This window comes from Eschrichtius robustus, chromosome 14 (assembly GCF_028021215.1).
Source record: "Eschrichtius robustus isolate mEscRob2 chromosome 14, mEscRob2.pri, whole genome shotgun sequence".
In the NCBI taxonomy this organism is placed as follows: Eukaryota; Metazoa; Chordata; class Mammalia; order Artiodactyla; family Eschrichtiidae; genus Eschrichtius; species Eschrichtius robustus.
This window is the reverse complement of record NC_090837.1, coordinates 32,799,387-33,087,744: the sequence shown is the minus strand read 5'-3', so window position 1 is coordinate 33,087,744 and position 288,358 is coordinate 32,799,387. Positions and strand designations below refer to the sequence as shown.

Genomic DNA, 288,358 nt, shown 5'->3' with positions numbered 1-288,358 from the left:
GGCGAATGCTAGGATGGTTCCTTACTATGGTGAGGAACTACATCAGCCGAAACAGAAGAAATCACCAGTTGGAACAATATTCCAGGGACCATGTCAGTATTCCTTCCACATACAACTTTTACAGAAACCCAGTGTGTCTGCTGACAAACTAACATAGCTCTGTGTCTTTACTGAACCTCTCTGTTCAAAACCCCAGAAGCAGCCTTGATTCCTCTTTCGTCCTCACTCGATAAGGAGTTACTGAGAGTATATTGTGTAGCAAGCAATGTGCCAGCTGCAGGAAGGATCATAGGCCCTAACACCAAATGAAGGGGAACCTATTGCAGCCCATCCTATTGCTCTCTGATGCTCCAGATCACGGGGTGAGATTGGCACATGCTTGTTCATAGGACACAGTCACAGCTGGATGGCTGAAGTCACGGATGGTAAGAGCCCGAAAGCCTGGGCTCTTTCTACCCACACTTCCTCCTTCATCCCCACCTCCTGTCAAGTCAACCATCAAAGTTGTCTATTCCCGCTGCCCAAGTCTCCCCCAGATCCACCCTCTCTCCCCTGCAGTCTTTAGTCTAGGCTCATATTGGTTCCCTGGAATATTTCAGTATCCACAATCTGGTCCTTCCCTCTCTTTCCTTCCATCTGCCCTGCACACCGCTACAAAAGCATCTCTCATCATCACAGATTGAGAAGGCATTTCTTTCTGGGTCCCCAGTTTCTCCTCTCTAAGACCCAATTTATCATTCCCGGAGTAGCTATGACTACCATCTGCGGTTCAGCATGCTGCTTACTCAGTCTGTAATCACATTTTATTTTTTCCCCCTTTCCATGCCTTTCTTCTTTCTGTTCACTCTTCTGGGAATTCCAACATCACCGCATCTGAAAAGCCTTCCCGTGACTTGCTCACCCTGAGTTAGTCCCCCAGAGTCCCTAGTACAGAGCTCGATTATAGCACTTAGCACATTGACTTGTAAATCTCCCAACTACTACACTGAAAGATCCTTCAGATGAAGAACTTTCTGTGCCCAGCCCACAACAGAGCCCCTGGTATAGAGTGGTATTCAGCACGTGTATGCTGGCTTAGTGAAGAAATCATTTAATGCGCTAACTGAGCAGTCAAAACTCAGTCAAAACAGACAGTTTGCTGTTTGTGTCACAACGAAAGCTTTAAAAGAGACTATTTCTGTTAAGAAGGCTACCCTTTCATAATACCTGAGAGGGGTGTGGTATATAGTCTAGAAAATCACTGGCACATTTCCTGAGAAGGCAGAGATATCCATCCTAGCACCCAGACTGTAAATATCACTTGGGTTTTGGTTCAAATATAAGTTTATCTTCAATAAAAATCTTAAAAAAATGAACGACGGTGGGAGAATTTAATTGCTTGAGCTGTTTAGTTTCCCCAGAAGTGAAACAATATACAGAACAGAAGTGAATTCATTCAAACGCTCGGCTGTTTGTGGACACCACCACCCAAGGCTCCAGGCAGTGGTGATAATCAGCTCTCCAGGAGAGAAAAAAAAGCACCAGGCCAGTAGAGTATGGACTGGGATACCCGGAGAAGGCAGAGAAAACGCCCCAGATTCCTGCTTCTCTGTGTGTTGTTGTCCTTGTCATTTGATTGTTGTTTGTTTGTTTTGGTTAAAAAGATGGAGTTAAGTGTCAGACCAACCTGGCAGGAGTACAAGCTCTGCCTCAGAGGTTCTGTGATGGGCAAGTTGCTTAAGCCCTCTAAACCTCAGTCTCCCCATCTGCAGATGGGACTCATAATACCAAAGCTGAAAACTTGGCCTCTGTGAACCGGTGCCAAATAGAATCTCGGAGACAGAGTTTTGGGTGAAGTAGAAAAGAATAGCTTTATTGCTTTTCCAGGAAAAGGGGGAAACAGCGGGCTTGTGCCTCAAAAACTGCATTCCAACCCAGGAGGATTTGGTGAGGAGTTTTACAGCAGTGGTTCAGGGGCAGGGTTGCTGATAAAGATCAGGGTGTGTGCATGCAGGGCCTGCACTCTTTGAATCTGGCCTCAGGTGGTCTCCTGATGAGCTTCATGGTTATCATACTATGACCTTCTCTCTGGTACATCTTCCATTTGGAGTTTTAGTTCTGCAGAAGAGCTTAAAGATATTGTCATGTGTATCCCTTGAGGCAGAACCAGGACTCTGCCCCAAGGCTGCACTATTGTTTCTTAACTGCCCCTCCCTTGTCTCTGCATCCCCTCCCTTCCCTGATTAGCAACTGTTCGAATCTGCCCTTTGGAACTCAGGGAAGGTCATGGGGGCTGAAATCTATTCCCTACAAACAAGAAATGCTTCCGTGCCCAGGAGTCCACAGGGCCCTGCTTGGTTTCAATCCTAGTAAAAACTTTACAGGGTTGCTGACTAAATCACATTACCTGCAAAGGGCTTATATAGCACTTGGCACTTAGTGAAAACTCAGAAAACATTATCAACTGATGTTGATGACGATGCTAATAATAATATTCCTTTGTTCTCAGCTGTGGGTGAGGAGGGATATTTCCCTGGGAGTCAGGTGTTTAGTTTGGTGCTAGTATCGTGTTTACCAGCTCTGTGGCTTGCCCCTTCTCGCTCTTTTGTACACCTTGCAGAGAGTCCACCTTCAATTTCTTAATTAAAAATCCGCCAAACTTAGGGTAACATCACAAATTTTATCTCCTTTTATTATCCTTTTCTATTATTTAATCTTTTTCATTTCTCTACTTTCTGCCTTTTCTTTAAAGTGCTTTGTTACATGGGTCTGACATTTTAATCCTTCTTTGATGGTCGGGGAATTTGTGTCTGTCCTAGGACTCTGCACTTACTCAGCCCCGGCAGCTCAGCACCTATGGGAATTGGATAAGAAATCAGAGGGAACCAGTCTCAAACTGAGAAAACACTAACTATCCATTAGTCACTTTCTGAGTAAATAGTACTCCTGGAAATGCCGTCATTCCAGAATCCACCTCTCGGCAGACGTGAAGAGTGTGAGTGAATCCATAAAAGCAGCTTTGGCACTGAACACACAGAGGAGAGTGATGGTGCGGGAAGGCAGAGGGTTCTTGGGACTGTCGACTCAGTACTGTAGACATTGCTTCATACAAAGGGAGCACTCACAAGCCAGAAGAAAAGAACACAGTTAGGGCTTCCCTGGTGGTGCAGTGGTTAAGAATCCGCCTGCCAATGCAGGGGACATGGGTTTGAACCCTGGTCCGGAAAGATCCCACATGTCGCGGAATAACTAAGCCTGTGCGCCACAACTACTGAGCCTGCGCTGTACAGCCTGTGAGCCACAACTACTGCGCCTGCGAGCCACAACTACTGAGCCCATGTGCCACAACAACTGAAGCCCCCATGTCCTAGAGCCCGTGCTCTGCAACAAGAGAAGCCACCGCAATGAGAAGCCCGAGCACCACAATGAAGAGTAGCCCCTGCTCGCCGCAACTAGAGAAAGCCTGTGCGCAGCAATGAAGACCCAATGCAGCCAAAAGTAAATAAATAAATTTATAATAAAAAAAAAAAAAGAACACGGTCATTATCGTGTAAGCGTGAAGGGAATTCCAAATAGAAGGGGATTCTACTGTATTTTCTGCACGCTATCTTGGCTCCTAATGTGACTTCACGGTTGGCCTGTGAGAAGCTACACTTGGCGTTGTTCTCTAGCAGTTAAAGACTGTTTAACTGGACTCCGATTTTTTTTTTAGTTTTTATTTTATATGGGAGCATAGTTGATTAACAACGTTGTGATCGTTTTCAGGTGTAAAGCAAAGTGATTCAGTTATACATATACATGTATCTGTTCTTTTTCAAATTCTTTTCCCATTTAGGTTATTACAGAATATTGAGCAGAGTTCCCTGTGCTATACAGTAGGTCCTTGTTGGTCATCCATTTTAAATATAGCAGTGTGTACATGTCAATCCCTAACTCTCAGTCTATCCCTCCCACCCTCCCCCAACGCTTCCCCCCAGTAACCATAAGTTCGTTCTCTAAGTCTGTGAGGACTCTGATTTTTAAAGCTAGAAGAGTTCAAATGCATTCAATTAAAATAGAAAAGTACAGACCGATGCCTTTACTGCAAAGCATTCTCTGTACTGTTGGTGTACGTATGTATATAAACGCTTTCTAAACGGACAATGTTCTCCAAGCATAACCGGATGCTTACTGTGACTGTTTCTTGTTGGATCTCATCTTGTTAACCCCACAAGCATCTCTTTTTCTGCCCTCACGTTAGAGGAGATACAGTGAGAGGGGTTGGTGCTCACAGATGAGTGTAACGGGGGACGTTCTCTGCCTCCGTTTCTAAATGCCAGCGGTGTGCTGAATGCTGTTCAGCACGGGGTGCCCCACAAGCACCCGGTGTGTGCCAGGAACAAGACGGCCTCCGGAAACTTCCAGAAGCCCAGGTGCTTGTGGCCAGGGAACGTGGAGGCTGTGGAAGAGGGTGGAGCAAAGGGATGGAGAGGAACCATTCACCACACGCAGGAAGTATACTGGGGTGACTAACTCACTGCGTCCTCTGTCTGCGAGGTGTTCTACAGACAGAGAGTAAGTAAATCCAGTCCCTGCCACCCGCAAGGTCACCCTCTTCTTGGAATCCTGGGTGCTCACACTCGTGTTTTGCAGTGTCCCATGTCCAGCCGTGTAACATTATTAAACTGTGCATTCCTTCATTTGTTCAACAAGCAGGTGCTGGGAACCTGGTAACGGATACCTTTTACAATCTCCCAGCATAAGTCCAAGGTACCCCTGCTTCTCCGTGTCTCTGGGTGTGTGCGTGTGAGTGTGTGCCGGCGTGTGTGTGCGGTGTATACAAACACAGGGCTGTGATGATACAGCTCTGGAGCAGCTAAAGAGAGTCCTCAAGGCCGTTTAAACGCCTATCTTCAGGAAAGGGGATTTCCTCTACAAATAGGTAGCCAAACAAATTTGAACTCCCAGAGCTCCATGTGCATAAAATGCGGTTAGAAACTTAGGTAAAAACTCAACCAATTACCATGTGCCTCTGTTTCCTTAGGGAGGTGTGTTCCGGAAGAGAAAACGTTAGCATCCTGTCCATCCAAGTACAGAGCACATTGTTTTATCTCTTTCCCTGGAAGTTTCAGGAATTTCCATTATATCCTGTGGGAACTGAAGCATCCCTCAAAGATAATCTACTTTGTGTTTCATCCTCTATCTTATCTACCATACATTCCTTATGCTTATGTTAAGAAAGAGATCTTTATTTAAAAGGATATTGTTTGAAAATCAACAATCTGGCATCAGTTGACAAACCCTCTCAGTTTAAAATATTTGTAGCCTAGAAAACCCTCATGTTTCATAACATCTATTTGGACTTGTGATAAAGTTGTGAGTATATGGTTACCAGATGGCTGGTTGCAGAACCTAATGGCCAGTGTGTCTGATTTGATATATGTCAGGGCAATGATTGGCACCCCCCGAATCGTGTTCATCTGAGTTACGCTCTTTTGCATTGACAAGACAGATCTCATGTATGTGTCGTAAGTGTGGCTTTGGGGAATGTTGATATGGGGATTGCAAATACTAGCGAGCCAAGGGTAGATGAAGAAGTACAAAAAGGGTGGAACCCACATACTACGACCATACATGGCTGGGAAGTCAGGAGAAGGAACTAGGGTTGGTGTAAATAAAGAGCAGAGAGAATCTGGGATTAACCAGAGCAGAAACTCTCCGTGCAGTTTGTGGATATGCACCTGGCTAGGGGTGGGTTTTGGGTGGGGAACTCAGGAAGACAGACGGACAGCCCAAAGATTCTGGGTATGGATTATTTTCCTCTGGCTTGTGCCTGCTGTTTATCACCGTTAGCTAAACAATATCATTCACTAGAGGCCACTAGTTTCAAAATAAGAACTCCGTTTAAAAAAAAATATATATTCGTTGGATAAAGAAGATGTGGTACATATATACAATGGAATATTACTCAGCCATTAAAAAGAATGAAATAATGCCATGTGCAGCAACATGGATGGACCTAGAGATTGTCATACTGAGTGAAGTCAGTCAGACAGAGAAAGACAAATATCGTATGATATCGCTTATATGTAGAATCTAAAAAAAAAATGATACAAATGAACTTATTTACAAAACAGACACAGACTCACAGACTTAGAGAAAGAACTTATGGTGACGGGGGCAGGGAGGGTGGTGGGGAGGGATAGTTAGGTAGTTTGGGTTGACTTGTACACACAGCTATATTTAAAATAAATTACCAACAAGGACCTATTGTATAGCACAGGGAACTCTGTTCAATATTCTGTAACAACCTAATTGGGAAAAGAATTTGAAAAAGACTAGATACATGTATATATTCTATACATGTATCTATTATTCAGTATATAACTGAATCACTTTGCTGTACACCTGAAACTATCACAACATTGTTAATCAACTGTACTCCAATATAACATAAAAAGTTTAAAAAAAACTATTTGTGCTAGAAATTCAAAATCTGTATTATGCATTATTAAAAACGCTAAATATTATAGATTTATTTTCCTCAAATCCTGGAAACTTTCTCAGGATGTTATTGGGTGTATTGCCTTTTCTATTGTTCAGAATGATCAATTCGGGGGCTGTACCTTAGTTCATTATCATTCTGATATAACAGGCTAAGAAACACTAACATGAAACCATTTTTCCAAAAAGTAATCATGTTCATTTATATGGTGGCCTACGGGCAAAACATGGCCCACAACATTCTGTAATATTTGATTTTGGCCCCTCAGTGTTCTCATATAAAATATTGGGTACAAATGCCTTTAGGCTGGTCAGGTTTTCTCAATTCCTACAAGGGTTCCTCCACTTCCAATCAGTTTAATCCATGCAGATTCACACATATATCTAAATTCTTATAAATGCTCAATAAATACATAAAACTAGCTGACATTTATTGAAGGCTTATCACGCTGCAGGCAAAGCCCTATGAAGTATCATTTTACCTTCTATTCTATGTACAGAGAGTCTAAGAAAATTGCCCAAGATGGTAAACGGCAGTCTGGGTTCCAAGCTCAGGGGGCTGGTTCCACCTTCGCAATGTAGTGAATGGCGGGTGACACCCCTCCTTCCACTGCATGAAATGTTCATATTCAGACTGGGGTCCCAGCACAGCCTGAGTTTTACCTACCCGGAGTTCAGATTCAGAAATCTCTGGAACCCTCAAGTGTGCTTGCACGGACAGAAGAGTCTGGAACCTGAGAGACCGACCAGAAATGACCCTTCTCTGCTAATAAGGCAAATTCCATCACCAGCACCCCCTACAGGGTTTGTGAGGCCCAGTGCAGAACCAATGGAACAAAAAGGCTGAGTCAGAGAAACCTCTTCCGGTTTGACTGCCCTGAGCTGGGATGATATCTTCCTGCTGTCAGACTTCAGCTGAACATCAGTTCTTCCTGGGTCTCCAGCTGGCCTGCCGACTGCAGACCCTGGGACTTCTCAGTGTCCATGATTGCAGAATCCAATTCTTTATTATATTTGTATAATTTACGTGTAATTTGTATCATATATATAATTTATCCAGTAGGATATATATGTGTGTGTGTGTGTGTGTGTATCACATATTGGTTCCGTTTCTCTGCAGAAAATGACTGCATTTCTGCACCCAGACGACTGATTACTGCACCCAGTAATCTTTTTTACCCATTTTAAAGTCTGACCATTTTCCCTGACCACTGTGCAGGAAGGAATGGACAAGGGAGGTGTGGAGGAGAGACACTCACATGCCGTTTGTCTCCGTGGACACCGAGGGGAGAGGGAGATTCAGAGGTGGAGTTGGCCGGCGTTGTCTCCTTTAGACGGTGGTCAGTGACCAGCAAGACCAGAGGCAGCTCAGAACCTCTCCCTTTCGGGCTTTGGGATTAAGAGCCAACTCTCTCTTCTAAAGGGTCCAAACAGCTGCTGGCTATGTGACCATATTAAACTTTTCCACTTATTTGCACCTTGCTCAAGGTCGAACGGGGGCTGTGAATTGTTTTATCAGAGGCACTTCCTACTCAATAAAGGCCAAAGGCAGGACAATGAAGAAGTGGGATTGATGGGGGAGGGGAGGGCCTACTTGGTATTTATCTGCAAGGTTATAGGAAATTCTCTCACTCAGTTTCTTGTGGATGTCACAGCAACCCTACAAGGTGAGAGCAATAGCCCCCATTTTTCAGGGGAGGAAACTGACACATGCAGCTGTTTTCTCAGGGCAAAGCTGGGAGAGGCAGGGATTGAACTCCAGGCTTTGTGCTCAGACAAAGAGCCAGGAAAGGAGGGCAGTGTGGGCCTCGGGCCAAGGCGCGGTCAGGGCTCTGAGTGTCTGGGCTGCAGATGCCCGTGGTGAGGGGAGGTGGCAGGTGCGGAAGACTTTACTCTGGCCTTGGCTGTGGTGCAAGGATGCTTAGTGGGGGTGCCTACGGGTGGCTTCATCACTGGGGTGGCAGGTGGGCTAGTGAATCAATGGGAGTGCCATTCCCAGCACGCTGCTTACAGCCCCAGAGGAAGTTGCTTCATTTCGCTGAACTTCTCGTACCTTATCTACGAAACTACAGTGGGTTTGGGCAAGAATACTTCTCAGGTCTTTTCCAGCAGTAGCCTGTGTGACTCTAAGAAACTCACAAGGTAATTGAGAATAGTAATGTGCTCTTGAAACCAGCTTGTTACAAACACTAGGGGAAAAAATTTTATGTTAAAAAAAAGCAACTTGCCTCCAAAGAGGAACTCAACTAGTGTTTGGTAAGTCTGCCAAATATCTCTGCCTGGTTAAATGCAATCCTCCTCAGCATTTACTCCCCCTGCGTTAATAAACACTGAAGATTATGATGCTTTTCTTTTTATTTATTTATTTATTTATTTATTTATTTATTTATTTATTTTTGGCTGTGTTGGGACTTCGTTTCTGTGGGAGGGCTTTCTCCAGTTGCAGTAAGCAGGGGCCACCTTCATCGCGGTGCGCGGGCCTCTCACTATCGTGACCTCTCTTGTTGCGGAGCACAGGCTCCAGACGCGCAGGCTCAGTAGTTGTGGCTCACGGGCCTAGTTGCTCCGCGGCATGTGGTATCTTCCCAGACCAGGGCTCGAACCCGTGTCCCCTGCATTAGCAGGCAGATTCTCAACCACTGCGCCACCAGGGAAGCCCTATGATGCTTTTCTGATGCAGTTCCTTGTTAAGCTTCTTAAGGGTGTCTTTGACATTGGTCCTTTGTGTGACTGCAAGGTTGTGCCTGGCTCTCTGGATGCCACAGACCTGGGGTTATTTGCTGTCCAGCTGTCTCCTCCGGTTACTGGCGATCTCGGGCAGCCCAGTGCTCTAGCCAGCCTTCCCTTCCGCTGTCACTTCCCTTCCGGTGCAGGTTGGCTCAGACTTTCATCTTCACCCTTGGTCACAACAGCTCAGCTGGAGGCTCTGAATGCAAACCTATAGGTGAGCTTAAAATGAAAGGAAAGTCAGCCAAGTGGTGAGGTCAGCGCTTGAGAAATCTGGGACTGGACCTGGGCTGGGTTTTCACCACATTTCCAGGAGCAAAGCCTCCAGCCAGTCTGGCCAATGTCACGTGGCGTGAATGTCCCAGCCCCAAGCAGCCTCAGTCTCCGTTCTCTGACTCCAGCCCTCAAACCATTGAGGGAGGGCACGTGGTCAGTGTATCAACTGATGAAACGGAAGTGCCAAGGAAATCCTTCCTTTCTAAGGCTTCCCTAAGCCCTGGTCTTCTCAGGCACTTTACCTAAGAAACCCCAGGCACTCACCAAATGTCATTAGTCTTAGAAGGTGAACCCAATATCTGACAAAAAACTGGAGATCCGTCCATTCATCCAGTGACTGTTTAAGGAGCCCCTACACTGGGCCACGCATGACTCCCACAGCAGGTGATACCACAGCGAAAGTCCCTGGCCTCCTGGGACTTACATTCCACTGTGGAGAGACAGACAATAAACAAATATGACATGAAGAAATAAGCAAGAAAATAAGGCAGGGAAAGGGAGAAAGGATGATGGAGGGATGTTATTTTACTGAACATAGATGGCCTCTCCTATTAGGTGGCAGAGATCTGAATGAAGGAACAAGTGGCCCAGATCTGGCGAAGAGGGTCCAGGCAGCAGATGCAGAGACCCTGAGGTTCAGTTGTTGTCAGTGGAACAGCATGCAGGCCACTGTAGCTGGAGTGATCAGAGAGAGTGGAAGGAGATGAGGTCAGAAGAGAATCGGGGGAGGGAAGCTCAGATCAAAGTAAGCTTCTGGACCATAGTGAGGACATTTGCTTCTAGCCCTGAGTGAGAGGGAAAGCCACTGCAGGGCTTGGGGCAAACAAGTGACATCCCCTGACATATTTTTAAAACATTGTTCTGACTGCTGGATGAAACATAGAATTAAGAGGGGCAAGGATAGAAGAAAAGAGACAATTAGACTGTTGCAGTAGTCTGACTGTTGAGAATGGACCATTTGACTTGGCACCGTGGAGGCCATCAGCGGCCCCAGTAAGAGCAGTGTCAGTGGAGGGGTGGGTCCTGGTTAGAGTTGGTTCAAGAAAGGATGGAAAGGGTAGTAGTATAGGCAGAATACTGACACCTCTTTTTTTTTTAACATCTTTATTGGAATATAACTGCTTTACAATGGTGTGTTAGTTTCTGCTGTATAACAAAGTGAATCAGCTATACATATACATATGTCCCCATATCTCCTCCCTCTTGCATCTCCCTCCCTCCCTCCCTATCCCACCCCTCTAAGTGGTCACAAAGCACCGAGCTGATCTCCCTGTGCTATGCGGCTGCTTCCCACTAGCTATCTATTTTACATTTGGTGGTATATATATGTCCATGCCACTCTCTCGCTTCAGTGACAACTCTTTAAAGCAATTTTGCTGTAAAATGGAACTGGGAAATTAGGCAGTAGTTGGAGAGAGATTTTTCTAATAAGATGAGTGAGGCGCTACAGCACACTCTTAGTCTGTTGAGGATACTGCAGTATCGAGAAAAAACGATGATTCGTGAGATGGGGGCAGTTAGGGGAATGATTACCCTGGAGTAGTTGAGCGGGCAGGGCCCCAGGTAAGCACGCGATGGCCCGTCATCTATCAGGAGAGAAGGCGGAGGGCCCAGTACAGATGCAGGTGGGTGGTGGATTTGGTCCTAGAAGCACGCAGAAGTTCTGCTCTAATTCCTTCCGCTCTTTCAAATCAGAAGCAAAGCTCATCAGCTGAGAGGGAGGCACAGCCAGGAAACAGGATCAAAATTAAATAAAATAAGGTCCTGGTTTTCACAAGGTCACTGCTGCAAGTGCGAGACAAACCTGCAAACAGACCACCGCTGCAGGAGAACGTGCAGAGGGCTGAGGCAGCGGAAAGCACGGGACGCCACTGGGAGCTTGCTAGAGCCAGGACGGCACGTCGGGCAGAGCCCCCCGGAAGGGTGACGCGTGATGTGGGAGCTGAGATGGCATGGGAGTGGCCTTGTGGGGTGAGTGCGGGCCTGATGAAGAGGGGCCTGCTGAGGCTGAGAGAGCCCAGTCTGTCTAGCAAGAGAAGTCAGCACTGCCACCGTGGGGTGCAGGTCCTTCGCTGGGGAAGTGTGGGTGAAGCCCAGCCCGAGATGCTAGCCTGGCTGTGTTTCCAGGAGGTGGCATTTGTCCCAAATGGGGCACATGTTTCTAATTTGTCCACTTGGAGGGGAGCCTTTTGCTTGTTCTAATTGGTATAAAATGCCTACAGGCTGGGAGAACCCAGTTACATGTCATTGGCCTTTCAGGACACTGCAGAGTATTTCCTCCGAGAGCTGCAAACAGTTGTACTGAGAACTGTATGAAAGAAGCAAGTCACTAAGCTGCTGTAAGTGAGGCAGCAAAGGTCCACAGTGAGCCGACCCATCTTGGACAGGGCCCTGCGTCCAGGGCAGCTCGGGGCTAGAGTAGAGGAAGCTGGGCCTGAGCTGGAAAAGGTGAAGCAGCCGGGCTCCCTGGGACAGGAGGCCATGCCAACTTCTCTTGGCTCCGGCCTGGTCTGCCGGCTGGGAAGCTGGGAGGGGACACAACCGTGCAGTAAAAGGGGTTTCAGGCTCAAAACAGCAATGCAAGACCACCCGTTCTCAGCTTGACCACCACAGACCTGCAGCATCCTTCAGACCTGGTCGTGGACGCGGCTATCAGGAGGGATGACCTAAGGGGACCAGCATTGCACTCCCAACTCCAGGGGGTCAGGGACCAGGGAGTCGGCACAGGGAAGGTGCTGCATAGCGTCTGTGGAGTGAATGGGGGGCGGGGGGCGGGGAGGGAGTGAACAGCGGCAGGATTGGGTGCACCTCCGCAGGACACAGCCGAGGGCAGGAGTGGGGCTATGGGAGCAAGGCGCAGGGAGCCATTGCTCAGGATGGGACGTTTAATGTGCCAGAAATTCTCAAGGGCTATCTTTATTGTCATTATCATTACCTGCACGTTCTCCCTGGAAGGGGTATTGCTTGCAAAGCACTGATAGCCAGCAAATAATTAAGTTGTTTAGAGCTTGGAAAGTTTGTTCTCCAGCTAATTAAACTTTATGCATCTGGCTGTTCACTGAACATTATTCTAATACCGCACCATGAACATTACCACCTCACGGACCGTAGGCACCGTTAGATGGCCATTAGTACCCGCTAGGGAATATTTTCTGATGTGCGCTGATAAGCTCCCAAGACTGATGAATCTGAGACATGTGTGAGTCCCTCGTAAAACAAACCTTATTGGACTTTCCTCGTGAATGTTTCGGCATTCACAGTGAAAATGGTAACGCAGCCCAGTTTGCGCAACACGTAAAACTCAACAAGCACTTGCGAGACCTACATCTTTTTTATCAGCATCTGAAATGCCAGAAAAATAGAACTATTAACATATACTGTATAGCAGTTGAAAGTAAATAGTTTTACAACTCCAGCTGTGAAATACCCTTCAGCCAGAATTCGGGACAATCCTGAAAACTTCAAGTGTCAGTTTGTCAATGTCACTTAAGAAAGAGTTTTTGAGGATTTGTATTTTTTAGAGAGCTGATAGCCACCAGATAATATGTAAGAGTAACGATAGTCCTTTAAAGAAGGAATCAAACAAAAGGCACTATATACTTTTTTTTTTTTTTTTTTAACTTATTTATTTATTTATTTATTTTTGGCTGTGTTGGGTCTTCGTTTCTGTGCGAGGGCTTTCTCTAGTTGTGGCGAGCGGGGGCCACTCTTCATCGCGGTGCGCAGGCCTCTCACTATCGTGGCCTCTCTTGTTGGGAGCACAGGCTCCAGACGCGCAGGCTCAGCAGTTGTGGCTCACGGGCCCAGTTGCTCCGCGGCATGTGGTATCTTCCCAGACCAGGGCTCGAACCCGTGTCCCCTGCATTGGCAGGCAGATTCTCAACCACTGCGCCACCAGGGAAGCCCGGCACTATATACTTTTAAACGTCAAGCATATATGATAAATAAAATAGGATCATACTTATACAGATATGTGAATAATGACATGTCCCTTCAGAACACATTGAGGGGACAGGCTAGTTTCCTGTCCATCCTTAGAGATGGCTACTAGGCATGGCATATTGGTAGCTTTCTTTTCCACACAAACATTTCCTCAGAGAAGCACTGAAAAGGAAAACTCTAGAAGCCTGCACACATACCTCACCTGCCTGCAGTTCAGCCCAACACTCCCTTAAGGCAAAAAAAAAATTCATTAGTTATTTTCAACCCATCAAATTTTCTGTTAGATAGTTACTATTATATCGGTTGAGGTTTCTAAGGAATTTTGAATAACTGAATAACAACATAATTTATAAAATATAATGAGGAGTCTCCAGAAGCTGCTTGTCATATTTTCCAGCTAAAGGTTGGGAATTAAAGAAACTTCCTTGGAATGGGCTACTACCCCCGAGAGCGACAGCATGGTGGTCACCTGGTGGACACCTCAGGGGACATCCTTCCAGCATCACAGAGGGTGCGAGGCCATGCCACTGGGTTTGCAGTCCTCACCCACACTTCATCTGCATTTTCTAGTTCTCTGAAATCTCCAAAGTACAAATTTCCTGAGAGCAAGATTTATTTTTAAAATATCAGAACTGTAGTTAGAAAATAGATTTGGCACATAGAAATCATAACATGGTAGTTTGAGTTGGCCAGAATCTTGTCTTCCTATTAAAAAAAAGCATTTCTGAATGACAAGTTAACATAAAAATGTACAATGCTTTGTAAACATGGCATACTAAAATCTGAGTAACTGCATCTCTTGGCTTCAAGAACTTCCCTCTGAGTCGTCCGAAGCCTCAACAATCTGTGTACTGCAGAGGAGCCGTAGTCACTGGGACAGCTGGCGTTTTAAAGCTCTAACAGGAAAAGCAACAATCACCAAAACCCAAGTGAAACTGAGGATGGAAAGGAATCACCAGATAGAATGCAAGGGAAGAGAAAGTCTATTTATTGAGCACTTTCTGTGTACCAGCAGCTTTGTAAACCTTGCCTTCCTTTACCTCTCATAATAACCCTATAAGTTGGGTTTTAGCGTTCTCAATTTACGGATTGGGAAACTCCAGCTCAGAAAGTTTTGAATGAGTTGCCCAAAGTTACCCCCAGGTGAACACCTAGGTCTGAGGATTTACGTCTTATTAATTACTCAGGAGTGTAGCCCATTCTGCCATCCCATATCAGCAGGGAAGAGAAATCTCTGCATCTTTGCGGTCGGTGAGTGCCTCCTCAGGACAAGGCATTGTGTTAGGCATCAGGGTCGAAACAATAGATGAGGCTCAGTCCCTGAAGATGCGAAGAGATTGCACCAACTCTTCCTCACCACAGTGAGCAACCTGTGAATAAGCCTCAGCCTTCTTCCAATAACTATAACCACGTCCAAAGGCATCCAGAGGCATAGAAAGACAGCTGATGTGTAGTGAGTACTTAATCTGAGCCTATTAGGTTCTTTAGAGAATACAAAAGAAACAAGAATTTGAAAGTACGAATACATCTAAAGATTGAACCACAGGATCATTTGAAATTTGCTACAGTATGAGGAAAAAAAAAAAAGCTTGGTAACTTCTTCCATGCCTGAATATACAGCATATGAACGTTCTCAAATTGATCCACACCACCTGCCTGGTGTGGAAGCTTGGGAAAGCCAGAGCTCCAAAACTGGCACCATAAAAAGCTTTTTGTCTACATACTACAGAGAAAAGAAAACAGTGTCTGAAGTTACTGTAGATATGGCCCAATCTCTGTTTTGGACAGCAGATTTGGTTGATAAATGGAGATACTCTGTACATTTCTCCATGAATTCTGGACTTTTCTGTTGGCTACCTTTCAAGCTCTGATTTCAAAGGGGAAAATAATTTCAACTTTTCAATTTTGTTTATTCAACCAGGCTAGGCAAGGGGATTCGTAGGCAACCTGACATTTACATTTTAATTGCTCATTATGTTAACAATACCCCCATTGTTTTCCAGAATTACTGCAACTGCTTGGTTTCTAATCAGTGTTTTTCCTCCAGGACTGTTTTCTCTTCCTATCTACTGAGACATACTATTGGTTTACTCTCAAGATTCTGTTACCTCAAAGTCACCGAGGACAAACCAAAGTTGTTCTTTCATGAGGCCTTTAAAAATATTTTGATGATGTTACAGTGGTTTCCTCTGATCAAAAGACTGAGGGGATGGGGCTGGGAAAGGGAAGTAAATATAAGATGGAAACATTAAGCAGAACATTCCTACCGGTGAGAAGCAGAAGCCCCGCGGGGATGCGGCCACGGCAGAGATGGCCTTGGGATTCCTTCCACTAGCCCAGGAATGTCACTACCAGAAGCCCCCCCCCCCCCCCCCCCCCCCCCCCCGCTCCCTCACCTGGCTGGGTAACTGAGATGTCCCGCACCCCCCAAAATGATCACCAAGAGAATCAGCAACAAGCAGCGTCATATTCTTCTGCGGACAATGAAAAAGACTGGCCGGGAGAAGGCCACTTAAATACATAGCATTCCTGTGAGGCCCAGGCACTTCCTGGCCGGCCTCCTATGCAGCAGCTGCCCGGCCACCTGACAGCTGAGGGCTTAACCAGACGTGCTCGTTTCCGCCACATCCAGAGGTGACCGGGACAGCAGTTCCCGAGGGCTCAGTGCCAACACAGGAACGACAAAGAGACAAGGAGAGGAGGAGAGCCACCACCCGTCAGCCGACACCTCCTGACGGTCCTGGGCCATTGGTTCTTTGAGTTATTTGTTGGGTCACAGATTCCTGTCTTACTTCCACCCCACCGGTCAGATTTTAAGCAGATTGTGGGTATAGTGCCATTTGTTTCACAACTATGTATGAACTTTTTTTCTTATGCCTGCACTGGGCTGGTGACACAAAGGATTGAGGAATCGTCCTGTCTTGAAGAAGATTCTCGTGGTGAAACCGACACCAGAAGAGAGTAAACAATACGAGTACGATTGGGGCCGGTACGAAGCACTTAGGATCACAGGGAAAACAGGAATAGTTGTGCCTCGGACTTCACGGGGCTTGAGTAATGATGGAGAGGCTGCTGCCGGCTGGGTGTGGCCTCAGCTGTCCGGGGGTGGGAGGTGAAGCAGCTGTGCTCTGACGTGGGTGCCGGCTGAGCCCCAGCTTTGTCCCAGCCACTGTGTGATCTTCCTGGCCATTAGCGTCTCGGCCTCCACTCTCTTTCAAGATGGAAACACTGGACACCGAAATCTTTTAACCCCTTTTAGCTCAAAATGTTACAAGTTCGTAAAACTCTTCCATCTGTCTGGTATGTACAAATACTGTTGACATTTGTGTGGCTGGTGGGAGTTTCGGGGCGTGGCGGTCTGAAAGGGTCACAGTGTCACTTACCGGCCCTTTCCTTACTTTTTCTTAAGGGCAGTTATGGTTACTGAGCTCTCAGGAGCTGCACTAAGCAACTCTGCTCACAGGAAACCCCTCTAATCCTCAGCGACCCCATGGGAAAGGCGCTGTGACTAGAATCTTCAATTTGCAAAGGAAGACACAGAGACCTGAAGAGGTCAGCTCTCTCGCGCAAGGTCACACAGCCACTGAGGCAGAGCTGGGGTGGAGATGGACGCGGTCAGACCGCAGAGCCTCTGTTCTTGACCATCACTTTGTAAGGTTTCCCCAAGTTCCCTGTAAGCACCCAGGATGGATGCTAGTTCCCTGCACAATAAGAAGCTTTGCTCTGAAACAGAGATAAGGAGAAAGACGAAGAGAGTTCGCTCATAGGGTACCTAAAAACGCTTCCTAGGAGCTGGAATGAGAAACCAAGAGTACGGAGAATCAGAGATTAGCAGAGTGCTGACATGTGAAGTCTCACCACTAGGAATGTTACCGAATGCGAGTTCTTGTGCCCAACACACAGTGAGGCCAAGCAATACCGAAACGTTGGAGTTTGGAACAGAGAAAGGTTTATTGCAGGGCCATGCAAGGAGAACGGATGGCTCATGTCCCCAAACCCCCAAACTCCCCAAAGGGTTTCAGCAAAGCATTTTTAAAGGCCAGGTGAGGGAGGGGCATGGCTGGTTGTTGCAGACTTCTTGGTGCCGGAATCCTGTGTTCTTGCAGCTGTCCAGGTAGGTCAGGTCACAATTTTCCTGTAAACCTCTGGAGAGACAAATGTTATTCTCTGTTCTGCAACTTTGTATCTTTACATGAATGGAAAAGTGTTATACACTTAAAGGTCAGAGCCTTGAGAATGGGCTATCCTGTATATTTCAGGCTATAGGCAACATTCTTTTACAAAAGGTGCAGAGCCAGCAAGACTAAGCACAGGCAACAGAGCACAAAGGTTAAAGTAAAAGTAACAGATCTAATATGGAGTCAGAATGGGTGGAGCCGTCCTGGCACTGACATGTGACTAAAGATCTCCATAGTGATGGGACATGGGATGTCAGGAATAGTATGAAAACCTGCCCCCGGCTCTCTCTAATGCATGTATAGGCCTAACACAAGCATTCATTGTCACTAACTACACTAAGCAAGTTTGCTGCAGGGAGCTCCTCAGCATTCTGATGGGACAGGAAATACCTGGATAAAATGTTTGGCCACAATTCGATTTAAATTTAATAAACATCTGCTGAGAATCTAATACAATTTGAGTATTGTGATGTGATTTGATACATGCCATTTTATCCCCAAGTTAAATATGAAACTTCAGTATGAGTAGAATGTAGGCTGACTCATTCTCTATCATGATGTAAATTTAAATTACTACTGTTTATCCAGCATCAATTTTGCAGGAACTTTAGATATATCTTGTCATTTAACCCCCAAGGTAACCCCATGAGGCCTGAACAATCATTCTCATTCCATAGATGAGGAAACAAGTATAAAATAAACTAAGTTCTTTCCCAAGGCCTTAAACTCAGTGGGGAGGCAGGGGGGCGGTGGAAGAGAGGGACTTTAAAACAAACAAAAACAGAATTAAATATCTACTGAGAAGAGATCATTTAAAAAAACAAAAATTGGTAAAAAGATATGGAATCTTGCCAAACTGTCATTTCCCTGCATGACAGGAGAAGAAGGTTCAACATAGCCCAGAAATAGACCCATAGAAATACAGTCAGCTGATGTTTGACAAAAGAGCAAAAGCAATTCAATGGAGAAAGAACAGTCCTTTCAACAAGTGGTGCTGGAACAACTGGACAGCCACACACCAAAAAAAAAAAAAATGTTGGGGGGAAACTAGACACACACCTTACACCTTTCTCGAAAATTAACTCAAAGTGGATCATGGACCTAAATATAAAACACAAAACTGTAAAACTTGTATAGGATAACATAGGAGAAAATTTAGGTGATCTTGGGTTTGGTGATAACTTTTTAAGGGCACGATACCAAAAGCACAATTTCTGAAAGAAAGAATTGATAACCTGGACTTCATTAATATTTAAAACTGCCCTGTGAGAAACAGAGACACCGATGTAGAGAACAAACATATGGACACCAAGGTGGGAAAGCGGCAGGGGTCGGGGGGTGGTGGTGTGATGAATTGGGAGATTGGAATTGACATATATACACTAATATGTATAAAATTGATAACTAATAAGAACCTGCTGTATAAAAGATAAAGAAAATAAAATACAAAAAAAATTAAAAATTAAAAAATAAAATAAAAACTGCCCTGTGAAAGACACTGTTAAAAGAACAAGAAGACAAACTATATGTATCCACAATATGCAAAACTTAACAAAAGGAAGGCAAACAACTAAACTAGAAAATGGGCAAAGACCTCTGGCTGCCTCACCAAAGAAGACATACAGATGGCAAGTAAGCACAGGAAAAGGTGCTCCGCATCACATCTTATCGGGGAAATGCAAATTAAAACAACAATGAGACACCACTACACAACTATTAGAATGGCAAAAACCCAGAACACCGACAACACCAAATGTTGAGGAGAATGTGAATCAGCAGGAACTCTCATTCATTGCTGGTGGGAATGCAAAATGGTGCAGCCATTTTGGAAGACAGCTTAGTAGTTTCTTATAAAGCTAAACATTTTCTTAACATATGATCCAGCAATGGTGCTTGTAGGTGTTTATCCAATTAAGTTGAAAAATCATGTCACACGTGAACCTGCACACAAATGTTTATAGCAGCTTTATTAATCTCCAAAAATTGGGAGAAACCAAGATGACCTTCCATAGGTGAATAGACAAATTATTCAGCGATAAAAAGAAATGAGATATTAAGCTATGAAAAGACATGGAGAGCTTAAATTCATATTGCTAAGTGAAGCTAGTAAGAAAAAGCTCCATATCGTATGAGTCCAACTATGTGACACTCTGGAAAAGGCAAAACTATGGAGACAGCAAAAAAGATCAGTGATTGCCTGAGTTTCAAGGGGAAGGAGGAGTAGACAGAGCATGCAACATTTTAGGTCAGTGAAACTATTCTGGACTAGACTCTAAAGGTAGGGAACAGGACCTCTGGTCCTAAGGCAGGCACTCCAGAAAGGGCAAAGGGAACTAGTAAGAATACATTTATTTTCCTACAGACTTTTTTAAAGGGCTAAAGGGCACTTTCCTTTTCCCTGCGGCAAGTGCAAGACCCAGCCTGACTCCAGGTCTGTGTGATTTGAAAGCCTGTGCTCCCTCTGAAAGCCCCAAGAGAAGCGGAGATTGGTCATTGTAGCCGTATCTGACCGTTCTGGGGAAGCCACATGAGAGCATACGAAAGGGAACCGGCAGCCCACAGAATTCATTTCAAACATCTGACAAGCTCTTCCACTGTGCAGACTGCATTCATTTTAGAAGTTACAGGGATGATTGTGGAGTTACTTGCTCTGTACGTGCACTCAGGACCGCTTAGCAAAGAAATACAGTCCTGCGAGCTGACAGTGAGCCTGGAGGAGCCTAAAAACTCATTCCAGCTTAAGATTCTTTGTCAGAGGCAGAGACTAACTTCAGCTGTTTTAGCCACAATCTGTCCAGTAACCCTCACCGAGAAAAGCAGAGGACAAAATTGAGGAGGACAGTCTGTAAGTCAGCGTCTCCACGGGGAGCTGGGTGACACTGTGGGGTCCCCCGCCTCCTACATTGCAGAGGGACAGAGATACAGGCCCCATACCACCCTTCCCATTAAAGAGGCCTGGGGCAGGTCTGTCCACCAGCATTGGAGTGGGGCACATTACCACATAGCCTCAGCAAGGCCAAAGCAGATGTCATATTACACCTGGGGCGGGTTGAGGTAGAATATTCACCACCAGGGCATGTGGAACTTTAAGGACATTGCAGTTCCCTTCTGAAATGGTCACCATGGGCTTCCCTGGTGGCGCAGTGGTTGAGAATCTGCCTGCCAATGCAGGGGACACGGGTTCAAGCCCTGGTCTGGGAAGATCCCACATGCCGCGGAGCAACTAGGCCCGTGAGCCACAACTACTGAGCCTGCGCGTCTGGAGCCTGTGCTCCGCAACAAGAGAGGCCACGATAGTGAGAGGCCCGCGCACCGCGATGAAGAGTGGCCCCCGCTCGCCACAACTGTAGAAAGCCCTCGCACAGAAACGAAGACCCAACACAGCCAAAAATAAATAAATAAATGAAATGGTCACCATCCTTCAGTGAAGAAAAACAATCTCACTCCACAGTCTGACAGACAGTATTGGGCACCCCAAAGGGACTGGATCTAAGTAGGGGCACTAAATCTCGGCTGCCCATCTCATGACCTGAGAAGGTTTTAAAAATACGGATGCCTGTGCTTCACCTCTAGGGCTCAGTTATCTGCCCTGTGTAACTGGGAAGCTCCAGACTGAAGCCACATGTGTGGAAAGTCACAGCCACTTTGTGGGGCCAGTCTCTGAGGCGACCTGCCAGTCTGGGAGACCGAGTCCAGTTCCCTTCTATCAGTATCCATGGAAATCACAACCCCTGTTGACTGTGTTATTGAAGAAAATGATGGACATTTTGAAGAGTGATTTTCTTCCTCTGAGCAAAGATGAAATGGAAACCACATAAAGGAAGATGTAATGTCGTTGGACATAGTTTGAAGAAAACGTTTGTTGACCACTTGTTCTGCAATAAAACATCAGGGGAGAAACATGGAAAGGACACTGCCCCTGCCTATTTATGAGCAGTGATAGATATTGAAAGGCACAACACCCATCAGTGTTTAATGGTACTCCAGGCTAATACGTGAGCCCAGAGCCCATCCTGGGGTTCGTGGAAGGCTTCCAGAAGGAGGAGATGCCTGAGCTCGGTCATGGAGAAGGAGCCAGTCAGGTGGAGAGTATGAGAAGCATGACAAAGGAAGACGTGGCATCGAGAAAGAGCTGGTGGATGTATTCAGATATCCTGACGGGTTCTACGTATTGTGCATATGTTACTACTGGATCATCCCTTGTGTGGGAAAAGATGCCCAGAGAACAAGAAGACCAAGGCTGGCACCCAGTTGCTCCCCCTCCTCACTTTCCCCCACCATCTCCCTAGATCCTCCATAGACGGCACCCTGGAGGCATCCTTCCCCCTTCCCTCGCCTCTGTACTCTCTTCCGTGCTGGGAGAGCTGTACAATCCAGAGCCAGCTCTGGGGACACAAGGCACACCCTCACCAGTACTTCGGGGTCAAGCACGTTGTCACTGAGCCCATCTTGAGTGGCATTTTTACAGCCTTCTTTCAGTCTTTCTACAGTGGAGTAGAAAGGGTGAAATGTGGGCAAAGGGTCCTGGGTTTGTGTTTCTCCTCCACCATGTGTTGGCTGGGTGACCTGGAGCACCTGTCTTTCAGGTGACTGTTCCGAGGCCCAGTGAGAATGGCCCGAAGGGGAGGGCACTCGGTAACTGTGAGCCAGAGCCCATTCTAAGATGCCCCAGTCAATGCTCAGATAAGGTCTTTTGGGTCTAGTTTCTCCATACTTCGCTTTAAAATTCCCACTGAGGTGCATGCCAGGAGGTGCAGCCATGGTGACTTCCCTCACGGGAGTCGCTCCCAACTGGCCTGTTCTCTCCACACAGTGTCCCCTGCCACATCCTTCAAGACAAAAGAACGCCTGCCCCCGAGGTTTCCCCATCCTTCTTTCTGGTATAGTATCTGCTCCTCTCCCCAGCGGAAAAGACAAGATGATCACACTATACAAACTAAATCTCATGGCAACTGATTTTTGAACTCACTTTATTCTTGGTCTTACTATATCATCTATTTTCAAAAGATTTTACCATTTTTATGTCAAAAGATTCAGTGACTTTTGAGTAATCATTAGAGTCTAAGTACTTTCTTTTACAGTAAAGATGAAAGCACATTCAACATAATGAATCAAAATAATCTTAATACCCTTTCACTTGGCAGCTACAGGGCCATCATGATGATCTATGTGCTTTCCACATAGGTAAATGATGACAAGAAAACGTTAGGAGCATGGCTGATAGCAATGTATTTTAAGTGCTTATCCTCAAACAATTTTTCACAAGGAATATTCAATTAGATTTCCAAAGGACATGAGAAAATAGGGTTCTTACTTTTCAAAACTAAAGGCATTGTGCAATGGTTTACTTAACATTTTTCAAGACACTATATACCTACCTGTTAGGGAATATGCAAATTCCTCAAGAAGAAAGGGGCATAGTACAAAAAGAGCCCATATGGATGTCTGTTTCAATCAGATTTCATGGTTTCCCAGGAGGCAATATTTTAGTGGCAGGCTTCCCATCTTTCCATGCATTTCTCCTCTGCACAGCTCCAACTGCTTCCCATGTTCCTGAACCTCCAGCAGAACTAAATTCTTGAACAAACTCCTTCTCCTTTCCTTGCCCTTTCCTTCAGCCCCATTCTCTTCTCACCTTCCCATGCCACCCAGCCCTACTCATGAGTTCCCATCAGAAGGACTTAATCTCTCAATAAACATTGAGCATAATTCAGACTATGACAGTGACTTCATTCCTTAGACTTTTGAAATAGCCATTGTCTTTAGTTTTGGTTCCCCCAGATGCCAACCCAAAGATCACCATTAGATTGCAAGTAGTTCATTTGGGAAGTGATTCCAGGAAACACCAGCAGAGGAGCAGAGAAGTAAGACGGAAAAGGAAAAGAAACAAATGAAGTTTCATTATCAAGCAAATTACCATTGTAAATCCACAGTCATGGACGTGACAGCTGTTTAATGTGCCTCCCAGGTTACCCCATAAAAAGGAATTACTTCTGAGGGCTGAGGGAGTTGAGATATTTATACACCAGTTCCCACCAGCCCTGCAGCCATTTTTTGTTAATTCCCAGCATTTCTAGACTTTCGTGTGGAGGTGGCAAAGTGGCTTCCTTTAGTTATAGAAGACCCTTAGGCAAAGAAATCCAGATGCTTGCAGCTGGAAGTCCAGCAGGTGTCCACTGAGTTTGTAAGGTCAAAGATACGTGGGCAGAGCATGGCGGGGTCTGCTCCAAACCTTGTGGTGCTTACTTATGTGAGTGGATTCCTCCAAAGGCTTCACTTACACCAGCCAGTGATGGCAAATATACTTCATTTAGTGCGCCAACTCCAATCAATGGCTAGTGGTTTTGTTGAGAAGAATTCTGTGGTTAAGTTAAAGGTCAGCAGGGGAGAGAGCCTGTGGTTGACCAGAGATCTCTGCTGGGAAAGAGTTGGATAAAGTCTGGTGATATCTTGCCTCATGTTTGTCGTCCTGAATCCTGGAATTACACCTGAAAGCGGGGGTGGTGGGGAGGGGGCAGAACCAACCAAGTCCACCGGGCCCACAGGAAAATGCCAAGGGAGATGTGGATGGGTGATGGGGACTCTGCGGGAAGAACCCCCCTCAAATCAAAGTCCCCACTGTCCTAGAGAGGTCAGGGGTGACACACCCCATTGTGTCATCTTAGTGTCAGTATTATATTACTTTTCTTGAGCTTCCTGATACCATCCGGGCTTAAGATATCTTCTCAGGGTGGAAGTGGGGTAATATGCCTGGGAAAGAAAGGAAATGAGTTAGCCTTTACGGCAAACTTTACATGAAGACTGAATATTTCGCATGATTTTTAAAAGTTTAAACACAGGTTTTTCCTAGATTAAATTTTAATTAATGTATTCATTTAAGAAGTATTTCTTGAGCATCTGTTATAGGCCAGCCATTATTATATGCTCTTGGGAAATAAAAAGATGAATAAGGCACAGTCCAGCCCCTCAAAAATCCCATAATCTAGGGGGAAAAGGTGATACATGCCTTATCAAGATATCCTGAGAGAGAGTGGTGGTTAAGAGCACAGACTCTCTGGATTTTAATCCTGAGCCTGACGCTTACTAGCAGGGTAACCTGGAGAAGGTATTTAATCTCTTTGTGCCTCGATGTCCCCATTCGCTACCTACTTCATGGGGTTACTTTGGAAATTATATCTGATAATAGCTGTAAAGCGAAAATAGTGCCTGATGCATAACCAACAGTCAATACCTATTCATTCTTGGCTTTTCCCATGAGAGCACAGATTAGCAGCATTTCACTTCCTGTCTGGAGAATCAAGAAGACTCCGAAGAGGAGCTGATACTTGAACTGGGCACTGGAGACGAACAGGATTTCATCAGTGGAAGCAGGAGGGACCTCCAGGCAAAACCAGAAACACATGCAAAGGGGCAAAGTAGGGAGGGCAGGGGTCAAGGTAGCAGCCTCTGCTGACCGCCACACAGGAGAGGAGACGATGACGCAGTCTCTTTTTCCGCCAGGCAATGGACATGATCAAAACTATATTTTAAAAACATGATTCTGGCAAAGGAATCTATGAGTATATGTGAATCACTATAAAATTCCCTCACCCGTTTCCCTCTGGTTTTACCAAATAAGCACTGAGTCTAATACAAAAACACACCAATTTGAATTTCCCGAGTAACTTAGCCCAGTTTGAATCCACGCAGCAGGGATGCTGGCATCGATCCGTAATACCTCCGACAGGCCGGAGCCACTCTGGACCGCGCTCCTCCTTGGAGCTCACACAGCCAGATGGGGCAAAATGCCACGTGCCAGGATCCCTGGCGCCTTTTGTCTGCCAACACGTGCAGGAAAATCAGCAGCTTCCACTAAGACAGCTCTAGAAATTCAGCTAAACTGACCTCTTTGAGTCTGATTAACAAATTACTACTTGCATGGATTTTGGTTACATCGAGTCCAGGAAAACAGAGGTTTTGTTGACATTTATCTCTGACTTTGATTACAGCACAGCTTGCAGGGGGCATTTGAAGGACAAGGTGAGGAAAAGGGGGCAGGGGTTTATAAAATGTACCAATCCCACAGGGAGATTTCTCCGCCGTCTTAATCCAAAATGGGCAAATAATGGCCCAATTATCTACTGTTCTGTTGGTGCCGAAAAGATGCATCGCCACATGAGGGAACTGGGCCCCTCGGGAAGGACACTCGGCGCCCATCTCCCAGCAAATTATTGGCAGATCCAGGACTAGAATCTCCACTGGTCAATGTGGGAAGAAGTTACTCTTTTAATTGATTAAAACACCATTTAGAGGTTACACACTGATTTCATGATTGTTTTCACAAAGGTATAGACCAGCACTGGACAAGAGAAATACAGTGCAAGCCACACACATGATTTTTTGTTTTCTAGTAGCCACTTTGAAGGAAGTAAAAAGAACAGGTGTGACTAGTTTTAATAGTATATTCTATTTTATTTTCTATTCATTTTATTTAACCCAGTATATCCAAGATGTTGTTTAAATATGTAATTGATCTAAAAATTATTAATGAGCTATTTTACACGCCTTTTGTTACTAAGTCTTTGAAGTCCAGGGGATATTTTACACTTAACAGCGCATTTCAATTTGGAGGAGCCCCATCTCAGGTGCCAAGAGTCACCTATGGCTGGTGGCTGCCACATTGGACAGCACGAGTGTAGACCATGGAGCTTCACGTGCTCCCCAGTGAGGGTTTATGAATATTCATTCACTCATTCAGTGAATATACAGAGGGCTCCTACTCTGTGCTTTTCTCTGGATATGAAACAAACACATGTATTTTCTGCTTTCAGTCTAGTGCAGGAGACCAATAAAAAGTTGGCAAACATATATGTGCAAGGTATGTACAAATGTGTGTATATGCATATGCACATATGCAAAATTAGTCCATTAGTTTCAAAGTGAGGGAGGTACTAAAAAGGAAAGGAACCAGGTACTGTCAGACGTCAGTGCTCCTTTAGATCACAAAGTCAGGGATCACTACTTCGAGGCTCCTATAGCTAAGCCCAAACCCGAGGGAAAAGAAGCCAGTTCTCTGAAGAACCAGCCAGGGGAAAGCATTCCAGCCTGAGCAAGAGACCTTAGGAAAAGAACCAGAAAAAGGCCAATTGGCTGGAATGAAGGGGAAGCCCTGGCGATTTCTCCTACGCTAATTCACATGTTACAGACAATGATCACATTTCATACACTTCATTTCTCTGTTGAAAGTGGAAGATAGTCATGACCTGATGAAGGAACAGAATGATGACCCAGGCCACGGGCAATTCCAAGAAGAGGCTGGCCCATCTCAAGGTCACAGCGACCCTTGAAAGTGTGGAGGGTCTGAACATAAATGGGGTGAGCTTCAATCATGCGGTGCTCTGTTGGGGAGAGGCCCCTCCCTATGAGAACCCCTACCCTTCAGCACTAGATCAAAGCACCGGGGGAGTGATGCATGAGGGCTGCCTGGGAAAGCATTTTTGCTTTGCTCTCAGATCTTCTAGATCTTTGCTCCTATCTAGATCTTTGCTCCTATCAGTCTAGAATCGTCTGATCTCCGGACCAGAAGAGGCTGTAGGCAAACTTCTAGAGCAGTCACTTACCATCATGAACAACCACAATGAAATCATTTCAGAGAAATGCATCGTCTTAAGCTCTAGGGAAAAAGAGCTCATATTTTCCTTGAATGGTGGCTTCAAGTAATTTAAGCCTTTTCCAAGAAACCTCCCTTGATGTCTGATTCGACCCTCTTGTTAGAGTTTGGCAGCCTACTGAGTGCTCTGAAGACAAAGTAGGTGCTTTAAAGGGACACAGGAGTGGATGGACAAACAAGGCCACAGTGTAAGCCTCTGCTGCTTGCTCTCAGTGGACCACAGTGGAAATGCGTATTAAAGTGACTCTCATTTTCTCTAGATAAATATTCACGTCCCCTGTCGCCCACCCTTTTAACTCCTCCTGTGACTCTCTGTGGAATTGTCTAATCGTCTTTATTTTCTCCATAACTTTTTCAGCTGTAGAGAGCAGAACAAGTTGCTGGAAAGTCCATCAAGAGAGGCGAGTCATTGAAAGATGGACTGACTTTCCCACTAAATGGCACGGAAGAGTCACACCTCCAAAATACCATCCCTGTAAGCCACAGGCACTGAGATGTCACTTGGGAGGAAAAATACATTAGGCTGTTACCAGCCACAGAACTTAAGTTTGATTCTGGCAGTCAGGTTACCCAGCAGGACCCCAGAAGGGGGTCGGGGGGTAGTGAGCTACAGGACAGGTACGCTTTGCTAGGGGAAGAGGGGGTTAGTGGTTAAGTGTTAAGGAAGAAAAGGGAAGATTCAAGGCCTCTCATAGAGCTGGCCTGCGAAAAAGTCAGAATGGAGCATTTGGGAACATGAAGCTTGTGAAAACCTAAGGCGAGCTGCCAAAAAGGGAGAGAAGAATTCAGAACTTTTTCTAGAGTTAAGACAAACTTCATCCACTCACAGTTTTCCGTAAGGCCAGCCTGCAAGAAGTGCAAACCTCATATGATGTCTGAGACGCGGCCTTGTTTGCAACAATGCATTGGCAATCCATCACCCGACATGCATTTATGGTGGTTAAGAACACACACTGCGGACCCAAGCAGCATGGGTCTGAGCCCCACCCTGCCATTTAGTAGCTGTATAAACTTGCTCAAATACAGTCATCCCTCGGTGTTCGCGGGGGATTGGACTCCTGCAGACACCAAACTCCAAGGGTGCTCAAGTCCCTCACATAAAATGGCAAAGTACAGTGAATGCAATTGACCCTCCATATCCGCGGGTTTTGCATCCACAGATTCAACCAACCGTGGATCCTTCTGTGTCTCAGTGGGGTTATCAATGGAATGGGACTACAAATAGCCCCTTCCCCACATAGGATGTGGATGAAATCAACTAGCTAAAATCGTAAAGCATGTAGACTGCTGCCTGGCACGTAGGAGGTGATGGATAAATACTAGCTGCTATAATTTCTAGTAACATATTAATGAAAAACAGTAGTTACTATAGAACTATTCCACAGTTTTATTGGTGTTTTCCTATACCAGCTAGCTACTATAGCTAAGAGAGAATTGTTTGCATTCTGCCTTAAGGTCATCACGTCTTCTTTTGTGCCAGAAGTCTATGAATCAAAATTTGCCTCACCACTTAATTTCCAGGAATAGAATAGTTAAGAAAAATATGCTGTCCTTACTTAATGGTATATTAAGCACCTTAAGATGATGACAAGAGGATGACATGCCCAAATGGAAGCATTCCTTCAAAATAATAAGTGAAAAAAGGAGGGTGTGAAATTGTGCAAATACTATGATGACATGCATATGAAAAAATAGACTGGAAGGAAAAGACCAAAATTAAAAGTCTTTTTTTTAATAACCTGAAATTATGGGTGAGTTTTTCTTTTATTTTTCTAGCATCTTTGTTACATGATTTGATTACTTTTATACATTATAACAAAATAATGCGCCATCCCAATGCTTTCTGTAATTTACATAAAAACAAATAAGACATCCCTATAGAACCTGTTATAATGATTTTAATTTCACATGTATGCGAGAGGGTGAGTTTTGTATGAAATAAAGGCTAAGGGTGTTCAGGAACATCAGGGAAAATGAACGAAAACCTTTTAGAAAGAGTAAGAATCTAAGTCCTTCCATAAAAAAATAAATTTTCCTTAACAGCTAAAATTGGCTGTCTGTGCTGAGAAAACACTGGAGGGGCCAGGAGGAAATCTGAGGCTGCTTACATTTCCACCGTGGAAGGACTTCTGACTGATGGAGGCTTCCCCTCCTTCCCTTGTGCAAGCCTGCAGGAACTCTGCCTGAATCCGGGCCACTGAGCTGATGTGACCCCTCCCCACCCCCGGAGCCCACCCCTCCTGCTCCTGCAGGGCCCCAGGTGGGTCTGGTGTCTGCAGGCTCCCCCTTCTGCAGTTCTGGCCTTGTCCTCCTCTCCTCTCCTCTCCTCACTTCCCCTCCCCTTTCCTGACATCGGTAGGTCAGTTCCCAGATGTTACTGGAAACAGGCAAAAATGTCTCCTACGACTGGGCCCACTAGTCATGGAGAGATTCAAGAGTCATGGCCATTCGTGGTGGCCAGTCATCGTGCAGCATGGCGGTCACGCAGGAGCTCTGGCTTCTGATTATCTGCTTTGAATTGACAGCCTCACCTCTTAGCAGCTGGTTTGAAGCATGTCAGCTCCCCATCGGGAAAGCTGGGATGGTGGTGACGTCATCTGTCTTCTAGGGTTCCTGTGAGGAATCAGCAAACTGCTGTAGAAAGTGTCGGCATGGTTGATGCTCAAGGAAAGTTAACTACTATTCCTATTTTTTTATAGAAGTTTCAGCTCAAGTTTTGCCCCTGAGACAGTTGCCTCAGCAACTTTTTTCTGAATCCTTTTTTGCCTTTCAACCAGTTGCCTTCCCTCCCTGCATCTTCTCCCCCAGCTTCCACCGGATAGCTTATTATTCTGTAAAGGCAGGAGAAAGTGAGCCCGATAAAATTCTGTACTTTCATACCTAGAGGAGGCCGCAGCTATTCACCAAAAGCTTAGTGAGAGGCACCACTGGGTCCCATCTAAACCCGAGTGTTTATTTCCTTCCTGGGAGACCCCGAGAGATTAGGCAAACTGCCCAAATCTCTGCAACAAAGTCGTGGATCTGAAACACAATGAAACACAAACCATATTTGTCCCATGACACCAGGGTCCACGTATGTCCCAAATATATATATTTAATTCTTTTCCTTCCTTTTTCTTTTTAAGAGGATTGACTGAAATTCCAAGGAATTGGGTATCAGTAGGGGAGGAATTAGGGTCACATGAGTTACCCCTGAATCCCAGTGCCTCTCACCTCACACCACCTAAGAGACCTGCCAGGCTGCCCAGGGGCAGAGCCTGCACCTGCGGGTACCAGGTGGCGCCCACAAACCTGTGTGAGATTGGGGGGAGGAGGGGCAGAGGGGAAAGCCCAGCCATCTCTTGGCCACCTTACTTTACACAAAACAAATTTCTTATGAAATTGAGTATAAATCATTGTAAATTGCATCATATTTTCAATTGACTTTTAATTTCATCAACATGGTCCCCAAAGAAAGAAATTGGTCCCAAGACCACAAAAGAATGCAGTAAACCATTTACAATAATGCATTTAGACAAAAAGTATTATGAACTATTTTAACATAACCAATTAAGTGAAATAATGTGATAAAAATAGAACAGAGACCACCAGAAACTGTATAAAAAGGAAAAAAATTTATTTCATTGGAGCGGCTCTCAGGATTTGCAGGTGTATATTTTTCTTCTTACACCAAAATCAGCCTCAAAGTTCTATTTTTCCAACAACTCTTCCCCCCACCCCTCCCCGAGGTTCTAGGTGGCTCCCTCTCTCTTACTCACTGACATCTTTGGAGATATCATCACCTCCGGCGTGGAGCTCCCGTCCCAGCCTCCTGGATTCTCTGTGTGACTCAATACCAGCGGACATGAACACATAGAAAAGCAAAACCTTGGAAGTTAGTTACCTTAGTAAAATAGGTGGACAGGAAAGAATGTTTTTGCCCAGTATGGACTCCAAGAGGTATTTGACCAATGAGACACAGGCTGAGGTCTCCTGGGAAGCGAGCTGGCTGCCTTCTGTCCCTCCCCGACCTGTCCTGTCACCTTGAACGCTACCTCACGTCCTATGTTCACCAGTTTGGACTGGTGTGCCGGAGGGGGTAGTGCTTTCTGAAGAACGGAGAGAGAGTTAAGGAAACCAGGAGAAGGCAAAGAATGAAGAGGCTGCATTCTAAAACATCAGCACGACTCCTATGCATTATGCTACATGTGGTAGTCAGGGCCTAGCTAAGCTACTTATTCCTTACTTTCTGGGATCTAGGCCTTGTCACTCAAGTTTTTGGGCCTGTGAATAAAGGATAGAAGAGAGGGGTTTTAGCACATGGGGTGTCACAGAATATTGGGACGCCTCCACTTCTGTACAGTTACTGCATCAGGGCCAACTCTGCTCAAAAGGTGAGAAACCCCGAAGTTTATCACTGGGATCCACTTCTGTTTCTGAGCTGATTATCACCTGCCTCTGTCCTCGCCCCCGGGCTCCAGAGCCTGAGTCCTATGGAACAGTCTCTCCCCCAGACCTGTCCTCCCCCAGGGTGACCCCCGCTACCCCCTCACACTGGAGTGATCCATTTCTCAGCATCCACTAATTTCATCCAGGTGTCGGGAGAAAAAGAGCTGATTAACTCAATCCATCCTAATATCCAGATGACTAATGACTACTTAACTCTTCAAGAACTTTACTCATTTTGGGGCAGGTTGAGTACCGACCCATGAGAACTTTCTGGTATGCAGTGAGAGAGGAAATGTGTCCCCAGGAGACTAACTCACTGGCAGGCCTGCTCTGACTGCCCAAGTACCTTGGACCACTTCTGTTTTCTTCCTCCGCTGATGAGTCTGCAGTTTCTTCCCAAACTCCGGATTACTATGGTCCTGGTTCTGGTAAGTGGCAATGGAATTGCTATTGTGGTCATTATTTTTTAAATACCACCTGTCGTCTCCCTGAGCCTCAGTTTCTTCATCTGTAAAATGGGGTTTAATAATGTCTACCGAAGATTATCTCAAAGATTGAAATAGTAGGTGGTAGATAAATGTTAGTTCCATTCTGCAAAAAAATCCAGTGTTCTCAAGCCAAGCAATGACCTTTACTTCATGGGAGATACTCAGAGCTCTTAGGAGAAACATGCTTTTGAAAAAGAATCTTAGTGGACAAACGCAGTTTTTACCAGACAGCATCTAGTCCCACCTTTTCTGAACCCATCGTGACTGCCCCCTCTACCCTCCCTGTACACAGACGGCACAGTCTATTGTGCTTTGCGTAGAACTGGTCTTTCCATTTCTAAAGACGAGCATATGGTGAGCATATGAGCACAGCTGAGAGGGAGAGAGAAAACGATGTCACTGGAGACTGGTTGATTGTCTGGATCCAAGCATGCCTGACACTGGACCTGCCCTTGACTTTAATTTTACAAATCTGGGAATTCCTTTCTTCCTTTACTATTTTTCCTAACTTAAGGGAGTTTGAATCCTAAGATTCATCTCCTTTTTGTGATTACAACCTTTTTTTAAAAAAAACAAAAAGGTTATGTAACCTGCAGCCCACTGGTAAATATGTAAAACTAAATATGGACACTTAGCAGTGCTGATTTAAGTCAGTGTCTCTGAAATATTTTTATTGAAGCCACCTACCCAACAGAAGAGACTCAATGCTTCTGAGGTTTGCAAGCCCCCTAAATGTTAAGATCTTTGTAGCCTTGTGTTCTATTATACAGAGTGGGAATTTTGCATTCCACTTGAAAATATAACCATTGTTTTTTTTATTATAAATACATTTTGTTATAAGTTGTATTGCCTTCATTTCTCCTCCACCCTCCCACACATTTGAGGAAAATTGATACCATTTATCCTGTGGATTGCTTCATATCCCAGAGGCACATGTAATTAAATTTGAGATACACACACACTAAAGGAAACCAAGAAGGGACCAAGAGCCTGTGAGCTCAACCCCAGAAATGTCAACCATCAGAGAAGTCTGCCCTTCTAGCTAGAAGTCCACTTAAATGTGCAAATTTACTTTAATGGGCATAAATTTAAAGGGACATCCTTTAGCTATGGCACCTGCAATGACATTGGCATAGACAATCAGGTCCTGTCACATTCCTGCCGTGTGACTGTGATGGCCGAGGGAGAGAGCAGAGTCTGGGCTGCGAGAGAACATGCTGGTGAATATCATCCAAAGTACAGAGCCGCTTAAGAAAATATTCATCTCCTCTCTCTGTCTTAACCTCTTCAGGGCTCAAAACAAAGACTGAGCAATATATAAATGAGGACAACAAGTGATTAATTCTAAAAGTTAGAGCTCTGCCCTTTCCTAGCTGTTATCTCATATCTTGGACAGTTGCCTGTTTGGCCGCCATCCCTTTTTTTCTTTTCTTCAATCTTCTCTTTTTAATCTGCCCTTTCTCTGTGAGGAGTTCATGCTGTGGCTAGCCAAGCAAGGAGAACCCGAGTTGAAGGTGGAGAAGGTTATGTCCTTCTAGAAGGATCCATGAATTTAGCCTCCTTTTGCATTTTAAAAACCGCACCTGGATTTGCAAACCTTTCCAAGGTTGTGAAGTTTTCTGTTGACAATCGTAACATTTGATATCATGTGGTAAACACACACCAGTAGTAGCAAATGTTAACAACTTCATGGAATCCTAGAGGCTGTGATTTCAACTAACTAAATAAAAAATGGGGAGGGTGGAGATGGAGTCCTTTGGGGTCAACAGTGACATGACCAACCTGTGAAAAGGCTTACTTATATCTAGGAATTATTCAAGAGAGCTATAGTTTTGGCCAAAATATATAAAGATTTGAAAAAGTACATTAAGTTGAAATTCTTTACTTAAAATGGAATAAACTGTGTTTGACGTTTGGAAACTGCTGTTTCGGCAAAGATAACGGTAGTAAGGTTTCCAAATGTAAGGGTGAGATCAAATGTGAAGGCTTCTTGAGATTCTGAAGTACAATTTAGGAACTTGGAACAAAAACGTTTTCTTGGAAGATGCTTGGTGAAGAAAATATTTCTCTTGGCATGATGTGCTTCATTTTTCTTAGGGTAAAACTAGAAAAAAGAAAAGGCTGAGGAGGGCCAGTTTGCATAAATGGGGCAGAGGCTGAAATAAAAAATAATAAACAGTCCAAACTCATTCCTTTTTAGCTTCAACAAAGTAGGAAGGAGTAAGCAAAGAAAAAATAATAATTTGATCAGAAATTGTTTTAAAGCAAAAGCCTTGGGACTTCCCTGGTGGTCCAGTGGGTAAGACTCCACATTCCCAATGCAGGGGCCCCAGGTTTGATCCCTGGTCGTGGAACTAGATTCCGCATGCATGCCACAACTAAGAAGCCTGCATGCCGCAACTAAAGATCCCACATGCTGCAATGAAGACATCTATATCAATATATGCTCTCTCAATTATTACTCTCAGCTCTCTCTGTGAACTAGTACCATCATCACGGGGTTCAAGCTCTGGTTAGCTTCCCAAGTCGGTGCTGGTACCTTCTCAGGTGACATGCTCTGTAAGCCACCAGTAAGTGAGGAATGGACTACATCAAGGTTTCTCATTTTCAGAAGGCGGTTTGGTGTGTTTTTTTTTTTTGACAAATGTAAAAATAAAGCTTATCTTCAATGTATCTGTCAACTATCAAGAAAATTTCTTGAGCTATCTTTTCTGAAATTGATATGAATATAATATAAAAGTATAACATCAAGTTTGCATCCAATATTTAAAAAGAAAAATATATTCAATATAAACAAATTCAATATTATGATTTTATCTGTGTAAAAATGAAAAGCATACCTATTATAACAGTGCCCTGAGACTCAGTGCCACAGAAGGGACAAGCAGTTTTCAACCAACTGACCAGCCAAAGAAACGAAAAAGAAATAAAAAGAAAAAAAGAAAGGGAAAAAAATCTGCGCTGAAGTAGAATGCGTTTGCAAGCCCCCTCTTCCAAGACATTCAAGTATTCATTTATTTGGGAATATATCAGGAATTAATCCCTCCAATTGCTGTTGACCTCCTTGTGGAATATTTGGGTAGGGCAGACACTCACATGAGAATTTAGAAGCGCACTGCCCTGTCTGAGATTTGCTGCCCTGACTCTGATTGGAAGGTTGGGAATCTAGTAACATGAGACATAATATCAGCAAATATTCCAATTGACCTCAGCATACCCCTTCCAGAATCTTCCAACGGCTAGGAGATTTGCATGGCAGAGGTAACTAAGGACATCAGGGGTTTCTAGTGACATCGTTACCATGAATGCCACTGGAGAAAAATAGATGGAGAGGTGCTAGGGTAAGTCGTTTGAAATCTCATTAGCACTGCTCTGTGACCAGGGGTTTTCATAGCATTTTTTCTGAACTCCATCTGCTACAGTTCAACGGTTTGAAACGCAACATCCCTTTGCTTCAAACATTCTATCAAATTGCCCTGATGAGATGGGTCCTTTTGGAGGTTCTAGGCTGCATCCTCTGATTTTCTCAGTTGTCAGGATGCCCGGGTTTTATCACTTGAGTTCCGTTTTATTAAAGATCATGTACAGAAAATCTTTTCTTTAAAATAGCTTAAATATATATTTAATCAGCAATGAGAAATGACCTTGGGAGCAGTTGTTCTTCCCTGGCGTGTTGGGACGAATACACAGTGTTCGTTGTCGTTCTGACAGGCTCTGGATGTTCTGTCCTAGCCAGCCTGTTGTGGGGTACTGTGGTGATCCGTGGGAAGTGCTATTTATTTGACCTGTGTGGAATGTAAAGTGGGGTGGAAGGGGTCTCAGTGTGAGAGCAAGCTTTTAACTATGGTAATTCAAGTAAACCAACATTTGAAATGACTTCTTTGGTCTTAAGGTCAAATTCAATTTGCTGTATTGTTTTTCCTTTCAATAAAATGCTTGGAAAATCTGTCTTGAAGCGGATTGTGAGCTGGGCAATGAGTGGTCTTTCATCTTTGGAACTAATTCCTGATAAATATGATACTGAGAATCGTGCTCATATATCAATTTTCTCAAAATCCTTCAATAGATTTAGCCTACTTAATTTTTGCTCTAGAGAAAAAAAAGATATGACAAGTGTTATTATTAATATCGATTTAGCAGGATGACCCCTGTAACCAAAATCACTGTGATTAAAGAAGCCATGATGAAAATTCGACTCCTGTCTTTAGTGCTGCTACATTCCCACTTAAACTGCTTCCATTTTCTCTGTTACTGGGGCAGTTTTGTTGTTGCTCATGTCATCGTTGAAGAAAGTCTCATACTGGAGCTGACAAAGCCCTGTTTAAAGAGCAACTCTGAACACTGTCGATCAAAGTGACCAAAAGCCCAACTTTGTTTTGTATGACCTCCAATTTTTCCCTATAGAAAAACTGCATCAGAAAGACAGAAAAAAATCTGAGTGCCTTCTTTGCACAGATATTTTATTTTCATCATCTCTGTAATCTTCCCACAGAGACTATGACTTATCATTACTGTTAATTTACACTTTCTGAAAATGAGGAATGGTTACAATGCCAGTTTTTTGTAATCCTGTTTTCTGGCATGTTGTCTGATAAATCACTGAGTGTCTCCTCATTTTTTTTTTTTAAGAATTTCCCCTAATCTCTGGGTCTCATTTTAGGTAGATTCTATTACTATTCCTTCAAGTTTATTGACCTTTTCTTTTGCAGTGTCTAATCTGCTATAAATCCTATCCAGTTATTTTGTAAAGATATTTTTTCCTCACAACTTCAAATAAATGGTTTCGTTTATATCTAGCATTTAGTGTTTCTAATTAGAAGATTGGTGCTATTCTCTTCTCAGTCCATTTTGGAGACCTGGCTTTCTAGAGTTCTCTATCCCCAAGGTATTAGTTGTTATTTTCATTAGCCTTCTTGTTATTTGGCGATTCCAATCTGAAGACTCTTGTCTTTTTTTTTTTTTTCATCTCCAAGAATTTTCCTTCCGTTACTTGTTTATTTATTCTCTTCCATTTTCTCTTTTCTTCATAGCTGGAACTCTTATTGGAAATATTTGGATGCCCTGTATCTATCTTTCATGGCTTATAACTTTAATTATTAATCTCCTTGTTTTCTGTTCAATATTATATTTCCTTAACTTTGCCTTACAGATTAATAATTTTCCTCTTTAGTTTTGTCCAATTTTTAAATCCAGCGCATCCACTGATGTACGTATGCATGTATTTTAGGCAACAGCATTTTTTTTGTTTCCAAGCAAACTTCATTAAAACCTCTATCCAATCAGAAACCAGTTACTTCTCATCGACTTTCCTGGTAATGTCCAGACCTAAGCCATCATCATCCCTCAACTGGAATAACTTATATGCCTTGCCCTCCCTCTCTCCAGAGTTTGTTCTTCATATACAAGTGGTCTCTTTAAAATGTGGTCCCATCATTTCATTCCTCTGCTTAAAATACTACAATGGTTTTCCATCTCATTCAGAGTAAAATTCAAAGTCTTTACCATGGTCTACAAAGTCTTATTTTACCTGGACTTCTACTACTTCTTTTGTCAACTCTTCTACTTGTCACCCCCTCCCACACTGTCGCCCCAGAGCAATTGCTCTTGGTCTTTCTCATGCCCTGGGACACTCCTCCCCCAGATTATACATGTGACTTCCTTCCTCAACTCATTCAGATCTCAACAAAGTCTTTCCTGACCCCTCTGTTATGGACTAAACAGTTGAGTCCCTCCCAAAATTCATATGTTGAGACACAGTCCCCAGTCTAACGGTATTTGGAGGTGAGACATTTGGGGGAAGGTTAGGTCATGAGGGTGGAGCCCTCACGAACGGGATTAGTGTTCTTTCTTATACAAGAGGCTCAGGAGAACTTCCTCCCACTAACACCACTTGTGCTTATAGCAAGAGGCTATCTGTGAACCAGGCAGCAGGTCTCACCAGACCCGTAGTCTTCCTGTGCCTTGATTTTGGGCTTCTCAGCCTCCAGAACTGTGAGAAATAAATATTTGTTGTTGATAAGCCAACAGCTGATGGTATTTTGTTATAGCAGCCCGAACAGACTAAGACACCTTCTGTTTAAGATCCCAACCCTCTTGTTCCCTCCCTTCCACCATTCTCTGCTTTATTATTCTCCATATTATTTCATTTACTTATGACATATAATATCTGATTGATTTCCTGTGTGCCCTCATGTAAGTTCCAAGAGGGCAGGGGGCTTGGTCTGTTGTGGATAGTGCTATACCCCCAGCACCTAGAATAGTGCCTGGCAATGGTAGGCAGAAATAATACATGTATGGCAAATTGGCGAATGAATAAATAAGCAAATAAATGCTTCTCCAATTTTTATCCTAATAGCCTCTGGATTAGAACTTCTCTGAAATACTGGCGACAATTTTTTGTTCTGTTTATTAAAACAATTCTGTTTTCTCTGAGATCCGTTACTAGGATTGTTCACCTTAGTGTATTACTTTGTTCTCAGTTTTCCTCAAAGATCTGATTCTTCTTGGTAGTGTGTTATTTCTTCAGCTACAGTTTTCTCTTTTTCCTCCACTATAAATTTTATTTCGTTCTCTTCCACCTTCCGTATAGTCCTTAATATTTCTGGGCCACTGATGATACACTTATGGTTGCATAGTTTTAAAAATATATTTATTGTAATTTCAGAGGGACCTTAGTGGGCAGCAACAGGGATGTGAGTGTTCTGCCCACCATCTTGAATAGGAAACCCTGGCTGTAATTCTCAAATCTGATAAATTTATTCGTAATGCCTCCAATTTGTCTACTTGGGATTTTACTCGAGGACATATCTTAATATGATAAATATTATTCAGGGATTGTTGGGTAAAATCTGTTTCCCGTCATAAATATTTTTGTCTCCTTTCCTGAGCTTTCAGGATGAAACAGAACCAAAAAACCAAACAACGAAGGAAAACTTTTGTTAATTGAACATATGTCTTTCTGTCTTGAGGCACATGTTTATAAACTCTGCCACATCAGCATTCTATGAGTGCAATCTTCCACTTTTAAACATCATTGAAACGTTTTAATATTAACTACTTGAGCGTATTTTCTGCTTTTGTCTTATCTTTTCATCTTAAATATGAAAAAACACCAAGTGACGTTTGAAGAGAACCATGACAAGTTTATAGGAGGAAAATATGGCATCATTTTATGTTCATTTATTTTCTATTTCCTTTTGTTTATCTTATTTTTATATTCTTTGAAGATTGAATTAACTTTGTCCTCTGAACTCTGGGATTTCTACCAGATGGGCTATTTAATTAACCCATAAGCCTTCATAGAACATTTTGAGTGGATAAATCATCCCAGAAATTAAACTGGCAAATTAAAAGTGATTTTTGGTATCAAGAGTTTTGGGCCTAAGATTATTTTCAGTTGATAAATAACATTGCAAAATAGTTGAACCTGCAGTTGGTTATCTGAGCCTTTATAGTTTCCCAATGTAGTAGGGGCAAATATGATCCAGAAAGGAAGACAGAAACTGGAGAAAAGCCTCAAGCGTGATAGACAATATCTGCAATAATTCTGTACCCTTTTAAGTGATTCAAAGGCAAAGTTAAATGAACACACTCTACAAATACATTCCGTCCATTATTTATTTAGTATAAAAAAGAATACATTCTAAAGAATACATTTTATTTCCAATTTTTTTGTCGGTCTCTATAGATCTAAATGAAATGGTACATTCTGCATTAGAATGAACCACTTTGGATTACTGTCAAATACACGGAGATGCCAAAACTTCCTTACAGCTTGAAGTGATGGCATAGTCCAGAACACTCATACTTAAGGAATCATTTCCATTTATTGTCCTCTCATCTTTGTGAATTCTTTTCCTGCATGAACATATTATTCCCTAATGAGGACATTACCATTTTTCTCTTTCCTTACTCAAAGGCTGTTAAAATCAACTGAGCTACTTAATTACTTAGTTAAGAGAAAACATCTTAATTGGAAAGTATCCTCCTTCGGCAGCCAGTTTTAGAATTTAGAGCTTCATAGCTACAGCTTAAGACAAATTTGCCAAAAGAACCTCAAGATGCTAATTATAAGGGTATATAATTTACATCGATTTACATATACATTTCGATTTTTTTGAGAATTAATGGAGTGCAAACTGATGAGGGTGATTACTGGGGTATTTTAAGATTTTCCCCTGTGATCAACCCAAGCACATTATTTATTTTTAAAATGTGTATTAGTTTGTTCTAATGGAAAGTATCTCAAATAGACATAAATAATTATTATTTAGTATTCATGAGACCACATGGAATAATTCTTTAATCGTGAGAATTGTACTCTGGTGGGTCTCTAGTCATCTGGATACAGAATCACGGCAGGGAATCTCCGAGATTAGGGTTTAGTTACTCTGGAGTGTGGCCTAGGTCTTTGTGTCCTTTCAAAGCCTCCTGGGTCATCCTTCTGAGCAGCTGGGTAGAGTCAACAACTAACGTGAAGCATATCACATATCATTTTACAAACACTGCCACCAAAATTGTAATTGAGTTACCATTAACAAACTTCAGCAGGGGCAATGTAGTGAGCATTTTTAAAATTAATGAGCCCCTTGGAAAATCCTTGTTATAACAAGGAAAATTCTTGTTATATGAGAAATCCAAATCTCCAATTCTCCCTTCCTTCCCTCCTTCCTTCCTTCCTCCCTCTCTCCCTCCCTCCCTCTCTCTCTCCCTTTCTTCGTTCCAGTCATACTTTGGTAGCATTCAAAATGATATGGTCTTCCTAGCTATCCTAAATGATTAGGAAGAACTGTCCATAAATTTTAGTATTGTTTTTATGTCTGATATGTTTTTATGCAAAATCTAAGTAAATTCCTATACATTCCCTGGTACACTAGACAGGTTCAATGTTATTTCCATACACAAATGATAAGGTGTATGTTCTTTAGTATCAAGCTAATGAAACCTAATATTGGATCGGCTAAAAAGTTCATTCGGGTTTTTTCTGTAACCTCTTATGGAAAAACCCCAACGAACTTTTTGGCCAACCCAATACTAAGGAATACTAAGGGCTTCCTAACTCTTTGTCTTTTTATTCTTTTTTTTTAAAATTAATTAATTAATTTATTTATTTATGGCTGTGTTGGGTCTTCGTTTCTGTGCAAGGGCTTTCTCTAGTTGCGGCAAGCGGGGGCCACTCTTCATCGCGGTGCGCGGGCCTCTCACTATCGCGGCCTCTCGTTGCAGAGCACAGGCTCCAGACGCGCAGGCTCAGTAATTGTGGCTCACGGGCCCAGTTGCTCCGCGGCATGTGGGATCTTCCCAGACCAGGGCTCGAACCCGTGTCGCCTGCATTGGCAGGCAGATTCTCAACCACTGCGCCATCAGGGAAGTCCCTGTCTTTTTATTCTTTTCTCGTTAAATTGACTCCTTCTAATCAGAGTGGTCTGAGATCTGTAATAATGCCTAGTGTTAGTCACAATCACAAAGTCAATTTTTTCAATATTAACGTTTCTAATCATTACTTGATAAACTATCAAATACAAGGTTATACCTGGCTCAGTCCCAGGACAGCCACCAGAGACATGTATGTCCAGTTGCCTGTAACTCTGGAAAGCAAATTTTGGCCATTTTAATTTTGGTTCTATAAATATAGATGCATCTTGATCTAAGAAAGAAAAATGCACTGAGGTTCGTGACACTTGAGCTTATATTAAATATTCATATTCAGGTGATCGCAGCATAGTTTTTTCATTGACTTGATGTACATGTTTTTTCCAAAACCACTGAGAAGAGTCAACTGATGGTTATAAAGAGTTGATCTTAAAATTAAAGACACGCACAAAAAGAAATCATGAAATTAACCCTAAATATCTGTTGACAAGATTAAATATCTAACCCTTTCAGGTAACAAACGAGAAACCTTATATTCTTCTGGTAAAGAAAATCAAAATTACGGAACAAGCAGGTAGGGTGACTGTGTTATCTGAACTTCCGAAATCTTTATAAATGGCTGAGGTCAAACAAATTTGTGTCGGTCACTAAGAAATTATTCTAAAATAGGAACTTTTGGGAAGGTTCAGACATTTTTCTATTATTCCTATTTTTGCCCCTAAACTTATGTCAAAAAAAATTTCCTCCACAAATGATATCAGGGAAGAAACAGTGAAATAATTCCGGTCTCTGCTTGTATGCAAGCCAGTTAGTTGACTACATCTACTAAACGCCAGGTGGCTAATTGTACCCAGAGTGGTTTATTTGGCCAGCATCAGACTGCTTTTGTCCATGATCATTTTGGTACCAAATATTGCATCTGCAAATGGACAAATTATGAATATAAATTGGAAGTTTATACTGTGTAAAATTCACCCTAAGTGTAGAAACTAAATTTTTTATTTCGATGTGTGTCCAGACCTTATTTTCATAGATATAAAATCACTGAATTAAGACAAAACATGTACCTAAAAGCCATCGCAGGATGTCATCACTTCACACACGTGACACCAATACCAGTGACCTTTGGGGAGTGCATCTGTAGCAATTACATCATTTCTTCATTTTATGCAGTGTTTCCTGAAGTACATTCCACGAAATTCTAGAACGTCCTATGTGGGAAGCAAAAGGTAAGGGAGAAAAGGAAGACTTGGTCCTGAAAGTTTGGGAAATATTGTCTTCAGTTTTAAAATACAGTGCTTTTAAACTCCTTTAATGAACAAATATTCTTTATGGATCTCCAAGAGGGCATCAGAAAGTGTAGCATTTCCCAAATGTATTTGACCTCGTAGGACCCAGTGAAATGTAGGACCTACAAAAATGCTGCTTTGATGAATCAAAACTACACATTTGTGAAGATAATTTCCATTCCCATATCCATGTTATCATAATTATGGCTCTTAACTTATATCACAAACTTGTCTGCATTCCAACAGTAAAATAGATTTTACTTGTCTCCTAAGTATATATGCAAAGACAGTTGCAGTGGTTTAAAACAGACAGTTAATATCTCCAGGGACTTTTCCGGAAGCTGATACTACCCCAGGATCTAGAAGTGAGCAGGTTACATGAGGTGGGTCTTATTAAGTCTGGAGAGCCATCTTGGCCACTGAGCTGAGCTCATTTATATATACCTTGTTTCAAATAGTCACTTCTACGCCTAAAATTTTACAATCTTGCTATTAATAACTTACTAGATACAATTTAGAGGCAGCTATAATCATGCACATAGCCCTTTAGATAGGATCTACTCAGAAATTAATTATCAGGCAGATGCTGGTTAATTTCCCATTATATTAGCCAAAGCATTTTTTGTCCCATTAACCACTCTCAAGTACACACCTAAGACACTCAGGTATTAACCTGCACCGCTTCCAGCTCCTGTTGAAGACGAGGTTCAACTCACCCTGAGCAGTCCAGGCCCCCGAGCTGGTAGGGTTCTCTGTGTCCCTCTGGTGGACACAGAGGGCTTCCTCACATCAGGGTCTCTGGAGGTAAATGGGTAACTGCTTCCAAGGTGTATCCTGATGCCCTCTACAAAATCAACTCTATTGAGATATAATTTACAGACAATAAATGCAGCCACTTCAATGAGTTTTGACAGATCATAAATCCATATAACCACGACCTGGTGAGGATTTGAGACAGTTCTATCACACATGTTCCCTTTGGGCATCAGTCTTTTCAACCCCTGGCTCATTGTAACAACTGATCTGTTTCCTCTCCCTCTAATTTTCCCTTTTCCAGAATATCCTCTAAATAGACTAATACAGTATGTACTCTTTGTGTGTGGCTTCTTCTGCTTAGCATATTTTTAACATTTTGAGGCTGATCAGTGCTGCATATCTCAGCAGTTCATCCATTTTTAGTGCTGAGTAGTATTCCATTGCATGGATACACTACAATGTGCTTATCCACTCACCTGCTAATGGACATTTGGATTGTTTCCAACTTAGAGCTGTTATGAATAATATTGCTATGAACACTAGTGTTCAAACCTTTGTGTTGCCATATGTTTTCAGTTCTTTGGAGTGAATGCATCAGAGTAGAATTGCAGGGTAGTACAGCTAAGAGTGGGTTTAAATTTCTAAAACTTGCCAATTTTCCAAAATGGCTCTACCACTTTACATTCTCATTAGTGATCTATATGAGTTCCAGTTGCTCCACTGGAGCAACTATTAATAACCAGTCTTTCTTATTGCTTATTATTGTCAATATTTTTTGTTTGAGTCTGCATTTTCTGATGACTAATTTAACATTTTTCATTGATTTCTTCACTAACATTATTCTTATTTAATATGAACCAAAATTTACTCTTAAAAGTTCAGTGCTAAATAAATGTCATGAGCTCAAATGTATCTTATTTTATTTTATTTTTTTTATAGATTTTATTTATTTATTTATTTTTGGCTGTGTTGGGTCTTCGTTACTGTGCGCAGGTTTTCTCTAGTTGCGGTGAGTGGGGGCTACTCTTCACTGCAGTGCGAGGGCTTCTCATTTTGGTGGCTTCTCTTGTTGCGGAGCACGGGCTCTAGGCACACAGGCTTCAGTAGTTGTGGCTTGTGGGCTCTAGAGCGCAGGCTCAGTAGTTGTGGCTCACAGGCTTAGTTGCTCCATGGCATGTGGGATCTTCCCAGACCAGGGCTCAAACCCATGTCCCCTGCATTGGCAGGCGGATTCTTAACCACTGTGCCACCAGGGAAGTCCTCAAATGTATCTTATTTAAAAAAATAAGCCCCCTTAAAGAGATGGAACTATTGGGAAGCCATGTTGCCATCTTTCTTTTTTTTTTAATTAATTAATTTATTTATATATTGGCTGCATTGGGTCTTCATTGCTGTGCGTGGGCTTTCTCTAGTTGCAGCGAGAGGGGGCTACCTTTCGTTTTGGTGCACAGGCCTCTCGTTGCGGTGTCTTCTCTTGTTACAGTTGCAGAGCATGGGCTATAGGCACGCGGGCTTCAGTAGCTGTGGCATGTGGGCTCAGTAGTTGTAGCTCACAGGCTCTAGACTAGTTGTGGTGCACGGGCCTAGTTGCTCCAGGCACAGGGGATCTTCCCGGACCAGGGCTCGAACCCATGTCCCCTGCATTGGCAGGCGGATTCTTATAACCTCTGTGCCACCAGGGAAGCGCCATGTTGCCATCTTTTGTCAGAGATTTTGGCCCTGTCACTGGATACAAATTATGACCTCCTGCTACAAAGTACAGGGGCCCTTCCCAATCAGGAGGAGAGAAATGTTGTTTTGAGGGGGAAAAAAAAACCCAAAACATTTTATTTCATCAAAGCCTGGCTGTCTCCAGTGGGCAAGTGTGGGAGAGTGACAGGTACCTGCTCAATACCCAGTCTCTTTTTCTTGCTTTGTAAGAAGACCCTTCTTTTATTGATGCTGGCAATGTGTCCAAGTAAAAGACTGTATTTCCCAGATTTTCTTGTAACAAAGTACAACCTTGTAATAAGCACTGGCCAACAGAAGTAAGATGTATTTTTGGATGTGATGTCCAGGGAGAGTGTTAGAGGAAGCTGTTCCTCTTTTTCCTTCCTCTCTTCTGCCTTCTCACTGCTTGGACAGTAGATGTGATGGCTGAAGCTTCAGCAGCCTTATGATGCTCTTGAGGACAGAAGTACTAAGCAAAAGATGAAGTTAGAAACAGAAAGAAGAAACCGGGGGCCCTGAGGAATTTGTGGAGCTGCCTACCTGGCCCTGTTTGCCTAACTCAACTTTCATGGTGTGAGAAGTTTTAAAAGGGAACCATGCTTATACAACTGTTATTTGGGGTTTTCTCTTTTATGCAGCCTGAACTAATCCTAAGTGCTACTGCCAGCAGAGAAGAGGCACGAGCACTGTGGCCACCTGCAGTGCCCCCATCCTTCCCTGAGAATTACCAGACAGCTGCAAAGGGGAGGGATGAAAGCCAGCTGGAAACAGCAAGTAGCCATAGCAACTCCAAGCTCAGTAAGGTGGTCCTGATCTATTGTCTGGTCTTGTTTATTCCAGCAGAGAACTTTTCCAGGCAGTATACTATGTCTGTGAGCACTCTGGCCATCTGAGTAAAATAAGTAAATCAATAGACTTATTTCATAAAAATCATTCCAGGCAATCAGCATGGTTTAAAGAATAGAGTATTGAACCAACACTCAAGAAACTGGGGTTCCAGTACTGTTTCCACTTGTAACTAACTCTGGGAAAATTGTTTCTGCTTTCTGAGCAGTAAGTGAATAACTCCATTGCTATTAGGAAGGTTAGTCTTTAATGTGATTCTTCTTTTCTCTCCAGTGATGGTCCAACTGTGACTCTAGGTGAAGGTGACTGAAAGATAGTGGTAAGGTAAAAAATCATAGACAGAAGGCAAACAAAACAAGCTAAAGTTATGATTTTTACATAATATCCTATGCTTATTATATATAATTTTATATACTATTATACACTAAGGTGACTTGGGGATGATAAAAGAAACTACAGAAAGCTTATCTTGGAATTGATTCTGTTGCAGTAGAATGGTAATAACGAAGTAACCATAATGCCCAAGCTTCTCTTTTCTTTTCCACCTTCAATATATTTATTTTGTGTCTAGGCATAGTATAGTAACTGCTTTAGGTTGTAAAAATGGACGCAGTTCCTCCCCCTCCTTACACGTCTGCCAGGTATTCTACTACTGCCTCTGCCTGCCCATCTGACAGCCAGCCAGTCCCTAGAAGCCAGCTGCCCCCAGACACACAAGTGAGCCCAGTCAAGGCCAGAGCAGCCCAGATGAGCCCAAATTGCTGACTCGCAGCATCATGAGCTAAATAAATGGTTGTTCTTTTAAGTCACTAATTTCTGGGATTGTTTGTTATTCAGCCACAGCTAACTGATACTTATTCCTGTGACTATTTGAAACGAAATTTCCTTCTGTATCTTTTTTTCCTTTCTTAAGCATGCAAAAAAAAAATAAGGAGGCTTTTCAATGCAACATTTTCCCCCAGTAAACTATCATGTCTGGGGTGACAAAACAATGGAAGGGATGTAGATCTCTTCTGTGTCCACCTTAAGGCCATCAAACTAAACACATTTTTATTTTGTGCTGAAGAAACTGCCTGGACATCACTGTATTTCTCCTTTCTTTATAATGAGGTTTTATTATTTTTTAGTGCCCTGGTCAGCTTTACTGGGAGCACATGAATTGATGTGAATTGCTGGTGCTGGAGGCACCTGGGCTGTGAGGTCTCAGAGTCAGTGAGGCATTATCCACCATCACTGCCCTGTGAAGAATGAAGGTCTTCAACGGTCCATTTCCCAGCCATGGGCTCCTGATGTGGGCTCACCATCTCCCCACCGATGCAGGAAGATAGCAGGCTGCTTTCATTTGCAAGCTTCAAAGTTAATTTTGAAATAATACGTTTGTCTTCCCATGAAATCCTTGAGGTTTTTGTGGGTAAATGCAGGTATTGGTTAATTAAATCATCTGTTTTCTGATGCCCCACCTCATCATGCAGAGCACTGACTGCAGTGGCTGCAGGGCTCTTGTCACAAGTTGACAGATTAGGAGCCCTGTACAGGACGTAAATTTAATGGCGCTGTGAAAATTCCTTGCTCTCCCTCAAGCGTCTATCTCATGCTTGTCACCACACCTGGATTCACTCCATTAGCTCGTTATTTCTTCTGATCTTAAAGTTTTTTTGATGTTTAAGAGTTCCTCATTAGAGATAAACCTCCCTGGCATCATCACTTAGCACATCTGCGGGAATTAACTGATAGCTAGTGAGGAGGAAGACCCTTATAGGATGTAGGATAGGTCCTGAGAGAGGTAGGTGGTGTCATTTCAGGGACTTCGCCGAGTATTTGGGGGACTATCACTTTTCGCTTTGGAGCTCTTCTTTGGAAAGCTCTGCCGATTACTCGCCACCACCTCCAAGTCTCTTTCACACTCAGCAGATGACAATTTACTTCTGTTCTTTGAGATGTTTATTACTTTGGAAGTAGCTTTATTTCACTGTTGAGTTCTGTTCAAGTCATGGAATTTCGTAAGAATTCTTAGAGGTCATCTCTTCTGATTCTCCCTCCATCCTGATTTTATAAACCAGGAAGCGAGGATCCAAGAGCTCAAGCGAGTTCCCTGGGCTCTGAGATTCCTCACTAACTGCCTGGTTCCTCTCCTTAAATACACACACACACACACACACACACACACACACACCCCTAAGGATCCTGGGATTTGGAGGAGTCAAGCTTGGGATTAAAGGGAGAAAGAAGGAGGGAGAGAGAGGGAGGGAAAGAAGAAATGAAAAAAAGGAAGCAAGGGGGGAAGGAAGGAAGGAAAACATACATGTCAATGGGAAAAAAGGCATTAGGAGTACAGATGTTTGCCAGATCTTTAGATCCTTAGAACTGATGGAGGCCACCTCTCTGGGCCTCCAGGAGGTCAGGGTGGGGTGGGATCTGTACTCTAGTTACAGACATGTCAGGTTATGGCAAATGAAGTAATAGTCTCCACTTCCTTTCCCTTCTTTTAGGTATAGAAATCTTGAGTGCGAGGGTAAATTAGGGAAGTACACCCGCAATTATCCCCACGGATACCTACAAGCCACCAAAAGTTTCTCCTTGCTTTGTTTAAGGACAACATCATTTTTGGGTGAGTCAGCAACACCTTAGCCTCCCTTTACTGGCTACTGTGGCAGAGACCCTTGTGGGGGTGATGAAGGACGCTCTGAAAGGAGGAGGTTCCACAGGATGTAAAGAAATTGTCTTAGCTTGGGTCTCCCGAGAGCGGGGCCTGAGATGAGGCTGGGTGCAGGGAGTTTATCTGCAGGTGGTCCTGGCAAAGAGCAGAGAGGGCACCTGCGCAAACCCGGCAGGATTTCCCCAGCCGAAGGGCCTGAAGTGGGGTGTTCCTACACCCGTCCATCCGCCTCAGAGCAGGTGAAGCCGGCGGGTGGAGGGGCGCAGGTGTGGACGCCGCGGACGTGGACTGAGCTGCCGCAGCTCTGCCCAGCATCTCCGCGGTGATACCTGGGCTTGGCTCGAGTCGCAGACAACATCTCAACTCCCTGATTCCCTCCTGAGATGTGGGAGACTGTAAGTAGGCTTCGTATTGATATGGTTCCCAAATGACAGCAATCAGGACCTTGAAAACCTGTAAGCATCAAGTTAGAAGAGGGACTGTCCCCCAATATGCCCTTTGGGTTTGATTGACAGATGCTGATTGGAGCCTGGACTGGCCTGAGGGCCCCCACGTGCGGCGCCCCCTCCCCCTGCATCCACCTGTCCACGTCTGGACCCCGGGATCCCGGCTCCTCCCACCAGCCTTGCCTGGCAGGTCTCTGCGTTCTCAAGTTGTACCCTCTGATCATCATATCAAATTACGTTTTTCCTTAAGAGAGAAAATAGTGACGTTGTTAAACATTCGGGCTTAGTGCCAGACTGCCAGCTTCAAATCCTACCTCTGCTGCCCACCAGCCATGCGAGCTGGCAACTCCAGCTGTTTGGGTTTCAGCATCCGTAGAACAGGGGTAATAATACAAGAGAACCTACCTCCCGTGGTCGTTGAGATTCAGTGAACACAGCGGGTATAGAGCACAACTGTTCCCAGCACTTATTTAAAAAAGCCAACTAACTAGTAATTGTGGGTGTTATGATTCCTTATGTTTTAGGCAGACTTACTCTTGTCTCCCCAATTCCCCAGCATTCCTTCTTCTTAGTATTTAACTTACTGTGTTGGGATTGTTTGGCTGCCTTTCTCCCTGCTAGTCTGTGGGCCCCTGGAGAGAAGACTGTCCTCTTTCTTTTAATTTTCAGAAACCAACACAGTACCTAGCACATAGTAGTCATTTAGAATATTGTTTGATTGAGTGATTCAATGATTTCATTATACTCAGAATAAAGTCCCAATTTTTTTTTTAACATGGCTTTCAGATTCCTTTTATTTTTTAATTTTCAGATGTTAACATCTGTTAACAGGACTTAGCACATAGTAGTTCCTCTAAAATATTGCTTGAAAGAATGATTCAACAATTGCATAATACTCACAGAATAAAGCCCAAATTTCTCAATATGGCGTTCAGATTCCTCCAGAACATGACTACAATGTCACCTTCTAATCCTCTCTAAACCTCCACGTGTCATGTTCCATCCATGGATGCATCATGAGCTACTTGCTGTCATAACGTGTCCTGTTCCCACTCTCACATCAAATGTCTGCCTCCCCTTGCTTTGCTGGGTGGCTTTCTTTACTTCCTAAGGCCTTTCTTGAATGTCACCACTTGTGAGAGTTCTTCCAGGCTCCTTCAACTCTCCAGGAAGAATATATTGCTTTTTTTTTTTGAACGTGTTCTCCAGGTTCTTTGTTCTTCCGTGTAGCGCTTGTGAAAATAAACTGTGGTTGGTCACATGCGTGTCTCCCTCTCTCCCTCCTTTAGTTTGCCAGCTTCTCCTGGAATAAGAGCATTGAGGCTGCCAGATATTCAATAAATATTTGTTAAAGGTTAATGCCTATGACTTTGCTGCTTTGGGTGATGTTTATGTTTCTGTCTGCCACATCTACTCAGGGTTCAGGAGGTGATTTCTGCATGCCAAGCTAATCAAAGGCATGCGACTAGGTGGTCTGCGCCTGGAGGAGTCACAGATCATTAAACTTCATCCCTGGTGTTCAGTGAACTGTTGAATAAGCCAGGTGTTCCTTTCGTTGTCCTTCTCTGTACCGACTCCTCAAGCTGGAACCTATGGATCTGGAAGATACTTACCCAGGCGGGGGTGGGAGTGGGGCTGGAAACCAATATGTTTAACATCCTATTTGAAGTTTCCCTTGGCTTATTTTTATTTATTGATTTATTTGTTTGTGGGTGGGGAAAAATAACTTTATTTTTGCTAACATCAAACTAAAATCAATCATTTTCTTCACATTGGAATGAGGATGACAAACCACTGTAATATTAACAGTCCCTGTGATGTTGGCAAAATAAGTCCCAGATATTTTCATATGATATTTCACATGTAGCAGATATCATTTATGCTAGCACTACTTCAGAATTACAGGGCATAGTGATTAGTTGGTCCAATTTTTAAATTTTTTTTTGTACAATTTTAAAGGTTACCTTCCATTTACAGTCATTACAAAATATTGGCTATGGGACTTCCCTGGTGGCGCAGTGGTTAAGAATCTGCCTGCCAATGCAGGGGACACGGGTTCGAACCCTGGTCCGGGAAGATCCCACATGCTGTGGAGCAACTAAGCCCGTGTGCCACAACTACTGAGCCTGCAGTCTAGACCCCGTGAGCCACAAGAACTGAGCCCGTGCTCCACAGCAAGAGAAGCCACCGCAATGAGAAGCCCGAGCGCCGCAATGAAGAGTAGCCCCTGCTCGCCGCAACTAGAGAAAGCCCGCACGCAGCAACAAAGACCCAACGCAGCCATAAATAAATAGATAAATAAATTATTGGCTATATTCCCTGTGTCGTACAATACATCCTTGAGCTTATCTTACACCCAGTAGTCTGTACCTCCCAGTCCCCACCCCTAAATTGCCCCTCTCCCCACCCCTAAATTGCCCCTCTCCCCACCCCTAAATTGCCCCTCTCCCCACCTCCCCACTGGTAACCACTAGTTTGTTCTCCATATTTGTGAGTCTGCTTCTTCTTTGTTATATTCACTAGTTTGTCGTACAATTTATTTTTAAATGTTGGAGTTTTTCCTCATTCTTTGCAGAGAAGAGGGGATTTTGGTATTTGTTAAGAAACTGTAGATTCTTGTAGGTAATTTTTGTTTGTCTGTTTCCTGGATGGATCCTAACACTGTCTTGCAAAAATAAGCAGTTTAGTAGTCTCAGATGGATATTAATCTGAGAGCCTTTGTGTCCATACAGGCACTGACATTTAGAGCCAGGTTTGGGGACAGAGAAAGAAGAGGAATGCTGAATAAATATCCCCTAAAGAAGGGCACTGGAACACCCAGTGTGACAACTGACCTGTGTTAGCTGCCTATTCTCTTCAGTTGTCTCGGGTCAGAGACCAAAACACCGGCCACGTCCCAACAACTCTGTTCCCAAGCCTCTGTCTCTCTTGACTTTTATGTGTCCCCCTCCTCTTTCAAAGCCTAAATTCTGCTTCAAAGGTTTCATGCTTAGTCACATGAAACCAAAGGAAAAAGAGGTAATCCTTTTCCACGTTCTCTGAGGTCTAATTGTTGTCAGGCAACTCTTAGATCTAATCATTAAAACTATGTGCATTTACACGTGTACACACAGACACATGTGGAAGAAAGTGCTTTAGTAAGATACGAATGTAAGCATACACTTTTGTACCTGGTATTTCCAAACTATTTTCTTTTTTTTTTAATGTTTTATTTATTTTATTTATTTATTTTTGGCTGCATTGGGTCTTCGCTGCTGCACGTGGGCTTTCTCTAGTTGCTGTGCGTGGGCTTCTCATTGTGGTGGCTTTTCTTGTCGCGGAGCATGGGCTCTAGGTGCGCGGGCTTCAGTAGTTGTGGCGCGCGGGCTTAGCTGCTCCGTGGTATGTGGGATCTTCCCGGACCAGGGCTCGAACCTGTGTCCCCTGCATTGGCAGGCAGATTCTTAACCACTGCACCACCAGGGAAGCCCTCCAAACTATTTTCTTAAGTGTTAGAGCTTTGTACGAAGAAATATAGTGTGGATTTAAACATTACTTTGCATTGATACATATGTTAACTCGAGTTGCCAAGTTTTAACTTCAAGTATAAAAATGAGGAACATACTATAGTTTAAAACTAGTATTCACAACATGAAATAGATGGACGCAATATCTGTTTTTATGACAACTTCAACTGTGTAACAAGATCAGGATACATGTAGTTCAGATAATCTGCCAATGGTATCATTATGATGTAAAATGGCAGAAATGTGACCATTTTAACAGTCCTGAAGTAACAATAGGTTATATTTCCAGAGTGTTGGCTGTCTAGAGAGATAGCAAATGTGCAACCTCATTTAAATCCTACCTTATCACCACCAGGGAAATATCACTATTCCCATGTTATAGACAAGGAACGGAGGTTTAGAGAACTTGTAAGTAATTTGCCCAAGGTTACAAACTGGCAAATAAATCTGAACTCAGATGTGTCTGGTTCCAAAACTAATGTAGGCACAACTATGTTACCATACTATCTCCTCCAATAATAATTGTTCATATTTATCACCTACCTTCTCACTTCCAGACCCTGTGAACAAAGCTAAACCAGTGTTCAAATAGAGATGGCTCAAAGGACATTCAGGGGAGTATGGACTTCATGAGTTAAATGTACTTTATCTTCTACATGCACCCCTACGTTCATAGCAGCACTATTTACAATACCCAAGACATGGAAACAACATAAATGTCCATCGACAAATGAATGGATAAAGATGTGGTACATATATACAAGGGAATACTACTCAGCCATAAAAAAAGAGAAATAATGCCATTTGCAGCAACATGGATGAATCTAGAGATTATCATACTAAGGGAAGTAAGTCAGAAAGAGAAAGACAAATACCATATGGTATCCCTTACATGTGGAATCTAAATATGACACAAATGAACCTATCTATGAAACAGAAATAGACTCACAGACATAGAGAACAGACTTGTGGTTGCCAAGGAGGAGGACGGTCAGGGGAGGGATGGAATGGGTCTTTAGGACTAGCAGATGTAAACTATTATATATAGAATGGATAAACAAGGTCCTATTGTATAGCACACGGAACTATATTCAATATCCTGTAATAAACTATAATGGAAAAGAAAAACATTTTATGTACTTTATCTTTGATACTACGTCTTAAAGAAAAAAATCTAAAGAGATAAACTTAAATGCATAAGTTCAAAATATATTTATTACCATGACTTATACTAAACCTTCTTGCTCCTGTGTGGACTATTACGATAATCTCCTCACTGATCTCTGTGTCTCAGTCACTTCGTCTCTGATCTGTTTTATATTCTGCCTCCAGGCAGGTAAATCTTCACAATGCATGATGCTTTTCTCTTCAAAAACGTATGGTTTCAAACTCAAAGTTCAGCTTTCTTATCCCTCTGAATAACTAGAGTATGTTGTTTATACTACTCATGTGATACTTATCTCATACCCTCTTGTGATTCAGCAGCAATATGTACACAGTTTATATTTCTTTACAGAATGTAAGCATTTTATGGGTTGAGCCCTGAAGTAGGTAGCCAAAGTAAACAGTAAATAATTATCAGATTTGGAATTTTCCAGTAGGCAGCAGAAAATGCATTATTTTGGTTCTGTAGCTGGCTTTTCAAATGAGCTCAGCTCAGTCATGCTGTTCATTCCTGAGCAACTCAAAAACCTGCCACCATCTCATCTTAGTTATTTACCCAGATCTCTGCCCGCTTCCTTTTTCTCAACCCCATATTCCTTGGTCTTTTCTTCCACAAACCTTTAGCTCTCTCCTCTAGCCACTAAATCTTCCTCTGGCCTTGCTGGATCGGATGGTGCACTTGAGCTCCAAATATGATCCTCCAACTCTGATTCTTGGTATCCTGTCTTGAACCAGTCATTGTCAACAGTCTTGTAACTTGTGCCAATAACTGTACATATTCCTTCCTTCACAATCTGTCCCGTGGAGCTAACACCTGAGCCAGCCTCCCTGAATTCCTGCAGGGGAACATGGATCAAACGTATTGTCCAAAATACTTATTATCCACTAGGTACTGGGTGGGTTAACAGATGGGAAATCACAGGGCTTCTCAGACAACAAAGTGAGTGTTGATTAGAATGCCTTCAAAAGCCATGCCTCCTTGAACTGAAGGGGCTGCAAGAAAAACTGGACGTGAAGCGTAATAGAAAGAACCTTAGCTTCAGAGTCCAGAAGTAGAGATTCCATTTCTTAGGACTGTCAGGTGCAGGTAACAGTACCTGATGTGTCCCTTGAGGGCTGTGGAAAGAAAGGGTCAAATGAGATGATGAGTATGAAAGTTCTTTGCCAACTGTAAATGTTATAAGATAGAACTAAAAGACAGAGGCCCTTCTCTGTGACAATTTCCCATGTGGAAAATGAGGATGTTGGACCAGAGCATCCTCGACCTTCCAGGGCTACAAGACACAAGTTTACGCCTCTCCAAGGCTGAGACACCTTCCAGCCCTGTGTCTTCACACTGGGACAGTTGGGAAATTACTCTTTCCTCTTGTCTGAGGATTCACAGATGCAGGAACCAGAGCACCAAGTCACATGGTCAGAAGTGAGGGATACCCATTCCCTCCTCTGCTCCTGTGACAGTTGCCCGGACCCCTGGAAGTGCTGGTGTCCGGAAGCTCCTGGAGGGACTGTGTCCCCCAACCCAAAAGTGCAGGGAAGATAGGTCCTCATTGGGGTGGTCTAGAGTTGAGGAGAAGCCTGCCCATAAAATGTCTGCCCTTCTTATCCCCAATGGGACAAAGGGGCTTCAAACAGCATCTTGTCTGTGCCCCAAGCAACAGAGCAGTAGTTGTGTTTCCTTGAGAAGCTCTGGCCAGCTCGGTCAAGTACCACTTTACCTCCGCTTTCCCTCCTTCCCTGCCTCACTTTCTTCTTTCCCTCTTGCTTGCTGCCCCGAGATTACACTCCCAGATAGAACACTGGCACAAGAGCTTTGCCTTAGGTTCTGAGTTTTAGGAACCTGGGTTAAACAGATTCCCAATGTAGAGATTTTGACCAGGCCATATCTCATTGCGGGCAGTGACATGACCTAGTTTCTGATCGCTTCGCTGCCTGTTAAAAAGATTATTACCAAGAGGCATGATCATACACACATTTTCCTTAGAAAAAGTACTTGGTGGCAAAATATGAAGTCACACCTAAGAATTTAACCAATAATCACTCAGTTAAAAAAAGCTACAGCATTTTGCATTGAAATGATAGCGTTCAAATTAAATTGCCAAATCGCATGTGTCTGGCATGCTCTTTGGAGAGGTCATTTAATTTAAAAAAAGGACACTGGAGGATCATGTTACGTAGTTTCTAAACGATACCCACTCCAGTGTTTTACAATTTAGAGCATGCAACCTTTTTGTTACTCACATTTCGTTTCTTAGCATTTTTTTAAACATTTAACACATTTTTTTTTAAGTATTTGTTTATTTATTTATTTTTGGGTCTTCGTTTCTGTGCGAGGGCTTTCTCTAGTTGCGGCGAGCGGGGGCCACTCTTCATCGCGGTGTGCGGGCCTCTCACTATCGCGGCCTCTCCCGTTGCAGAGCACAGGCTCCAGACGCGCAGGCTCAGTAATTGTGGCTCACGGGCCCAGCTGCTCCGAGGCACGTGGGATCTTCCCAGACCAGGACTCGAACCCGTGTCCCCCGCATTGGCAGGCAGACTCTCAACCACTGCGCCACCAGGGAAGCCTTCTTAGCATTTTTGAAGGAGTCACTATGATTTTAGGAAAGAAAGGAGAACAGAAGCTGGGGCAACGTCAAGAGCATCCAGGGCGTTAGGAGCCTGGGAGCCACGTGGAACCACGTGAGCTGCTGCGGGGGCCACGAATACATCACCACGTAGCCAGGAGCAGATTTCCTGGTTCACACAGTGATGGGATTACACGGAGGCATGAAGAGCCTGGGTGGGAAATGATGACATAGCAAGAGCTTGGGTTGCCAAGGTACTATTTCTGACAGTGGGACTCAGAAAGTGTTAGGACCAAGGAGCTGTGCTGTTGTTGTGTTTTAAGATTGACGAACGTGTTTTTATTTACCTTTTTACAAGTATTTATTACATTTAATTTTTTTATTGGTCATCAGGAACTTATATATTATCATCATTTGTTACAAGTCCTCCTCCTTCTTTTTTTAAATTAATGCATTTTTAATTGAGATATAATAGACACATAACATTGTATTAGTTTTAGTTTAGTTTAGTACTAGTTTAGGTGTAAATCAAATAATGATTTGATATGTGTATATATTACAAAATGGTCCCCACAATAAATTTAGTTAACATCCATCACCACACATAGTTACAAATATATTTTTCCCTTGTATGAGAGCTTTTCAGATCTACTCACTTAGCAACTTTCAAATATACCGTACAGTATTGTTAACTGTAGTCGCCATGCTGTACATCACATCCCCAGGATTTATTTATCCTGTAACAGGAAGTTTGTACCTTGTGTAACCATGTACTTTACTCAGAATGTGTGAGGACCAAAGGAGTTTTTACAGCAGAATCCAACCTGAAAGTAGAGAATCTATCCTTGGGTAAAACACAGGTCTAGCTGTGTTGCTGAGAGTAATCTGGTGGAAACAAATGCAATTAACGTTGAGATTTGCAGGGATTTGTGCAATCCCTTGTAGAGTCTTAGAAAGCTAAAACTATATGAGTGGTCGGTGAAGTGCCTGTACTGCAGGTCTGAACACTGAGAGATCACAGCCTGAGAGAGATGAAGGACCCCCAGAGTTGGTAGGCAGCCCCAAGCCGTGTGCTTTATCAGCGGGGAGTGGGAACCAAGTGGGGTAAAGTCGAGAACACAGAGGGAAGTCTGGCTAAAACTCCGATGCCAGATTCCCTTTGCTGCACTTAATGGAGTGTTTTGGCAAAAGGCAGTACCAGACCCACATCACACAACAGTTTTTGTTTGGAAGTAAGTGTATGTTTGAACTGTATATACTTTATTCCATGAGATTATTTTAGTCATTTTTATTTCTCACTTAGTCCCTTTGGTCCTTTTTACAAAATTCCTAGGAAAAGATCTTGTTAGTATAGGCTGAATGATGATCATCGGAAACAGGAAGACCCAGCTGGCAATAGAGCTCATTCTGCTTTGAGGTGAGGGCCAGGGGAGGCCTAGTGGAGGCCAAGTACAGAGCCCTTGGCCTAGATGGGCTTTGACAGAGAGCACGGAGTGGAAAGTTGTTGGACTAAGCATGCTGTTCTGCTCTGCCCAAAGACGGAGAGGAGAAAAGTGGTCAGAACAAGGTTGTTTGTAGGAACTGACGGCTGGAGCTGATGAGGAAGGGGGAGGAAGCTTTCAGTACACAAAGATAGGTCAGATGATCAAAATACAGACATGGTGGCAGATCGCCCAAGAGGAAAACTGTCACAAGGAGCCAGTCAGGATTAAGCCACTGAGTGCCTTCTTTGCAAACGTATAATCCAGAAGATGCTGCATAGCAGAAAGCTGAGACTATCTGATAAGGATGGTGGTGGTTTGCAGGGGCGAGGGTGTCCAACTGAACGTTATCCGACAAGGTGATTTTGCAACAGCTCATGTGTTTCCATCTTTGCTGATCTAACTTCATTCTTTAAAGAGCAAATGATGTGAAATCTGACACCCAGTTTCCCGTAAGTAGCATCCTTTATGGAATGGTGCTCAAATAAAGCTTAGATTTAAAATGCCTTTAATTACACGTGTCTAATCAGGCTCCTGACTTATCTGTTGTGAAACAGCAAATTTGGGCCATGTATCTTTCAAACTTACATCTTGAGGTTTTCCATGGTAAAGCAAACTTTTATTCTTTTACTTAGGTGGTGCTGTTGATCGGGAGAGTGGCTTTCCAGGGTAGGGCCTCTCTGCAGAGCCTAAGCTAACTTCCAGAGGAAGGAATTTAGAGCTTTTCTATCTATGGGAAGATGCAAGAGTCTGGGCTCATTGAAACCATTCCTTTGATACGCACCTTAGCTATCTAGGGCCTGTATCCTGTTCTTTCTCATCCTGAGTTCCCACAGGACTCACCTTCAGGGGCCCGCAGTGGGTGATGGCGGCAACATCCTTTGTTTATTGATATGGCAGGCAACATTTTTCATTCACAGCCTTGATTATCTCTTCCTCTTCCATTAACTTTCTTATATATGCTTTTTTAATATTCCTCATTTTATTCAAAGAGGCAGAGTATACACATTAAACTAAATTTCTTATAGGACTTCCTTCGAATAGATTGTGACCTACAGGACTCCATGGATTGTGCCCTGGGGTGGAATTAGACACTGGGGTTGTCACCCTGTGATACAGTCAGCCTTTCTTAGGACCGAAACTCACCATCTTACAGGGCTCAGTTCTCTACTACGTCAAGACTCATTTCGTGAGCTGGAACCACTTAGGAACCAACTTTCTTATTATGGGCAAATCCCCAGGAAATAAGATCATTAGCATCGAAGTGTTCTATATACTAAATTGCTATATCACAAACGACCCATAACAAGTAGAGAAAAAAAAAGTCCAAAGTAACGAGCTAGTTATTATGCCATCTATTCATTATTCCTAATTATCGTGACAAATTGCTAAATCCTTAGAAACCCTCCATATAGTTGTCTCCGCACTACAGAAAAGAGGAAATTTGTGGTTAGAAAAATGAATCCCTAGTTTAAGGTTAATGTAAACCAGAATTTTAAAACTCCTATCGTTTCGACAGTACTAAATTATAAAGAGTTCTAACTTGGAATTGTGTATCCCTCTAGGGGGTCATGGGTTTCAGACACTATTCTTAAGCAGAATTAGGTCTCATCTTGATAGTTTTCTCTACTCCCCTTTTCAGGTGTGTTACCGAGGAGCCTTGGGGAGCATTAACAGTCCTCAAACAGATGGGCTTTTTCTTTATGTGTTCCCCTGCACTTGGGTAGGAAAAGCACAGCTGTATTGAGCAATTTCATGTAAAAGATTTCCTAAACACACCTGCCGATTTTCAGCTGCTCTTCAGCAGGGAACTGGAACCTGGTAGCAGCAGGCTCCTAGCCCTTAAGGACTAAACACCTCTATTCTATTTGGATCTTTATCTCTTTGGAGGCACAGACATGCTTATTAGTCATCATTCCTATCTTCAGGAACATCTTACTCCATCCATTCCCTAGCTGGCTTTCAGGAGCTCTCTGCATTAATCAGGAGTAGGCTAACTATCGTCACAAACACCCCCAGATCTCAGCATCTTGGTGAAAAACAAATACTCATTTCTCACTCAAGCCACACGTCAATGTGCAGTGGGATTGGGGGGGGCGGTGCGGGTGGGGTGGGCCTGGGGGGTTCCCAGAGTACTTCCATCTTCTACCCACTTTCTGTCCTTGGTGTCCTCTCTCCATTTTGGTTGCAGGGAAGATTGTGGGGGAAGCTTTTCTGGGTCAGACCTCTAGGTGGCATCCTTCATTCTGCCCAAGTTCTGGGTCACAAGGAGACACCCGTGTGCAGGTGAGGCTGAGAGCCCAGAAAGGAAAGGAATTAGAACTTAGAGAGAACAAGGCAGTCTCCCTCTCATATTTGGTTGCCCCCAATTTTCTGTCTTCATTGTATTAGCAAATTTTGACGAATAGGCCATTTGCACAGAATTTACCCCAGGAAGGAGCAATTTGTTCAGTGTGGGTCTTTGATTCCATGTTTTCAAAAGTCTCTACCTTCACCACTAATACATTCCACCACTTGTGATTCACGTAAGGTTCTGTTTGTTTGTTTCTCTCAAATCAGTTCACAACCAGGTTTAAACCATCTCCATCAGAGGAAGAACTCCCATGCCTCTAGGGGTCAGGGAGGTCAGGCCGCAGATTGTCGTGGGATGGATGTTAAGAGACAGTGAATTGCTGAGGCTGTGCTAGAACAGGAGTTGCATCTCATGTTTTCCATGAGCCACCATACGGCCCCTTGCCAATTGTTGCCAAGAAGGAACATGGTCCCAGGGTTGTAAGACCATCTACTTGTGTAAGAGACACAGATATCCAGATTTTTCAGTCAAATGTCCTCATTTGGAAACGTTAACCTAACTAAAAACTATCTTTAAACCTCTGAGTAGGCCATTCCAAATGTATCCGAAGGCCAGACTTGGCTGGTAGGCTGCCATTTTGCAACCTTTGTTTTAATTTTTCTGCCCTTGTGAGTGAAGACAAGGATTCAGAAGAAATCAGAGCAGAGAACCGCAGCCCTTTCCCAGAGGAAGGAAAAGGTGCCAGCTGCTTCCTCAAAGGCCTAGTGTTGGGATTTTAGGGACAGTCATCTCTGCAAGGGTAATTAAGACTTGGAATTCTACATGTTGAACACCCTTGTTATTTCTTTGCAAATGTTACAAATACCAGGTGTATGTAAAAATGCTGAAGTTCTTTTTTATGGGCAGAAGGAATAGGACGGTGCATCCAAATTTGATGCTGCTGAGTAGGAAACTGATGTGTGTGTGTCTGTGTGTGTCTGCATTGTGGTGTGTGTGCATGTGTTTATGTGTGTGTATATGTGTATGTGGTGTGTGTGTCTGTGTGTATGTGTTTATGTGTGTGTGTATGTGGTGTGTGTGTGTCTGTGTGTCTATGTGTTGCGGTGTGTGTGTGTGTGTTTATGTGGGTGTGTGTCTGTATGTGTGTGTATGTGTATGTGGTGTGCATCTGTGTGTCTATGTGTTGCCGTGTGTGTGTTTATGTGGGTGTGTGTCTCTGTGTGTGTGTATATGTGTATGTGGTGTGTGTGTCTGTGTGTATGTGTTTATGTGTGTGTGTATGTGGTGTGTGTGTCTGTGTCTATGTGTTGTGGTGTGTGTGTGCGTATGTTTATGTGGGTGTGTGTCTCTATGTGTGTGTATGTGTATGTGGTGTGTGTCTGTGTATGTGGTGTGTGTCTGTTTGTGTACGTGTATGTGGTGTGTGTGTCTGTGTGTGTCTGTGCTATGATGTGTGTGTTCGTGTATGTGCACGTGTGTGTCTTTGTGCTCACACATCAGTGGAACTTGTCTAAACTTAAAGTGGTGTATACTTTCAGTCAAATTAGCAAGAGTGCTTGGTAGAAATAGTTTTACAGTGTTTTGTTTTTAAAATGTTTGTTAAAGGGTGTGAAGAATCACAGGGGGAGGAGTGGGGAGAACGAAAGGAGACTGGTCAAAAATATTATCTGAGGAAACCACTCAGTTGTCCACAAACAGACCTACCGGAGTGGAAGAGAGACCAGGGAAGGTGGACACACAGACCAGGACTTTCCAGCAGAGACTTGCAGACTTCCCACTTCTCTAACCAACAAAGCCGAAGACCAGCGTCCTTCTTTAGGGAAAAAAAATAAGCCAGGAATCCCTCATTGAGCAGGAGGTTGGAGTAATGGCAACCCTGGACATCTGGGCCCATTGGGACAGAATTTGCAAAGAGAGAAAGAGTCAAGTTACGGTACAGATCAAGTCCCAGATTAAAAGGACATAGAAAAATATTCAAATAAATACATAGACCCTTAAGAGAATGGATGTGAATTAAGAGAGGGATAACAGATAGGAATTAAGGAAATTGAGATTAAGGAACACCAAATGCTATAAAGTCATAAAATGAAAAGTGTGTGTGTGTGTGTGTGTGTGTGTGTACATGCAGATTGTTTCTAGACATGGCTGGAGGTCTGACCTTTGTGCACTTTCCAGACATGTTTCTTCTTGTTCAGGAGTTTTTGCTACACGTGGTCCAGAGCTCAGATTTCCAGCCTCAGACATGCTGTGCACATTCAGTAACAGATGTAGTATTATTTGAATGAGTTGGCTTAAAGTTATTTTGTTTTTATTCACTCACTAGCACTCCCCTTTAAACATCATTTATCATAAACAGAAGTTTTGCACACATCTTATGTACCATGGAGAGGTTTTATCCTATAAATTTTTTCCCTGTGATATACCTCCAATTTTAGGAATCTTTTTTTTCTTTCTTTTTTAGTTGAGATATAATTGACATATAACACTATATTAGTCTCAGATGTACAACATAATGGGAATCTTTCCTTTTCTAATAGACTGGTCTGCTCTTAACAATAGAACAATAAGACTTTGTATTTTGTAACTAGCCACTTTTTAGAGTAGGCCTTTGATAAAGTGTTTTCACTTTCCTGAAACTTATTATTTTTATTTATACTTCATTTTTAAAGTATGTTATGAAACTTAGCATAGGCCTGGCCCATGGTGACATGAACCTTCAATAATTAAAATGTACGTCATCAGTCATGATTTATTTAATTAATCTAAATTTAATCAATTAAGTTTTCTTCTCTATAAATAAACAGATAAACACTTAAAATCCCTATATACTTATGGAGACTTCAGAAATTGCTTAAGTTTCATTAGATAGTGGTACAGATTTCTGGTAAATATATAAGAACCTTATAATAACAGAGATATTTACCCTAAAATCCTCTGTGGAAAATAGACAGGAATTTTCATGAACCTGATCTGTTTGAGACTGAATCCCGTTGGCTTTTTCTTTTCTTTTTTTCCAGAAGTTCTCTTGCCTTCATTTTTCCAAGGCACTGGTTGGAGCCAAAAAATCAAAGATCAACTAAAACTTAAGGTAGATCTTAAATTCCTTCAGTTATATACCAAATTTGATTAAGGCAAGTGAACTCTTCTGAAAGGAATAGACAAATGTACAATGCCAAGGAATTGAGTTGAAATGGGGAATTCACTTCTTTGGGCCCATAAACTCTGTCAAGGAGAGCAGCAACGAGAACCATATAATGGCAGAAAGCACCTAGTGTTGAAGGTGGGTCTTTGCCTATGGTTCTAAATATTCCACATGGACAAAGAAAACAATCTGGGGAGGGACTCTCCTAAGATACCCTGGGTCTCCATACAAATTTGGATTCCTTTTTACTTGCCATTTAGGATTAAGAAGACAAAGGATAAAGCTAGGAACTGCATAGTCCCCAAAACCAAATCACCACCACCACCACCAGCCACTGCAAAAGGACAGTAGAACTGTATCAAAAAGAGGGACAACAATGGGAGCTAATGGGCAAAGAAGAACTGACAAAACCCCACTCAAAAGCAACCAAGTTGAGCAGACTCTGCCAGGCTCCCTCCGGTGTGTGCATGCTTATGCTTATACTTACTTCTGTACCGCGTCCTATTTCCAACCCACACAGGGAAACACAAGCACAGGTGGAATGAGAGAGGAATCACAGCCATTGATTACAGAATGAAACAAGTGTTGTGAATTACCTTTGGAGGAGTAGAAAACAGACAACAAGGAAATTCCCACTTTATAGGAAATCCCTCCTATATGGGAATTCTCCCTAAATATTTACTAACCCTAGAAAACAAAGGTAGAAGTACTTGCCAAGAATGAGACAACTTGAGATTTGATCATTTTTCTTCACTAAGGTATTTGATTCAGGAAGGCCTGAACTACATTTGGTGTCGGTTTCTGGCTTATGTTTAACCTTTGGGTGTGTAAGGCAAGGAATGTCTGTTAATCACGTTTAGCCCCATAAAATCTGGCAGCTTAAAATGTTGACACTATTTTCGAGCCATGAACTCCAAAACGGTAAAGATTTTATATAAATGTAAGCAAATATCACAATAACTATTTTTATTATTTTTGTTTAAATTAATATTCCACAACATAATGTTGTAGTAATGGTCTTGCGGGATACTTCTCTTAGCTTAATTCAGCAAAATTTTGATGTATCATAGTGTCAATTTAACGTAAATTCTTGAGATTGTTTGAAAACTTCTTGAATACTTAATAATTTAGAATTTGGGACTAAATAGTACCTCTTGGTATTACAGGCATTTCCAAAGCTCTTACAAATGGACCTTGAGTACCAACTTTCTGGTTCTAAGACAGCCCAGCAACTCATCCTCTTTTAACCAAGGTGCACATTTTTAACCTAGAAAGGCTCTGCCCTTCAGCAGAGTTTGCTGCTGTGAGGGAGAAGAGGTCCAGTTCCTGACAGGCCAACCCTGTCCAGGGTTGCAGATGTCACAGCCAAATCACCCTCAGTCTGCTGAAGAGGAAAATGTATGACTAAGGCACATGGCAGATTGATGCAAATTGGTTTCAAGGAAATTTCGCCTGCTATTCCATTCCTCTGTTCACTTATCCATTCCTTTACCCTTGCTTTCATGTGTTGTCTATTGCTGTCCATGTGTCTGTCATCTGCTCAGAGCTGAAGACACAATTCTGAAGAGTAAAAAGAAGAAAAAGGGAAAGAAAGAAAGAGGAGGAACAGAAGGAGAATAATAATAAGGATAAAAAGGCAGCAAATAATTACTGAGCATTTATTACATGTCAAGTCCTGTGCTGAATGCATTATCTCCTATCTATAGATGCATTATCTCATTGAATCCTCTCAATTCTTGAAGCAAGTACTGTTATTTGTTCCCATGTTTCAGATGAGAAAATAGTTTCATTCAGGGCAAGAAATGACCCCAGGTCCAATAGCTAGTAAGCAGTGACTTTGTTCTAGAACCCAAGACTCTGATTTAAGAGGCAACACCTTATTACGATAAAGAGCATGGTCTCTGCAAATAACTGCCAAGGTTCAAATTGTGGATCTGCCACTTACTGGCTGCGTGACCTTGGGATAGATAACCTCTCTCTGTCCCTGTCTCCTGTGGGGTGGTTATGAAGATTAGATGTGTTAGTCTATGTAAAGCACTCGGAATAACACTTGGCACATAGTATGCACTGCAAAGCCCATGTGCATAACTATCAGTTGCCTGTCCTCATGGAGCTTAGAGTCTAGCAGAGAATCAAGATCATAGTACAGACCTAAACAGCCTGCTAAGGGCTCAGACAGGAGAAGTGAAGGGCGCTAAGGGAACGTGCTGGTAGTCTCAAATCCAGACCTGGAGTCTCAGGAAATGCTTCCTTGAGCAGGTGACATCCAAGTGGAAAGACCTGAAGAAGGAGAAGGAGGAATGAACTAGCCCAGGGAGTTGGGACCTGTGTGCCAGGAAGGCTAATTTTTTCTGGGAAATGTAAGTGTTAAAAAAATTAATTCAGGGAATTATTGCAAGTCTTTACTAACATTTTCCTGACTATTGAAGCAGGAAATAGCACACTTAACAAAGAACAGTGTAAACAAAATTTACAAATAGATGCTAATTATTGGATCTGGAATTAACTTTTGCATCAAGAACTTTAGAAGTACTTTTGATAACCTTTGATTGATATTCAATACCATTAATATCTGTGTAACAGAATGCACAGAAAGGTCAACTTTCTCACTCTTTGCCTGTTGCCTACTAGTCTCTTTTTGTCCTTCCCTGTCTGTCCTCTCTGGTCCCCCACAGAATTCCCCAGTGACAATATTCATATCAGGTCTAAATGCCTGCTACAAACCTCTGCGTCCTCTCAGTGTGCTCACGGCCCCAGTGGTCCCCCGCTGGGGAGAGAAGCCTAAATGATGGAAAGCAAGAGGGAAGCAGGTATGTTCAGGGAACACGTGACCGCCTAGCTTCTATCTAGCGTGCTCTGAGGATGTAAGACTTTCCCAGCACTCCCGCCTGCCTGCTCTGTATGAGGGAGGAGGCTCTTTGTCTCATCAATATCTTACCTTCTATAAGAACGTCTCAGTATCCAAAATGTAGTACTTTCACTCCAAAACAAAATTAATAATATGATTTCAATCAAGGCTATTATGAGGTGCGCCCTAATCCTAGATACAAAAACCCAGGCACGTGAAACCCAGGTTTCTTCACCTCTTAGCAAGAGAGAGCATTGCACTTAATCACTTAATCCAGGGTCATGCAATCCATACAAAAGCAAAGTGAGAAAGATTGCTTTCATTAGCACTTGCTATAAATTCCCAACTACTTTAAGAAGAAAAACGTAGCATCCCCTCCCTTGCAGCAGAAGAAAAGCAAGTGCTAAACATTTCCATTATAAAATTTCAACCCCACAAAATGAATTTTTCACTTAAATTTTTTTTTTGGTAAAAAAAAATTTTGTGTTTTTTAAAAACATCTCTCAAGAAAAGACTATCCCTTGTGAATGCTGCCTAACTTTTTATAAGCGTTACTTTGCCAGCTTGAAGGTGTCCCTGTTTCATTTTCTGTGGCTAACGCAGTGAGGGCTGAGGTGTACAGTCACATCCCCCTGTCTGTGGGGTTTTAAGGTGTGGTGCTGGTTATAATAGTCTTTATCTCTACTTTCTGTTTTTGCAAAGAAAAAACCCTTGTTTGCCAAGTCCAGACAGGATCCCTGATTCTTTTTCTTGATCTTTCTATGCTTTTGCTCATTAGAAAACAAACTCATCCAAATCATCTTTCTTTTAGTGGAACCTAATAGCACACTTGCAAAATCACCATATAATTTTGTGAGCTATATTTAAAAGCTGATTACATTCTACTTGACCAGTTTTTTCCCACAAGAAACCTAGAAATGTCTCACGTATAAATACGAAAATGCTCCAGGCCAAAATATATCATCGTTTTAGCCATATTTTCACTTGCAAGGCACCGTGCACTGAAATTGTGTTCTTTATTTCCATCCTATTAACTCATATAAATACAAGCAATGAGAATAAAACCAGGATAACCGAGGAGGGTAGATAAATGGATGATCCTTCTCTCCTCTGAATACCTAGAATTGCTGCCCGTACACTTCACAAGTGGCAACTCACAGCCAATCCACAAAAGCACTGAGAGCCATAGGTGGCCCCAATACACAAAGCACAGCTGGAGGATGTGGATTTGGGGAGCAAATAATAAATGTCATTAAGACATCCATTATTGTACTTTGCCATCAGCACTGCTCCCCTTAGAAAGTACACTGATCCAACATGAATTGGCCCCAGACTTCAATTTTCTGATCATGCTTGCTTTATAGCTTTGCTGTTTCCTCTTGGGCTATCATAATGTCAACAGTCACTACTTCATATTACTTTCAGTTTGAATTTTAAAGGTCTTTCTGAATTTGAGGTTCTTAATCTCTTGTAGAGTTCTAAGTGAGGACCATTTCTATTTTAATGCTCAGGAGCATTTTTTTTTTCGCCTTTGACTCTCATTGGTGATTTGGATAGTTGAGGTTTTTGGATACATGATGGATCTGCTGTATGAGGCTACAGTGTTTGAAACGAAAACTCTGTGCCTTAGAGTAAGCAATTCTGAATGTGAAAATATGTTTACTATTAAGATAATCTGGTTGTACATATCTTAGTCATACCAAGGCTAAAATTAATTCTAATTCTTCTTTGACATGAGTTTGACCAAAATCAAATGTTCTTACTATGAAAACATATCCCATTATAGTTTTCTTTCCACTTGATGCCAAGTGATTATTAACTTATTTCTAAGATCTTTTACAGAGCTCATGTTACAAGAATATGGCTATGGAAATACACAGCTTTTATTTCTCAACACATGAACCTGATTTTAGCTAAAAACAAAGCACATATTTCAAACAAATGAACAAAACATTGAAGCATGTGAACAAAAGAACACAAATTATCGTGGTTATTCCATCAGTTTGTGATTAGGGCAAAACATTTCTAGTATAAAACATGTGTTGAACACATGCGTGGCAGTCTTCCAAAATATTTTCATAGAAAAATCAAGAGGGCAAAACTCAAAGTGCTTTTCACATTTTTAATACTCAGTTTCTATTAAAGGCTACAATAGAGAAATAATATAGAAATATCAAGTAATAATTAGCTATTTCATTATCATTTGATTTTTACATGTAGGGTAAATTTGAAAACGCCCCAAATTAAAATCTGCTATAAAATATTCCTGGGAAAACTGGAGTATAGGAATATCTCCGAGATATTGTACGTAGTCCACACTGAAGGTGATTCTTTCGCTAAACCTCTATGCCTCATTTTCTAGTCAGTTGCTACTTTTGAAACAGAATGAAGAACTAAATCAATTAGCCAGATAATTCTTTTCCAAAATAAAAGTAATTTCACTTTTTTTCTGATTTTAATTATAATATATACTCCTGGCTTTTTATTTTGGTGAAATCCATGTCACGAAAAAATCAGGTAATTTTAACCTTGAGGAAGTTCAAAACACTCTGAAGAAAGTAAACATTACTCCTAATCACATCACTCAGAGTTAGGCATTCTAAACATATAGGGGACCATCTCTCTATACACATACATACATATACATGAGTATGCAATTTCAAATAAAGTGAATTATATGTATTGTTTCATAATCTGCTTTTAAATCAAGGTGTCATATAGATCTTTCCCTGTCTATGAATGTAGATATACATAATCTGTCAAAGGGTTACATAGTATTCTAATATTTAGCCAGACCATAGTTTATTTAACCAATTCTGTATTAACAAATTTTTAGATTGCTTCCAGGATTTATTATTTTAAAACTGAAATGTTGTGGTGAACATCCTTGTACCCTTGTAAATTTGGCTACTTACCTTATGGGAAACACTCAGAAAATTCCTTGTGTGGGCTGGAAACCCTTGGTTATACCTGAGCAGTGATTTTTCTTTTTTCATGGAAAGGGGAACTGACATTGATCATCGTCTATCACCTTAAGCAACTACTGCAAAGATCCATGTGGTCCTTTCCAGAGTAGAGAATACATATTTACAGTGAGAAACAGAGCATCTAATGTTTCAAGTTTCCCTCTGAAAAGCCCTTTTTTTGTGTACATGGATATAATTTTCCTTTTGTATGTGGTATTATATTGACCTTGGAGAGAAGAAAAAAGATGCATTTCATCTGACATGGTTCAGCTGAATAATGATGGCTTTGAGTGTGCTTGTCTCCTAAGAAAGACAGTCTTATATTTTAAGGAATTATGTTTGAAGAGTAATGCTGTGGTCAGATAGACTTTTACCTCTCAGGAAGAAAGGGTTTTCTTTTCTCTGGGTCTTCTTGTCAATAAAAATAAATCAAATATGTGGATTGCTTGCTTTTACTTGCTTTAAAAATAAAGAGTGAACAAAAATGTGAAGAAAACATTTCTGAGACCATTGAGTGGTTTTAAATACTAGAATGAAGGCTTTATGCTAAAGGGGTAAGTAGACACAATTATGCTGATTTGTTTTAAGAAGCTCCAAAGGGAAAAGAAAGTGATTACTCTGAGACTGATGTAGAGAAGCCAAGAATCATTTAGAGCTTCCAGAAAACTGGGACAAAATCAATAGGAAAAGGGGTCTTTGTTTATAAGGGAATTTGAAATTTGGAAGTAAAAGTCACTAAGTCTCTGGAGCTCCCCAAAGAATTGCTAAGTGGGTGAGTGGGTGAGATCTGGGGAGGCAAAGGAGAGGAGATGAGAGGGAAGGAGGTGTAATAAATATTGGGCAGTTTCAGTGAAAAAGGAAGCCACCAGTAATTCCTTTATGTAACTAGACTTTATCATGGGAGATACTCATGGTTTTTATATAAGAATTTTTCTAGTTTTTTTCCTTTCCTTCAGGTCAGCTAAGTTTTGCCTAATGCCCAGTGGAGGTCCTTGACCTCCAACTTAGGGTAGCCCCCTGCTATGACATTAGAGACCTATACAGGACATGCTGACCTCATGTTGACCTCTACTTTTGAGCTGATTATTGAAAGGTAAGATGAAGAGGAGTCTCTAAAAGTCACCCAGAACTTCCATTTCTGCAAACGGCCGGCTAGATTATTTCAATCAACCCTCCTGCTGGAAACATTGAAAATGAGGCTAGTAGTTTTGGCTTCTGGGGTTCTGACAATGTTGTCTTTCTTGATTGAGGTTTCCTTGATAGTAATTACATCTCTTGACCTGGGTGGTGATTACTTGTTTTTGCATTGTTCTGTATGTAAGTTATATGTCACAGTAAAAAAAAAAAAAATGTAGTTACCTAATTTGGCCTTCAACCTTCAGGCAGGTAGGTTTTGCCCACTCAAGATATATTTTCACTCTCCATGAATAGAAGTATTATCTTTCTCTAGAATCCAAAAAACCCCTTGTCAAATCCCACCTCCTAGTGGCATTAGTCATCTTATATATCAAATTGAAAGCTGCAGGACCCAAACTGAAAATACTGAAAAGACTTCCCTGAGAATTTTTGTCTAGAGCATTAAAGTTTGTGAGGTGGCCAGTTAGAATCATTTATAATGGGAATAGTCTTCAATGTTTCTACTACAACAATTTTGTTTTAGCAAAGAATTCTTATTCCTCTCATTCAATTTCTTTAAATCCTGCATTAGGAAGTTCTGGTCTCTGAAATTCCCACAAATCAAAAAGTAATGATGTGGCTTTTAATAATTGCATTGAAAGTTTGATTCTCTGCATCTAGCCAAAAATATTTGGAGTAGGAACTCTTTTTTTTTTTAACATCTTTATTGGAGTATAATTGCTTTACAATGGTGTGTTAGTTTCTGCTTTATAACAAAGTGAATCAGCTATACATATACATATATCCCCATATCTCCTCCCTATCCCACCCCTCTAGGTGGTCACAAAGTACCAACAAGCTGATCTCCCTGTGCTATGCGGCTGCTTCCCACTAGCTACCTATTTTACATTTGGTAGTATATATATGTCCATGCCACTCTCTCACTTCGTCCCAGCTTACCCTTCCCCCTCCCCGTGCCCTCAAGTCCATTCTCTACATCTGCATCTTTATTCCTGTCCTGCCCCTAGGTTCTTCAGAACTGTTTTTTTTTTTTTTTAAGATTCCATATATATGTGTTAGCATACGGTATTTGATTTTCTCTTTCTGACTTACTTCACTCTGTATGACAGACTCGAGGTCCATCCACCTCACTGCAAATAACTCAATTTTGTTTCTTTTTATGGCTGAGTAATATTTCATTGTATATATGTGCCACATCTTCTTTATCCACTCATCTATCGATGGACGCTTAGGCTGCTTCCATGTCCTGGCTATTGTAAATAGAGCTGCAGTGAACATTTTGGTACATGACTCTTTTTGAATTATGGTTTTCTCAGGGTATATGCCCAGTAGTGGGATCGCTGGGTCGTATTGTAGTTCTATTTTTAGTTTTTTAAGGAACTGGAGTAGGAACTCTTAAGCTCATTATGGACAATCATTGTCATCAGAATAATTTCATCAACCACAGCTAAACTTTATTGAACACTGACTATGCACAGACATTCTGCTAAGTATATACAAGCATTATTTCATTTAGCACACACACAAATCCTGTGAGACAGGGAGTGGAATTAGTCAGTTCCAATTTTTAGACTGGAAAACTGAGAACCATAAAATTTAAGTATCTTTCGCAATATAAGACAACTACTAAGTAGTAAAGCTGAGATTCAGATTCAGGTCTGTCTGACCCCAAAGTCATAGCTCATAATCATTGTTCTATGTCCTACGGAAGTCATAAGCAAATTGATGTAGAATCATTGGTGATTGTATTATATCCTTAATAAAGATTTTTTTTCCCCAAAAGATAAAATTGAAAGTAAAAAAAAGATTAAAGTCTGATGGGGCATTTTCTCTTCTCTGTATTTCTTATACCCCTGCATTCTCTAAGTCCACATTTTTCTTGAATATTCCGTAACTCCTACTGTTTTCCTTTCCATAATTATGATATTATCTGGTTAGTCAGTCTTTCCTAGGATATAAATGAATGTTTCATATCCAAGTTAAATTGGAAATAACTACTTTGAAGAAATGAGAAACTTCTTTTGTTTAAGTATGGAAGTGGAGTAGATTACAGTAAAGTTATCTAACTCTTATTTTCCTAGGTGATATGATGCTATCATGTCAAATTTGATTCCATTGAGACTAAGTTATTCAGTTTCCGTCTAGTCTTAAATTCAGTGGTACATCAACCAGAATTTAGTTAACAATAATTTATGTAGAGAATATGCGATAGTGATTGGCATATAAAAATTAACCAATATTTAGAGGAGGTAAAGTCAACATTGGATAAACCGAAGTGTTGCACTATTTTATAGGTGTAACCTCAAAACAAAGCAACTGCCAAGAGGGTGAACGTGGCTGAGGCTGGAGGGAATGATCTTGGGCACCCCACCCTCAGGGACCTTATCATCCCCCGCTCAAGCTCAACACACAGGATAAACTATGCATGAATGAGAAGCAATTCCTTTCAGACTGTGATCAATGCTGTGTGTCGCATCATGCACACCAGTTTGCTGAAATACACAGAGAAAATTATTGGCTCAGACTGAGAGAGAACATTGCAGTGGGAAACAATAAGCCAAGATATACAAAAGGTCCAAACTTCTCTCTGGAAGTTCCTTGATATTCATCTCAAATTCATTTCATCCTCTGTGTATTGAAACATTTCATGTTTGAGAAAACCATTCAGATTGCACGCAAATAAAAGCTGAGAAAGAAAAACTGCCGTTTCCTTATTTGGAATAAAAATCCAAACGACTCTGAGAAGTGATTTAGAAATATCTGAGATTGGCTTTAAATTCTCTCTCTGTAGTAAGATAAAAAGCTACATAAAAGTATTTTCACTAATGAAGGGGAAAAGTAAGATAATTTTTTAAAACCCTTGAAATAAAATACTTAGTAACCAATCTCTATGGAGTACTATATCCTATAAATGTATGTGTGTTTGGGTAATTTTCCTTTAATAAGCGGTTGCAAAAAATTATATAAAGTAAGCGCTTTCTAGTTTAGGCAAACTTCTCTCCGTGCAGAATCAGCAACATTAAACTTTAGCATTAGACCACATTATCAATTATAATAATGGACATGATAGGTCTTGTGAAAAATGGCTTTTCTTTGAGGATAGTGACAGACACACCAAATCATTGCAGTTTCTCTCGGCACAGCTAAATTAAGAGACTGTGATTAATCACGTGGCATTTGTTGAAATGCTTTTTATGTCAGGTAGGTACAGCACTGGCCTATTATAGTTACTGTCACGCTTTTCATTTTTCTTTTTTTTTAATAAACCAGATGTTCTCAGAAGAAAGCAGAATAGCATTTGATGTGAAAGGAATGAGTTTATCATGCTAGTTGTGATAAATGAACCACATAGAAAGATATACACATTGGTAGAGGCTGAAGCTTAAAATATCTCCAGAAGGAAGACCAAGAATTACAAATTATGAGCACCCAAAAGAAGGAACATTATTCATGTTAATATCCTATAGAGGAATATTATTCAACCTTAAAAAGGAAGGAAATTCTAACACAGGCTACGACATGGATGAAACTCGAGAACATTATGCTGAGTGAAATAAACCAGTCATGAAAAGACAAATATTGTATGATTCCACTTATAAGAAGTACTTAGAGTAGTCAATTCATAAAGACAGAAAGTATTGGGTTGGCCAAAAAGTTCATTTGCGCTTTTCCATAAGATCTTATGAAAACCTAAACGAACTTTTTGGCCAACCCGATAGAATGGTGGTTGCCAGGAACTGAGTTGAGAGGGGGGTGGGGAGTTGTTATTTAATGGGTATAGAGTCTCGATTTTGCAAGGTGAAAAAGTTCTAGAAATTGGTTGTATCGTAGTGTGAATGTACATAACACTATAACTGTATATATACATTTAGAAATGGTGAAGATGGTGAATTTTATGTTATGTGTATTTTACCACAATTGAAAATTTAAAATGTCTTATTGATACTAATTACAAACATTGTATTTTTCAGAGGAAATCATAAACTCTTCATTCAAGTATATTTGATTCTCAAAATAATGATGCTAGGAATTTATTATCTGTGTTCTTCAGCTGGAGAAAACAAAAGAGAAGAAGGGTTAACTAACTTGTTTAAAGTTACAGAGCTAGTTAGTGTCAGAACTGGGCCTGAATCCCAGGTCACCTGTTTCTAAATACAGAGCTCTGGTTGCATATTTATATACGTTCTATTCATATATGTGTATGTTATGCATAGCCATCAATTGTGACCACAGTGAACCATTCAGTTCAATTCAAAGAATATTTATTTATTTTTTTTTTAATTTTATAAAAATTTTATTGAGGTATAGTTGATTTACAACGTTGTGTTAATTTCTTCCATACAGCAAAGTGACTCAGTTACACATATACATATTCTTTTTCATATTCTTTTCCATTATGGTTTATCACAAGATATTGAATATAGTTCCCTGTGCTATACAGTAGGACCTTGCTGTTTATCCATCCTATATATAATAGTTTGCCTCTGCTAATCCCAAATTCCCAATCCACCCCTCCCCTATCCTCCCATTCCCCTTGGCAACCACAAGTCTGTTCTTCATGTCTGTGAGTCTGTTTCTGTTTCGCAGATATGTTGATTTGTGTTGTATATTAGATTCCACACATAAGAGATATCATATGGTATTTGTCTTTCTCCTTCTTTTTTGCTGTGTTGGGTTTTCGTTGCGGTGAGCGGGGCTACTCTTTGTTGCGGTGCATGGGCTTCTCACTGCGGTGGCTTCTCCTGTTGCAGAGCATGGGCTCTAGGCACGCGGCCTTCAGTAGTTGTGGTGCATGGGCTCAGTAGTTGTGGCTCGCGGGCTCTAGAGCACAGGCTCAGTAGTTGTGGCGCACGGGCTTAGCTGCTCCGCGGCATGTGGGATCTTCCCAGACCAGGGATCGAACCCGTGTCCCCTGCATTGGCAGGCAGATTCTCAACCACTGCGCCACCAGGGAAGCCCTGTCTTTCACCTTCTGACTTACTTCACTTAGTATGATAATCTCTAGGTCCATCCATGTTGCTGCAAATGGCATTATTTCGTTCTTTTTGATGGCTGAGTAACATTCCATTGTATATATGTACCACATCTTCTTTATCCACAAAGAAAATTTAATGATCTCATACTAAACTTTAGAATTATAGCCCCTTTCCTATAACTTAAACTTGTTTTCCCCCGAAAATGCTTGCAAATCATTATCTCTATATTCTTAACAAAATGTGTTAGGCAAGCAGTCAAAAATCTATTACCTTCACGTATTGGCTGAGGAAGCAGAGAGGGTCAATGAAGTGCTTAAAATCAAATGAGCTAAAGACCTGGGGAGCTGAGAAGAGTTTAGGGATCCTGACTCGGTGCCAGGTTCTGCACACTATGCCCTGGGAAATCTGTGTGGTTAAGACTGTGAAAATCATGTAAAGCCAGCATTCTTTCCCTCGTGGAGTCCAAATAACCTATGACAACTTTAACTGTGTTTGGGTCTGTGTTTGAGTGAATCTTCCAGAAGTCTCTCATGCTCACCTGCTGGTGGTCATGTCGCTTCTGCTTCATTACAACCACAGTCTGTGTTGCAACAGTGCCCCTTTCATGTCTGGCCCATCACAGGGCTGAGATGAGAGTATAGTTCAATACTTGTCGATGGGCTCAGCCTAGAACTTCACTCCTGCTGGCCTTCTCCTGCCGCTCCATGCCAAAGACCCTCTTGACCATGCATCTCCTTATTTACTTCTTTTCTTAAAATTGAAGTACAGTTGATTTACAATGTTGTGTTAATTTCTGCTGTACAGCAAAGTGATTCGGTTATACATATATATACATTCTTTTTTATATTCTTTTCCACTATGGTTTATTGTAGGATATTGAGTATAGTTCCTTGTGCTATACAGTAGGACCTTGTTGTTTACCCATTCTATATATTCCTTAATTCTTTATGATACCATCATTATCATCCCATTAAATAGGTTTGAAATTCATTTGCCCAATTTGTAAAGTTGTGACTTGACAAAGCCAGGATTCAAACCCAGTACTCCCGAGCCCTGATACTTAACCATCGTGTTACTTGCCTTAAGTTTCTACCTGGGAGCCATGTGATTGTCACTTTTGTCAATCTCTACATAATAAGAATGCTTCTTTTTCTTCTGGTGCACACGCTTCTCACCTTCCTCCCTCTCAATTCAGTTTTCTCCTTCTGCATCAATCATTACTGGATAATGTTTAACCTAAGAAGCAGAACCCAGTGACAGTTCTCATTTTCTAAGAAAACTCATGGACTTGGTACAATATTTCCCTTGTGTAAACTGGTATTTGATCTCAGGCTCCTCAGGGCTCACTGCCAGCCCCTGTGCTTTGCTGACTCTGCAAAGCAGCAAGTGGTAAATTGCTTGCTTCTTTGGCTTCTGTGCTTTAGAACACAGTCATCCGTCCACATCCTACAATTTCTGTGTCCTTGTCAATGATACATGATAATGTTTGTAATCTGGTAAGGTGAACGAGTCTCCCAGATGTCAAAATATATATTGTGACACAGCTTTCTATGTCCCTTATTACATTCTCAAATACAACAGCACAGAAAATGTTGAACAGAACTGAACATAATACACAGTCTGACTTCACTCAATTCTTGTTGGGCATTGAGTGTTGGTCAACTTTTCAGGCTTGCCAAGCTTCTGAAGAGTAGTTGCCAGGATGCAGTTCTTCTAATGGTTGCCAAATCCTTTTTAGCTCTAGGAATGCATTTCAGAGATTCTTATGCTATTTTCTTCACATCTCCCGTGCATTAAAACTATGTGTATTGTAATTTGCCTTGATCTTAAACACATACATAAAGCTTTTCATTAGCTGGCTCAGGGGTTTCTAACTAGGATTTGCATTTTCAGTGTGAAGGTCATTGTTTGAAATGGGTAATATTTTTCAATGTAAAATACCCAGCAATGATTAGCACTACAAGTGACCACGAACATTTGGTACATGAAAATTTGAATTTCTACCAGGGCACCTGCTTCTAAATCTGTAGCTCTGTTACCTATCCAACGATAGATAGATAGATAGATAGATAGATAGACAGACAGATAGATAGACAGACAGATAGATAGATAGATAGATGGATCTCACTCTGGGGAGCCAGAAATTGAATGTATTTTAAGGTATTTACATCTATCAAATAGTCCTGTTTACACAAAAATCATTAGATTTAGCAATAGAAGGATCAGAACTATAATTTGTTAATTTGCTTATTGTTCTTCTGAATTTAGTCAGCATGGTTTGTTGAGGTTACCCTACTTTGGCATCACAAATTACGTAAAAAAATTATAATGGTTAGACAGTCTAGAATGGATATTGGAAAGCCAAGTTGCAAGAAGAAAGACTTCTTTTTTAATTGGAAGACCCAGATATACATAGAAAATATCTAGTAGACAGTGTCAAGAGTGGAGATAGAGAGGCTATTATAGCCTAGTGTTTGGAGTTTGTGAGACAGAGCACCTTTTGCTCTGCGAGTTAGTGAAGGTTTCCACTCCCTTTTAAACTCAAGTTCTCAGAACCTACTGCTCAGCCCGACCCTGCCTAGCTCCTTTGAACTTAAAAGTCATTCCTTGGCCTGTGATCAAATCCTCTGGGTCATGACCTTCTGGATTCAGACCCCCTTGCCCCCACCAAGAAGGAGGGGGTTTCACCACTGTTGGACTTGGGGATGGAGAGGGATGTAAATCTTGAGCTGGTCCTTTAACTCTCAACCATGTCCAGGTGGTCAGGACTTTCCCTTTCACACCACCACTGCCACTGGGGTGTCCCGTGTTCCACCCATGGTGGTCCAAGGATGGAGAAAAGTCTCTAAGTGCAGACAGGAATCTTTCCTGCTGGGCCACACACTGCTCTGTGGCATCTCAGGACAGGAGAAGGTGGGTGCTCACTCAGATGTTGACAGACAGTGGGCACCAGAATGGCCTCTGACAATTGTCAGGGTTTGCTGACAGAGGCTGAGCTAAGTACAGTTGTGCCTCGGTACACACATGGGGGGTTGGTTCCAGGACCCCCTCAGATACCAAAATCCCCAGATACTCAAGTCCCTTATGTTACACGGCATAGTATGTGCACATAACCTACATAACCTATGCATGTGCTCCCTCCCATATATTTAAAATCATCTCTAGATTACTTATAACACTAATACAAAGTAAATGCTATGCAAATAGTTGTAAGTACTATGTAAGTAGTTACCGGTGCTCCACAAATTCAAATTTTGCTTTTTGGAACTTTCTGGAATTTTTTTCCCAAATATTTTAAATCAATGGTTGGTTGACTCCTCGAATGCAAAACTGGTCAATATGATCTTAATTTCACTCCTCTGCATTGGTGCTCTCTCTGCACAGTCCTCCTTAGGTGGTGTAGGCTGGCTCTACTCTTTCAAACTATTATTTATATATACTCCTTAGAGTGTTTTTAATTCTTTTTTTTTAATACTATATGATTCCATTTAATTAATTTATTTATTTATATTTATTTTTGGCTGTGTTGGGTCTTCGTTTCTGTGCGAGGGCTTTCTCCAGTTGCGGCGAGCGGGAGCCACTCTTCATCGCGGTGCGCGGGCCTCTCACTGTCGCGGCCTCTCCCATTGCGGAGCACAGGCTCCAGACGCGCAGGCTCAGTAGTTGGGGCTCACGGGCTTAGTTGCTCCGCGGCATGTGGGATCTTCCCAGACCACGGCTCGAGCTCGTGTCCCCTGCATTGGCAGGCAGACTCTTCACTACTGCGCCACCAGGGAAGCCCTATTTTTAATTCTTAAAACACATTTCCACCCTCTATAAACAGAAGCAAAAGAAAAATATACTCCCAGTTCGTATCAACCAAAGCTTATCAATGCTAGGCAAAACCCAGCCTGCTGACCCCGCGTACTTTCGAGGCTGCCCCGCCCCTGCCGGAAGACGCCCCACCCCCTGAAGGTGCCCCGCCCCTGTCCCCAGCCGCAAGCACGGGGGTGTGTTGGAGGGAGATCGCTTTGCCTCTACTGCGCAGACTCAAAAGTCTGAGGCCCTGAGAGGCGACGCTTCCAGCGCCTCGGGGCGTCGCATACTCCTCACCACGTTGACCCAGACAACGACGAAGACGACGACGATAACGACAGACGAGGATCTGAAGGACTTTGCCCCGAGTTTCCCGGTCTAAGGAGAGGAAAGTGCCCCAGAGAACCATGAAACTGCCCAACCCGGCGGGGCCGAATATTCCATCAGGAGTTCAAGGCGGGCGAGGGCCGGGCCTCCGACGGAGAACGGCGGCTCCTGGGACTCCCGAGACCCGAGGCCGGGAGCGGCCCGTCCGAGGGGGCGACCCGGCCGCGGAGGGGGACCCAGGCCCCGGCCACTCCGGCCCGGTCCCCCGGCACCCTCCGGCCGGCCCCCCCATGTTTCCTCCTCCCGGTTATTTGCACCGTCCCTTCCGCGAGTAAATGACAGCCACGGCCCCGTGACAGTGACCGGGAGGCGTGCGCGCGCTGGACCCGAGCTGGGCCAGGCCTGCGGACCCGAGAGGCCGACGGGGCTCGAGGCGGAGAGGCTTCCAGGTGAGACCCGGGGTCAGGGAGCCAAACCCGTGGCTTTGGGAGAGAGCATCCTGAAGTTCCAGCACAGATGAGGCTTTGCCGGCCAGAGGGAGGGGATGGGGAGCCTGCCGTCCTTTGTCCCTGTTTTCAGAACCATTCTGGTGGCCTTTTAGGACAGTGCTTTTCAAACTTTGGTCCAGGATTTCTGCACACAGGTAAAATTTACTGAGGACCCCGAAGACGTTCTGTTCATCTGGGTTTTTATCTGTTCATATTTACTGTCAGAAATTAAAACGGGGAAGTTTTTTAATTTCAATTTATTTAAAACTCACAGTAATGAACCCCTTACACGTCAACATGTTCGTGTAATATAACTGTCTACAAAACAAAGAAAGAGTGGCATTGTCTTACATTTTTGCGAATCTCTTTAATGTATTCTGTCTCTTTCAACATTCAGTCTCTTGTGATATCACATGTCATCTAGTCTCTAAATAACATCTTGGTATTGTTGTGAAAATAGTTTTGGCTTTGCAGCCTGCCTGAAAGGGTCTTGGGAACCCCGGGGTCCCCACTTTGAGAACCTCTGGATTACAGAATTGGGAGGTGCCATCTGACCTCTACAGTGAAACGGATCAGGGTGCTTGAATTTGGCTGCTGCCTGTAACACACACCTGGAGAGACAGGTCCTTTAACAAATCACCCTTTTGATAATATTGTTATAGGAAAACTAGTTGCATCCGGAATTGTGTGTCCTTGAGACGTATACTCCCTAAATTTTCATCCAGTGTGAGAATTTAGGTAAGATGGGAGGCTTTGGTTTCATAATGATCTGCTAAGGAAGGAGTCGTTTATCCCACACAAATCACTATTTTCCTATCTGTTCTTTTAATTTGGGGTATCGTTATAGATTGTATGAAATGAAATTCTCCAGGTTTCCCTCAATCTCCTTAACTGCTCTTTGTCAGTCTCCTTTGCCTGCTCCTTCTTTACCTAAATCTGCAACGAGGAGTGGAAAAGAGGGAATCCCACCCATGGTAGTTTGAATGGACTGAGTGAATTTTCAAAGTACAAGCAGGCATCTTCCCAGCCTGACCGTGGTCAGCTTTCTGGTTGCAATGAGGAACATTGATAAGGCTTCTCAGAACAGGAGAACTTGCAGTGCTCTGAACGCTCTTTCTTTATGCTTTCTCCCTAGGTTATTATTTCATCTAGTCCCATGGCTTTGACTGTTTCTAGCTTCAAAACACATTGCTTCTAATCTGAATTCCTGGCTCAACATTTAGCTGTACATATGATGTCACCACTTTAATGCCTTGAGGACAACTCAAATATAACACAGATGAAACTGAGCTTCCAATCTTCTCCCCCACAATATACACACTCAGGCCTGATCCTTCTTCAGTTTTCCCATCTTAGAAATTGGCACCGTAGTCTTCTAAGTTGTTTAGAATATAAATCTGAAAGTCGTTCTTGAGCTCTATTCATTTGGACTCCTTATGTCCCAATCTGTCACCTAGTCTTGTTCATTTAAATTCCAAATTATATCTCTAATACATTCTAATACATTAGCTTTTTCACTGCTACTACCCTAGTCCAAGTTTACCATCATTTTTCGCCTAGTCTACCCAACAGCATTCTTCATATCTGTTCTCCTTACATTCACGTAAACCATTGCTCCCACTCCAGTCTGTCACCAAATAATCTTTTAAAATCAGAAATATAAATACATTACTCCACTGCCTACAGTTTTTCCATGGCTTCTTAGTGTTCTTAAGGTAAAGCTCAAAGTTCTTAACAAGGAATCTGAGATACCATGTGATCTGCCTCTGTCCACTTCTCCAGCCTTTTCTCACACCCTTCTCTCCAGTACCCTTTATTCTCCACATGTAGTGGGTATCATTTATTCAGTGGTTAACATTTATGACTAAGCATGTACCTTGTGCCAGATACTGTTCAGGGACCAAGGATACAGTGGTGAACAAGGGCAGGGGTCCTCTTCTCACAAAAAATATAGTCTACAGTAGGGAATTAGGCTACAATAACTTTCAGAGATAATTTCAGATGGTAAAAATGCTACAAAGAAAATGAAACATAATGTGATAGAAAGAAAGCGATGACTAGCTACTTAGAAGTGGTCAAGGAAGACCACTCTGTGAAGCTGAGTTCAAAATGACAAGAAGGGGCCAGGTCAGCCATGTTAATATGTGGGAACATAGCATTCCACGTAGTGATGACCATAAAAATAAAAGCTCTGAGGCAGAAGCAAGTTTGTTCATGAAATAGGCTAGTATGTCTGGTTCATTGTGAGGTAGTATATTAGTTTTCTATTACTGTGTAAAAATTACCACAAATTTAGTGGCTTAAAACAAAACAAATTTACATTCTTTACAGTCCTGGAAGTCAGAAGTGTGAAATGGGTCTCTTTGGGCTAAAATGAAGGTATCAGCAGGACTGTAGTCCTTTCTAGAGGCTCTAGGGGAGAATACACTTCTTTGCATTTTCCAACCTCTAGAAGCTGCCCACACCCCTTGGCTCATGACCCTCCGCCTCCATCTTCAAAGCAACGTGGATTGAGTCTTTCCCACGTTGCATCATGTTGATGACCTTGCTGCTGTAGTCATATCTTATTCTTTGACTCTGAGTCTTCTGCCTACCTATTCTACTTTTAAGAACCCTTCTGATTACATTGGACCTCCCAGATAATCAAGGGTAATCCTCCCATTTCAAGGTCAGTTGATTAGCAACCTTAATTTCATCTGCAGTCACAGTTCTCTTTAGCCATGTAAGGTAACATATTCACAGGTTCCAGGGATTAGGATGTGGCTATCTTGGGGAAGGAGGCATTATTCTGCCTACCACAGTGTGGAAGAAAGATGAAAAGTGTGGAAGGAGATGAGGTTAAAGAGGTGGGCTTGGGCCAGATAATGAAAGGCTTGTAGGCTAGCTTAAGGAGTTTGGATTTTATGCCAAGTGAAAGGGAGAGCCCCTGGAGGATTTCAAGAAAGGCAGTGAAGTGATCTGAATTGCATTTTAAAAGGAACGTTCTGTTTGCCATGGTGGACTTGGATTTAAAGAGGGAAGGAGTGGCTGTAGGGAGACTAGTTAGGGAATACGTGAACTTGTCTGGGCTTGGTTAGTCAGATTAGGGTGATGGTAATAAAGGTGGAGAGAAGTGAATGATTATAGGATGTATTTTGGAGATAGAGACTTGTTAATATATTTACATGGGGGTAGAGTAAGGGGAAGAGAAGAATGAGGGATGAACCCCTCATTTACTAAGATGGAGAAGACTAGAAGATGAGCAGGTTGGAGGGGATGGGAATCCGCCTTTTTTCCATAAGTTTGAGAGGCCCATTTGGTATTCAAGTGGAGACATAAGGCAATTACATATGAATCTGAATCTCAGTAGAAAGGCCAGGTCTAGAGGTATGTATTTGAGATTGACAACATAGTGGGATTAAGGCCATGGGACTGGGTGACATGTCTTAAAGATGTAGATAGAGAAAAGGAAAGTGCTTAGGATCCAGCCCTATGGCTCCAATATTGAAAAGTCAAGCAGCAGAAGAAAAGCCAGCAAAGAAGACTGAGACGGTGAACCCAGAGATTGTTACCAGCTTTTTAAAGAGGGAGGGGGGATGATTAGCAATTTGAATGCTAGTGAGAGATTGAATGAGATGACAGAGAAGTGCCTGTTGGATTTACAATATGGTGGTCTTTGCTGACCTTAAGAATAGTGTGAGTGGAGTGGTGGAGATGGGAACCTGGCTGAAGAGTGTTAAAGATAGAAGCAGGTGAGAAAGCAGAGGTGGCTGTTATAGACAATTCTTCCATATTCTGAGATGTGCTGTGCTCTATCCCAGTTCGAGTCCGTTGCACACGCTCTTTCTTCTGCTTGCTATCGCTTTGCTCTTTACTGTACCCTCCTCCACCACACCATTTGTCCTTCTTAACTCATCTACATACTTTGAATCTCAGCTCATACATCACTTCCTCAGAAAGGGCTTTCCTGATTATTCCAGTCTATCTGCTTAAAAGAGGTCTTTCTGTCACAATTTTCTTTCGTAGTACACTTCACATTTTGTAATTACATAGTTATGGATACTCCCCCCCTCACACACACACACACACTAGACACATGACAAACAGTAAGCTCCATGAAGGTGGGAGGATTTCACTGTGGCTCATATTGTACCCCTAGTATGTAGCCCAATGTATAGCACATAGTAGTTGCTCAACATTCAACTCATTTGTTGAATCAATGAATAAATTAAATTATCTTTTAATACCTTGGACGAATGATACGGTCTTGTGTTTACGTTTTCTGTAGTTCATTGTTTGCATGTGATGTTTGGCAGCCATTAATGAAATAATACATAGCTCTATCAGGAACACTCTGATTCACAGCTAATAAACATTTTGGCCTGAAACAGCTAATAAACGTTTGGCCTGAACATCTTTTGCAACATTGTCAGTGAAGAGCTTCATAAGTCAATTCATTTTTTAAAAATATTTATTTATTTATTTGGCTGCATCGGGTCTTTTTTTTTTTTAATAAATTTATTTATTTTATTTATTTATTTTTGGCTGCGTTGGGTCTTCGTTGCTGTGCGCGGGCTTTTCTCTAGTTGCGGCGAGCGGGGGCTACTCTTCGTTGCAGTGTGCGGGCTTCTCACTGCCGTGGCTTCTCTTGTTGCAGAGCACGGACTCTAGGCACGTGGGCTTCAGTAGTTGTGGCACATGGGCTCAGTAGTTGTGGCTTGTGGGCTCTAGAGCGCAGGCTCAGTAGTTGTGCACGTGCTTAGTTGCTCCACGGCATGTGGGATCTTCCCAGACCAGGACTCGAACCCTTGTCCCCTGCATTGGCCCGTGGATTCTTAACCACTGCGCCACCAGGGAAGCCCTCAATTCAGTTTTGACGTTGAGAAGCTGCATGCTGTTCCCAAAGGGTAGTGTTCCTAAAGGCTAACAAAAAGCTGTTTTGAAGGTTTGGATACATTCTTTGTGTTTCTTATTATTTATTAGCTGGGTCACAATGGGAGACCCCTTAAACTCTCCCAATGTCTTTATCTGTAAAATGGAGGTCAGTGCCCTTATTTTGCCCACCAAACAGGGTTGTTGTAGTCAAGTGAAATAGAATATGTGAGAACACTTTGAAAATTCTAAAGCACTATGAAAATCTAAAGTATTATTACCAGTATGACTCCTTTTCAATACAACTCCTATTACCAAAATGGAAAGATGAAAATACCCTCTCTTGCTTTCCTCCTTTTTAAACTGAGTATCCTCTTAAGGGAACTTACAGTAAGAGTAGATGGCATTAAACCTTTTATCGCTTGTTCAAGAGCCAAGCTCTCTAATATTTTTATTTGGATCCTGTTTTTACTGTAATGCATTATCTGTTCCTTTTGTTCGTTTACCTCTCATGGGAAGAAAACAAGTCATTTGTGACTTGAAATCTGTAGGCATAAAATGTGCCTTTCTTGTCTGTTCAGATACAGAGAATCTAAAAACATGAAACTTGAGATGTTTCTTCAAGGTGCTGTGGGATTTGAGGTGAAGAATTTACAAAAGACCAATATTCCACCCAACAAAAATCTGTAAATATGAAAATGCCTTTGTGCTACAAGAAATCTTTCTTATTTATCTACACAGTATGCATAGTAAATATAGAGTGATTTTCACAAACCATACAGAAGAATCCATTTCATTACTTTATAGCTGTCCATTTCTAAATGTGTATATATATTAATACCATACTTAGTGCAGTGACTGGTGTCTTTATAAAAAGGGGAAATTTGAAGAATGACACATACACAGGGAAAAATAAAACATGTGAAGATGAAGGTAGAGATCAGGGTAATGATTCTATAAGCCAAAGAATGACAAGTTGGCTACCAAACCACCAGAACCTAGGCAAGAGGCATGAACAGATTCTCCCTCACAGCCCTCAGAGGGAACCAGCACTGCTAAGAACCTTGACCTAGGACTTCTGGCCTCCAGAACATTGAGACAATAAATTTGTGTTTAAGTCACTCAGTTTGTCATACTTTGTTTCAGCAGCCTTAGCAAAGTAATACACTTCCCCACTGGAAGATGAGTGAGAGCAGCCAGCTAGAGTCTAGGAGGCAACAACATAGGCAGGAACACCAAGGACATTCTCCTGTCCTTTCTCTCATTGTCCACTACTGAAAACCTACTTACCCTTCCAGGCTAGTCTAAAAGCCATTTTCACCACAAAGACTTTCCCAGTCTTCGGGTCAGAAACAATTGCTTCCCCTTTTGTGCTCATAACAGAGAGAGGCAAGCATATTTCCCTAGTTCATTCTTTCCCTCCAAAATTCATTATGCTGATGAAGCTAGATTATCTCACTTAAGAATCACCCTTATATCCTAGATAAGTTTTCACCCCTGTCCCTTACCCATTCAATTCTAAGGATTTTGAGAACAAAGGAGGTCTTATTCATTGGGGTGTCTCACTTCCATCCCCTACCAGCTAATGAAGAATGCAATGCTAGCCTGGCATATAAAATGGATGCTCAGTAAATATTTGAGAACTCGAGCTGATTTTCCCATCACTATTTCTTCATCTTAACTGCACCGTGAGAGAACCTTTCAGAGAGGGAGGAACTAAACTTATTTGGAGGACCAAAGGTAAATACCTAAAGGTAAGTACCTAAAATATGTTTTTTTTTGTTGAGGTTTGTGGAAAGGGACCTTGTGGCCAAAAAGCTGCCAGGGGATATTAGGGAGTTCAAGGCACAGAGGCAAGCAAACTAATTTTGTTCAGTTGAGGTGGAGGTTGGGATTGGATTTATAGCCTGGAGCGCAGTTCAGGGCTGGAAGTCTGAAGGCTGGTCAGGGTGGGAATCCTGGCTATCACAGTGAGAAGGAAGGTAAGGTTATGGAGCCAAAACAGATTGGAGCTGGGGTCGTCTGAGTGTGGTGGTGGTTGAGAGGAAAATGATAGGGGAACCAAAGGGTGTCCAGCTACTGGTCGATGGGGGGAGGAACTGGGACCACAGCAGGAGTGAACCTGAGGACTGGGTACAAGTAGGCTTGATGACGACATTTTCCAAACCGAGAGTCAGAATATGTGATAAATGCGAATGAATGTATCTGAACAATAGTGCAGAATATTTGAAACTGGAATGATTCAAGAAAATGTACCACATATGGTTGCTATCATAATAGAAATGATAATTAGAGTAAATCTGAGGTGTTGGTCTTTTCTTGCTCCTAGGTTTTGTCATCTTTTCCCCTTGTCTGACCTGAATACTGAACTGAAGTACATTTTTATTATGTTTTTGTCTAAAGAGCAGGAGAATTGATTTTCTATTTCTCTTTCTTAAAATGTTGGTTAAATTGTTGGTTGTCTATAGCTCTCAATGGATTTTTTCCCCTCCACTGCTTAAAATTTCCCCTCTTGCTCTAAGGTCTCCTTATAAGAAAATTTAAATTCCCTTTTTTCATTTCCCAACATCAAGAGAATTTCTCCTTCGCTTTGGGATACCCTATATCTGTCTTAATAGCTTATGGAATTTTGTTCACCTCTTCCATTATTCTTATAACATCTACATGAATAGGACTTGCAAAGACATTTTTTCATTGGATAATTCCATCCAGCACAAGAATACTCATATCACTAATGCCTTAAGTTTAAATTAACTTTAATATATTTTTATTTTTAGGCAGTGCTAGTTATCAAGGGTAGGGAGTGCAGTTGATAGAACGAGTATAGCTCAGCTACAAAGTACAAGATATTGTCCCTGTCATTGGGCCATTTTCTCAAATTAATTGTAAAATAGGCTAACCACAGGAATAAATTATATAGCAATATAACTTTGTCTCTCACATTATGTCTTCAAGTGTGTAGACCATAGGTTACATTTTACAAAATTTCTGCTATGGCGTGTTCCCTGGCTTTCACGTGTCTCCCATGGGCATCTACTGGAAGTGGGCTTATGTTTCCATCTGTGTACCTCCAAAATTCTGTCCGCAAGCAGTGCTCCTGTAATCTTCCAGGAGCCAGCTTGTGTGCTATATTGTGAATAGGTAAGCTTCTAGCACATAAAATGAGATGAACTTACCTTATTGAAAGAAAAAAGCCAATAAACTTGCAACTTTTTTTTTTAGTTGATGAATCTTTGCCATTATAATATGTAGCAGATTGAGAAAATTTTCTTTTACCCCCTATATTTTTTCAGTGAATGAACAGTTAAGGGTCCATCCGTGAACCATTAGGAATTGTATATTTAGTTCAGTTTACTTATTCTTAACTTTCCCTTGACCCTTACTCTGAAGACTGTCTTCTTTTATGTGGATTTTAAGAACATGTTCAAAGATATTTTTTAAACTGACATAAGCTTAAGTTGATTGATATGTTTAAAGTATGCCATTTAGCTATAGAGAGAAAGGGAGTTTGTATTGTAGCATACATACTGTATGCTGTAGCATAGCTGAAGCATCAGAGGAGTTTAATAGAGAGGTGGCAGAGTATAATAGTTAAGCAGCCCCAACCTGGGTTCAAATCCCACCTCTGCTATATACTAGCTGTGTGACCTAGGATAAACTATTTACTATCTCTGTACCTCAGTTTCTTCTTTAATAAAACTGTGGTGTTTCATTATGTGGTAGCCTATACTAGCTACTTTATAGGTTTATGATGTTAAATTCGTATTTATAAAATAATGAGAAGAGTGCCTAGCTTATAGTAGGTTAAAATAAGTGTTAAGTAAAATTCTTCTCATAATTTAACAATACAAGTATTTTTGGTGGCATTTCAGCTGTACATTTCTTTGGATAAGTATTAAATAACTACATTCATGTGAGTCCTTATGAAGAACTCTCAATCTTGTTTTGGGGTCTGGTCAGTGAGAGATTATGAAAATAACTAAGCCCATTTATTCTGAAGAGCTCTTTACATTCCCTAGATCAGGTCTCAGACGAGGGCCAAATGCTACTGACCCTTGTTGCTTGAGGTTTCTGAATATTACTCTGAATGAGGGGGAAACTCTGAATGAGAGGCAGTAGTAGGAGAACATTTCATGTCTGCTTTTGTGACTCAAAGTGAATTGAGGCATCAAGCAGTACTTCCCCTGAAGTCCTGTGATGTTGTTGGTATGTGTAGATATGTGGTAGGAAGGTGGATGTGAGAAAAACAACTATTTCTGAAAAATAGCTGACAGCACAATACAGTACTACAGTATTATAAAGAAAATCAATCAGCAAGTTAGAGAAGCATGGTAGGTTAAACAAAGGATTAATATTAGTTTCGATGTTAAATTGGTGGTTCTAATCTGGTATAATATTAGCAAAATCCCTCACTTTGCTGAATTTAATGGGGTAATAGGGCTGACTGGGAATGTGCAGCTCCAGAATCCATGATGATCAAGAAGGGTGAAGATTGCATTGGCTACCCATGAACCCATGATAGTAAGATAGACCTGATTCCATAGGTTGGGTTTCAAATGCCTATGTTAATTCACTTCAGTTTATTTCCCTTAGCAAAACTCAGTTTAATATACTCATTCTAGAACATATTCTTGTAACAGTGGAGCACCTCATAAGAACACAATAATACTTACTAGACTCAGCTTTGATATTTTGCCTCACTTGTAACTGCAACCTGATCAGTGCTTTCTTTTCTACAATATTGTAAGAAAATAAGGCTTATTTTGGAAATAGCAAGATTAATGACTGGCTTTTAAAAAAGTTGTTTGGTATCTTTCTAAGTTTTTGATGTTTCTATTTTCAAGTTAAAAATCTAATTTCATTCTACATGTCATCTTAGTTTCATAAACAATTGTGATGTGTCATTTAAATATTATTCTTCAAATACCTGAATCTGAAAGTATGATTTGCTACTTATGACACAATTTAAAGGATTCATTCTATAAATACTAGGTATAAGATGGCTTCCAAAAAGCATTTAAAAATCATTCTCAGTTATCTTCTTTGTATTTAGCTGTTAGTCTACTATATTGTGATAGCAAGTATCTTTTAGCTTTTTTTTTAATTATGGGAAGTCTCAAAGATGCACTAAATAGAATAGTATAATGAAGAATTTCATCTACCTTTCAACAACTATCAATCCATAACTAATTTTGCTTCCTCTACAACTTACCTATATCCCTTTCACCTCCATATTATTTTGATGCAAATCCCAGACACCATATAAATTGGTCTATAAATATTTCTTTATGTATCTCTAAAACAAACACTATTTCTTAAGTGTTATCACAATACCATACCCCTTCAAATCAACGATAATTCCTTATATTATCATTTCCCCACTATTTCCTTTTTTTAAAATTTCTTATTTATTAAAGAAATCAGGTTTGTCCTATAGAATTTCGCTTGGTCAGTGTATCATTGATTGCATCTCCATGGTGTCATTTAACATATTCTTCTATCCATTGCATTGATAGTTAGGTCTAGATTGATCAGATATATGTTAGTTTTTAGGTACCTGTAGGTTTTTACAGGTACCCATAGGTCCCTGTAGGTTTTTCATAAATGCCCTTTATAGGGTTGAGGGGTTTTCCCTCTGTTTCTATTTTACTGAGAATCTTTGTCATGAATGGGAGTTGAATATTGTCAAATACTTTATATGTGTCTACTGAGACGATCATATGATTTTTCTTTTTCACTTTTTAGTATATTGAGTTACACTGAATTATTTTTAAATGTTAAGCCAACTTTACATTCCTGGAATGAACTTCATGTAGTAGGGATGTGTTATCCTTTTTATAAATTGCTGGATTTAATTTGTTAAGGATTTTTATTTCTATGTTCATGAGGGAAATCAGTATATAATTGTCTTGTAATGTCTTTTTCTGGTTTTGCTTTTATGGGAAAGCAGACCTCATAAAAAAATACTGAGAAATTTTTCCTCTTCTTTCATTTTATGGATAAGTTTGTTTTGAGTTAGCAGTATTTTTCCTTAAATGTTTGGTAGAACTTACTTATGAAAATATCTGGGTCTGAGGTTTTCTATGTAGAGGAGTTTTTAACTATGAATTTAATATCTTTAATTGATATATGGCTAATTAGGTTATGTATTGCTTCTTGAGTGAGCTTTCATAGTTTTTTATCTTACAAGGAATGTGTCCATTTTATTATAAATTATCAAGTTTATTTACATGAAATCATTCCTGATATTCTTTTATTATCATTTCCATACTTGTAGGATCTGTAATGGTATTCCATTCCCTCATTTGTTCCTTATATCAGTATCTATATTTGCTCTTTTTTATTCTGATGAATCTGGCTACAAGGTCAACTTTGTTGACCTTTTCCAAAAGAACCAGCTTTTGTTTTCATTTATTTGTCCCTATTTTTCCCCTGGTTTTTTTTTTTTTTTTTTAACCGATATTTTTTAAAAAAAATTTATTTATTTACTTATTTTTGGCTGTGTTGGGTCTTCGTTTCTGTGCGAGGGCTTTCTCTAGTTGCAGCAAGCGGGGGCCACTCTTCGTCTCAGTGCACGGGCCTCTCACTATCGTGGCCTCTCTTGTTGCGGAGCACAGGCTCCAGATGTGCAGGCTCAGTAGTTGGCTCACGGGCTTAGTTGCTCCGCGGCATGTGGGATCTTCCCAGACCAGGGCTCGAACCCGTGTCGCCTGCATTGGCAGGCAGATTCTCAACCACTGCGCCACCAGGGAAGCCCTTCCCCTGGTTTTTATTTTTATTTATTTCTACTCTTTATTATTTTCTGTCTTCTGCTTATTTTGTATTTAATTTTCTTTTTCTAATTTTATGAGGTGAAAGTTTAGATCATGGATTCAAGGTTTCCTTTTTTTTTCATTATAAGCATTTAATGCTCTAAATTTTCCTATAATTACAACTTTATATGTATACCACAAATTTGATATGTTGTGTTTTTCATTTCATTCAGTTTAAAATGTTTTCCAGTAAATTTTAAGGCTTTTGATGTATTTAATATATTGGTTTATTGTATTTATATGTAAGGATATGTAAATATACACATACTTGTTTTCAGAAATTTATTATCAATTTATACTCCCACTAGTAGTATATGAGGATGCTAGTTCCTCTAGTTTTGATAATACCAGTATTATAAATTTTGTAATATTACTTGCTAATTCAATAGATGGAAATGGTAAAAAAAAAAAAAATGTTTTCCATTTTCCCTTGTGATTTCTTCTTAGCCCTTTGGGTTATTTAAAAGTGTTTAATTTATAAACATCCGGTGATTTGACAGATATCTTTCTGTTACTGAGTCAGTTTAATTCTGTGTGGTCAGAGGACATGTTTTGTATGAGTTTAGTCCTTTCAAATACATTGCTACTTGTTTTATAGGTCAGCATATGTTTTGTGTTGGTGACTGTTCCATGTACACTTTCAGAAAAATGTGTTTCCTCCTGTTGTTGAGGGCAGTATTCTACAAATGTCAGGTTGGTTGGCAGTGTTATTAAAGTGTTTTCCCTCCTTATTGATTTCTGTATTCTTGTTCTATCAGTTACTGAGAGAAAAGTGTTTCATTCCCCAACTATAATTGTGGACTTGTCTATTTCTCCTTTTAGTTCTTTAAGTTTGGCTTTGTGTATTTTGAAACTCTGTTATTGGGTGCATACACATTTAAAATTATGTGCTGTTGATGAATGCATCTTTATATCGTTTTGAACTGTTCCTTTTTATTCCTAGGAAATATTCCTTGCCCTACAGCATACTCTGTCTGACAGCCACTCTAGTTTTCTTTTGATTTGTGCTTGAACATTATGCTTTTTCCATCTTGTAAGCTTTAAACTATCTGTGTCTTTATATTTAAAATGTGGCAACATATGTTTGCCAATCTTATAATATCTACCTTTTAATTGTCTGTTTAGTTCATTTACATTTAATGTAATTATCTGTATGGATAGTTTCCTTGAACATGTTGGATCTATAGATTCATAGCTTTCAGTAAATGTGGAATATTTTTTTCTGTCCTCCAGGCCCCTTTTCTTGAACACCAGTTGCACATAATATTACTTCCAAGATCACTGATGCTGTATTAATTTTCAGTATTTTTTCTGAGTTTCATTTTGGATGAATCCTATTATTAATCACTGATCTTTTCTTCTGCAGTGTCTAATCTGCTGTTATTCTCATTCAGTGTATTTTTAATTTCAGCCTTTGTAACTTTCATCTTCAGAAGTTTTATTTGGGTCATTTTTATATCTTCAAATTTCTCTTCTTTATTGTCATGTTATCCACTATCTTCTTGAACATCGGGAGTATATTTATAATGGTTGTTTTAATGGATTCATCTACTGATTCCATTATCTCTGTCATTTCTGGCTCTGTTTGCATTGATTTATTTTTATCCTGGTTATTTTTTGTATTTTGCTGCTGCTTTTTTGTGTTTCATAATTATTGATTATATGCCAGAAATTGTGTATTTTATGCTGTTGGTTGCTGCATTTTGTTATATTCCTTTCAAGATGTTTATATTTTGCTCTGATGTTTAGCTAATTTACTTAGAACCAATTAATCCTCTTTTGTATTTGCTTTTAAGGTTTTTTTTTAGGGTAGGTATAAACAACCCTTAGTTTAGGACTAATTTTGTCCCCCTAATAAAGCAATACCCTCTGTAGATTCTACCTGAGTCTCCACATATTGTAAGGTTTTCCAGTTTGGCTAGCGTAAACATGAACTTTTCCTGGTCCTTTGTGAACTGCTAGAGACATTTCCTTGTTCCTTTCCAGTAATTTTTTTTTTTTTTTGAGGGGGTGCTTTGGGTAAATTCTTCTTATGTATTTGCACATCAGTACTCAGCTAAGGATAGGGGTGAACCCCTCTGAAAGTCTTTGGGCTGCTTCTCTATGAAGCTACTTCTCTGGTATTCTGGCTCACAAATTCTAGCTGCCTTTGCCTCTCTAAACTTCAATGTCTATTTCTTCAATTCATCAAAATCACCAGGCTATGTTTGGATTCCCTTTGCCTGAACTGTGACCTGGAAACTGCCTCCAGTGTTTGCCTTGTTTCCTTTCTCTTAGGGATAAAACCCCTGAGCTGCTGGTTCTCCAGTGTCTGAAAAGTGTCACTTCATATTGACATATTTGCTCAGTTTTCTAGGTATGAGATTAAATTTGGTCTCCCTTACTCTGTCTTCACTTAAAATGGCTATCTCCCTTTAAAAAAAAGTATACGCAAATGTATATATTCATACCCTGTCCACATTTCTTAAAGAATACTATACACACATGCCATATGTACTTTTCTTTACTTTGCTGTTTTCAGCAAAGTATATCATGGAAATCTCTCCATAGTAGTATATACAGGTATCCCTCCTTCCTTATTAAAACTGTGTAGTTCTCCATTGTGGTCTCAATCAGTCTGCTATTGATGAACATTTGGGTTGCTCCTGTCTTTTCTATTACAAACAGTGGCATAAAGAATAGACTTCTACATATGTCTTTCAGTACTTTTGCCAGTGTTTCTTTGGTTAGATCTTTATACGTGAAACTGCTGAGTTAGAAAATAAATGCCTATGTAGTTTTGCTGGGAATTGCCAAATTCTCCTCCATAAGGGTTGTACCATTTTCAGTTCCTACCAGCAATATCCGAATCCCTTTTCCCCAAGGTTTTATGAACATATTTCAGATTTTGTATTGTTGTCAATTTATTAGGTGAGAAATATCTGACTATAGGTTAATTTGCATTTTCTATTATGAGTGAGGTTGAGCATTTTTTATATAAGAATTATTTGTATTTTTTTAAAATTTGTTAATATCTTTAGCTCATTTTTCAATAGGGCGTTGGATTATTTCTTCTCTATGTTTAGAAAATTTTTTTATATTCATAATACCCCTTTTCCTGTGGTAGAAATTGCAAATATTTCTCTCTCAGTTTTTCATTTTGGTTTACTTATGGTACCTTTCCTATCTATAAGGTCTTTAATTTTAAGATTTTATGTAATCATGTTTACCAATGTTTTCTCTTATTCCTTCTAAATTTTGAGTTATAGTTATGAAATTTTTTACCACTACCAAATTATAAAGGAATTCACCCCATTTTTTAAGTACTTGTGTGATTTCATTTTTTACATTTGATCTCTGATCCTTTTAGAATTTATCTTACACTGTAAGGCAGGCACTGTGCTTTGGGCCAGCTGCAAAGTGGTGGGATGTCTTGGATTGGGGATTTGGGGGCAATTAAATGCAAAGTTTAATGAGAGGCTCTCTCTGCATCAAAATGCTATTAGTAGAAGAAGAATCAAAACAACTCTTAAGAAGAATTGAATAAATGGATACTATGAATGTGTATGGTAAGATAATATGGTAAAGAAATCAGTTCTCTCCAAATGAATTTATTGATTTACTTGTGGACACAAAAGTATTCTTAAAAGATAAGTTCTGACAAATGCATTTACAGAATAAGATGATACAAAATAGTTTATTTCATGGAATAGTCAAGAAAAGAATTGCAAGTGAAGTGACACCAGAGATGGGGTTTTTAAGGATAAGCAGGAACACAACAAAGTTCAGGTGAAGAAGGAAGGTATTCCTAGCAAACAGAACATTTGCATGACATGAAAGTACTTGCCATGTTCATGAAAAGGTGGAATAGTTCCCTTGACTTGTTCATCCACCACATATGTGTTGTGAGGAAAAAGGTATGAGAGGACTCAGTGATCTTGCCGGAACAAAGGTCAAGAAGTGTTTTCTTAAAGGGCCAGATTGTAATATTTTAGGCTTGCAGAGACCATATGATCCGTGTCACAATTACTCAGTTCTCCTGTTGTAGCAAGAGAGCAGCCATAGACAATATGGAAACAAATGAGCATGGCTGTGTTCCAAAGAATTTTATCTACAAAAACAGGTGGCGATCTGGATTTGGCCCATGTGCCATGGTTTGCCTTTCCCTGAATTAAAAGATTGGGATTGGAGAGCAAATGGGGAGATGGGGTGTTAGAAACACAGAAGAGTTTCGGAAGTATAGGAAAAAATTCAAAGCAACACAGTCTCTTTATTTTAGCATCCTCAAAGAGCTAAGACTTCTAGTGTGGCAATCACCACTATGTAATTTTACAAAAATAGTTTGTAAATTTTAGATCAGAATCCTTTTGACCTTTTATATTGAAAAACATGAATTGTAAAAATCAGAAAAGAATGGTGATCTCATTTTGCCTTGCCCAAGTGGGAGCAGGAAAAGCTAAGTCTTCCAGAAACTTGGGTAATCTTAATCCAGTTACAAGCAAGCACCACCCTGTGCTGGAATTCTCTGAAAGTGGGGAATTTTGACATTGGAAATCAGCCTCTTAGTGTGGTAATTGGTCACCCTTGTCATTTTGATAGTTAAACTTACAGAAAGCTTAAAGGCTTCTCAAGCATTATATAAAAGTCTGATGAATTAGATCTGAGAGCAAAAGGGAAAACCTCTTGATGAATTGATTGGGATTCCTAAATTGGGTCTGAAGGTGGATTTGACAGATTCTAAATATTCTTCAGACTTGCAGATTCTATACAAATAAAGGCAGCTTCATAACAGAACTTATCAGAATGTTTTTGACCAACTGCTAAATAATAATAGAGAAGTTCAGTTGTATGGATGCATCTTCATTTTGGTAACAGTACAAATAAATATTAATTATGTATTTCAAATAATCCAACAGTCCGAATACAAATATTTTTAAGTCACAAGGGTAATGACTATAAAAAATTCTTATAATCTTAAAAAAAGTGACTACATCTCCAAAGAAAAAAGTCTAAGAATTATTAAAGTGAAGATGGTAACTTTCATCATGGAGCCAATGACGTTTCCATAATTATTGGTTTACATAAGTGTTTAAGTCATTTATATAATTACTTTTTAAGTTTTAGAATTCACTAGACAGAACGAAGATAGTTATTGAGCAGGATACTTATTGAGAATGTTAGCCTGAAGCAAATCACCTATCAACAAGATGAAAGTTTCATGTTAATACTAAATGAAATTCTCTAAGGTAGCTCCATACATTATGGTATATGCTTTTTGAAATATAGAGATAAATAACTTGGTCCTTCACATTATTTCTTTTTTCTTGTTTGTTTAATTTTTCAGTAAAGAAGCAGGCATGAAACATGTTTTCCCTTTTTTCTCAATTATTGCTCACTTTGCTTGCTGGGCTCTTTTTTCTTTTTCTCTCTTCACTACCCTCAACAAATAAGGTTGTTCTACGCAATAACATACGTTTAAGTTCCTCAGTAATTAGTGGTTTGTGACCTGGAAAGTGATCCTTGCTTAAACTATCTATTATTTTTGGAAGCTTGTATTTCACCTCCTGGGCTTTTACCTAACGACTTAATGATGATTCGGGGGGAGGTATGCTTGGTAGAGGCGAGATTTGAGCAAAGGGATAGAAAGTGATTATGAATACTATGTCCCAGTCACTATATTAAACTCTTTTCATACATGATTTCATTTAAGGAGGTCACAGTCCTGAGGAAATGGGAGGAATTATCATTAAGATGTGTCTGATAAAACCGTATAGATTGCTTTCCCCTCTTGTTTTAACGCATTGGCCAGGACATCCAGTTAGATGTTGAATCTGTGTTTTATATTTCATTCAAAAAATTAATGAGTTTATAAATATAATAAGTGATCATTTCATACCATTGCCCAGATCTTCCTCTCCCTTCTCCTCCAACTCCCCACACACCCACCACAACCCAATACCTAACAAAGTGTACATACTTAAGAATTTCTTCATATCAATTCTAATATAGCATGTAAAAGGAGATGAGACAAGTAAGCAGTGTCCAGGCCACGGGGCAGGGGGTAGGGGGTGATGGTGGTGGTGGATGTGCCATCAGTGAACACGGTAATAGGGACCAAAAGAAAGACCTTGCTCAGGAGAGTGGCGTGATCTGGCAATGTAGGAGGTGGGTTTTGGGGAGCCAAGTCTGGTGGTCAGGGAGAGTGGTGTGAAGACTACTGCAATGTCCATATAAGGAATAGTGAGGACTGCACTGGTAGAAGGAATGGTGACATTGGCATAGATTTGAGAAGATTCAACCATTATTATGTATGGGATAGAGGAAGAGGGAAGAATCAACAATACTCCTTAGATTTCTGGCTTGGATGACTAGGTGGATAATAATGCGCTGAACTAAGGCAGAGAACACTTCCTGGTTTATTAAACAAAGCAGTATTTTCAGCTTTCAAGTTTAGACGTGAAGATTAATCTTATATAGAACTGTCCAATATAAATCTAATACAAGCCACACCTGCGAGACATATATATAATTTTAAGTTTTCTAGAAGCCACATTAAGTAAAACGAAACAGGTGAAATTATTTTTAATAATACACTTTATTTAACCCAATATATTCAAAATATTGTAATTTAAACTTTTAACCAGTGTAAAAATTATTAATGATCATTTTACATTTTATTTTCATATGAAGTCTTCAAAATCCGGTGTGTGCTTTATACTTACAGCACTTCTCAAACACCCTAGTCACACATCAAATGCTTAGTGATCACATGTGGCTACCATATTGGACAGTGCAGCTGTAAAGCATCCTAATACACTTAGATAAAAGCATTCTTTTTCATAAGGAACCATATAGCTCTTGGAAATTGACTAGTTAACTAGTTAAGGTAAATCCTCAAGTATAGCTTGTAAAGAAACCATTTAGCTTAACAAGAGAATAGATTATCAGGAGATGTGGCACCTGCTTTGGGTTCTAACACTAAAAGTTGTGTGATCATTGGTAAGTCAATTTTTCTGCACCAGAGTGAATCTAAGATCAGGCACTCTTTGTACAGTTTACTTTAGTATCTGTAAGTCAATGAATTGACTACTTTGTGTTCCAGCCACAATTGTAGTAATAGTAGTGGTAATGAAAATGGCAAACCTTCTACTGTGTGCCAGGCACTGTGTCAAGTGCTTTACACATATCAATTCATCTAATTATCACAACAACCCTATGCAGTAGATTCTGTTCTAATGTTTATTGCATAGATGGAGAAACTAAAGTACAGAGAGGCTATCTAAACAGATAGCAGAGTTGGCAGTTTGCAAATTTGGGTTTAAAATGCATGTATTCTGATTCTCAGGTCCATGCCTTTAACCACTGCACATACCATTTTCTTAAAAAGTAATAAATAAATAAGCTGTTATTTCCTTTCAAACACCACAAACTTAAGTCCTTTTCAAATTCATAAAAATAATTTCAAAGCCACACTAATACTTTTTGGAATACGTTTGAATAGCACAGATAATGTGGTGTGTACATATTCATCCTTAAAAGCCACTTTTAATTGTAAAGAAAATAGAAAGGTAATATTGCCTTCTCTTTCCTTGTAGTAGCCCTTAAGCCAAGCTCCTTGTGACACTGTAGAAAACAACAAAGGGCCAAAAGGTAGAGATATGAAATTGGACATTTCTCAATAAAGAGAGATAACTGTCCTCTCTAAGAGTAAAAACAAAACTGACAAAAAAAAAAAATTGAACCAATTGCTCACTTTTCCTAGATGAAAGAGAGGCACATGTAGTGGTATGCTGATAAATGTTTGACAGCTGTCTCTCTGAAAAAGAATGTACTTGTTCTATATATAAGCTTATTATAAATTTTAAATATAGGATGTGTACCACACAATTTATAAATAATAATAAATATAACTGGGCCCTTTATTTTAAACTCCATACAGCCACCGATTCTCATAAAATGCTTTTATTGATTTTTTTTTTTTTTTTTTTTTTTTTGCTGAACCCATGTATCTCTTGGTAACCTTTGGTAACAACTTATGAATGAGTGTAGTTTGGACATGAATGTTGACTGATGTTTGCATTTATGTTAACCAACAAGACAACAGAGAAACACTCAAGACATAGGTTGGAACGTCACTCTTTTGTAGATTACATGAGTCATTTTGCTGAATCAGAAAATAGTTTTTGAATACTGGAAGAATATTTCTTCATTTATTTGTGTTATTTACAATGGAATGGCTATGGATACTACATAATTTTAGGATTAATCTATATCATAAACACTTCCTCCTTCATTTTTTACATTCTAGGCCATCAAGAAACAATCAAGCCCTCATTTATAGTAGTTTGCTGATTCCCTTGGTGTAAATACCCTTCACCAAGGCCACTTTCACACAGCAGACATAATGTCACTGAAAGGAGAACTGGGAAGACATTCTCAGTAGCACACCATTATATTGTATTTCCACTATACAGGAAGAGTACATGTAAATAGCCTCAAAGGCATGAAAAAAAGTAAACTGTAATAAAATAATTAGAAAGTATTTCTTACCTTTGTTTTAAATATGATTTATTTAACTGTAAGTTTATGTAATTCAATTTTAATAACAGCTGTGTCTAAAAACTGAAAGGAGACAGAATTCCTCACAGAATTCCTAAAATCTTAATAATCATCTTTTATGAGCCAGTACAAATCAGCTGCAGCACATCACTGACACAAGTATGGGGACTTCATATGCTGACTTAGAAAGGAGTGCATGGAGGAAATCACATCTCCCAGCTGAGATATGCAAGAGATTCAAAACCACCACGAGACTGTACAGCTTGGAAAGATCACAGAGGATAGGAGCTGTAAAAGCATAAGTAAGCATAGCCCATTTAGCATGCTCGTCAAAAAAATAAAAGTCGTTGCCACTCCTTACCAGAATCTTGACTTTAATAACCAGTCAGGATCCATGCAGACGGGCATATTTAACTTAGATTTTTATGGAAACATCAAAAACATTTGTTGAGAATGACTATACCCATACTCTGTAATAAGACCTCTTACAATTTAGAACATGTAAAAGTAACTATAAAGGAAGCAGAATGTGTTTTTATACAAGTGTCTGTTTCTTCCTTGCTAAGAAATTGATGACAGTGCTTTATCGTGATTAAATGGCCTTGCTGGCTCCAGCCACCTCTTCTGCTACATGCCCCCAGTTGTTGCCATAATTCAAAATCCATTCTGTCCTAAGATGTCTGCTGCTTCCTTCAAAATCCTGGGTACAAAGTAAAGCCATTTTTTTTACCTTTTTGCCCAAACCCTACCCTAAATTGTAAGATTTCTCTTGTCTGACCTGGGAGAAAAGGCAAGGCTGCAGCTCTTTGAGCCTTTCCCAAGCCTCCTCCATGTGGGCAGTGTCTCTGTGCCTGGGATTTCACTGGGGAATAAGCATTCTTCTACATCGCATCTGGGTTTTCTCAGTGTCTAATTTTAAGGTGTTTTGGAGGAAAATCCCTTCTTGACTGGGGTCTGTTCTAAAAACAGATCCTGCATAGCTGGGACATCTCCTGGGCAACACCAGTAAACATACTGTATGAACTTTGCCCACCTCCCAAGCACATAAAATACAAAGTACCTGGAATCTTGTCACTTCTGATATCATGTGGAGTTTATTGGGTCAAGAAAATTGCCACTATAAATCAGACCTTCCTTGGAGCTATCTAACTCATTTTTAAATTTTTTTTGGAGTGAGATTGAATAATGGTTTATGATGGTTTCAATATTTTTTTAAAAACTGATAGACTTCATTTCTGTTCCTTCTCAGCATTTGCATTTCTTGACTAGTTTATCATATTAATATTTCTTTCCATAGAGCATCTTCCTCAACCTAGTGATCACTTAGATTGTCCTTTACCGGGCTTTCATCCAATTGTTTTTCTCAATTGGCATCATATTTCTGCAGTAGAACGTTAGCTCTTCTGGCCCTATAGCCTTTTTCTATTCTCACTTTAGCCCCCCCAGGCCCAATTTATAAGCATGAAATGTATTTATTCATAAAATGTCAACCTCAATCATACACAAAATTGTAGGGCAGAAAACTCCTGGGTTCAGTACCTCACCTTATAAAACACCCCTAGATTATAAGGTTCTTGAAGCAGGAATTTTATCTCATTCATCTTCATACAGTGGGTTTTACATTTCAAATACAGTCACGAGTCAGAGGTACAAAAAGTCTACCTTTACTCAACTTAGTTCTATTCTATCACTTCAAAGACGTTCAGTATCTTCCGATTGAAAGAAGTCTTTATTAGGAAATTACTAAATTCAGAATTAAGCTCAGTCAGTTCACGTCACAGCTTCCCATCACGGTTCTTCTCTGTGGTGACAGTACCCTGGTTCTCCTTCTCCTTCTGCTTGATCCTGAGATTGTGTCTGGGTACAGGAGGCTTTATGTAACATTGTAGGGGTTTTGTGCTGTCCTCTAGACTTTGATCATCTGCTTTACTCTTCGGTAAGGGGCTGACGTGGTTGTCCATATTGCCCCCACTGCTGGTGGAACTCCTTATTCACTCTGTCCACAAAGGCAGTGCTTGTCGGGAGCTCTGACATTTCCCCATGCTCCTTAGGACCCCACCTTAGATCTCGCTGGCCCTGCGGATCTCCTGTGGCCTGGCTAGACTTACTCTTTGTTCCCCAGATTGGGCTGTCAACCCTGAGGCCCTCTGCCATAAGGTCTTTTCATCTCAGCTATAATGATTCCTCTGAGAGCTTGCTTGTCAATACTCACTGGGGAACATGGGAGATTATTGATCTCCCCCATGCCCTCCATGATAGCTTCTGGGAGGCATGGGTCGTTTCATGTTCTCTGCAGGACTGCCTCATCCCAGACTTTCAGGTGGGGATGGCACGTAATCTTTTCCATCCTCTAGTACTCAAGCCTATCTCTCATGCTACCCTGCATCCCAGAGATTTAACCCAGGAAAGGGCAGATTCGATAGTTCCTCTTGAGTATAATTCTCTTCTCTCTTTGACATCTCTCCCAAGCCCTAGAGTTTTCAAGTCCCCTCTGTGTGGAAGCAATGCTGCCCTTCTCTTGACATCACAGTCTGCAGCTTTAAAAATCTCCACATTCAGTCTCCCAAACTTTGGCTTTTGAGATTAATGGGGAGTTTTTAGAATTTAGGAAACTCAAGTGCCAAGCTCTAGTCATGGAAGCCTAGTTCTCTTGACTAATATATCTAGAACGTCCTTCAAGAGCCAGTCTTGAAAGTCAAAGTCAAAGTAAAGCGTTAGCTGTTTCTCTCTTCCAGCTCTAACAACCTCTGTCAGTTTCTACATCTGCAAATGTAAAATGCAACTACAGGACTGTTACTTCACTGTGACTTCTAAAAAATAGGGGAACTCAAAAGCATAGGAGAGCAGTGCCATTGGGCCTCAAAAGTAGAGAATAAGATGCTGCGTAACTTACACCCCTAGAGTTGTGTGATGCAGCCCTGTTAGAATAGCTTGAAGACAGGAGTGTAAGGCTAAATTAAACAATAGTTGTAGTAATAAAACTTGTGTTGAAGGGAGAGGACAATTCTGATCTCTGTGTGTCATCCACGCACCTTGAGACCATGTTGCACTTTTGTCTATTCAGGATTCACCTGTGGAGAATCCACACTAAAGCAGTTGAAACCTCTGGCTGTATAGGAAGAACATCATATTAGGAAATACAAAAAAGAAAACATATGAATAAATCTCATAGTGTTATTTTACTATATTTGTATCCTCAGAACCCAGAATGGTGTCTGGCATATATCCTCTCAAGAAAGGTATATATTTATAAACTTACGTTTAATTTATATTTAGGGAGATAAATCGGGGTGATTTTTCCCTTCAAAACCCACAGCCAAGTGACTGTACCCAGAAATGAGCACAGTTCTCTTCTCCAGGGGGACCTGGAGGAGCAAACCAGCCAAGAAGAGGGAAGTGTCTAGTTTGTCCTTTGCAGAAAACAGATTCAAATAAGAACGGGGAAGCTGCAGGGAGGAAAAATCATAAAAAACGCAGACTCTGAATGACTGCAGTTACCTGAAGGTAAATTGCTACTAATCAAATTACCTTTAGAATTATATTTCATTTGGATCAGATTTGTGATCTGTAGATAACAGGACTTCATCTACTTTGGGAAATATACCCCTTTCCACCATTAACACGTTGAAATGAATTCAGAACAAAGGGATTCTAAACCTTTGAAGCACTGTGGTTAAGTGTATAATAATTCTTTCTCAAGTATCTCATCATCTTCAGCCTCTTTTCAGTCACTTTTAGAGGATTTTTATAAAATAGCCAGGCCTCAAGTGACCATTCATTCCTACGTGTGATGGCAACAGGGACAGATACAATCAAGTCATCAGGTCCAAACTGATGATCCATTCTTTCTCTGTGGAAATGAACAAAACTGTTACTTGCTTTTAGGGAACAGACTATCATGATTCTTAGAACCCAGCTTTTTTCCCAAATCCTCAAAGCTGTTTTGTAACAAACTCGTTTATTCCCACCCACCAAGCACCACTCAGAATGAAGGAAATGGAATGAAGCAGTGAATAATTACAAGCACTGCAATCACTACTATTTACTGAGAGCCCGCTCTGATAAAATGTTGTATGTTTGCTCCTTACGTTGGAGGCTTAGATACGGTGAATTCCTTGCCCAAGTTCACAATATTTGTTTGGGCAATTAAGAGGCAGCATGGTGTTGTTGCTAAATTTCTAGACCCTGGTGCCAGATTACCTGGGTTGAATCCCACCTGTATCTATTTCTAGGTCTGTGACCTTGGATGAGTTAACCTCTCTGGGCTCCCATTTCCCCTCTCAAAATGGAGAGGATGATAATAATAGTGCTACCACATGAGACTGTTGTAAGTATTGAGAGTCAAGTGCCTAACATAACACGTGGCATCTACTAAATGCCACGTGAATGCTGGCTGTTGTTCTTATTCTGTGGTTGCAAGTTATAAGAACCCGACTCACACTAGCTGAAGCTGTAAAAGAAAAGGCAGTAGTATTTGCTTCAGACGTGCCTTAGGAAAGAGGTTCAAAATCACCCCAGCATCTCTGCTTCTCCTTGGCTTCAAGATGTATCAGATAAGCTTTGTGGTAGTAAGATGGCTGTTTGCAACTGCAGGGCTGCACTATCCTTACAGAGAATGAAAAAATTCTTGTTATGAAGATCTGGCTGAGGTCCCAGGGGAGTGAGGAAGGAGGGCTAGGTATGCTCAATCCAAACCACAAGGCCTGAGGAGAGTTCCTTGTGTGAAGGCACTTAGGGTGATTCCCCAAAGGAAGGGCTCAGGAAGAAATATGAATAAGTATTGTGTATGCATATCGTCTCATGGCTGGCAGGTGACAGAGCAGAGATCAGAACTGTCCTCTCCCTTCAACACAAGTTTTATTACTACAACTATTATTTAATTTAGCCTGACCCGCCTGTCTTAAAGCCATTCTAACAGGGCTGCATCCCACAACTGCAGGGGTATAAGTTACACAGCATCCCATTCTCTACTTTTGTGGTCCATTGCACTGCTCTCCTAAGACTTTCAAGTCCTCCCACTCTTTTGAGAAAGGCACAGTAAGGTAGCAGCCCTGTGATTTCACCTTATATTTGCAGATGTAGAAAGCAAGGATTGAGTAGACAAGGGCTTCTTATTCATTAAGTAGTTATATAAGCCTACTTTGTACCAGATGCTATACTACGTCTGCTAGCAGCCTTCTGAGAACCCAACCAGAAATGACTGATCTGGAATGCCAGTGCTATGAGTCAAGACTTCCTCTTCAGAGGCCATGCCAGTATTCTGGCCTAGTGATGCCAAGGCAGTCAGGCTTTCTGTGAATTTTTTGAACTGGATGATAATAATAAATAATAACTAGGTACATCACTGAATAATGTTTCAACTGATAAACAAACACCAATTTCTCGCTATCTGCCTATGCCTGCTCAGTTTCAAAGGATGGCTCTGTTACAATCATGACCCTTTCTCAAGAAATATTTATAGTCTTTGGAGTATATTGAAATGTCTTTTCTATAAGACTAGCAATGGTGGCTAGAGTTTATTGAATTCCCTTGGAAGCTCAAATAGGTACTGCTAACAAAGTAGAAGGAAAAATAACAATGTCTTGGAAGCATAGCATAATAAAAGGAATATATGTTTATTGAACATTATGTATGCAGTGATCCTACAAGTTATCCTTTCTAAATCCTGGCCAACAACGCTGTATGTTAAATGCTATCTCATTTTACAGATGAGAAAAGTCAGATACCAAAGAGATTAAATAAAGGCTTATAGTCTTATGGCACTAAATGGAAGAAATAGGGTGTACTGGCATGTCTGTCCTGCTTCAAACACTGCCTTCTTTCTACCATCCTTTAACCACCCGTGATTAACTTACTTTAAAATTATACTTTCAGTTATTCTTCTACGGATTCAGGTGACTCAGTTCAGGTCATGTAAATCTTAATGAATGATGTAATCTGGGACCTATTTGAGGACTGACTTATCAATATGGATTTGAACCTTGCTATTCTCATCACAGAATCACAGGTGCATTTGATCGTAAACGTCAGGAAATAAGACCCCCTCCCAACCTTTGCCACATCTAGACAAAACTGCACAGTGGGCAGTTGTGTTCTTTCTTTATCTCACTCTGTGAAACCCCTTCCTTTCTCAGCTATTGGATATTTTTACCACCCATGACCCTTACAGAAGGCAAGGGGGTCCCTGAAGGCCATGTCACCAGACCATTACTTTTAACACCCAGGGACTGCCAAGTGGAAGGTAAGCATGCACAGCCAATCTAATGCAATATTCTGGAAGTCTGTATCCTGAGAAGAATGAAGCAAGGATGGGAGAAAAGTTAAAATTGGTTAATTGTATAAGAAGCACCAAGGCAAGACTGTATTCTGGCAAGATTATGTTCTCATTGCTGCCCCAAGTCTTGTTTTCAGCTTGGCCTTCACAATCCTGTGATATTCCCACGACCCTTCTAAAACATTCTTCCTTGTTTCAGAATCAGAAATGTTTTTGTGGTTTGCAACCGAAGAACTCTCATAATAAATCTTCCCTCCATGTTGGTAGCCCTACATGCCACATCTCTCCCTCAGCATCTCACTGTTGTGTTCTTTCTTCACCAACTCAGTGGAAACCTAGTATCCTTATTCCATCACTTTCCAGGTCAGGTGGTCGGTACTGCCCAGGGTGACTGTGAATGAATCAGGTAGCTTATCTCTAAGATTGAGCTAGTAACACAGAGAGGGGGTTGTTAGAGTCCTTTCCTCGGCTTCCCCTCTGAGGCACTTACATAATTTATTAAAGTTCTTCTCGACAGCTGTTTAAAATCCATCTGGACTTTGTCTTAGGATTCTATCTGGAGCTTAGCATCTGGACATTTATAACTGGCTTTCTTCTTTCCCAGGCTTCAGTGTATACTGTCCTCTAAAGGGGGCTGGGAAGCACAGGAGATGTAACTCAGAAGAGCTGAGTGAAGACCACACTGTGCAGAACCCAGGAAGGACCATCTACAAGCACAAGCAGACCCTGGTTCTGTGCTGTTAGGAACCTACAGTGGATTTCCCATTTGAGCTCCTCACTCGGCATTCAGAGCCCCCCAGTGCCTGGCCTCTGTATTTAGCTTCATCTCTAGCATTCTCTCCTTTACACTTTATTCTCCAGCAAAGCTAAACTAAAGTTGCTTTCCTGTATGTGCCAAATTGTTTCTTTTCTTTGGGCCTTTTATTCAGTCTACTATCTCTCTCTGGAATTGCCCTTTTTCTCATCCCCTGCAACTGCACTCACCTACTCCTGAGCTGGCCGATTGTTATTTATCTTTCAAGACCTATCTCTAGCATTACCTCCTCTGGGTTCTGTGATGACCTACTCTCCATCCCCCGCCTCTACCCCTTGCAGGGACTGTGCTTTCAAACTCTTAATCATTTTTGTATTCTTAGTGCTTAGTATTATAGGTGCTAATGATGATTGTAGGTTCTTAGGGTGGATGGATGGATGGGTGGATATAGCCTTTGTATAACTGCAAAGCATGGCACTGTAGAAAGTATTCCATAATGCAGATCCTTTTGGACAACAACTTCATGTCTGTTCCCTTCCCCCAGTCTTCCTGGCTCTATTAGTAGTGATTCATTTCCAATCAATAGTGATTCAGTTTATTTGTAAAAGTCACCTAAGTCGCTCAGTTACGTCACTTTAGTGGCTCAGTTATGTCCATCACATAAAAAACACAAGTCTTGACCTGGCTGACAGGCTTTCATGGTGACTGTCTGCTTAACCTGATTACCAAACTGATCATAGAACACAGAACAATTACTGAAGGAAAATAGGCCCTAAAATCTTTTTAAAGATCTTTTAATCTTTATGCTAAGAAAACAATAGGAAAATCAGAGTAGTCTAAAAATTCTGTGTCCTCTTGAGAGCACTCAGAAAATAAATTTGTATAATTTAATTAGTGCCAGTAAGTTTTAAAAAATATTTCAGGGTAGAAATTCAAGGTTTATCAGCTGACTCAATGATGAAGGATTTACTCATTACTTTCTAAATACTTTCAAAATAGTTGTTTCATTAAAGTATTTTCTCTTTACATAAATGAAAGTTTGCATTAATTCCCCCTAATTTTACCCAGTCTTTCTAGAGGATTTTGGGGAAGTGGTGAATGTACGTAAGGTGGAGTTTGACAGAATTAACATGTTTCTCTAGGTAGGTAAGAACTGTGCCTTCATTTCCTGCAAGATAGGGCCAGTAACTATGAAACTTCAAACCCTCTTGCTGAGAGGATGGCAGGCAGCGGCTACAAAGACTCCTGCAGCTGCAGCTGTTTTCCTTTTCTGGTCCTAAACCATTATCCTAGCAGATAAGCAGCCAAAGCCACAAGAGACACTTTTCTTTTGTCCATGTTAAGCTTTTGCATAAATGCCCTGTTTTCTTGCCTTTCCTGGTGGGGTTGAATATGCTGGAATATCTACATACTACATAATACTTACTGCCGTGTCACTTACACTTGGGTCCCAGAGTTTGTGAGGCTTTACCAGGTAAGCTTCATTATGTGAATTAAGTCTGACTCATCCCTCAGTATAGGTTCTGAAACACCTTTGGAATTCTGAAGATCAGGTTGTTTAGTCTTGAAGGTAGAACTCAAATGATGCTTCTGTAAAGGCTGAGGTAGAGGACAGGTGACAGGGGATAGTGAACAAGAGAGAAGGGAACCCATATCTGCTGAGCATCTATGATATGCTTAGCACCATGACTGGTGTTTTCAAGATGCTATTCAACTCTTGGAGGAGATCCCCCACTTTTCAAATTAAGAAATTAAAACAGGGAAAAATTAACACAGAGAATAGGTAGCAAATTCAGAATTCAAACTCAAACTCAACTCTGTGTGACCCTCTTCGGTCTACCACTCTACCTCCTCTGTTTATTTGGAAAGTGCAGAGTCTTTGTGCACCTGTAGATCACGTATGTCACTACCCTTTAATACCTTATATATGTGATTCCACTGACAAATTTACAAGGCAGAATGAAATACTGAATTAACCTTCAACATATTCTTAGAGCAGTTAGTGAACTGCATATACATATATGTATATATATATAAAACATAAACTTTGAACTACTTATTACTGTGCATTGAAAATACATGTAATTCCTTCTTCATTTATTACGTTTTCATTGTCATTATTATATGCTAGTGATATCTATCCTCCAATGTGCTAAACAGGTTTATGGAAAGTTGCCACAAAGAAGCATAAATCCTACCCGTCTCATTATATTATAAAGGAGGAATGGGCTTTGAATCTCTGACAAACGTTTTATGAAAGAGGACTATAATCCTTACGAGCCTGGATTCAGGGAGCCAGACTCCTTGGGTTTGAACCCTAGCTTTGGTATGTCCTAGCCTGGGTGACCTTGGGCAAGTTACTAAAGCCAATTTCTTCAACTGTAAAATGAAGATGATAACAATATTTATCTCAGTAGGCTGCTGTGAGTGTTTCATGATTGGTGTTCTGATGCCTAGGACAGAACCAGGCACGTGGTAAGTGCTCAGTAAATGTGGGCTGTTTTGTTTCTCTTACATGTGAGGAAACAGGTCTGCAGTTCAAGCTTGCTTGGGTCCCGGTGTTCTGTTGTGGCAGAGTTGGTGCTGACACCCAGGTCGCCCGTTCTCAGTCCACTGCTGGGCACTGCAGTGACCACCAGAGCGGTGCAGTGCAGCAAACGAGAATTTTCCCTCTACTGTTGCCCCTAGTCTAAGTAAACTGAAAATGCTATTTCTGTGCACTGAATGTCTACTGTCTACCATAAGGGCAATTTATCAGCCCAGTTCCCAGATGGAGAATCTTTCCCAGGGTCCCTGTTCACCGCCGAGTCAGCGGTCACAGTCTTGGGCTGTCATCCCCCAGCCCAGTGGTTCCCAGCAAGCCAAAAAATGTAAGCAGACTCTACCAGGTCCACAATCCCATATCTGTAATTCTGAAATCCAAAAAGCTCTCAAATCTGGAAGCTTTTTCTTAACTCATTTGACTGTAAAACTCGTTCAGACCTGAACTTATTTGGCGACACAGCACCTGAACTGACATGAGTTTATTTATCGTGTGTACCTATCCCTCATAGCGTGAGTCCTCGCACAGTTGACTGCAGATGTGCTAATGCTTTTGCTCACAGGGTACTGCCCAGCTCTCACGGGGATACCTATCAGCCAGGGTCTTGGCAGGAAGGGATGGGGTACTCAGCCCAGGTGAATGAGCAGAGTTTGTTAAAAGGACTGTCTGTAAAGGTGTGGGTGGGGTGAAGGAACAACAGGGATGTTGCAGGAGGGCAGAAGGAGGGATTACGCGGTGAAGCAGAAGCTGTTACCACCCCTAGGCATGAAAGGCCAGATGGAGGTAGAATTACGGAATCCAGAGAGAGCAGCATGGGAGAAGGCTGCAGTTAGGAGCTCTGGCCTTGGGTAGAAGGAACCAGCTGGCAGCAAAATAGAGAAGAAGCCTGGGAAATAAATACCCAACCTGGTTTTTCCCTCTCCCTCTAGATCTTCTGGTGGAGCCTCTCTTTGATCGCACCCTATCTGAAGCCAGAGGCAAGAGAGCTCACAGATGCAGACCATAAAGTGAGCCACCGGCACCAAGCAGGGGCATGAGGGTGGCAAGTGGATCTGAAGGGCAAAAGGTGAATATCTTGTACAGTGTATTCTATAAAATCTAATACATGCTCTCTACCACATTTATGAAACTTGAAAACTCAAGAATGCTTAAAGAGTTGTCGTTTATTAAGTCAACAGCGTATATCCACACTCAAAATATATTAATACATACATGTGAAACTTTTTTTTAGTTTGCAGTGCCATAGAGAATTATTATAAATGAATCATTTATAATAATTCCTTGGCTACCCTGAAAATTGCAACCATCACACTCAAGAGGGCTATCTCCTTCACTGATTCATTCATTGATTCATATCTTCACTCAACAAGATTCCTTACTGAGTGCCAACTCTGCAAAACATGGGCTCTGGGATGTAAAGATAAAAATGTGACACTAGCACTTCCAATAGCTTACAACTTAGGAAAAGACACTAATTTGTTGGAAAATAGTAATACAATCCTGGGTTAGCACAGTTTCATCTCAAACCTACCTTGCTGCTGTGGGCTCCATTCTGAGATTTTGTGGCCACATCTGGGCTTGGTGGGAAACACCACTCTGCCCTGTTAGCCCCGCGTGATGAGTGCACAGGAGCCAGGCGTGAGCTCAGCGCACACAGGGCTCTGGCTGACTGTGCTTTCACTGCAGGGCAGGGTGGGGTGGTCCCCACTGCAGGAGCGAGAGCAGTTTCCTCTGGAGGGCAGAAGGAGGGGTTCCTTTGAGTTTGGAACACCTGAGAAGACTTCGTGGGAGTAGGTAGGGGGTTTTGAGGATTTCCAGACAGGAAAGGACAGGGAAGACCAAAGGCAAAGGTAAGAATGCAGGACAGGATGGTGGAAGTGGGCCACGGGGACTTGGGAGTAAAAAAGTAGTAGGTGACCAAAACAGATTAATGAGAACCTATTCTAAGGAACTTGGACTTAAGTTTGTAGCAAGTGGGTTACAACTGAGGGTTTTTGAAAAGGGGAGGTCCTATGTTTTAGGAAAATCACTTTCCCAGCACTTTGAATGTGGGGGAGGGTTGAAGAGGAAGGTGATTGAAGGTAACCTGTGTCCAGGGAAGCTCACTGTCACCCAGGAAAGAGACGGTGACGCGAGAACAAGGACAGTAGTGGTGGGAATAGAATTGAAAGAATGAGAAAGAAATGACAGATGTGATGACTGTTGGGAGCGAGGAGCCAAAGTGACTCCAGGGTGTCTAAAATATGAATACTCAAGAGAAAGCGGAGAGCCCCTGCAGCTGGCATGAGGGAGAGCTCTGCAATGTTGGACATGAGTTATGGAAAAAATATTTTCAAGGAAGTATCCTGCAGGTATTTAAAATTGTGAGTCTGTAGTTCAGAAACAAACAAACAGAAAATGCCAAGGAGAAATTCCATGCCCAGAAAAGGTTCCACTACTATAATTCCTTACAGTGATTCCAAAATTCAAAAAGCTGTAAAATTACACACTTTTAAAAGTTTAGTGTCGAAACTTATTTGGTGACAAACCTGACCTTCATAAATGTAAGGGTATTAACAGACTTTATTTATCCCACTTAGGGTCCATTTATTTGCTGAAGGAATAATATATTTGAATACAGGGTTCTGTCCCAAATCACACTGGACAGGAGGTGTTCTATATTAAATGGTGCATGCACCAAATTACCTTTTAAAAGTAAAAAATATTTATAAATTCTAAAACATATCCCATTCCAAGGTTTTAGAGGAGGCATTCTGGACGTGTATCAATACTTATACTATTTCTTTATTTCATATTTTAAGAAAGCATTCTCTTAGTTTCAATGTATTTGGCATTAAACACAGTCGGCAAACAGATGCCTCTTTGTAGCTGAAATTTTTGGAGAATGAAGCATTCTTTGTGCCCCATCCATACACTGATGCTTCCCAAGTTTGTTTATTCAGAAAATTGAGATAATACTACTACCTACCTTACAGAGTTGTTTAAAGAGCTAATATGTAGGATCCAACACACAACGAGTAAGTATTTTAGTAAATGTTATTCATTATTATCCCACCCTTTTAGTCAACAAAACATTTTCTAAAAAGCATTTTGGATGAAATTTTTTTTTTTTTTTTTTGCTTTCCCAATCTCTGAAAGTGCAGTGAAAACAAATGTCTCCTTTCTTGATGAATGTGAAGGAAGCAGCAGAGGGAATCAACATTTCTTGAGAGCTAGCATGTACTTGATGCTTTTGACCCCACGAGAAGAATATTATTCTCCCCATTTCACAGATACAGAAACAGATTCTGAGATGTTAAGTAGCAGGATCCAGGTCACCCCTCAGTAAGGGGTGAACTCAGTTCTTCTTCGAGTCCCCTGCTCCCAGCGGAGCGTAAGAGGCAGAAGGTAGAATGCCTTGTCGGGGTGGGCCTCTGTGTAGCGTTCTACGGCTTCTCTTTTTCATTGGCTAAAAGACTGTTCTTTCCATCTGTGCTGTTAGTCTGATGGAGGTAAAGATGTACTTCAGATCCCAGATTTCTGACTATGCCCCCTTTTATCCGCCTCCCTGCCAGACCCCAGCCCCTCCCTCAGTAAAGCCCTCTGGGAATAATAGGCTCTCTTCCCAGAGCGATCAAGTCTAATTTTCAGGCCAGCTGAAAGCAGGATGTGAATCTGAGCGGGATGGGGAGGACGAAAGGGATGTGGGAGTGAGGTAAGAGCCTGATGGTTGCGGCACCGAGGGTGAGGGAGGGAAGTGTTCTGCTCGTCGTAAGAGGGCATTACCTGCCCGCAAGGAAATCACGTTGACCGGAACTGGACTAAGTAAACAGCAACGTGACCCGGTTCTTCAGTTTCTGCTGTGGAGGCTTTCAATGAGACAGCGTCGCCTCTTCTTCCTTTTCTCGCCAGCCCGCGCACGTTGGAGCCGGTCCCCGTGCTTCTCAGCCGGGGCTCCCCAGGCGCCCTTTCTTTCTCTGACTTCGGGCTGCCCAGCAGGAAATGTTCCTAGCCACGGGACAAGCCTCCCGTTTGAAGGGGTGGGGCTGGGGGGTTGAGAAAAGGAACAGGAAAAGAAACAAAGCAAGCAAAACTTTACTAGAGCAGCCAGCCCGAGCCCCTAAGCATCGCGGCGGGTTTCCAGTTTCCTAGACGCAGGGATCCCACACCCCACTTCCCCGGTCCCCGGCCGCCTGCACCCCGACGCCCCGCCTCGCCCTCCCCGCCCCACCCCAGGGGGGTTGGTGGGCGTGTATTTGAATCCGGGCTAATCGGCGGCCGGCGGGCGGGGCGGCCTGCCAGCGCCCCTGACAGCCCAGCGGCGGGAGGAGCCCCTCTGCCCTGGGAGCCGGACGGGCCGCGCCTCCCCGCCGGTGACCGGTCCGGTGCGCTGGCCCATGCTGGTCCCCGCCTTTGTTCTCGGGCCGGAGCGGAGACATGCGCGGCTGACGATGGAAGTAGAGGACTCGGGCGGCGTGGTGCTGACCGCCTACCACTCGTACGCGCGCCCCCAGCCGCCCAGCTCAGAGCCGCGCTGCGCGCCCCGGGCCGCCGCCAGCCACCCAGGCAGCAGGTACCCCACCGCGCCGAAGGGGCAGAGGTCTCCTGGGCTGGGGGATGGGGGGGGGGTTCGTATGCAGCTGGGTTTTCCGCCGGAGCGTAGGACCACCATCGCTTGATTGTTGTTTCAAGTTTTGGTGGACTGGTTGAGTGAGCCTCCCGTTCTTTGTATTTGTCCTTGATGGGAAGTCTCAGCCGGCAACGGCTAAAGACGATGGCTAGGAGAGGTTAGCAGCGGAGTTGAATTCTTGGTACAACTTTCTGATAATAGGCATATGCCTGATGTCTGCCAAATTCACCTATTGAACTATTGGAGAATTTTAAAAAATAATTTAAAATGAAACAGCAGCGGAAAATGAAAAAAAAAGTAAAATATATTATCTTAAATCCTCAAACACTATCGAGAATTTATTTAGTAACTGCATTTCACAGGAGCTAAAGTGCAGCTGGAGAGTCTCCAAAAAGGAAATCTCAGTAGACTTTTAAAAACAATTTTATTTCTAGATTTAAAAAACCTTCCAATTGTATAAATACATTGGTGTCACTATTATTGCTAATGTTGACTCTGTCTATAAATGCAATTATAATTTTTCTTTGGATCAAAAGAGGTTTGAAGGCTTCTCACTATGTGCATTTTAGATTTAATATCTGTGTTAATTAATTAATGTTAATCAATCTATCAGTGTTCATCTATTTGATGCAAGATCAAGGCCAATGAGACTTCTATTAACTAAACGAAAATGTTAGACCCTTAGGAAGTTTCCTTCTGTGGACAAAAATATTACACTAAGTGAGATGATTTGATATCTGACACATATTTAGGAGAAGTATTATTTGTTTAAATGTGACTATCTGCAATGGATCCACTGACGAATGGTTTTCTTTACTAGTGGGGAGATTTGAGTAGTGTGCCTTTTTGCATGTTTATTTTCAGTAATTTTTTTCTCATACTTTTATCTTTAGTTATGTGATAAAGATTACTTGTTTCCTAATTTAATTGACTTGCAAGGCTTTCAACAGATTGTGACTTTATTTCAAGAAATATCCTCTTGGCTAGCATCCATGCGAAGAGCAAACTGCATTGGCATGAGATCTGTGTTGGGCTTGGCTAACAAAGAAAATATTGTTTCTTCCAAAAAGAGCAGCATGAGTGAAATCTAATTTTTATATAAAGACAATGAGAAAATAACATTTTTCTTCCAGTTTTAAGAGCTGTGCACATTATTTTAAAGGCTACTTGAAGGTACAGACTTGCATTTGTCTTTAGAGTGTTTTCTTTTCTAAACATGATCCTTGACTATAATTACTCCTATTATGAGTAACTATATAGATATACATGATTTGGTGAGAAGTGGGGGCCAGGTTTGTGCATTTTTAGATGGTCCTGGTGTAGCTGTCCTGTCTATAGCTCCCTGCAGCTGTCTGGGAGCAAGAGCCAGATTGTGCCATTTGGGCAATCCGAAATTACATCCCTTTCCATAGCAAACTGGAGAAGTTCCATTAACTCAGCATGTGGTCTCGTGGAATAGTAATATACGAGAGCAAAAGAGTTGCCTATCATAGTTAGTGTCTTGCCGTACAGTTGCCAATTAGATTTATGTTGCTCCAAGTTTTCATTTTTGTTGACTGCCCTGTACCCTCTGTATGGGAGCCTTCGTGCTACTCACCCTCTGATGCAGGAGATAGACAACCCCCGCCCCCTACAACTAAATTGTGAGAGAAGAGCTTAATTCCTTGGTTCTCAGTAACAGCGATCAAAAAGAGGTTCCTGTATTTACAGGGAGCCAGAGAACACTATCAATCATGCGCCTGGTAACAGAAGTAATCAGGCCTGAGTTATTAACCTTTGACTCACTAACTACTGATCAATACTCCCTTTCAAGCCAAGGAGCAAGATTGTATTGTTCCACTTATGAAGAGAGCACTCTCTCTTTCAAGAATACCCTTTCCTTTAAACTGCTTACATATGTGTAATGTATTTGTGGAGTAGTGACCAGTATGGCACTAGGAAGCATGGGCTATTGCATCTGACTTTCTAAGTGTCATCTTTCTTTAGCTCTGGGTAGCATAGTTTCATTTCAAAGCAAGCCATCTCCTTATTTTCCAAGCCTATACTTCATCTAACTTTATGTGCTTTTGATTTTTTTTTTTTTTGGCCTATTTTTTCCACTAAAATATAGTCTCTCTCTCTCTCTTTACTATTCTCTTTTCTTCACTATTGTATCCCAAGTGCCCAGAGTAGTGTCTGGCCACTGTAGTAGCTCAATAAATTAATGAATTCTTACCAAATGGCCAAGATAAAATGGAAGGATTTTTAACAGTATGTCAACCTATTTGTGCCTACTATGTGCCAGAAACACAATAAGCATTAGTGATAAAAAGAGAAATGAGATGAAGAGCCTGCCTTGAGAATGTAGCCCTTGACCTTTCAGACCAATAGGATTTTTAGAAAAAAGCTTGAAATAAGGGGCAACATTTCAAAATCAAGAGGCTTCAGATATAAATCTGGACGTCAGCTTCCCATTAAAAACAGACAAACAGGGCTTCCCTGGTGGCACAGTGGTTGGGAATCTGCCTGCCAATGCAGGGAACACGGGTTCAAGCCCTGGTCTGGGAAGATCCCACATGCCGCGGAGCAGCTAGGCCTGTGAGCCACAACTACTGAGCCTGCACGTCTGGAGCCTGTGCTCCGCAACAAGAGAGGCCGCGATAGTGAGAGGCCCGCGCACGGCGATGAGGAGTGGCCCCCGCTCGCCGCAACTAGAGAAAGCTCTCGCACAGAAACGAAGACCCAACACAGCCAAAAATAAATAAATAAACAAACAAACAAACCAAAAAAACCCCCAAAGGATCCAGCAACTGAGGCTTCCATGGGCTCCATTACACACCTGTCCCTGTTACTCTTCAACACTGAAGCTGGGTGTCCATTGTAATTTCTTTTGGGGCCTGCCCATTTTATTTTATTAAAGTGAGTAGCCAGTGTAAAGTGTACTTGCCAGTTACTCAGGCTCGGGGTCAGACTGCCAGACGCTGTTCATCACCTACACCGTTTCCTACTATGTGACCTTGGGCAGCCTGCTTCAGCTGCTTAGACTAGCGTCCGACACCAAGGAAGCGCCTGATAATTGTAAGCTGCATTATTACTGTTACCGCTTTTAATCACAGCTGTTGACGTAAAGAGGAGTAGAACATTTTTGGTACCTATCCCCCAAACTTACTCATGCAGGGAAGAGACTCAGGAGTACTAAGCATTTGTTGCGAGGAGGGAAAGCAATTCCTTATTTCACAAACATTCTATATTTACATTCTGTTGTAAGGATAAAAGAGAACGAAGGATTACAAATTCTCAGTTCTGTTGAAACAAATGGTTGGAATTATCTTTAGAATCATGTGATTTTTAGAGAAGCTAAGCTCCTAGACCCTTATTCAGAATCGAGAGTGAAAATGTTAACATGTGTTCAAAATGATTTCACTTACAAAATGAAAGGTAGCTGAAGATGAAGCTAGATATCTTGTTTTTCAAAGATTTCCTAAGTTATATACAAATAACATATACAACATTTTTTAGTGAAGGTATAGTATAAAATGGCTATGAGTATTTCTGATGTTTATCTCAATATACCATAAACTTCCTTAAAGAGGACAAAAATAGAGGAGGAAAAGAGCCAACTGTTCCTGAAAAACAAATATAGACGCTCCCCAAGGTTATCCTAGGAATTCTAATTCTATAGCAATGTTAAAACTTTTGTCAAGGGCATATTGTTTCCTAATAGCATAACTGTTCATTATAATGGGAATGATTTGATTAAAATGGAATTAGTGGTGAATAGAAAGTAAATATTTTGTTTGTGGAAAAGACTAGAGTTGGCAACTTCTCCCCTCCTTTAAAAAATGTTTGGAACCATGGTCTCTATATTCTGCAGCCAGCAGAGGTCGGACCGAGCCATACATGCCCTTGAACTCCAACCCTGTATGGCCTTCCCTCTCCAGTAAGTGGGTTTCTTTTTTTTAACCTTGGCAGTGTGCAGAGAGAGGTAACACCCCCCATTCCTCTGCACCAGAGCTCAGTATTTCTACCCTGTAAGCAGGGGTCTTGCTGGGGCTGGGGGAGCCAGAAATGGCAATAAAAGTTTGTTGACCTGGGCTAAAAAAAAAAATCCAGGAATGTACCACATATTTAGTGGTACATTCCTGGATTGAAATTAATTAATTAGAAAGACATTTATTTCAAGGTGCCAACTCTTGTTCAGTTAAGCATTAATGTAGGTCTGTGTGAGCTTACAAACATATACACAGGTACACCAAATTCTGGGGCATAGTAGGTACACTTTTCTAGAGGATTCAGAAAGTAATGGAAATAGGATTCTTAGGAGAGAATGAGGTATTTATAGGTCATTCTTTATGTGAAAGCTGAAACCAGAGTTGGTGGCTCTGGTTTCTTTTTACAGTGGGGTCCCTGCTGATTGTAGGTGCCTCCATATGTAGAGCTGTTGGAAAACATCTGGCACATTTCCTTTGATCATGTCATTTGGCTTAACATTTGGCCAGTTGCTCTGTCCATTTTTAACCTGCTCAGCTCTCCCTGATCATTAATCCTTAATGTATCCGAAAAAATTCAGGGAACTTAGAGTGTTGTAGAATCATTTTCATGTGGATGAAGATGATAACTTTCCCTTAACTTTTTATTTTGATGTAATTTTAGACTTCCGAAAATTTGCAGAAGTGGTGCAGTAAGTTCCCGTGTAACCTTCTCCAGCTTCCCTAATCTTCCCTAAGATTAATATCTTGCAGAACTGTGTTCTATTATCAAAACCAAAAAATTAACACTGCTACAGTACTATTAACTAAACTATAGACTTTATTCTGATTTCACCAGTTTTTCCATTAGAATTGGAATTTTTCTGTTGTAGAATTGAATCCGGGATCCCACATTGGATTTAGTCATGACTCCCAAACCTCCTACAATCCATGACAGTCTGTTGTCTTTTCTGACTTGGCACTTTTGGAGTACCAGTTGGTTGTTTTGTAGGAAGTCCCTCAATTTGGATGGGTCTTATGTCTTCTCATGACTGGATTGAAGTTATGTGTTTTGGGTGAGAATTCCACAGAATGATGTCAGGCCTTTCTCAGTGCATCATTTGGGGGGTTCACGATGTCGCTGTCTCGTTAATGTTGATGTTAGCTCTGAACACCTGGTTAAGGTGTTGTCTGCCAGGTTTCCCTATATAATTAATAAACATCTTGGGAGAGATAACGTTTTGACTGTGTTAACATCCTGTTTCTCCTCAAACTTTCCTCCTCTGATTTTCACGTCCATCTACGGATCTTGCCAGTAACATTTATTACAGTGATGTTCTAATAGTGATTTTCAGTTTTTCTCAGTCCTCCTACGTTTGACTTATTTTACATACTATAAAATCCACATTCAGTATTCTCTCTGATTTTATTATTTGTGCTTTTTTGCCTTTAAAAAGTCAACCAAATGTAATCTAACCTGTTTTTTTTCACAGTTTTGCCACAAAGTACAATAAAATGGCTTAGTTTTATCTGATCTGAGTTCATGAAACCTATAAATTCCCTAATTTTCAAAATCCATGATTTTTTGAAAGCAAAATTTTATTACAGGCTTAATAGAAAAAATAATCAGAAAGTTGCTAAATTAAATGCTGTGTTCAGAGAGGGTGGTTATTAGGTCCCACTTTGCCTGGCACTTGTTACTGAGGCTGTCCTTCTGTTTTCTTGGCACTATGCTTGCATCTGATGGGAAACATTTTCCCCTTACCAGTGTTCCAGAGATGTTACTTGAACATTTGCAAATGTATCGTAACTAAAGCAAACATTCTAATTTGCATATAGTCAAAATTTCTTCTTATTCCATCCTTAAACCAAACTATTTCACTTTTGAAGTCATATCCATTCTCTGTTTTCTCAATCTGTGGTCTCTAGATATCGGTTCTAGCAAAGATTAGAAGTAGAATGTTATATAGAAAAGCAAATGAAGGGAGTAAAATGTTCCTCAGAAGAAAATTTTGGAAACAAAGTTTATCCACTTAAACAGTAGACTTCATTTTGTTTTTAAGCCTCTTTGGATGAATATATGAAGTCAAATCTATCTTTAGTGCAGAAAAGAACCTTTTCTAAACGACTATCATCATTAAGTCAGTAGGAATTACAGTGCTGTAGTACAGGCACTGATTGAGATGTTGATGTCTTGCTTGCTTTAAAAGTAAATAGCCTGAGAGTGGCATGGACATATATACACTACCAAACGTAAAATAGCTAGCTAGTGGGAAGCAGCCGCATAGCACAGGGAGATCAGCTCGGTGCTTTGTGACCACCTAGGGGGGTGGGATAGGGAGGGTGGGAGGGAGGGAGACGCAAGAGGGAGGAGATAGGGGGATATATGTATATGTATAGCTGATTCACTTTGTTATACAGCAGAAACTAACACACCACTGTAAAGCAATTATACTCCAATAAAGATGTTTAAAAAAAAGTAAATAGCCTATATTGGTGTATTGTTTTATTGATTATATAATTTAAATATTATTTATTATTGTTGTTGTTTTCCTTCTTTTCAGGCAGACCTTAAAGCCTTTAGCAGTACTTTTGTTCTTTCTAATATTCTATTTTTAACATGCTTTGTAATTTACTTTTGACTAGATAATCAAGCTTGTTGGAACTGTGTAAAGAGAATGCTGCTCAAAGAACTAAAATGTATAATCTAACAAAAGATTTTGATAGCATTTATTTCAGTTTCCTTGAGAATTTTTTGGTTTGCTTGTTTGCTTTCAGTTTCTTGCTATGTTCTGGTTACTTGAGTTAGTGAGTTTTGTATAATGTGTTGTTCTTTATAATGGGGAATTTCATGTATCCATTTCTTTGTGATTATTAGAGGATGTGCATCAAAATATTAATGTTGTGTCCAAAAGTGCCTAAAGTGGGAACTAAAGAAAGTAGTAGATTGTTTTACTATATATCATCTTCCTAAATATCTGTGGTTTATGACACATTCTTTGAGTATCAAATGTGTTACATCATTCTTCAGTAAATGAATATTGTAGGTAAAACTATCCATTTGACAGGCATTAAGTGCCAAGTAATTCCAAGTGTGGGAGGACGTATGCTAATATCAAGTTGAGAACCAGCTGTGGTGTCTCATGTTACTCTTAAAAACTAATTAAACCTATGCATTCCATTTCTGATCCCTTCGATGAATAGATGATGACTGCACACAAACACACAATACCAAAGACAGGAAGGAGAAGGAGAGACTGGAAACCAAAGGCAGAATAGTATGTAGTAGTTTTAAATTGTGAAACACTTGAGATATATTTGTACTATTTTAATAATTCTAAGTTGTGGTGCTGATTATCTTTTACGTATAAGAGATAAATCTTTATTCCTATGTTAAATTTTGTGGTCAGCCACAAAATTTGCTTTTGTACATCTGTAATGTATAGGGACAAGAATTCCTTTGAAGTTTCCTGTTCAGTATTGATTTATGAAAATCAATTTAGAAAACACTGGACAGTGCCTTTGGCTTTATACAAAGGCCCATCAATGGATTTATATTTTTATAGAGCTGTAGAGAAACCTGACAGGTGTTTAGAAAACTAAAATGACATTTTAACTGATAATATGATATTTGATCTCTTTCCTCCCCACTTTTCCCTACCTTCATTACCATACTGAAAAATTCACGTAGTAGCCAAAGTTAACAGGTCAGTGGTTGGGACTAAACCCATATTTAAGTGGCTGCGCTGTAAAGCGAAACACAAGAGGATAAATGTAGCTAAAGAAGTAAGGACTAGACCTCCTTTCTGAAGACTTCCTTCACAGTAGTAGCCAGAAGGGTTTTTACCTACCATAACAATAATGATCTGTTGGTAATTCATCACGCACAGTCCTGTAGTGTCAATTCTTTAAAAAAAAAAAAAAAAAAGGTGCCAGGTTTTACTGATAGCTTACTGAGCCTGACATGCACTATCTCATTTAATCCTCACCACAATCCAGTGACATGGGAGGAAACTGAGGCACAGAGAAATAGCCCAAGATCACACAGCAAGATAATGGCAGCCCTTCTAAAACTGGTGCCTTTAACCCGTTATTTAAATCTTGAAACATTATTTAGTATATTGTGGATTTAGTGTTTTTCTGCCACAATTTGGTTATAGGTTTATTGAGAGCAGGGACAGTATTATCATATCCCTGCTTAGCAACCAGCAATACTAACTTTCACATAGTAGATATTATACTCAGTTTTGATTTAGTCTTTCCTTTTGCAGTCATGTCTATTCTGTGTTAATGGAATGAGCATGGAGCAAGTTAAATATGAATGGATATAAATAGTTTTTTTGAGAAATTTTGTTGCCATGTGAAGGAAGTAAAATAATAGGATTTTTTAAAATTTAAAAGCTATATACTTGCCCATCTTGCAGTCTTATTTAGGTAACTATATTTTAAAATAGACAAAATGTACTACAGAAGTCATTCAACTTGACCAGGAAAGTGAGATCCAAGCAATGAGTTATAGGAAATCTTCCTAGGGCTCTTTTTTAGGCAGAAGGAGGGGAGGGCAACTTTTAATCCTCGAACCCTTAGGTTCATGTTCTTAGAATTTTTCATGTTAGTTTTATTAACCATTTTCTTTAACTACTAAGATAGATTTCTATGGTTAAAAACTTATTTTTCACTTTGTTCCTTCCATGTGACTTATAACAGTTCTTAATGCAGGGTTGAGAAGCAATGCTCCATGAGAATTAATGGGGTTTTCCTCTCCTGTCTCCTAATATTCAATCAAGTTTTCACCTTATCTTGATTTTGAAGCCAACCAAGGGACAAGCAGGTCCTGAACCATGCCTTTTGTGAAGACCAGTTCTGTTCAAAATGGTGCTCAGAAACTTAGGATAAGTTAAGATAGGTTGTGCAATCCAGTCCGGACCCCGAGCCATCCCTGGTCTCCCATCAGCCTGAGCGCAGCCCCTATCCCTCAGTGACCTTGGAGCCATGGATAATGCTGAACCTAAATTGGGCTTCAAGGATTTCTGTTTAGGAAACAAACCCAGGGCCCATTGTAGTCTGGACTTGAATCTTCTGGAGAGGTCAGCATCAGAGTGGCCTCCAGGCACTTGTGTTCATTTTCTGAGGTATTCATTTCGATCAACTTTGTTTTTTAGAACACTGGAACTACAGAGGCTGGACGGTCATTTTAGTTATACCTAAACAGTTTGGTCTGGGCTTCTCTGCCAACTGCCATGTCTTTAGAAGTCTTCTCTAACTATTTTTAACTAGCCAACTTGTTCAGAGTGTATTACTAATAGGAACTAAACATCATGAAAGACCAGTAATGAGTGAGGACTAATCTCTGTGGTACAGCCGGGAAGCAAAGTATGGAAAAGTGTCTTGTCGAAAACCTCACAAGGAATAACCAACTTGTTGAGCCAGGCTCTGAATTTGTTCTGCTGACCCCTCGTCCCCTGCTTGCATTACCACGGCACCTACTCAGGCCCACAGCATGGACCAATGTGCTCTGGGAGCAGTCAGGCCACCAGCAAGGAAAACATGGAGGAGGGGAAAACTGGCTCGCAGATGGGAGAACATTAAAGGTCTAGGACTGGAGAAAAGGTGGTGACCGTTAATGAGAACGACATTTCCTTAGCTTCCTTTCAAACACTATTACAACTCCCCTTGCACGTTATCTCACCAAACGTAACTTGGAGAGTCTCGAAAACACTTGCTGCGACTTTTCATTGGCATCTTGAAGAAAAACATTTGCTGACCTCAATAGAGTAAGCAATTAAATGGGAAAAGAGCTGACTGTAAGTTTCCGTAGATTCTGTTTTGAAAAAACAGAGGATGCCTGGCCCCTGTGATTTTTAACATACCACAACTTAACTTCTCTCCTCCTCATTTACAAAGCTCAGTGATTACAAGGTCGACTTGGCAACTGTTTTTGTAAAATCAAAATTGTGCTTAGTTGCAGAAGGCTCCACTCCAGAGGACTCCCACCTCTTCAGTTGCTGGAAGCATGTAATTGGAAAAAGCAGGCCCTGCTCTGCTTGTTTAAAGCTGTGTCATCCTTTGTGGGGCAGTGAGTCAACACCAGCTAAAACAACATGAGTCATTGCTTAGAAGAAGCCCAAGTGAAGCTGATTTCAATTATACTTATACTAAACAAACATGATACTTCTCTTATCCAGACTCTTAAAAAAGTTCTTATTGTGGGAGTTAAAAAAATTAGCACCAGTTCTCTTTAGTATCCATGGAAGTACTTTGCACTCAGAGGACTTTTTAATGGGTCTTAAGGAGGAACTCTCTTCAGTTAATCAAATTTTACACTGATTTATTCTCTCTTCTGTCTGTTCCACTCCCCAACCCCACCCTGTTCATACCTGATTCAGATCATTACTATTTTAATCTGGTTTCAGAGCTATTGGATTAAAATCCATAAAATCAAAATTGTGATCTTGTAACTGTTTGCTCCTTCTGTTCCAGGATCCCCCAGTGTCTTTTCTTCTCTGGAGTATAACAGGTGGCTTTAAGGCGCACCGTGACTATTTGGAAGGCTAATGCCCTTGTCCAAGTAAAGATGATGAGAGCCTAGACTAGGGTCGTTCGAATATGGATGGAAGGGAGTAATGGAGTCTTTGGGAAGACAAGCAATGAAGTTGGTATGATTTGGTAATTAAATGCATACTGGGGACCAGGAAAAAAGTCTTGAGTTTTTGTTTTAGAGTGTTATTAACTGAAATTGAGAATTCTGGTGGATGAACAGATTGGGGGTGGGAGAAGTTTAGCCTGTGAAATTTTGAGCTCAGTGTATATACCCAGCTGATAGCTGGCTATACAAGTTGGAAGCTTGGAGATCAAGGCCAAGACTTCTAAGCTATTTATTCATGGGAATCTTCAGCATTTGAGAGGTAGTGAAAACTGGGACTGGATGAGATCTGGCAGGAGAGAATAGAGAATAGAGTCTCTATAGAGACAGCAGGGGAGCACAGATGGAAACCCGAGGAGCAGTGCCAGTTAGGGAAAGGCAGAGCTTTGGGAGCCTCTGATGGAGACCAGAATGGAGCATTCTGGAAGCCAAGGCATTAGGTTCAGAATGAGTGGACAACCATAGCAAGATAGCTAAGTGACCAATAAGGTCAAGACTAAAAATTGTCCACCGGATTTTTAGTGTGGATAACAATGAAGATCTTTGCGAGCGTGTGTTTAATGGAAGTGAGAGGTGGAAGCCTGTCTGCTGCAGGTTGAAGAGTGAGTGTGAGGTAAGGAAATAGAGGCATCAAGTGAAACCTGTTGTAGGAGCTTAGCTTATGGGAAGGTGAAGAGACCGAAGGGGGGAGCTTTTAAAACTTAGCAAAAAGAGCTGAAAATTGGCTGAACGTCAAGAAGGAAACCTAGCATTTCTGGAATGCAAGATTTAAACACATTTAGTCTCCTATTTATAATCCTTTGATAACATTTTTGCATTTAGGATGAATCTTTATCACTAGCCCCACAGTAGTGCTTAAGCACTGCTGGAACAGGAGCATTGTCTGTTTTCTTCATTGCTGAATCCTTCACTACCTTCCCCCTGCCCCGCCCCCTCCCCCCCCCCCCCCCATTAAAGGGCCTGGCACTCAGCAGTCTTAACAAATTGTTGCTGAGTAAACACAGTGGGGGCTGATTTGTGGAAATGTGGCCTCTCCTTGGGTTGAGAAGCATCACTTCCTTTGTGAGGTCTTCCCTGACTGCTTCCTCCTCAAGCCACGTTGGTCACTTCCACCTTTGTGCCTCCTCTACCTCTACTTTCTTCTAGTATTGCACTTACCCACTACTTACGGTAGTACTTACATAGCTGACCTCTCTAAAGACAAGGAGTTTGTTGATGCCCTGGACCATGTCTTATTCATCTCCGTGTCCCTGGCCTAATTCAGTGACAGGTACATATATGCTTTTTGAGTAAATTAACAATTAATTCATTAAATAATGGTGAAGATAATAGTCTTTTTAAATATATGATGATAGTTTCATAATTTGCTATTATTTTTGACCCTAGAAGTATTAGAAATCTTGGATTGGTGTTGTGTTGGAGAATATACTGTTCTGACCTTGCATACTACCTGCTTCCCCAGAATCTGCTAAATTAGCCTTTAGTCATAGGATAACATAAACTCTTGGTAATATGCTATGAAGTAAAGAATAATTAATAAAAATCAAAACTGGCAACAATTGTAAATGAACATGCCATGACACATAAAACTGAAAGCAGTATGGATAATTAATAGAAGGTAAATATACCCTCCATTGTTTTAAAGGTTAAATTTTGCTCAAGGGTCATTTTACTCATTAAAAGAAGAAAAACTTGAACTCCTGATTTTTACAATAAAAGTGAAATTGAACAGCCATCTGTTGAGCCTCTGTATGCCATACACTCTGTCAGGTTCTGGGGCTGCAAAAATGGTTTAATAGTCCTTCAGTGAAAATAGATGGACTGTTAACAGGCATTTCAGCTGCATCTGAAGTGCAGCTCCTTGAGGATAGAAAGGAAGTCTCTCTCTCTCTCTGTCTCCCCAGCATTAGCCCACTGGCCCAGAGCAGACACTCAGTATTTGAATGGTTGAAAGAATGATTGAGGAAAAACTCATGAGGTGCTCTGGGAAAGCAGAGAAGGTGTAACTAACACTCGGGGCTCAAATGGATGTGGGTGAGAAAGGGGTCAAGGGAAGCATCTGGGAGGAGTCATAACTAGATTAAGCCTTAAAGAATGAGCATGAGTTAGTAGGAAGAATGAGAGTGGGAAGAGTTTTTGGCAGAAGAACCAGTCTGAGGAAAAGGGACAGCGATTGTAGCCACAGTTGCTGGTGTCCTGAGGCCACGTAATATGAGACCAGCCAGCGAGGGGAGAGACCACTTACTGTGCATTTTGGGTAAAACGATGAAGGTCAGACTGAACTCGGTTACATGCCCAGTTTCTTCATTAGAATAATGAAGGGCTTCCATGAGCTGACCTCTAGATCCCTTCTAACCCGTAAATTCTCTTTTTCTCAATTGTTAAGTTGGAAATGAAGGTAATTAGATAATTCTAGACTTTTAACCAAAACACGGGTTCAGACCTGTACTAATTTTGTAATAACACTTTTCCCCTTCTCATTTAACTCTGCCTATTTAAATGATCTCTTGGGTACTTATGCTGTCTGTGCAGTAAGCATGTATTGTTGCCTAATTTAGTACCTTTGATTACTCTTAAGTAGAGTTTGGTTCATTTCAAACAAGCTACCAAAGTCAGATTAATATATCAGTAAGGTATTTGTCTTTCAGCTTTTCTTTGAAAAATATAGCCTGTCCAATAAGCAGAACTGATTTTTATTTCTCAGATGATTGTAGACTGGTAGCCCAGTTAATAGGAATGCTAGATACTGTTGAAGAATGCCATGGCACTTCATTATTTTTTGTTCAGATTTAAAAGAGCATTTATTAATAACTTAATTTTTTGAAAGATACATTTTTATTAATATCATATGTGCTAGATTTAATACTTCTATTTGGCACAATATTAGAATAAATTTAATGCAAATTAAGTAAAGCAGAGACTTCCAAGAAACATGTGAGCGTGTTGTTGTATATCTTCTCTGTGTTTTTTAATAGTCCAGCAACACATACACACAATTTAAGGAGACAAATCTGTTTCAACTATTTCCTCATTTTCTGCTTTTGAGTTTTTGTGAAAGAGTAGGTCCCCAAACTGAGATATCCGATGACATATTGCAAGAATGTACCTGTGAGGGAAATGGACGCAGAGGCCAAGAGCCACCTCCCCTTCCCCTCACCCTCTTAACCATTCCTATGGGGGGAAATTTTTATAATGACAATGATCCTAAAGATCTTCAAGATTTCTGAAGACATATCCCCAAACAAAAAAGCCTTTATTTAGTGATAATAGTCACTTAATAAATTTTAAAGTTGAGATATACTTAATATAGAGTAAAATGCACAGTTAAGGATTCAGCTAGTTGATTTTTAACCCATGTAACTGCCATCCAAAATAAGATATAGAACATTTCCATCACTCTGAAAATGTCCTTCATGCCCCTTTTACTTCCTGCCAGTTTCTGACTTCTATCACCATACCTTAATATTGCCTATTCTTGGAAGTCATATAAACAGAACATTACAGTATATATTGTTTTGTGTCTGCCTTCCTTTCCTCAGAGTAATGGCTTTTGAGATTCAAACACATCATTTCATCAGAGCCTGAAAGTGGGAAAAATGTATGTAGACCCTTTGGTGGTTTTATTTTATTGTCGTACCTGATTGTCATCCAGCTGTCCCATAGGCATCGGCTGTTACATAAAAGAAGGGCTAGGTGAGGGAGCAGGTTTAGATGAAAACCCATCGCAATATCAAAATCTAGAGACTCATCTCTCCGTGGTGGACCCAAGCAAAATTGGGAAGTAAGCAAATTTATCTTTGGTGCCTGCTCAATTTGCTTTGGCTTGCCTGGGCCCTTCCATTTTCCTTTGCTGTCTCAGATAGGGATCATTTGATTACTACTAGGGGACTATCTGCTTAACACTTGAGGCATTTTGCCTTTCCAAAGCATATATACATTTTGTAACTTCTAATGGTGAAATTCCAGGTCTCATTCAAGGAAGAGAGGCAAGATCTTTCGGTAGGAAGTCACAATCCTCAATGCACATTTTGTAGAACTGAGATTGGCTATGTTTTCCTGCAAAAGACCAGTATTTTGGGCTTTGCTGGCCATACAGTCTCTGTTGTAACTCCACCATCATTAGCATGAAAGCAGCAGTTGATAAACCAATAGACATGACTGTACTATAATAAAACTTTATTTACAAAAATGGGCAGTGGGCTGGATGTGGCCCGTGGGCCCTAGAACTCAGTCCCCTAATGTAGACAGCTTCCTGGTCTGCCTACTCATGAAACTTGTAAGCCTATAGTAGCAAGATACAGAGAATTTATTCTCAAGAATACATAAAGCTGAAAGGAACTGGGGGTTGTATTAGTAACAACCTCTCACCTTTCAGCGAGGACACTGAGTCTCAGAGCAGTGACTTTTCAAGGTCACAAGGAGTCAGTGGAAGAAGAGCCCAGACTATTCAGAACCCCCAGGTCTTTAGCTAGTGTTCTCTGCCCTGTCAGTTTGTGATGGATATGAGTCACATTACCTCAAATATACTATCAGACTGACATTTGGGGAAACTGTCTTAGCTTACATATTTTAAAGGAATGAAAGGTTGAGAGAGAGGGAGAAAAAAAGTTAGGAATTCAGTGGTAGTATTCCGGAAACCAAACCAAGGGTTGGCTAAGGAAGAATGAGGGTTATACATTTAGCAAACAGGTTAATTGATTTAAAAAACCAGTATATTGAACACTTTGTCCAAATAATTGTTCTAACATTGTAAGTGTGTGAAAAAAATAAAAATTAAACTGAGAAAATAGAGACCTCTAGATTCTCTGTCATTCAGTTCATTCATCCATTTATTCTTTCTTTTAATTTCTTTCTTAGCACGTATCTTCTGAGTATCTTCCCTGAGGGCACTGTGAAGGATCACAGCTAAACAGGATGGAGTTTCCGTGCTTGAGGGGCTGTTAAGGGATCCCGAGACCATTGGGAACCATGTCTTATTTAGCTTTATGCCTCTGGAGAGAACACAGGCTTTGCTTCCTGGAGGAGTGGTGTTTTAGTTGGGCACGTGGACATACTGGGTGATGTGGGTATCCTAGTGTATGGGTAGGGTGTGCGGCAAAGAGAGTGTATACAAGGGGGCTCAATTCAGCTTGGATGTACTGAGAAATTGGTGAGGGAAGTAGTGGTAACGTCTATACAAATATTTGCAAGATTTTATTTGTGGGATGGGATTGGCTCAATGAGTGAATTGTCAAAGAGATATTAATTGTCACAGCCAAACCAATGAAAATAATGAGAGTACTTCACCTTGGGAGGGTGTCTTCAACTCTTTGTACATTTCTTTCAAAATTAATGAGAATTCGTTTTGAAAGAATCAGACTGAAGCATAAACATAATTCTTTTAGAACTTTATTACCCACCCCCCTACTCTACTCCCCCAGTCAAATAACCAATACAAAGTAGCTTATATCTTGGGAGTAGGTGGCTTAATGATAATCGCAAACATATGCTGGAATGCTAGTGGTTCAGCCAAAGTCCCATCTTCAGACTTCACATTTAGCATAGCTTTTATTCCCATTAACTTGGCTTGCAGTTGGGTGACACAGCTGGGTATTGTGGATGACAGAATTTTCCTAGTGTTGTGCCCCAGAGGGATACAGGGCAGATGGGGGAGAAGGCTAACTCAACACTAATGAAACCCTGACCCCCACATGCATTTTGGTAATTCCATGAAGGCAGGAATGTTACTAATAACAGAGAAGATTTTGTAGGTCATCTCAAACTTGGTCAGCTGCAGTTAAGCCTGTGGCTGCTGGTGTTTGGAATGCACCCCTATTTGTTTTTGGAAAGTGGTGAAGGAGATTCAGTTACAGGTTTTCCATCTTCCTGGAATTATGCTACTCCTAGAATAGAATTCTCCACATACCCGAGTGTGATTGGACCTCAAATTTAGCAAGTATTCAATTAAACAAACCATTTACTGTATCAATACCTACTTTGGGGAACTATTTTACATCCAGAATATCTTTTTTTCTGGTGTTAGGGTGAATTTATTTAAAGCCAAATTACAAAATGTATTGTCAGAATTATCGGATGAACTATTGAAGCAAGGTAACTTTTCACAGACAGCATGTGTAGCAAATACTATCTTTTAATTTGGTATTCATTGCTCAAAGATATACAAATGAAGGCAAAAAGTGATGTATTTTATGTTTCCTTGATATTTCTAGCTTGTGCACCTGAGTTGTATTTTTTTTTTTGAGTTGTATTTTTACATACCGAAATAAGAAGAGTTACTTTTTATCATGTAGTTCTTAGCTTTTTCAAGTCATAGAATGCTTCAAGAATCTAATAAAAGCCTTAGACCTTTATGAAAAGTACACATACTGTATGCTGTACAAGTTTGCATGCATTTTCAGGTGATTTGTGGACCGCAGGTTAAGAAGATATTGGTCAAATTATTTAAAATTTCCTCTCTTTTTTTTCTATCCAGGATATCTTTACATTTACAGTTATCAGGACCATTTCATATACCTGGAGAGTATACTTATAGTATTCAGAGTGTTTCCCCAGGACTTGAGGTGAGCTTTGAACGACTGCTGGACAAATTCAATATAAAAACAGATAGAATGCCTGCTGTCCTGTGTGTCTCCCCACAGTCAGGACACTTCCGGGTGGCATTGCTGTGATGGCCAGCGTCTGGGCTTGGGCATTTCTGGCTGATATGAGAAAGCCAGTGGGGCAGAAGCTGGGGGTGCCTTGGGCTTATGAGATAATACCTGTATGAATGGGATGTTTCTGTTCTCAGAAGTGAAAAATGTTGGCAGTCAACATTTAACGAGATCAGGGCACAAGAAGGTACTGAGTTTTAGCCATTCTCGAAGAAGGTGTAGAGGAAACAGAAGCCTTTCAGTATTTCACACATGAGGGGTGGGAAATTGTATAATTGTTTTCTAATAGGAAGACAAGGTAAGTTAATCCCCTCCCTTTTTTTTTTTTACCCTCATACCCCCAGTCCAAGTTCGGTGTCCTGAATGGGAGTTTGCTTGGTGTTTCTAGTGCTTTCCTTGGATCCCTGTGCAGGTGTGTGATCAGCACATGAGACCACCAGTCCCTAGTCTTGTGTGCCAAGACAGAGAGGAAAGTGTTTGCTTTTGTAAATGAAGCATTTCTGCGATTGGAGTTAAAGCTTCTAGTACATCTCTGACCAATATAATCATAACATGAGGAAAAAAAAGTTTGAGCTGAAAGTTAATCAGAGCAAACAACTGATCTGGTCTGTTTGCACATTATCTATTCAGTAGCCATACCACACTGAAAATAGATTCAAGAAAGGTGAGCTGAAGTCATGAGTTGCAAATTTGTAGCATATCTTTATAGGAAAGTTAAAAAGGTAGCAGCCAAACAAATACTGCTCTTGCCTACAAACATTCCCTGGCAGCATTGTCCAGCCGATTTCTGGACTGGACAGATATTTCTCCTTATACAGGGTTTTGTATCCTGCCTTGATTACACATAGCCTGTTCATCAAGCAGTTTATAGCATATTTGAGGTCCCAAGAGCCCTTTCTGCACATCCTCCTTCCCTTGCTGGGAGAGCCTTCTCCCCAGTCTTCACCTGGTTAAGTCCTGTCGTCCCTGGGGATTGGACCACAGCTTCTGTTGTCTAGAAAACCTGCCCTAATACCTTTTCCTCTTCTCTTCCAGTCTGTATCCAGTTTCTCTCCTTTGTGCTCCCAGTGAACCCTGGGCCTACTGCTGCCCTCAGGTTATTATTCTTGATGGTAATGCTGATGTGACTTCTCTGTAGCTGCCCCCTGTACTCCACTGCTCGCAGCCCTCTAAGAGCTGGAGCCACGGTGTGTCCTTACGATCTCCGTGTCCAGCCACATGCCCCATAAATGTCTGTGAAATGGAGGGAAGGGGGCCATGTATTTTTTTTTTTCCAAAACTAGAAAACAAACTAATTGACTCTGGTTAAAATTTACTGTAGAAGACAGTTTCTTACAATAAGAAAGAGAAAATGAAACACTGAAGAAACACAGGGAAATGCTAATCAGGGTCAGGTTCCACATGGTCAGTTGCTTATGCTTTCACTTTGTCAGATTTTCTCTCTTGTAAAGAAAAAAATCCCTGGCAGGTAACAGAAAAGGGAAATGCTTTTGTTTTTCAAACTGTAAAACTAGAGTGTCCATGACCTCATTTGAGACAGTCGTTCTCGGGGATAATGTGTCTCCTGTTAAAATGCAGCATCTAATTTAGGACTCAGTAGCTAGGGATGATTCAGAGGATATTAGAGGATATAATTTTAAAGACTGGAAAATAATGGCCATGAGGAATATACATAGAAATTGAGATTGTTGGGACTGGGGCGTAGAAAGGCAAAATGAGCCGTGCCAGCTGGGTCAACAAGAAGCCTCAAACCGGTGGGCACACACATACTTTACTGGGGTGTCTGAATTATCTACTGGTTCTCTACTGGGGTGTCGCATCTGGAGATGGCACTGCCAGGCCCAGTAAGAGCAGCGGCAGCAGCTTCATAGATCACAGAATACAACAGTGCTGTCTCTGTGATGGTGTAAACCATGGTATTTGCTATGTAATTTTCCTTTCTGATTTTAGTTTGGTTTCCTTTCCTTGAAATTCTCTAGGGTTATGAAGTTAATTGGCAATTGCTAAGACAAGAAACCAATTTTTCTATTATAAGAAGTAGCAAAGTCCCTCTCATTTTGAAGACCTGCCTACAAATCTTTTTTAAAAATTCCAGGTGTCTGGGAAGTCCAACTTCATAAAGTAGTATTTAATTAGAAAGGAAGGAGAGCTACATTTGTAGAACAGACCAATTTGATTATACTTTAACTATAAAATAGATTAATTTTCGGGGTGGTCACTCTCATTACATGCATTTAATTGACGTTAAATTGTATTAAGAATTTAATTTTAGCTCCCTTTACGAATCCTCCAGTGCCCATTCACCCTTGGTAGACTAATAAGATTTCTACTCAGACATGCTTTTATTAATCCTCATTTCTACTCTGGGAGGAAAACATGAGTGGAGCCAAATGGAATTCTTTCCCCTACTGAATTTAACAACCACAGTTTCTGGAACTGTTGCAAAAGAGTATGAACATTATCATAACTTATTGGGTCCTCAGACCCAAATTCAAACAATGAAGCAAAACAGACCTCCTTATCTATTCTGATTGTATCACTGGCATCACAAGTAAACCAAGGACTAGAGCTTAACTTTCAAATTTGAGCTTTTGTTTGATCCTGTCTCTAACTCCATCTCTCACAGTCTTTTCTGTCTACATCCGAGACCATTTGTGTCTTCAGTTAACACAGACCTCGTGCGGCGTAGCATAGGTTCCAGGCTCGACAAAACCAGTTGCTGAATTCACTCCAGCCTCTGTACAACGAGAACCATGTCTAAACAGAAGGGACTCTGTGAGCTGGGCTCTGGCTGCTTCTCATCTGGTGCAAGGTCAGTTCTTAGCTGGAATTGCCGTGTGGTGATTGCCGTGTGATACACAGGCTCTGCCTCCTCAGCTAAAGAGCACGGACAGGTGACAATGAGGTCACTTGTTCCTCTCCGCACTTCTTTATCATCTCGGTCACAATTCAGGAATGCAGAGAGTAGTCTCCTAAGAAATGCCTCAGTATCATCCCACCAAGGTATGCGTTTATTTTTCCCTCTTTATATGCTCATAATCATTCTATGTGATTTTATCTTTGACTCACTGATTGAGGATGATTTTTTTCTGTTGTTGCTATAAACACTATACATAGGAGTGTGATGAAGTAAAAATAGAGCCTCAAGCCTCTCAATAAATCAGTAGCTTTTGTGTCTTACAGAAGTATCACTTAGTCAAGTGATTCTGAATCTAGGCTATAATTTGGGAGGGCACAGTGAAATAAGAGCCTTGGGATACCTAGGTGCCAGTGTGAAATGGTACCTGAGGGCTGATTTTGTAGTGTTTTTTTTGTTTTGTTTTGTTTTTTTTAAGGAAAGTGTCCTTGAAAGAGACTATTAAATAAGACTATTAAATATTTCTACTTACTTTCAGTACAATATTGCAATTGTAAAAGGTTAAACTAAAAAAAAAATAATTTGACGTGAGAGCCACTGCTTGTGTCTAATTAAAAATAAATCTTCCTATTAGCCTTCAAAGATTTTTTTTAGACATTCCTATTCTCTCTAATGTAAAGGGACAGTAAGAACAAGTATCGTGTTTTCAGTGAGACCAAACTGAAATCAACTATATTTTTTTCTTCTCTGTCCCCTATCTGTATTTGTGATTCATGGGGATAATGCAATCATATGATTTACTCTATATCGCACAGTAAAGTTCCAGCTCATTCAATAAGTGTAGTCCATAGTTGGAAGGAATAATATATAAAACCTCACACAGTATGAGGTTTAGTTAGAGACTGACCTTTAAAAATTATTCTTAGTAATATTTAATATTAAGTAATAATAGTAATAAAAAATTAGTAATAAAAAATTATTAATAAATTAAATTAGTAATTAATTAAGTAATTAAATTAGTAATACATAAATTATTAATAAATTAAAAATTAGTAATAAAAATTAGTAATAATAAAAATTTAGTAATAAAAAAATTTTTTAAGATAATTGAAAGGATGACATTTGGAGAAATGGAATTGAATGCTTTGAGGTGTCTTCTTTTTGTTGTTGTTTTAAAGTTTGAATTCTCATGGTCTTCCCAGAGCTGTGGCTTCTGCGTGTGTCTGACTCTAGTTGAGTTTCATCTTGAAACATTTCACCCCAAGCACACCGACTTTTGTCTTAGTAAATATTGTCCCTGTCCATAAAAGACAAAGAGATTACCGAAATTCCTATAGGAGTGTGATTGTAAAGCTGACATGCAGAGTCATGCTCGTTTTTCATGATTAAGATTTGGTCAAATTTTGGTCTATGTGTTGGCGAACATGTGTTTAAGTGTCATCTCATCACTCTAAAATATGTGATACAATTGATTCTCTGTTTGCAATGACTCCAGCTTTGTTCAAGATATCTACTTATTGCAAATAAGACCACTTTCATGAAGGAACAAGGTAACAGGTAACTAGGAAGTAATGTCTATTTAAAACATTATTATAGAATGGAATGTATAATTTGCCTTTGGCCATGTGACTCTGAAGCTGTAATTACTTTCCTTACATCTTTAATGAAATTCACTTCTTTCTATTAAATGCGATCTTCAACCCTTATAGCAGTTTCTCCCCAAAAGGTACCACACATCCAAAGCAACTTTTATAGAGAACCCTTTAATGATATGTCATTATCATAGTGAGATTAAACCTCTTGGGATAGCTGAGGCCATTTAGTGGAAATTAAAGATGAATACAGTTCTATGTTGGGTATCATAATCAAGATAAGTTTAAACACTAAGATCTGCAGAACGTTGTCAAAACTTTTAAGTCACTAAGCAGGACATTGTAGGCTGTTGTCTACCTCGTACTGATTTACACTGCCATGGAGCACTTTCCAGAACTAGTGGTCAACTGTACCCTCGAACATCTGTAGTTATGTGGACCCGAGATAAGAGTGAAACAATGCAGTCCAGTGCTTCAGGGCACGTAAACTGATCTCCTATGGATGGAGGGCAGGAACTTCCTCCCTTCTCTCTGTAGGTCAGTTTCCCAAGGACCTTCATAAGCAATAAGGTGAATGAAGCCTAGGAGCTGGGAAGCTTTATTTGTCAGCTGAGTTTCCCAAGTAGACTGTACATCTGAGTGGATAATTTGATCCAAGGGTAGGGTGGTCAGGGGTTTTGTGTAAGGAGACCAAGAGTAAGTAATTTTTCAGAAGAATTATAAAGTGCTATGGAGAAAGCATAGGCCTACTAAGGCAATTGCTGAGTTGGGGGCATTACTGGAAGTGTAATGTGAGAGAGTGAATAATGAACAGTGGCTTGTTTCCAAAAAGTGACAATGGAATCCTTAAGGACAGAAGTGTCACTAGAGTGGTTATTATAGAACAGAAAGTATTGGAGGAGGAGAGGGAGTAATTTGGCAAAAGGACTAGAGGGAAATGAAGTCTTTGAAGGTAGGAAGAGCCAGAAAAAAGGGAAATGGGGAAAAGCACCACTGAGCTCATGATGGTAAAAACAACTGATTTTAGGAGGAGGAAATGAAAGAATCAGAATTATTAAAACCAAATGCAGCACTTACCAGTTTTTATGCAGATGTTGATTCTCAGAAGATGAATAAGAGATCATTTGAAATTCACATGGTGATGTACCAAATCCTGTAAAATGTTTGAGAAGAAAAGATCAATAGAACTCTCCCTTTTATGAGCATATATGATTTTAAACTAACATTTATGGAGGTAACTTTATGTGGCTTTAGTTGCACAGAAAGTTTTTAAATTATATATGTCTTGAAGTAGGGAAGGAGGGTGTTTTGTTTTGTATTGATTTTGCCTTTTAGAAGTTTTAGAGTTAATCAGTAATCCTAATTAATTTTACAGGTAGCAAAAACTGAGTGAAAGATTCTTGTTGAATAGAAAGCTTGGGGATGGGACCATGAAACAAGAAAAAATGTGCATAAAGATAATGGACTCAATGCTGACAGTGAACAGCCATTGGTTGTTATTGGCATAGACTAATAGCTTCTGGAGTTGCCAAAAGGAATGACCTGAAAGTAATACAATAAAGAGACTGGGTCTGAATTTTGTGCAATTTGGCTTGTGCCAATTACACTGGTTGTGCATAAGTAAGGTGACTATATACTTTCTTGTCTGAAACGGGACACTTTTAAAAGTGAAAGTAGGTGCTATACAATCATGCCTGGACAGCAGGTATAAACTGAGATTTTTCTAAACAATCCAGCACATGTGGTCACCCTATGCCTGAGCCCAAATACTTTAAAATGTATTCCACGTTTTCTAAAAGGAATATCATTCCGGGACAACATTTAAGCAATTTTTCTGTATTATCAATAAGCACCAAAAAAATCAGTTTAAGTTAGTATGTGTCTCAACTATTAGGGTTCATATATTGGTCACAAAGGAACTGGGCCATTTTGGTCATAAGTCAGTTTCACTTTCACCCTCTCCAGTATTGAAATAATCAACTCTGTTAGCTTTTTTTTTTCCTTTTAGTGGGCTTGTTTTGTTTTATTTTATTTCATTTTATTTTATTTATTTTAGGCCCCTCCACCTGGCTTGCGGGATCTTAGTTCCCCGACCAGGGGTCAAACCCGGGGCCCTGGCAGTGAGAGTGCAGAGTCCTAACCACTGGACCGCCAGGGAGGAACTCCCCTCTGTTAGCTTTAAAAGAAGCAAATCAATGTTGAAGAGCAAGATTTCTGGCTCTTCTACTGACTTGAGCAAGTTATTTAGCCCTTCAGCCCCTCATTTTCCTCACTGGGGATAATAACAGAATTAATCTCCTAGACTTACTGTGAGGATTAAAGACATCAATATAAGTAAAGACCTTAGAACAACGATTGCCACATAGTAAGATCTATGTAAGAATTAACTTGTTATTCTTAATCTTACTCTTATTCATATTCTTATATCCCCATGAAGCACCGTTCTTTTTTTGCACAGTCCTCTGAATCATCATTTCCTGCCCTCCTTCCCTTCCCCCTCTCCCTGTTCCACCTCTACCACCTTAATGTATTGAAAACCTAAACACAGGAGTACCTAGCGTAAAATATCCTTTCTGACCCTTTGCAGAGAATATGGCCTGTTTAGTAGTCATCACATATGGGGAATAGCAGTAATTTGGGGAACATGAAACTGATTAGTAGAATAAGACACTCTTCTTTAACGTGGGGAAGTTTGGGAAACAGGAGAAAGCTCTGTTATGTACTTTGTGGCGATAAAGAGGGGAGAATGGGGAGTGGAGCAGGATGGAAGGACAGGAAGAGAAACAAATGGAGCAAAACCTAAGAAGTAAAATGGGTCTAGAGAGATGGGTCAGAGTCAGAGATAAATGAGAAGACAAACCTGGCCAGCATTGCATATCGGGAGGAGTGTTTCTGAATTAGGCATTATAGGGACATACTGATGATTAATGTAAAGTTTGGATTGACAACTATCATGATGTTACTACCCTCGGGAAATAAAATTCATACAGATTTGGTAAAGGAACAATTTAAGTAGTGTTTGATGTTCTACCTACCTATCCTATTGGATTAAGAATTAAGCCATGACAGGGTACATATAATTTTCCAAAATTGCGTGATCTCTCACTCTTTATGTCCTTCTCTCCATCATTCCAGTTAATGGGACCTGTGACATCAGAGATACAGGACCAGACTGAATAGCCAATGTTTTCAGCAACTTTGGTAAATTCTTTAGAAACTGATGTCAAGGGAGTTTCCAGATTTCAATAGAATAAAGCATTGAACACAGAGTCGTTCACCCCACACAAGCAGGACTGGATATCAGGCTTTCACACAGCACTGCCCCAGAAGAAAATTAATGAGCTCTGCTCCTTGGATTACCTGTTAGGAGGCTTTGAGGACGGTTTCCCGAGGGGTAGACCTCAGAAATTCCATGCCAGAGCTATATAATTTTGACTTCGAGGGGCATTTTCCAAGTGCTGTGAAGTCCATTCGTTGTGCTGTGTTAAATAGCTATTTCTCAAGTTTATTTAGGAAACTGAAGCTTGGGGAATGATTATTTTTACACGTCACTGTATGGGATTGTAGGTCTGCTATAAATATTATTTAGAAGATTCAAAATAAGAAATTTCTGTGACAAACATACTATAATTGTATCAGATGAGAAATGGGGATGGAGGAGGTGTTAAAATCCATAGAGCATATATAAGATGCTCTATAATAGAGCATGTATAAGATACTCTATTCTTCTTTGGTTTAGGGCATAGAATTTGCTTTAGAGTCTGTTGCTTGCTTATCCTTTAATATTGCTCCAGGAAACAGGAAAGGATAGAAAGGGAAATGTAAATTATCCGATTTTCCTTCTGGTTGGTTGGGCTAGTTAAAGATTTGTAGATAGACAGACCTGAAAGTGAGGTATTAATGGTATTTGTGGCTTTTTTGCTCTATATCTGTCCTTTTATCATCTTAGATAAATGAGAGTTGTGGTTTTTAATCAGAGAAGATCAAAGGCAAGACAGGAAATGATGATTTATTGTGAGCAAGAGTCAGGTAAGGACGTAGGACTGCTTTAGATTTGTTTTAAAATAATATGGATCTTGTTGCTTTATTAAGTGGGTTTTTATTGAGACTTTTTAATACTCATTTCACATGTAACATTGTAAATGTAAGTTTGAATAAAATGCTGGCTAAAATCAATGAAAATTTAATACTTAGCAAGCATGGAGTGGGCTTTTCCTTTTAAATGCTTACTGTTTTCTCCTAATCTTTATTTCACCACAGATACCTTATGTATAATTTGAAAGGAGGCAAACTCAGATATCCTGGCAGATGGGGATTTAGTTCTTACTCTAATCCTTTTAGACACAATTTCTAAAGTTTCAGAAAGTTTCATTAAAGAGTTGGTAGGCAAATTTGAAACAAATCAGAGTTTTCAAAAAGAAAAGCTTAGAAATGAATAAGGAAATTCTAGTTCTCATTTAGAATATCTTATTGGAGATCAATAAAAGCCCAACTTTGGGTGTACTCTTTTTTGTTTTATACCTTTGCAATGACTTATCTTCATTCCTGTGATTGTCTAATTTATTATTAAAATGTTACTAATTTTCACCCAGTTATCCCTGCATGGTTGGTTAGTTAAAATACGTATACATGTATATTTAGAGCTTGTGCTCTGCACCTAACAAGTTTAAGTAATTTAAATAAGCCAGAGATGCTTATGGGACATCAGACTTAAATGAGTGAAGGAACTGAAATCTACAACTCATCCGTGACTGGAAATGAATATGGAAATTATAAGAGCAGAAATGAAAAGTAAAAAGTAGCTAAAATTTGAATACTTTCACAGATTCTTATCTATCTGACCTTGAAAAAATTAAAGATATGACAGAGAAACTAGGCTTTCACACCCAGCTGCAGAGTTTCTCAGCTAAAAACAACCTGACTTGACAATTCACCTGGAAGTTGCTGCTTCCCACCGAGTTTAAAGGCAGAGTATCCTGCAGTCAAAATATTGGTCATAGGTGGTGGATTCTTTTCTCAAAAGGAGGTTCATTAAGATTGTAATCAGAACCTTGTTTGGCTCAACAAGAAGGTTAGGCTAAATGTTGGCTCTTTTGTAGGAGAGGGACATCCAAATATAATCGGGAATTTTAGGGGTTTAAGAAAAACGTGATCAAAAGATGTGCAGTAGGAGTTCAAAGAATTCACTATGCTAAAAAATGATGGGACTCTTCTCTGAAATGGACTTATATCCTAACTGTGCATGCCTATGTAGGTACAAACAAACAAACAAACAAACCTGTTGTGGAGAGCAGTTAAGTGAATAGATAAGTTTTTTCTCCCTTTACAAACATTGGGTAACTTTAAAAGTTTGATGGCAGTAAATTTGCAAATATGATTGTTTTCACCTTCCGAGTCAAATTTTTTTTTACAGTTTTTTTAATACTGTGATTGAAAGCAAAAGTAGTATAATTCATAAGAGAACTATCAAAGCCAAGATCCTCTTACCTTAAAAATAAGACTGTAGGGGTTCCCTGGTGGCACAGTGCTTGAGAATCTGCCTGCCAATGCAGGGGACATGGGTTCGAGCCCTGGTCCGGGAAGATCCCACATGCCGTGGAGCAACTAAGCCTATGCGCCACAACTCCTGAGCCTGCATTCTAGAGCCCACGAGCCACAACTCCTGAGCCCGCGTGCTGCAACTACTGAAGCCTGCACGCCTGGAGCCTGTGCTCTGCAACAAGAGAAGCCACCGCAATGAGAAGCCCGCGCACTGCAACGAAGAGTAGCCCCCGCTCGCCGCAACTAGAGAAAGACCGCGTGCAGCAACGAAGACTCAGCGCAGCCAAAAATAAAATAAACAAATTAAAATAATAATAATAATAAGACTGTAATCCCTGCCCCACCAAGAAATTCCTAGGTCCAGGGAAGAAACAAACTCAGAATTTAGCAAGTACAATGTAGTATTATATAGTATAATGAGCAGAGAGTAAAATATTAAGTTAAATGTACAACTTCTATGAAATTGTTTTAGAAAATAATTTTTAAAACTAATGAAAAAGTTAGCTGTCATTTCTGTTGTTTTTAAAACACATTCAAAATACTATCTAAAGTCACTTTCAATTCCTTAGCAGTGTGAAAGATTCCTAACTAGAAAAAGGGATTACTTTGATAAAGCAACAACTGGAGTTGATTTCACATTTATTATCATCTAAATTTACTTTAAGCTATTACAATAGAACTTTCCCTTTAAAACCTCTCTTACCATTACTATTACTTTACATCCTAATCTTTAATTCATCTGAAGGGATTTGTTACAGTTAGTCTGGGTCTGCGACTCAATCTCTTCTAAAGGATGCAACACTGCAATGGGCCTTGTCCTTCTCTGGATTCATTTCACATTACTGATTTTACCTGGGAGTATGAATGTTGTAGGTACTATGTATCCATCCATGCGGGAGTCCTTAGAAGATAAGAAAATGAGTTCATAAGATTATACTTATGACTCCATCTGTAACAACCTCTTTTTTTTCCTCAAGTTAAATTGCAGACTTTAAAAATGCATGTGGACATACACAAAAGAGTGCATACACTGTACAATCGCCTTCATATACTGTACAGAAGTGGCCAGAACTAATCTGTGGCATCAGAGGTTAAGATAGTGGTGCCCCAGGGGTGGTGGTAGGGGTGGTGAGGGTGTGGAAAGGATGTGGCACCATGGCCAAGTTACGTATCTCACTAAGGCCAAGCTTCCTTGTCTGTATTGTAGAAAGGTGCATGATAATCTGCATAATTTCTTGGCACACTCTGTGGTGTATAGTCAGGGTTTAGTAAGCATAGATATTATCAACAGCCAGTGGTGTAATGGCAATCCCATAGGTTTCTCAAATTCAAAAGGTCCATTTCAACTTTGTCATCTCCCTTCACCATTATCTACCCATTTGCTGGTTACGTGGAAATTGTTCTCCTTTTCCCTCCTGCCCCATCAATCACAGAGTCTATTGATTAGCTCTCCGGAGTGTATCAGCTTCTTGTACCCCATGGCCTGACTCAAGGCATCAGCCTTTCTCACTTGTCTTATTTCAAACACCTTGCCTCAAACTCACTCTGCCTCCAAAAAGCTTCTTATAATGCAGGCAGTGATTTTTCTCTCTCAAATGGAGTTCAATTGTGCCACATACACACCCTGCTTGAAATTCTACAATGGTTTCCCATTCCCTTAGGGTAAACTCCAACTGCTTTGTATTTAAACTCTCTTAGAGGCCTTACGTGGCCTGATTTGTCTCCACGTTCTAGCTTCAACTCTTGCTATTCCTCTTTTGCAGTCTATACTACAGAAGGGTTTAATTTCATTCGGTTTCTTGTCAACGTGCTACACTATCCTGTGTCAATTCACACATTATTAGAAATAGTGACATTTCTAATATTAATATTTAATATTAATATTTATTGAATAGTGATATTTCTGTTAGAAATAGTCCTCTTCTCTGTGCCGCTTCCTGTGTCTCCCGTTGTTATGGGCTGATTTGCAGCCCCCCAATTCATATGTTGAAACCCTGACCTGCAGTACCCCTGAATATGACTGTTTGGAGATAGGGCCTTTAGAAAAGAGGTAATTAAGTTAAAATGGGGTTATTAGGGTGGGCCCTAATCCAACCTGATCTTATAAGAAGAGGCAATTAGGACACACACTGGCACAGGAGGAAGAACATGTGAAGACACAAGGAGAAGATGGCCATCTCCAAGCCAAGGAGAGAAGCCTCAGCATGAAACCAACCTTGCTGACACGTTGATCTTGGCCTTCAAGATTCCAGAACTGTGAGAAAAATTCCTTTGTTTAAAGCACCCAACCTGTAGTACATTGTTATGGCAGCTCTAGCAAACTGATACATCCACAATGAATTCCCTCCCATTCTTCAGACTGAGCTTAGAAGTCACTTCAATTAGGACACGCTGGGTTAGGCCAGGTGCCCTTCTATGTGACATAACCACAGCAAGGATGCACTGCCCATTCATCGTGTGCCCAGCCCTGTTCACAGCATTTGCCTTGTGTCATTCCATTTACTTGTCACCATAACTTTATGAGGGAGGTACTTTTATTATCCTAAATTTACTGATCAGAAAATGGGGGAAAAAGCGTTGCCAGACATGCAGTCGTGTACAAAAGACCCAGTCTCTTTTCCTCAGTTCTTATTTGTCAAGGTAGAATATTCTTAGAGTTTGAAAAGTATTAGAGTTTGACACCGGACGATCTGTATTTACCTTATCATGACATCCATCCAATGTTATTGCAAGTACTTGTTCAGTTTTCTTCTCTGCTAGTCTCTAAACTCCAGGAGCACAGAGTATCTGGATTTCCCTGCCACCCCCTGATTCTGTTGACTGGTGTCCAGTGCAGTGTGTGCCCCACAGATATTTGGTGGGTGCTCCCAGCAGCTCCGGTGCTGAGGCAGGTGAGTGGCCAGAAGCTATCCTGCCTGCCTGGCCTGCAGCTGGGGAGGGAGACCAGCAGCGGTGCCCTGAGTAGAGCAGATAAGAGCAGGGGTGCGCCTGAGGGCACTCAGTGAGCACGGCACCCTCCCGGCTTCTCCCTCTTCTTTCCCCACGGTGTTCGGTGTTCGCAGTTCTGTTGATTGGGGTCAGAGAGGGAAAGCACTAAAGCAGACAAGTAATTATCAAGAACTATTATATATCGAATCAATATCCCTACATCTGGTTGGCCCTCTCTTGGCTGTTTTGTTCTATTGAAATTCTTTGAATAAAGACAGTTCCCTTCAGAAATTTGGGATATGGATGATAAAATCTAATTCTACACAATTAAATTTGCCCATGGAAAAAGTCCTCATAGACGTAAAAGAATAAGACTGAATAATTCTAGTGAAATGAAGGGCAAAAACTCTATTGTCGAATTGTTTGATGTTAGAAAAAAAAATAATGCAAGTTGGCGTGTTATCTAGAATTTCACAGGCACCTTCTACAATGCAGGGTCCATTAACATTGGCACACAGGCCCATGTCCAGATTCCAGGCCCTCAATAAGAGCTGGCTAGGCTTGTTCAGAATTAAAAGAAGCTTTTAATTAATTTTATTTTTTTGTGAATTTTTATTCAGTACTTCATGTGTACCAGATATCAGGAATATGAAAATAGTAAGACAGTCTCTGCCCTCAAAAGGTTTTCTGTCTAGTGGAAGAGGCAGATATGAGTGTAAATAAATGCAATGAAGGAGGCGGGGCTGGGGTAGGAGTGTTACTCCCTGGGGAGACAGGAGAGCCGTCCAGGGACAGTGGCCTTTGGACTGAGTTCTGAGAAACCCTTGAAACAAATAGAGCTCCAGTTAGAAATAAAAACAGTGATTTCAGACAATTCTTTTGGCATGTTGCATATAACTTTTCTTAGGGGATCATCATCAAAAGTGACTTTCACACAAACTCTCTCCCTTTTGCTTCTCTTAGGACAGATGAAGATGCTTGCAAATTATCCCATTACCTTCAAATATTTTCCAAGTCACTTCAAAACAAAGTGACTTTCAAAAAATTGATACAGCCATCATCCAAGTACACGTACTCTCTAACTCTAGTGTTCATTTTTTTTTTTTATACTCAGTTGTGACATTGTTTTATTGACTACATTTATCTTGAATCTATGTCCAGTAATTCAGTTCAACATTTATTGAATACTTACTTTGTGCCAGGTATCGTTCTAGGCTCCGGCATACACGGATAAATGTCTTGACCTCCGGTTTACAGTCTTGTAGGGAGACACATGTGTAAATAAGTAATTTAGTATATAGGTGTTAACAGCACCCAAAAATAGGTATTTAAGTCTGAGTAGTGAGGGAAACTGGTTAAGATTTCTTGGAGGTTGTAACATCTGGGTAGGGTTTTGAAAGCTAAATGAGATTTGTAATTTTAAAAGAAGCTGAGGGACTTCCCTGGCGGTCCAGTGGTTAAGACTGCACTCCCAGTGCAGGGGATCTGGGTTCTATCCCTGCTGGGGGAGCTAGATCCCTCATGCCGCATCCTGTAGGTGGCAACGAAGATCCTGCATGCCACAACTAAGACCCTGCGCAGCCAAATAAATAAATAAATTTTATTTATTTATTATTTTATTTATTTTTTAGAAACAAAAAATTAAAACTGAGCATTAACTTTTAAATGCAGTGTTTATGGAGGATTCTCTATATATCATATTGAATGTAATAATTAATAAGTGCATGGACTGACCTGGTGTACTTACGTGTACTGTAACACATGTGACAGAGGACACGCATGTTTAGGGCTACTTGTATTTATAAGGAATCTGCAAAAAAGCATAGTTTATTAATATTATTTGTATCATCTTAATTTTTAAATATCCCGATTAATAAAATAATCTAAGAAAGAGAAGTGAGATTTTTAAAATTACCTGAGGGAGTGGGAGTGGGTGACATCTCTGCTCAAAGCATTTTTGTGTCCTCATTGCTACACTGAATGTTGGTAAGACCTGGTTAAGGAAAGGAAAATTTTCTTCCCGTTTGGAATTTAGGATTAGAAAGCCAATCACTGGCTTCTGCTGATTTAAAAAAAAAAAAAAAAAAAAGACTTTAAAATTAGGTTAAATGAAGAGTCAACCCCTAAGTTTCAGGCAAAGAGAAAGCTAGAAAGACTAGGTATCTTTTCATTCCCCATAAAACAGAGATAACTTCCTCTGTTTTCCATGAATATAGATGCAATACAGGAATTGAAATTCCAGTTTGACATACAAAATTAGTAAATTTCTAGAAAAGGGGCATTCGTGTTTTACTGGTATCTCATCCCCATCATCACCCATATGTCGACCCTTTTATTTTTTTCCTAGCATGTATCACCATGTATTTCTATGCTCAGACTCATACAAAAATGAAATAGTGATCTTTAATAAATTAATGGCTTATACTTGTCCACCACTCAACAAATATTTATTGAACCTAGTGAGTTTCAGGCCCTCATCTCAGTACTGAGGATACAGAATTGTACAGAACAAAACAGATAATAATTTCTGCACTCATGAAGCTTACATTCTAGGGGGTAGAAAATAAGTGAAATAAATAAATTTAATTTTTAGTTAGTATATAGTGTATTGTGATAAATGCTATGGGGAAATATACAGGAGGGCTTATATATATTAAGTCCCTTAATAATCACAGCATCACTATGATATAGGTACTGTCACCCATGGCTGGAAAATTGAGGCAAAGCAAGGTCAGGTAACTTGTCAATGCTTAGTCATCAGCGTAACTGGGCTTCAGACCCAAGAGTCTTATCCTAGAGCTCAACCTTTGACATGATACAGTCTAGCCCCCCAGAAGAAGTAGACCACCTCTTACAAAGATGCCCCTCTTGGGTGGGCAGACACAGGGGTCAGTGTGTGGTGTGGGTGTGGTGCGAGCTTCAGAATCTGACAGATCAGAGGTGGACTTCTGACCTCCCCGCATATTTACTCAGGCACTTCACATAACCTCTTTTGTCCTCAGTTTTTCTAAACCTTAGAAATGGGAATAATGCCTTATAGGTACATTGTCAAGATTTAATCAGATGAAGTGGAAACAACATAACACAGTTTTTGGCCCTACCTGGGGACTCAGTAAATGTTTAGTTTTTCCCTTTTCCCTTTCCACAAGTCATGTAAACATCACCCAGTGATTGCATTTTCCTTGCAGGTCTTCTGCGCAAAGAGGATACTTGAGCAGGTGTGATTTTTCTTGTCTTGCAGAACGGGTTTCCAAGACAAGGTTCTGTAAATAAATGTCACATCCTTTTCTCATTCCAAGATGTGGAAGTTCGTTAAGTTTTGCTTTTAGGACTGAACTGATTTCTTTTTCCTCTGGGTCAGCTGTGCTGGTCTCCACTCTACCCTGCTTACCTTTCAACATAACACCTTCTCACAGGCTGTTACTATGCTGTTTGCAAATGCGCTTGTAGTCTTGGAGTGTGCTACTGGATTACTGAAAAGGTTCTTCATGCCAGCAAGTTGACCTGCTGCTGGGAATCTCACAGAACCAAATTAATGTTTCCTCACACTGTATTTTTCCTGATTCAGCTTATTAAAACCATAGAGACAAAAAATGTCATTCCCAGAAGTAAAAAACTTGTAAAAATGTTAATTCCTGCCATGTGAAAGCAGAGGTAGTAACTGGTGCACTGGGGAATTACTCTTCAGTTTTTACAGCATCAGAGCCTAGCTGTGCAGTCCTGGGCAAATTCCTTAACCTCTCTGTGCCCCATACAGCATCAGAAGCCAACCTGTGGAATCCCGGGCAAATTACTTAACCTTTCTGTGCCTCCATTTCTTCATCTGTAAAATGATGGAAGTAATAGTACAATCTCATTGGGTGGTATGGAGGATGAGATTGGTTAGTATATGTAAAGCACTTAAAATACTAACCAGAACCTAGTAAACGCCTAAAGTGTTTTATTATTATCATTATATTAAGCCTGGCATGACATCTTGATTGTACATGTCTCCCTATGAAAGTCTAGACTATTGTTTGGCTTCTTAATATAAGAAACATAAACACTTGAGAAAAATAAAAATTGTTTCAGTTACTAATGATCACTAATGATTAGAATTAAAGACATAACTTCTTAGGTAAGGCACATAACTTGATTGACTTGTAAATGGAGAATCTTGTTATTTTGTTTTTTGTTATTTGTTCTTCCTTGTTGGATACATATATGATTAAATTTTACTCACCGGCTGCATCCTTTGCAGAAGAATTACCAAAAGGCTGTTGTTTACAACCCAAGCCCAAGAGCTGTTGAAAATGGGCAATAAAATCAAGTTTTAGTAGAAGTACAGCATAAAAGCAACAGTCTTCCTGTGACTTAATGCCCTCACTATGCAGTTGAGTTAATAATCATTGGCACATAACTGCTAATAGTCAAAGCTGGCTGCTCACAGCTTATTGTAAAACAAGAACTATTTGCTATCCTGGATTCAAAGCACACTTCCTCCTGACAATCATCTTGCTTCTTTTGTTCCTAGGAATCATTTTGGGATCGTTTGTGTTGTCAAGGAAACTATAGTTTCACTTCCAGACTTTTTAATTCCAAAAAAGAGATGGGTTGAGATCCAGACTCATATTAAAACCTACTTGTAATTAAGGGTATTAGCTAATAATAATTTTGCCCTAATTATGCAAGTACTGTTGTAACCGAAAGTGGGGTCCAGCTGCTTGCAGCTCAAAAGCCAGTAAAGAGGCAAGGTTGGTGGAAAGGAAAGCTTGCTTTAGTTTGGATGCCGGCAATGGAGGGGTGGGGGTGGAGGCGACTCCCCCTCCCTCCCCACTGTCAACCAGTGGACAAGAGCTTTTATAGACAGAGGGAGGGGGCTACATGAAGAAACAGCACAGTCAGCTCTGACCGTCATCTTGAAATTGGTCATGGGTGGTCTGACCAGCGTCGTCTTGATTAAGTACAGTTAGTCTTCAGTTCCAGGGTTGGTTTGTTCCCACTTCCTTGAGGCCAGTTCTCGGAATTGTGGCAGCTTATGTCATGGCTACAGTCTGGTCATCATGTAGTTAACTTCTTCCACCTGGTGGAGGTTTCAGTATCTATAAGACAGCTCACAGGAGATGACTCAGAATATATCTATCTATAGCCCTTGAGAAGGAACTGAAGGTCCTTGACGGTGCTTAATGACTAAACTATTATTATTTAGTCTTGTTGGACTGTTTTCCTTTGTTTCTGCATTTTCTCACTTCTCTGATTAAACCTATTTTTTGGCTGAAGTTTTTCCACAGACAAAAGACAGGTGGAAGACATGGTAGGGGGGAAGGACCATAGCGTCCTGCTGCATTTCACTATTACTTTGGTTATATTCATTCACCCTTCATTTCCTTCCTGCTTTGTCTGTTACTATGAGGTATCTTTCAGGTTTTTAATTTTTACTGGCATCAGGACTTTTGAAGCTAAAGTTATCACACTGGTGAGGCTGGTTTTCTTTTGTCCATGAATAAATTACTGCTACATGGAAAGTATAAAATCATCAGTCAATATTCAAAATAAATATAGGTGGATTCCATTTCTTCTGCTGTCAGTTTTAGTAGTTTATATCTTTCAAGGAGGTTGTCCATTGCATGTAAGTTGTTTAATTTCTTGGAGTATAGTTGTTTATTTTATGCCATTATTATCCATTAGCTATCTTCAGGATTTTTAGGGACAATCCTCATTGTCCTTCCTGATACTGGTAATTTTTGTCTTTTCTTTTCTTGATAAAATAGCTACAAATTTATCAATTTTATTCATCTTTTCCAAAACCTAGCTTTTAAATAATTTTTCTCTATTCACCTGTTTACTCTTTCATTGATTTTTGTTCTCTCTTACCTTAATTATTTCTTTGCTTTGATTTATTTCATCCTTAATTTGTCCTTCTTTTAGTAGCTTCCTAAGGTAGAAGCTTAGATCATTGATTATAGACCTCTATTCTATTTCAATAAGCATTTAATGCTATAAAATTCCCTCTAAGGATTGCTTCAGCAGTATCCTACAAATAGTGATATGTTGTAGTTTTCTTATTATTCAGTTAAAAATATTTTCTACTTTCCCTTGGGATTTCTTCTTTGATCTGTGGGTTTTTTAAAAGTGTGTCCTTTAACTTTCAGTATTTAGGGATTTTCTAGATATCTTTCTTTTCTGATTTCTAAATGAATTCCTTTGTGGTCAAATAACATACTTTGTATGAGTTAAATCCTTTAAAATTTATCAAGATTTGTTTTATGACCTGGCATATGATTTATCTCAGTGATATTCCCTGTGAACTTAAAAAGAATATATATTCTGCTCTTTTGGGTGGGAGTATTCTAAAAATATCCATTAAGTTAATTTGGTTGATGCTATTGTTTAAGTTTTCCATATTTTTCTTGATTTTCTGTCTACTTATTCTATGTATTGCTGAGAGAGGAGTGTTGAAATATTCAACTGTAACTGGGCTTTGTCTGTTTATCCTTTCAGTTCTAAGAGTTTTTACTTCAAATATTTTAAAGCCTCGTGTTTCAGTGCCTGTGCATTTAGGATTGTTAGGGTCTCTTTATGAATTTAGCGTCTTATCATTAAGAAATATCCCTCCTTGTCCTTGGTCATACCCCTGGTTCTAAAGGTGTGGAAGCCATCGAGCTGTGCTCTTCAGACCTCCTTTCCCCAAAGTTGTACACTTAGCGCACAGCCTCAGCTGCCACAGTTTGGGGATCTGCCACATATCCCCACTGTGGTTACGTTCTCCCCTGGGTGCTGCCAGCTCATGACTGACCCCAACTGTTTCTGCCCAAAGCCAGCTCTTCCGATGGGCAGTCTCAGCTGGGGACTCCCCATCGGCCTGGCTAAGACTTTCACAGAGCCTGCAGTCTCAGGCTCCTCTGACCCAAACCTTCTTTCTCCTTCTCTCCTTTCACAGGTGTCAGATCCACATTCATGTCTGAAGGCCTTACCCTGCTCAATCCTGTTCCCTCTAACCTTTATCTTTCACAACTGTTTCCCCCAATAAATCTCTTGAACTTCTGATTCAGTCTTGACATCTTCTTTCCCAGGACCCAAATTGACACAGAAATCTACTTTGTCTGAATTAACATGGCCATCCAAGCTTTCTTTTAATTATTGTTTGCATGGCATATCTTAGTCCATCCTTTTGCTTTTACTCTGTGTCTTTATAATTTAGGTGTGTTTCTTTTACTCTGTGTCTTTATAATTAAAGTGTGTTTCTTGTAGACAGCATGTATGGCTGTGCTTAGTCTTCTGTCTTGCGGTATGTTTTCTGTTTTTTAAAATTAATTTTTATTGGATTATGGTTGCTTTACAATGTTGTGTTAGCCTCTATTGCACAACAAAATGGATCAGCCATACACATACAGATATCCCCTCCCTTTTGGACTTCCCTCCCATTTAGTTTACCACCGTGCATCAGGTAGAGTTCCCTGTGCTGTACAGTATGTTCCCATCAGTTGTCTCATCTGCTCTCCTTCCCTTTTCTCTCTTTTTTTCTTGCCTTTTTTGGGATGACTTAAGTATTTTTTTAGCATTCCGTTTTATCTCCTCTCTTTCTTATAGTTCTTTGCTCATTATTTTTAGTCGTTACTCTAGAGTTTACAGTACACCACTCTATCTTATCATATCCCACCTTCAAATAATATTGTATTGCTTCATGTGTCATGTAAGAGCTTCGTGACTTTATGCTTTCATTTTCTCCTTCCTTTCCTTTGTGATATTGTTGTCATACCTTATATTTATTACATATGTCAAAAACCTAACAATACATTATTTTGTTTTAAATGGTCAATTTCATTTTAAAGAAATAAAAAAATAAGGAAATAGTTTATTTTGTATGTACCCACATATTTACAAATTCCCACACTTTTAATTCTTTTGTGTAAGTCCAAGTTTCCATCTGGTGTTTTCTTTCTTCTTGAAAAACTTGCTCAAACATTTCTTGTAGTGCAAATCTGTTGGCCATGAATTCTCTGTGCTTTTGTTTGTGTAATGTAGTATTTATTTAGTCTTCATTTTTTGAAGGATATTTTCACTGGATATAGAATTCTAGGTTGACCTTTCTTTTTTTTTTTTCCGGTCAGGTCTTTAAAGATGTCATTCTACTGATTTTTGCTTGTGTGGTTTCTAATGAGAAGTTTGCAGTTATTCTTCTTATTGATCTTTTGTACATAATGTCTTTTTTTCCCACTCTGCTGCCTTTGATATTTTCTCTTTATCTCTGGTTTTAAAGCAATTGCCTCATGATATGCTTGGTTCTGGCTTTCTTTGTGTATCTTTGTTGGGGTTCATTCAGTTTCATGGATTTCTTCTGGTCTATAGTTTTCATCAAATTTGGAAAAATTTTAGCCATCATTTGTTTTTATCATTTTTATTCCCACCTGCATCCCAGGACTGTGATAACACATGTGTTAGACCACTTTGTTGTCTCACAAGTCACTGAGGCTTTGTTCATTTTTTCAGGCTTTTTTTCCTCTTTCTATTTACATTTAGGTATTTTCTACATTGTTTTGTCTTTGAATTTACTGGTTTCTTCTGCAGTTCATTAATGTCCTGATAATCCCATCTGGTATATTGTTTATTTCAAATATTTCTTTCACTTTCATAACGTCTCATTGTCTTTTAATCTTCCTTTTATCTCCTCATATCTTTCTTTTAAATCCTTAAGTATATTGAGCATATTTATAATTGTACTTTTGTGTGCTAATTCCTCAGCTCTGTCATTTCCAAGTTTATGTCCCATTTTCCTTCTTCTTTGCATGTGCAGTAAATTTTTTACTGAATGCTAGATTTGGTGTGGGGGGGTGGGTGGTGTTTTGTTTTTAGTTTTTTGTTTTTGTTTTTGTATTATTTTGATTCAGTGCCCAGTTTTGTTGTCTTTCTCTTAAAAGGTTTGTTAGGGCAGGTCTGTAGTAACCTTTACTCTAGGCTTCATTTAACCGTACTACTAAACAAATACTTTAAAGAATCTTCTGGGGTTGTGACCTAAAGCCCCAGGTGCTCAGCAAAGACTTTCTATTCTGGCTGGTAAAAACTCAAGTGGCTCCCAGCCCTTTGCCAGATCTGGGGATCTTTTATCTTGTAGATCCTCATTTGTTTTTGCCCAGTGTTATGAAGTTGACCCGGCCCATGTGCAACTTAATATTCAGCAACAAACTCAAGGATACACCGTGTGGATTTCTTGAGTTCTTTGTCAGTATAGATCCTTCCTGTCTGGTACTTTTTCTATAAAACTCCATCTGCCTTTGCCTCTGTGAACTCTGTTCTGTGTCCCCTTTACTCAGTGAGACCCAGGTTCTTGGGTTTCCTCTCACTGCTCTGCAAGCTGGGTTAACCATCAGACTCACCTAAGTTGTTCCCCTTTTCTCAGGGATCACATCTTGGGCTTCCTTTTGTCTAGTATCTGTAAATAGTTTTCCCTGTATTTTATCCGGTTTCCAGTTGTTTAGGCAAAAAGGCTGATCCAGTCCCAGTTAATGCATCATGGCCAGAAACAGAAGTTTCTGTTTTTATGACTATTCTAGATGTTTTCTCCTAGACATTAAGGTAGTCTTTGAGACTATCTCTGTTGTTGAGAGAGAAGCAATTTTCGGGGGAGGCTCCAAGGCCATTTACTGCGCCCTGGACTGCACACAGGACCATGGGTGGGCATTCCAGAAAAGAGGGGGGCATGGCATCTGGGAGATAAGGGGGCTGTGGCCCCTTTTCTTTCCAGGTACTTTTCCTCAATCATCTTTCACACTGAAGGGATATAAGTCAAGGACAGCCTGTACATTCAACCTATTCCTAGAGCAGTTTCTCAGCTGCAGAATCCTCTTGTCTCTTATTTTATTTATGGATGGAATTTTCTTTCTCCTTTGTCCAGGGCAATTTAAGTATTTCTTTTAATTTTTTTTCTTCTGCATCAGTGCTATTTATTGATAACTTCCAAAATCCAGTCATTCTGTTAAGGGCATTCATAAATTCATTTAATTTTCATCAGGACCCTAGGAGGCAGGTACTAGTATGATCTCTATCTTATCCATGAGAAAAGCAGGGCTTAGAGGGATTAACAAGTTTCTCGAAGATCAAACAGCTTGGAAGTGGCAAATCCATTGAACTTGTGTCCTCACTTCATGCCCTGCACTCTTTTCTTTCTTTTTTTTAAAATTTATTTATTTTTGGCTGCATTGGGTCTTCGTTGCTGCGTATGGGCTTTCTGTAGTTGGCGGTGAGTGGGGGCTGCTCTTCGTTGCAGTGCGTGAGCTTCTCATCGCTGTGATTTCTCTTGTTGCGGAGCACAGGCTCTAGGCACAGGCTTCAGTAGTTGTGGCTCGCAGCCTCAGTAGTTGTGGCTCTCGAGCTCTAGAGTGCAGGCTCAGTAGTTGTGGTGCAAGTGCTTAGTTGCTCCGCGGCATGTGGGATCTTCCCGGACCAGGGCTTGAACCGGTGTCCCCTGCATTGGCAGGCAGATTCTTAACCACTGCACCACCAGGGAAGTCCCCGTGCCCTGCACTCTTGATCTGAGGTTTTCCTTTCTCTTTTACTACACACTACCTTGTACTAGATATTTCTGTACCTGTCTTACCAGTTCATGAATTGATTGAGGATAGGAACCCTGTGCTTACACATCGTATGTTCTTAAAGCATTTAGCAGAGCCCTTGCCCACATCCAGTTGAGAGGGAGGAAAGGAGGAAAAGATATTATCTTCTTTGTTTCTCATTTTGGAAAAGAAATAGCCCTAACCTCTTAGAACTAGCTTGCCATCAAAATACATCCTTATCAATAAGATTAATCTTTCAATGTGACTTTGTTTTACTTATTTGAGTCAGCTGACAGGAAATCTGCTGTCCTATAAAACAACAGATGGCAAAAAGGAAATATTCATTATTGTTCTGTTGTCCGGTGTACATACCTCGTAATGATAGACTTTGGGATAATGTGTTCTATGATATTTGCTCCTTTTACTCATGCCTATAAATTATTGTCCCTTACAAGATTGATTTTTATGTTTTCTGTAGCATTAGATAAATGTTTATTAAAATAAGATATGTGATCTCAAATAATGATAGAAATAACATAACAAGACCCTGTAATCAGTAATTTGAACTTATCTTTTTATTTGTTAACCAAATACACAGTGATAATCTTGACTAAGTCTGTTAGTTACTAGGGCAATAAAACTATTTTATAGCAAATAGCTAGTGGGGTACTCCAGCAGCCCCAGAGGAGGATGTCAGAGCTTCTTGAAGAACTCTTCTTAAAGAAGTTCTTTCTTTATTGGATGAAGAAGCAGCTTGACTACTGGATGGTGGTTTCCACAATTCAGCCCCTCCCCCAGTGTCAGCTGTACCTGTTCCCGGAGGCATTTAAGCGCATCTGATAACACTCGTGGTTGAGCTCACAAGCCCCAGGCAGACTGGTATTTGTCAGGCTGGAGGCTACCGGCAGGGTGAGAAAGGCTTGCTGCTGGAAGCTATCAAAAATCGAACCTTCTTTAAAATCTTAAATTGCTCAATTAAAAATGCCTCTAGCGCTGGGGGAGCTGTGTGAGAGGAGGAGGAGGAGGAGGGATGTAGCGAACAATGTCGTCAGTGTCTGAAATTCTGAACTTAGAGAAACAGGATACATACTTGTTGAAGGTAATAAATTCTGATTTTATTTGATCATCACTCTCTGTTCTTCAGAGATGCTTTTTCGTTGGCCAAAAGCTGTAGAACTTTCAGGTTCATTGTTTATGAGATGCCTCCTCATATTTTGGAACTAAAATGACTTCATTCAGAGCGAGCAATTTAAAATCTTTATTTGGCACTTTTAACGCTTGTGAAAAGATCTGTATGTAGTGGGATAGCTCTTGTCCTATCTATAAAGCAGGAGCCGAGAGAGGGCAGAGAGGAAAGGAGAAGAGACGGGGAAGGAGGGTCCTATTTCTCAAGCAAAGCAAGAGAAATCCTTAGAAGAGGGAATTATGTTTCGCATGGTCTTTTAAGATTCAGGATCTTTCCTCTCTTCGTAATTTTATAAAGTGAACAAATATCCACTATAGTCGCTTTCTTCTTTACACATAATAGATTAATGAGCAGCCCTCAGAATTGATTTTTAGTCTCTAGTGGCCTGAACTGGCCTGAACTGGATTCAGGCAATGATGTGAAGGCTCAAAACTAAATCTGTTTTTTTCAGATCCCCGAGACTCTCCTGTCTCCCGGCATGTTGTTATGTTATATTAAACATTGGTAGTTGGATCATAAGAGCCACGAGGGACCACACATCTTTATCCTTCTTGGCTGGGTAATGCTCTTAAAAAAAAATAAATGAATCCTTATCAATCCCATTGCCACCAAGCTAGGACTTAAAGGGCAACAGCGAAAAGAGAGTTTCCACTTTGAACAAAAACAGGCCTGAGGAAGGATTTTAGGTACAAAGTAAGGTAAACTTTTTCAGCGAATTAATTCATATTGGATATTGTACCTAATATCCATGAGGTAAGAAGTTTGTACATTAACCATCTTAATAATATATTTGAACACGGTGATCTAACAAAACATACAGTCATATTTATCTCAAATGTTTTTCAGAGTTCCAACGTGTCTTAAAATTCTATCACATTGCATTTTCACTGGGATGTTTTTCTATAAAAAAAAAAAGTGGTGGTACATTCACTAATAAGTATTTGTTACAGGCTTACTGTTTGTAGAGCATTGTGCTTGATTTTGCCTCAAATTATGCATTTATCTATTCATTTACTTAACAAATATTTATTGCATGTTAATAAATGTGAAGACTTGTTCTTGGTACTGGGGATATTGTTAAATCAGCATTACCAATGAGGTCTTTGGCCCTCTGGCAACCTGTGTGCCAGTGGGGAAGTCAGCTAATACACAAGCAAACAAATACATATATAGTATAATTTTGGAGAGAAGTGAGGAGATGTGTTAGCTGTTTGTTTGCCAGCTACTAATGTCTCATATTACGTAATGGCCACAGGGAAATTGGATACCGTGATGTAATGACAGCGTGCTCTGACCTTTTAGGGCAAAGTATGGGGTCTCTTCCAGTCATCTTATGCAGTTCTCACAAATAGACATGTAAAGCACACGTTATTAGTCCCATTTATTCGGACAAAGAAACTGAGGCCCAGAGGGATTGAGTGCATTTCTTTATTTAAAGCTAGTAAATGGTAAAGGTTTTTTCGACTCAAACCCTTGCTTTCTGACCAAAAGTTGCATGGTTTTCCTCTGCATTATTCATTACTTGGTAAGTATTGGATTAATCAGCCACAAATTTTTCCTTTCTACATTTCAGGTGAAAAATCTTTCAGGAGTAGAGAAACTTTTACCAGATCACAACATATACAGCTTTTGCTTTTGACTTTAAAAGTACTTTTAATAAAGCCTCTTATCTACTTGGTGGAGAAAAGAAGGAAAGGGTAAAAGTGTTTCTAAAAATTGCCCTTGCGCCCCTCATGGGTTTTCATAAACCTCAGCCTTCTCAGGGCTGATTACTCTTTGCAGTCTTCCTTAGGAAATGGATGAAAATTTGAGCTGGGACACAAACAGGAAGGCTCTGAGGCAGCCTTCGTCCTGCAGACACTACCTCTTTAAACAGCTGCCATGCGGTGGGAATTGTTCTCCACTCAGATGAGAAGCTCCCCTGCCCTTTGTTTCTCTGGCCCTGCAGGGCTGGAGGCAGCTGGCGCGGCCCTGCTCCGAGGTGGAGGCCGAGCTCTGCAGGTGTGAGGGTGCAAGTGGGCTGGAGGGTGGCATCCCCACCTCTGGGCCATGAGGACACCGGGCCACAGAGATGTCTTGTGCTTCTCCCTTAAGAATATCATCCATGAGACTTTCAACCTGCTGAAAGGTAAGTTTCCTAAATCAATAATTTGGGCCACAGACTTCTTTCTGCAGACTGGTTCTTTCTTTTACTTAAAAGAGGAAAGGAGAAAGCAAAGCATTGCTATAGCTTTTTTTGTTTGTTTTAAATCCATTTTTAGGTGAATGCATGGGTGGGGCTCACAGTTTTATTAGTAGGTTATTGGTACATAATGTTAAGTGACAGTAAACTGTTACTTTTTAACCTTTCAAAAGTTTTGTTGTGGTGTGAATATAAGTTTCTAAAGCTCAAATATAGAAGGCAAGTAGATAAGCCTTTTTACTAATTTGGGAAGACTAGTTAAAATGGGATCTTAATAGATGCATAAAAAGGAATGGCTTAGAGATCTTTTGATTCCAGTTCCCGTTTTTGCGCAGGAGCCTTTCAACTATCTCATCTAATCTTTCCAGATGATTGTCTGATTTTAGAAACATCAGCTGAGGTAGACTCCATTACTCAAGCAAGCTCTTCCACTCTTTAATGGAATTAAAATATTTCTTTGGTGGGGCTACCAGCCTTTCCTCTTGTTTTCAGTGCTGGGACAAAGGGCACCAACCAGAAATGGCTGTGTTCCTTGCCCTGGTCCAAGAGAAGACATGTGGGTGAGGAAGGCATTCTCAACATGTGCCTGCCCTCATTTGGCCTGGGGATTTGTGTGATCTGCCTCTGTCCATTTCTTCTGATCTTTTCCTGGCCTCTGCCTGCTCCTCTCTTATGCACCTTCTTCGAGACATTGGTGCCTGAGTTATAGAGTGTACACTCGAAGCCAAAAATTCCTCTGATTAATCGCAAGCAGAGGGTCTACTTCCGGAAACACAAGTGCATGCTCTTCCCAGAAAGACTTCCATAATATCTGTTCACCTTGTTTCATGTTTAATTGTCAGAGCACTGGTATCCATACAGCCACTTTGTCAAGGGTCCTTGCTGGTCTTTTATTTTCTTTTTATTCCTTTTCTTGTCCTTTGTGTCGTCTTTTAGAGGGAAGTGCAAGTATCAGGAAGGCTGGTTTTGTTGCTTACTTGAAATTCATTTCCTTTAAACTGGATTAGAATCATTTGCTTTACTGTGTTCTGGTTTTTTTTTTTTTAGTTATATAGTAGCATCATTTTTATATTTTGCAAGTGTGTTTACAGTTTCTTTGTTGTTTTTAAATTGTTTTACTAGTGTATTTTGTAATCAAAGGTAAAGTCTACTTTGGCCTGAATGAGCCTTCTTTTTAGATTAGAGTGTGGTAAGAAAGCCTACCCAAATGCAATATTATTTTTTTGGGTATAGTGTGGGGAATTTTTTTTTTTTTTTTTTAGTTTTATCACAGATTTCAGGGGGTGGTAAGCAAAACCAAGGTTCATGATAGGGGATACATGTCTGGCATGATGTCTAGGATTGTGGCAATAGCTTGATGTACTCGTTTGTTTGTGAAAATAATTTCACACTTAACTGCTAAATAAGAAGCCTTTAACTTTAAATCTTGCAAGTAATAAGGAATTTGCATATTTAGAAATTGTTTTCAGTTTCACATTCTACAGTTTCATTGTGATAGCCCCTGTAGTTCTGCATATAATCACAAACCCCCTGCCCTGCCCCCTCTGTACATGTCCCATCTTTTACAAGTTTTGTAAGGCCCTTGTTAAACTCTAAGCCCAGGGATTAATTGAAGAGCAGCTGTGCTAATCAAAGGCAAATTTAACAAGATATGACTCTGAAGGACTTTATTTTTATGATCCTAAAGTTAAAAAAAAAAAAAACCAGATGGAAAACAGAACAACAACACTTAGCTTACCCAAACAAGCAGAATCTCTGCAGATGAGGAATTCTGAAGACAGTGGGCATAATAATGCAAGGCTCTAATAGCCAAGGTTCTGGCAGAAATTTTATGAAAAATAACAAAATAGCTTATAAGATGAGCTAAAAAGGAAATCAGTGCCCCTCTGCAATAAGTAGAATGATAAAGTGAAATAACAGATTTACTGGAAGGCCTCCTACTGACCCCAGTTGAGTGCAGGACTGTGTTTCAAAGCCTGTTTAAAACCCCAGAGATGGTGTTTTGAATCAGTCTTGCTGACGTAAACACAGACCCTGCCTGGAAATTTTCCAAAAGCCGAGACTGAAGGCAGCTTAGCCAAGATGTGCAGTATTGTTACATGAAAGACGGGGGGAAGCAATTTACTGCTGTCTTGGGAGACAGAGTGCAAAAGCCTTTCAGCTCTCTCTGAAGGCGGTGTGCGACCTGGCAGTAAGACCACTGACAGAGAGAAGATTGCACCAACAATTGCCCCCAAGTGCTTGTCTAAACAGAAGGAAGGAGGCTTTGAGAAAAAGGGAATTGTTTCATAGTGATAGAGAAGCCTGTGGATTATTTAAGGGGAAAAAGCTATTGAGAGGAGTATTTGGACAATGTGAGCGCTGATGAGATGGACATTCATTGCTAGGCAACTTGAGTGATGAATAAATGATAGGCTTACAGAGCTCAGGTCCCAAACAAACTCAGGGTTTGTAAGTGAGCAGAGTAAACAGGTCTTGTCTCTGTTAGCTATGAAGGTCTGTGTTACTCACTTTCTGTTTGTTAGATGTAGTTAAGCAAACGAACATGAAGACTTCAACTTTTTTCTTTCTCTTATGAAAATACGTAGTAAAATTGGGGCCAGATATGTAAAGGATATCTCCTGCTAAAAATGCAGATCTCTGTTTTAGACTTTCCAAGAATCCAGCTTGGTACTTCACAAAAATCACTAGTTGGGACGTGAAACGTCCATTATTTTGCTTCAAAAGACGGAAGGCACAGTATTTCAGTTATTTGTGTACTGAAGTGGTATTTGAGTATCTGGAACTTCTGGAATAAGTAGGTGATAATATAGATGTTTTCACCCTGTTTTTCTCCCTGTTCCATGAGTTGCAGTGCTAATTCCAAACAGTGCTTCCATAAACTTCAAAAGGAGTCCTGGAGATAAGGAGACAGGAACCACATGTCAGTGCCGCCTGCTGAGGCAGTTTGGGGAGCCTGGTGGTTGACCAGGCACCTTCAGTGCTGGTGTCGGGCATCCACAGGAGCAGTTCGAATAGTCCAGACAGAGTGCTTTGTATTATAGCGATATAATTATCATGGAGGCCAGCAGAGCCTAGCAGAGCCTACATGTACTTCAAAAGATTCTTTTTATATAATAGCATAGCATACATCAATGGTCTTTCATTCTTTTGACAACCTCCAATTATTCAGTAGGTATGAATGTTTAGTATAGTTCAGTTAAAATGTTACAGGATGTATCACTTGATTCGTCTCTGGTTTCTGCTGCTGCTGCTTCTGCTTCCGTTCTTCCTCCTCCTCCTCCTTCTGACAAAACAAAAACCCTAAGGCACAGTCTCCTCTTGAATCAGGCACGTCTGTGGAGATCCCTTACCAATAAGAAGTTACAGTCCCTTCCAGAACTGCTTTCTAATCTGTGAAATAGAAGAAATCAGACATCAGCATGAGACAAACCCATCTCGAACGTTTTCGAGAAGTAGTGTAATTTCCAAAGCATCGGAAGTGCCTGAACTATCAAAACATCTACCGCTACAAATCCGTAGGTTTTGGTGATCATGGTAGGAGTGGAATTAGAGTGTGTGCAGGCATTTTACAAATACCGTTCCATTCATCTTCACGAAGACTCCATGCAGAGGTGGTTATCCCCAGTTTACAGATATGGAAACTGAGGCACGAGGAGGCCAGGCATCTTCCCCAAGTTTGTACAACCGGTGCGTGGCAGGGTGGGAATGTGAACCAAACGTTGTTTGCCTGAGAGGCCTGGGCACTCCCTCCCACACAGTGCTGAGTGAGTGGCACAGTTTGTTACCTGTCTGTGTTTTTCAGTCTGGAGGTCGTAGAAGAATTCTGAGGTTTTGCTGGAAGTAGCTGCAGGACTTTGAACAACGCAGGCAGGCCTCTTCTCCTCGTTGCTGGGGCTCCCAGGTTCTCTACTCTGACCATTTTTATGTCCTTTCTGACTGACTCTCTTGAAGGAAGAGATAGTATCTATCCCTCTTCCCCAGTAATATGTAAATTTTATTGCTTGTATGTGTGCGAGCCTGTTTGTGTGTGTGTGTGTTTAGGGGGCGCTGTTGTGAGAGAAGAAGGGAAAGGAATCACATTACTTCTTACGAATTGCAAACATTTAAGAAGGAATGTATTACAAAGAATTACTGTATGTTCTCAAGCCCTAAGAGGACTCACTGAGCATTTTCAGTAGTAATCTGTTTACAATTCTGTTTACTGAAGATTTGGCTTTTTGGTGCTTACTTGAGCCCTTTGGATTTGTAAAGGGATTCATTTGTCAAAGTCCAGCTCAAATTCCTCACCCCACTTCTCCTTAAAGCACTGTTGTCTCACCACTCCCCTCACATGGACATTTCCAAATTTCTAAAGACTAGGCTATCAATATCTTTCCTTTAATATTTCTATACTCCCAAACTCAGCAAGGCAGGTGTTCTTTTTAGAAGTATTATCTTGTCTCTTTGGCTACCCTGTAGGCCTCCATTGGATACTGATTGCTTCTTTTACCTCAGGAACATTCCTCCTCCCCCATCGCTCATACGGAGCTGGCCTTTGCTATTAGTTGATGCATTGGTTATATCATCCTCCCATTGGTTCGGTTTTTGTATCATGCATCTACACAGATTGTTCTCCCCAGACAGTTCCTGGAATGTCTGAAGGCAGTGATCATGCGTCCTTGGAGCCTTCTGAATTTCTCCAGTGCTTCCAGCATTTTCACATGTGATGCAGCTTCTTGACAGTCTCTCTTCATCCATCCTGCTCTGAATTCATTCCTGGCCATCAACATCCTTCTCCAATGTGGTGCCCAGAGCAGAATTCCAGTTCTGCTGCATCTAGGATAATCATCTCCCCTTTTTGTATGATAATACTTCTATACTTCCATGCCACTCAAGATCCAATTACGTACTTTTCTTGGGATCCATGTAATGCTGCTGGCTTGTACTGACCTTGCATTTGGCCAGAATCTCTGTCTTTTTCACATGAACTGTACTCGTGCCAGGAAGCAATCACCCTGAACATGTGCAGCTGAAGTTTCAGAGCTTCATTCTCATTCCTATTAAGTTTCGTCTTGTTAGCATCAGTCCATCGCTCCTCCCAATGGAGAATTTCTTGATTTTTGGATTCTTATCCAAAACAGCCTATTAGAGAAGTAAGGAAAATGATCTTCTGAGAAAAAAATTTCTCAGCTTTTAAAGAATTCTAATAAATCTTCCCAAAGAATGTCTCTACTCATGTTGCCTTGTTGAGGAAAACTTGAGAGGATTTTCATAGCCTAGTGGTTAAAGCCCCAAAGCGTCTTTCTGTGGTATCTGAAGGGTCTTTCCAGCTATGCTTTCTGTTGCACCGTTAGCCAAACTGGCCTCCTTGTCCATCTCCCCCCCCCCCCCCGTTCCCTGCACCTCCCTGGCTGCGTGACTTTGTTCACTCAGGGCCTAGAATGGACGTCTCCACCATCTCTGCCAGTCAGAATCCTGCACATCCTCTCCTTGAGGTCTTTCCTGAACTTTAATAGGAAGTAATTTCTCCTTCCTTTGAGTTCCCAAAACGTTGTCTAAGCTCTTATTGAATTCCACTTTCTGTAAGCAGTATGGCATGGTGGTGGAGAGCAGAGGCTCTGGGAATGGACGGTCTGTGTGCTGTCCAGGCTGAACGTGTTAGTAATGGTATAATCACAGGCACGTGAATTTTTCTCCCTAAACCTTGGTTGTCACATCTGTGAAATGAAGGCAGTAGTACCTACCTTATAGGGCCATCATGAGGACTGAAATCGTTAGTACAGTTTAAAGCACTTAGAGTGGTGTCTGGCCACAGTAACTGCTAATAATTGTTACCTATCTGCATAGATACTCAGTGAATGCGAATTTTACTGAAGAAGCTCAGAATAACTTAGGGACATGATTTTTAAAAAATTTTCAAAACATGGATGTCAGAGGAAATAGTTATGAATTTATGGAGACAGAATATTGTCAAGGAACAACATTTTCCCAAAGAGGCATTGTGAGATGGTCTCCAACTAGAGGCAGACTCAGATTTTTTCCCACTTGCGGTCAAATATTAGCCAACATTTTTATAAGCACCGTGCATGTTTACTGGTATCAAGTAGTGCAGGTAACCTGGGGAAATATAGCTTCCATGTTATGAACTGTTTATCAACATAGTAATTAAAATACTTAATTACTCAAAGCCTAATTGTAATGTGTGTGCCGTGGGCTCATGCCAATTTGCATTTTGCTCTATATAGTGTGACAAAAGACACTGTAAAACATTCTTTTCCTTTTATTCCCTTGGGAAAAAAAATCACGGTCGAGCAACCTCAGAAACTCATGCATTTATTGATAACTTTTGGTATCGTGGGGAGCAGCAGTCTTTAGCCTGATAACTCACTCTGACCTCGGTATTTATTGAAGGACTACCAAGAATCTTGTTTTGGGCTAGGTAGTGTTGAGATGCTAAGAATTATAAGATGAACTTTCTGTACTCAGGTTTATTTGGAGATATAACACATAGTAAATAAAATAATAATATACAGCATATTCTATGGAAATTCTATACTCAGTGAATTACTAAGTCAGTGGTGTAGAAAAGTATTCTAAGAGTCTCGACAGGATGGTTCTTTTTTTTTTTTTTTTTAATATTTATTTTTATTTATTTATTTATGGCTGTGTTGGGTCTTCGTTTCTGTGCGAGGGCTTTCTCTAGTTGTGGCAAGCGGGGGCCACTCTTCATCGCGGTGCGCGGGCCTCTCACTATCGCGGCCTCTCTTGTTGCGGAGCACAGGCTCCAGACGTGCAGGCTCAGTAGTTGTGGCTCACGGGCCCAGCTGCTCCGCGGCATGTGGGATCTTCCCAGACCAGGGCTCGAACCCGTGTCCCCTGCATTGGCAGGCAGATTCTCAACCACTGCGCCACCAGGGAAGCCCAACAGGATGGTTCTTAATTGCTGCAAATCTGTTTCAATTTTTTCCCCAAACTATCACTTCAAGACTCTTTATAGACTAAAGACTACAAGCCTTGAGTGCGTCATCAACCAACTAACAATAATATATTTTTCAAAGTGTTTCTTCTTTGAAAATTTGCTGTGCGTTCAGTAGTAGATGTGGATGAGGAGGAGGACTGTAACAGCACATTTTCTTAATTAATTCTGATGATAACCATATGATGTTATCCCATTTTTTGAGGTGAGGGAAAATTGGGTCTCAGAATGGATGCATAGGTTATTACATGAGTAAGAGGTAAATCTGTGATTCAGTTCACATCAGTCCAAATGAAAAACCCTCTCTCTTAACCACTGTATTATCTTTTTTTTTTTCAAACTTTTTTTTTTTTTAATTTATTTATTTTTGGCTGTGTTGGGTCTTCGTTTCTGTGCGAGGGCTTTCTCTAGTTGCGGCGAGCGGGGGCCACTCTTCATCGTGGTGCACGGGCCTCTCACTATCGCGGCCTCTCCTGTTGCAGAGCACAGGCTCCAGACGCGCAGGCTCAGTAATTGTGGCTCACGGGCCCAGCTGCTCCGCGGCATGTGGGATCTTCCCAGACCAGGGCTCGAACCCGTGTCCCCTGCATTGGCAGGTGGATTCTTAACCATTGCGCCACCAGGGAAGCCCACCACTGTATTATCTTGTCTCCATTGATGCCTGCCTATTCAAGGGAACCCATGATTAGATCATTATGGCCAAACTTTAGTGTATGTGATTGGAGTAGGGGACAGAGATGAGTTTGAAATGTGAGCTAAGGCAGGTTGTAAAGAAACTTTTATAAAAGCTAATGATTTTGGAACAACTTGCCAACAATTGGGGAAGCCTCGTCAACTGATTTTTAACAGGAGAATGGCATTATGTAATTTTTGTTTTAACAACTTAACTCTTGCAAGTGTATATAAAGGGTACTAAAATGGGAGGCGACAAGATATTGGCAGACAAGTTAGGTGGTGCAGTAGCCTAGATATATCATATAAGTTTGTACACTGGATATGCATCAAAATCGAAAAAGGTGGGTTGAGAGATGTGTCTGAAGTAGACCCGCCCGGATTTGTGGACCTGTCCAATATGGAGGGCAAAGAAGGGGAATACAAAATGGCAGGGTGTGTAGCGATGCCATTCCTGAGGTTGGGAAAAAGGAGTTATTACAGTTGGGAGGAGGCTGAGTTTGGGACATGAGTTTCAGGTGAAGGAGACGTACTGAAGACAGTTTGACATCCTGAAAGGTCAGAGCTCAAGAGCCATCAGGCCAAAGATGAGTGAATCCTCAGCCTGTAAGTATAGCCATGGCAATGGATAAGGTCACAGGGAGGGGCTGGGGATGCTGCAAGTAGAGAGATACTGAAAAAGGATGAAGGATACAACCCAGGAAAGACAGCAATATTGAAGGTATGACCATCCTCAGCAGTGTGCCTATCTGATGGCTGCACTAAGGACTCAGATTAGATGTAGGTATTTCCCAAGCCTCGGTCAACATGATGACAAGCATCCTTCCTTAGACAGTGGCTAAGCCATTGGCCGTTGATTCATATTAGTATCGCTCTCAGAGAATTGACTCTAAACCTGGGACATAGTTTGCTCTCTGTAAATTGACTAAGGATTGGTATAGTCTGGAGATATGTATAACTCACTCATAAATTGGTTGTTAGATGTCCCAGCTTTTCTTTAGGACTTTTAAAAATAAAGTTTGCATGTTCTAGTTTTAAAATAAATTAGTACAGTGATGGAATCCACATGAAATGATTGACGATCCCTTAATGAGTTCCAGGTTTCTTGTGAAATGTCCTGGAAACTGTACTAGCAGCTTCCAGGTCCTAAAAATGTGAGAATGCTTGATTCTAATGTGCTGTGCTCCTCCAGTAATGAGCAAAACTTCTCTAAAAATTGGTCATATCATCCACTCATAGACAGATATTTAGCAATAACCACTGCGCAAGAAGTAACAACACTGCAAGTAGCCTGTGGGAAAATACCCAAGGCACAGAGCAAAGCGTTCTGGCTGTGAGGTCCTACTGCTTGTGTCCGAACCTTAGACCCTCCCCTTACCAGCTAAGAGTCCTCAGGCCCGCAGCAAGCTCTCCTTAAACCTTTGTGAAGAAATTATAATAGTACCTGTAATATTTTTCATAGAATTGTTGAGGACGTTCGACAGGTATTCTACCCACTTTGGGCAGGAGAGTGCTGTATATAATTAGTGAGTATTAACCCACACCGACTAGAGTCAATTTCTATCTTTTATTCTGTTTTAATACGTTTGTGACTGTTGTACTATCTGGGAACTTTTTATCTGACTTTCCTGAATGTAATCCAGCTTCTAGCTAGATGGGACTGTGAGTGACAGATTCTCTGCTATGAGGGGACATGGGACTGTCGCAGCAGTTCATTCTGATGGGTTTGGAAGACTATACTTTTTCAGGGTATCCCTCCCTTCCTCTTACAGAATGACCCCTTCACAGCCGTAAGCAGAGCGCTGGCCTAGCTCTGCAGCATAAGCAGGGCTCAGAACACCTGAGGCGATCCGCTGAAGCTCTGGTATGTTTGTTTCCTTTCTTCTCCAGTCCAGGCCTCAAAGAATGCTTGCCTGAGTGTTACAGTAGACGTTTTCCTTTAACGTCCATGACAGAGAATCATGCAGACATAAGGGTCCAGCCTTTTAGTAGGCCGTTATAAAAATCAAATTTAGTTTGGATCCAGGTATTATTGAAGGGTGCACTGTGTACTGCATATAAAAATGATCGTACATTGTGTTATCTGGGAAATTCACCCAAACTGCAGTATTCAGATAGACATCGAAGCTCTGCAAAGTAAGCAGAAGTGTTCTCCTTGGGCTGCTGATCAGGGTTGCAGAATTCGCATGATGGAAAATGAATAATAGTGCTGGCAAACTAGACATTTTCAGGAATCGAAGACATTTATCACATTTCCTTGGATAGAACAAGATTGCAAGAATCTGTACCATTGCACTGAGCTGGTTTTCACAAACTGAATATCAATACTGTGTTTATATTCTGAGCTCTTCATGCTGTTCTTATCAGAATTCCACAAAGTTTCAGCATATGACTCCCAGGGTACACGTATGCCATGATCCCCAAACAGCTATTTTATGACCGAGGTCTGCCCTGGTTCCAGGGCAAAGGTCACATTCAGTTGCTCGCCAGTCCTTGTGGAGAGGAGAAATGTTTTTCTGCTCTCGTATGGCACTGTAACCATCATCCTCTTTATCAGGAAAGATGTTTAGTTAATGATGAAAATCCATTTGTCAAGACTCGAGCAGGCCTCTGACGTTTCTTTATTGCTTCACAATTACTCTGGCCAATGTGTGTCTTTCTAACAACCCTCTGGCAGAAATGCAACCATCCCACTACAAAAGTAAATAGAACAGAACCCAAAATGTCCCTGTCAGGGAACTCCAGAGCCCCTAGCTTACGTAAAAGGAACTGGGATAGTTTGGGAAACTGCAGGGGGAATACGAGGCTGCATAAGACGTTGGGAAGGAGAGGTAGGCAGAAGAGTCGGACCCTGCCTATGACCAGGGGAGCTGGCAGCCGCGAGATGTGTGTTAGCGGGACTTGGCTGTGCATGTCACCTCTCAGGCAGGACCAGGTACCTGGAGAGACAGGTGCTTCCAGGCAGGGCGCCACTTATAGAGCATGGACTGGACCTATGAGACCATCCCAGCTCTAAATCAGAGTTCAGGTGAGATTAAGGTGAAGGCCAGATGGCCAACAAGAATCTGCTTCTCCATTGTTGGCACAAGTGAGACTGTGGGGCTGCTTTTTCTGGATAGAATTTGACCTTGACTGAATATTCATATATAACATTTAAGCAGTGAGGCTGAGAAAAATCAGTCACTTGTGATGCACGTGAATTTCACAGTCACAGAATATAGTTTTCTTTATTTTGGCAACAAAATTTGTATTCTAACTCTAATCACCTATTTTTGACAGATAGCAGGAAAAATTAATCTAGTCACAGCCACAGCCAGTCAACCACATCCAATTTTGGAGTAAGTTGCTTCCAGTTAAGATTCAGGAATATTCAGGATCTTTCCCCTCCATCCTCCTCGTTCCCCTCCCTACTGGTGCTATAAGGAGTGCCTCTATAGAGGCCGTCAGGGACTTGGGTTCTGGACTCAGCCTCCCCTCCCCTGACTTCTTGGAGCCCAGAGCTGACCCCCTGACCCCAGTGGAGTTGGGGGCAGTGCTCCTGGGATGCAGACGTGGATCCGTGGGCACAGGTGTGGCTCCCACCTGGCTACCTGCTAGGCAGCCCCTGCTATCAGGACTCTTACCTCAAGCCAGGAGTGTCTGTTAGACATAGAATCAATCAATCTCCTTCTCTTTCTGTCTCTCAGCTAAAATCAGCACCCATAGGCAAGGCCGGGAACTCCTGACCCCATCTGCCTTAGCCCACCAGGATCCTCTGTCCCGATCCTTCTTGCCCTTGTCCCAAGGGATGTCTCTGCCACTGCCTCCCCTAATGGTTAAAGAAGGGAAGCAGGAAGCAGGTGTCCTCCCAGAGCCTCCCCAAATTTGGAGAGAAAACTGTGATGACCCCAACTCCCACCTGATGCATCTGGGCTTTATTCTGGGGATGGGACACTGAATGCACAGCCTCTAATTGCTTATAATGCTCTTTTTCCTCTCTAAATTTTCCCTTCTTCCCAGTTTGGAGTGGGGTGGTTTAAAAAATAAAGAAACAAAACAAAACAAAACAAAACAACAACAACAAACAAAAAACTTCTCCTGCCAGTTCATATCTCTTTTCAAAATTATTTTTGTCTCTCATTTGAACTAGAGCCAAGAACTTGGAATCTTTGTTTACTGTGTTTTCTTTTCTTTCTTTTTCCTCCTGACAATTCCCCCAGGGGCAAGTGGTGAACTAGCCGCCGCCCCCCCCCCCCCCCCCCCCCGCCCCAAATCTCTTGGAATATGGGTTTAGGGAAGGGGGCGGAGGTGGTGAAGAAGGAACACATCAGTCAAAAGTATATCATATCATCGGGCTTTCCTGGTGGCGCAGTGGTTAAGAATCCGCCTGCCAATGCAGGGGACACGGCTTCGAGCCCTGGTCCGGGAGGATCCCACATGCTGTGGAGCAACTAAGTCCGTGTGCCACAACTACTGAGCCTGTGCTCTAGAGCCCGCGAGCCGCAACTACTGAAGCCTGCGCGCCTAGAGCCCGCGTTCCGCAACTAGAGAAGCCACTGCAGTGAGAAGCCCGTGCACCGCAACGAAGAGTAGGCCCCGCTCACCGCAACTGGAGAAAGCCCGTGCACAGCGATGAAGACCCAACGCAGCCAAAAAAAGTAAATAAAACTAAAAATTTTAAAAAAGTATATCATATCATCCTGGCAAAAGGCAACCAAATCTCACTCATCAGTCAAGGTCCAGACTGCGTTCTCACTTCACTGGGAGTCCAGCCATTTCTGGCTGCCCTGCAGACCTGGGAAGGACTGCTCTGCTTAGCACTGACCAGGAGCATGGCACATCCCTCAGGCGTGAAGAGGTGACACTATCTTTTAGTGTGAAAGATGCTGGTTTTTAGCATGTTGAAAATCTAAATATGAGTATGTTGCTTTTCCCATTTTTTTAGTGTTTTCCTAAGAGCCTTGATTAGAGCTCTAATGAGGAACCGTGTATGTGTCTCTCTGTGTGTGAGAATACTTGTATATATACATACACATATAATTTCAATCATATGTCTCTAACAGACTTCTGGTTGGAGTTTTTTAGGAGCTAGCATTTATGATGCTTACTCTTTCTAACTTTCCTTGGGTCTGCTTTCTTCTCCAAATCTTGGAATTCAACCAATGATATTGCATCTAAATTTTAAAAAGGAGTTGGAAATTTTTAGGGAAAGTGCCTCTGAGAGCAAAGCGAAGGCTCTCCGCTTGCCTGCCCCCAGCGCCAACCTGCTGGTCCTGTTTCTCTAGGAGATCCTGGGGCCAATCTATTCTTCACTTCCTGGGCTGGTCTTTTAATGGCTTCCCAGCACTTCCTTTCTGCCCTTGCCTCAGGCAGTCAGCTTGTTTTTCTTTTATCTCTAAAGCTGCCCTTACTTAACAAGCCCCTTGAGAGTCTTCTCCTCCTAAAGATTGCCTGTGGAATCAACACAGACTGGTGCAGTCTTTTTTCCTGTAGCTCCCTTAGACAAGTCCAGACTCTTTTGTGTTTTAAGAGTATTTACTTTTAACCACAGGAGATAGTAAATTGCTAAATTGGTTGAAGTTCCTATGCTGGCTAGCTCCCTGTGCTGTCCAATCCACTCTCTTCTGTGCTCCGGGTTGCTCTAGGGGGCTCATCAACAAGGCCTCCTTGTCCCCTAGGTCCCAATTGCGTCTGGCCAGTGGGAGGCATGGGAGGGGATCGGAACCTGTGAAGGGAGGGAGACGTATATTTATTCTCCCTCTCCCTGCCTAGGAAGCGCCTTTGCTCCTCTATCCAAGATACCCAAGAACACTGCTCTTTTCATGACCCTGTCCTATGGTTCCTGTTCCAGCTTCAAAGTTCTTTGGTTCTGGTAACCTCTCCCTCCCTTTGCACCTTTTGGTCTGGGGCTAGTGATGGCTCATCCTCTCAGTTGCAAGTCTTAAGGTCCTTAATTTTCTCTTGCTGGTGTCCCCTAATGCTACTCACATCTTAGTCAAGGCTCCCCAATTAAGCTGTTTGCGTTTGCTCTCTACTAATTCCCAGGACCCCAACTGAACCCATGAGTTACAGACACTTAGAGCGCAGGTCCTGAGGCTGCCTTGTTACTTGAGGTGTGTCTAAACTGAACCAGCAGCATTTGGAACCCTTGGGAGCCTTGTTAGAAAATCAGACTCTAGGGTTCTGACTCAGACTTCCTGAGTCAGAAGCTTCATTTTAACAAGATTCCTAGGTGATTTATATGCACCTTAGGGATTGGGAAGCCTTGCTGTAAAGGTAAGCTTCCTTCTCAGGAAGTAAGTGGCCAGGAGCCCTGCTGGGTTGAAGCTTGCTACTCTGAATGTCATCTCCTTCATTTCCTGGGACGGCCTACAACTCCTCTGGCTCCTCCTGCCCTGCTTCCGATGTTCCCACTACCCCCCATCCTAGAGCAAAGCTCACATCCCTCTTACCCTCTTCTTATTTGCTTATGTAATGAGTATTGGACACATTCTCAGCTCCAGGTACCGTCTAGGTGTTAGGAATACAAAGAAGAATAAGGTGACAGACACATCCTTGCTCTGAACTGGATTTAGTGAAAGAATGAAGACTTCTTCATAGTCAGTGTGAAGACAACAAGAGTACACGCTGTAACAGAGACAGGAACAAAATGAGGTGGAAACAAAGGCCAAAGTATCAAAATTCAAGTTACTTTACTTGATGAATGTGAGGAAGTCCCTCTGTAAAATCCTATGAAAAGCCTTGTGTTTTCTAATTTTAGTCACATTTGAAAGTCTTGAGTAAAGATACCTGATTGTAATCCCCTGTCCTCAAACTTCATCCTAATGTCACACTTGACAAATAGCAGCATCTCTCCCAGGACCAGCCAGCAATCTGCGGAGTCAGAGTTGTTGGTATTGAGGCAGCTGCTGAGCAGCAAATGCTGATGGGCACCCAGAGCTCTAAAGACATTAAGGAGCTGATTTTTTTCTGAAAGGAAATTCATGGAGGAAAAACCAACTGATTACTTCATAAGCTGCCTTTGGAATTAATTTCAGTGCTTGTTAAAGAATCTAAGTCTCCTTTTCATAAGGTTCTCATAGGAGTTCCTAATTAGGCCCCCGTCTTCTGTCACCTGTAAGCAACTCTCCCATTCAAGACTCTGCATAATTCATGTACACAAAATAACACAGATTCCAAATTATCCAAGCAGAATGGGGGGGACAGTTTTTATACCATTATGAATTTTTAAAAGAGAAATATTGGCTTAGGGCTATGAATATTGATTTAACCGTTCATTCATTTGTTCATTCAAGAGAACCAGGTGCGTCACTCAAAACACACACATTACCTGCCGTTTTGCTACCTCTTCCTGGCGCTAGAAGTGAGTGATAGAGGAAAGATATCTTCTCCATTCCGGATTCTTGAGCCTCAACTCCCCCTCCTCTGGCCCCAGACCAGCAGGTACTGCTCCCTTCTCTCTGCTTCCCCAGCTTGTAAGCAGCTGGAACTTGGGTTAACTTCTGTCAGTACTTACAGGAGTTGATGCCGTGACTGTGACTCTGTTATTCTCACACACCTCCCACCCCCGGTATGTCATAGTCCTTATGTATCAGAATGAGCCAACCAGCAGGTTCTAAGAATTCTCCCAAAGTGGGCGGAGTTGAGAAACTGGGAAAGGAGCATTATTGTGTCTGATGTGGAAACGAGCTTCTGTGTCTGTACGAGCACTAAATAGACTGCGCTGGGACCCTGCAGGCTTTGCTTAGCTTTCCAGCTGCTCACACCACCCAGTAGTGGGTTATGAAACCAGTTTGGTAGGTCACTATCAGCATGTGAAAGAATGGAATAGAAAATACATCAGAGCATGTCACACATAATGAGACTTTCATGAAATTTGTTTTTGTTGCATATATGATTTATGTGTGTGTTGGGTGGGGATATAAATTATATTTCTTGATATGAGTGGAAGTTAAAAAATTTTTGAAAAACACTAAGAGATAGTGTTTGAAATAAGAAGTTTTAAGAGGGGGGCAGAATTGAGAATAAGGTGCTTGTCTTTAAATGGAGAGAAAAGTCAGTTAAACAAAAGAGCGTTTTGAGATCAAGTGAACGAGATAACGATTTCTAGCATTGCAATTTATGCCAGTTAAACTGCATTATGAAGTCACTCTTGGTCACATACTTATGCATTACAAATTTCCTGTTCTTTTTTTTTTTTAAATCATTTCATTTTCTTTCCCCTCCTTTCTTCAGTTTTTAGTAAATAAATTTTGAAAAACTATCCTGTCATAGATTCTTAAAGAAAAATTTCAGGGAATTTTTCTAACCATGCCAGAGTCTAATAAGGGGTAAGTATACCCAAGTCAGGATGAATTGGTGACAACGAGGGTAAAGATATGAGAACCCAAAGGAGGAAAGCAACCCTCAGGAAGGAGAGTTGGAATGAGCTTACCTCTCCAGTCTCCTTTCCCAACTCCGGGTCCCAACTGCTGTCCCACTGCGACCCTCCCTCCACAAGCTGGCAGAGCTTCTGTGTCCATACGAGCTCAGTTTCTTACCATAAAATTTTTTATTCCCCAGTTTCTTTTCCTTTGGCCTAAAAATATCAAAATATGGTATCGGAGTATGGTATTCCAATATGATCATTTATGCAGATTTGAATTTTATATTGAAAATGTATTTTGAGAATAGAAAAAAAATCAACTAAAGTAAAAATTGGCGCCCCTTGAGTGAAGAAGGTCACTTAAACTACTTTGTTGTTATTTACCTTTCTTTGATACTGAGTATATCATTTGCTGTCACTTTTTAGGAACAAAGTTAACAATGAAAATAATCATGAAGTTTTAATTTCCTTCTTGGGAGATGATCTGCAGTTGGGGAAAACTGTTTTCATGTAGATGAGTGATTCTCAACAGTGGGAGCTTTTAAAAAATACTGACATCTGGGCCCCGGCACTTAGATTCTGATTCAGTTGATGTGGAATGTGGCCCAGGCTTTAAGATTTTAAAAGTTAGGATGTGCAGACAAAGTGATGGTACCTTGAGTATTAATCCGGTGTCTCGGCTTCCCATAGGTGTTCCCATGGCGGCTTTATTTTACTGCTCAAAAACACAGTTTTAACCAAAGTGTTAAAGACTTCTCTATTATAAATACATAGGCACAAGGTATTGTTTTAATGTAAAAGCTTAATTCATCTTTTCTAACAGTCTCCACCAGTTATCAATTACTGATTAATCCAGCTGCCATTTCCTCCTAACTAACTTGACTTAACTTAGTGTTCTTCTTTCGGCACATTCTGTTTACTTCTGCCTTTTGTCTTGTCAGAAACTCGGCTTCAGCTCCTCCAAGCCATCTGGGTATGTGAGGCGCTTGAAGATTTTCTTCCTGCAGCTTTTGGCTGCATACATTAATTTGGTCATTCATCAAATGCTTTCTGAGTGCAGACCTTGTATCAGGGCTCAGAATACAAAGGTGACTAAGACACAGTATTTTCCCAGGAAGAGGAACTCCTGTGGCCATTTCTCTCTCATACCAAGAGATAAGTGCTAACAGAGAGTATCCACAACAATATTTGGGAGGAGAGTGTGAGAGGCTCTATCTCTGTCAGCAAAAGCTTCAGGCTGTAATGGCATTTGAATAGAGTCTTAAAAGACGAATGTGTTATTTGACCTGGCAGCAAAAGAGAAAAAGGACATTTTTGTCGAAGAAAACAGACTTGCAAAAAAATGCCACAGTCCATGGCTTGTTCAAGCAGAGGTGGAAGGTCTGTTTGTTGGTGAGGAGTTACAGGGGATGAGGCTGAAAAAAGAGACTTGGGAGACAGGTTCTCCCATCTTTTTATGACATGTGTATGTGTTTGCGCCTCGACCTTTGCACAGGTAGGGAGCCAGCAGAAAGGGAACTCCAGGGGCAAATCTACATTTTGAAAATATTCATCTCAAAGCAGTGTGGAAGATGGACAGAAGGGAAGAGATACAGGAAGCAAGGAAAGTGTATGCGAAGGCTGTTATAAGTGATGGAACTATGGTCCAGGCACTATCGACAAGACTTGAAAAGGACTTAAAATAATTACTTATAGGAAAAACATGCATGGTGGAAAATCACGAAGATAGCAGAAGAAAACATTAAGGGGAAAATACAGATCATCTATAATCCTTTCACCAGGGATAAACCACCATTAGTGATTCATTCCAGTCATTTTTCCCTGCATAATTTATATGGTTGAGATAATTTTAGATCCTGATTTTTCATAGAATACTATGAAAAACATTTCTTATTATAATAAAGACATTCCATTAGCATAATTTTAATGGCTACAAAATCACTTTTGTATGGATGCGTAATAAAAATACCAAACCATTCCTTTAGCTGGTTGTTTCCAAATTTTCATAAATAACCTTATATTTAACATCTTTGTGCATAAAGTTGTATAAAATTATAGTTTTACAGGCTATATAACTTAAGTAAAAATGAGTTAAACCACATGTAACATTAAGACTGTAATGCTACTTATTGTATTTCCGAAAACGTGCAAAAACTTGTGCTCCAGATTTTAGAAATATTCAAGATATAAAATAGTTTGTTTGGATTTGGTGAGCAGTTACTTTCGGGAAGTCTAAAAGTGATGTATTATTCTAAAATGATTCCAGTTTTCTGATTTGGCAGACTTGGTAAATTATATCATCCTTAACCAAGAAAAACAGGAATACAGGAGGAGCAGACTTTGCACGGCAGATAATGCGTTCTGTTTTGGACTTGCTGCATTTGCGATACTGCACTGGTAGAAAATACAAGTGGTACACAGTGGGCAAGTGAAAATGTGGTGTGAAATTCAGCAAAAGAAGTGGGAAACTCAGGGTCTAGCCATTTGGCAAGTAAGTGTTAGCCAAAGCTGTCCAAGTAAGCAAGAGAGATAAATCAGTAAAAATAGAGGGATGGGAATGAAACTCCGGAACACTGCAGCTTTTAAGAGTTGGGTATAATAGGAGTCAGTAAAGTAGACTAAGGAAGGGGGGTTCAGGAAAACCAGGAGATAGCATTGTCCCAGAAGCCGGGAATGAGAGATTTTCCAGAAAAGAAAGAATGGCTACGGCCCTGACTTTCAACCATATCAGATACATTGTCCCATTTATCAATCCCAAGATGAAATTTACAGATGATATACTCTCCTTGTGCGCATAATTTTAAAAATCAACGTAATGCCCCAACTGTAATATATAAAAAAAAGGAAAGTATATTTTATATAATAAGTGTTTCAATATGTAAACGTTGGGACACAGCTCAGGCAGACAACACTGTGAAGGAGTCAAATGGTCGCTCTGACGTGCAGAATCAGTGTGGACGGAGACCCTGCATGTGGAGACTGGGCCGGATGAGCTTGTCCTGTGTTACTGCACAGGACCTGAGTTTCCAGAAGGGTGGATATTCGAACTAAACAAAGCACAGTTTTCCCTCAACTTACACAGTAATTGTGTTCCTGGAAAATTCCGTACATAAAAAATCCTTTGTCTTAAGTCTAAAACTGAGTCGGGCTCTAGATTGCAATGATTACAAACAAGCCTTTCACCTGTGGTCAGTGTCCAGCAGGGTATTTGAAAGTCACGTGTGACACAGGACGATTCTTTCTCCGTGCAGGACTGTTCACTGCATCGTAGGACTCCTAGCATTCCTGGCCCTGCCGATTAAATACCAGAAGGCCCCTAGTTCTTTCGACAATCTAAAAGCTCTCCCACAGCATTCCAGAGCACTCCCTATGGAGTGACGCAGTCCAAGAGAGAAGCATGGGTTCACAGTGTCAAATGCCCCTCCTCCTTAGTCTTTAGATTTCTTTAGTTTAATTTAGAGTTCTGGCTAAGCAAGAAATGGAGGGGAAGTAACATGATGGTGCAGTAATTGTGACCTCTGTAGAATTCTGTGGTTCTCCCTCCATAAACCAATTATAGAGTTTTTCCATTGTTTCTACATAAATTTTTCCAATCCCTTCCTTCCTCTCTCAGCTATAGGTTCTTAGGTTAATTCATTAGATATACAAATATTGCAGTTCCCCTTGGCAATGGCTCTGATCAAGCAGTTTCCAGCCCACTTACAAACTAAATTTGTTCCTTAAATCTGCTTCCAGACCAATGCTTATAATTACCTCGTTCAAATTTGTATTTTAAACACTAAGCAGAACTTAATGAGGATCCTGAAAGAAACACCTCAGTTATTCTGGGTGATTTGTGTGGCCTTTATACTGATCATTTGGGTGTAAAAGCTTTCCTCATTTCTTCCCAAAAGACTATTCTACTTTGTTCCTGTGACCTTGGGCAAGTCACTTAACATCTGCAGGTTCCATTTCTTCGTAATTAGAATACCTATGAGACATGATAAATGTGAAACTCTAAAATGCTATAAAGTATAAGGTCCATAATTGGTATGGACCATGGCTGCCTATAGAAGACCTTGGCATGTGAGAGTAGGTAAGGTGTTCTTATGCTTAAAATAAGGACAAATGAAGAAACTTGCTCCTTCAATATTTCTTTGAAGTATTATTTTAAATATTCAGACCATGGATGCTCCTCTTACATATACCTCTATTTCACTTCATGTTCAGTTTTTCCTCTTCTTTCTATCTTTTCATGCCCAAAGGGGACTGGCAAACTTGGGGTGGGTAGAAACAGTATGGAAGAAAAGAATTAAATTTAGGGCTCTGGTGGTTATGTTCTGAGTGGCAGAGAATAAAGAATTACAGTCTATTCTTAGGGAACTGTTTAAACATCTTTCCCTACTGTCCTTCCTTGTCCCACCTCAATTGCACATGAAGCCATGCTGTGAATTGTAAAACACTGCATGTGTTTCTGGGCAGTGACATTGAAAAGATGGTAGGTTACCCTCTGTTTGCTTTCATCAGGAGAGGTTGTAAACTGGCTTCCAGTTTGTTCAGGGAGATCCACGAAGGTTACGAGTCATCAAGAAGGGCATCAGAAAATATAATTCACAATACGAATACAAAATTTGACACCCAAACGCATTCATCAATATGAGATTATCCTGGATTACTTGCCCAAGGCTCTATTAGATCATTCCTACAATGGGTATAAAGGGGAGAGAGGGGTTATACATTGTAAATTCTGTACAATGATGAAATTAGTTATATTCTTTATTCATTTTCAGTTAAGAAAAATAAAAATATTAAATAACAAACACTGATCAGCTGTTTTCTTACTTCAGTATTTCTCTTTAAGAGAATGTGTATGCTGTGCAATCCTAGGCTTAAGGTGCTGTAAAATAGATACACAGAAAACTGATCGTGCTTCTGATAGCGGCCGGGTTGGTTCTGTATTTTCTGTGGTATATCTCACTGCACATGATGAATACTCCTCTCCCAACTCCTTGGAACCTCCCCACAAACTAACTTTCATAATAGACTAGCAAGTTTTGTCAGAAGCCATCTTTTTTCCTTCATAACGTGGTAAGTAAACTGCAATGGTTTTTGCTTGATGTTTTTGCCTGACTTCAAACACTAGAAAAATTGTCACTTTTAAAAACTGGCTCATTGGCCTTCGGCATGTAATAGGAAAATGAGGCCATGGTCCTGTGAATTGCAGAAGGGTCTTGGAACCAACCATTCCTTCCAGGAGGAGCTTGATCCTCCAGTGGTCAGTGACATCGTGTTGCTGTTCTGTCTGTCAGAGGTCATACCTTCGCGCCGATAGATTTTGTTCTGGAGTCATTGTCTTCCTTAACTTGTGATATTAAAAATTCACAGTTTTCAGTTTTTTCGTACATTCTTTAGAGTCACGTTAAGGGCCTAAAGTCTTTGTTTCCAGATCTTGCTCTTTGTTCATTCAACAGAATAATTCAAGCCTCTGAATTCTCATATCACGTGACCGATTGAATTTTTCAGTTATGGTTTTTCCTAGATGTACCAGGGAAGATTAAACAGGTTTAAACAGGCTTTCTGGAGAAATCAACTGAAGCATTGAAATTTTATTTTCTCAGATTGCCATTAGAGTATTTTTCTGCACATTTGGATTATTAAAAACTAACTTTCTAAATCCAGGAATGGAATTTAGAGCACTTTTCTCTCTAGATAAGTGGACCTTTATACAAAGATTCCGACTCAGAGTATGAAAAGAGCACAGGCGAGGTTTAGTTGAGCCTCCCATTCTTCCTGAGGTCCAGGGAGGAGAGTCATGGGTTAAGAGTTTGTCAGTGTGCCCGGAGGACGCAGCCTGTGCTCCTGGGGGAAGAAGTGGGGCGGGTGTGCTAAGCGCCATGGCTCCTCAGGAAACCGTCTGCACTCTTAATCTGGAGGCGGGGACGGATGTCTCTAGACCTGTCCGAGGTGGCACACAGCAGCAGCCTGCACCAGCAAAAGCACATTTTCTTTTTTGCTCTGGGCCAGGGGTCAGCACACTTCCTGTAAAGAGTCAGATGTAAATATTTTCAGCTTTGTGGTCCATAGCACCTCTGTGGCAACTATTCAACTCTGCCACTGCAGCACGAATGCAGCCAAGGACTACTTGGACAGTGGGAGAGGCTGGATGTCAGTAAAGCTATCTTTTGTCCACGTGTGGTTTACTGAGCCTCCTTCTCGTTGGGTGACCGGGGTGTAGTCCGACCTTTAAGGTGAGAGGAGACATTTAGGGGTCTGGTTCCCATCCACATAAAGGGTGACCAGACATTTAGAGGTTGGGCCTCCCACAGCACTTGTGGTACCCAGGCCACTGCTTGGAGCATCCCAAGGAAATTTTTAAACCATAGCCAAGTAACTTTTTTTTTTTTAATTAATTAATTTATTTATTTATTTATGCCTGTGTTGGGTCTTCGTTTCTGTGCGAGGGCTTTCTCTAGTTGCGGCAAGTGGGGGCCACTCTTCATCGTGGTGCACGGGCCTCTCATTATCGCGGCCTCTCTTGTTGCGGAGCACAGGCTCCAGACGCGCAGGCTCAGTAATTGTGGCTCATGGGCCTAGTTGCTCCGCGGCATGTGGGATCTTCCCAGACCAGGGCTCGAACCCGTGTCCTCTGCATTGGCAGGCGGATTCTCAACCACTGCGCCACCAGGGAAGCTCCCAAGTAACACTTATACCCTTACATTTTCATGTGTAACACTGGAGTCTAAATTCAAACTATAACGTGTGGCACAAGGCAGACTGTCATATCTAAGGCCTGCAGGCTTTTCCTGTGTTTCGGGACAGTCTGGTAAATGGATGGATAGGAGTGCTTAACAAAATGTACGGAACATGTGAGGGTGAGATTCCAAGTATTTATTAACTCTCAAGCCCAGGTACCAAGAGCAGCGTGCCCTAGTGGTAGCCAGCAAGGATCTACTGGCAAGAACTAACTGGAAGGAAGTTCTCAATAAATAGAAACAGTCTGAACACGTGCATGTGCACACACCCGTGCACATATCTACGTACACATAGAGACACACACACATACTTTATCCATTACAGCTCTTCATCGCCCTTCCCTCTGTACCTGACGGAGAAAAACAGGATTTTGCTAAGCTTGAACCCTGCCTTCCTGCCTCCTTGGCAGGCTTGCTCAGTCCCCTTGGGCCCCTCCCTTACAGATCAATCTCTCCTTTTCTTTCTTTGTTTCTTTTTTTTCTTTAATTGAAGTATAGTTGGTTTACAATGTGTTAGTTTCTGGTGTACAGCAAAGTGATTCAGTTATACATATGTATGTATATACATATTCTTTTCCATTATGGTTTATTACAGGATATTGAATATAGTTCCCTGTGCTATACGTAGGACCTTGTTATTTATCTATTTTACATTTAGTAGTTTGTGTCCGCTAATCTCAAACTCCCAATTTATCCCCTCCTCACCCCCTTTCCCCTTCAGTAACCGTAAGTTTGTTTTCCATGTCAGTGAGTCTGTTTTGTAAGTTCATTTGTGTCATATTTTAGATTCCACATATAAGTGATATCATATGATATTTGTCTTTCTCTGTCTGACTTACTTCACTTAGTATGACAGTTTCTAGATCATCCATGTTGCTGAAAATGACATTATTTCATTCTTTTTTTATGGCTAAATCTCTCCTTTTCTAAAAGTTCCTGCCTTTAAAGATGCTCAGATCATCTTCATTCTAAATCAATAACCACTTATTTGAATACAACATTTTCTATCCGACATGTTAGTCATTTTCTTCAGAAAAGTTAGGTGGTCACACAGGCTAAGAAATTCAGTAGCAACCAATTCACTGCCCTCTTTTTAATCTGTCTCTTTTTCCCCTCTGAATTCTATGAAATTCAGCTTTGTTGTCATTTTTCAAAAACACCTAATTATAACATCCTATAGGTCTTATAAATGAGACTGGCGAAGTAACCTATTTAACGAAGTCCCATCAGACCTTTGGTGAATTAAAGGAGCAAAGTCCCGGGTTAGTCTAAAACTGCCAATTTGCGCTTCTCCTTTTCATGTATATATATATATATATATATATATATATATATATATACACACACACACACACACACACACTTCTGTGATTTTATGTTTCATTCAAAATTAATTTAAAAGTTAAATTTAACAAATAACAAGTGGAAAATGAGAAACAAACATTAGCCAGGGTGGCTAGTTGGTACAGAGCTCTGGCAACTGATGATGGCAATAAAATAAGGTTTATCTAGGCAGGCTTCAGAGCTTACCAGAAGGGGGACAAGTTTGTATGTCTATGTCTGATAAATATTTATTGAAAGTAAATAGACTCTGGGGGTCTACTTGGTCCCTGCCTGTTTGTTTGTTACTGTTCAGGCATTATGTGAGGCTGGCTTTCTGTGGTTAGCTGTATCCACTTTCAAAATCTGTCCTGCTCTGTGGCAGATGGCCTTTATTTTTTCTTTGGCATCAGTGTGCCCCACCTGAAGCAAGACTTCAGAAATGGAAAAACCTAGATCACTTTGATGCTTTTTGGAGTTTGTTCTCTGTCACTGTGAGACTGGAAAAGAAAAGATGGCTGTCAACTCACAGATCCCTGCTCTCCCGAGGCTCTCATAGCTGAGGCATCTGCCTTTCTTCAGAATGTCATTTGAGGCCAGAAGCATCCTGGCAGTTGTCTCTGGGGCGATACCTGCAACTCAAGGACACTGGATTTCCATGAAAGTTTGTGTGGTATTTCTTCCCCTCCCTCTCCCCAGTCTTCTGTTTCCTCTTTGCTTCCATAATAGCATAGCTTTGTTATCTTTTAGGAGCTGGCACTGCCTGGAACCGATTTCTACAACTTGGAGGTCTGTGAGAGAAAGGAAATTAGAGAATAGTGATTAACTTCAGATAATGGTTTTTAAAAACAAGTTGGTTTTTTTTTTTCTTTTTTTTTTAAATGCAACCTTGAGTTTAAAGGAAAAGCCTTAAATTTGGAAGGAGGAAGAAGATAGGTACTTATTTTCCTTAATGAAATTCAAACTTTTCTAGAACACATAAAAAAGAAATTATAAAATTATTAAACTTACAAAATAATTTTCTGCAACGTGTTTCTTCAATAAAACATTCACTTACAAAAGGATTTCCATATATACCTACAATTCATCTACCTTTATGCACTTAACACTTGCATCAATGAAGCAGGCATCATGCCAGGACCTGTGGTAGACTGAGAGATGTCAAAATAAATCTGATATAATTTCTAATTTCAAGTTTAAAATCTAATAGTTGAGGTGAGTCCTATCTTCAGGTCAGTGTAATACAAGAATGTAAGTGGCATATGCTGGCAGATAATTTTCCTCTGGTAGGATCAGGGATAATATCAGAGACAGTGGTACTTCAATTCTTAGTCTGTAAAACATCTCATTTTTCTCTCAATGATGTGTACAATTTTCTTCTTTGGTAAAGTGTTCAAATCTTCTTTTTGTGACCTATCTTTGAAATCTTCACCTAACCCAAAGTCACAAGGATTTTCTCTTCATGTTTTCTTCTAGAAACATAAAGGTTTCTAAAGGTTTTAGGTTTTACATTTTAGCTCTATGACCCATTTTAAGTTAATTTTTTAATATAGAATAGAGGTAAAGATGGAAGTCGTTTCTGTTTTTATTTTTGTTTTGATTATGGTTCTTTATTTGTTCCAGCACAACTTATTGAAAAGATTATTCTTTCCCCGCTGAATCCCTTTGCACCTTTGTTGAAAATCAATTGATAACATGTTTGTGGGTATATTTTTGGACTCTGTTCTGTTTCATTGATCTGTGTATCTATTTGATGGCACTACTATATTGCTTCCTACTGTAGCTTTATAAGTCTTGAATTTAGGTAACATAAGGATTCTGATTTCCTTTTCCCACAGTTGTTTTGGCTACTCGAGGTTTTCTATATTTCCATATGAACTTTAGAAAGCTTGTCAGTTTCTACAAAGAAATCCGACTGGAATTTTGATTGAGATTGCATTAACTCTATAGATCAATTTGGGGAGAATTGACATCTTAAAGTATTGAATCTTCAAATCCATTTACAAGTCACGTCTCCCCCTTTATTTAGGGCTTTAATTTCTCTCAGCAATGTTTGTAGTTTTCAGTGTACAGGCCTTGCCCATCTTTTCTCAGATTTATTCTCCTAAGTAGTTCACATTTTTAATGCAATTATAAAAGATATTGTTTTAAAATATTGATTTCTACTTGCTCACTGTTAGTACATAGAAATACAGCTGCTTTTTGTGTATTGATATTGATTTTTACCTTGTGACCTTGCCAAACTTATTTGTTAGTAGCTTTTTTTTCTGTATTCTATAGGATTTTCTGCATAGAAAATTATGATATCTGTATTTAAATATAGTCTACTTCTTTCTGCACTGGTTGAATCTCCAGTACAATCTTGAATAAAAGTGGTGAGAGCAGTCGTCCAGATCTTCTTGATCTCAGAGGGAAAGCATTCAGTCTTTCACCATTAAACATGCTATTAGCTGTTCTTCCTAGATGCCCTTTGCTTCTATTCCTAATTTCCTAAGAGTTTTTTTTTTAACAAGAATGTATGCTGGGTTTTGTCAAATACTTTTTCTGCATTTATTACATGATCATATTACTCTGTTAATATGATAAATTAGATGAATTAAATGGATTAACAGTTTTTAAATGGTCATGGTGTATTATCCTTTTTATATATTCTTGGATTTGATTTGATAAAATTTTGTTAAGAACGTTTGCAACTACGTACATGGGTGGGGGGGGGGGGTGCATTGGTCTGTTTTCTTTTCTTGTAGTATGTGTCTTGTTTCAGTATTTGGGTAATGCCAGCCTCATAGGATGAGTTAGTAAAGGTTCCTCCTCTTTAATTTTCTGAAAGAGCTTCTGTAGAATTGGTATTATTTCTTTTTTTTTAATATTTGGTAGAATTCTTTGGTGAAGCCATATGAACCTGGAGTTTTCTTTCTGGGGAGGTGTTTAACTACAAATTCAATTTATTTAATAAAGATAGGACCACTCAGGTTATCTATTACTTCTTGAGTGAGCTTTGGTAGGTTGTATCTTACGAGAAATTTGTCCTTTACATCTAAGTTGTTGAGCTTATTGGCATAAAGTTGTTTATAATATTCCTATGGTATCCTTTTAATATCTGTAAAATGTGTAGTGATGTTACTCTTTCATTCCTGATATTGCTAATTTTGACTTCTCTTTTTTCCCTAATCTGTCTAGATAGAGGTTTATTAATTTTATTGATCTTTCAAAGAACAAACATTTGGTTTCATTGATTTGCTCTATTATTTTTATGTTTCCTATTTAATTGCTTTTTTCTGTTTTCTGCTTATTAGGGTTTAATTTGCTCATTTTCTAGTTCTTAAGGTGGAAGCTGAAGTCATTGGTTGGGTAGCTTTTTTCTTTTCTAGATAGGTGTTTAGTGCTATAAATTTCCCTCCAACCACTGCTTTTGCTGTATTCCAAAACTTTTGTGATGCTGTAGTTTTAATGTTTTCATACTTTCTAATTTCATGTTGCTTTCTGTTTTGACCCATTGGTTATTTAGAAGTGTGTTATTTGGTTTCAAAAATTTCCAGGATTTTCCACATATGTTTTTGCTATGGACTTCTAATTTAATTCCATTGTAGTCAAAGAACATGTTTATATGACTTGAATTCTTTTAAATTTATTGACATTTGTTTTATGGACCAAATAGTGTCTATATTGGTAAATGTTCTGTGTATACTTGAAAAGAATTATGGTTTTCTCTGGATGTATGCCTGGGAGTGGGATTGCTGGATCACATGGTAGCTCTATTTTCAGTTTTTTAAGGAACCTCCATACTGTTCTCCATAGTGGCTGTACCAATTTACATTCCCACCAACAGTGCAGGAGGGTTCCCTTTTCTCCACGCCCTCTTCAGCATTTATTGTTTGTAGATTTTGTGATGATGACCATTCTGACCGGTGTGAGGTGATACCTCATTGTAGTTTTGATTTATATTTCTCTAATAATTAGTGATGTTGAGCATCTTTTCATGTGGTTTTTAGCCATCTGTATGTCTTCTTTGGAGAAATGTCATTTACATCTTCCCCCATTGTTTTGATTGGGTTGTTTGTTTTTTTGATATTGAGCTGCATGAGCTGTTTGTATGTATATTTTTGAGTCTTATTTCTTCTTGATTGACTTTTCTGTTATTAGAAAATGATTCCATTAACTTCTAGTGGTATTTTTTGCTCTGTAATCAAATTTTCTGATGTTAATATAGCCACTGAGCTCTCATTTGATTTTTTTTTTCAGCATGGTATTTTTTCTGTCCGTTTGCTTTTAACCTATTTGTGTCTTTGCATATAAAGTGGACTCCTTGGCAACACTGGGTTTTGTGTGCGTGTGTGTGTGTGTGTGTGTGTGTGTGTGTGTGTCTTGCTTATTAATCTAATCTGAAAATCTGCATTTAATTGGGAGGTTTAAACCAGTTACACTTTAATGTGATATGATTGGGTGTAAATCTACTATTTTTATATATTTTTTGTGTTTTTATTTTTTAATCCTTTCTTTCCTCTTTGGGGGGCTTTTGGATAAATCAAGTATTTTTTACTTAGTTCTTTGTGTATTTTGGCAATTGCTTTAACTATATATTTTAATCTTTAACTTATCATAATCTACCTTCAATTAATGTACATTACCATTTGATTATATATTATATATTAATATTATTAACATGAAATGTTATATTATTTTTGTTTCAAACAATCAATTAACCTTTAAGGAGATTTAAGTAATAGGTTAAAAAGTTTTGTGTTTATCCCTATAGGTACCATTTCTTATGCTCCTTATTCCTTTGTATAGATCCATATTTCCATCTGGTATTATTTTCCTTCTGCTTGAGGGATTTTCATTAACATTTCTTGCAGGAAAGTTCTACTGCTAATGAATCTTTCAACTTTATTATGTCTGAAATAAAAACTTAGTTTCCCTTTAATTTTTGAAGATATTTTCACCGAGTATGTAATTCTAGATTGATGGTTTTTTCTTCAAGTATTTTAAAGCTACTGCTCTGCTGTCTTTTGGACTGTATTGTTTTTAACATGAAATTTGCTGGTATCCTTTTCTTTGCTCCTCTTTACACTGATTTTTTTCAGTGTCTAATCTGTCGTTTATTCCACCCAGTGAATGTTTTATGTCACATATTATATGATTTATGTATAGAAATTTCATCTTTTGTATTTTCTACTTCTTTCTGCATTATGTTCATCTTTTATGTTAGGTCCTTAAGTATTTTGAGTATTTTTATTATAGCTCTTTTAACATTTTTTTCTGCTAATTACATTATTTCTGTCTTCCTACTGACTGATTTTCTTCTGGTTATGAGTCACTTTTTCTTCCTTCTTCATATATCTTAATTTTCCTTAGCTACTTGAACTTGTTAATTTTAGGTTGTATATTGGTATATTTTGTTGTATTTCTTTAAAGAGTGTACAGTTTTACTTTGGCAGACAGTTATTTGTTGATTTTGCAGGGGGGTGATGAGTGCATTCTAGAGTAGCCTCTAGCTAGGGCAACCTTTACTATTATGACAAGAGACTTCTAAGGTTTCTACTGTATGTCCTGTGGATTCTATCATATCCCTACCCTGCCTGGCGTGAAGTCTGAAACTTTGTCATGGTTGAAAGCCGAAGTTCACTTGATAGACTTTTGGTATACACACCAATGTACATACACACATTCCCGGCTTTGTTTGAACTCCGGAAATGTGGGGGGTTATAGCTCCCTGGTTCCTTCCTCAGGAGTTAATTTTTACCAGTTCTTGCAAAGGTTTAACTTATGCAGCCCTGATAGGTGTTTAACCAAAGAGTCAAGGCAACGTCTGTGGCCACTTCCTGGAGCAGTTTCACTTTGCAGATCCTGCCATTCTGGATTTGCTGTCGGGGGTCAGATACTGAGCTACTAAAGCCATTCATCTCCAGTGCGGGGAGATCTTCAGAGCCCCACCACACGCAGTGTCAGCCAGTGTGAAACTAGTTATTTGATTCTCTTTTGGTGAACCTTACAGCTCTTGTCTTTCCAAAGTTCACTGTTAACATGGGCATTCAGGTTACCAGTCTGTGCTTTTCTTTGTCATGCTGTGAGAAGGACTTTGAGGACCCTAGTCCCAACAGTTGTTTTTATGGCATTTGGAGGGTGTGAAGTGCTCTGACTGCTGGCTCTTTGATTTGCTCAAGGAATTTATCTGGCGGTGAAGAGCGTTTTGAGTAAACTGGAGAGGGTGAGGTAGAGCACTAATGTAAAGTGCCTTCAGTCGGATGATGGTGATGATGATGATGATGATGATGATGATGATTACCAGTAGCAACAGTAACAAAAATGTGAATTTAGAATGTATTTTAGTTTAACCTGGCTATGACACCTCGGAATTGTCTCTATGTGCCCCAAGGAAAGCTGAGTAAAATGGGAGTCTTAGCTTCTACTACCTTGAATGGTTTCAAGGTAGAATGAATTATTGACACTATTTCAATAAATTTTAATATATTCTAATATACCAAGCAATGGATAAGGTAAAAATGTGATTTATGTTTAATAGTGCTAATATATTACTTTTATATTGGGTATATAGCAGTTGTCTTTTTAATGTGTGTTGTCTGTCTATATTTTACATACAACTTAGATAATTGCTGTATTTGGTCTGCTATACTTGCCGATTTTATTAGTTCACTTTCAGATTTTCAGAGAACTTTGTTTTTTTAAAAATCTTTATTTTGTGGGACACTTTTGCATATAGCGCTCTTTGCTCTTTAATGAAAACTGACTGGGGACATAATTTCCAACATATTTAATGATAAAGTTATTATCCACTTGATTATTTTATCATGTGCTCTTTAAGAAATACATTAAGGGGACAAAGAGGATAATCTCTAATGTGAAAATGCGAAGCCTTATTTATTTATTTATTTTGGTGAGTGGGTGAAGAATAAAGCGTAAATGAATTGGGAGACTCGTGGTCAGGGGGGAAAGAGCATGGAATAAGGCATCAGGAGGCCAAGTTTGCAGTTCTGGTTCTCAGTAATTAGCTGTGTGATTTTGGGCGAGTTGCTTGACCTCTCTGAGCTTCATTTTTCTTACCTTTAAAACGTGGTGTTTTATTTGGCATTTCTCAGATTCCCTCTTAGCTCTCCAATTCTAGGATCCTCTGTTTCATTGGAAATCCTAGTTGTGGCTCTCCAATTCAAAGCTGTTTGTAGGGAAGCTAGGAAACAGCTGTCTTAAAGTTAGACAGTGAAAACAAATGGAACACAAAATGGTTATTGCTCAAATGGACGCTGTGGAATTAAAGCCATCATGGAGTGAGTCTGAGTGTGGAAAAGTATATTGTGAAAGAAGAGAAATCAGTTTGGATAATTATTCATCCAAATGGCCAAATCCTGTCAGAATATGATGAATTGGATTTACATTCTACTTTGGATTCTATACCAAATAGTTTAAAACTGAGCTGATTCCAGTGCCCCGTGAGGAAGAAGGTCAGTCCCACTTCAGGGAAAGCCTTGTCGGGATGGACCACAGAGCTCTTTAAGGCCCATCCACATGAGAATGATCATGTGGGAATGCCTGATACTCCCAGAGATCCTATTTGTGCTTCCGTCCTGCTGTTACTGAATTTTTGGAGCTGGAGAGAGGCAACAGACAAAGGAAATTGAAAAACAGTACAAGGATGCAGTAGAAGAACATTTTCACATTGCGTGGCTGAGCATTAATGGCTGGGTAATAATGATAATAAATACAGACCAGGGATGTGAAGGAAACAGAGGTTGAGCGGTTGCATGCCAGCAAATCATCGCAGCACCAGAGAGGCACACAGGGAGCTGGAAAACAAAGGCAGACCCTCAGTAGACACCGGAATGGCGGACTCATCTGTTTAATTACTTTGAAAGTCAGACATAGCAATACCAGCCACGGCAGGCTCCTCAAAACTACGTAATAAAAAGACATACTGCTATTTGGTACGGAAAAATAGAGGGAATTTGTAGCTTACATTTGATATTAAAAGACATCCTTTAAAAATTGCTTATCCAGGTTACATGGAGAAGAGTAATCTCAGAAGCACAAAACATATAGATCACCAAGACTCTTATAGTGACACGTGTCGCTGAATGGATAAAGGATAGAATTCTATTAAAGAGCAAGGGAAAGCTGCTTTCTGTTCATATTCTGTTTTATAGATTCTTTCCTGGGCATATCCTAATTTAATAAAAAATATGAGCCTCTGAGCAATAATTAGGTGTCACCAAACTAGTCTTCCACTCATAATTTTAACTTATCCTTAAGGATAATGTGATAAGAGTCACTTGTGGGATTGACTGAGCTTCACCAAAATCAATGTATATACATCAGGCTCATAAACTGCATACTAGTTTTAAAGCAGACAGAACATAAAACATTCACACTCGGTGATTTCCTTTGCCTGCGTAGCAGACATTTCATCCTGTCTCTTGTTTAGATGATTATTATTTGAGCAGCTAGGACCATTTCCCATCTGTGATTGTTATTCTTTGCTCAAAGCAGCCAGTAGCTTTTCATAGAAGTATCTTTCCTTTCTTTCCTTCTTTCTAAACCCATGGGTATTTTTGCAAATTTGATTCTTTTTTGCATTTTCCTAAGTTTGCCTTTACTTTGAAATTCCCAAGTACTTTCCTTTGAAAAAAAAAAAAAAAAAGACTTTATCTTTTTAGAGAAGTTTTGGGTTCACAGCAAAATTGAGGGGAAGGACCAGAGATTTCCCATATGCCCCCAGCCCCACACCTGCACAGCCTCTTCCATTAACAACACCCCTCTAACAGAGTGGTACATTTGTTACAATTGATAAACCTATATTGACACATCATAATCACCCAAAGTCCATAGTTCACATTCTGGGGGTTTGGACAAATGTGTGGTATCATACAGAAAAGTTTCACTGCCCTAAAAATCCTCTATGTTCCACGTGTTCATCCTTCCTTTCCCCCTCCCAATTCCCCTGCTGCCCCCAAGCCCTGGTAACCACTGATCTTTTTACTGTCTTCATAGTTTTGCCTTTTCCAGAATGTCATACAGCTGGAATCATACAGTATGTATGTAGTCTTTACAGATTATCTTCTTTCAGTTAGTAATATGCATTTAAGATTCTCCCATGTCTTTACATGGCTTGATAGCTCATTTCTTTTCAGCACTGAATAATATTCCATTATCTGGATATACCACTGTTTATCCATTCGCTTACTAAAGGACATCTTGGTGGCTTCCACATTTTGTCAGTTATGAACATAGAACTCCTATGAATATCCATGTGCAGCTTTTTGTATGAACATAAGTTTTCAACTCCTTTGGGTAAATACTGAGGAGAGAGCGATTGCTGGATTTACAGTAAGAGTGTGCTGAGTTTTAAGAAACCAGCAAACTGTCTTCCAAAGTGGCTGTACCATTTCGCCTTCCTGCCCGCAAGGAACGAGAATTCTTCCTGCTCCACGTCCTCACCAGGGTTTTGTATTGTCAGTGTCAAAACACTTGTAATTATCAAAATTTAAAAAAAAGAAAGGTGATCTTTTTCTCATACAATTAAAAAATTGAGATATAATTTATGTAACATAAAATTCACCCTTCTAAAGTGTATACGGTTCAGTGGTTTTTAGTATATTCACAAGGTTGTGATACCATCACCACTAATTCCAGAACATGTTCAACATTCCAAAAAGAAACCCCACACCCATTAGCAATCACTCTCTACCCCTCCCTCCCCTCAGCCAAAGTAGGGGAAACTTAAGAACCATTATATTTTGGTTTTGTCGTGTGTGTGTTTGTATGTGTCCATATAAGTGATGTGTTATACTTAAGTGGTAACTGTACAAGCACTGATTTTAGTTAGTGGCTTTTCTTGGTAGAGCAGTAGACAGAACATAACAGGTTACTTTCCTTCGAAGTCAAGCATGTGGAGTTGCTTTCCTTTCACAGTAGAAGTACAGAAAAGCCTGCTGTCCTCCTCCCACCTCCAGGAAAAGGGTCTGTCATTCTCTCTTACAGCAGAGCCTGTGGCCCCATTTGAGCCCCCTCCTTTGTAAATACTGGAGTTCAGTGTATAATAGTTGGAAGTTATTATTTCCTCATTCTCACTTTTCCCATTTCTAGCCCAGTGCCTGTGCTCAGAGGTGATACATGGCTGCATGAGGATTTAATTGCTGCTGTGAACCTCAATTGGTTAAAAAGAATTCTGGCTTTCAAAACCATTTCAAATATTCCCTGCGGAGTGACTGAGGTTTGTTTGCTGTTTTAAGCCTCCCCTTAATCTACAGACACATTTTTCTGTATCTTTTTCTGCCAACAGAGAGGTTCAGGCAGACCTGTTTACCTTTTGAAGGAAAAGCTTCATCAGCTTTCTCCTCATTCCCCTAGGAGGGCTGAGGGAGGCCAGGAACAGAAGAGAAAACTGGGCTGGCAGGATGCGAAGGAGAGGATGCCAGAATGATAGTGAAAGACTGAGTCAGGGAGCCTGAGAAAGAGCGGGAAACTCCTCTGTGTTCTTGCGTCTGTTAATCTGAAACCATAGCTTCTTTTTTTTATCACCATTGCCTTTCAAGTGCTTTTTCCAAGACATCCAACTTGAGCTTGTTTATAAGCCTGTTAGAATCCAAAGATATGGAGAAGCCGGAGCCTGAAAACAAGGGATTTGTCCCCTTTCTTTCTCTTGCTGAGTGGCCTCCCCAGGAAGCTAAGAGGGCAGACAGCAGCATTACTGGGACTGTACCCAGCGTGTGTCCCAGAGAGCGAGAGGTTTCTCTTGCAAGAACCCTGCTGCACAGGCCCACTGCCGTCAGGGTCCAAGATGATTTCTCTAGATGGTCATGCTGTGCCGCCACCGGCCTCATTCAGTGATAATGACAGTGGGGAATGCAGTCTTATTCTTTCAGAAAGAGAAGGGGAAATCTTTGATTTTGATATATTCTTCCTAAAATGTTTGGAATATGTTTGATTTGAGAACAATGTGAATATATTCCCTGCATATTCAGGCAGGGAGATCTTTAGCAGGAATGAAGTTTAACCCCATAGTGTACTGATCAAGACCAGACCAAGACTGGGGTTGGGCTAATAATTTGGTCACCCTTAAAATGGAAAATCATTACATTAGGTTCCACCTTCCTTTAGGAGGCAGGTTACTGACTGTCTAATCTTACTTGAATAGTCTCCTTAGTGGGGTAGAGATGGTGTCTCATCTTACCACACCCCAAATGACTTATTAAAGTATTTCTTCTAGGTATATCACTTAGGAATCATTTGGACTGCAAGTAGCAATAACAACAACAACAGAGATTAGAGTAGTTTTTAAAAATAGGAGTTTATTTTTCTCACGTTTCTGGAAGTCCAGAGTATAGGCAGCATCTGATGTTATTTCTGAGACTCAATAATACCAAGGCTGATCACTACAATTTTCATGGCTTTTTTTCTCATGGTTGCAAGATGGCTGCTGAGGCACCAGTCATCTTGTCTACATTCCAGTAAGGGAGAGGTGGGAAGAGAAAGGGATAGCACCTATATGAGGAAAATAAAATATTACACTGAAACCATGGAGAGGGATTTTTCTTATGTGACTTGGCCAGAATTGTGTCAGATGGTCGCTTCTGGCCTAAGGGAGTTGGAGAAACAAGGCTTGGGAGTGGGGTTGGATCAGAGACGAGTTCTGATAAATGCAGTTTTATTTATCTCATTGTATTCCTAGTAAATTTTAGTGCTGCTGTGATATTTTACCACCCATTTTAGCCTGACCCTAAACCTAGCCATAGGCATGCCAACAAATTAGTTAAATTATAGTAATAACACATGGGATTACTATGTGCCATGCATTTGACATATATTTACTCAGTTAATCCTCATAATAACCCAGGGCATGTATGTGATTAATATTCCCATTTTACAGATTAGGATATGGAGGCCCAAGGGTTCAATTCCTTGCTCAAGGTTGTAGATCTAGGAAGTGGCAGAGCCCACATTCAAATCTGGACCAGCTGTCTTCAGAGTTTTTCTCTAAATCACGATACTATATTCCTTCCCTGGTATAAAAATATGTAGAGCTATACACAGATACACAAATACCTGAGGAGACGTTTGAAATTAAGAAGGATAACTGTAGGGAAAGTATTTGGAAAGAATTGAAAAGGTGTGAATTCATATCCTGGCTTCACTGTCCCTAGTCATTCAGTCAGCAAACATTTCTGAGTTCCTGCTATTGGCCAGATACTGTGTAAATAAGACAGACACGGTTGCTCTATATTCTAGTGGGAAAAATAGTTCCCAAAAATGAAGTAGGTGAATAGATAAAGTATTTGTTGTTGATGAGTGAGAAGAAGGAAATGCAGAAAGCTGAGATGGTGGGTAATTGGAGGAATGCTATGTTAGGGTGGCCGGGAAAAGATCCCCTGAGGAGGCGACATTTACATTAGGAGCTGAGTGATGAGAAGCGTCTTGCCATGGAAATAGACAGAATGTTCCAAGCAGAAAAAAAATGGTAAGAGAAAATTTCCTAAGGGAAGGAAGAGCTTGACTTTTTAGAGAAACTGAGAAAAGATTAGCAGGCCTGGTGCTAATGCTAGGGGAGAGTGATATAAGGTGAGACTGGATAAGATGTTTGAGGACAGAACATGCTGGGCTATGATGTCATAGAAAAGAATATGCATTTTATTGTAATTGTGGTGGGAAGTTAATGTGTCTTCACTTTACTCTCTGTAACTGTTTCCCTCACTGTATACTGAGATGTATAATACTTGCTTTGACTACTTCAGGAGGTTAAGGTAAGGATCAAATGATGGAATATGTATGATAGTAAATTGTTTCATGTGAAATTCTTTATAAAATAAGAAATAATAAAGGCCACAGAGTATTTCTTAGCAAGAAGTATGTCTTTTTGAAATGTTCTGTGGAATATACTCAGAACAGTTGAACTTGTGGTTAGACAGAGCAAGCAGTTCATTAGTAGATGCAGCATTTAAAAACTATCTGATGTGTTTACAGTGTTCTGTGGGAGTTCCATTTCCAGTTAGAACACAGACTAGGTTGCGGCCGATTATCTTTCTCACTGTTGCAACTAGAGAAGAGACGATGCATGTAAAATCATATGTTTTAAAGCTGTTTATAATGGAGAGCTGTGGACACAAAGAAGTCTGAAGGAACTCGGTTCCAGGGAGGCAAGAGCTCTTCCTAGGTGGGCAGAGCCCAGCAGTCACTTCAGTGTGTGTCTCTCCCTGAGTCTGTGCACTGCTGGGCAGAAGATCACACCTCCCTTGGCAGAAGGACTCTATGGGGAGGGGAGACACCCATGGGGCTGCCTGCGCTGGTGCAAAAGGTTGGAATCTGTCGAAGCCCCAAATGCAGAGCTAGTTCTCCACGTCTGACAACTCTCCCCATTGGGATTTTGCTGAGAGCCCAACAACACAGGAGGCTCGCGGCTAGGCTCTAAAGTAGAGAGCAATTCCTGTAGTCCTGTGGTGTTTATCCCAAAGCCCTGTTGAGGGAGGGACCTGTAATACACACAGGACAGATCAACCCCCTCAAAGCATTGGAATCAGAGGTAACCTAAAACTGATTAAAGTTGCAGCTCAGCCCAGACCCACCTCAGCTCCTTAAATGGGTTGAAGTGATCTGTACCTCATTTCAACTACCAGACAGAAAGCTTACCCTTCTTGGGGAAATTACTATTTACTCCAGTTTTCTAGAGTTCTTTTAAAAACAAAGTCAACAAAAAATTGTGAGATTTGTAAAAGAAAAGGAAAATATGATCCGTAAACAATTGACTGTTTTTTTTTAATCAGTATTAGCAGATGCACTGACAGCACAGATGTTGGCATTAAGAGACAAGAACTTTTAAATAACAATAATAAGTATGTTAAAAAGAAGACAGATAAAAGGGATAAAAGATGAATAATGTCAACAGAGAGATAGAATCTTCAAAAAGAACTAATAGGACATTCTTGATATGAAAAAACATGGTATCAGAATTGAAGCATTCATTGGATGGTCTTAACTAGCACTGGGCACATAGAAGAAAAGGAAAGTGAACCTGAAGACAGGGTAGTAGAAATTCCCCAAACTGAAGTACAAGGGGTGAGGGTTGGAGGGGAAACAAACATATCGTGAAGGACATTTGGGACAATATCAAATGGTTGTGTTATTGGAGTTCCAGAAGAAGAGGAGAGAGAGAGTTGGACAGAAGAAATACTTGAAGAGAAAATGGATGACTACCCTAAAGTTGATGAAATACATCTACCCACAGATTCAAGAAGTTCAGTAAACCTTAAGTAGAATAAATACAAATAAAACAATCTAGGCATTTTATAATTAAGCGTCTAAAAACAAAAGATAAAGGGAAAAAATCTATTAAAAGCAGTTAGAGAGGAAGAACATTATATTTAGAAGAATGTCAGTAAGAGTTATAATTGACTTCTCATCAGAATCAAGAATACAGAAGACAATGGAATGCCATCTTTAAAAGGATTATAAAAACAACAGTAAATCTGCCAGCCTAGAGTCCTATGCCCAGGAAATATATTCATCAAAGATGAAGGTGAATTAAAGACATATTCAGAAAGAAATATGAGGGGATTTGTTGCCAGCAGATCCATAGTACAAGAAATGCTAAAGAAAAAGAGAGGAAATACCAAAGGAGGTTCTCAAAACCGATTAGAATGATCTGTTATGGATACATGGACATGCAGGAAGGATGAAGAGCACCAGAAAGGATAAACATAAAAGACTACTTATTTAATTTTTAAAAAGATTATTGACTTTTTAAAAGAAACAAAAATAATAACCATTGTGGGGTGTAAACATGTGAAGAAGCAACATGTATGACAATAGTAATATAATAAGGGGTGGAGGGAGAATTAAACTCTTATACGTTATTTGCATTGTTCTGAAGTTGTAGCATCTCCAGTAATCATTAAAATACAAGGTATTTCTAAAAACATTATGGAGGGGAAAATGGAATAGTAAAATCTTTTTTTTAAAATTTTTTTATTAATGCCACTTTGAATTTATGGTAATTATCATCCACTTAAATCTAATTTTAAACCTAATGGTGTTTTGGGACTTCCCTGGAGGTCCAGTGGTTAAGACTCCATGCCTCCACTGCAGGGGGCACAGGTTCAATCCCTGGTCTCGGGAACTAAGATCCTGCATGCCGCACAGCGTGGCTAAAAAAACCCCACAAACCTAATGGTGTTTTCCCAACAAAAGTTGCTATATAATGCTGTGTAACAGTTGCATTCTGTTTCTCATGTAGTGTTTTCCTGGTATTGTTTTGGAATAAAAAATGACAAACAGCTGATGAAGCTGAAGCTCTGTTTATCCTAATACGGTGAGGTTTGAAGCTGTGGGGCTCATCAAAGTGCTGGATGAGCCCAAGCATCACAGTTACGTAATGCTTTAAGACTGGAAGGTCATGGTCCCTACTCTACCCTGGGGTGAAGGGGGAAATATTTGGATCCCTAACTAAAAAAATGAGAACTCTTCCAAATGTGCTTATCCCAAAAATGCTGTTTGACTTACTTGCCAAAAAAAATAGTTGACCATTGCAATTAAAGGATTCTTTGGGTGGATTGTCTCAGATGAAACCAGTGTGTTACGCAGGTGTTCATGACCTGTATTTCACCTCTGGCCCTCCTGCTCCCAGCAGAAGTTTATGAAGATCTCTTCTCTGAGATTCTACCAGTATTCCCTTTGCATGAGTAAGAAACCGTGCTGTAACTAAAATAATCAGTATTAGCCCTAAATATATATGCTCCTCATCTTCTAAGATTCACTTAATATTTCCCAAATGTCTCACTTTTCCAAACGTTTTCAGTGCTTAGGTATATCTGCATGTTTTCTTAATTTCTAAGATAGATGGTGCTGTTCCATGCAGCCATTGAGGTGTTATCTCTGTATTGGCATGGAAAAGATACCTATGACATGTTTCTGAGTGGGGAAAGCAAAGCACCTTATAGAACAATATGATATGATACAGATGGGAAGAAACCTTCAGCTTCCGCTTTATAAATTGTGTATCACTTAAACTTTTATGCTTATAATATAGCGCCTTATAATTTTTAAAAACTTAGTCCATGTCTTCTGTTAAGACTGTTAATTTTTTACAAGTCATATTCATTTTAAAAGAATAAACCTAAAAAAAAAAAAAAAAACTGGAACTGGAGAAAGTTTTGGGCATCTATATACTTTTTCCTGAATATGGTATACGGAGGGCAGTAGGCTGTGTGAGCAGTGGTAATTGATTACAGTTTCACAGAAGCAGATGTTTATATACTATAATTCTATGAATTCGTTAGTGGTTTTCAAAAGAGAAAAGGCTGAAGAGCCTAAAAATAATAAAGGGAGCAGTAACTGCCTTCATAACCTGTGTTGATTTCCTGTGTATTTCAACCACTAGAATATGTCTGTCTTGTCAAACTGTAAAGAATTCAGTGAAGAACTCTTATCACCCAGTTATCAAAGTGACATAAAATTACTTTTATCACACAGCAAAGAATAAAAAAATAAAAGTGGATATCTAATATTTTCCTGAAATGCTCTGAGTTTTAAAAATAAGTTGGCTAACTCACTGCAAAACTAGAACTACTTACAGTCTGGTACAGTCTCAGGATCAATGATCAAATTCTAGAAATTTATACTGAAGGTGATTGAGAAATCTAGGATTCCTAGAGGTATAGACCATATGAGCACATGGAATTTTTTTCTTATTCCCCTTTCTTTTTGTACTCTCATGCATATCTGTGTGCTTTACATATGCTCTAGGACACGGCTAAGTTTGGTAGTAATCCACTGCTGCTCTGAATGTCAAAATTGAATTGTCCTAAGCGAGTCAGAATGCCACGGTTGGACATTACTATGTCATTGCTCTTTCCATCTGGATTTCTTGTTTTGGATAAAACAGCTCTGACCACACATTGGTTAAGTAGTCTCAACTTTTTGGTTCAATTCCACCTGGACCCAAGGAGAAGAAAGCAAGCGTGGAGGAGTTGCATACACACTCCAACTGGCAAATTAAAAAGAAAAAAAAAAAAAATCATGTAAGAATAAGAACGGAAGATCATACTGCATAGAGTAATTCAGTCATTCTTCCTGGTTGAAGACTGAAGTGTTGTATGTAATCAAACATTCTGTTCCTAAGAAGTGTAATATTTGTCAATCATATATCATAGAGTCAAACATTTAAAAAATTTTCCAGCTTTATTGAGATAGAATTGACATATAACATTGGGTAAATTTAAGGAGTATGACCTGAAGGTTTGATATATGTATATATTGCTAAATGATTACCACAGTAAGGTTAGTTAACGCATCCACCACCGCACATAAAATATTTTATTTTTATGTAAATCTCCGAACTCTCTCAGAATTCCAGCATTTTGGCATCTGTCTCCCCTGCTGTGTCTCTTGTTGTTTAGACTAACATCTGTTGGATGTTTTTATGTCCTAAATGCTTTACGTGTGCTAACTCACTTAGTCCTCGCAGCAATCCCACGAGGAAAGTACCCCATGGAGCTGCTCTGTGCCTTGTTCAGCTGTTGTCTGCTAGCTTAGCAGTGGTCCTGCTGGGTGGCGATACCTAGAGCTTCGCTGCCCCCCTAAGCATTTGGAAGGCAGCTATGCTCACCACTATACCACCAACGCCCACTTCCCCTAAGCATTTGGACCTTTCCCTTGGTGGTGATCCAGTTCTCCCTGAACTGAGTCAGTGCCCCACTTCCCCATCCTAATACAGAGATTTTCCGTTTAATGTCATGGATGATTTCCTCTCATTAGCTCATTTTCTCAACAGCCAACTTTTAAAAAATGTATCTTTAAATTTAAAAATATTTGTTTTTAAATTCTGGTACAATGTGCGACCTAAAAGTGACCATATTAACCCCTTTAAGCCTACAGCTCGGTGGTATGAGGTACATTCACACTGTTGTGCAACTTTCTCCACCATCCAGCTCCAGAACTTGTTCATCTTGTAAAACTGAAACTCTCTACCTGTTAAACAATAACTCGCCATGCCTCCTTCCCCACAGACCCTTACAACCACCATTCTACTTTCTGTCTCTAGGCGTTTGACTACTTTAGGTCCCTCATATAAGTGGAATCGTACAGCATTTGTTTTTCTGTGACTGGCTTGTTTCACTTAGCATGATGTCCTCAAGGTTCCTCCATGTTGTAGCATGTGTCAGAATTTCCTTTCTTTTTAAGGCTCAATAATATTTCGTTGTATGAATAGACCACATTTTGCTTATCCATTGGTCTGTCAGTGGACGTTTAAGTTGCTTCTGCCTTGTGGCTGTTGTGAATCACTGTTATGAACATGGATGTACATGTATCTCTTCAAGACTCTGCTTTCAGTTCTTTTGTACGTATAGTCAGTGGAATTGCTGGATATCACAGTAGTTCTGTTAGATTTTTTGAGGGACTGCCATGCTGTTTTCCACAGAGGCTGTACCATTTTACATTTCCACCAACAATGAACAAGGGTTCCAGTTCCTCTACATCCTCGCCAATGCTTATTTTGTTTGTTTAATAGTAGCCACCCCACTGGATGTGAGCAGCCAGCTTTTTTCACTCTTCTCTGACATCACCTTAGATACTTTACAGGGGCTAACTTTTACTATGTATGTTTTGACTAATATGAACAACTTCCCACTTTATGAGTGTGTGAAAGTTATAAAAAGTATTTTTGTGGTAATTCCCGCATGGCCACAAAGTCATTATGAATTATAGAGAATGAAAAGGACGGGGCCACCGCTGACTGGAGGTTATTCCCTCAAACCCCTCTCTATCACACTAACTCCATCTCTCCATTGATATCACACCTAAATTTAATTTTGTGATTTGTAACATGAGACACTGATTTTCGTTAACAGATACTATTCTTTCCTCAGAAAATCCATTTCTCGCTGCCGAAGAATTAGCAGGATGCTCTCCAATGAATCCTTACAATCCCCGGCATTCAGCCGCTCCAACTCTCAAGCCTCCATAGACAGCGCCTCCATGGAGGATTTCTGGCGGGAGATAGAAAGTATCAAAGAGAACAGCCTGGGAGTTCAGGAAGAGCAGACGCCCGCTGAGGCCAAGCCCCTGGATGGTGAGGTGCTAGATTGGTCTTCCCCTGTGCTGTCTTTCTTTGTATGCTCTCTTGTTCTGTTGGCAGGTAGAAATCATTCCACTAGTAGTTTAACAAGTGAATCAGTAGAATTTGGCAAATCAGCTGCCTGCTCCCACTGATTTATATCTGCTGGTCTGGCTCAGGGTGGCTTCTGTGTAAGGTGACATGACCTGAAGGAGGGCTGTCAACACAATCCAAATTGATCCCTTATGTGTCACCACTTAGGGATGCTGTACCCGTCTGTTGACTTGATTCATAATCATCTAGCAGATTGAGTATTCTCATTTTGATGGCTTTTATATTTGTATACTTGACCATTAATTACCAAAAGAGAGAGACAGAAAAAAAATTTACCAACATAATTCTGGATTAAAAATATTTAGCTATGAAGCATGTACTAGTATTAATGTATTTAGAGAATGGATAATCTAGTACTTCACCAAATAAAAGCTGTGTCAGGTATGTCAATTATACTAGTTTCCAGTGAAATTAAACAAGAAGGTTGAGGACCCAAAAAGTATAATTGTCCGTAATTGTCAAAAAGTACAAAATTACTCACCTGAGATTAAAAGCATAGGTTATCTTCTCCAGGTACTACCTATCGACAAGTAAATGCATAAGAAAGACTGAAGGTAGTTTAGTAAGTATCTAAGAATGTTTTCATTAGCCAGTGATTAACCTCAAGACAACTATCAAGATAAACTGAAACTTTAAAAAACTTTTTTGTTCTTTATTCCCTTTCTACAAGCCTATCCTTCTTATACCTGAAAAACAATAGTTCAGATGTACCACAATTAATATATTTCACTTAGCATTAGAAATAAAAAGTCCCACCACAGATTTAATGAAAATCCATTCAAGGGAACTGTCCTGCATCAGAGAAGGGTATTTTTATTCCTTTTCCTTACATACTTACATTTTGCCTTTTCAGATCCAGAAAGACACATAAAGGAAAATACCTCTTATTCTCCACTTCTTTTTTCTTACTAGCTAGCTAGCTATCTATATGAAAAATCATAAGTTCGTACTGATAACCTCCAATTCCAATCCAACACCACAAAGTTTGTTGTTGTCTTCCATTTTTCTGTATTTATAACCCCCTTCTCCAATAATGAGAAACCTGGTTCTTACTTTCCTCAATGTATTTTTTCATTTGCTCAAGCCTAGAGTATACAGAAAACATTCTCAGGCTTGCTAACATAAACTTCTACAAAAAGCATACCTACTAACTGGAGTTTAAAATTTATTTGACTGATATTATTTTCCTTGAAGCATATGCCTAGATCTTAAGTGTGCAGTTCTCAGTGACGTTTGACAAATACTAACCCTGTAACCTCACACAAATCAACATAACATTTCAGTCAACTCAGAATTTCCTCATGGTTTTTCCCAATCTCATCATCCCCCTGACTTGCTGTCCCTAGCCAGAGACAACCAAGGTTCTGATGTTTTTGCAGCATACAGTTTTGGGTTGGGCTTCTTTCGCTGAACATAATATTTTTGAGATTCATTTGGTGTATTACTATTTCATTGCTTTTTCTTATGGGATAGTTTGTATTAGTTTCCTAGCACTGCTGTAACAAAGTACCACAGAACTAGGTGGCTTAAAACAACAGAAATCTGTTTACTTGTGGTTCTGGAGACTAGAAGTCCAAAATCAAGGGGACAGCAGGGCCCTCCTCTCTCTGAAGATGGTAGGGAAGAATCTGTTCCATGTCTTTCTCTTAGCTTCTGGTGTTGCCAGCAATCCTAGCTGTTCCTTGGCTTGTAGACAACACATGCCATTTCTCTGCCTCTGTAGTCACGTAGCCTACTCCCTGTGTTGTTGTCTGTGTCTCACCTCCTCTTCTTATAAGGACACTGGCTATATCGGATCAAGGGCCCTCTCTACTCCAGTATGACCTCACCTCAACTTAAATCCTAATTATACCTGCCAAGACTCTGTTTCCAAATAAGGTTACATTCACCTGTACTGGTGGTTAGAACTTCAGTGTATCTTTTTGGGGACCCAGTTCAACCCATGACATCAGTATTCTGTTGTATGAATATGCCATAATTTGTCTATACATTTAACTGTTAATGGTTGTTTGCAGTTTTGGCCGTTATGAATAAGGCTGCTGTGAACAATCTTGTAGAAGTCTTTCGGTGGAGATATCTTTTTATTTCTCCTGGATATATGTATTTTTCATAGAATATGTGTAATTACATAAGAAACTGCCAGCATTTTTCCAGAGTAGTTGTACCACTTCACGCTCCTCCCAGCAGTATCTGACAGACAAGTCTAGCTGCTCCACATCCTTGCAATGTTTGATGTTTTAAGACTTATTAACATGAATGATTCTAGGGATGTGTGGAGGTGTCTCATTGTGGTTGTAATTATATCTCACCAATGACTAATGATGTCAAGCACTTTTTCCTCTGCTTATTGTCCATTCATATATCTTGCTTTGTGAAATCTTCTGACTATTTCTTTTAATTGGGTGTCTCTCTCTTGTTCTCTCACCTCTCTCATTTTTTAATTGTTTGCAACTGGTATGCAGTACAATTGATTTTTGTACTTGACCTTATATTTCATTACCTTTCTAAATTCACTTACCAGTAGTTGTCTACTACTAGATTTCTTAGAATTTTCTACATAAACAAAGAGATCATTTGTGAATAGAGACAGTTTTACTTTTTCCTTTGTGACTTCACTCCATCCCACAAATTTTGATATTTCATATTTTCATTATTATTCAGTTTAAAATGTTTTCTCATTTTCTTGTAAAGCGTGTGGGAAGGCTTTTGTTCATGTAACAGTGATAGAATAACATAAGCAGAGTCTAACGCCTCTGGACTGATGATTTGATAGTGTATTTGCTAACCGGTCAATTCTGCTCTTTAAAAGAAACCTTATTCAGGTAATGCCTGTTTAGCATAGTTCCCAGAATGTTATAGTGTGTACAGTGGATTTTCTGTTACATGATGTTGTTATTCTGAATTCTTTATTATTTCCACACATCTAATTTATAATAGCAATTGATCCTTATCATGATGAATTTTAAGTTTTTTAGCTGCCTTCTGAGAAAAGGAAAGATTACCTAATGTTCAAAATAAGGAGAAAAGTAAGAGAACGAATGTCTATTGAGCACATACTCTGTTCTAGATTTTTGCCATCTGTCACAAATTCATTAATAAAATAATCCTCATAGCCACCTAATACTTTGGTTATTATTACCTCCATTTTGCCAAGAGGACACGAGAGCTAGAGATAACTTAAAACTCTCCAAAGTCATTCAGTTAGTAAATGGTGGTTGGGATTTGAACCTGAATTTGTGTGATTAAAAAATTCTTTTGTGTGCCATTAAACCACTTTTTTTCCTGTCATGGTTTTAGTTTAGATATTCATATTTTATCATTTTTTGAAATTGGCTGTTCAGATATGGCTTATATTTAACTCTCTGGTAAGGAAAATTACCTTCCCAAATCTGCCAAATAACCTTACTCTACTAGAAGATACTTTAAAAATTTGACTTATTTAAAAAAACACAATACAGACCTTTTATTCATTCCTATAGGCTGTTCCCACAATTATTATGGGAGAAAGAATGGTCTTTTAACTTTTTTTGAGATTTAATTTACATATAATATAATATTAGTTTCAGGTATAAACATAATGCTTAGATATTTGAATACATTGTGAAACAATCATCAAAATAAGTGTAGTTAATATCCATTGTCACAGTTACAAAATGTTTTTTCTTGTGGTAAGAACTTTGAAGATCCTACTCTGTTAACAATTTTCAAATATGCAACAGAGCATTATCAACTATAGTTACCATGCTGTACTTGACATCCCCATGACTTATTTATTTTATTTTATAACTGGAAGTTTGTACCTTTTGACCACCTTTACCCATTTCGCCCACCCCTCCACCCCTGGCCTCTGGTAAGCACCAATCTGTTCCCTATATTTATGAGCTCGGACTTTTTGCTTTGTTTTGTTTTTAAACTCCACATATAATGAGATTATATGGTGTTTGGTGTTTTTCTTTCTCTGTCTGACTTATTTCATTTGGCATAATGTCCTCAAGGTCCAGGATGGTCTTAATATATTGTCTAGTGATTATTTCTTACTCGCTGATGTGTACAGACTTACAGATATACATGGCTTCCAATCTCAGAATATTCTAACCTTCTCTTGGTAACTTCATCTTACAGAAGGAGAACTTGAAGCAGAGTGGTTGCAAGATGTAGGTTTATCAACCCTGATCTCGGGTGATGAAGAGGAGGATGGCAAAGCCTTGCTCTCTACTTTGACTCGAACCCAAGCAGCTGCAGTGAAGAAGAGATATAATACTTACACTCAAACCATGAGAAAAAAGAACAAGCAATCTGTCAGGGATGTCAGAGACATCTTTGGAGTCAGCGAATCTCCTGTAAGTAGTGAACAGGGCTCAAAAGGTTTGGTTTGATTGAGGGGAGGGAAGGGGAATGTGGAAAAATTATCAGAAAAGGTCAATCATCCTCTAGCTTTAAGAGAAAAGTAAAGCAGACAGCAAACTGCAAAATTTTGCAAATTTGAATCTTAAGTGATTATTTCTTATTCCCCATACAGCAGTCTCCCTGCACACAAAATTTATTCCCTTCTTTTGAAGTTGATCACTTCTTTGGTAAGGGAGCAAGTCTTTGTGGATGGGCTACATGGAGCCTTTACTTAAACCTCAGCACTGAATGGAAACTCTGTGGACAGGCAAAGGAGTCCCAGAGAAGTGGGCCCAAGTATTATGAGCAAGTCTGTGTAGTTTGTTTTAATTGGGGGTGGGGATGGGAGAGTGGTTAGGGTACCCTTTATGTTCAAAGAAATTAAAATGGTGAAAAGTGAAAGATACAGCATTAATCAAATGGGCCAGAGAATGATTCAAAAAACCATAAGGGAAGCATCACATGTTTTCTGAGAAATGGCTGGTTGAAATTCCAGCTTACCCTTGGCTATTCCACAGCCACAGTTTTACTTCTGAGGCTGAGTCATGTCCTCCTATTTCTGTGGTTGTTTTACTGGTAGCTCTGCTTTACAGTTCACTCATTCATCCATTTATTGCATCACTGCAGTGTTGCATTGAAATAATTGCATCATTGATGCAACAGATAATTATTGGATACATTCGCTGTGCAATTCTTATATCAGGTTCTATGCAGATAGGATTCTTGGAACTTCGGGGTAATTCATATATAGGAAAAGGGGAACTTGATATTCTGCTGCAGTCACAGGTAAAGTTGCCTGGGGCAAGTTGGTTAATCCCTTTGATTTAGGTTTCTCATCTGTTTAATTGTAATATCAATAATGACATAAATTAAAACTTCAAGGATATTGGGTAGCTGGCATAACTGAAGACAGTCTCTAATTTGAGTTAGTTTAGGTTGTCTGTAAGTCAAATCTTCTCTTAGATACATTAATCACAGTGGGGTGTTGCCAGGGCAGCTCACATATACAAAGTTAAGCTTTGTATTTGTGTTTACAATGTCCTAGAAGAGCGCTGTCCTTTAGAACTTTCTACGGCGATGGAAATGATCTATTTCTGTGCTGTCCAATATGGTAGCCCCCATCACATGTGGCATTAGCACTTGAAACGTAGCTAGTGTAAGTAAGGAACTAAAATTTTAATTGTATTTAATTGTAATTGATTTGAATCTAAAATGTCACATGTGGCTTGTAGCCAGTATAATGAACACAGTTCTAGAATCCTCTGCTGTATATAATGATATACTCAAGGTAAGCCTTTTGAGTTCTACGCTGTTTGAACTTTCAGCCTAGTTGAAACCTGGGTCTTCTTGGAAGGTGAGATTGTCTCAAGCTGTAACTGAGTAAAGGTGATGCCCGCAGCTTGAGGCTAGGGCTCCAGCCACATGGGTCCTGGACAAGATGCCTATCAAAGAAAAGGTTTACCCTGCAGGTTTAAATTCCCTGGGTCATTTTCCAGTTATCTCCCAGATCATCTTGAGAGAATCCTAAGACCTTGGCCTACATGCATCCTTTCCCCATTTCTGTTTCCAGCTACTTCAGACTAAGATTCTTCCTCTTCCCTAGCAAACTGCAAAATATGGGTCTATAGCTTCTCCTGAATCTTCCAGTAACTCAAGAAAATGCATAACTAGCCTCTCTAGGTTTCCCAAAACTTTGCACTATAGTCACATAGAAACAGTGCTCCTCCCATTTCTTTCACTTGGACCCCGAAGGGAATTGTAAGGTGGGCACTTACGCATTAGGGCTTAAGTATAAAATGAAATGAAGAGTCTTACTTTTCCGTAACATGTAAGTGCAATAAACTGTTTGGTGTTTAACTCCAGCAAAGGCAGAGAGAGGGCCGCATTCTTGGTGGGCAAGGGGAGTAGCCCTGGGGGCTTTTCCTCCTGTCTGCCTTCCTCTTCTCCCACATACCCCCCAGTCTTGCTGCTGAAGCCCCAGTTCTAGAGAGAATGGGGAATGAGGCAGGGGGAGTGGTCGCAGGTAAAAGAATGACCATATATTCCAGGGAGTAGAGGTCTTGTGCTGTCCTGAGAAGTGGGGCATCTGGAAGTCAGGGAAAGCCTGGCATTGTATTATGCTGCTTAAAAATTCACATTGTTCTTTGTCAAAAATGTAAAAAGCCATATAAAGCCAGCCTTTTAAAAATATGGTATATTTACAATGTGTAAGTCCTAATAAACATTTCCACAAGATTTTTTTTCCTAAAAAATTCAGCATCTGCTTCTGCAGGTAAATAGACTTGGAGGCTCTTAGAAATATACCTAAACTTCTAAGTTTCCTATTTGAATTTGACATCATGAATACCAATTCCTCCCTCCTCCTTCTTCTTCTCTTCCCCTCTCTCCCTTCCTTATTCTCTCCTATTCTTTATTTCTGTCTTTGTCATCGTTTACCTACATTAATAGAACAATTACATAAAGTTTTCATTACATTTTCTTAATGAAGTTTTAACATTACAAGTTGCATAAGGTAATTTTGCATTAATCTTAGAATTATGAATCTGACCCACTATACTCACCAAATGAAGATATAAATAATTTAAAAAATAGATATGTAGATTATCCTAGTTCTTTTCTTAATTTTTTGCAGATAGAATCCCAGGTTCAAAATCATTTTTCTTCAGAATTTTGAAGATATTTGTCCGTTATCTTCTCTCATGCACCATTGCTGTGGGGAAGCACAATATCTACATCAACTTCATTCCTTTGTATACAAATGTGGAAGCTTTGTGAATTTCATTTTTTATTGTTGGAACCTTGAAATTTTAACAGTTTTACTTTTTTAAAAAATTCATCCTGGTCACTACCAAGTGAGGTCTTTCATTCTTCAGCTTGTTCATTCTGCATATTTTCTTCTAACGTTTAAAACAAGTATTTATTCCCTTCATTTTCTCACTGCCTCCTTCTAGATATTAGATGATTGTTGTTAGATGATTGTTTCATTGTTTGGATTGAATCTCAGTATCTCTTAAATGTCCTGTTATATTTTCCAAGCTTTGTTTGTGTGTATGTTTGTTCTACATTCTTGGCTGTCCCTTCAACTTCATCTTTTATATCATTAGTTTGGCCTTGGTTGTATTAACACTTTTACCTTTCATTAATTTTTAAAACTTTAATAGTCCTCTTATGAACTTACTGAAGCCCCTCCTTTCCCCTGATTTTTCCTTTATTTTGTGACCTGTTCTTGTTTCTCAGCCGCAGTAGCCTCTCAGCACTCTGAAGGTACTAAATTAAACCTTAAATTACAAGGTTCTCTTTTTTTCCTTGAATTATCTCTTTCCTTCAGGGTCATCTGTTTATTTTTGGCATCATTACATTGCTATTGATCAATTGACTTTAATCTTTGGATATTGATTTATATTCATTGATAGAGAACTAGATTGACTGATTGATTAGTGTAGGTAGTAGTCATATATTTCTTATGCAGTTATGTAGACCCGTTTTCTCCCAAAAACTCTCCCCCAGAACAGGAGTCTGGGCCTGTGTGAGTGGTGAAGTGTGTCAATGTCAACTGTCACAGTTCACTTTAAGAAATAAATATGGTATCAATGCCAAAGTAACAAGAGTCCTGCAGAACCATAGTTTGTTTCCTTTTCAGGCAAACCCAACTTTCCTTTTTATACTCCTGTCTATATCCTTTTAGAAGGCCCCAATAAAGTGCAATTCAACATTCTTTCCATCCGGGACCACCACACCCATACTAGGACAGCCACTATCACTCCCAAGGCAGGTGGTCACTCTGTCACCAAGGGGACACTTGGGTTTTATCCTGGAATTACATTTAATTCCAGCCTGCTGTTCTTCTAAACAGCTGTTGCCTTCTGAATTGGGCGATGCCTTCCTGCTGTTTTTATTTTCATTCTGGATATGTGCTTTTTCTGGATCAGCATTTACCTTCCACACCTTTTTCTCTTATACCTTTTTTCAGGCCAAAGTTTTTCTCTACCCTTATCAAACCGTTCTTGCTTGCTGTTTATCTTCCAGGAGCATCCAACAATTTATGTTCTGCTAGTGGAAATGTTTAGTGGTTTCTAGATCTACTCTTTGAGAAAGGTATCTCTTTGACATTTTGAGTGATTTGCAGGGGGAGGAGAATGTGGTATGTGCATTGTGATATCTTGATCCAATTTTCCTATGTTGATTTTTCAGTAGTATTTGTTCCTTTCAAAAAATGTGGTTTTTTCCTTATTATAAAAGTAATACATCGTCTTTAATGGAAAGTTAGAAAATATGGACAAGCGAGGTAAAAAATGAGTATTTCTATGGGCCCAAATAAAATTTTATGATTTAATTAAATATCCAATGAATATAATTTTCAGTGAAATTCTAACCATAGAAGAATAGAATATTTAACCCTTGTTTTGGTAGAGCTCTTAATACACTAAATCACAGATATTAAATCACCCTTTGGATGCATAATACAAGGTCTACAATCCATTTCATCATGAGCAGAAGTTCAGTGCTCAAACAGATTTTTTCTAATATTCAGAAGATGTGAATCAGTTATTACCTTCAGTAACACATTTAATTGAGCAAAATAGTCAATCTAATATATTTCCAATTTCATAATTGATAAACAGTTAAAGGTGGGACTAACTCATAATTAACTGTATAAATATAGGCATACAGTCCTTAAAAAAAGTGTTATATCACATATATACATTTGACTGCATGGCACAGAAAACCCAAGAAATCATGAGTTATACAAATATGAATTTGTTTTTTCTCTCTTTCAGAGGAAAGTGATCTTTGCTTTAGCGTAGATCCAGCTTCCTTCCATCTTTCTATTTTGTCTTTCACATGTGGCCTTCATTCTTTTGCTTGCCAAGGGGGCTGGGCCACTCCTGCCACCATGCCCATGTTCCTGGCAGTTCCTGGAACTTGTACCAACTGACTCTATCTCTCTGACTTCAGTTTCCCAGAAATCTTACTTGGTAGAATTCCAGCTACCTCTCATTGCCTAGAAATGTTATACAATCATCCTTAGCGGCAAGAGAGCCTGGGAAATTGATATTTTTTCATTGTACACAAAAGTTCCTGAAAAAAAAAATCAGGATCCTATTAAGGAAGACATGTGACTGGGTTTGGGGCAGGCGGTTGACAGTATCTTCCACACGTACCAGTGTCTGTCACCGGGCCTGGTGTGTGGTGAGCTCCCAGGACTGGCTGCTAAGTGACCAAATGCAGTGATCAGTGCATAGGCAGTCATATCTGTGGGTGTCTCAACAAGTCTGTATGAATGTGCACATCGTATGCGTAACACGTGATTAAATGCAGTTGCCCTTGGGAGAACATGCCTGAATAAAAATGCACTTTCATTTTTCTCAATAGCCAGATGATTTTTGTTGTATCCCAGCTCCCCTTTTGGATGTGAACCCAGATGAAGAAGGGATGCCAGCAGTTCCCTGCAGAAATGGTCAACTGGTAAGACAGAGCAAGGGGGTCCAGAGAAGTGGTTACTTCAAGGCAGCCTGGAAAGTTAAAAAAAAAAAAAAAAAAAAAAGCCTACTTACCTTGTAACAATGAAGAAAAAAGGGGACTCAGACTCAGGAATGAATAATTAAATAGTTAAATCCGCAAATACTATGGGGCCTACTTGTACCTACAATAACAAAAACAATCACAGCTGCAGCTGCAGCCACAGCCAGAAGTCAGTACATGTGGGAGGTCATCAGCTAAACTATTGTTCTCTTTGCTGAGTGCATAGTGGAAAATTTTATGCTACCTTCTATAAATCTTTCAAAATTAATCTAATTGTCACCGTAAGAAATATTTTGACATTTAAGTTACCTTCTAAATGTAAATATATTGTGGGATGCAGCACTATAGCATCTTGAATGTGTAACAATAAATGGAAAAAGTGCACAGTCTTGCACCGGAGGTAAACACGTTTTATTTAGAGCCCACCTCACCCAGTTTAGTACAGAGTTTCAAAGAGTGATGATCTGAGTTCCAAACTGTCAGTGAAGCTGTTTCAGTGAAAGAGATGAATCTCATGCTGTGATCTGTACCTCCTGGCATGAGGCCTGGGTCCTCTTACTGAAGTGGTGACCCTTCACCCTGAGAAGGACATGGGTTCCTGACATCTTCCTCCACCTGGACTCATGGCAGCAGAAAATTTACAGTAAGAGACCTTCCTCTATCACGCTTCTGTGTGTTTCCTTCTCTTTAGCTCTTTATTTTCTTTCCCAGCAGAGGAAGAGGGATTCTTTGTTGTTCTAAGAGTAACCCCTGTACCATTCTTGATCTGATGAAGATGATGATGATGATGTTTAGATTCTCTACAGTTTACTTTCATCTTGCATATATTTTATGTGGGGCACTCTGTCCACGTCTTCCAATTGTCTCGATACAGGCTAGCCCCTGGTCCCTTCCAAAATTCTGCTCAAGGGTTTGGATGTGGCCAATTTGTGTTCTGGCTGCTCTTCTGTTGCCTGAGGGTAGGTCAAGGTCTGGAGGTGGAGGGTGGTCAGCTGGGGCTGTGAGCAATCCTGTTTTCAGATTTTTGTCTCTAATTTTTTTCTAATTTCATTGCATTTCTCATAAGAGTGTGAACTCTGTCTAGTCAGAGGTCTTTACATTTTCTGTTGAGTTGGAAGATTTTTCCCTCGGTTCAGGGAGTCTTCTATACCATCCTTCCGGCCAGGACCCTTGATCCAGGCATTTGTTCCTCTCTGCCCGCCCGCTCCCCTTCACAGCAGCCACTACCTCTTCTCTCAGCTAGAGGAGGGGCAAGTCAGAGTAGACACGGGGTGTTTTCAAAGAACGATTTCTATGAGCTTTTCACCCCACCTGCCTCTACCTGCTGTTTTGATTGTCTCCTCTTCACCCTGGGGTTATAGGGATGGCTCAGCACATGACCCCTGACACTGGAAAGGTGAGACAACAGCAATTTATTACATGTTCTCACAGCCCAGGGAGGGAGGGCACCGCACACCATACAGAGCAACATGTGGGGCGCACTTGGGAACAGAGTGAACAACCAGGCTTTGTAGTATCAAGAGGGGGAGTGCCCCCCTGGTTCTCACAGAGGATGGATTGTCTTGTTTGAATAATTCCATGGGTGGACAGGGAACTGAAACCCACTACTCAGGGATAAGCAAGAACTGTGTCTGGCCCCCTGGGTAAGGAGTGTTGTCTTACTAGGGGACCTTATCTGAGGGAGCAAAGTGGGAGGGGAACTTGGGCTTAGACCACTTACGGCCCTCCCGCTTTTACCGGATGTCAAGGCAACGTGTAAGAGTGAGTCTTAGTTTAGATCTTGTTGCCTCATTGACACTCCACGTCCAGCCACGGACTCACATGATGAGTCTATGCTTATTTTGTTTCCTTTCTCTTTTATCACTATCCCTTTTATTTCAATGCTTTGACGGTCTTGTCATCTTTTAAAGGTTAAAGGCAAGTGTGGTGACGAACACACGAAGAAATCTCCCACTGAGGTGGACGAGAACGATTAAGTTTTATTCCAGCCACACCCCTGAACTACTCACCAGTTTATAGAATGAGAGAGCAGTACTGCTCTGTATCCCTGGAGGAGGATGAGGGCTAGCCTGCCAGAATGGCCACAGAGAATAGTAGAAATACTAATTTCCATAATCACATATATTACAAACTGTTACATCTTCTTAGCAGATTGCATCTTTTATCCTTTGAGCAAATCTGGCAAGAAATATCTCTGGCTACTAAATTTTAATAACTAAAAAGCTTAAATCCTAAACTGGTTAGTATCAGTGTGCTAGGCTGTTGATCATTTCCTTTCAGAAATCTGTAAATATTAATCTATTTGCTTTTCATATAGTGTTAATGTTGAGAAGTCTGATGCCTCTCTAAATCATTCCTTTATTTGCATCCTGCTCTCATTTTTATATTTCTGAAAGCTTTCAGGTTTATCTTTGTCGTTAGAGACCTGAACTGCCATCAGGATATGAAATCTTTTTTTTTTTTTTTTTTATCATGATCCAGCACTCAGCTTTTTGTTTCTGAAACATGTTTCCTTTCAGTTCTGAACATTCTTTTCCCATTATTTCTTTTACTTCATTATCTCCATTTTCTCTCTTCTTCTTTTCATTTCTTGCATTAAACTCACACAGCTCTTAAATTGTCTCTTATATTTCCCATGTCTTTTTTTTCCATTTGTTCTGTATGCTAGCAGATTTTGTCTGCATCATTTTGTGGAAACCTAATTCTAATTTTTGTCATGAGTGATTATAATTGGGTCCCTGTTGATTTTTAAATTCAGCGATCATACTGTTAATTCATAAGAACTCCTCCTTTTTTCACTGATTTACCCTTTATTGTTATAGTTAGTCCTGATTTATGATTGCAATAGTCTCTCAGATCTCTTTGAAATTATTAAATCATTATAAGCCTTTTTCTCTTCCCTCAATTATCTCTTTCTCCCAGAATGTGTATCACTATGCTTTTTTTTCAAAATGTTGATTTTCTCCACAGCTGACTTTTTTATAATGTTGATTTTTCTCCAGTGGCTGATGATCCTTAGTGATGGTCTGGATTGACTAGTTAATGACTTTTAGGATATGTCATTGCTGTATGATTTCTCTGCCATTATATAGATATTTTCCCAAAGGGCTCTTTGTTGAATAAGAGCGCTGACTTTGGGTCCTGTGTAAGCAGTAAGGTATGTGAGCAGTCTGTGAATGGACGTTATTTTAACAGCACACATGGGTGAGTCCGTGCATGTGTGCATGCGTAGACACACGTACATGCACACGTACACACACAGATACACGCATGCACATACCTTCAATGCCAAAGGGAGAGTGGCAGATGACATCGTTCCCAGATAAAACTCATGTTCTCCTTTTATTCTCCCATCCATGTCTTTCATGAAGGTCCAGAGTGACCTGATACTGAGGTCTGCTTTGGTCCCAACCCTGGGCATCTTCCCAAGGCAGGTAGTTCACTTCATTCAGAGTGCTTTCCTTGGGTCCATACGTGGCTGCTGTCTGCTGTTCAGTGTAAAGGGAACTGTTCGGAGTTCTGTCGGGCCCTTCCATTAAGGAAACACTTTACAGTAAATTATCCTAGCCGTTGCCCTGGGGCCCCTTCTTGTCCTGTGTGGTTTCCACTCTAAGCTTGGTTGTTGGTCTGTTTGCTTTTTTGTGGATTTGCCCTTTCTTTGTCTTATGCTATTCTTAGGCTGAGAATTCCTCTACAATTATGAAATAAACTACTTACTTTTTATTTTCCAGGAATTTCTAACAATTTTTAATCTGTTATTAGAACACTTTGTTGGTTTTCAGTGCCCTTGGAGCTATACTTAAAAAATATGCCCTTTCTCTAATTCTGAGTGATTGGGAGTGGTACACCCTCTGACCTCCATCCTGACCTAAGTTTTCTTGTACTGCCTTTTTAGCATTGTTTCCCCTTCCAAGGAGATGTGTGTTCTTCATAGCAATATAATACATACACATTGGGGGAAAGTTAGAAAGTATGGAAAAGCCAGATGAAAAATGTGTCTAAGGTCTCATGTAAAAGTTTATTTCATTAATATCCAGTATGCTTAATTTTGCAAAAAGTTGCTTTAGTCATGGAGTAGAATATTTGCATCTTATTTTGGGAAATGCCATTATATCACAAATGCTGCTAAAAATCTTAGAGTGTATGCACAAGGCCTACAGTGCAGCACATCACAATTAGAATAGTCTCAAATCCATTTGCTGCATAGTGAAAATCAGAGCTTTTGCAATACTCAGTGATGGGAATGAAATATTTGGTTCAGTCATATGTGTTTGTGAGATAATCAGTCTAATGTTTTTCCAGTTTCATAATGAAAAAAAACCCCTGAATACTCTTGCTTTTGATTTCTAAATCACTCCAAAATACAGTCATAAAGTCTGATTTTTAAATAGCATAGTTTAATCAGTAAGCTTCCTGACTTAGACAATTAGAGGTTTATTTTCCTTACAAAATAAGAAGTCTGCGGCTGGTTTGACTAATATCCCTCTCATGGACCTACCAAATTTTTATCTTCCCATTCTGTTCCTCTCAGCATACAGGCTAGTATTTAATGCTTACAGGATGTCTGGGCATCGCAGGTACCATGCCCATGTTCTGGGAGGAGCGTCAGCCAGCTGGTTCCATGCACTTCAACAAGAAAACATTAGCCTTCCTGGATGCTCTACCGAGTAGGGTTTCACTCGAATCTCTTTGGACGGAACCATCACATGATCACACTTAGTCCTTTTAGATAGACACACGGCATCTTGGAGCAAGATCATGATATTCACATGTTAAAGAAGAAAAGAAAAGTGGGTTTTGGCAGGCAGGTAGCAGTGTCTGCTTTTGAGACTCATTTCTTTTGCAGTGCATGACATTTATGAGGCTCAATATCCTTTTGGAGGAATTGGTGAATGCTACCAATTGCACTGTAGTCATTAACTCTGTATCTCCACATGGCTGTGCATTTATACAGATTCTAGTGTAATGTATAATTGAATAAACAATCACATTGGGAAAGATATGTATGCCTGGATAAAAATGACTTTCATTTCTTTCATTAGCCAGGCGACACCTGTGACAACCCTCCTAGTCAGTTGGACGGCACCCAGGAGGAAAAAGAGCTGCCGGGAGTTATCAAAACAAGTGGTTCCCTGGTAAGTGATAGCAGGAGAACTGGGGGTAGGGATGAAAAAAGAAGCCGTTCCTTCAAGACAATCATGCAAAACTTCAAAACAACGCAACATAATTCAGGTGGCTGGACAACTACAGCTGTCAACATGCCTACCTACCTTTATTCGATTTGTAGGAAGCCGTTCAGCAGTAAATGAACCCGAGTTTAATAGTTAAAGCCACAAACAACTACATGCTCTATTAAAACAGATACAAACCCAGAAAACCAACGATGGTAGGCATTTCTTTATGACAGATTTAGTTCCTTTCCATTTTTCTTTTATTTTGAAAAATTCTCGTAAGAGTGTTGGTTCCATTGAGTCACAGCTCCACCAGCTATGGACGTCAGGTCACAGGACAGCAGTAGGTGTCCTCAGGTTGTCCACTATTTTCCTGGTGCAGGGCGAACGCCAGGCATCTGAGTTCTGACCACACTCTTCACCCTAGGTGTCTAGTGCCCCTCGCCTTCCCCATCCCCCTGCTTTTCCCCAGAGCCACTTCCACTCCTCACTTACCCAGAGGAGGGCGAAGTCAGGCAAACATTGGGAGAAAGATCCAGCTTTTGTCAGTTTACAAACGGGAAAGATTGCTTTATTTATGGTTTAGACAGCCTGTTCTCACGTCTGTTTTTACTTGCACTTCTATCCTAAGCTATCTTTTCTCTCCCTTGGTGGAGCTGATGTACTCTACTTTTCCTTTGATTTTTCCATTCTCATATTCCCTCCCCTAACTTCCTCCCAGGTAGAAAAAAGCAAAATGGTGAATCCAATAGGTTCCCTCCTCCCTACTGAGGTGGTATTGGGGAGAGACTGAGTTTCAAGGGCTCTGCTCATATTGACCCCAGATGTGGTTACTCACACCTTCAGTTGTTTTCCCTCATGATTTGGAGGATATAGTAGTTGTCTATTTCAAAAGTGTCTCCATTTGATTAGGAGGGAGGCGGATTTTGGAAAAGAATTTACATTATTCCTGGAATATTTCTCTCTGACCACCACTCGTGTGAATGTTGCTGGAATTCTTTTTTCTTTATTTCATTATGTTTTGTTGACTCTACTAGGTTTTAGGAGAGAAAGGCTTGGTCATTGACTTAACTCTCCCATTTTATTCCAGAATATAATCCCTATTGTTTACAGAAATAATACGTAACTCTTTTTTTTTTAATTTATTTATTTTATTTATTTATTTTTGGCTGTGTTGGGTCTTTGTTACTGCGCGCAGGCTTTCTCTAGTTGTGGCGAGCGGGAGCTACTCTTCATTGCGGTACGCAGGTTTCTCATTTCGGTGGCTTCTCTTGTTGCGGAGCACAGGCTCTAGGCACGCAGGCTTCAATAGTTGTGGCTCATGGGCTCAGTAGTCGTGGCTCGCAGGCTCAGTAGTTGTGGCTCGTGGGCTCTAGAGCTCAGGCTCAGTAGTTGTGGCGCACGGGCTTAGTTGCTCCCCGGCATGTGGGATCTTCCCAGACCAGGGCTCGAACCCGTGTCCCCTGCATTGGCAGGTGGATTCCTAACCACTGCGCCACCAGGGAGGCCCCAACTCTTTCTTTTTATATTAAAATTATCCACAATTTGTTCTCTGCTGGTATTTCCAAGCTTTAGTTCTCTCGCTTTTTTTTTTTCTAAATAACATTTATTTATTTATTTATTTATTTGGCTGTGCCGGGTCTTACTTGTGGCCTGTGGGATCTTCGTTGTGGCATGCAGGATCTTTTAGTTGCAGCATGCGAACTCTTAGTTGCGGCATGCATGTGGGATCTAGTTCCCTGAACAGGGATTGAACCCGGTCCCCCTGCATTGGGAGTGCAGGGTCTTAGCCACTGGGCCACCAGGGAAGTCCTAGTTCCTTCGACTTAATCACACAAATCCTCTACTTTTGAAAACAAATCAACATTCTGTTTCAAGAACATACTTGGAGCTTTCCGGTGATAAAACTTTGTTTGGTCTTTTCTCATCTTTTAAAATGGGCAAAAGATTTGAATAGACACCTCTCCAAGAAAGAGATTTGGATGGCGAATCATCTCATGAAAAGTGCTCAGTATCATTAGTGATTATGGAAATGCACATAAAGCCACGATGAGATATCTCTACATACCCTGTAGAATGGCTGAAATTAAAAAAGCTGACCGTATCAACTGGTGCTAAGGATGCAGAGCAACTGGAACTCTCATACATTGCTGGTAGGAATGTAAAATGGTCCATCCACTTCGGAAAATAATTTGGTAGTTTCTTAAAATATTAAGCACGTACCTTCCATATAGACCCAGCCATTCTACTCATAGATAATATATATTCAGACGGAGACTTATCCACAAATGTTTATAGCTTAATAGCCCCAAACTGGAAAGAACCCAGTTTTACCTGCAGCTAAATATATGAACAAATTGTGATATATCCATACAGTAGAATATTTCTCAGCAATAAAAAGCAATGAACATTTGATATACACAGCATGGATGGATCTTAAAATAATTATGCCATGTGAAAGAAGCCAGACAAAAAAGATTCAATTTATATGAAATTACAGAAAATGTAAACTAACCTATAGTGAGGGAAAGAAGATCAGTGATTGCCTAGGGGTTGGTGAGGAGGAGAGGGAAGGAGGGATGACAAAGGGGCATGAGGACATTTGGGGAGTGCTGGTTTTGTTCATTGTCTTGACTGTGGTGATGGTTTCACAGGTCTATATATTTGTCAAAACTCATCAAATTGTATACTTTATAATCTGTCTCAAGAAACCTTTACAAAAGAGTCCATATAGTATTTTATGATTTCTTTAATATCTAACACATTTATTTTGCAATAAGCTACTTACAATAAAGGAATTGTCTATTATAATATAGATGATTGTCTATTGTTTATATATTATACATGGTTGAATCTTGACTCTCAATCACAAATGCCACTAAATCTGGGCATTTACAAAAGATTTACAGAAGATTTGCAACCTGTACAGAAGGCTTACAACCCAGTCTACAGTCCTTACAAACTACTCTACAAATCACTTGTATAGATAAAAGAAACATTTTCCTATGTGTAGTCAACATAGATGAATTAGTCATTAGAGGTGTTAGTTAATTCAAAGGCAAAGTAGTCGATCTAGTTTATTTCCAATGTCTTAAGTGAAAATCAAATAGCTACATTTGCTATTGATTTATAATTCGCTGCAAAATACAATCATACCTTCTGTTAAAAATGATCAATTGCATCTGTGTTTGCTTTGTAGTATAGTAAATCTAAGGAACCTTGGTTTAAACGAGTAGGAGTTTGTTTTAATCACAAAGTGAGCAACTAATGGTGGATAAACCAAGGCTAGTACAACTGCAGTGCAATGTAGTGCCAACCTTAGCACGAAACTTCTAACTTTCTCCTTTCACGCCACCACCATAGCATGTGGATTTAATCCTTGAACTTACAAGATGGTTAGCAAATTCTGGATCCCATTAGGAACATGTGCCAACTGACTGTTCGTTCTTAACAGAAAACCTTAGCTCTCCTGGAGAACCCGCACAGTGGCATTTCCCATATTGCTCATTGACCTACTCTTGCACACTCTTACATGACAATCTTCTTACTTTGGTTGTCTGAATCTTATTCCTCTATAAATAAGCTTTTTGTGTTTGCCCTCTCTGCAACTTTTTTGAATTTTGAATTTATAGCTGGAATTCTGAACTTTCACAAGAATCAGCCCCTTATTTCATTCATCTTGCTTAGAGGGGGGCAGGTGGGTTAGTGCAGTAAACACTCCCCAAATGCAAAATTGATGAAAGGAATGAAGAACTCTTCAGCCGCCCCTCCATTTCTTTTGTTGTGGTCTGCCAAGTTCCTTCTCTTTTAGACCCCCTCCTCCTTCAGTATCCATGGGGGATTGGTTCCAGGACCCCCCAGGATACCAAAATCCATGTGTGCTCAAGTCCCTTATATAAAATGGTGTGGTATGTGCATATAACCTACACACACCCTCCTGAATACTTTAAATCATCTCTAGATTACTTATAATACCTAACACAATGTAAATACTATATAAATAGTTACTGGCATATGCAAAATTCAAGTTTAGTTTTTTTGGAAATTTCTGGAATTTTTTTTCAAATATTATCCATCCTGGTTGGATGAATCTGCAAATGTAGAACCCGTGGAGACAGAGGGTCAACTGTACTCAAACTAGGAGCCCACCCACCCCAAGGCAGTTAGTTCATTTTATTTAGACAGAATTGGGGGGGGGGGGCGGTTCTAGGGTTATATTTAGGGGCTGTCTGCATATTTAAAGACGGATGGTCTACTTGACCTCTATCAATATTTTGTAAACAGCTCTTAACTATTTGCCTGTGGCCCTTTCCTACTCTTTGTACATTCTGTTATTTTTCTCTTCTCTCTCTAAAAAATTTTCTTTTATGCTGTTTTCAAGTAGGGGTTTTTATTTTACCAAATCAATTCTATTAGCTTTTCTTCTAGAAATTTCTATCAGCTATGGAATTCTTTGCTGGTCTCCATTGCTGTTAACAAGCTGTTTCTTTAAAATATATATCTATATATTTTCTGCCATTTTTAGTGATTTGGGGTGAGGGGAGTTAGGTGATTGTCAGCTTGCCATCTTGACTTAAATTTCTTGTGCTAGATCTTGTGTTCTATTTGTTCCTTTAAAGAAAAAAGCGTCCTATGTTTATTTTATAAAGTAACACATACCGTCTATAGAAAATTTAGAAAATATGGTCAAGAAAGATGAATGACAGTTTTTTAAAAAACAAAATATCGTATGTTTTTATAAGTATCAAATATATTCGATTTTGCCATAAGGTTCCTTCAGTAAAGAAAAGAATATTCATTTCTTAAATTTCAGTAATGCCATTGTACACTAAAGCAAAAATCTACTTCAAGCTTTATAAATGAAAAAACAATCTGGTACTATTGTTATTGAATTCTAATCACTGTGAAAGGTAGTCCTAGGGTTTGTTTAAAAAAAATAAGATTAGACAAGTTAAGTTTGTGTTTGGCTGCATGTAATAGAAAAGTCAGAGTTGCTTTGCTTCACGTGGAGATGCTTAAGAGGGTGTGGTCCAAGTGTGACAGGGCAGCCACATGATGCCCCTTAGCACAGACCCAGCCATCTCTGCCATCCATCATCCTCATTGGAGCAAGACGCTGGCAACTCCAGGCTGTCACCTAGAGTGTTGTCATGAGCATGTAGCAGCTGACCCTACTCTTTTTGGTCAGGAAAGCCTTAACTTTTCTGGAGGCACTCTTCGTAATATTACACTTACACCTCATTGACCACACTTGTCACATGATCACTTTTAGCTGCAAAGAAGCCTGGAAATCAAGTTCTCTGGTTTAACACCTCACTCCCTGGAACAAAACCAAGATATTGTTAAGGAAAATGGAATTTGTGGCAGACAAGAGCAGCGTCTGCCGCAGGGCCAGGGTCTGTCAGAGGGCCAGGCATTTAGGTGGTTTGCAGTGATGAGCCCTGAAGGGCTGGTGCAATTGCCCATGCCCTGGCAGTCATAACTCTGTGTATTGCCACACACATCGAAATACGTACGCATAGTGGAATACACAAACATGTTAGAAAGTATTTGCCTGAATAAGAATGGTGCTTTCATTTCTCCATTTAGCCAGATGATGCTTCTTTCAACATTACTGCCCTGTCAGATGGGTCCCAAGATGAAGAAGGGAGTTTTGCAGTTCCCAGGAGTGGCTCCATGGTAAGTCATCACATGCCCAGATGATTGCATGTCGGGGCAAAATTGCAAATTCAAGGCAAGAAGAAGCGATTTCTTTCAAACAGATGAGAAAAGCTTGAACTAACACTGTGAGGAAACCACAGCTGCCAATAGACCCATCAACCTTATAGCAATTAGGAAGAAAGAGACTCAAAACTGAGGAATGAATAGATCAGTTTGAAAGAGGACTCCATAAATTAATACTGATGCAGTGTTCTTTAGGAGCATCAAACATGGAGCGATTTGTTAACTTTTGTCCCCTTGTCTGAGTTCATACAGATGATCTGTCCTGACTCTGCCATCTTAACTCAGAAGTCCTTTTACCTGCAGGATAAATTAAAATTTCCTCCTCCTGATATTGAAGGCTCTCCACTGTTGCCTGTGTGTCCAGCGTTGGATCTCAGGACTCATCCAAACAAACCCACCACTTACGACCGATTACCTCACGTGGCCTTGAGTAGTAGAACTTCTACTTTTCTTTGTCTCAAACTCTCGTCATTCCTCCCCCCACCCCACCTCCACTGGGAACCCCACTTGGTGTTTCTGTGCAGGAGCCCTGTCAGGGTGTGGCATAATGGACCAGAAGAAGTGAGAGAGCCTGTTAGATAAAGTAGTGGTTCTCCAATGGCAAGCTGATGGAAGGCAAAAGAGCACGACAAGACGGGCAGATGGAGGGGCACATTCAACGTTCTCCTGGGCAGTAGTTTCTCATCTGTTGTCGAGTTTGATACACTGGGTAGTTGATATGCACAACACACTCCCAGGGCACCCCCATTGTTCAGGGAGATAATGCTATTAGCCCCACGTGAATGGGTTTTTCTGTTGTGTTTTTAGATTTTTGGTTATGAGGTTGTTTTGTTTTGTTTCATAGTGATCATTTAAGAAGCATAAAATAATGTGAGTGATTTTTGTCAGTAGCACTCACTACAGGTTATAGCACTGATAGGCTAAGGCTTACCCACAGTTTCTGACCTACTGGCTTTAAATTCAGCTGTTACTTTCCCATTTAAGACCACGCATTGGAATGCAAATAAGTGAGAATATCTCTATTTTAGAGATAATCTCCAGTTCACCCCACTTAGTGATGAAAACAAAGTAAGTCATTTACAAACTGGTAACTCCTAGAAATGAGGAGTTTCCTACAGTAGACCTTACATGGTTGTGCTGTTCCCCCATGACCAGGGATTCCTGTTCTAAGTAAGGCCTTGCCCAGGATCCTTCATTTTCAGTCTCAGCTGGAGGTACCCATGTGCCCAAGACTCAGCCCTAAGTCTTAGCCTCACCTCTACCTGTCTTCTCTGACACCTGTTGATTTTATCTTGTACATAGTTCTAGAATATGTCTACTCCCCTCTTTTCCTACAACTACTTCCTTAGTACAGAAACTCATCATCTTTCTGTGTTACTGAAGCAGCCGCCTAAGTGATCTCCCGGACTTTAGCTTATACCCTCCATCTCATCCTCGCCGTGGCTGCAAGTCATGGGTCTAAAATGCAAGTCTTGCTCCATGCCTGCAGCGGTTCTCCCCACTTTCTAGTTAGTGTTAGTGTTAGTTAGTTAGAAAGCTCCTGTCTCTGACCCCTCGTCTGCCCCCTAGCTGACTTCACCTGTTCTATAAGCCAACAGGAAAGTACTGTGTGTAGTTCTGTGCACACACCAAGCAGAACTTGAAGCATGGTGTTTGCACAGTTGAGTTGCTAAAGAAGAGGAGGTTGGGTAGGCCTGTTTTCTAGGCTTTTCCATGGCAGCTCTGTGACCACAATGCTTGTGACGTTTTTCTGTTTCTTCATTCTTTGCTGATTCGTTGATTCATTGATTTATTCATTCACCAAATCTTTATTGAACACGTGTTGTCTACAGATAGGATCCTTGAAAGTTTGACAGTGTAAGAGACAGAAAATGATCTTGCATGGCAGTTATAGATAAAGCTTCCTGGGGTAAGTTAGTCACTCAGATTTCGTTTTTGTTTTCATTTTGTTTTTCTGGAAACTGATTGAATGTCAGTAATGACATAAGTAAAAGTTTCAGCAGTAATGACACTCAAAAAAATTTCATTGGTACCTGTCTCTAGTGTGACTTACTTTGGATTGTTTGTTACTCATAATATCTTTACTTTGAAATGTTAAACAAATTGCTTAGTTGCTAAAGTAGCCCACAGATGCCAACTTAACTCTTTCTGCACCTGTACTGAAAATCATTCTAGAACTTCTTACCATGACGTAAACACAGTTTTGACTTCCCTGCTTCTTGATTATAAGGAGCCATGGGCACCCCGGTTTGGTTCCCCAGTTTCTTCTACGTGGTGGGATTTCCAGTGATTCAGTGCAGTGGAGGCAAGGGCTTCAGGGGTCCTGGCCATGATGCCTATAAAGGTAAATCTCGCCGACCTGTCAGGGAAAATCTCACTGACTATTTACTGTCATCTCCAAGACTCCAGAGGCTCTTGACAACTTTCACTATTGGCATTTATGTTGTGGAATGGGATAAAGTAGGTAACCTAACTTTATCTTTTTCGAGGGGATAGCCTTGGCTTGACCAACATCTTGTTTTTTCATTCTTTCATCTTTTTTACTTGTTTGATTTGCACCTTTATGATAAGTGAATTCTCTACATATACAGGGTCTATCCTAATTACTATGACTCTATGTTTTGTTCATTTAAATTTGTTACAAGTTCGCCATCATTGTTTAGAATCAAAATTTTCTTTCCTCTTCTCAGAAATTTTTTTCTTTCAGATGCATTTATATTGAGGCTATCACTACCCATTAAATAAAAATCTTGTTAGTACTCCACTAAGAATTTCATTGAATTTAAAGATTGTCAGAGAGAATTCACATCTTAAAATACTGAATCTTCCCACTGAGAAAAAATTGTGTCTTTCCATTCATTTGTATCTTCTATCCTTCAATAAAATTTCATATTTTCCTCTCATATTTCTTCCTACACATTTTTTCATTTGTTAGTTACTAGGAACTTAATAGCTTTCATTGGTATTTTAAATGGTAAGGGTTTTTCATGGTATCTTCTTGTCTGTTTTTGTGGATATACAAGGAAAGTATTTTTGTTTCTTATAGTTTCCTTTCTGAAAATTCTTTTTTATTTCTTAGAATTTGTCATTTGATTTTATAATTTGTGCAGGCATCGTCTGAAATACTGAAAGTTTTATTTGCCCACTCTTTAAAATACAGTTAGCCCTCTTTATTTTTAGGTTCTACATTCTAGGATTCAACCAACTGCAGGTTGAAAATATTCAGAAAAAAAAAAATCCCAGAAAGTTCCAAAAAGCAAAACTTGAATTTGCTGTGCACCAGCAACTATTTACATAGCATTTACATTGTATTAGGTGTTATAAGTAATCTTGAAATGATTTAAAGTATACAGAAGGATATACATAGGTTATATGCAAACGCCACAACGTTTTGTATAAGGGACTTGAGCATTCGAGGATTTTGGTATCCTTGGGGGTCCTGGAACAAATCCCCCATGAATACCAAGGGACGATTGTAGTTATTCATCTTATTTACTTTTCTTATCTTATTGAACCAACCTCAAGCACTTATAACATTGAATAATAATTATGGAGATCTTTTGATACATTTTTGATTTTCTCATGAATTCTTCTAAGTTTCACTATTAAGAAGAATATTTGTTCTGGGTTTCTGAGCCTTGTAGTTACTTTTATCAGGAGTAGAGGTTGAGTTATATCAAATGATTGTATCATCTATTAAAATGAATGTATTGTTTTTCTTCTTTAAAAGACAATTACTTTAGGAAATTACATTGATAGGTTTTTCTAATGTTGAAGTATAATTTCATTGCTTAGTTAAACCCTACTTGTGTTATATTATTCTTTTCTTATGCTACTGAATATGATTTGCTACCATTTTAGATTTTTTAACCACTATTCTAGTAAGTGGGGTTAGCCTATAATATATAATTTCTTTTTGTTATTACCAGAGTTATGCTAATCTTGGTACAAACATGTTGAGAACTTTGAATCTTTTTCAGTATTTTGGAGCTATTTATTAAACTTTGGTGTAAACATATAATCTGTAAAAACTATTATATACAGTTTTATGCCAAGGCTTGGCATCATTGAAGACCTAATGCTCTGACTAATTTTTCAATGGATATGGTTTAGGGATTATATTCCTTTCAATCCCAACTTGTATGAATTTGGTAATGTGTATTTGTTCTAGCAAAACATCCAGTTCATTTAAAATTTCAATATATGTTGGTGTGTGTGTGTGTAAACACATATGTACACAAATATATATATATATACATACACACATTTATTTAGGTGCATAATTTAAAAACTTTCTGTGAAGGTAGCTGTTACTTCTTTTTTCTTCCTAAAATTTATGTCTATCAGAATGTAAATACTTGCCTGTGTTGGCAGTATTTTTTTTAAAAGTCACTACCTTTAATTAATTAAGCCTACTTTTTCCTATCGTATTAATTTATTTAATCCTTATTAATTTTTTTCATTCATTCTTGGGTCTACTTGGATACTTTTTCCTAGTCTCTTGGATTATAAACATTTTTCTTTTTTTTTTTTTGAAATATATACTCATTTTAATGTCAGAGACAAAAATTTCAGAATATCCCTTTTTAGAAGAATTTGCTTGGAACTTATCCATTACATCAGCAACTTTTTTTTTTCCCTGAATTTTATTTTATTTATTTTTTTATACAGCAGGTTCTTATTGGTCATCAATTTTATACACATCGGTGTATACATGTCAATCCCAATCGCCCAATTCATCACACTACCATCCCCAGCCCCCTGCCGCTTTCCCCCCTTGGTGTCCATTTATTTTTAAACTTTATTATTTGTGTTTAAGTTTAAGAAGTAATCTGAATAATACTTCGGCTATTCACATGGATTTTTGGAATTTATTACTCTCATTGTCTTTAATATTTAGTTTATAATTTCAGATGTCATAGATGTCATCGGAATGCCTTTAAGTTCACATTTGGATAGATTTTGTAATTTTTATTATATTTTTTATTTCAAAATTGGTTACATATTTGTCAGTGAATGTGGCTTATTTACGTTCAGCTCTGGGGAATTTGGCACAGTGGATGCAAGAGGTGGATTTATCAGTTCTGATCTCAGATGCAGAAGAGGAATATGGGGAGCCTTATTGTCTGTAATGACTGAAGCACAGGCAGATTTAGTATATAGAGTTATAACACATAGATTGCAACCATGAGAAAAAAACCAAGCAGCCAGTCAGGAAGGTCAGAAACATCTTCTGAGTCGGTGAGTTTCTCCTGTAAGTAATGAACATGGAAAATATTTGGTATGGTGTTTCTTTAATGTGAAGGAAATATCAGATAGTCAAAGTCTAGTTTTAAGAGAACTCAAGCAGATAGTGCTAACCTTCTAAATGTTGGAATTTAAAATAATAATCCTTCAACCCTTACTCTCCAATCCCAGTGCAGTAGGATTTGGGCAGCAGAGCAAGTGTTGTTAGCTGGGAAGCTTTGCCTCTCCTAAAGCAGCTGAGGCCCCAGTGGGAAACTCTAGTGGTTGGGCATGTAGGGAAATGGTAGGATCCATTATGGACAAGCTAAGGAAGTTTGTTTTAAATGGGAGTGGGATTTATGTTTGAAATACATTAAAATCACTAGTAAAAATATTTTAAAGATTCTAATATTAATATGTTTAATGAGTAAATGGATGTTTTAAAATTATGAATACCAAACACTGAGCCTTTTCATTCAACCTGTTTCAAAACTCATGGTCCCTTTATTGGCAGAGAGATCTTCCTTTTCATTTTCACCAACTCATCCCCTTGCTTTAACACATGAATGTCCTTTTGTTTGTTCTGTTGTGTTTTAACCTTTATGAGTCTAAGTCTGAGAATCTCTACCTGGCTTTCAAAACCTTCTTGACTAACATATTTCTCATATTTTTCTAATACCTTGTCTCAACTCCTGGCAAATCAGGCTCTCCATGATCCTCTCATGAAGCCAAAATGCTTCAGATTTCCATACCTGAAATTTATAATTCCATGTCTGGCCTGAATGCTTTGCCCACCTCCCTACCTTTGTAAGTCCTTTTCATCATTCCTTGAGTTCCAGTGCAAGGTCAGCCACCTCTTCAGTGAAACCTTTTGGGTGGCACCTCTTTCCTCTCCTTTACTCTCCAGTAAACACTAGTAGTGTAGAAATTAGCTCTTAAGAGTAGATTGTCTTTTAATAATGTTCCATAAATGTTACTCTCTTCTCCTCATTATAAATAGCTAAAGAGCAAGAGTCACGATTTAAATTTCTGCTTCCCCCAGGAAAGTCCCAGAATAACTTATATTACAAAAAGCGGGACCTCATTCAATACTATAGGCTGGCTGGAGGCCAGTTAAACCAGACAGCAGATGGCACTTCTCCACTTTACAGATTACAAAATTGACATTTAGTCCATTCAAGGATCCCAAGCCATCAGCTTCAAGCCTTACATGAGTGTTTCTCAATTTTCAGGAGTGTTCTCTTCTATAGATGAGTTATTACAAAGTTTCATAAAACATTTCTTTCTAGAAAAACGTAAGGAAACCACTGAAAAGTGTTCCACATCTTTTTAAGGATTTTAGTGCATAGGTAATCTTTATTCTGTAGTGTTAGTTTTTAGAGCCACCAATTACATAATTGAGCATCTGTGTTTTAATAGTTGGTAATATATTCACATTCTGTTTACACAATAATATATGTCACCTCCTTTGGAATAAAATAGGAAAAAGAGAACGCAGAGCTCAGCATTCGAGATTCCCTTGTGCAATTTGTATTACATGATAAAGGATCTTTCATGAAGCAGGTGTTCAGTTCATATTGCTAAATAAATATGAGCATAAAAGAAACGACATCAGGCTCTAGGGAAAAAAGAACAGACTTACGTACGAAGAGCATAAAAAAGATTCTTGATGGAATAGCAGATTTTCACCCTCACACATACTCACAGCTGATAACTTCCACGTTAAAATTTATATTGGTAGAAATGGTAGAATTTGTGTGTAAGTTTTTACTACTACCCATCCAACCTAAGTTAGAGCTCTGCAAAGCTCTACAGAGCTCTACAAAGTTAATTACTCAACTTCTGATAACACTGCCGGGGAGTGCAGTGCTTTGGCAGTATTGCAGTGAAGAAAGTAGGAAATTAATTAAGAGAGGACACTGAACTAGAAAACGTACTTAAATTTTTGGTAGTTATTATCACTCTGTATTTCCTAGTGAAGAAGTTAATGTATGAGTATATTAATAGTAGCTAACCCTCATGCAGTACTCACTATGTGCCAGATATTGTTCCATGTGATTTATAGTCATTTAAAATTCCTAATAGCTTGTTGAAATATGTTCTGTTATCATCTTCATTTTACAGATCAGGAGATTAAGCAATAGAGAGTCCTGTAACTTGCTTGAAGTCACACGAAGTGGAAGAACCAGGATTAGAATCCAAGCAATCTGGCTCCAGCATCCCTGTTATTAACCATCTAGCTATGTCATGACTTAGAGTTTACGACCAAAATGTGTGACCAGCTGCATCAAGAATAACAAATATAATAATCGTCAAACTATGTGACATCAAGCATTGTAATTTTTACGTTAGGAACTGTATGACAACAAACATTTAAGAAGATGTGGTTATTTTGACCTTGACTTAGTTCTCTTTTGAGAAAACTGTGTGAGCTGTACAGGTCTGAACTGAGTGAGAAAACAAAGGAAATCAGATGCAAGCCCTTCATGGAATCAAGAATTGCTTTTTGTGAAAAGAATTCAAATATACTGCAGAACATAAATCAGGTTGAAACATAGGGTAGACTGTATTTATGATAAGCTGTTTTGTGTTCGTCTTCCCTTGTTTCACAGTCTGTCCTGGAGACTATTCCAGATGTGCCAGCTCATTCCAATGGCTCAGCAGACCCTGGACAGTCAGTGCAGAACGCAGTGAGTGGTGAGTGACACAAACTCCTACTGAGCTCAAGCTGTGTCTTTTTGCTTTTGTGCTGGCACTCAACTCAGTGAGCAGTGAATTTCTGAAAGCAAAATGTAAGTGTGTTTTCTCCCCTTTTTGATTCTGTCACCCGGGCCTCTCCTCCCATCACCTCCAAACAGCCCATCTGTCACACCAGACGAAACTAATTGAGCCAGATTGGAAGCAGAATCTTTTCCACCTTTACTCCCACTGCATCATTTAGAAACTGCTCATTTAGGCAGTGTCTTTGATTTGGGGCCTCTCTCACAGGTAATCTGGATCTGCTTAACAGTATCAAGCAGACCAGGAAGTAGACCGCTTCCAAGAACCTGTTATTATGCTCAAGTAAATGCAGCAGCAGAGCAGCTTGTGATATACAGAGTAACAGGGTTAGCTTTTAAATGGGCCTCTTCCACTTGAGCATTGGATACTCTGCATGAGCTCAGTGTGGAATCTCAAATCCTCCTTGTTAGAAATAGGCCCCTTTAGGCCACACTTTTGTGATTCCTCAAAATTTTCCCTAAATAATGCACCGTCTTCTCAGATACAGCAGAACCCCATACTTGCAACATTAGCTTCAAAACTCAAATAAGTTGGGGTGATGAAAATGTTCTAAAATTGATCGATGGTTGTACAACTCTGCAAATATCCTAAAAACCATTGACTATACATTTCAAGTAAGTGAATTCTAGGCATGTGGATTACATTTTAATAAAGCTGTTTCCAAAAAAAAAGAAAAATCGAAGAGAATGGATTTGCTGTAAATTATTCCGCATCATTCTATTTGCTGCCATATTGTTATTCAGTTCAACTCATACCACTGAAAGATAAAAGTCTACCTGGAATAGTCTGGTGATGTGGAGTATCGGCCTGTATAATCAACACTGTCCAAAGAATCTGTCCCTAGGTCCTTAAGAAGTTAGCGTTTTATTTAACAATTAATCTTACTCTGATTTGCATGCAAGCCTCTGTATGATGAGTGAAAATCTTAACTGTGCCCTCATTATTTTCTACGTTCTTACTGTATCCATTTATTGTGTTTTAATTCAGTATAACTGTTTAGAATTTTAAATTTGTTGATTTACAAATTTCTCCATTAAACTTTTAATTGAGATTAACCAGGTCTTCTGTCATTTCTATCTTTTGTTCCTTTTGTTCTATTTGGTTTTCATTTAGTCACTGTCTATAGAAGAGGGTAAAAGAGATGAGCTCTTTTTTTTGTAATCAAATAATTCTTTTCATGACATATGAACAGTTTTGCCAGGCAATGAAACAAGATCGCAAGCCAAACTCTTAGTCAAAAATCAGATTTAGGTTTACTCAATTGATTTCACTTGTTTTTGGTAAGGAATCTATTGTCTTAATTTCAGACTTGAGAGAAACATGGATATGGGACAGTACTTGTCACCTGTTTAGCTTTGTAATGTGCATCATACGAGGTCAGGTAACAATACAAAATCACAAGAATTAGGATTAATTCACCTGAACGAATCTAGTAGTGAAGGGCAAACTGAATTTGAACAAATCTTAAGAGGCACAGTTCCACAGTTTGGGAAAAAACCCAAGAGGAATGAAAGTAGGCAGGAATTTTCTGTGGGGCCTCCAACCTTTCTCCCTCTGCTTTAAGCTTTTGCTTCCCCAATAGCAGCAACGTTGGGTCTGGATGGACTTAATTTTAATATCATGAGAATATATAGAAATATTTCATTTTGGACTTTCTAATAATCTAATAATCTTCAATGCTTTTCATGAGACATAACCATCTAAAATTAAAAACATCAGATTAAATAGAAAGTTTGTTTGGATAGCGATTATAGAAGTTTGTTCATGTGGAAATCTGATGACACTACATTAATTGCTTAACTGAAATCATTCTGGGTGAGTCTAATGCTTTTCCTGGGATGTAAACATTCTAACGTGCTTATGGATTAACTTGTAAATATTTTGTGCTTATTTTACAGTAAATGGTATTGATTGATTAAATGGCATATTAAATATTCCACATCCTCTGTTCTGTAGATGATGAATATCTGGAAAAGGACATTCCACTACAAGCTGAAGAGCTGTCCTTTGAAGTATCTTATTCAGAAATGGTTACAGAGGCTCCAAAAAGAAATAAATTTAAGAAGTCAGATTTTAAGAAAGAAGACTATGTTTTACCTGTAAGTAAAAACCTTTCATGATTATTCCCAGTAGCTTCCTCTGATTTCTCTGTGGGACAAACTAGGATTTTTTAAAAAATTCCTTTGTGTGTGCACAAGGGCATGGGGAGAGGCCAGGCATCAGTGTTGCATCACACCAGGGACATTATTTGTTGTGCAGTACACAGCCTGCCTGGCTGTACCTGGCAGCCCTGGGTTGAGGAAGAGCTGCGAGGGTGTATGCTTGAGTACTGCTTTATAGATGAAATAGGATTTCCACTTGGCTTGTGTGCTTTCATGCACTTCATATCCTTACTTTACTTATAGGTTGATGCCGATTCTAACTGTAACTGTACGCCTACTTGTGCATTAGAAACCACATGTCATGGTGGGGCACTGCAGGAAGTCACAGTCATTAACAATAAGAAGTGAGAGCTTATAGGGCAGACACTAAAAATTCATCAAAAATAAATTCAAGAATTTGTAATATTATTATGGGATGGGAAAGTAGAGCTACATACTTCATTAGCCTGAAAGCCTCATTATGTATATCCAGGATAATTATATTCTGAAAGCCCAATACAGGAAATATGCCACGCTGATCTATTTGCTACTCAGTAAATGCATTTGTGAAGAGTTCAAGATGTGGAGTCATGAATATTCTGTGCTGATCAGGGCTGGAGGCATGATGAGCTGGGCTCAGGCAGTTTCAGGGCTAGAGGAATGAGTCATCTAGAATCAGGCAGAGGCTTTGCCCCAGGTGGCCTGGACCATTCCTGTGTTGGAGGGGAAGAGGACAGGGCAAGAACTGTAAGATCCGGGCTTCCCTGGTGGCGCAGTGGTTAAGAGTCTGCCTGCCAATGCAGGGTACACGGGTTCGAGCCCTGGTCTGGGAAGATCCCACATGCCGCGGAACAACTAGGCCCGTGAGCCACAACTACTGAGCCTGCGCATCTGGAGCCTGTGCTCCGCAACAAGAAAGGCTGCGATAGTGAGAGGCCCGCCCACCGCGATGAAGAGTGACCCCCGCTTGCCGCAACTAGAGAAAGCCCTTGCACAGAAACGGAGACCCAACACAGCAATCAATCAATCAATCAATCAATCAATCAATCAATAAAATAAATAAAATAAAGGAATAAGATCCAGCAGGTGCCTTCTATGGGCCAGACACTGCAGTAGGTATTCTAGTTCTCATCATCCTAGTGATTGCTCCCATTTTACAGTTGAGGAAACTGAGGCCCAAACAAGCTAAGTAGCATATCCAAATCTTCACAGCTAATAGGAGGCAGAAACAGGATTTAAACCTACATGTATCCATCTTCAAAACCCCTCCTGGACCCTATGCAGCCTCTATGTCGGAGGGCACAGTGGCATTCTGGGACAAAAGAGGGAACCCAGCTCTGGGACTCTGGTTGCAGGGGGAGTCCCTCTGAATCTTTGGAGAGAATTGTCCAAGAGAGGATGCTGACCCCCAGTCTCCTCATCATGTCTGTCTCCTCCTGAGTTTGGGCTCATCTGGGGTGCAGGGCAGCCTCCCATGAAGAGCTCTGCATAGGGTGTAGCACATAATGTCAATAATTGCTCAGTAATGATTGCAGTTGCTTGTTGTGTTGCTGTTGTTGTTATGTGTTATTGTCATGTGGGGTCTTGGTCTCAGAAAGAAGATAAAATAACCAAGTGTTTAATAGCACAAGGTATGCCTCAGACCACACCCTATGTTTTGTTGTTTAGCTTTTAAATACTTGGAATTTCAAAGAACAGCTGTTGAATGAATGAGTAAATGAATGAATGAATGAATTGGTAGATGCTTTAAAAATCCCAAGGACGCTCTAGTTTAGGGACCTCCTATGGAGAATGTATACTTACAACTTTGTAATTTAAATAACTATTGTATATTTCTACTTTAGCCATTTTCTTTCAATACCAGGTTTTCTGAGAGCAAAGTATTTGTTATATATTTTATATATATACTTAAATATAAAATTTATATTTTACTCATTATGTAATTATATATTAACTTATGTAATACCTATATTTTATTATTATTACTTATATGTAATATTTATGTTATTTATTACAAGAACAATCTCTTGTTTTTTAAAGGTCTTACTTCTTACAGTCTTCACAATATTTCTGGACTGTTGAAGGGCTTTTTATTGTTCTTTTACTGTATTTTGTTTCCTAGTGTGGAAACGGAGAATATAACAATATAATTGGCTTCAAAATGATAGTAGAATTATTTGGCACTTTCTATGCATTTTTCTTTTTTGAGAATATTTTGAATTACCTATATTTGATTTTTAAGGTAGAATAACTATTGTCTCAGCAAGCAGGTGCAGTCAGTTTCAGTTGAGAAATTACCTACAGTCTTTACATCACAGATGTGATGATGACGTTATGGTATACTCAGATCACTGTTTTGTTTCCATTTAGTGTAGTAGTGATCTGCAGATGTTCTAAAAATCATATTCATAATCTTTCTATGATGCAGCATGCGCCTCAGAGATTTTTTTTATGAATAGCATGTCTTGCTATACAGATTTAGAATGTCCGGGTGGCATTTGAATGAAGGTATAATAATTTTCCTTTGCCATAAGAAATAAATATCCTCAATATGTATTTTAGAAATTCATTGTTCAGAAAACCAGATTGGGCCTAACTGAAGCAGGAGATCTGTCTGCTGAAGACATGAAGAAAATCCGCCATCTCTCTCTGATTGAATTGACGGCCTTTTTTGATGCCTTTCGTATTCAACTGAAAAGAAACAAAACGGAGAAAGTAAAAGGACGAGGTATTAAGACTTATTCTGAAAACAAAACAAAACAAAACAAAAAGACTTATTCTGGCTTTAACACTTTGATACGTGGGAATAAGACGGTGCTTTTCTGATTCTTTTTTCTTTCTCGGCTATTTTACAATGAAGACAGTGGGATTTTTGGAGTTCCTCTTACAGTCCTGCTGGAAAATGACCGAAGGAAAGATGCTGGAGTGAAAGTTCCCCTTGTGTTACAAAAAGTGAGTTCAATGTAAATAAAGGGGGAGTTAATAGAGCCCTGTGCTTGCAATGTGCTCTTTGTAAACCCACTGATGAATTTTCCTTTAGATTTAAAGACACTAAAGCCCTATTGGGACTTGGGCCTTGGTGATTTCCAGGTTTCCTCCATACATCCACATGACATCCACAAACACTTGGGCATGTCTGCCTTGCTGAGAACTTCTGGACCCTGTTTCAGTGTCTGATCATAAAGCATCAGGTGATGGGCGCAGATGCTCTGTCACATGGCTTCCTTCAGTTATATTTCTTTGAATATTTAAAAAATGTTATTTGTGTGTATGTATGTGTTTGTGTGTGTGTGTGTGTGTATTTGATTATTCTGTCCTGTATAAGAGATGACTTAATTATTAGCAGTCCATTTACTAATCATACAAGTATTTGCTGAGATATATCACAGGTTGGGTGTTTTTAAATGTGTATGTATAATTGTTTAAATGAATTTTCCAGACAGAGCTAAATAAAGTCTAAAAATCAGCTTATTCTGGTGGTGTTTGAGGTATGACTGAGAAGATACGATCCATTTAGACAAAGAAGAATTTTGGTTTGGGAGGTTTTGAAACTGATACTACCTGAACTATCGTATGTGGTCGTCTCTGTGACCATCACTGGTTAATGGCTCATTTGCTTTTGTGTCACGTTTTTTTATAGCCAACAATTTACACTGGTTTAATTATGCATTTATTCAACAGTGACATCCGGTGGCACAAGTCAAATTCCAAGCCCTAAACACAAATCTTGTTGAATTTTCAATTCAGTTTTTAAATGATATGTGAAAATACTGAGTGAGGAAACATACTTACTTTATTCACAATAACAATTCTATGTCTCTTTACTATGTTCCTTAATTTTGCTACCAATACCTCAAATTGAGCTGCTCCTCAAATCAGGTAATTGATTGGCTGCCAATAGGAGCAGGGAGGATGGCAGCCAGGGGGCCAGAGGATGTTGGCGACACCCAGTGTGCGCATCTGTAGGGCACCTCCCCTGCACCCGGCTGTCTGTATCTTGTCACGTCTAGACAGCACCGAGCAGCCCCAGGAGGTCGGTGTTATTATCTCCCTTCTACTGGTGAGGCAACGGAGGCATTGTAGGGTGAGATAACTTGCCCAAGAACACACAAGAGGTAGATGCAAAAAGGAGCACAGTATGTATATCCAAGGCCACGTCCACGGTGACTCTAAGATTTCCTTTTGTTCCTTGAATTAGAACCAGAATAATACCCTTTATCCTCTAGTGAAAGGACAGAGTCTGAAGAAAATGCATAAAAATCTAAGACTGAGAAGATTCAACACAAGAATTTATATTGCCAAGTAGGTGCAAAAACCTAGCACATGGAAGGTGCACAATAAATGCTAGTTAAAACTAAATCTGGGTTTATCTCGTATTAGCATCTCAATAGGTGCTAGCTCTAGTTACTGCTCCTCATTTAAGACAGCTTGAGGCATTGCTCTTCTACTCCTGTGGGAGAGTCTTTTCTTACGAACATGTTTCTTCCTCCTAAATATCTACTTCTCTTCATACCTACAGGAACTACCTTAGCTCCAGGCACCATCATTTCTTGAAGGGAAAATAGCAGAGACTCTGGATCCTGCTCTTGCTGTGTGAACGTGGGCAGATCCTTTCTCCTTTCCTTGCCTCAGTCTCCTCAGCAGTAGAATGGGGATTCCACTAGTACCCGCCTCATAGGATTATTGTGAGGGTTAAGTAAGGTAATGTACGTAAAGTGCTGAGAATGTTATCCGACACACAGTAAGTGCACAATCAATGTTAGTGTTTATTATTATTTAATAATAAACCATCATCATTACCATGAGAGCTCATGAGACCTATAAGCCTTTACAGTATGTAATCCCTTGGTCAGATTTCGAGAATCCCTGTAGTTTCTTAGCCAGAATAGTGCAACTAATGATACTAAATTTAGGATCTTTTCTTATTGGTCAATCTGCAGAAAGAGATACAGTAATCAGATCTTAAAATAGTTAAGTGGCAGTGTAGTTTCTTGGTTAAGAGCACAAGCTTGAGAGAGTTGGTGCCATTACTTTTGAGGTTGACCCTGGGGAAAGTAGAAAACAGCTCTGAGTCTCCATTTCCTCATTTGCAAATTGGAGGCTAATGTTGACCTCCTGGGAGAGTGTGAACATTTAACTAGGCATTCAAGTACCAGGCATGTATATATGCTTGGTAATGTATCGATTGTTTTCATCATCATTATTATTTCAAATGTTTGTAATCATATGGAGGTATTTATTTTTGTAATGTATCATTGCTTGCCAGTTCTTTCAGAAAGTTGAAGAATCGGGTCTGGAATCTGAAGGGATTTTTCGACTTTCAGGATGTACTGCCAAAGTCAAGGTACCAAATATTTTCTCTCTTCCTCATTAGAGATCTCAGCTAGCTAGACCCAAGTTCACACAAGCATCAGGTGTGTCTAGTTGTTTGTTGTTGTTCTTTTTTTGATACTATCACTTGGCCCTATAGAACTTTCCTCAATGCCTATGTTCCATGATCCTGAGTTGTGTATTCCTTTAAACTAAAACAACAACAATAAAAAGCCAACAACAATGAAAGAACACATCAATTCACTGTCCAAAACTGCTGCTTGTCTTTAATTTGGTAAAGCTGAAATGTCCCATCATTGTTTTTTGTGTTAAACACTTTAGCTTTTTTGTGTTCCTCTCAGTCATGGAATTCACTAAGCCAGTATTAGATGATCCCTGATTTCCATTGTCAGTTGCTTCAAACTTAGAAACATTCTTTGGCTTTCCTTTTAATGGAAGTCCTTACAAGAATTTGTAGGAATGGCTGTAACCACTAGAACACTCACTCAGCAGTTCTAAAGCCCAATTCCATTTAAGGTAATGTTAGTTTCTACATATAAAACCACCCGTGCAATGTGAATTCCTTTACTTCTGTATGGTGGGAAACTCTTCAAGTACAGCAAAGAAAAGGATTGTTAGAAAAGAGAAGCTTTTCTCATAAATTTCCAGTAAGATATCCCACTTTGTGTGCCGGTGTGCATCCGCAATGAAGAGTCCCTCCCTGCCCTGTACACTCCCTGGTGGGTGCACATAGAAACATGAGCAGTTCTCAATAATGAATCCTTGAGAAAAAAAAAATCTTGGGGAGAGGGAAAAGTGAACTTGGTTGTGTTTGAACTAGTCAAAGGAATTGTGTAGGGGCAGGAAAGCATCTCTTCACTAATTCATTTGGGCACATGTTTTGGGAAATTCTACTTGTATCAGAAGTCTCAGGGTTTTTATATAGACGTATGATGAGCTATTTTTCAAAGGGGAAACTGAGAATAAATAGGCTGTGTCTATTGGAAGCTCCAGAAAGCAGGTGTTGGGACAGAGTTAGGAGTAGAAGACGGTTATTGGGGGACTGTCCTTCTCAAGGATCAAGGGGGAGGAGGTGGGCTTGGGCGGGCTGAGCCTCGGACCGGGTGCAGGTGGGACTCTCTCCCTGTGCCCTGTCGGCCCCACACTGCACTGTCACTGCTGGGGCTGCCTGCAGGGAAGGGCCTGAGGCCAGTCAGAAGGTGCCAGCAGCTGGGGAGTCAGCTCCCTGCATTTTTTGCCGATGAACAGCCAGTTCTTTTTTGAAGGGAGACCTGAGCAGTGGCACTTTGCCAGTGACAGAGGGATCAGCACATCTGGGGGAGCTGTGACTTCCCTGGGAGTAGAAATTCCTAAATACTGGCACAAGTTCATTTGGAAGGCAGGAAAAATTCCTAATGGCTCCTTAAGATTTGTACTCTCTAAATGGGATCTACTTTTTGTTTCAGGTTCTCACAGGTATGGTTTTTATATATACTTCTAAATAAATGTATCCTAAATCTGAGGACAAAAGCTGTTGCTAGTTTTGGTTAAGTCTTTGTGGTTATATCTGTAGAGTCAGAGAACCAAAATGAAGTCAGGAAAATGAATTTCCTAAACAGAATTAGACTCCATCCCTCTAAACCTCCTTCTATAATAGGGAAGTTGTATTCGCACGTATTCTTACTGACTCTTTGTGTGTGTGTGTGTGTGTAGGGGGAACATGATGGATATGACTTAAAATTCTATTTTTGAAAATAATCAAAAGGAGACAACATTACACGACATTTCTTGTGTGTATGAATTTTAACATCATAGCACAAGTTGCTTTTCTCTAGCTAATCTTTGACTGAAAAATACTTATCAAACGCCAATAATTCCTTTAACGTGTTCTAATAGGCACATGCATTCCTGAACCACATTTCGGTGAAAGTCCCTTTTGGCCCTTCATAGGTTTTATGTAGTTTTAGCCTATTTATTCCACCTCTTATTAGTCCGAAAAATGTAATCCAGATGTTTTCGTGGTTTGAGCTCCAAGAAAGCCAATGTGAAAGAACTCCGGGCCAGTGAACAGAAACAGGGGGATATTGCAGTTAGAAAGGCATTGTAACTTGATATAGTAAAGGGGCCTTTATTTCTCTTCTTTGTTCAAAGTTTAAACTTTAAAAAAATTTTTCATCTGTTAGACTGTTTTTGTCTACGAATGTGCTTGGGGAAAGAAAGTTAAAAAAAAAACCACCATTGTAATTATCCTCAAATTGTGCCAAGTGGATGACACTAACACTAAGGTATCATTATGAAGACAGACGCCAGCCTGGGTTGTGCTTTCAAGTCCCGGTTAGACTCACAGGGGAGCAGCCCTGGGGGACGCTGCTGGTTTTAGCCGCACGGGGCACGTAACTGCCCAGCCCATTCCTGGATGTGAGGCCTCAGATCATTTGGAACCAATTTAATGCTTTGGTGTTTCCAGTGATTTTCTTGTCCAAAAATGACAGAAATTGGAGCCAAACACCGGGGAATATATGTCATGGAAGAAGGCAGACTGGTTTGACATGCACGGTTTTCTTTTTTTGACTCGTTTCAATTCTTCGGAGGCTGCTCCAGATGTTTTATAGTGATGTTACCTGGTCTGCTGGTCTCCCTTCCTGAACTGGTTTGTGAAGCTGAAAGCAGGTTATTTGCATTTGTATAAAATTACCTCAGAATTGGAAGCAGGTTAGATATTTGCTCAGAGGAGACGGAAGGACGTGGCTCCTGACCCTTGCCTGGTGTTCTCATTAACGGTGGGCAGAAAGCACGACTTTTTTTAACATGTACACGTCTCTGGCAAGGAATACTCAGCCCCTGGTTCATACGGTTTCATGTTTAGGACCACCACGGACATGTCAGCTCTGCTCCTACTTCCACTGTGCTCTGGTCCAAACTTCTCCGTTTGTCTCACGCTGGCCGTCTAGACAAGATGAGGTGCTGTTATTACCCAAATATCCACACCACATACACATGGGTTTCCCGTAGTAATAACACTAGAGGTGTTGTAGCAGACCCAGACGAGGGGGGAGGGTAAGTGCAGCAAGCATTTCCTGAGCGCTCTCTGTGTGCAGGCCCTGCCCCCTGAGCGCTACATTGTGGTATCCAATTTAATCTCTGTGAGGTCGTTTTAATATCCATCTTTTCAGAAAAAATATTAATGCTCTTTACTTTATTTTATTTATTTATTTTTTAAAATTTTGGCTGCACCACACGACACGTGGGATCTTAGTTCCCCGACCAGGGATCAAACCCGCGCCCCCTGCATTGGAGGGCGGAGTCTTAACCACTGGATCGCTGGGGAAATCCCTAATATCCCTCTTATGGAGCAAGAAACCTCACAGGCCTACAACTAGGCAGTTGTGGAATTGGGATAGACACCTAAAGAATGTGGTTATAGAGCCCGCCCTTGACCCTGGTGCCACATTGCCTCTTAGGTGGCAGGGAAGTAGTGACAGGTTAGAATCACCTTAGTGTTTCAGGTAGCTTCCTGTGGCACAGGTCTGTGGGCAGTGGATTTGAATTATTCTGCTCTTGCCAGTGCGTTCTTCCCACTTGAAAAACAGTTTCCCCTTTGCTTTATGGCAGTGGTACCAGGCGGTGGACGGAAGACATTTCCTCCTCCCCCTCTATTTCCTGTTAGCAACACCTCCATCTGCCCATTACTCCAGCTAGCAATCTGAGAGTCATCCTGGACTTTTATTTCTCCCTCTGAGTCTCATGTTCAATCCATTACTGATTCTTGAGAATTTTCCCTCCTAGGCGTTTCTTAAATGCCACCTCTTCTTTCTATCCTACGACTGCTTATGCAGGTTAGTCCTCGATTATCCATCACCAGAAGTGGTGCCCTGGCCCGATAACTGCTTTCTGCATCTCTAGCCTGCCCCCCAGCCAGTGCCCGAGCTCCGAGCTCCCCCAAATCACTTTTCCGCCTGCCTGTCAGAAAAGATAAATCTCACCTTGTCGTTCTCTAGCTTCTCTTACATGTTCAAGGCTGGAAGACTTAGGCGTCTCATGAGAATAAAGCAAAGGCCTTAAGGATTTTCAGAGTTTTCCAAGCAGTTATTGTCAGTTGGGAAACTGACTATAGCTGCCTGGTATTACTGGTAAACTGTAATTCAAGGGAGCAGTAGAATGGGGGGCACTGGTCATCAAATGAATTAGTAATGTAAAATGTATAACCCAAGTAAAACTTAAGGACGATTAATGATTTTTTTAAAAAGTATTTACACCGTGTTCCCAACCTTATGAAGGATTGGGCAAACATGCAGACATGTGGAAGACATGTGTACGTCTTGGCATAAAACTTTGCTGTAAGTGCTCCAGGAAGATATCATTGGTGTGCATGTTGCAGTGAGGTCAGAGTTCCTTTGTTGGGATATTTCTCATTCTGTATGTGAACTAGCCAAGAGGCGTACATTCTTGATCTAATTTAGAAACAGAAGACGGGGTGGCAGAAGGAAGGGATCACTGAAAAAAAGGGGGAAGTGGAGGCTTTGTCAAAATCTTGCAGTGCATTTATGATGTGGGCATAGGCAATATTCTGCCAAAACCATATAAATGAAACTATGATCTGAGTAAAGAACTTTTGTATTTGTGCAGATGGCAAATTAGTTAAAGATTAACATTATTCTAAAAGGATTTTAGAAAACTTAAAAAATATATATTCAGAAATAGCTATTTCAGTTCTTTAATCATGTTGAAAAAAAGATAAGCTTAGTAGATATTGGCTTTTCAATCTAATTACAAAAATAGTTTATGTAATGACAGTTTTTAAAGGGGGAGGATTAGGTGGTAAAACTCACTGTGTTCCTTGATTTTCAGCAATACCGTGAAGAACTGGATGCCAAGTTTAATGCTGATAAGTTTAAATGGGAGAAAATGTGCCACAGAGAAGCTGCAGTAATGTTGAAAGCATTTTTCAGAGAACTACCCACCTCTCTCTTCCCTGTGGAATATATACCTGCTTTCATCACTCTAATGGAAGGTAGGTGGAAGAAGTTAAGTGTGAATGGACTAAGATACAAGGTCAATAAAGTGGCACAGAGCAGAAGAAAGATGCGTAATCAGATGTGATCATAAATGTATAGATTTGCTATTTCCTGGTGCTGCTTGATGATATATTGAGTTTGATGGTAAACTGTCATCTCTTCGCATGTTTATATTTCTGAGTCTGGTTGATATGATTTAGAGGGTTTTATAATCATTAAAAGGCAGAGAGGGTTACGGAAAGACCTGGCTCTTGAGATTTGAATTCCTGCTCAACCATCTGTTAACTATGCAGTCAGCCTTTCTGAGCTTCACTGCTGCACCTGTAAATTACAGATAATAATTACTTGTCAGGGTTGTTGTGGGTATTGAATGAAGACATCTAGGATAGTGCCTGGTGTATATTAGTCCTTCAAAAAATATAAGATCTCTCCCTTCTTTAAATCCGAGGTCCTGGGTCTGATGATGTAGCACGCAGAAGGTGTTTTGTCTCTGAAAATTACACTATCACATAGTGTTTCTGAAACTTAAAAAGTCACATAGATGAGGCCTTAACTGAGGTACTTGGATAAAAAGTACAGAAACTGGACAGTGTGTGTTGTATTTGGCAGTCAGAAAGTAATTTCATCCTAAAGGTTGAATACTGAAGAAGGTGTGATGAGAGAAATTTAGAAAAGTTAAGATGGGGCTACATAGTGTGAGCTTTGACTACCAACCTGAGGAATTCAGGAGTCACAAGTCTAAATATGTATAAGCATGCTAAGTAAATGGTGATTCTATATGGACAGAAAGGGACTGTGGCCAGATTGAGAGGACATATCCCATATAAAGAGGTTGGCCACTGCTCAGCTCTGGATGATGGTTACCATGCAGGAGTGAAAGCCAAAATCCAGGCTTTAATGACGAAACTCTTAATTTGAAAATGTCAGCCACAAATTCAAATTTTAAAACACTACATGAGCGTAGCAAGTATTACCCGTATCTGCCAGTTTACAACCTTCTGCAGGTTGACCAGAAGTATAAAATCCTTAAACTCACAATCATAGAAAATAATAGTCACATCCTAAGTTGTATGACAAAATTTGTCCTAAAAATTAGTTGGTTCTAAATCTTTAAAAATTTTTACTAAACCAGATTCATAAAATAATCCGCTGTGTCTTCAGAGAAAAGAATATGATAAGACAAGGCAGTCCTTTTCTAAGCTTTAATTGACATGCTGTGACCAGTATCTCTTTTCTTTGTATGATGTAGTATTTTTGTTTTATGAAAGAAAGAGAGAACTAGTTCTCTTCGTTCTTTTTTATTTCAGATATTGTATATTTTCAGTTCTAGAATCTCCAGTTGCTACTTTAAAACTATTTTCTACTTGCTGACATTCCCTATCTTTTCATTCATTGTAAGCATATTTACCTTCATATCATTGAGCATAGTTATGATAGCTGCTTCATAACTAGTTCCAACATCTGGGTCATCTGAGGGTTGGCCTCTGTTGGCTGTCTCTTCCCTTGAAAATGGGTCACTGTTTATGTCAAGTAAGTTTAAACTGTGTCCAGAACCTTGTGAATACTTTTTTGGAAACTCTGTGTTCTGTAATATTTCTCCAAGGAGTGGGGTTTTTTTGGTTAGTTTTGTTTTTTGTTTGTATTTAAGCAGACAATTTGCTATTTAATACTTACCTGTGCTACACCAGATATGCATGGTTTATGGGGTGAGCCAACATTTGGGTGGATTTTACACCAGAATTAGGGCCTTCTATCTCTTGACCTTTCCTTTCTGGGATTCCCCATAACTTCCCAGTGGCTGTGGTCATCCTGAACGCTGTCCTCTCTTTGTTCAGGCCAGAAAGATTGGGGTTTTCTTTTGGAATTTCAGCCACCTCATGCCATTGCTGTCTATGGCCTGACCTCAAACTAAAAGCCAGAAAATTGGACACTCTCCCTGTGCCATTCCCTAATGCCAAGTGTCCAGTGCCCTCCTAAATCTGCCTGCTTTTGTTCATTCTCCACTGCCTCAGGTAGTTGTTTTTTGTACTTTGTCCAGAGTGTACAGTTGTCTTAAGGAGGGTTGATTGGGTAAGAGCTTACTCAGCCATACCAGAAACAGAACTCCCTCCCTCTATTTCTAAGTCAGAGAAACACAGGATCTTCTGTAAAGTTTGCTGTCCTGGAAGACGGGCTGCAGAAGTCTTAACTTCACTTTGATCTGCAGTTTATTTACTGAACAATTCATCAAAACAAATGGTGCCACAGAGGATTTTTTTGTTTTAGTTTTTCTTTTTTTGGTCTTATGGAATTAGGCAAGGAGGAGTCAATCACCATATAAGACCTGTTTGGAGAATCGTATTTCAGAAGGAAATCATATTTAGTTTTTCTTAATATCATTATTCAGATGTTGAAGCCAGTACACTCCAATGAAGGGAGAGAATCTGGAAAATATCCTGAAAAGTTTCACAGGACGATCCACATTTCTTTGTATGACTTTGAAAGTGAAAAATACTATATTGTCGTGATTGATTTGATAACCAGCCAACCCCACAGGAAGCCCAAAGTTCTGGGCTGCTGCCATTGGGATTCTCCCCAATGGCCTTTTTGCCACCGGGAGTAAGCTCTAGTTGTAACGAGATTCTCTGAAGGGAAGAACTGTGGACATCTGTGTGTTTAAGCTGCCCCTGTATTTACTCTAAAACGGAGGTCGGAGAATGTAGTCTTTTCCACTAGTGTAATTACTTTCTCTTTTCTCTTTTCAAACTTGGTCCAAAAATTGCCCATGAAATTAAAAGACTAATAGTTCATCAATTAAACCTTAGATACTTTCATGAAAAGTTTAATAACTTTCTGGGAAAATAATGACCTCAGGAATGAAAAAAATGACTCTTAACTAGGGTGCGATAAATGAATTAACTACAAAACTATTAACCACAAAACAGTGTAGGGCCGGGTTTCCTAAGCAAAATGAAAATGGATTATTTGCCAGTTTAGAGTTTTAATCTTAAAGGGAACTTCATAATTTATCTGGAATTAATGGAAATAGAGAGCCTGCATCTGCATCTAGTGTTTCCCCCCAGAGGTTTTTTTGGGTTGCATTGGAAAATTATAGACAGCCCTTAGCCTGCAATTGATGCACTGAAATAATGTCTTATCTGCCCCCAGATGCTTTGTACTGAGATATGCTCCTGTTAGTGCCTGTTATTCAGGCAAACTCACATCAGTGTGCATTAGCCATTTCCAAAAACAACCTGGACCTGTGTCATTTTTGTTTACAAATTTGACATAAATTTTTAAAAATCCACATGGGGATTGTGCTGAGACAATATGAGCCTATAAATACTCCTCCCAACTGTTCCTTCATTACGTGGTTACACACAATAATCATTTACTCCTAACTCGGATGCACACGACCTCCTGTGACCTAGTAGTTTGTCACGAGAGTGTTTCCACTACTGTAAAGCTAAGTAACTCTATAGGCAGCTGACTGCCTTTATCCACTGAGTCGTAAATGGATAGATTTTCCTTCAACTTGAGAGCTCCCTGGGGATTACAGAACGTCATGCTTCCCTGCAGGACCTCCCTACCAAGAGACCATTGTGGGGAGAATACAGAGAGACCAGGCAAAGCCTGGATGCTCTGGAATACCCTACGTTTTCAACAGAGCTGGCTGTGAATTATCCAGTTGTGGATAGGTTTTCTAAAATCCTTTCCCTAAAATGGGAAAAGAGCCAATATTGAGAACACACAGTAGTAGAATGCCAACCCTCTGGTGCCATCTTCTGGATCTCCAAAGATCCAACTGTGGTTACCTTCCCTTCATGTCCATTTAAGAGCTAAAATAAATGTCACTGATCAAATAACAAGAGCAAACACCTATGGAGGTAACTATATACAGGTACTGATGTAAACACTATACATTAACTCATTTAACCTTCCTAATGGCCCAGTGAGGTAGGTATCATGACGATTCCCATTTTACACATGATAAAATAGAAGCAACAGGGGTTAAATAGCCTGCCCAAGGTCACTCAGTGACTAAATAGTACGTGCAGAATTTGAATCTGGTTCTAGAATCTCTGCTCCTAATGATTATGCTTGGCTGCCTCATCGTATGGAAATAAAATTTATTTTCTCTTGAATTGAGCTTCAAGCCAACTGTTTGTAGCATAAAAGGAAAGCAAGATCTATGAAAGTACTTTGAAAAGAGAAATGTTATACGGATCCAGAGTAGAGGATCTCGTTGGCCACCTGCCCCTACAGTGGCATCCTAGGATGCTAAAAAAGAGTTGATAGACTGAGGCTCCTGTCCAAGTGAACAGACTTACATTGTCGGTCACAAAGCCTGAGTCTTTACCGCTGAAAGCTGTCAGGGCCCTCCTGTGCCACCAGATGTTAGCAAGAAATGCTGTCAGAATGCATTAGCGTTGTTCAAAATGAGTGGTTATTTCTGTTTTCTTGTTAGGAGGGCCTCACATCAAAGTACAGTTTCAAGCCTTACACCTCATGATCATGGCACTGCCTGAGGCCAACAGGGACACAGCCCAGGTATGTTGTATCGACCTCATGGTCTGTCACTGATTCTTATTGGTCAGAGGAAATGGCTCAGGTGGAAAAATGAAAACTGAGAGGACAACTTACCAACCAGCTGAGCCTGCAGCAAACCCGCTGCCTTTCCTCATTCCCACCGCTGTTCTCCTGAGGAAGCCAGGAAAGAATGTGAATCCTGGAATCTTCTTTGAACACTTGTTTCGTTCATTCAATCTGTTAAGAGATGTTGAGCATCTACAGTGTGCCAGGCGAGGGTTTGGAGTAGGAGGAAGAAGCAAAGATGGAAGACTTAAATGGAATAATGTCAGAAGTGAATGAAACCCCTGCTTTAAATGAAATTTCTAGAATGTTCATGTCTTACCATAATTCAATTTAAAGAATTATAGAATCCCAGAATTTTACAGATCACCTGATAGGACCTTGCCATTTTCCAGATTAAGAAAATTAAGCTCAGAAAAGTGATTTCTCCATTAACATAAAATAGAATATTTGATAGAATTGTATTCCATAGTTCTCCATCCCAAATATCCCTCCTTTTATTTCAAATTCATTTCTCTGTTTTATGTTTGTAAAAATCAAAGTTTCTGTTGCTGTTTTGATAATGATTCTGTATACAATAGGAAATCTGTTATAAGTACAACAGGTGCTTGGAATCTTTAAAATGAAATTGAGGTGAGGATGAGCTGGAAAGAGTTATAATTGTGAGGCCGGTAAACATGATGCTGAAAACAAAGATGAGTCTTCGTGCTACCTCTTGTCAGACATTTCAATTTGGTGAGGACCTTTCCTCCTACCAAGTGAAACCATCTATGTCAATTGTATTATATCCTCCACCCAAGAATGGGGATTGGCAAAGGCATAAGAATGTCTGTTTTAATACGATTTGGTAATTTTTCAAAAGCTGGAAATTTACTAGCTTTGTTTTTTTTTTTTTTTTGTTTGGCTTTGTCTGAACAATGCTTTTTTTTTTTTTATCCAAAGAAATGAGTCTCGTATCAGATATATGAGTCAAAATGTCATTTCGCCTTTCATATAACTGAGAATGTAGCAGTTATCAAAGAATTCAGTACCTTTCTAATAGAAGATCCTCTCTGTCTCTCTCTTTCTCCCTCCCTCTTCCATTCTGAACTGTGACTGGAATGAAGATTGAAGCCAGTGTGTTGTAGAGATCAAGATGTCTGGCTCAAGAATTAGGCTTCCTTGGATCAAATCCTGGCTCTGCCACTTAATTAAGTGACGCTGGGCAAAGCTACTTAATCCCTCCCCATCTTAGTTTCCTCAACTGTAAAACAATAATAGTACCTACCTCACAGGGTTTGGAATGATGATAAAATGAGTGGAAGTATATAAAGTACTAAGAATAATGCCTGGCTCACAGTAAACCCTCAAATAAATGTTAGCTATTATCACTAGTATGTGCTGTCCATTTTCTCATTACACGTACTATAGCAGAATTCAAACTTGGAAAACCAAACAGCATCTCCTTTTAGGATTTCAGCCCTCTTGGTGAATTTCAGAAAGTTCTGATAGGCGTTTATACTTCAGTGGCTCAGCCAAACTTTTATTAAGCTTTCTCAATTTTTTTTTCAATGCTGAGCACAGGTGCATGTAATCATTTCCCTTTGGTCTGCTGAAGATTCCAAAATTGAAAAGCAGTACAAAAATGACACCCAAAAAGTGAAAGTTTTCAGCTTTTCGATTGAGATATTTTTGAACTGAGGCAGGAGATACTCATTTTGTTGTTTTTATTCTTTAATTGTTTTTCTTTTTATTCACTTTATTTTAAAATTTTTTATTGAGGTATCATTGACATATAACATATTAATTTCAAGTAAGCAACATAATGTTTTGATATTTGTTTACACTGCCACATGATCACCATAGGAAATCTTGTTATCCTCCATCACCATTGCAAAAATTTTTTTTCTTGAGAGAACTTTTAAGATTTACTCTCTTTGTAACTTTCAAATATGCAATACAGTATTATTGACTATAGTCACCATGCTGTATGTTATATCCCCATGACACTTATTTCATAACTTATTTATTTTAAAACTCATTTTTTTCAATGGACTTTCCTTTCCCAAGGAAACAGAAAATAGTTTTTAGCAGTAATGCCTTAAATTAAGAGTGAATTACTTTTCTTCCTTCACGACAAAACTGCATTTCATGTTTATTTGAGCTGTAGTGTTTTCTCTCCCTTGTTTACTGTTTAATTTTAATATTTGTCAAGCTTGTTTAAGATAAAAGAAAACAAGAAAATGCAAACTATTATTTATAGAGATCCCAACATAACAAATTCCATAAAAATGGAGCTACTTTTATGAAGCGGAGAAATGAAAAAACTCTTCACATTTCTCATTAGCACTTTTAAGCAGTTAGAAGGGAAACAGGACACACTCAACCATTCTGTAGCTCCGACAATTTTCCAGAGGCCCAGTGAACGGGTATAGAAATGAGTGATAGTAATCAGTGATGCCTTTTCATAATTTACAATGACTAGAGTGACACCGTGCTGTTTCCTATCAGGCCCTCATGACATTCTTCAATAAAGTCATTGCCAACGAATCAAAAAACCGAATGAGTATATGGAACATTTCTACTATAATGGCACCAAATCTTTTCTTCAGTAGAAGCAAACATTCTGACTGTGAAGAATTACTCTTAGCAAATACCGCTGCCCACATCATCCGCTTGATGCTAAAGTACCAGCAGATGTTGTGGAAGGTGAGTGACAATGTGAGTAGGATGTTCTCGTGTCTGCTAGCGCCCAGGAGATGTAAAGACTCGTGAGCAAGCAGTGCCCTCAGGCACAGGGAGAGGTGGGAGACAGTAATCCCAGGTTGCTGGTGGCATCTTTATCATTCCTTAAGGCTGCTCCCAAACACGTTTTCCTTTAAACAGGAATCCTCATAGATTTTCCTAATCTTTACGAGGACAGAAGCACAGTTCCTGGTTCCTGGATACTGAGTGGCCAGAAGACAGACTCTACCAGGGAGGTTTAACCCAAGTGTTTTCCTTCTAGTCAAGCTCTGTTTCTTCTCCAGGTTCCATCTTTCTTAATCGCTCAAGTCAGAAGAATGAATGAAGCCACCATGTTGTTAAAGAAACAGCTGCCAAGTGTCAAAAAGCTGCTAAGGAGGAAGACCATAGAACGAGGGGTAATAACTAAATAAATGCACAAGTATCATGACCACCCGGACTCTTATTTCTCACAGTGATGCACAAAGTAGCTTGTAATTTAGAACCAAAATTGTTATATTCTCATAAAATGTCAGTCTTGTAACTATAAACATTGTGGAAATTGTGTTCATGACAGAGTACTGTGGTCTTTCCACTTTGTTGAATTATGTGCTTTGCAGTTGAAGTTTTTGAATTATCTCTGTCATGAAGATTACTTAAGGGCAAAATGGTTCTTACATGCTGAAAGTCAACATTTCAGTCCCTGTGAACTGGATTTAAGGGCAATCCAGTAGTCAGTATATCTAATAAGTAGAGAGAGAGATTTCTGTAGTGATTGGATCCTAAAAGAATATCTAATCCTCAAGTCGTTTTGTGTAAATTCATTACATTTCGAAGAATTTTTGCCTTAGCGCAGTTGTTTGTGTGGAGGTGGATAATGGAAACAGGCTTTAGAATTATCTTTATTGCTTTAATTTGAGGATGATCGTGAGGCATAGCATTTGGCCTTGAGGAGGATGCAGAGGTACAGGAAACTCACTTTGTCCTTAAAGGAACGTATATCTAGTAGAGAAATATCTGGTAGAGAAATGTACACAGGAACCATGAATATGCATTCAGTGTCAGACGTGTCGTGCAGACAGTGTGCCGGGAATCACGCAGAGGAGAAAGAAATGTGCTCCAACGTGGGAAGTGTGGAGACTTCACGGAGGAAGTGGCATTTGAGCTGCATCTTCAAGGATGGGTAGTAGCATTTGGAGGGGAGAAAGGAGGGGAAAGTTCATTCAGGGAAAGGAATAGTAAATCCCAAGGCAGTAAGGTAGGAGTATTGCTAATTGATTTATCACAAACAGGCTGAATGGCTATGTTCCCTCATTGATTATAGGCAAAGTGACTTCAGATCAACTAGAACCAGCACATTAAATTTGGGAAAAACATTTTTGTTCTGAGAAAAAATTCACATAATATAAAATTTACCATTTTAACTATTTCAAAATGTATAAATTTTAGTATATACTTTTAGTATATTCACAAAGTTGTGCAACCATCACCACTATCTAATTCCAGACTATCTTTACCACCCCCAAAAGAAACCCCATACCAATTAAGCATTCACTCCCCATTACCCCCTCCCCACAATCCCTGACACATTCTTATCTACTTTCTAGCTCTCTATGAATTTACCTATCTGGACATTTCATATAAATGGAAGCATGTAGTATGTGGCCTGTTGTGTCTGACATCTTTCACTTAGCGTAATGTTTTCAAGGTTCATCCATGTTGTAGCATGTATCAGTATTTCACTTCTTTTTTTTCATTTGTTTTGCATTTCTCTTGGGCATATGTTGGGTCATATGGAACTCTATGTTGACTTTCTAGTATTTTGTTGAGAATTTTTGCATCAACTTTTATAAGGGATACTGGTCTGTAGTTTTTCATTTCTTGCTATGTCTTTGTCTGGCTTTGGTATCACGGTAATACTGGCCTTATAGAATGAGTTGGGAAGTGCTCCTTCCTCTTAAATTTTTTGGAAGAGTTTAAGAAGGATTAGTGTTACTTCTTCTTTAAATATGTGGTAAAATTCACCAGTGAAACCATCTGGTCCTGGACTTTTCTCTGTAGGAATTTTTTTTTTTTTTTTGGATTACTGACTTAAGTTCTTTCCTTGTTATAGCTCTATTCAGATTTTCTATTTCTTCTTGAGTTAGTATTGACAGTTTGTGTGTTTCTAGGATTTTATCTATTTTATCTAGATTATCTAATTTGTTGAAATACAAATTGTTCATAGTATTCTCTTATAATCCTTTTTATTTGTATAATGTTCGTAGTAATGTCCCCAGTTATACTCTTGATTAATAATTTGAATCCTCTCTCTTTTCTTGGTCAGTCTAACCAAGGGTTTGTCCATTTCATTGGTCTTTTTGAAGAGCCAACTTTTGTTTCATTATTTTCTCTATTTTTTTGTTATTCTCTAGTCCTTATTAAAACTCAGATCTTTATTGTTTCCTTCCTTATGCTTGTTTTGAGTTTAGCTGGCTTTTTTAGTTTCTTAAGGCAGAAGGTTAGGCTATTAATTTGAGATCTTTCTTTTTGACGTAGGCATTTACATCTATAAATTTTCCTCTGAGCGCTACTTCTCCTCCATCCAGTAAGTTTTGGTGTGTTGTGTTTCATTTTTGTTCATTTCAAGGTATTTTCTAATTTCCCTTAGGTCCATTGGTTATTTAGGTATATGTTGTTTGATTTCCATATTTGTAAATTTTCTAAATTTCCTTTTGTTACTGATTTCTAATTTTATTCCATTGTGGTTATGTAACATACTTTGTATTATTTTGATATTTTAAACTTCACTGAGACTTGTTTTGTGGTCTAACATACTGTCTACCCTGGGCAGTGTTTTATGTGTACTTCAGAATGGATTCTGCTGTCATTGTCCTATATATGTCTGTTAGATCTAGTTGGTTGATAGTGTTGTCTAAGTCTTCTATTTTCTTTCTGGTCTTTTACCTACTTTTTCTATCCATTATTGAAAGTGAAGTATTGAAGTCTCCAACTATTGTAGAACTTTCTATTTTTCCCTTAAATTATTTCATTTTTGGCTATATGTCTTACATGTTTTAATCCTCAGTTTCTCCATTACTGCCTTCATTTGTGTAAAATAGATACTTTCTTGTGTACCACTTTAATTCTTTTGTTGTTGTTTTTTACTATATATTTTTGAATCATCTTTTTAGTGGTTGCCCTGGGGATTATAAGTAACATCTTAATTTATAACAATCTAGTTCATATTAATATACCTTAAGTATATAAAAACTTTCTACCTATATTCTTCTGTCCCCCCACATTATGCTGTTATTGCTGCATATTACGGCTTTATAAATTGTGTGCCCATTGACATAAATTTATAGTTGTCATGCACTTGTCTTTTACGTTAGATAAGGGAAAAGTGAAGTTATAAACAAAAAATACATTATATTGCCTTTTATATTCTCCTAAGTAATTTCCTTTACTGATATTCTTTATTTCTTCATGTGGTGAAGAAATGCTACCTAGTGTCCTTTCATTTCAGTTTGAAGGACTCTCTTTAGCATTTCTCTTAAGGTAGGTCTGCTAGCAATGAACTCTCTCAGCTTTTGCTTATCAAGGGAGGGTCTAAATGTTATAGTTTGCATCTACCAACCCCAAACTCCCAGTCTTCACTTTTTAAGGACTGTTTTGCCAGATAGAATTTTGCTTGTCAGTATTTTTTTTTCTTTCACAATTTTAATATGTCATCCCACTGTCTTCTGGCTTCCATGGTTTCTGCTGGGAGATCAGCTGTTGTTATTGAGGAGCTCTTGTACTTGAATTGATTTTTCTCTTAATGCTTTCAAGATTCTCTCTTTATGTCTGTCTTTTGACAGTGTGATCATGATGTTTCTTGGTGTGGATCTCTTTGATTTTATCCTATTTGGAGCTTGTTGAGCTATTTGGATACGTAGATCATTGTCTTTCGACAAATTTGGGGAGTTTTCAGCCATTGTTCCTTCAAACGTTCTTTCTGTTCCTTTCTCTCCACTCCTTCTGGAACTCTAACTGTGTGTACGTTGGTGTGCTGGTGTTGTTCCACAGTTCGTCTAGGTTCTGCTCATTCTTCTTCATTTTTTTTTTTTCTTCCTGTTTCAGGACTGGATAACCTCAAATGACCTATCTTCAGATTTGCTGATTTTTTCCTTCTGCTTTTTTTTTTTTTTTTTTTTTTTTGGACCACGTCATGCAGCTTGGGGGATCTTAGTTCCCGACCAGGGATTGAACCCAGGCCCTCAACAGTGAAAGCATGGAGTCCTAACCACTGGACCACCAGGGAATTCCCTCTTCTGCTTTCTTAAATCTGCTGTTGAACCTCTGTAGCAGACTTTTCATTTCAACTGGACTTTTTTTAGCTCCATAATTTCTTTCTGGTTTCTTTTTATGATGTATTCTCTTTATTTGATATTCTCTATTTGGTGAGATATCATTCTCATGGTTTTCTTTAGTTCTTTAGACACGGTTTCCATTAGTTCTTTTAAAGTATTTAAAATAGCTTTTTCAAGTAAGTCCAATGTCTAGGCTTCCTTAAGGAGTTTCTTTTGAAACTGTTGACACTAATTTTTTTTTTTTCCTGTGTATGGGCCATATTTTCTTTTTTTTTTTTTTTTTAATTTATTTATTTAATGTATTTATTTTTGGCTGTGTTGGGTCCTCGTTGCTGCACGAGGGCTTTCTCTAGTTGTGGTGAGCGGGAGCTACTCCTTGTTGCACTGTGCGGGCTTCTCATTGCGGTGGCTTCTCTTGTTGTGGAGCATGGGCTCTAGGCTTCAGTAGTTGTGGCACACAGGCTCAGTAGTTGTGGCTCACAGGATCCAGAGCACAGGCTCAGTAGTTGTGGCGCACGGGCTTAGTTGCTCCGCGACGTGTGGGATCTTCCCGGACCAGGGCTCGAACCCGTGTCCCCTGCATTGGCGGGCGGATTCTTAACCACTGCACCACCAGGGAAGTCCGGGCCATATTTTCTTGCCATTTTTTTTGCCTGTCTCATAATTTTTATTGAAGAATGGACATTTTGAGTGTTAAAATGTGGCGGCTTTGGATTCTCCCCCCTCCCCATGGTTGCTGCTTGTTATAGCTGTTATTTATTTGTTCATGACTTTTCTGCTGAACTAATTTTGTTATGTCTGTATTCTTTGTTTAGTGTGGCTACTGAAGTCTCTGTTCCATTAGCCTAGTGGTTAGCTGATGTTTGCACAGAGATTTTCTTAAATATTTGAAACCAAAAAAATCTCCCAGTCTTTGCAGACGAGCTCTGTGTTGTTCGTGTGCTTGACACACCTTCAGTATTCAGCCGGGCAATTTACAACTTGGCCTGAGCCTTCAGTTCCTGTTTGGACAGAGCTTAAAGGTCAGCCAGAGGTGAGAGCTTAAGTTCTTTTCAGGTCTTTCCTGAATATGTGTACAGCCCTGGGCATGCCCATAGCCTTCTAGATTCTCAGGAATATGTTGGAGCTTTTCAAAGACCTTATTCCCCAAAGCATCTCATTCTCTAGGCTTGCCTCCCAAGATTTTTAGTTTTTTTTTTTCACCCAACTCTCACCCACTGCATCAGGCAGCAGTGATTAAAACATTTGCCTATAAATGTTTTCAACATTACACCACTTTAGCACTGGTCAAGTTCCAAGTTAGGCAAGATAAAGGCAAGCCAGTCTTCCAGGGAACAAATAATTAGAATTGTTTGTGAATGACGTCCATTCTGTTCCCTTCAGTATCTGTACCAGGAATTTAGGCTGTTATTTTTAAGGCTGTCACTGAACTGTGGAGCTGAGAAGGGAAAATGTAAGTTAAAATGCCACAAAGTTCACTCTTCTTATCAAGATTCAGCTGTTTTTCTTACTTAAGCACTCTCCAGGTTGCAACTTTTGGGTTAGTTTCCAGAGTTCTGAAGAAGTTGACAGTGTCAGTTTTTGGCAGTTTGTTCATTACTTTTATGGAGGGACAGACTTTTGGAGTCCTTACTCTGCCATTTTCATTCTGGAAAATTTCAATGGCCTAAGTATGATATGTGTGGAGCTGAAGCTGGGGTCAGGTCAGGCTTTGTGAGCCAGGGCAAATTAAAGTCTTTCTCGGAGCCTCAATTTTCTGTCGTGCAGAGTGAAGTAAGTCAGAAAGAGAAAAACAAATATCGTATATTTACGCATATATGTGGAATATGAAAAAATTGGCATAGATGATCTTATTTACAAAGCAGAAGTAGAGACACAGATGCAGAGAACAAACGTATGGATACCAAGGGGGATGGGGGGGTTGGGATGAATTGGGAGATTGGGATTGACATATATACACTATTGATACTATGTATAAAATAGATAACTAATGAGAACCTACTGTATAGCTCAGGGAACTCAGTGCTCTGTGGTGACCTAAATGGGGAAGAAATCCAAAAAAAAAGGGGATATGGGTATACATATAGCTGATTCACTTTGCTGTACAGTAGAAACTAGCACAACATTGTAAAGTAACTATACTCCAACAAAATTTTTAAAAAACATTTTCAATTTGGGGGAAAAAGTAATGATATCTATTTCACAAAGTTGTCATTAGCATCAATTCACATAATGTGGGTGTAAAGCACTGGGTCAACTGTATAATGCTATATGAATGTCAGTTGCTTTAATGTTTTAGTTATAAATAGAACTAAGTAAAATTTTAAGAGGCTATAAGTACCATGGAAGCAAGCACTTAAAGATGAAGAAATAGTCTTTCTTCAGTTCTATTGTACTATACTATGTTTTTACTTCTTGACTTTGATTGGAATAGACAATTCATTGACAGTTTACAAAATTCAAAATATTGGAAGGGGAAAAACTATAGAATAAAAGTTGACCATCTCTGACTTCCCCTCCTGAAGACAAGTAATGTCACCAATGATAGCATGTGTGTGCACAGAAACACACAGGTACATATATGTCCAGAGAGGCACTATGACATACAAGCGAAAATGAATATATGGTCTTCCCCCTTTTTTTTTTTTTACATGAATGATAACATACTTGAAACACTGTCCTGCATCTTCTTTAATGACTTATGAAATCATGGTGATTATTCCACATCAGTCCACAAGCCTTCTTCTTTGCTTCTTTTGCATGATATTCCATAAACACACTGAAACTTAGTATTCCCGTATCATCGAACAGCTGGACTGTGTCCAATATTTTGCTATTAAAGTTTATGCATCGGTGAATAAACGTGTTCATATGTCATTTCTCACAAATGAAGCCTATTTGAAGGATAAAGTTATAGATGTGGAATTGTTGGGTCAGAGTGCATATGCATTTTATAATTTGATAAATATTGCCAAAATGTTATCCATAAAGATTGTACCAGTTTACACGTCCAACAGCAGCATATGCTTGTTTTCTCAACGTTAATCCTAAAGACTAAATGTTTTTTATTTAGGTTACAAGCCCCAAAACTTCAAAGGTACTACAAAAATCGCCCTCTACAAGAAGAATGGTAAGAAAGCAAATCATTTCCTTTCCCTCCCTAATTATTAACCCCTTACATAGTATTCTTTGGGTATATCCACCTTATCTGTGTATAATTTTGCTCATGATACACCTTCAAACTTGACATTTTCAGTGTAGCACATGAAGGAATGTATAAGGACTCAACTAATTGATGACTCAGAATTTGTGGTTAGACATTCTGTTCACAAGAGTGAATACTCTAGAAAGTTAGAGGGAAAATGTGATCATTATAACTGGCTCAATGATACCAGGAGTGTGGAATTTATCTGAAGAGGCTTCTGTGGAGCTGGCAGGGGAGGGACGTGAGATGCCCACAGGAGTGTTTTGGGAGGGTGCTCTTGACTGCAGTGAACCAGGGGCTCCCTGCCCCCTCCCAGCTCTAAACCACTCACTGCCATTCCCTGGCATGCTCTCCTGCTTCTCGCAGGTAATAGTAGAAAAGTACCGTTAGAACTGACCCTTAAAAAGTAGTTTCCTAGTGCTGCAGGAACAATACCAGGGTGGATTAAAACAATAGAAATTTACTCTCTCACAGTTCTGGAGGCTAAAACTCCGAAATCAAGGTGTTGATTCAGTTGGTTCCTTCTGAAGGTCGTGAAAGGAGGATGTGTTTCTGACATCATTCTTAGCTTTGGGTGACGCCAGAAGTCCTTGGCCTTCCTTAGCCTACAGATGATGCATCACTCCAATCTCTGCCTCCATCTTTATATGGCATTCACCCTGTGTGTGTGTGTGTGTTTGTGTGTGTGTGTGTGTGTGTGTGTGTCTTCTCCTGTTATATGGACACCAATCACATTGGATTAAGGGCCCACCGTGCTCCAATTTGACCTCGTCTTAGCTAATTACATTTGCAATGACCCTATTTCCAAAAAAGGTCATATTCTGAGGTCCTGGGCTTAAGACTTCAACATATTTGGCGGGGGGCGGGAGGGAGGTCACAATTCAATCCATAACACATTTCTTCTAGGGGATATACTGAGTCAATTCACATAAAACTACACCAAGAGTATCGTCCCTTGAGAACATACAGATTTAAAACAATTACCTGAAGAGTAGCCAGATCCTCAAATAGAAATTTATTTCTGCTTATCTCTAAATAGAGAATTAAGTTTTAAAACATTCAAGATTTTGAAACAAAAGGAATTTTCCATTCAATTCTAACAAAGAGACTTTATTGTTAATTAGACAGCACCATTCTTTGAATATTTCATTTAGATGAGGGCTCTGAGGTCCCCAAGCCAATCAGAGCACCTGAAAGCAGGGACACTCTTCCCCAACAGCTGTCCACACTCCATTCTTCACAGTGTTAATAGGACACTTTGAGGGATCAAGTTTGGTGCCCATCTGGAATTCAATTTGGAGTGACCATTCATTGCTCGTGACTAAAGAAAAAGGATATTTGAAAAGCCACATTTTTCAATTAGATCCTTAAATTTTTCAGAAGGTTAATCTTCTTAAAATAAATTGAAATACAGAATCCTACTTCAAGTAGGCTTGTTTAGGACATTGTTCAAGAAAATGAGCTGATAAAAACATTAGATTTTTGTCACAACCCAGTTTTTTTTTTTAACATCTTTATTGGAGTATAATTGCTTTACAATGGTGTGTTCCTTTCTGCTGTATGACAAAATGAATCAGCTGTATGCATACGTATATCCCCATACCCCCTCCCTCTTGCGTCTCCCTCCCACCCTCCCTATCCCACCCCTCTAGGTGGTCACAAAGCACCGAGCTGATCTCCCTGTGCTATGCAGCTGCTTCCCACTAGCTATCTATTTTACATTTAGTAGTGTGCATATGTCAGTGCTACTCTCTCACTTCGTCCCGGCTTACCCTTCCCTATCCCCGTGTCAAGTCCATTCTCTGTGTCTGCGTCTTTATTCCTGTCCTGCCCCTAGGTTCATCAGAACCATTTTTTTTTTTTTTAGATTCCATATATGTGTTAGCATATGGTATTTGTTTTTCTCTTTCTGACTTACTTCGCCCTGTATGACAGACTCTAGGTCCATCCTCCTCACTACAAATAACTCAATTTCGTTTCTTTTTATGGCTGAATAATATTCCATTGTATATATGTGCCACATCTTCTTTATCCATTCATCTGTCAATGGACACTTAGGTTGCTTCCATGTCCTGGCTATTGTAAATAGTGCTGCAATGAACACAACCCATTTTCTTCCCTCATGATTTTAAGGCATTATAGTGAGACCTAAGCCTGTAACAAAAGTAAAATCCCAGGTTAAGTTTAGTCATTAGTAAATCTGCTGTTAGGAAGAAAGCAGTGTTTCATTCTGGTTAAATCCTGGTCATGTTTACATGTTTCCCTAATTTGGAATGCCACTGATTTTCATGTCTCTTAAGTGTAATCATTGAGTTTAACAGAATGTACCGCATGTTTCCTCCTTGGCAGTCTGACGTGCCGGAGGGAGTCATAAGGATCCATGCGCCCCTTCTCTCCAAGGTGTCCATGGCCATTCAACTCAACAGTCAAACCAAAGCCAAAGACATATTGGCGAAATTTCAATATGAGAACAGGTGAGTAGAAGTGAATATGAGTCTCTGTACAGGAAGATGAACTTTTATCTGATGAGAAACTCCAGGCATTTGAAAATTTGCCCTTTTTGAAAACTTAGAACCTGTTACTTTAAGGACTTCACCAGTAAATGAAGAATCAAAAGTAGAGAAAGAAGTTAAGTAGACCATAGAATTATCAGTAACAAAAGGTTTTTTTCAAGGAATTTCTACAATTGGGATTCTTAAATAGGTATCTTCTGTCCCGGTGTCTTCATTTACTCAATCGGTTTTACTTTTTATTTGAATGAAAAAATTAGCAAGTTAGTTTAGTAGATATCTTGATAGATTTCTAGGAATATCATTATTCCAGGCTCCACTGGGCTTTAACATGACTATATCAAGTAGAGTTTATGTAGCTGAGTGAACATCATAGCTGTTGGTTTCCCTAAAACCTACTACCAATAAACCTTAGGATCAGAGTGATGTTGACAAAATAGTTTTTGCATATCTGCCTTAAGTCACCTTAAAGAGCATAAATCATGATAATTTTTGTCCAGGCATACTTATTCTGGGATAAACATTTGCCCTGAGGTTTTTTTAAAAGATGAGAAGCGCTAGTTTAAATCTAGCCGTGATAAAGCCAGTACAGTTTGATGGTCTCTAGTACAACTGATGGATATCCTTTAAAAGCAGCTTTCCAATCATATTGAAAAGGAGTAGCCATGTTGAGCAAAAAAAGGTTACATATTGCAAGACTGACTCCATTTATATAACATTTTTGAAATGACAAAATTTTAGAAATGCAGGGTAGGTGAGTGATTGCCAGAGGTTGAGGAGAGTGATCATGGAAACTGGTATTACCTCGATACCAAAACCAGGCTAAAATAATACAAAACAAACACTACAGACTAATATCTGTCATGAACTTAGATACAAAAGCCCTCAACAAATCTAATCCAAAGTATATTAAAAGAATTATACCTAGAACAAGTGGGATTTAGTTCAGGTATGCAAGATTAGTTTAACATTCAAAAATCAATTACTGTTATCCATCATATCAATTGGAGAAAAATCATATGATCATGTTAAATGGTACAGAAAAAGCATTTGACAAAATCCATCACCAATTCATGATAAAAACTCAGCAAATTTAGGAAAAGAGGAGATCTTCTGCAACTGGATAATGATCATCTCCAAAAACCTACAACTAACATCATACCTAATGATGAAAGGTGGAATGCTTTCTCTCCAAGATCAAGAACTCCAGTCTTATTCAACATACTAGTGGAAGATTGAGCCTGTACAGGAAGGAGAAAAAAGAGAAGGCATACAGATTGTAAAGGGAGAAATAAAATTAATGGTATCTGCATATGACATGATTATCTACATAAAATTTTTTTAAATCTTTTAAAAAAAAGAAGACCTCCTAAAACTAATAAGTGAGTTCAACAAGGTCACAGGATATAAGATCAACACATAAAAATCATTGACATTGGAACATGTAGAAATCAAATTTAAAATCAAAAGTAAAAACATTGCCATGTACCTAAATACTTAGGTATAAATGTTAAGTAAACATTTATAGGAACTGTATGCTGAAAATTACAGAATGCTGATGAAAGGAATCAAAGACCTAAATAAATGGAGAGACATAGCCTTTTCATGGATTGGAGGACTTAGCATAGTAAAGATGTTGATTTTTCCCAAATTGATCTATAGGTTTAATACAATCCCTATCAGAATCCCAGCAAGATATCTTGTAAACATGTGCAAGATTATTCTAAAAATTTATATGAAAAAATACAGGCCCTAGAATAGCTACAACCATCTTGAAAAAGAATAAAGTAGGAGGAATCACTTTACCAGATAGTAAGGCCAACTACATAGCTACAAGACAATACACTATATATATATATATAATATATATATATATATATATATATATATTATATTTACATCTACAGTAATCAAGACAGTGTGGTATTGATGGAGGGATGGACACTTAGGTCATTGGAACAGAATAGAGAACCCAGAAATAGACTCACACAAATATGCCCAACCGATTTTTTAAAAAATTTTATTGTAAACTACACATAACAAAATTACCATTTTAAGTAAACAGCTTGGTGGTATTAAGTACATTCACATTGTTGTGCAGCCATCCCCACCACCCACCTCCAGAAAGTTTTATCATCCTGTACTCAGACTCTGTATCCACTAAACAGTAACTCCTCATTCCTCTCTCCCCCCAGCCACTGGTAACCACTGTCCTACTTTCTGTCTGTGTGAATTTGACTATTCTAGCAACTGATTTTTGACAAAAGTACAAAATCAATTCAATGGAAGAAGGATAGGCTTTTCAACAAATGGTGCTGTAGCAGTTCGAAGTCCATAGGCCAAAAAAAACAGAACCTCAGTTTAAACTTGACATTTTATAAAAAAATTAACCAAAATGGATCACAGATTTAAACGTTAAAGTAAAATTATAAAACTTTTAGAAAGTAACGTAGGAGAAAACCTTTGTGATAGAGGACTAGTGAAGAATTTCTTAAACTTGACATCGTATGACTCATACGAAACAAAAATTGGGAAATTGGACTTCCTCAAGATTGAAAACTTATACACTGAAAGACCCTGTTTAAAAGATGAAAAGACAAGCTAAAGACTTGGAGAAAATATTTATAAAGTACATATCCAACGAAGGACTAGTATCTAGAATGTATAAAGAACACTCAAAACTCAACAGTGCAGAAACAAACAATCCAATTTGAAAATGGGCAAAAGACATGAACAGAAGAGGATATACAGATGACAGATATGCACATGGAAAGATGTTCAGTATTTTTAACCATTAGGGAAATACAAAACCACAATGACATATTAAACACCTATGAAAATGGCTAAAAAGTAATAATAATGGCAACACCAAGTACTGGTGAAGATACAAAAAAAACTGAATTACTCATACATTGGTGGTGGGAATGTAAAATGGTCTAGTCACTCTGTAGAACAGTTTGACAGTTTCTTATAAAATTGAATATGCAACTGTCGTGTGACTCGGCATTCACACTCCTGGGCATTTATCCCAAAGAAATGAAGATTATATTTACACAGAAACCTGTACACAAATTCTTATAGCAGCTTTATTTATAATAGTCGAAAACTGGAAAAAAAAAAAAACCCTATGTTCTTCAACAGGTAAATGGCTAAACAGGCCGTGGTCCATCCATATCACAGTGTGCTACGCAGCAGTAAAAATGCAGCAGCCTGGGTGAATCTCCAGGGATCTATGCTGACTGAAAAAAAAAAACCCAGTACAAAAATGTTCCATACCGTGTGTTTCCATTTCTATAACGTTTCTATAAATGGCAAGTTTATAGAAATGTAGAATCCAGGGATAAGGGGTGGAGGATGAGGACAGGGAGAGGGAGGTGGGTGTGGCTATAAAGGGGAACAAGAGGAGTCTTGTGGGGAAGGAAATGTTCTGTACCTTGACTGAATCCATGTGGCGCTTCTGGTTGTGACGTCACACTAGGGTATTGGAAGATTTTACTACCGGGGAAACTAGGTAAAGAGTACAGAAGGATGTGTCTGTATATTTTCTTATAACCACATGCAAATCTACAGCTATCTCAAATAAGATGTTTAATTAAACAAAGAGCGTGCACATCCTTCTCCCTCACAGCAGAGAGCCGAAGACCATCTTTTTGAGTAACCAAGCTGACAGTTCAAGTGGGCAGGAGCTCAGCAATGGTCTTTCCCAGACTCTTGTGCTCCGGCAGCCTAGTCTGGAGTGGAAGATTAAAATTGGGCAATTATTTTCTCTGACTTGCTTTCATTATAGGGCAGAGACATGCAACAAAGTCAACGTTAGTTTACAAAGCACTGGGCAAGCTTAGAAATGTGACGTGGGCTGAGGAAAGAATCTCATTCAATTTTTGGCAAATACAGAAATGAAACCTGATGGCTTTTGAACTGAGAGTAATGTGGCCCATGACAAGGCAGTCCAGCTGCTCCTTGGCCAGCCTTGATGTGTCAGTAAGGTGTCCTCTCTTAAGAGGAGCTGACCGTGGTGGATGGAAGGGCTGGGGTGGCTGTGAAGCCTGGCGGCGTCCAGCTTCCTCTCTGCCTCAGATGCTTGTCTGTGTCAAACAAGAAAAAAAGATTTTATCGTCACTTCAGTCATAATAATGATTTGTGCGGTGTATTTCACCCAAGGCAGAATGAATTGTTTGTTGCCATGGTTATTTAATCCACAGGTTTACCCCAAATCACAGAGGAGGGTTAGAATTATATTGCTTTCTTCTTTTCTCAGTCATGGTTCATCGGAAGGCGTTAAGATTCAGAACCAAAGGCTGTATGAAATTGGAGGTAATATAGGTAAGAATTCTTTAGTGTTATTACTCCTACAATCTCTGATTACTCTAAAAGAAATATGATGCTATTATTGTAAAAGTGTACTTTACAAATTTCTTTAGATAGAAAATCAAAATCACTGTGTCAGATTTTTTAAATCTCACATAAGAACAGTATGACTTTCCTAAAATATTTTCAAAATTTAAATGTAAATATTTTAGTCGATGTGGAGTAGATTTTTGAGTCTTTTAAATGTGACTCTGAAAGCTGGAGAGTCTGGAGATTCATGCAAATGAAGGAGAAATCGTGGCACTTTCAGCTTCTCGACATCCTTTGTGTTGAACTTCCCTGCTCAACTCTCAGTCCAGATTCATTCCTCCTATTCCCCTGAAGGGGGACAGAAAGGAATAAAAAGAAAATTCCGTCCACGTGCCTCTGTGTCCTTACCTTCCTCTTGCCCCCCCTCACCGTTGGGATGAAATAGCCGTGCTCCTGTTTAGGGCGGCGCCTCCCTCCTGTGGACCTGTGGACGAGGGCTTGGTCAATCTCCCATCCTCTCCTCTGTCATCAGCTTTTCCCTCCCAACCACACCATTTCTCTCTGCATAAACAGTTTTGTAATTTTTCTCATCTCCACAAAACTCTCTCTTGACCCCCTTCAAGTCTACTCCCATTTTTCTTCTCCACTTACAGCAAAAACTCCTTGGATCATTTGTGTATATACTCCAGTTTCTTCCTCCCCTTCTCTCTTGAAGCCACTCCAGTCCAGCTTTACCCCTCAACACTTCACCAGAATTGCTCTTTCGTCGAGGTCGCTGGAGGACTCTTCTGTTGTGAAATCCAGTGCTTCATTCTGTCTTTACAACTGCCTGGGTTGATCTTTCCCTCCTTTAAGAAAACACTCTCCTCACCTGGTTTCAAGGACCCCCTAAGCTCCTGGCTTTCCCCCCACTTCACAGGCTGCCTCCTTCTGAGTCTCTTTGGCCTGTTACTTCTCATCCTCTCGACCTCGGAGCGCTGGAACTTCTCTCTACACTTAACCTACCGTGGTGAGCTTAGTCCACCTCCTTGCTCTGAAGGCACCTGGATGCTGCCACCTCTCAACATCGTATGCAGACTCCCCTAGACACCAGCTTTCATATCCAGTCCCCAGCACATCTTGCCCTGGGCCTTCACATCTGCTGTGACTTTTGCCCTGGATGCTTTCCATTAGATGGTTCCCTCCTCACTCCCTTACCTCTGTCAGGTGTTTGCCGCTGTATCAGCTTCTCAGTGAGACCTTCCTGGATTGGACCCTCTTTCTGCGCCTTCCCCGATTTCTTGTTCTCTCATGTTCTTATCACCATCAGACTTACTTTCTGTCATACTTGCTTATTTGCTAGTTGCCTTTTACCACTTTTAGAACATAAGCACCCCGAGGGCAAGTATTTTTGACTGTCTGATGCATTGCTGTAGCCTCAGCCCGTACAGTAGTGCCTGGCACGTAATAACTCAAGAAATATTTGAGAAATGAATGAATGAATCAGGCAAGCAATTAAATATTGGTAGTTTTGTTTGAGACTTTAGTGTACATTTCGAACACACTGTACCTAAGAATTTTCAAATGTATTTGCCCCCATGGAATGATCTTTTTGTTGTTATCAATTCCAGATCTCCTGCCCACAGGAAGAATGAAATGACCTTCCCTAAAATGAACTTGATGTTAATGTCTAGTCCTGGTCAAGTTTCTATCTATAAAACCGTCAGAGGACATGTATTATCATCTAAATGATCATTAGTGCTCATTACCATATAAATGAATTGATACCTGAAACAGGTTCTTGTCATATTTTTCTAATGGATGTAGTGAGTCTAGGGAACAACTTGCTTGTGGTTAGTGTGTCTGTTTGCTCCCCAGTGTCATGTGGGATTTATTTGAAGTACTTCACAGTCAGAAAGAAGCAAAGAAAAGAGGGGAGGAAGGCTGGCTTTGCTAGGAAATTTTAAAATGTATTTATTTTTGGCTGAGGGAACTATACTGGCCTTATTTGAGCCTTGCAAACACACATACATGCACACACACGCACGGAAGTGTGCACTTTTGAAAACATACTCTGATTTTTCTTTCTTTTAGGACAGCACTGCTTGGATCCAGAGGCTTATATATTGGATGTATATCATGTAAATCCCCAGGCAGAATGGGTGATTAAACCCCAACCAAGTGTTTGAAATACCCCCCAAGATGGCAGCTATCGTGTATTACATGCCAAGAAGTCCTACATTTGGTAGGGAAAAAACAAGACTGCTTTTGACATGTTTGTTCCTAGAACCCTCTTGGTGTTTCTCAGCCCAACTGGTGTCTCCCACTGGTGTCAGCACGAATTGTGGAAGAGGAGCTGGTTGACCATTTGAGCTGAAGCTTTCTCATGATGGTTCTTTGATAAGAGTGAAGGAAAGAGGATGTGATCCTTCCAGAAGAAAGGCCAATATAGAATATGGAACTCTAATCATTTCTAACACTTTGACTTCACAGCAGAAATGAACTTGGTCCTCTACCTGGGGATAAGAAGCACTTCTTGATGTAGCAAATGCTACCAAACACAAGAGGTGGAAAAGACTTTTTTTTTTATACTTACGTTATATATATATAGACCTTTTTGAACAAGGATGCCAGAAATAACAAAAATTTCTGCTCTGAAAAATAATTTAGATCTACTTTCCAAAGAGAATCAGTTTCCAGAGTCACACAAACAATGTTTATGCTCTGACTTGCTCCTGAATTGGAGGAGGAGAACCTTCTATTTAAAAACCACTGTATTGTTATGTATGCTGTACTATATTGTGGCTGTCTGCATTCTGGTGCAGATGAACATCTCCCTATCATGGGCTATTGAAAACTGATATTTTTAAAGCTTGTTCTCTTATGATCACAGGTCCCCATAGTTAAGGTTAGGTTGACAAAGGCTGTTCTTGTGCTTCCATAACCTTCGGTGTAGTCAGCGGTCACAGGGTCCCTATTTCCTCATCATGATTATGGTGCTCAGTGAATAGCTTTCCATGTGCCAGGCACAGATTTCCTTTCCTCATCAAACATATCACTTCTTATATTTCACAGCTGTAGAGAATCACTTCTGCAGCCCCAGTTTTAAACTGCAGAACTGCCTTTGTCCAACTGCTCTTTCTTCAAGAGTGCTGAAAAATACTGTTATATCCAGATTTTATATGCTGTAAAAACAGGTTTTGTTTCTGTTCATCAATCATAGACTTGGCCAAGCACTGTGGATTAGCATCAGGCTTTAAAATCAGATGAATGTTTGGTGAGCTGAAAACTGCCTCGCTATCAAGATCCCGCGGAGCCATTTTCCAGACCTGCAGCTGGTGAGAAAGCACAATTCATGATTCTAATTGAGAGCAAATCTGAAATTTGCTGGGGGTTCCAGCAGCCCTGCCTTTCATTTGGAGACTGCAGTATAGTCGTTCTAGGGTTGGTTAGAAATGGGGACAGAGGTCTCATTTATCCCATGTGTGTGCTTTGGATTAGAATCTACTAATTAGATTGAGATTTTGATGAATTTACACCAGTTTTAATGAGATTTAACGCCCAAATGACTCTCTCTTGCAAATCAAACAATAGACAAAGTTGCTCACCAATGCAGAATACATTTAATCTACTTACCAAGTCTCAAAACAAAATGTGATAATAATTTAAGCCTATATTATAGAAGAAATCTTTTACATGCTCATTATGCCTTGATATCTATAAAAACATAATTTATATTCAACATGTAGATAATTGCATTTCTGGCCATTAGAATTTTGTTATATTTTTATAGAAAACTCAAATATCCATTCATTTTATTTGCTTATTTGAGAATTTTGTATTTCCTTTGCCTGAAAACCCATTAGAAGATAAACGTGTGTTCTGTTGGTTTATATTTATTCCTACATTTCATCAGTTTTCAATGTATGGCTAATTGACGGCATGTGAGTTTACATAATGAACTTTGAGGGTCTGAGAAAATGCCGTTACCATTTTTGCAATTCAAACAACAGGAGTAAACATTTTACTTCATGTAGTTGCAAAGGTCCAAGACATAAGATGGCTGTAATTTATGCCCACATACATGGAAGATATTCTTCAAATTAGCTGCCTTACACTTCTGTGTATGTATTAAAACAATGACTGATTTTTCTCTCTGAATTTCCTATCATTTAGAATATATTCTGTTGTGTTTAGAAAATTCACAGATCTATCCATTTAATTTTTTATTTGGGAATTTTTATTTCTTTTGACTGAAAACACATTAGGACAGATGCATAAGTTCTAAAGGTTTTAAGATTTACTTCATTAGTCATTAGTTTTAAATAAATGGCTAACAGATGACAGATTAAAAAAAAATTGTTTCTGAATTTCTTATCCACTTCTGTGTGGTTTTAGATGTCCAAGGCTTAGCCCAGTCAATAACTTTAAATTAATCACTTCAGTGCATCCAAGGATATGTGACAACTTTCAAATAACTATATGATATGGAAGCCCATGTCAATACCAATATCATTGGATATAACCTGAATTCTTAGTCACCAAGTTAACTGATTAGAGAAGAATTTCCCGTAGACACACACAACTAATTTTTGTGTGGTTAAAGAAGTTCTTTTTACTAATTTTTACTTTTCTTTTTTTTACTAATCTTATTCTTAATGAATAATTTTATTCTTAATGAATAAACAAACCCCTACAATTAAAACTCAAAATTGCTGGTCACCCAAGTGTTGAAAAAACTGTCTTTGCCTTATGAAGAGTTGTTTTTTAAAATAGTTACAGTAATCTGTAAAAGTGAATAGTGTAAAAGCAAACATGAATAGTATATCTGCAAACAAAAGAAGAGTCAGATACTGGGCTTCTAAATTCTTTTCTTGATAGCTTCCCACCTCATCTCTTCCCAAGCGCTCTTGGTGTACAGTTAGGAAAATCATACCTACGAAAACATTAGAGAAAGTTAACGTTTTAGGAACAATTATTCAGAAAAAAAACCCTAGAAAAGGCTCATTCTTTCCTCCATTCTACAAAAGAAGATCCCTTTGCTAAACAGCTCACTTGGGGATATGCTTCTTGGAGTCATTGAACAATGAGTTTAGTGAGTTCAAGGAGTGACCTTTGAACAAACTGGAATATTAATCTCTTTACAATGTATATACAATATAAACTACCTCACTTGTCTTTCTTGGGAGAAAAAAATAACGGACGTTAACAATTTTTGTTACAAACTGTTCCTGAATCTTATTATTTAAGTCACTTCAGTTAGCTTTCAGTGTACATTTAATAATATACATTTAATGATGTAAAATATTGTTAGCAAAAGCTTTAAAACCAAATAATCTGTAACTATGATGTGTGGTGTAGACGCTGAGAGAATCCTTGTCCCTTAGTCATTGTCTTGTGTGTTTAACTGTGCTGAGTCACAGGTTTTCAAATGTAGGAATTCACTTCATCTTCTTTCATGCATTTTCAACCGCTGTCCCCACATTGCACTTGACTGAAAGTAGTGTGAGATTAAACTTCTTTCTATCAAGCATATTTCAACTGTTTTTCGTAAATGTATCACATGTCTGAAAGGAATATATATTACAGGATTGAATAGTTTCTGTTTTCTGACAGGCACTTTCAACTGGTTTTTTTTTTTCATAAATATGCCACTTAATAAAAAATAATATGGCATGGATTAAAATGTTTCTTTCAAACATTTTCAACAGTTGTACACACACACACACACACCTTAATTTAAAAATAACATCTTTTCTTTCAGGCATTTTCCAACTTTTCTAAAACTATGTGCTTTGATTGAAAAATCATACTGTCACTAGGTTGCCAATTTTTTATGTTGTCTCCCATCTCAAAAGTTAATGTTCTTTCATCCCATAAGTTTCATTGTAAAGTATAATATGTATGTTGCATTTTATCCATAAAAATAAAGAGGAAAAAACTAAAAACATTATCATGAGAATTCTTATATTCAGCTAGTCTGAGGTTACCATGGTGCTGGTGAAAGAAAAGGAGCTTTAAATTCAAAAGGTTTGTGTCTGAGCCCAGTCTCTGTCACCTACTAGCCAGATGGTGGTCTTGTGCAAAAATCACGAGGCACTAGGGTAATGGTGGATGTTTGTGCAAAAACTATTTACTAAACTTGTTTGAGTTGGTGCTTTTTAATCTGTGCTTTAAAAAAAAAAAAAAAGAATCTTTTCAATAGATACAGAAAAGACATTTGGCAAATTCAGTACTCATTCATGATTTTTTTTACACTCAACATTTTACTGTATACCAAAGCAAGGAAAAGAAATAATAAAAGGCATAAAGATTAGAAAAGAAGAAATAAAATAGTCTCCATTTGCAAATAATATGATTATTTATATACAAAAGCCTAAGGTACCTTCAACTATTAGAACTAATAAGATAAGTTAGCAAGGTCATGGAATACAAGATGATTATATAAAAATCAGTAGTATTTTTTATGCTAGCAGCAAGCCATTGGAAAATAAATTTTTAAAACTTCCATTTAGAATAGCATCAAAAAACAAAAAAATACTTGTGAGTGCATTTAACAAAATATATGCAAAACATGTATACTGAAAACTACTACTATACTAAAAACAAAATATTTGTGGTAGAAGTGAAAGTAGCTGAGTAAATATATAGATACAGTATGTTTCTAGATGGGAAGAGGTGGGTGGAAGAGAATTGGCAAGATGTCAGTTCTCCACAAATATATCTGTAGATTCAGTGCGATCCCAGTTCATAACACTGTTACAGGGAAGAACCAAATCTGACTACATGTTGGATCTGTTTCTTTTACTTTAACCTTTGCTTTCCGCTGCTTTTGTTCACTAAAAGGATACTGTCTATACATAATGGCCTGCCTCGGGGAACCCTGCCCCTCTGCCTGAATGTAAGTGCCTTTGTTCAGGGAAACATCCAGACCCTGTCCACCTGTGGATGGCTACAAGAAAGAAGAAATTAACACATCCCTTCCTCGAGGCTGGCCATTCCAGGGGGACATTTGCAAAACTTATGGCCTTTTTACTTTACTTCCTCATCTCCTCCCCCTGTCTGTGCTATGAAAGAAACTGGCATCCAAACCCTGACAAGATGGTTTTCGGAGACACTAGTCTGCCATCTTCTTGGCCTGCTGACTTTCTGAATAAAGTCGTATTCCTTGCCTCAACACCCTGTCTCTGATTCATTGGCCTGTCATGCGGCGAGCAAAGATAGCTTGGACTTGGTAACAACACCAGTTGGCTTTTCAGGTAGAAATTGACAGATTTATATGGAAATGCAAAGGATCTAGACCATCCAAAGTAATCTTAGGAAAAAAAAAACAGAGTTGGAGGACTTAGAATGAGTGATTTTTAAGACAATATCATGCAGGATAAAGATCAATGTGTACATCAGTGAAACAAGATAGAAAGCACAGTAATAGTTGCCCATATATATGGTCCCTTGATTTTCAACACAGGTGCCAAAGCAACCCAATGGGGAAAGAACATTGTCAACAGGTGGTCCTAAAATAACTGGATATCCATGTGGAAAAAATGGAAGTTGACCCCGTCACATGATATACAGAAATTCATCCAAAATCGATCATTTTTGATTTTAAAACCTAATGCCATGAGGCTTTTCGAAGAAAACAAAGGAGAATAGCTTTGTGACTTGGGAGTAGACAAAGATTTCTTCAGAACAGAAAACAACCCTTATAAAAGAAAAAATGGATAAATCAGACTTCAATAAAATTTAAAACTCAAAGAGACCATTAGGAAATCAAATAAGCAAACCATGGGTTGGGGAAAAAATATAATTTTAAAGCATATATTTGACAAAGGGCTGATATTCAGGATATATAAAGGATTCATTAACAAAAAGACAGACAACCTAATTTTTTTTTAATGGCAGAAGATTTGAACAGACGCTTCACGAAAAAAGATACACAAATGGCCAATAAGCGCGTGTAAAAATGCTCAGCATCGTGTACCACTAGGGAAATGCAAATTAAAACCACATTTCCTGTTCCATGGCTGATGAAACCGTCATTCTCAGGCCCCCAGTTAGTGGCTTCGAGGGCATGTCTGGGTTCTCTCTCCCCATGGCTCTTTTTTAAAAAAAATATTTATTTATTTGGTTGCACCGGGTCTTAGTTGCAGCAGGTGGGATCCTTAGTTGTGGCATGCATGTGGGATCTAGTTCCCTGACCAGGGATTGAAGCCGGGCCCCCTGCATTGGGAGTGCGGAGTCTTATCCACTGCGCCACCAGGGAAGTCCCTCTCCTCCTGGCTCTTGACTATGGAGTGCGTGCTCTCCTCTGCTGGCCATCCTGGAAGGTTTTCACCCTGCTTGAGCCCAGTTGCAACCTCTTCCACTACATCAATTTGGAATCCTGTTGGCTGTAACAAGTGATGAAGTACATTAGCTCAATTCCAAAGATCTCTGCAAAATGGGGTTTGACAGCAAAGCATATGAGCAGATGGAAAAGACTCAGGAGTTCCCAGGGATGCTGGGGGCTTCCACAGACCTGCTTCTCTTATCGTCCCAGCAGTAAATGACACCTTTCCTGACAGGCCAGACAGAAGTTGGGAGCAGGTGGAGGGCAGTCGCCAAAGGTTCATCTGAGTTTTATCAACTAACAATTACATGCGGACTCCTACAGAGTGTCATCTTGTTTATGAACTTTTATGCTCTCACACTTAATTCTCAGCTGTTGCCCTGCATTTGTGTAACATTTTTATTACTGCACAGCAGTGCAGCCCTTAGCTCCATGTCTTTAGATGACAGATTGGGAACAGGCTTTTCTACCATGTGGCCCTCACTATGTCACACTGCAATGGGACAGCAAAAAGTTAGCCATAGAAGGAAATAATTGATAAATTGGATCCACAAAATTTTAAGAAACTGAAAAGTCAAGTCACAGATTGGGAGAAAATTTGTGTGTGTGGGTGTGTCACATGCACGTGTTAACACCCAGGATATGTAAAGCACTCTAACAAGTCAATAACAAAAAAGAAAGACAACTCATGTTTTTAAACGGCCAAAAAAAGACCTGAACTAATATTCCACCAAAGTATAGTAATGGTGGATACACATGACAAGGTACTCAACATCATCAGCCCTCAGGGAAATGCTAATTACAATGTAATAGCACCACATAAACACAAGAATACCCTGATTAATAATAGCCAAAAAAAAAATAATAATAGCCAAAATAATAATAATAGCCAAAATTTAAAAAGAGTCGCAATACCAAGTGTTGGCAAAGATATAGAGCAACTGGCGATCTCATTGCTGGTGGGCATGTAAGATGGGAGAACCACTTGGCAAAGCTGGCAGAGTAGTATGAGCTTAATCATACACCTCCCTTATGTGGTGATAGACATCAGAAATTGGTTGCCTCTTGTAGTGGGATTGGCTGGAAGTGGGCATGAGGCAGTTTTGTTGGCTGTCCATGATCAGCCCCCGCCCACTTTGTAGGCTTTCCCATTACTCTGAACCCGGAACCCTCTGTTTCAGTAGGCAGCTTAGAGCAGCTATATCCACACCCCACCCACCCCACCCCGAACGTTTCCGTTACCACAGTGAAAACACTGCAAACTGGGCTGTCATTCTACAAGTGCTACCATTACAGATCCTGCAAAGCCTAGTAACAGCTACTTTCTTAAAGTCTTCCCATGCCCTATCCTCCAGATCAAAGCAGCCACTTTTGTATTCCGGAGCTTTGACACAAAGTGAAGTTGCACCAGGCCCTCCAGGGGTATTTCTCCAGACCCATTCAAGAGATTGAGAAGCAATAAAAGCGCCTAAGAAAACTGGAATTGAATACGATTTCCCGCATCCTCTGCTCCTTTCATTTTGAAATCTGGGTGATTGCCACCCACTAGCATCCTTTCTTCCTCTAGGACTCATTTCCCCTCCAGGAGCTTGTGAGAAAACAGCCAACCTGCTTTCTAACGTCAGGATAAAATGAGAGTATCAACCAAAGTTAATACTGCAGGGAAATTGGAAGAAAAACTGGAAAATGAACATAGATTTAGTGAAAAATATATAACACACTGGAGAATAAAAAAGGGAGTCTGGGGTGCAGTTGTAATTGGTCATATTTTTTCTATAATCGAGGAATTCAACTAAGCAGCATTTTATTGAAGATTTTCACATCTAGGTCCAAAAGTAAAAGTGATCTATAATTGCCTTACAATTCCCTTACCTTGTTTTGGAGCCAGGGTTAGACCAGACTCGTTGAATGGGTAGAGTAGCTTTCCTGTTTTTGTCCTCGGCTTTGCAACAGTGTGTGAGGTGTTTCAAGGAGGACTGGGAGGGAGGGGTTGCAAAGGGGCAGGAGGAAACTTTGGGGGTGATGGGTATTTTATTATCCTGAATGTGGTGATGGTCGCAGGGATGGATACATACGCTCAACGTCATCAAACTGTACACTTTCAAATATGTGCTGTCAAGTTTATTGTATGTCAGTTATACCTCAATAAAGCTGTAAAAGAAACTAACTGCACACACGTAGGCCTGGGCTCTGCGCTTGGGCTCCCAAACATGGTGCCCTGGATTCCCGTTGTGGCTGGACCCTGGAAAATGGCCAGGCTTCGCCCACTGCCATTGCCTGGAAAACAGCACCAGGCAGGACACCAGGGACAACATTTAGATCGTGAGACTGTCCAGAAGGACAATCAAGGATATCTCCTGTGCAAAACGATGATTTCCATTGGAACAATTTCTGGAAAGAGACCGAATCTTCGCGTGCTCCTTCCCAGGAGTCGGGAGAGTCCGCGGTTCCTCCCGCCAACGACCTCAGGGTTGGTTTGAAGGGGAGCACGAAGCCTCGACGTTTCTTCAGCAGGTTTGACTGCCGTTGCTGGGCTTCCAGGGGCCATGTCACAGCCAACACTGGACGGCAGTGGCAACAGAAATGACTAACAGAGGCTTCTGGATTCCTTGCACACACAGCCTGTTGGGACATGCGGGGGAAAACCAAGACGTTTTACTTCAGCCTTCCCCGGGGTTCCAGATGGATGTGTCACTGGGCCAGTGTTCCTCTCAGGAGCACTAAGGATCTGAAGTCACAAACCCCACGTTCTTTAAGAAGGGATTACCAAAGCAGCCTTCACTAATTTACAGCGGGAATGAAGCAACAGACAGGAGGAACCCTTATCTGATCTGCCTGCAACGGTGGAGGCGTTAACGGGGATAAACTGTGTTACATTTAATGCCTAGAGAGGGGGCTGTTGGTCGTTGCTATAATTCTTGAGATATTTCCTAGTCGGGTAATATCACTTGACAGATGTCTTACAACCATCAGGAAATAATGGCAAAAACACAGTCTCCTTTCAAAGTGACTTAGTGGTCAACGTGGTCTCCAGAGAAAACGGCCCCCAACCGCCAGGATAGCAGTCAGGAGAGCAGGAGAGCTTGGGCCGCCTGGACAGACCTCAGGCCCCAAGAAGGCTAATTTCTCAAAAGTGTTTCCCTGACAAAAATCAGCATTCATACATTTAAAAAGGCCTAGGGCTTCCCTGGTGGTGCAGTGGTTGAGAATCTGCCTGCTAATGCAGGGGACACGGGTTCGAGCCCTGGTCTGGGAAGATCCCACATACCGCGGAGCAACTGGGCCCATGAGCCACAACTACTGAGCCTGCGCGTCTGGAGCCTGTGCTCCGCAACAAGAGAGGCCGCGACAGTGACAGGCCCGCACACCGCGATGAAGAGTGGCCCCCGCTTGCCGCTACTGGAGAAAGCCCTCGCACAGAAACGAAGACCAAGACAGCCAAAAATAAAATAAAATAAAATAAATAAATTTAAAAAGGCCTAAAAGTAGGAATAAAGGGAGTTGTCCCAGTTTGTGTTCTCCTACATCTCGACATGGGTAGAGCTGCTAGACAGAGCCCTGGCCTTGCCCTCGGGAGAGGAGGGCATCGCTGAGCCCAGCACGGCAGGGATCTCTGCAGCCCGTGTCTCTGAAACCAACGGGGAAGGTCCAGTGCTCACCCGGGCAGGGCAGGGCCTGCCGCTGCCCACACACCTCGTGTGGATCGTGCCCTCAAAATTGGACAGTTCATGGATTCCTCTACGGAGGGGACGCGGCTGCTGCTTCCTCGGGGTGGGGAAGGAACCCTGCCCACCTTCCTTCAGTGAGTCACACCTCCTCAAGATGAAATGACAAAAGTCAATCAGCCAAAGAAGACATATCAGGAAACCGAAGTGCCAAATGACATTCCCAGAAGCCTCCATCCTAGGCTAGCCCTCTCTCCCCTAACGCCCACCGCAATAGAGCTCTACCCGCCAGATGCATTAATATCGTTTCGTGAGGAAATGACACGCCTGCCTGCAAAGGAGCAAAGGCTTTCCGGGAAAACCCATGGATTCAGCAAACTAACTCTCCGAACCACGCCTGGAGAAATCCCATCAACTCTTCCCTTTAGTACAGGAATCCTTTGCAGCCTGTGTCAGCTACATCAAGCTCATCACCAGTTCTGAATAAACTGTCACTGATGGCGACCAAGGACAGTTACCTGAGGTCAACTCCACACACAGAGAACTGAAGTCCCCGGTCACCACCTGAACCTGACCTCACAGCAAGGGGACAAGCTGCCACCAGGCCCTGCATGGTGGTCTGTGCATGAAGTGAGGGAACTTGTGAAGGAGGCCACTCCTCAGACTGTGACGCTCCTGGAAGAGCTCTGCAGTGGACATGGAACTGTCGAAGGTTCCTGAGGGGCTGATGTGATGGTGCAGTTCACGAGACTGAGGCTAAGGTAGCATGAACGCTGGTCCCCACATAAAGAGACATGACAGTCGACAAACTGAGTCCACCCAGACTGTATGTACTTCTCAGGCACACGGATGCCTTCTTAATGTTCAAGTGTGTGTGCTGCCCCAAGCTGTCTTCCTTTAGCAGAAGACACCCCCCCTAAAAATTGTAAGACTGACGTTTAAAATCTACTTCTCTAAAAGCTTCTCAAGGTATTAGTATACACAAATTTGAGTTCTATATATCTTAATTTTTAAAAATTGTACAGTTTACAGATACACTTTGTTCAGCAAAATGGAAAAGGTTTCTTGATTTTGGTAAATACATTTAGAACAGCTAAACCCCAAAGAGTAAAATATCAGGGATGGACATTTTCCATAAATAAGTCCACAAACAAGTTTCCTTAGAAGAAAACTTGAAGATGGAGCGCTACATCACGCTTTCTCAACCTGACACCGTTGGTGTTTGGGCCCAGATCATTCTTGGCTGTGCAGGCTGTTCTGGGCATGGTAGGGTGTTAGCAGCACCCCTGGCCTCTCCCCACTAGATGCCAGGAGCCCTTCCCCTTCCTCCTCAGTTGTGACAAAAATATTTCTAGACCAATGTCCCCTAGGGGACAAAACTGCCACTGGTTGAGAACCACTCAATTAGATGTACCATCTCTTTCATGAACATTCTATCTGTGTGGTGCTATAATGCTCCATTCATGTACTATTTGTTTCCAGAAAGGGAATAGCCATATAAAGTACTTCCCTTGGGGCTTCCCCGGTGGCGCAGTGGTTGAGAGTCTGCCTGCTAATGCAGGGGACATGGGTTCGAGCCCTGGTCTGGGAAGATCCCACATGCCGCAGAGCAGCTGGGCCCGTGAGCCACAATTACCGAGCCTGCGCGTCTGGAGCCTGTGCTCCGCAACGAGAGAGGCCGCGATAGTGAGAGGCCCGCGCACCGCGATGAGGAGTGGCCCCCGCTTGCCACAACTAGAGGGAGCCCTCGCACAGAAACGAAGACCCAACACAGCCATAAATAAATAAATAAATAAATAAATTAATTAATTAATTAAAAAAAAAAAGTACTTCCCTTGCTGTTATTAGTTTATATCCTTTTTTTTTAAAAAAAAGAAAAAGCTTGTAAGCTTTGGGAAAAAAAAAAAAAGAAAAAGAAACTTAGGTTTGCCTGAGTTCAGAGCCTCTGCCATGAGACTGGAAAATCTAAAGGCAGGTCATTGTACCCTAGTTTCCGGAAAGGCTATAGGGGAGAAACATTTGCAAAGTATTTTTCACAAGACGCTTTGTGAGCAGCTGTAACAATGGAAGCCCCAGATGCTATCAGATGAAGGGCTGGTCTTACAGATCAATCCTGTGAAACTCAAAAGGAGAGATGCAATTTCTATTTCAGAAAAAAAAAAGGTAATTTCAGTGTCTGGAGATCTCATGGGTTTAATGACTGACTTTCAGGGCACTCACAGGAACTTCAAGTACCAAACATGGGCTGCAGTCACACATGTCTGCCTTGGGTGTCCCACCCTCCTCCTCTGCGGACAGATGTGTGTTCCTGACATGCATTTGACATGTAACTTGAGATTCTGCTTCCACGTCTGCCAAGTTGGGGTCTGGGCTGGGAGCAGGGGAAGGACACTGCCTCTGAACTGTCAGACTCATGAAAAGGCATTGCACTATCAGCTTTGTAACAGTGAGGAGACCTCTCCACTCCATCAGCGAATGACTGGCAGTTGGTGATAGGTGTTTCTACTGTTTCTCAACTGCTCTGACACTGGGCCGAGGCGGGGGGACCCCATCCAGATTCAGCACCCAACTTGCCATTTACAATCTCTAATCCCATGGCATCCACTTTGGCGCTGCTGATGCCCAGGAGGACACCATTCTCTGAGGAGGTACGAAACTCCAGTGTAATGTTCACGTCTGATTGCACTTTGTAGCCTTCTTTGACTGAAAAACCCAAGGAAGACCCCCAGTTGGGGGGAAGAGTAGCATGTTCTTTTCTTAAGGAAAGAGGAAATACAGGCTTGGAGAATTAAATGATCAATTTAGAACCTTCAGCAGAGAGACGTCTCATTGCCAAAGCCATGCTCTTTTCACTGTCAAGCTCTGCCTGCCTGGCAAATGGTTGCCCAGTGCTAGGAATGGGGATGCCCATTGTTCTGGTGGCTGCATCCTTACTTTCAATCAAGTCTAAACTGGCCTCCCTGTAGCTTCCATCCATTGGGCCTGGCCTTGCTGTCTGAAGCAAGAGAATAAAAAAGGTAGATGACACCTCGAGTTCAGAAGAGACCCTGCCTGCCCCCAAATCCACATTAATCGGGAGAGCCTCCCCAGGAGCGGTGGCAGCCCCGGGCCCCCACTATTTTCAACCTGCCCTCAACTGAAGATCACAAACGGCTTCCTTTTGCTGCCCGCAACCTGTCCCCGCATTCCTGAGTCTCAGAGAATCTCCTGTTAGAAGGTGACCATCACAGGCCTCCAGCAACTGTCCCAGGTGAGCTTGGCCCATTCCAGGGCTGCTTCACTAACGGCACACGCTCGGCTCCCCTCCTGAGTGGCGTAGAGCCCCAAGTCCACTCTGGATAAACAGAGTAATTTTACTCCGCTTTCTAATTTACGAAAAGAGAGATCATGAAACCACGATGTCCAGCCTCGCTGCAAATACCCTCTGGCTCTTGAGCAATCACTTAATCACTGAGCATCGCTAGGTGACAACGCACCGATCCCAGCTTCTCTCCCCACATCTCAGGCCTCGCAGGGTCCTTGCTTCTCGGAGCAGATGCTCTTTGCAGCCTGGGGTGGCCGCGGGTTTCTGCTTTCTACAGAGCTGGACAGCCTGGGTATGACTGACCCCGCCCCCGGGGCTGAGACCACACCACCCAACCGTCAACGGCCACCAACCGTCCTACCAAAGTCACAAAAGCCCGGGCAGTCACCTCTGGGCCCCCTCACAACTTCCCTACTCCGCCCCCCCTGCTGCAGGTCTTCTCCGCCCACCCTGCCAACCACCACACCCACCGCCAGGCTGGCCCCGCCCCTCTGTGCACCGTCCCCTGCTTCCCAGACCCCGCCCCTCTGAAGAAGGCCAACCCCGCCCATCCCACCCCATCACCACGCCCACTACCAGGTCGGCCTCGCCCCCGTCAAGCCCTCCCGGGATCTCAGGCCACACCCCGTGACGTGGCATCTGCGCGCGGCCCTCAGCTCCCGGGCGCACAGCCTTTCCCGCCACGTCTAGCGCTCGCGGGCCTGACAGGCCTGATAGACGACGCTTCCCGCACTTCAGGGTGTCGCGCGCCCCTCACAACGCTGACCTGGAAGGTGAAGCTCTGAAGAACTTTGCCCCGGGTTTCCCGGTGTGAGAGGAAAGGGCCCCAGAGAACCATGAAACTGCCCAACCCGGCGGGGCCGAATATTCCATCAGGAGTTCAAGGCGGGCGAGGGCCGGGCCTCCGGCGGAGAACGGCGGCTCCTGGGACTCCCGAGACCCGAGGCCGGGAGCGGCCTGTCCGAGGGGGCGGCCCGGCCGCGGAGGGGAACCCAGGCCCCGGCCACTCCGGCCCGGTCCCCCGGCGCCCTCCGGCCGGCCCCCGCGTGTTTCCTCCTCCCGGTTATTTGCACCGTCCCTTCCGCGAGTAAATGACACCCACGGCCCCGTGACAGTGACCGGGAGGCGTGCGCGCGCTGGACCCGGGCTGGGCCGGGGCTGCGGACCCGAGAGGCCGCCGGGGCTCGAGGCGGCGAGGCTTCCAGGTGAGACCCGGGGTCAGGGAGCCAAACCTGGGCCGAGGCGGGGCCGCTCCGTAGGTGAGCGGGGGCCGCGCCCGGTAAGAGCCCGGTGCTGGCGGTGGGAGCTCTGGTTCAGCGTGGTCTGGCCGGTGCCCGGGGGACACGGTGGGGCGTCACCGGCGTCACCATTTCATTACTTTATAATCTCCCTTAATCACTTCTCTGCTGAGCAGAGAAGTGGTCCCGGAGAGGTAACCTTTAGAGTCACCTTGGCCTTCGCTGGTGACCTCAGTGCAGACCGTGTCAGGGGACCCTGGGGTGGACGCTCCATTGAGGAAAGAGGGAGGAAGGGAGGCGGGGGTGGAGACAGCCCTCTGAGAAGCTCAGGTTTCTTAGGAGGTGCTCCTCCCCTCCCGCGTCTCAGCACCTCTGCGCCATCTGTTCTCCTGCCTAACAGCCTTCCAGTGCCATTGCAACCTCCTGCCCCCCAGCAGCAGACCCGGGCTTCGTGCTCATCCTTCAGGCCTCAGCATCTCCACCACGTCCTCAGAGAAGCTTCCTCTGGCCCCCCAGAGGACCAGGTTAGATCAGTCCTCCTGAGTCCCTTCAGGCTGCCAGGACAAAAATGCCATAGCCCGGCTGGCTTATCAACAACATCAGTCTACTTCTCCTAGTTCTGGAGGTGGAAGTCAGAGATCGGGGTGCCAGCATGGTTTGTAATCATATAGTTTTGAGATTTCTTTTAAAAACTTGATATATATCTCATTCATCCTACACCCTACACACTGGATTGTCAACTCTGTGAGGATGGGAGCAAATACCTGTTTTCCTTACCATGGGATTCCTAACATGTGACATGGTGGCTGGCGCGTGGTAGTTGCTCAATATGTATTTATCGAGGGAAGGAATGTTGTCTTTAACACCTTGGAAGTATAAGATCTTGTGGCTCCTTTCTTTTTTTTCTGTTGTTCATTATCTACATTTGATCCCTGAGATCCATTTCTGTCATAAACAAAACTCCATCAGCATGACCTTGATTAATAATTTGGCCTAAAAATCCTCCCCTATAGATTACTTTTGGTCTAAGTCATCCAGGGAAAACTTCGTTTGTCAGGTCAGTGCTGCCATTCAGGAAGTAGGTAGCTGTTTCCAAAGGTTTTTAAAACAACATTCGGATTACTTGTGCCTCCTTGTTATTTATTAGGTGTGAAAAGTTTCATAAAGGATTTTGACACTGAGCCTCCTTCCTCCTCTGTAAGGTGGAGAACCTTACATTTACTCTGCCTGCTGCCGGGGATCATTATGGTAACATGAGGTCATATACGTAAGAGCACTTTGAAAATTCTAGAACTCTTTCTAGAACCCTAAAACTCTAGAAACTTGGAGAAATATTTTTGTTATTCTTCCTTTTCAGTAATTGATCCAGGCCCCACTTCTCCAACCTTATGCGTTGTTTACAGCTCACATTACCCATATGGAAGAATGAAAACACAGTTTTTTGCTATCCTCCCTTTTAAACTTTGGTTTCTTCTTAAAGACACTTGGTGTCTTCTGAAAGGTTTCTTAAAGGTACTTACAGTTGCAAGTAATCCTTTTATCATCTGTGCAGGAGCTAAGCTCTCTAATGTTTTATTTGCATCTTACAGTAAATGTAATGCAAAGCACATTTTCTAGTCGCTGCTCAATGGCAAGAAAACAATTCATTTGTGGATTGGAATCTTTAGGTATAAAGTGTGCCATTCTTGACTATAGTATCTAAAAGCACATTAATCTTGAAGTATTTCAGCAGAATGCAGACCAGTGCTCACCTAAGACAACCCATGAGAAGTCTTTCTAATCAGGCATAAATATTGCACAGATGGTCTCATTTACATGATATATGCAGTACCTATAGATTTGTCACAAGCCATACAGAAAAATCCATTTCATTACTTTATAATCTCCCTTAATCACTATAATCATACTTAGTGTGGTAATTAAGAGCCAGGGAATAGGGAGAGGTATACAGGTATAAGCACCTCTATTCAGGTTTCACTCTGCTACCTACCAGTTGTATAAGTAAGTGCAAGTTATTTAACTTCTGTAAATGTCTTAACCCAAGACTGGGAGGATGAAGGTGGCCAGGTGGAAAGTGCTGCTGTCCCAGAGGAAATGGGGATAGGGGTATGGGATGGACATCACCTAAGCAAGTTAGGAGGGGAGTTTGCTTGCACTAGTGTGGCACAGGGTGAAGGGGTAAGGGAAAAGGGAAAAGAAGGATCACTTTTTGGCTAAGCATTCAGCATCGGGGAGAGACTGGAAGCAATAGGGATTAGACTGAGGCCTAGGTAAAACAGGTGACAATGTTTTCCTAACAGCATGAGAACTTGTGGACAAGTACAAAGGAACTTATGCGGATAGTGTTACTAAATATCTGTAATTTGAATAGTTGAAGAAAGTATGGTATTTATGGAAGCCATACAATCGGAATGATCATTAGGGTGGGCTTGAAGAGATGGCCTTTCCTATCCCTTGGTGTCTGTCATCTTTTCCCCATCCCTGGAAATCAACAAATCTTATTTTCTTCCTTTCTCCATCTTTTCTCTCTTTCTAAACAAGGCTTAATAAGGAAATTAAGAATGTTTTTATTATTAGCTTTTATATCTTAAAGAGTGGGAGAATTGAATATTTTACATTTTTCTTCAAACGTCAACTAAGCTATTATTGTATAGACTCTCAAATGATATTTTCCCCTTTGACTGAAGTCCCCTCACTTCTTTCTAACAAAATGTAAACATCCTTTGTTACTGAGCAAGGGCTTACTGCCCAATGCGCATGGAAGCCAATAGTATTGCACCAGCCTTGAGAAAATAAGAGCTTTATTACTAGGTCCACCAGCAAGGAGAACAGGAGGCAGGGCTCAACTCTGTCTTCCTGATCTCGGGTTTGGTCAAACTTTTATGAGTTAGGGAGGACAGGCTGGTATGCAATTTCTTGCAGTCAGATATATTGCATCAACTGTTGTTTAACTTAACTACTTAAGATTGGTGAAAAGACAAACATTTAAAGATAAATAACAATGCAGTTTATAAGGAGTCCTTTGCAATGCAGTAGATGCCCTAAGGTAAACCATGATTAATTGCCAGGTATATGTGATAAAATAATTCAGAAGTGGGCAAGAAAGGTAGAAGTGGGCTGGGAAGAATTCACATAAGAGGGTGGATTTAAGAATGTCACATGTAGAGAGATGAGAAGAATAAATTTTAGATGGAAAAGTATAACAGGCAAGAGTAATGAAGTGGGAATGAGCCAAAAGCAAAGATCCCATTTTGGCTGGGACAGAGGGCCAGGGAGGTAAGGAGTTTGGGCTGGTCCTCTATAGACTGTAGGGGATGGAACTCTAAGAGGGTGGAATTTATCTTACAGAGCCCTTGAGAGGCAAGAGGGGGCGTAGTGATATAGCAAAGGAGCACTTTAGCAGTGCAAGCAGGCTGCACTGAGTAGACAGCCCCCTCAAGCTGGAAGAGACTGACACCAAGGTGGTAGGATAGATGAAGTCAGGAGGGCGTGACTTGGTCTGTTTCGTTCGTACCCCAGGACCAAGAATAGTGCCTCTCATATAGTTATTGCTGTATATGTATTTATTGAATGAGTGGATAAAGACAAAAACTAGCAAATGGAAATAAAATTGGGAATGCAAAACACATTTTGAAGGGAAAAGCAGTAACACTGGCTGACTCGTTGGATATGAGTATTAGCATTATCCTGACATTTCTAACAATGGGATAATTTATAACCTATTGAAAGAATGATAGTAGCACCAATAAAAATAGGGAAATCCAGAGATGAAATTAATTGGGTGGGCTAGAGGTGGGGAGGAAATAGGCATGTTTGGACAAGGTGAGTCTGAGGTGCTGGGTGACACATCCAAGTGGAAATGCCTCGTAGCAGCAGGAACTGGATTTTGAAGGACAAGTCAGGATTGTGAATATTGATTTTTTGAATCTTTTGGAATACTTTGCACCTCGGATATGTTTGAAACCTTATATGTAGATGAGGTCGAAGTTAAAGACAGGAAAAACAGAAAGACAAAGTCAATATTGGAAGTTTGGGGAGCATCCATATTTAGGGGATTGGAAGTGAAATTTATTAACATTTATCTGAGAAAAACACACTGAATGTCTGCAGAGTGTGAAGTCAAGCAAAAATGGAATTTTAGTATTTAAAGAGTATTTTGTACATGATTAAAAACATAATATTAAGAGGGATAGTGATCGATGACCTGAAATGACTGAAATGAGTTCTCAATGATTTAAGATCAGACTGGTAAGAGAAAAAAATATATAACAAAAATCAAGAACCATGTTTTATTTTTTGTGGGGAAAGTGCCCGCGTAGCAATAAATATTCTCTTAGCCAGCCTTATATTCACCTCCCCCGCTTCTAAGCCCACCCCTTCCCAAGCCCTCAATATTCGTTCCCGGGCATATTCTCCTGTTTTCTGCATGGGCGTGTTAGACAGGTCTGAGAAGAATTGTATTTATTTTTTAAAATTTCCTTCCAGAGTGTTTTGGGTCAGATCATATAAGCCTTCTATCTTTTCTTACCTGCTATTTGTACAGGTTTAAAATGACTACCCTGAGGCCTAGCCAGATCCTCAATCAATTAAAAATTCATTTCTCATCATTTCATAGACAGTAAGTTAATTGGAGAAATCTGAAACACGTGGAAATTTGTAGTTAATACTGACATAAGCAGAGATTTCAATTACCTTGAATATTTCACTTAATGGAGAACTGCAAACCCCCCAGGTCCTTGGCCAGTCATGTAATGTGATTGCAGGGACGGTGTCTTCCCTGCAAGAATGTTCAGTGTTATAAGCGTGCTTTGATGTATCAAATTCAAATGCCCACGTGGAATTTAAATTGAGCCTATTAATAGCCATAGGACTAAAGAGAGAGGATTTGTGTTGTCAACGTTTTTAAATTATTTTTTTTACAACTTTATTGAGGTATATTAAGTACAGTTAAACAGCAGATATGTAAAATGACTGGTTTTGATATATGTATAGACCCATGAAACCATCGCCACTAACAAAATAGTCAGCAGTTCCATCACCCCAAAAAGTCTCCTCATGCCAATTTGTAAATCTATTCCTCTCTCCTTGACCTCAGTCATTTTCTAGATTTTTATATAAATGATATCATACAATATGTATTTTTGTGTAAGGCTTTTTTCATTCAGCATAATACTGATATTTCTAAGATTCATCCATGTTGTTGATGTATCAATTGTTTATTCCTTGTTATTTCTATGTAATATTCCCGTATATGAATATACCACAGTTTATCAATTCTTGTATTGATGGACATCTGGGATGTTTCTAGTTTTTGGCTGCTACAAATAAATCTCCTAAGGATGTGTATCTACAAGTCTTTGTGTAGATATATGTTTTTATTTCTCTTTGATAAAAACCAAGAATAGAATAGAATGGACATGTGGTGGGTGTATATTTAACTTATTAAAGAAATTACCAAACTGTTTTCCAAGGTGGTTGAACCATTGTACATTCCCACCAGCAGTGTACAAGAGTTACAGTTGCTCAACATCCTTGTGAACACTTCGCCATTCTAGATGGTATATAGTTGAATCTTTTTGTGATTTTAATTTACAGTTTCCTAAAGACTAATGATGACGAGTATCTTTTCTTCTGCATTTGGTCATTCATATTTCTTCTTTTGTGAAGTATCCATTCATATCTTTTGCTCATTTTTAATTAGGTTGTTTGTATTATTGTTGAGTTATAAGAGTTCTTTATATATTCTGGATACAAGAGCAGGACTGCTCCTGATGAATTATCTTTGTTTTCTTTCATCTGAGAATGTCCTTATTTTGCTTTTATCTCTGAAAGATACTTTTATATTTTCACTGGATGTAGAATTCTGGGTTGATAAACTCTTTTCTTTTTGTACATTAAAGATGTAGTTCTGCTGTCTTCTGGCCTTTGGGATTTCTCCTGAGAAATTCATAGATATTTGAATCAATGTTCCTCGGTATGTAATGTGTGCTTTTTTCCTCTAGCTGATTTCAATAATTCTTTAATTATTTTTGGATTTTAGAAGTTTGATTATTGTGTTGAGGCATTGTTTTCTTTGAAATTTTTCTGTATGCAGTTTGCTGAGTGTCTTGAGTCTGTAAATTTATGTATTTCACTAAATTTGGGAGACTTTTTGCCATTCTTGATGAAAAAATTTTTTTTGTTCCAACCACTCTCTCTTCTCCCTATGGGACTCTAATTATGCTATGTTAGATCTGTAGAAGTTATCTACCTGACACTCTGGGTTTTTTTTCAATCTTTTATCTCTCTGTTTGTTATGTTGGATAATTTTCATTGTTCTATCTTCAAGTTTGCTGACCCTTTCCTTTATCATCTACATTCTGATAGAGTCCATCCAGTGATTTTTTTCACTTCAGATATTGTATTTTTCAGTTCAGTAATTTTCAATTGGTTCCTTTTTCTATTTTCCATTTTTCTGTTGAGAATTTATATCATTTCATTCATTTCAAATGTGTTTACCCTGACCTTATGTAGCATAGATATAATCACTGCTTTAAGGTTTTTGTCTGATAGTTCCATTTTGAGGTTGGCATTTTTTTCCCCTTGAGAATTGGCCCTATCTTCCTGGTTGTATGTATCAATATGTTGAAAGATTTTGAGTTGTATCCTGGACATAACAAATGTGAATATTATGTATTGTAGACCCTGGGTCCTATTATACGTTACTGAAGAATTGTTGATGTTTTGTGTTTTAGTAAGAAATCGACTAGGTTATGTTCAGACCATAAGTTCTATCCCACTTTCTGTTGGTTATATAACTAAAACACACACACACACACACACACACACACACACACACACAAATGCATACCTTTCACTTGACTTCGGGAATTGCTATAAGAGTCAGCAATAATTCACTGATTTGCCTAGTCACTTTATCAGTTTAGGATTCCTCTCCTTTTTCTCCCCAACTTTACTCAATTCCAGTATAACAACGAGAGGAGGAAAAAGTGTTCTCTTTTAGGTTAGCCTATTAAGAAGTGCTTTCTTCAGTTCACTTCTGATCTCACCTAGAAGATTGAAAGATTTTCACAGAGTCTTCTGAGTTTGAACATTTTTTTCCAGCCAGACTTAGTGAGTTTAGCCTGCCAGATGATTTTCCACATTTTGCCTTTCTCACTGGTATTTTTTTCTTAAACTCCATGATCAATTTAATCAAACTTCAAAGGTACAGAATTACATTTATTTTTTTATTTTTACTTTTTATAAATTTATTTATTTATTTTGGGCTGCATTGGGTCTTCATTGCTGTGCACGGGCTTTCTCTAGTTGCGGCGAGCGGGGGCTACTCTTCGTTGTGGTGCATGGGCTTCTCACTGCGGTGGCTTC

At 40.2% G+C, this 288,358-nt stretch overlaps 1 protein-coding gene across 10 annotated transcripts; it reads left to right on the top strand.

The window, feature by feature from the left end:
- Positions 1-113,985: 113,985 nt before the first annotated feature.
- ARHGAP28 (Rho GTPase activating protein 28) lies at positions 113,986-269,025 on the top strand. 10 transcript variants are annotated; one of them, XR_011076259.1, is made up of 20 exons: positions 113,986-114,232; positions 201,236-201,438; positions 205,660-205,877; positions 211,297-211,389; positions 216,489-216,581; positions 222,206-222,295; positions 230,179-230,263; positions 232,304-232,446; positions 235,051-235,216; positions 235,349-235,440; positions 237,755-237,832; positions 242,647-242,809; positions 247,261-247,343; positions 249,876-250,073; positions 250,394-250,507; positions 257,496-257,552; positions 259,977-260,101; positions 264,396-264,460; positions 266,549-266,699; positions 267,678-269,025. XR_011076259.1 is itself a non-coding variant. In XM_068563186.1 (20 exons), the coding sequence occupies exons 3-20, from the start codon at positions 201,270-201,272 to the stop codon at positions 266,641-266,643; spliced, it is 2,127 nt and encodes a 708-aa protein (XP_068419287.1). In that variant the 5' UTR covers positions 114,163-114,232; positions 167,747-167,838; positions 201,236-201,269; the 3' UTR covers positions 266,644-269,025. The 10 variants fall into 10 exon arrangements, 9 of the variants coding, with proteins under 9 accessions (XP_068419281.1, XP_068419282.1, XP_068419283.1 ...); XM_068563186.1 differs by adding an exon at positions 167,747-167,838 and having other exon boundaries at positions 114,163-114,232; positions 266,549-269,025; XM_068563184.1 differs by adding an exon at positions 131,352-131,439 and having other exon boundaries at positions 114,168-114,232; positions 266,549-269,025.
- The last annotated feature ends 19,333 nt before the right edge of the window (positions 269,026-288,358 follow it).

What these genes read in the sequence shown, in the direction of transcription:
- ARHGAP28 (XM_068563180.1), top strand. Translation starts at nt 114,057, where the DNA reads ATGCTGGTCCCCGCCTTTGTTCTCGGGCCGGAGCGGAGACATGCGCGG. An exon ending in GGAGAAAGTAAAAGGACGAG is followed by an intron (nt 235,217 to 235,348) that starts GTATTAAGACTT and finishes TTTACAATGAAG; the next exon opens with ACAGTGGGATTTTTGGAGTT. An exon ending in GGAAGACCATAGAACGAGGG is followed by an intron (nt 250,508 to 257,495) that starts GTAATAACTAAA and finishes TTTTTTATTTAG; the next exon opens with GTTACAAGCCCCAAAACTTC.